At 48.5% G+C, this 282420-nt stretch overlaps 7 protein-coding genes, 1 long non-coding RNA gene and 1 pseudogene across 20 annotated transcripts in view; 4 read left to right on the forward strand and 5 right to left on the reverse strand.

The window, feature by feature from the left end:
* The first annotated feature begins 7388 nt into the window (after nt 1-7388).
* Nucleotides 7389-26045, forward strand: FAM89A (family with sequence similarity 89 member A). Its single transcript, XM_059170491.1, has 2 exons — nt 7389-7729; nt 24870-26045. The coding sequence occupies exons 1-2, from the start codon at nt 7445-7447 to the stop codon at nt 25131-25133; spliced, it is 549 nt and encodes a 182-aa protein (XP_059026474.1). The 5' UTR covers nt 7389-7444; the 3' UTR covers nt 25134-26045.
* Nucleotides 26046-35002: 8957 nt separating this feature from the next.
* On the reverse strand, nt 35003-50647 carry ARV1 (ARV1 homolog, fatty acid homeostasis modulator). The gene is made up of 6 exons (XM_059170490.1): nt 50375-50647; nt 43892-44011; nt 41472-41625; nt 38328-38552; nt 37560-37706; nt 35003-35342 (listed from the first exon to the last, which is right to left on the reverse strand). Exons 1-5 carry the CDS (start codon nt 50576-50578, stop codon nt 37564-37566), a joined length of 846 nt encoding a protein of 281 aa, XP_059026473.1. The 5' UTR covers nt 50579-50647; the 3' UTR covers nt 35003-35342; nt 37560-37563.
* A 114-nt stretch (nt 50648-50761) lies between these two features.
* Nucleotides 50762-126622, forward strand: TTC13 (tetratricopeptide repeat domain 13). Of its 10 annotated transcripts, none has more exons than XM_059170481.1 (24): nt 50765-51124; nt 65981-66052; nt 67635-67729; nt 71510-71585; nt 75104-75174; nt 85166-85231; nt 86947-87039; nt 89674-89790; nt 90985-91095; nt 96561-96643; nt 98399-98540; nt 98788-98962; nt 101390-101546; nt 106010-106140; nt 106681-106813; nt 108061-108153; nt 110410-110493; nt 111315-111399; nt 118758-118864; nt 121063-121198; nt 121797-121876; nt 123895-123973; nt 124123-124202; nt 125828-126622. In XM_059170481.1, the coding sequence occupies exons 1-24, from the start codon at nt 50857-50859 to the stop codon at nt 125940-125942; spliced, it is 2649 nt and encodes an 882-aa protein (XP_059026464.1). In that variant the 5' UTR covers nt 50765-50856; the 3' UTR covers nt 125943-126622. The 10 variants fall into 10 exon arrangements, 9 of the variants coding, with proteins under 9 accessions (XP_059026470.1, XP_059026464.1, XP_059026463.1 ...); XM_059170480.1 differs by having other exon boundaries at nt 50766-51124; nt 118755-118864; XM_059170489.1 differs by lacking the exon at nt 65981-66052 and adding an exon at nt 68750-68838 and having other exon boundaries at nt 51110-51124; nt 118755-118864.
* Nucleotides 126623-130759: 4137 nt separating this feature from the next.
* Nucleotides 130760-145777, reverse strand: LOC131829097 (uncharacterized). Its single transcript, XR_009352723.1, has 3 exons — nt 145668-145777; nt 133408-133508; nt 130760-130798 (listed from the first exon to the last, which is right to left on the reverse strand). It is a non-coding gene; the product is annotated as an uncharacterized LOC131829097 (long non-coding RNA).
* Nucleotides 143754-175816, forward strand: C4H1orf198 (chromosome 4 C1orf198 homolog). Of its 2 annotated transcripts, XM_059170492.1 has the most exons (5): nt 143754-144143; nt 158129-158179; nt 169133-169681; nt 169815-169946; nt 172983-175816. In XM_059170492.1, exons 1-4 carry the CDS (start codon nt 143802-143804, stop codon nt 169938-169940), a joined length of 1068 nt encoding a protein of 355 aa, XP_059026475.1. In that variant the 5' UTR covers nt 143754-143801; the 3' UTR covers nt 169941-169946; nt 172983-175816. The 2 variants fall into 2 exon arrangements, with proteins under 2 accessions (XP_059026475.1, XP_059026476.1); XM_059170493.1 differs by lacking the exon at nt 169815-169946 and having other exon boundaries at nt 143755-144143.
* On the reverse strand, nt 154375-155789 carry LOC131829096 (large ribosomal subunit protein uL16-like). The gene has a single exon (XM_059170494.1). The coding sequence runs from the start codon at nt 154899-154901 to the stop codon at nt 154599-154601; it is 303 nt and encodes a 100-aa protein (XP_059026477.1). The 5' UTR covers nt 154902-155789; the 3' UTR covers nt 154375-154598.
* On the reverse strand, nt 154962-155059 carry LOC131831022 (small nucleolar RNA SNORA70; annotated as a pseudogene).
* Nucleotides 175817-205012: 29196 nt separating the features above from the next.
* CAPN9 (calpain 9) lies at nt 205013-244531 on the reverse strand. Of its 3 annotated transcripts, XM_059170496.1 has the most exons (21): nt 244204-244530; nt 238487-238556; nt 235085-235203; nt 233344-233477; nt 229481-229649; nt 228432-228515; nt 225638-225723; nt 223550-223627; nt 222697-222792; nt 222036-222196; nt 220872-221029; nt 220489-220697; nt 218745-218781; nt 217650-217730; nt 215953-216010; nt 214338-214402; nt 213790-213858; nt 213456-213534; nt 211857-211973; nt 209164-209228; nt 205013-206373 (listed from the first exon to the last, which is right to left on the reverse strand). In XM_059170496.1, exons 1-21 carry the CDS (start codon nt 244414-244416, stop codon nt 206347-206349), a joined length of 2175 nt encoding a protein of 724 aa, XP_059026479.1. In that variant the 5' UTR covers nt 244417-244530; the 3' UTR covers nt 205013-206346. The 3 variants fall into 3 exon arrangements, with proteins under 3 accessions (XP_059026479.1, XP_059026480.1, XP_059026481.1); XM_059170497.1 differs by lacking the exon at nt 217650-217730 and having other exon boundaries at nt 244204-244531; XM_059170498.1 differs by lacking the exon at nt 222697-222792 and having other exon boundaries at nt 244204-244529.
* Nucleotides 244532-272634: 28103 nt separating this feature from the next.
* AGT (angiotensinogen) overlaps nt 272635-282420 on the forward strand; it is a 12441-nt gene continuing 2655 nt past the window's right edge. Inside the window, exons 1-3 of the mRNA XM_059170499.1 lie at nt 272635-272759; nt 277437-278288; nt 281385-281652. Of these exons, the coding sequence (XP_059026482.1) occupies nt 277460-278288; nt 281385-281652 (1097 nt within the window). The 5' untranslated portion in view covers nt 272635-272759; nt 277437-277459. The remainder of the gene's footprint in view (nt 272760-277436; nt 278289-281384; nt 281653-282420) is intronic.

Here is a 282420-nt window from a genome sequence, read left to right on the forward strand (position 1 = left end):
ACAGAGAGTGATTAAGGAGGCAAAGCAGTTCAAAACTATTATCTTCACAGAGGCCCAGCTGTAGGACCTAAGAATGTTATCCACCAAGAAGGACTATCTCAGAGGAATGTGCTAGGGGTTTAAGGGGAGAGAAAAGAGCTGTTCCTAGGACTCAGGGAGTAGGCGTCACTGGGGTTCTAACAGTTGGAAGGCATGTTTTGACTCAGTAAGAACTTTGGTGGAAGTAAGTGAAATAATGCGGGAAAGGAGCTTTTTTTTTTTTTTTTTTTAAGATTTTATTTATTTATTTGACAGAGATAAATCACAAGTAGATGGAGAGGCAGGCAGAGAGAGAGAGAGAGGGAAGCAGGCTCCCTGCCGAGCAGAGAGCCCGATGCGGGCCTTGATCCCAGGACCCTGAGATCATAACCCGAGCCGAAGGCAGCAGCCTAACCCACTGAGCCACCCAGGCGCCCGGGAAAGGAACTTTTTAAATTAGACACCACCAGGAAGGAATATTATTTCTAGTAATTAGAAAGGTCTGAAGTTCGAATGTGTAACCAAGTGTGACCAACCCTGGTCATTTTAAGAAGAGTCTAGGTAGTCCATTAAGGAACATAACTGCCGTGTTCTTCAAAGCATTTCATTCAGTATCTCAGAGTAACTTACTTGTATCTTTGAGTCTGGTTCATTGCCTGGCACAAACTAGATTCAAGTAGAAGGAAGGAAGGAAGGGAGGGAGGGAGGCAGCGAGGAACGGGGAAGGGAGGAAGGGGGGGAGGAAGGAAAGAGAAACAAATGAGTAGTATCAACCCCAGCATCCCAACCAGCTTGCGCATCTAATTTCATTGTATCCTTCTGCCTTGATTTTTCCCATTTGCGACTCCAGTGTTCTACCCTCCTTGTCCGTCTCCTGCTTCCACTGGATTCATTTACTGCTGAGAACTTAGGATCCTTCTTATCCTCTCCCAAGGGGCGTTTTATTGCCTGGTTAAGCCTCCCTGGCGCGGTGCTTCATCTTCCTTCTAGAAACTGGAGCTTGGAGCGAATTCTTCCCAAATGCTATAATTCATTTGCTGCATTTCTGGGCTTGAGCACTCTCTTTTGTCTTTCTCTTTAACTTCAAAGGACTAGTGAGCACAAGTGTTTCTAAATCCCGGCTAGGGGGTGCTCTCTCTGGGATCACGCCCACTGCTCTCACCCATAAGGGCAGACTCTTTCCACAACCGAATAGTTTCGTGCATTCTGCCTCAGACATCTCCCCGGTAAGAAGCCTCGGGAAGGTCCCCGGCTGCTTTTTAGCTTAGCAAATGGGCAAGTCAAATACCTTCCATGAATCCCTAACTCCTTATTCCTCAGACAAGGCAGTACCTCCCAGAGGTTGTGCAGGTCAAATAAGAAAAATTGACGAGAAAGTGCTTTACGATGTACCAGGTGCTGGGTATGTCTGTTTCCAATTCTCTGCTTCCTGCCACCTGATTCAAGCCTTCTTGTCCTTCCAACTCAAAGATTCATGAGCCTCTCAACTACTCTCCCTGCCTTTAAGTTCTGCCTCTACCTCCCACCTATAGGATCTGCAGGTGCCTGAAAGATCTTTCTAAAGCTCAGATTGTGTTGGTCGAAAATGCTCAATAGAATTAAAATTAAAACTTAAAATCAAAAAGAAAAAAAGGGCTCGATATTTTTCCATTGCCTAAGACACAGAGTCCAAATGTCACGGCTTGCAATTTGAAACCCTCCCCAGGCTGATACCCAAGCCATAGTTCAGCCCTTCTGCCCCTTGTCTCCCAAAAGCAACCCACCTTCCAGCTAACTAGGACTCTCCCTACCCATCCCTGGTCTGGCTTCACTTACTTCAAATCAAAACCTATTTGAGGGAACATGTTTCTGTCGCATCTTTTCTGAACCCCACAAGGACTCTTTCTCTGCTGGGACTGCCACAGTATTTAATTTCTGCAACTGTTAACAATGTAATTCCTCCTGATGGACGGTAAATGATTCAGACTCATGGAGTGAACCACATCTGTCTTTATGTTCATCCTAGAACTTAATGCTGTGGTTTGTGCACAGTAGGTACTCAACAAGTTAATGATAAATTAAAAAAAAATTTTATATGACTAGGCGCCTAGCAGTGGGCTGGTTGCTACAGCAGCTACAAAAAAGCCTTGCGAGTCTCCTGGCTGGCTCAGTTGGGAGAGTTGTGATTCTTGATCTTGGGGTTGTGAGTTCAAGCCACACATTGCACATAGAGTTTGCTTTAAAAAACGAAACCAAACCAAAACCCAAATACCTTTAAAAATATGATCCAACAATTACACTACTAGGTAGTTACCCAAAAATGCTAAATTCAAAGGGATACATGTACTCCTGTTTACAACAGCATTATCTACAACAGTCAAGATCCGGGAACAGCCCAAGTGTCCATCAGCTAATGAATGGATAAAGAAGATGTGGTGTGTGTGTGTGTGTGTAATGGAATGTTACTCAGCCATAAGAAGAATGAAATCTTCCCATTTACAACGGTGTGGATGGAGCTAGATAATATTATGCTAAGTGAAATAAGTCAGAGAAAGACAAATACCCTATCATTCCTCTTCTACGTGAAATTTAAGAAACAAAACAAATGATCATAGAAAAAAAGAGAGGGGGGGCACCTGGGTGGCTCAGTGGGTTAAAGCCTCTGCCTTCAGCTCAGATCATGATCTCAGAGTCCTGGGATCAAGTCCCTCATCGGGCTCTGCTAAGCAGAGAGCCAGCTTCTTCTTCTCTGCCTGCCTCTCTGCCTACTTGTGATCTCCATCTGTCAAATAAATAAATAAATAGATAAATAAATAAATCTTAAAAAAAAAAGAAAAAGAAAAAAGAGAGTGAGGCAAACCAAGAAATAGACTCTTAATTATAGAGAAGAGACTGATGGTCCCCGGGAGGTGCGGTGGGGGAGGATGTGGGAATAGGTGGTAGGCATTAAGGTGATGGGGATTAAGGGGTGCACTTGTGATGAGCCCCAGGTAATATTTGTTAGTGCTGAACCACTAGACTGTGCGCCCAAGTCTAATGTTATACTGTACATTAACTAAGTGGAATTTAAATAAAAACTTCACCAAAAAACCCCCAAATATCCTCTCCTCAATAAACTTCCTTAAAAAAAAAAAGTTGTGCCCTTATTCCTAACTATGTAAGTTTAAATATTTGGAAAAGGAGATCATGTAATGGGGCAAGCAAGCCTAGCTAAGAGAGTCTCTATGATGTTAGGACAGGGAGGCCACAAGGGAGGAGGAATTTATACAGAACCTCAAACTTTTTGAGGAACTGCAAACTTTTTGAATTTTCAAGCCAGCGTCAAGTCCTCAGCCTGGACACAACGCAGGGCAACCAGATCCTCTGCTCCCTTCCCTTGGAAAGGAGCAGATTCAGTTTAACAAGCTTCTGTCCCTCATTTGGATATTGACCCAACCAATCCCAGTTAACCTTGGTTCAATCCCTCCCTTACACAGAGGACCTAGATGAAAACTACACGTGTAAACTTTCCTTTATAACGCTCACCTCCCTCTTTGTCTTCCTGGGAGCACAAGTCAGGTTTCGCCCTGAAACTGTGTCTACCAAATTACAATTCTCATGGCTCCCACAAATATCTGTTTGCTTGAATTTTCAGTGAATTCTTTCTTAGTCGACATACTGTTGAGAGGATAAAGCAGCAACTTAAACAACTATATAAAAGAGTCTACAGTTTAATGGAAACACTCCTCCTGAGTGTTTCAGCCTGTTAAACGTCTGCCTTCGACTCAGGTCATGATCCCAGGGTCGTGGGATCGAGCCCCACATCAGGGTCCCAGCTGAGCAGGCAGCTTGCTTCTCCCTCTCCCTCTGCCTGCAGCTCCCCCTGCTTATGCTCTCTCCCTGTTGTAGAAATAAAATCTTAACAACAACAAAAAAAATTCTGCCTTTCCCCACCTCTAAGAATTTGTGAACAACAAAACAAAAAGATAGGAAAAAAAAGGTTGATAGTTGTAGATGAGATGGGTACATCTCCCTCTGGTTCAAGGTCAGAATACTGGTGTTTTCAGAACTGAATGAAAGCAAAAAGCACATACAGTCACCTTTGAACTACAGAGGTTTAAACTGCACAGGTCCATTTTGTGCATACTTTTCCCCACAATAAGTACAGTACAGTAAATGTACTTTCTCTTCCTCATTTTCTCTTTCTCTCATTTTCTTTTTTTTTTTTAAGATTTTTATTTACTTATTTGGCAGAAATCATAAGTAGACAGAGAGGCAGGCAGAGAGAGAGGAGGAAGCAGTCTTCTTGCCGAGCAGAGAGCCCAATGTGGGGATCAATCCCAGGACTCTGGGATCATGACCTGAGGCTTTAACCCACTGAGCCACCTAGGTGACCCTCATTTTCTTCATAACGTTTTCTTGCCTCTAGCTTTATTATAAGAATATACTATAGAACACATAAACGTACAAACAAATTAATCCACAGTTTATGTGATCCGTAAGGCCTCTGGTCAACAGTAGGCTAGTAGTAGTTAAGTTTTGGAGGAGTCAAAAGTTTTACATGGATTTTTGACTGTGGTGGGCACCCCTGACCGCTATGTTGTTCAAAGGTTAACTGTATGTTCAGAAGTTATTTATTACTTCATTCCTCTTACAAGCAAAGACCGTAAATGGTACCTTGTATTGGCCTTTGAATAAGCCGACACTGACTGACGTTTCCATGGGTGTTAAACTATTTGGGGAGCTCTTGCTCAATTGCCTTTTGGGTTTATACAAATAAAGTCTTAGCGCCATAGACATTCTGTGGTGATTTCTAGTCACACCCATGTTGATGTAAAGGGGGACTAGTTCCATATGCTTACCTCTTCTAGTATGTGCCAGAATGCAGAGCCTGCCTTTAAAACCAGGTTGGGGGGCGCCTGGGTGGCTCAGTGGGTTAAGCCTCTGCCTTTGGCTCAGGTCATGATCCCAGGGTCCTGGGATCGAGCCCCGAATCAGGCGCTCTGCTCAGCCGGGAGCCTGCTTGGCTTGAAAGTTCAAAAAGTTTGCAGTTCTTCTGATGAGTTTCTGTATAAATTCCTCTCTCTGCCTGCCTCTCTGCCTACTTGTGATCTCTGTCTGTCAAATAAATAAATAAAATCTTAAAACAAAACAAAACAAAACTGGGTTGGCATCACTGGAACTATTCCTCATGTCCTGGCACCAGGGACCTACTATCTTAGCAAGTCTTAACCTTCTTTCCTTACCATTCATAATCCCCTCAAGTACATGCGTTAAAATGCATTTGGAGCCCTGAAGCTTTGAAATGATTTCTTTTCTCACTGTACCGCTGCGTATGGGTCCCCTATCAGCTAACCTCAGTGATTTCTGCCAGGCACGGCAGGAGAGACAGCAGTGTGACACACGGAATGAAAAGCATTCATGCCAGGGTGTGAGCAAAAGATCAACGTATTTCCCATCCCCACACAGCAATTTGTAACTCTCCCAAAGACACCCACTGTTTAAAGAGGCTAATGAATGAATACCTGAAATCCGGAAATGTGACTAGGTAATTAGTGCAAGGCGAGGCACCCTAATGAGGTAGAAAATTCTGGGCGGTGGGTGGGGTGGGAAGGCTTTCTGATGCCCTCAAATCACACGCCTGCCTTGGGGCTTCTTCATGTCAATCTCATGCAGTGGCCAGGGTCTAGCAGAGAACATTTGCTAATGTGAAACACAGCTGATTATGCATGAGGTGGGCGCAGGGGAAGGGGGTGGGTTAAAGGGGGGAAAAGATCCCTCCTCAAATGCAGGCCTCTTTTATTTTGGGTGTCTGAAGCGCTCAGAACACGTTATAATTATTATAGGGGCGCCTGGGTGGCTCAGTCCTTAAATGTCTGCCTTCGGCTCAGGTCATGATCCCAGGGTCCTGGGATGGAGCCCCACATCGGGCTCCTTGCTCAGGGGGGAGCCTGCTTCTCTCCCACTCCCCCTGCTTGTGTTCCTGCTCTTGTGCTCTCTCTCTCTCTGTCAAATAAATAAAAAAGAAATATTAGGAGTGCCTGGGTGGCTCAGTCATTAAGTGTCTGCCTTCAGCTCAGGTCATGATCCTGGGGTCCTGGGATCAAGCCCCACATCAGGCTCCTTGCTTGGCAGGAAGCCTACTTCTCTCTCTCCCACCCCCCTGCCTGTGTTCTCTTTCTCACTGTGTCTCTCTCTGTCAAATAAATAAATAAAATCTTAAAAAAAAAAAGAAATATTTTAAAAAACAGAACACTTTATAATTATGATCTTATTGGGTATTTAGAACAATTTAATCCCCTCGAAAATTGAAGTCAGTAATCAGTGGGCATTCAAGTTATCCACTCTATGCATACCGCATTGGGTTATTTTTTAAATATTTATTTATTTATTTGTCATAGAGAGAGAGCACACAAGCAGACTTAGTGGCAGGCTCCCTGCCGAGCAAGGAGCCCACTGCAAGACTCAATCCCAGGACCCTGGAATCCTGACCTGAGCTAAAGGCAGCAGCTTAACCTACTGAGCCACCCAGGTGTCCCTCCACATTGGTTTTTCATATGCGGTGGGGCTGTTGTCTGCCAATCCGTCCTTCATCCCTCACTTCTCTTCCTCTAATTCAGTTATAACTGTCATTTTTATTCTTCCTAAAAGGTGTCCAGTCGGTTTCTCTCTCCCTGAGGTGTGAGCCTTCAGTGTTTATTGTCCCTCAGAGTTGATGGATAGTGTCCCGAGACTTAAGTTTTCTCTCCTTTTGTCTCAGCCCTCGGAGAGAGGCGAGGATCCTGTGGCCAGAGCCCGGCCTCCCCCACCTCGGCCGGCGGGGCCGTTTCTGGGGACGGAGACCGCGGGCGGGATCGCCAGCACTGCCTGACCTCCTCTCCGACGTCCCGCCCGCCTGGAGCGGGAGCCTTTGTCCCCAGCGCCCCCCCCCGTCCCCCCGCCAGCCGTCGGTCGGGTCGCATCCGACAGGGGGGCTCCCGGGGAAGCACATCTCGCCGGGAGTGGGGCAGCCGGGCCAGGGATCCGCTCCGGGAGGACTGTGGGCGGGTGAGGGGGGAGTCCCCGAGAGGGGTTGGAGGTGAGCAAGGGATGCCGTGATGGGCGCAGGGGTGGAGGTGGGGCTGGGCACGGGGGAAGGGCTGGAAGTGAGCAGAGGTGGGGGCGGGGCGGGAGTAAGGGGCGGGGTTGGCGGGGCGCCGGGACGCGGGGACAGGCTTAGTGGTCAGGGGACCTGGGGCTCGTGGGCGGCGCTGGAGGTGAGCGGGCGGGGGCGGGGGGCGCCAGGGGGGCCGGGCGCGGGCCGGGATGCAGGGCGGGGGCGGGGCGGCGGGGCGGGGGGAAGTGGGTGGGGCGCCGCCGGGAAGGGGGCGGGCCGGGAGAGCCTCTGGGCTGGAGCCGCGCGGCGGCGGCGGCGGTGGCGGTGGCCGCGGCGGTAGCGGCGGGCGAGCGCGTGGCCGGGGCGGGCGCGATGAGCGGGGCCGGAGCGGCGCAGGGGGCGGCGGATGCGTCCCGGGGGCTGCGGGTGGACGGGCTGCCCCCGCTGCCCAAGAGCCTGAGCGGGCTGCTGCACTCGGCGGCGGGCGGCGGCGCGGCGGGCGGCTGGCGGCACCTGGAGCGGCTGTACGCGCAGAAGTCGCGCATCCAGGACGAGCTGAGCCGTGGGGGCGCGAGCGGCGGCAGGGCCCGGGCCGCGGGGCTGCCCGCCAAGCCGCCCAACCTGGACGCCGCGCTGGCCCTGCTCCGCAAGGAGATGGTAAGCGGGGCTCCGCGGGCCGGGCCGGGGGCCGGGGTGGGGGGGTGTTGCTCCGTTCGGGCTCGCCGTCCCGGGCAAGTTCGCCGGGACCCGCGCTCTGCTCCAGAAGTCCCCGCGCCCCCCGCCGCTTTCTGGCTCTGTGGCGCCAGCGCCGAAAGAGGGGCACTGACCTCTCAGGTGCTCCCTGTTACCAGTCCTCTGTCCGCGGTGGGACCCTCACCCGGGGAGCCCTCCCCCACAGTGAAAAGGCAGTTTTCGGAGTCCTGCCACCCGGAGTCCGGCCCCAGCTGGCTCGGAAACCCGCGGGAGGCGCGGCGTGGGGTTCCCTCGTGGCTGGCGGCGGGTGCGGCTTGGTCACCCGTCTCCGGAGAGAGACACCACACGGGTCGGGGAGAGGCGTTCCCTGCGGCGGGGGGTTAGAGCTGTGTGTTTAGAGCTGTGTTTTCCTGCCTCGGAGAGGACAGTTTTGTCCGCGCGAGTGTAGACAGCGGATTGGAACAGCCCGCGCTCCCTCCCCCGCGCCCCAGGCGCCGCGTGCGGAATCCGATTACTGCGGGATGGCTCCGGCCCCAGACGGCTGTGAAGGCGGGCGCTGGGCCCATCCCCTCCGCGCGTGGGGCGGAGGCCCGGAGGCCGCGGGACAAGAACGCAGGGGTGCGCTGCCCGTCTGGGTGAAGCCCGCGTGCGTGCTTCGGACAGTGTCCGGGCGCCAAACAACGGGCCTTAGTTGTTCTCAGTCCTTGGGAGGTACGTTTGATGTGCGTGGATCGGGACAGCCGATTTCAGGCGACGCCGAAAGCAGGACAAGGGCAAGGATTTAGGCGGCACTGAGCCCTTCCCCGGCTTTCCTGCAGGCTTAGGCTAGGCCCGCAGAGAGCTGGAAAACTTCCTTCTTCCTATGCTCTCGCTGACCCCTGATCACCTACCCCTGGCCACCCGCAGGCTTTTTGGAATCTGCCCCTTCCTTTCTCTTAGCGCAGGTTCTAAGTACAGGTAAAAACTTCCCTAAGGAAATCTAGTATATGAAAGCTGCTTTTTTCCCCAATGATAAATTTGCCAAAACCTTATCACAGAAACTCTTTAAATACGCATCTAGTACATTAAGAGATTGTTTAGAAACATTCAGTTTATGCCTCCTTTTTTTTTTTCAGGAGCATATCCGTTCTGAAAGGTAAGACTTAATTAAATCTAGAAAGGGAGCCTTAAATTAACATTTTTAAAATCAATTAGATACTGTTTTCCCACTCTGTAGCTAGCATTGAAACTGTGATTTCCAATCCTCTCTGAATAGATTTTCTAAGCTGCTTACAGAATGACTTAAATTCCAAGACAACCATTTTTATTTATTAATAAACATTGACACCAGCCTTGCACAGCTAAAGAGCTGAATTTCAGTTAGATAAGCCTACATCTAGTATGTTTACGGTCTGAAGTTAGATGTAGCATAAGTACAGGGGTTCAGCGGGAAGACTCATCCTGGGTTAAGTCCCATGCTGGAACAGACAGGAAAACCTCAGGGCCACTCCTGTTGTGAAGCTCTGCTTTATAACTTGCTCTGGTGGCTTTCGAGTCAATGTGCCATTCCCGAAAGTATTTTTCTGGGTCCCCCCTGGTGGTACTGCAGAACAGTCACAACCTTATAATTATGTCTTGGACCAGAGCTCTCCCTAAGCCTGTTTGAAGCACAAGGAAAATAAACAGCCATCTTTGGTCAGTCTGCTGTTTAGCTGCGAGAAAGATAAGGAAGATAGGGCTACAGGCCCTGACAAGTCCTTTCACAGAATGTCACAGGGTCTGTTTTAAAAGAGCCCTAGGTCTGTTGCCCTTAAGAGATTACTAACCTGCGGCAGTGGGGTCTGAGCGGTAACCTAAGCTGAGTTCATTCCTGAATTATCTATGGAATGGTTTGTGTTGATCTGTTTAATTGGAAGGCCTGAGGTCAAATCTGTGTCTCGGGATATACTAGCAGTCGTGGCAGAATGTGATTAGATTAATCCCTTTTTGAAAGAGTCCGTGCAATCACAGATTAATGTGGTTAGTCTTTTATTTTTATTTTTATTTTTTAAGTCCTATGCAAGCAGTGATGGTGTGGGAAGGTCTCTGAAGGCAACAGAATTTTCTCAAGGGACAAGGGCAGTGGGAAAAGAGCAGCAAAGCTGGAATAAGGGACTAGCACCAGTGTGGTAGCAGACTATAGAGAGCGGGAGTGGGAAATGTTCGATGAGTGCTGGGACGGGGTGAGAGCCTCCAGCGGGTTGGGGGCCAGTGAATTGGAAACAGGAATCTGGTGGGAGATGCCGCTCTGATATAGAAAATGCAGGAATTGTCAGTTACCTATTCGAGTCTGGGAGGTGCCTTCAGCGTTTGTATGGAAAGTGGGGGTTAGCAAAACAATTAAAAATTACTCCCAGTTCTGGACACCCAGAGATCACAACTGTTAATAAGGAGATCTCCTGTGTAGGCACCATGTAAATGCTTTCTATACATCGTAACTTGTCTGTGCGGTGGATACTCAAAGTCTATTCTATTTATATATCTACTTAGGTATTTATCAAAGTGGGGTTAACACGGGCTGTTACATTAGTTTCAGGTGTGCAACACAGTGACTCAAGTCTGTTTGCAAAAGTGTGTTGGCTGGTAGCGTGGCTCCCATCTGTCACCACACGATGCTGTTACAATACCATTGCCTATGTTCTCTCTGCTGTACATTTCATCCCTGTGACTTACTCATTCCAGAGCGGGAAGCCTGCACCTCCCATTCCCTTTTGCCCATTTTGCTCATCCCCCCCTACCCCGCCTTCCTCTGGCAACCAGTCGCTTTGTTCTCTGTATTTATGGGTCTGTTTCTGCTTTTTGTTTGTTTGTTCATTTGTTTTGCTTTTTAGATTCCACATGGAAGTGAAATCATATGGTATTTGTCTTTCTCTGTCTGTCTTATTTCACTTAGCATAATACCCTCTAGGTGCATCCTGTTTCATATATTTTTTGAAAAATCACTCAGAATTTAACCTCGTTATGGTCATATACTCAACCAGATGTGTCCCAAAGCCCTGTGTGTGTGTGTGTGTGTGTGTGTGTGTTTAAGGTTTCTTTGTTTATTTATTTGAGACAGAGTCCAAGCAGGGGGAGCGACAGGCAGAGGGAGAAGCAGGATCCCTGCTGAGCAGAGAGCCCTATGTAGGGCTCAATCCCAGGACCCTGGGATCACGACCTGAACTGAAGGCAGACACTTAACCAAGTGAGCCACCCGGGCGTCCCCCCCCCCTTTTTTCTTTGAACATCAGATGATATTTTACAATCACACTCCACAGATGTTTACAGGCTGTGCATTAGGTGTTGAGTGCTGTGGAAATAGAAGGATGAATGGAACTGTCTGGCTCGTAAGGACCCGCCACCAGCTGGAAGATGTCATTTCACAGCAACAGGGGTGCCGTGCCTTAGACCTCTTCTCCGTTTTCTTGACTGGAGTCTCTGTATTAGTAATCGCAACTCCGTCTGAACTAGCTCTTGCAAAAGGAGAATCTTGACGGGCTGGGCATACGCAGAGACAGGCTAAAACAGGGCTGACAGGGCTCCTGGGAAGTCCACTGTTGTCTCCTCTTTCCCCTGCCATTTTGTTTTCCTATTTTTTGGACTCTGGCGGCTAACCGGGTTGTTTTGGCCGCGTTTCTTAGATCCAGTTTGCATCCAGTTTGGAAGGATGCCAGTGGGCCCAGCTGGGGTCATAGGGCCAGTCTGGGCCAGCTAGTTGTGACTGAGGGCAGGATTGCATTTTACTGAGATAGCGCGACCACGTGGACGGGGTGGGTGTGGGGCACTGGGGATTCCCCCAGAGAAAGGCCAGTTTGCAGAAATAGAGCTGGGGGCTGCTGGACAGCCAAACTATTAGATGTCTGTCACAGACTTCTTCTTCCTTAAGAATACTTTGCCCTGAAGGGCCCCCACAGTTTGAAAGATTCTTACCTGCTAAGCTGACAAAATCACCTTTGCTCAGAGACTTTGGCTGGCGTTTCAGATCCTTGCATGTGGCTGAAGGACACCCTTGACTCTCAGCCTCAGCCGGGACCCTGACAGGTACTTTCCTTAAAGTTTATACTAGACCCCCTGCCTAGTAGCTCTGTGGCATTAGCCCATCAAGCTTGGACACCCTCCCCAAAAATCACAAAAGCACAGACAGAAGATCCTCAGATATGTGGGAGCAGCAAATGTTTGAGGGCCGCACCCCTGGGGGTTCTTGGGTTTTGCCTCTTAAACCACAGAGGCAAGTTCTAGTAGCTTTGACTTGGAACCCTTTGTTTTCTTGCTTCCTTTTTTTTTTTTTTTTTTTTTCCCTTAGAACCAACAAGTAGTGGAGCGCCTGGGGGGCTCAGTGGATTGAGTTTGGCTCAGGTCATGATCCACAGGTTCCTGAGATCATGCCCCACATTGGATCTGCTTGAAATTCTCTCTCTCTGCCCCTCCCCCTTCTCTCAAATGAATAAATAAAATCTTTAAAAAAGAAATGTCAAGGGGCACCTGGGTGGTTTGGTGGGTTAAGCCTCTGCCTTCGGCTCAGGTCATGATCTCAGGGTCCTGGGATCGAGCCCAGCATCAGGCTCTCTGCTCAGCAGGGAGCCTGCTTCCCCCTGCCCCTCTGTCTGCTTGTGATCTCTGTCTCTCTGTCAAATAAATACATAAAATCTTTAAAAAATAAAAATGTCAAGTAGTTATTTTGGTCACCAACCCATGCATGAATGAGAAATCATCCACTTGGAAGTTTTGAGTGCCCGAGCGGCAGTGGTTTAGGGGAAGAATTTAATCTGATTAAATAAAGCTTGATTTCTGAGACCCACAACACTCCTCATCCCTGCGTTTTTGTTGAGAGCAACTAAATGTCTAATGAGTTTGTGCAGTGAACTGTGTTCTAGGAGATGTGCATTAGCTTGAATGGCCCACATCCCAGTGGATTTCAGTTCTTATCCTGCCCATGGAGCCAGTGTCAGAGTGAGGGGATTTTAGTCTTTAAAAGGTTTTATGGTAAAGATCCAATCCCAGTGAGGCCTAGGAAATGACATCTGGAACAAAAGCGTCAGCTACCAACATAGCATTCTTGATTGATGCCGATCACAGGAGATTGGGACCGTCTGGTGGCCTTTAATACTGTCTTTTCTGTCTTTTTGTTTTTGCTGGTCCCCAAAGACTGGACCACCTTCCCCAAAGGCTGGAAGGACTCAGGGTCCCCGAGTCAGCTTGCTGAAATGCTGATTCCTGGGCTTGTTTCTATACCAGCAGGATCCGAATCTAGGAGAAGGCAGAATTTGCACTTGTTAACAAGTCCTTTGAGAACCTGGAAGGCCCCAGCCCAGGCATCAGGAGCTTGGATTCTGTTATTAGTTTACATGATATAATTTAGGCAAGCGCTTTGCTATTTTCAGTTCTAGCCTCCCCTGTGGGGAAAAAGAATTAAATGTCACCAAGGTTCCTTTTGTTTTTGTTTTTAAAGATTTTATTTATTGAGAGAGAAAGAGGACATGAGAGAGAGCAGGAGTGGGGGGTGGGGCAAGAAGAAGAAGCAGGGAGCCCGATGGAGGACTCGATCCCAGGACCCCGGGATCACGACCGGAGCCGCAGGCAGATGCTTAACTGACTGAGCCATCCAGGCACCCTGTCTAAGATCTTAAAGTTTTGAGGCCATAATTACTCTGCATGGTACTTGTCCCCAAGCAGACTCTCCACTGACCACTGGGCGGGGAGTCCTAAGTGGGGCTCAATCCCAGGACCTTGAGCCAAAACCAGATACCACCCAGGCGCCCTAGTTTCACTCACTTTTAGTTTTTAAAATATTTTACTTATTCATTAGAGAGAGAGAGAGAGGAGAGCACAGAAGCAGAGGGAGAGGGAGAAACAGACTCCCCACCGAGCAGGGAGCCTGACAGGGGGCTGGATCCCAGGACCTGGAGATCATGAAATTGAGCCAAAGGCAGACACTTAACCGTCTGAGCCACTCAGGCGCCCTGGTTTCATTCACTTTTTTTTTTTTTTAAGATTTTATTTACTTATTTGAGAGAGAGCACGAGATGGGAGAAGGTCAGAGGGAGAAGCAGACTCCCCATGGAGCTGGGAGCCTGGTGCGGGACTCGATCCCGGGACTCCAGGACCATGACCTGAGCTGAAGGCAGTCGCTTAACCAACTGAGCCACCCAGGTGCCCCGGTTTCATTCACTTTTGATGTTACCTTTAAGTGAGGTTATACTTCCAGTCCCAACATTTGAAAATAGAGGATTGAAAGATCCTTTTTCGTACCATCTTATCTACTACTGTCCCAACCTATAGAGACTATAAATGAATATTTTTCCTAACTTACTAGTGTCTTGCAAGAAGCAAACCCCTCTTCTTTTCCCCCACCTGTGGTTAAAGGCATTCCTCTGTGTCACGGGAATGTGAAAGCGTTCCGCTTGTTGGCACTGTGGACACCTGTTCCCTGACACAGGACCTCCACCGAGCAGTGCCTGAGCGTTTCTGCATCTCCTTGGGCCAGCACTGCCATAGGTCTTTGAGGCCTCGTGGGCAACGAAGTTCAGGGAGGGCTGCGAATGAGGATGGTGGCCCTCGTGTCGTTCCCTGCCACCAAGCAGCGGCTGGAGGCTTTACAACAGCTCTGCTTCTGGGATGTCCACCTGAACGCCCAGGAGACTTGAGAGCTCAGTTGGAAAAGCTAAAGTTTTCACAATCCTGTGTCTGAAACCCTGCCGACGGGCCACAGACTCCACGAACAGGAAACCGGCCGTGAGACTGGCTGGGCCAGGTATTTGCCTCCAATTACCCAGTGTCATTCTCTAGAGCCCCGACCTTCTATTCATCTCATTCGTGGCCCACAGGCTCCAGATGTTTCCAAGTGATAAGTAGGCAGCATACGTAAAGGTTGTTCTTTCCTTTCCTGTTGCTCCTTCCCTCATGGACACTTAACACGGGGATGTACATCCTCCTCCAGGAACTTGGGAGACAGACAGACCCTTAGGCTTCCTTATGATGCTGCAGAAAACTCCTTAAAGCAGAAAACTCCTTAAAGCATGTAGCCTTTTCTGTTTTTAGGAGCGCTCTCTGCTCACTGCCCTGATTGGCCATAAGAGCAGGGGCTGGCTTCATTTTGCAGGTGTGAAATTCCCTCTGCAAGGATTCTGGGAGGAGGCCCTGCCCTTGACTGCAGAGGGTTGGGGGAGAAGGGAGAGTCTCTGTCCTCTGACCAGGGCTCTCCAGACAGGGGCAGCCTCTGGGGGACGCCAGGCCTTGTACGGCCTGGAGAGGCTGGGCTGAGGAGGATTACTGAGATCCATTTGGAGACTAGACACCATGGAAAGAGGGTGTTTGGTGTGTGCTTAGGTTATCGACTGCGCTTAGAATTGAAGAGAAAACAGCCAAATCCAACACAGTTAAAGGAGAAACTGCAAGGTGTTTAACAACCTTATAATCACAGATATGCAAAGGAAAACAATAAGGCATCATGTTTTATCTAAAACACCAGTGGAGATTGAAAAGAATGATCAGCCTGAAGGTGAGAGTTTGGGAAGATAGACACCATAAAAACGGTTTCTTGTGTGTTTTTTTATGTCAGGTCTGCAAAACACCAGCTACTGATAGGAGATTTTCTGTATATTGCCCTAGAACTTGGTTTTCTGATTTTAACTTCAGATTTTCTCCCCTAACTGCATCTCCTCTTGCAGAAGGGGAATTTCAGTTAATTGGGTATTGTTCAAGGAAATGACAGAACACAGACTAACCTTCGTATGTGTGTTGCGTTCCAATGTGTTGTTGACAAGTCCGTTTTCCCCTCCAGTCCCAGCTGATTTCAACCTCATCTGTGTCCATGTCTGCACTCACTATCTTGGGCAACAAGCTTTTAAGCTTTGGTGTAAATCCTCAATGAATGATGGTCTGCCGTTTGCAGCCCCAGGGCTAGGGAGGGATTAGAAGGAAAGCATCCTTTTCTCTTCTCCCCTTCTGCAATTTCATTTTTATAAATTTATCTTATGTTACTAGTCACACAGTGAATAATTATATTTGTACACAGATGCATATTGCATATATGATTATCTACATGATAGATGATAGATGATAATATGAAATCGTGATAGAATACTATACAGTCATGGAAAAGAATGTGGTATTCACAATATGAGAAAGTAAGTTACGAAACAGTATACGTATACATTTGTATAGGTGGTTACTAGCTAAAAACCAGCTTGTGTAAGCATAGTGTCATGAGGGATGTATACTAAACTGCTAAAAGTGGGTATCTTTACTCTTTTAAACATATATATATATTTAAGAATTTATTCTAGAGAGAGAATGAGGTGGGGGGAAGAGAGGAGCAGAGTGAGAGGGACAAGCAGACTGCACTGATCGAGGAGCCCGACATGGGGCTCAATCTCAGGACTCTGAGATCATGACCTGAGTTGAAACCAAGAGTTGGACGCCTAACCTACCTAACCTACCCAGGTGCCCCTAAAAGTGGGTATCTTTAAAACAGCAGTTCTTAAAGTATGAGTCTGGAAACCCTCTCAGGGTCCATAATTATGTGGCGATCATATCAATGAATGTGATGTTTTAAAATACCACCTAAGGGGGTGACTGGTGGCTCAGTTGTTAAGCCTCTATCTTCGGCTCGGGTCATGATCTCAGGGTCCTGGGATCGAGCCCCGCATTGGGCTCTCTGCTCAGCAAGGAGCCTGCTTCTCCCTCTCCCACTCCCCCTGCTTGTGTTCCCTCTCTTGCTGTGTCTCTCTCTTCAAATAAATAAATCAAATCTTTAAAAAACAAAATAAAATAAAATACCACCTAAGGAAATAGATTAACTTTTGGAAGATCTGCCCAATTCAGTGAGTCAGTTTTTCACATTTTTCGTAACCAATGCTTGCTGTTACAAAATCATCCACAGTTAAAAGATCCATTCAAAGTGCAAGACTAATATAACAGGATGAAAAGTTCATCAGGATAGTTTCAAATTTCACTCTGCAGCCAACTAAAGGGTGTGTCAAAAAAAGAACACCCACAATTTTCTAAAAGGCTATTACATACCCATGTGAGGCCAGATTTTCTTCATTTCCTTGAACCAAAACAACCTGTCCCGAAGGACCCAAGGCAGGAGATAAACCAGACATTAAAAAGATTTACAAAATGGCATTGTTTATAAAAATGTCACATTAGCATGTAATGGGTATATTACTTATGATTAAGTGGATCTATATTAAAGCTTCTCAGTTTTGACCTCTACTAAGGAAATGTTGTTAGGGGCCCTCCGTAGCTTTACTGAAGAGTGTAAAGAGGTCCCGAGACTCAAACACATGAAGATAGAAAGCTGCTTTAGACCATGGAATGTGGGAAGGATGGCTTATATAAGTATGAACCATTGAGATTTTTTAAAAAGATTTTATTTATTTATTTGACACAGAGAGAGAACACAAGTAGGCAGAGAGGCAGGCAGAGAGAGAGGGGGAAGCAGGCTCCTTGCTGAGCAGAGAGCATGATGCAGGGCTTGATCCCAGGATCCTGGGATCATGACCTGAGCTGAAGTCAGAGGCTCAACCCACTGAGCCACCCCGGCGTCCCAAACCATTGAAATTTTAATCTAATTAGAATGTTTTATTTTGGGGCGCCTGGGTGGCTCAGTGGGTTAAGCCTCTGCCTTCGGCTCAGGTCATGATCTCAGGGTCCTGGGATTGAGCCCCACATGGGGCTCTCTGCTCAGCAAGGAGCCTGCTTTCCCCCCTCTCTTTCTGTCTGCCTCTCTGCCTACTTGTGATCTCTGTCTGTCAAATAAATAAATAAAATCTTAAAAAAAAAGAATGTTTTATTTTTACAGTAGGCAAAAAGCGAGAAAGAATGAGCAAAGCCATTGCTTAGAGAAAATGGTCGATTGCTTTTCCTTGGCTCTGCTTAGAGCGCGGAAGAGGAAAGGGGCTTCACTGGTCCCAGTATTAGTTGCGGTTAGAGAGAAACAAGCACATCCCGGGAGATGTTGCAGAGTGGGCTCTGTCCACGTGGATACCCTCAGCTGTCAGCAGACAAACACAACTGAAACTGCCTTACTTGGTCGAGAGGGTGTATGGGCAGGTGCAGGGCTGAGCGAGCGCTGGGCGTGGCTTAACCCTTGCGGTGCAGCTGTACAGGATGTTCTGTCTCTGAACCACTGGGGCTCTGCAGAGCCTAGTCCTCAGCCTGGTGGGCTCAGAGCATTCTCAGGAGATGAAGCAGACCGGATAGCGTGAATGCTTTTCTGCCCAGGAGAGCAGAGTGCAGCCCAGGAGCCGCGGGATGGATTGGAAGCTTGCCGTGAGCACAGCATGACAGGCCGGGACCTTCCAGGTCTTGTGGGGGTCAGTTGATACCCCTTCCCCACTGGATCAACACCCAAGGAGTCTTTCTCTTCCGTTTTCCTTTGAAAACAGTATACAGTGGACGGGTCGGTGTCCTTCTGTTATCGCGTCCTTTATTCAGAAATCAGGTTACGATGCATTAGGCCACTGCTTTTATTACATTTCGGCTCTGCAGATAACGTGCTAGACACCTTGATTAGACTTGGGGCATTTCCTGGTCCTTTCTAAAATAAATTCATGAGCCGAGTATATGCTTAGGCACTCATTACATTTTAAGAAGATAACTTCCAAGTGTTCTCATTGTAAGTTAATACATACTCGTGGTAGAAAATTCAGAAAAGCCCAAAATCAGACTCACCTGTGATGTTAGCAGCTTGCCACCTACGACAGAGGACATTGGGCATCTCCTTGGCCTGGTCAGCGGCATGAACAGGACAGACGGCCGCTCCCTGCCCTGCCCCCACCGCAAGCCGCCCCCCTCCACCTGTCAAGGGGCTTCATCTTTCAGGACCCTAACTTCCTCCTCATGACAGAGTCAATATCTGCCTCGCAGAGCAAGGGTGAGGATTTCGTATTTGTGTCCAGCCGAGATTTCTCTCTCCAGCCCATCCCTGGGGATGAACCTAGGTGTCTGGGTGGTGAAGTCTGGGGGACCTCAGACTCATGGTTTTTGGCTCAGGTCTGATCCCTGGGTTGGGAGAGCGAGCCCCGTAGGGGGTGCCATGCTCAGAGCGGAGTCACTTAGGACACTCTCCTGCTGCCTCTCCCCACCCCCAATACATAAATAAAATCTTTAAAAGAAAAGAAGTGAACAGTTAGCTAGTTGAGAGTTTGGGCTATTTCAAGGCTTTTGATAGAGCTTGCCAAGCAGTGCTCCACAGTGTGCCTACGTGATAGTTTTTACAATTGAGAGTGTGCTCATGCTTGCTGAGAAAACCGAGCCATGCAGAAGGCTGTAAATACCGATCCCGCTTTCTAGAAGCAGGTTCTGCCAACAGACCTTTCCTCCTCCCGTCAGAGGCGTGCACGGGTGTGTGCATATATAGGAAGGGAGTTCCTGCTAACATACTGTCGATGACCTGAGCTTTTGTGCAAGGCACATGGGTCGCTTCTACTGTAGCACACACCCAGCGGCTCATCCTTTAAAATGACCACCTAGTTTTTATTGTATGACTAATCCCTAAGTTTTCTAACCACGTTCCTCCTGCCTTATGTTTCAATGTAAACTTTCATGCAACTAACTTTTTCCGTATCTGTCCCCATATTTTGGGACCCCACCCCCCAATTCCCACACTACATACAGCTCACGATTCTGCAGCTTCACTGGGAATCTGTACATCCCTCCTGTCCAGTATGAAGTGGGATATTTATTATCTTCGGTTGAGGAATGCAGTGGTAGGCAGATGGATGGTCAGGTGGGGGGAAGGGCGGGTGGGCATCATTTCGGAGCCGACCTCAGTAAGACTTCCTGATCTAAGCCATCCCCACACCATGCCCTGCTTCTGCCTGGCTTAGCCCACAGCCTCAGCAGGGGTCTTGGAGCAGGGTGCAAATAAGACCATTTCTTTTGATGTCTGTTCTGTTTTCTACTCCTTATATCTGAGAAGAGGTTGCTTTTGTTCACGTCTCCTAAATGGACTAGGGAAGGACACCAACTCATTTTTAGTTTCGTACATAAAAACAGACTCTTTTCCTTAAATACAACTAATTTCTTAAAAGTATCCTTAAACTTTTCACGATGCTTTGTTTGGTCCCAACCAAAGTTTCCTTTTAAAAAGTACCTTCCATCTTCTAAACCTTGTATCCAAATTGTCTTGTGTCTGTTGTAATTTTTTGAAGGTTTGGAAGAACTCTGTCCCCCACAGCACCCTCCAAAGATAATCAGAAACTTAATCACCCAAAACCCAGCTGGGAGCCACCCCCTGCCCCGTCTGAGGTGTATCCACGTGGCTAGTCCATTGTGGGTTGAGATAGTTTTGAGGGTGATTCAGGATTGTTAGAGATGTTCTAGGTTGATGAGCCACCTGTGCTGCGGGGGAGGGGTGGCAGGCGAGCTCTGTGCCTAGGGAAAGAGAGGAAAATGATCAGGAAGTTAAGCAGGAAGCCCAGACAGAGAGAGGAAGGAATGACCTTAGCAATTTAAAGCAGTGGAAACTAGTTGATTGTTCTTAATTGTCTTGAAGGTCTAGAATAAGGGCTACACATGACAGGATCTTAGAATTTGTACTTTTCTTAAAAGTACCAAGTACCTGAATTTTTAAAATCTGCTTCCGAAAATGAGCTTTTCTTCCCCCCCCCACCTGAATGCAGCTGTGAATCAGATCAGCTGTCCTTCAGGGCCATGTGGGAACACATCACTGAGACGACAGGCTTCCCCCAGTTGTAGAACGGGACAGTGGGGGGGGGGGTAGTGCAGAGGGCGTTCCCCACCCCCCATCCTTTTTTCTGGAAGGACTTGTCTCCATTTCTGGGTGATTTAATCACGTTGTGAAACAAATCGCAGTTTAATTCTCCAGCATGACCCCTCTCTGCCCTTCCCACATTCCCAGACGCCTGGGTCTTCAGGATTGAGAGGCTGATTTCTGGGGCTGTCATGAGTCTCTGCCCCAGCTGCAGACAGTGTGACTCTAGAAAGAGCACTCGGGGAGGGAGCTCTTTCTAGCCCCAAACTTGGGTTTGGGTCTTCTGTCAAGCAGGAGGTGAGGTTTTTTTTTTGTCAATGTGGCAATGACCATGTGGTCTGGGGCCTTCTTCGGGAGCACGTGGGGGTGCTCTGGGCTCAAAGGGTTGCCTCTTCATGTCTGCCACCCCTTCAGGCACCTGCGGGATATAGCAAGGGGCCGTCTGGTCCCCGCACGCCCCCTGCCAGGCTGCTGCTGCAGCCAGGTGTCCTCTGGGCGGGCGTCTCTACTGAGACGTGTATTCACACAGTCAGCCAGTACCTGCGTATCTACACGGCAAGACTCTGTGCTGGGTGCTGGGGGATCCCAGGAGGAGAAGGGGTCACTGCATGTGGGCTGTCCTACATACGAAGAAAGAAGACTCATGTTCTGACCAGTAGCAACAGGTGGAGAATAATAAATAGGGCAGGCAGAGCAGGTGGAGGGAGTGAGTGGCCCCTGCGACGGAACCAGAGTCCGGAGAGTGGAGGAGAAGCTGGCATCGGGCTGGGCGGGCAAGGAGGCTTTGACAGACACAGTGGGGATGGGTCCCGGACCGTCTCAGGGAGGGGACCTCCAGCCAACTGTGGCATTAGGTGCAGGTAGAAAAAGTGAAATCCTGCCTCGGGACTTGCAATGTGCCTCTAGAGAATTTAAGAGCAAGTGTTGAAACAGCCACAGCCAAGGGAGAGGGAGAAGTGTCCAGGCTGGGAGCCGGCTTGGCTCCTGCTGCGACCTCCCGCCCGCCGCGCCGATCTGGTGGATTGCTGGTAAGCTGAGGAGCTCTGGCCTGTGCCTGCAGAAGGGACCGAGAAGCTGGGATGTGCGGAGACATGTACACGTGTGCTGAGATCCCTGCTCAATCACCCTAAGCGCTTGGCGGCCACTCCGCTGTCTGATGGGCGTGCGTGGTACCGAGCTGTCTTCCTAGGTGGGTCAGCCCTCCGTTTCTAGGCCAGCGTTGCACCTGAGGACAGGGCAGCTTTGTGAGTCATCTGTTGCTGCAATGCAGACAGGTACCCAGAACACGATCCAACTCAAGGCCTGGAGGACCTTGGACGTGGCACCTGAAGAGGAAAGGGACCCCAGGGCTTTGGGAACTGCATGTTCAAAGGACACCGGCTCCTGAGAAGCCGGTGGGGTAGTTCAGGGGCCATGGAGCCCAGGCTCCTGCTATCACCTGCCCCCGCTCCCAACCTGCCCACAGGATGAGAGTCAGACCTGGTCCAGGAACACATTGCTCCCTTCCCTCTTCTGTTGTTTTCCCATTCTTCATTTCCAAGGTGGGAAATGGGCTTGGGGTAGCCCAACCCCTATGGCTGTCCAAGTGACTCAGTAGAAATCGCTCCAGGACACTGGATGAATCTTTTCTATGATTTTTTTTTTTTTTTTAAATTCCTGCGCAGTTAGCAGCCCGTGTTGCATGAGTCTGTGACTTTTTAAGCAAACACTAGTGCAGCTCTGGGAGGGTGCGACTCTCTTCACTGAGGTTTACATTCCTTGTGTTAAATCCTAGAACAGATAGGTAGACGTGACCTTGCCAAGACAGAACCTTGCAGTCTGGTTACCGGGTTCAGATCTGGATGCTGGAGGAGCCCCAGGAAACAGGAGCCAGTTCAGGGGAGGGACAGGTGGTCAAAATGGGCCAGAAGGTCGTTGTAAGAGGTGACAGGCCTGAAGGTATGGTCTGGAGAAGACAGATCGTTTCTTCCGGTGGGGAGAGGTGGCAGAATGAAAATTACCTTCAAATGTGTAAAAGGCAGTTAAGAGGGAAATGAGATGTGCGGGTCTGCAGAACGGTTCCACGGAGCATCAAGGGCCCTAGAACTACAGACTGGGAAATTTTGGCTTTGTGCAGGGAAGCGTTATGTCTGCCTGGAAATGAATGAACTGGTGTGGAAGGGTTTGAGGGTGTGAAAGGGAGACCTCTGAGGTCCTTTCCTACTCGAGAGTGTATGGTGTCTACCCTGGTCCCCAAGAAGCTGGTCTGCTGGCTAATTGTCATCTGGCTTGACTGTGCTCGGGTGATTCCCGGTCAGTGTTTGTGATCGAGTTGGGGTAGGAGGAACGTGGTGCCCCAGGGTCACTGCTGTTTCCGGGAACCCTGCCTCCTGGTAAGTCCCATAGCGGCCAGGCCTTTCCAGGTCGAGATTCCACAGGCTGACAGCCTGGAGAGAATCGTGAACGTAGTAACCACCAGAGCAGCTGTTACTCTTTCCAGGAGTCGAACAGGATGTCCACGGTCTCACACTCGCGCATGGGCGAGCCGGCATGTGGACCCACTTGGGCAGGCTGTGGGGCCCGAAAGCATTCTCCCTTCCGTGCTTTTCTGTCTGGCTGGCCTGGAAGTCGGGGGTCACAGGAGAATACATACAAGTGACCCCGGAAGGGCAGGGATTTGTGTCGAGAATGCTGGGTTGTGTGCTGGAACTGGGCATCGGCATCATCTGGGTATTTTTTCCAGCCCAGATGTTGGGAACCATCTTTCCTTCCGGACAACACACGCACACGACCAGTCAGGACAGAGAGTGGTGGCATCTGACCCGTTTGTGGCAGGCCTGGGCTTCTCTTTGTTTGCCGGTGGCTTTCCCTGTTAAAGGTTTACTTTCGAGAATGGGATGCCATTGAGCTGGTCTGCCTTCCCAGACCCTGGACGTTATGGCAAAACACGCCAAGTCAGTGGGGCCTGGTTCTGTTTCTATGGTGTGCTCGGCTGTGGGAGAGGGCTGCTCTCTGCTTGGCAGTCTAGTGTGGTTGGAGGCTGTGAAGAATGACTTGGTGTTTAACACCTATCTTGTCATGAGAGGATTGCCGCCTTCTGGACCCCAGCGTCCCCTGTGTGAGTCTCGTGCGGCAGACCTCGTCGCTGGGGAATTCTAGAGACCATAGAGCTCCTCTTTCTCTGTTTTCTGCTGCACGTTCCCATGCTTTAGCCCTTGACTTGCTACCCAGTAGCATTTGATGACTGTTGGTGAAAATGGATGGATCTCTCAGTGAATCCTCCCTGTACCCCATAAGAGAAATTATGATTCCCTTTTGTCATCAACCAAGGGGTAGAGATGATACATGACTTGCTCAAGGGCCAAGAAGCAGAAGGCAGGTCTCCTAGCCTCTGGTGTTGAGTCTCCCCCCTTGCCACTGGGAGGGAGGTTGCTGCCCCTCACCAGAGCTCAGTAGCCTTGTCACCTGGGACCCCACACTTGCCAAACCGGAGGCTGCGTGGTTCACAAGAAACACGGGTGATTTTCATGCGTGTGCAAGTGTCGGTGCCATCGTCTAGGCTGCATTTCCAAGCGGATTAACCCTTCTCTCTTTGAGATTGATGGAAACAGTGCATTTCCTGTGCTGACTTGGCCCTATCCTGAGGGACTGGCCATGGCAGGAGGGAAACTTGAAGATAAGCAAGTATGTGGCTTTCCAGCATTCTTTGTTCTGTCACCACTGGTGAAAGTGGTTCCCAGGAGACTCTGTGCACTTCTTCAATCGCTTGCTCTGGGGAGTGATGCCCCAATCATCTCTGGGTACGACTGACCTTGTCCGGAGGAGAGGGAGTCCAAACACCACTCTTGGGAACCCGGAGGCCGCGCTGACCAGAGGGCGGGGGCTCCGGGGTGTGTGAGTGTGTGTGTGTGTGTGTGTGTGTGTGTATGACCCTGACCTGTGAGCCACTGTCACTGGCAAGGGGACTCTTGTTCCCAGGGAGTTGAGAATGATTGTGGTATCAGGGAAGGCACATGTGGGTCCTCTCTGAAACTGATCCTAGCGAGAGGAAATGACAAACTTGCCTCTTGGCGTCCAAAGTGAAACCAGCTGGGGCCACCCGAAGTAGGAGTGCTGCTCCGTGCCTTCCCAGGGCGTGCCCGCATGCCGGGGTAAACTCCGCAGGCCAAGGCCCGCCGCCCCGCAGGTGTGATCCCTCCCTGCCCCACTGAGTCACGTCTGAGGTGTGGGCATCCCACAATTAAGGTTTTCTCAAAATTGGAAACCCGAAGCACTGGAGTGATGCTTGGAGTCATTCACTGTCTGGAAAGAATGTGCTGGCATAGGCAGACGGCAGGCTGAGTGTCCCACTAAAATTAAACTCAAGTGCTGACTTCTCTTTTTTACCTCTCCACCCCTTCCCTTAAGGTCGGCCTGCGACAGCTGGACATGTCCTTGCTCTGCCAACTCTACAGCCTCTACGAGTCCATTCAGGAGTATAAGGGGGCGTGCCAGGCTGCGTCCAGCCCGGACTGCACTTACGCCCTGGAGAACGGCTTCTTTGATGAGGAGGAGGAGTATTTCCCGGAGCACCACGCCCTCCATGAGGGGAGGGAACGGGGCCCCCCAAGGGACCTGTCTCTGCCTGTCTCCTCGATCTCCGGCAGTGACTGGATTCTGGAGTCCATCTAGAAAGGGATCTTAGCAGAGGCCACTGCTGCCCACCGGACACACTGTCAGCCTCAGCTCCCTCTCGAAGAAATCTCCTTCGCTCCTCCGTCGTGGGCAGTCGCTGGGCGCGAGAGGCCAGCGCTGCCAGCTTAATTTGGAGGACACCCGTGGCAATCTGTCGCCAGGGCTGGAGTCTCCGCCTGGGTGGCCTTGAGGTGCTCAGCGACACTATCGTGCAGAGACCCTCCTGCCCACGAGTCCTGTCCATGCTGGGACCCTAACAGGAGGATTCTGGGGCAAAGGCCCTCCCAAAGATCTTTCCCCCAAGACGACTTTTGCCGGTTACTTCCTTGCAGGCGGTAGACGGTTTGCTGCTCTGCTGTAGGAACTGGCTCCAGGCTGCAGACTAGGAAAACTCCCACTTCGCGGCCCCCTTCCTTCTACATCTGGCAGCCATTCTTGCTTCCGTCTTGTGAGCGTTTAAGGCTCTTGGTTGGGCTTTCTTATTGCCAGCTGCATTACTAATGGTCCCAATGACTCAGTGAAAGCTTTGTACCAAAAGAACCCCCCCCCCCCCAAAACAACAACAAAAAAAACCCTAAACATTTTAGGTCACACCAATCAACACCATTCTCTTCAAAATCTGGATCCTTCTTTGTCTATCCGATGGTGGAGGAGGGAGGAAGAGAACACGGAGGCGTGTTATGTTGGCAGAAAGAAACAGGGGGCACGCTCATATGGGGTGTCATTCACTGTAAGATGGCAAACTTTTGTTCTGGAAGGTTCTCAGTGTGAACTAGTCTATTAGAAAGCAGTCCTGCCTCTTCCACTCGACACAATGATCACCTTAAGCCTTAATATATTTATTAAAATCTTTTATGAATGCTTTACACTTTGTAGGTTAAAAATGAGGATAAAATGCTACCCCCCCCCCGACTGTAGTTGTGTATTATTTTGGTCTGAACTCTGAATCATCCAATTTCAGAACTTGAATGCATGGAGTCCAATCAACTACTGAAAGAGAATAATTTATTTTCTTGCCAGGAGAGATCTGGAAGCAGCTTCTCTTGTTCTACTGACTTATTCTTGGTCGTGTTTTCCACGGTAGCCCCCATTTATAGTTAGCTCTCAGTGCTGTTATGTCTCTGACTGCTTCAGACCCCCTGCCCTTCTTTCTTTTGATGTGATAATTACTTATTCACCACCTTTGGGGTCCGAGAGGAAGTAAAACTCACCCTCACAGGCCAGCATGTGGACAGCCTGTTCCGTACATGACCGTGTGTTGGGAACTGGGCTGAGTACAGAGAGGGAAGAGCATTCCTGCTGTTTTCCTGTGTTGAAAGTAGTAGTTCGATGAGAGATGGCAGCACATCGCCTTTAGTGTGTGGCCCAGCTGTGCAGGGGGCGCGAGAGCAGTGAAAGTAATCGGACCAGGTGACGTCTGGTCATCTTCCAGAACCTCGGACAGTGAGAGGTTCACGCTTGAACCTTGGATCTGCTGTGCTCAGCCCTGGCCACTTGGGGCAGGGAGAGGTTTCAGAAGAATCTTGAGCGTGGCTCAAGAACCTCCATCTTTGTTCTGATTTAATCAATAAGGGGTGACGCCTGGGTCTCTGCATGGTTCGAGAAGTCCCGCAGGAGAGACTAACGTGGATCCAGTTACCACCTAGTGTCCGGGCCGGCCCTTGAGGAGGGCATCGTGGGACACCCAGGAGAGCTGCCGGCTCTCCTACTCCACCCGGACCTATGGAGCATCTTCCTAGGACGGCCCGGTGGTCCTCTCACACGAAGTTCAGGGGGCGCTACTCGTGTCCACGCGGGAGGACGGTACCATCTCCGAGAGGGAAGCTTGCAGGGCTGGCTCAGGCTTGGGGGAGCCCCCACATTGAGAATGCATGGCTCCCTGGGTCTGCTGCCTCTGGGTTCTTCTGGAACCACAACCCTAGATTCATAGTGCCTTTGGGTTTTGGGGTGCTCCTCTCATTACGAGATGGGCCATCAGAACTAGAAGTGGAATAAATCAAGGCAAGCAAGGGGCCTCTCCTTTGCTGGGGGGGTGGTGGGAAGGGCTGACACATTCCTCAGCCCGATGGTAAAGGGGCATATAAGCCTACCACAGTTCTTAATACACCATCTGAAGTTCATATGCACTGCCCCACGCTTCCTCTCACTCCAGACAGAGTGTACTGTTGTAAATGCAGCTTGGTGAGAAATATTAACATTATCCCAAACCATAAAATGTTTTCTAATACACTGTCCTTATGAAGGTCCATTAGGAAATAAATGCGCTGGTGTCCTTTCCTGCTTCCCGGCGTACATCGTCCCCTCTGAGTTGGAGCCGGGACTGTTCCGGGCTCAGCGGCCAACGGACAGCCGGGCGGGCTCTAAGGCAGTGTGACGTTTCCTGAAGCAGAGAGCCCCCGTGTAAGGCGATGCACAGAGCACTTGGAGAAATCACCTCTAGCTTCCTACGGCCTTGGTGCTGTGAACCCAGAGTTCCTGATCATTTAAACCTTGCATTTCGCAAATGATGCAGCTCCTGTCACACCCCAAGGGGAATTCAGAGTCCGTTCACCAACTCGACCCCTGGCTCCCATTTTCCTGTAACCCAGGGGGATGCCATTCACTCAACGGACATTTATTTAGTGCTGGTCTGGGTCACGTTGAGTCAGGAGCCGAGAACACAGGCTGCGGGAACCTGAAGAGCCTCTGGCAGATGCCATTTCCACAAAGAGCCCAACATGGAGGGCAAGTGTCGTCATCAGGGAAGCGCCAAGGCCACTGAGGCCTAGGAGACCCAACAAACCCTGGGGGCGTTGGCAGAGGGGACATCTGAGCTGCTTTTGAAGGGTGAACAAGGTTTTTGGTTTTTTTCTTTTTCTGTAAGATTTATTTCAGAGAGAGAGTGAGTGTGAGTGGGGGAGGGGCGGAGGGAGAGGGAGAGAGAGACTCTCCAGCAGACTCCCCGAGAGCCCGACGTGGGGCTTGATCCCAAGATCCTGAGATTATGACCTGGGCTGAAATCTAGAGCCGGCCCACTTAACCGACAGCCACCCAGGTGCCCCTTCCTGATGCCTTCATGCTGGCCAGCTGTGGCAAGAACGCATTACTATCCACCCCGCTTTGCCAGCTATCAGTCAGCTGAAGACAGGTCCCTAGACACCCAGTCTCCTGTCTGGTTCTCCTGCTTCCCTGAAGAGCGTGGACAAACAGAGTACCTAGAGAATGTTGGGAAAAACCTTTATTAAATGCACTAACTGAGCAGTATTAGCAAAACGAAAGCATGAAGCCAGGCAGTAAGGCTGCAATATGGCCCCAGAGAGCAGATGCCTGAGAGAAGAGGAGGGGGGCACATGCCATCTGGAGAATTACCCATTGTCAACCTCAGACAGAAGCTCAGAGACCTTGCTCCCTGCTTCCTGTTCTGTTTCCAGGACGGAGGATCTCTAATGAAAGTCCTGCAGGCACATAGAGACCACTGGTCCTGGGAACGCTGGTTTGGGTAGGAGGAGCACTTACATTAGAAATCACCGAGATCACAGTCACCCCGCGGTGGAGAGCATGCTCCAAGTCCCTTCAGAGGGCACAGCTCTGCACCGAGACTTCAGGGAAGAGAGCTCCTCACCCTCCATCCCCTGTTTTTCTCCTGCCCACAGGATGGTAATAAGATGCCAGAGCGGGGCTCCAGGAGAAAGGATGGAAGGGGAAACCATGAAGATGGCCTCTAAGACATTGTGTGAGAAACAAGAAAGCACCTTCGAGATCCCAGGGATTTCACAAGGTGGGAAAACAGTGGGAAGTGGAGGTTGAAGGGCAAGCTGGCTGGGTTGTCTGGGGTGTCCCTCTGCACAGAACCCCGGGCATCTAGATGGAGATAATTTGGAGGTTGAGGATGGGGCTCACTCGCCAGACTCAAGGAGCGGTGTGTTCCCAGCATGCCACGGCCAGCAACAGGCCCCACCGGGCACTGGTTCTCTCTGTGGCTGACATTCACCCATCCTGCTGGCAGGGAAGACAGGTTCAACTCAGTCCCCCTGTCGTCGTACGCTGCGTGACTGACTCCTCTCCACGAGCTTCCATCAGGCACGCTATAGCTGACTGTCTCCTAGATGAGTAAACCCATCCTGGCTCTGACACTCCTGCCAAAAAGCATTTCCATGGTGCCGGGACCTCAGATGGGTTGACTTTATCTCCCCCTGCTGTCGAAGAAGGAAGGGGAGCATGCTCGGTAGGGCAGGAGACAGACTCAGGAATAGACATGTGCCTGGTCACACACTTATTTGCCTTAAATGAATTGATAGGATTTATACGCCACCTCTGTTCCAAAGGCAGCTTTTGGCTGTTTTATAAAAATTCACACAACAGGGGCGCCTGGGTGGCTCAGTAGGTTAAGCCGCTGCCTTCAGCTCAGGTCATGATCTCAGGGTCCTGGGATCAAGTCCTGCATCGGGCTCTCTGCTCAGCAGGGAGCCTGCTTCCTCCTCTCTCTCTCTGCCTGCCTCTCTGCCTACTTGTAATCTCTCTGTCAAATAAATAAATAAAATCTTTAAAAAAAAATTCACACAACACAATAAAATGCAATTTTTTAAAAAGTGGGTTTAGAAATGAGCACAAAGGGAATACAAGGGCAGGACAGAAATCAGCACAAGAAGCACCTTCTGCGAGAGATGCAAGTCATCCTATTTGCCAGCAGAACACACATGGGGCCGATTCTGACCTTGCATCCGAATTAAAGCCACAGGTGGATGGGGAACGTTCAGCTTCGGAGCAGGTGTTTATCTTGGTGTTGCTCTGCCAAGTGTGTCCAAGCAAGGTGACCTCTGGAAAATATGGGGACCAGTCGGAAGAACACTCTTTAAATGTTTGCAAGGGACTCTCAAGAGGTACAGGGACCCGCTCCAAGGTAAGGCAGGGATCTCCGTCACATGCGCCCCCATCACCGGGCTTTTGCTGTAGCAACTCCAGAACTAGGAAGCTGGGCGGCAAGGGGCCTTTCAGAGTTTCTCGTAGGACTCTGATGTCTGCTTTCCCTTTGATGAAGCTGCAGATAAAGGATTATGCTTCCCAGAGGGTCCTGTCCAAATTTGGGCGGGTGAGTATATGAGGATGCGCGCGCGGGCGCGTGGGTTAGGTGGAAGGGTCTGCTCTTTGCCAGGTGATTTTGTGGTTGGCTGAAAACTGGCCCCCCCAAAACATCTTGTCCGAAGACAGCATCTCTGGAGCTTGTAAATATTACTTAATTTTGCAAAGGCCTTTTATAAAAAAGGTGATGAGGTTAAGGATCTTGAGATCCCCCCATTATCCTTGATTATCCGGGGTGGGGGCTGCTAAATGCTGTCGCAAGTGTCCTTAGAAGAGAGAAGCAGAAGGAGATTTGACACAGAAGAGGAGGTGATGTCGATCTCACAGGGAGATGGGAGACACGTGGCCACAAGTCTTGGGAGGACTGCAGCCCCCCTAAAGCTGGAAGAGGCAAGGAATGTCTTCTCCGCCTTGAGCCTCTGGAGGGGGCATGGTCCTGCCAACACCTTGGTTAGGACCCAGTGAAACTGGTTCTAGACTTTGTGTCTCCAGATTTGTGGGAGAATAAACGTGTTGGTGTAAGCCACCAAGCTTAATTTGTTGCAACCGCCACAGGAAACTACCACAGATTCCTGGGCACACTGGTTCTCTTCCTGCCTTTGCTCGTTCTCTGTGTCATTCTGGGACATCACCATTTGGTCGCTGGCTGAACACACTGTGCTCACCCTTCCCATGTATTTAGATACACTTCCTGGTGGGCTCCTGGAGCCAGTTTCACTGACGGGCACCTTCTAGGGTTGATATAAGGGTAAGATGACTTGTTAATTACAAGGCCCCTAAAATAGCGTCTGGTTCAAAGTAAACATATATACACATAATACATATATAGTAAGTCCTAGAGAAATCACATATAGTGCCGATCTCTCGGTCTGTATAAATATTTGTCCAATAGGAATAAATAGGCAGAATCCTGTTTGGGGTCCTGGGGTTGTTGCTTTTGTAGTGCTTTTCCTCTGTTGACTCTTCGGGAGCCAGAGAACATTTTAAATTTAGTCCTAGGTTAATAACATTTCCCTTGAGAATGTGTTCCCAGTTTTATAATGAAGGGTTATGGCTAGAAGTGTGAGATACCAGGAAGAGAAAACCCAAGCTTCGAGGCTCATAGCTGTTCCACTGAGAAAAGGCTACAGTGAAATGCTCATTTCTTTCTACAGCTTCTTCCACGGCGACAAAGGACTAATATTTAAATCTAGTCCTGTTCATGTGAGCTCTGTATTTTAAAAAGCCAACAACAAAAGTCTCTTTTCTCTACTCCGTACTCAAATACTCTGTATTTGAAGACCAGTAAATTGCCCTTTTCTCAACAAGAGAAGAGGGGCAGACCCAGAGCCGCAGCGTTAAGTGAGGGTGGAGAGCAGGACAGACCCAACCTCTGCCCACTCACCCCCTCACTCCACCCCTGCCCCATTAGACTGGGAGTGGAGGCCAAGGTTTTAATCGCAATTCTGTCACCAAGTGCTTGTGTGACCCTAAGAAAATCCCTTTACCAGTCCAAGCTTCAATTTCTTCATATAACATTGTGATTTAAAAAGTAACTTTTCTGAGTGATGCCTTCTTGTTTTGTAAATATCTTAAAAAAAAAAAAAAAAGTACCTATGGCTCTTACATACACTGTAATGTTTTTGTCCTAACTTGGTTCAAAGGGCTTCAAACCACTCTGATAGAAATCTCTTGACCAGGGGCTCCTGGAAGTGTCTGCCTTCATCTCATGTCATGATCCCAGGCTCCTAGGATTGAACCCTGCATCGGGCTCCCTGCTCGGCAGGAAGCCTGCTTCTCCCTCTCTCCCCCTCCCCTTGTTGTGTTCCCTCTCTTGCTGTGTCTCTGTCAAATAAATAAAACCTTTTTAAAAAATATTTTTTGACGATTTTATTTATTTATTTCACAGAGAGAGAGATCACAAGTAGGCATAGAGGCAGGCAGAAAGATTGGGGGAAGCAGGCTCCCCGCTGAGCAGAGAGCCCGATGCGGAGCTTGATCCCAGGACCCTGAGATCATGACCTGAACCAAAGGCAGAGGCTTAACCCACTGAGTCACCCAGGCGCCCTGTCAAATAAATAAAACCTTAAAAAAAAATTCTTTTGATCAAAGACCACTTGTCTATTTTCCATGTGCCTTATTAGTCCATATTGTGCTCTCACAAACTGGACACTTTCTCTCCTCTGGTTCTGAGCGGTACCGAAAACTCCAGGGACAGCAGTGGGCTCTGTCAGCATAGCCACTGTGTGGCCATCATGGATCAGACTGTATGAGGCAGGTCTTCTGCGAACCCTTGAACACATGCTTTTCAGTGAAAGTAGGGATATCTGAAAGTGATTAAATTTTTTAAAAGATTTATGTATTTATTTGAGGGGAGGCGAGGGGCAGAGAGAGAATCTCAAACAGACTCCCTGCTGAGCACAGAGCTCCACTCGGGGCTCGATCCCATGACCTGACCCCAAACCAAGGGTCTGACATTTAACCGACTGAGCCACGGAGGCACCCCTGCAAGTGACTTAGTTTTTGTAGCTTCCAGTGGATTTTCATAGAAATGCCTTTTACACTTGTTGTTAGACCACATCTCCATTCTGCATGGGACGGGGAGCTGGAAATCATAGACCTCTTTCCAGAACACTGAGCACCACTGCTCTCTTCTAACTTCCCGGTCTAACTAACTGAGCAATTCTGCTGCCCAGGAATCATTATTTAAAGAAATTTAAAAAAGAAGTCAGGGGAAAACGTAGCAACTGTTAAAGGGAGGTGGTCGGTGTATGGGTTTTCGCTGTAGAATCCTTGCAACTTTTTTTATATCTTTGAAATTTTTCATAAACAAATGTTGAAAAATGAGGAAAAGATGAACTTTGTTGGGTGGAGTGTGGAGAACTAATCTTGGGTGGAGAACTAATCATTTGCCCAATGCACCTACTGCTCTGGTTCCTGGAGTCCTACCCTGATACAATAGACAGCCTGCCAAATGGGCTCTAAGGTCAGAGCTGGATCAGAGAGATGGGTCTCCTCCATAGTCCTCTGGCATACCTTGCACAGCCTTTAGCTGACTTCATGCTCAGATACCAAGGAAAGGGATTTCTAATACTTGTTTAAAAAAAAAAAAATTTAGCAGATACTTTTAAGGTGCTCAAGAAAGACTGGGTTGTATTGCTTATGGATTAATACATCAGTTGTATGGAGGGACCTGGGGGGCTCCATTGGTTGAGCGTCCGACTCTTGATCTCAGCTCAGGTCACGATCTCAGGGTTGTGACCTCAAGCCCTGCCTTGGGCTCCATGCTAGTCGTGGAGCCTACTTATAAAATAAATTAAAAAAAAAAATAAAAAAAATTGTGATGTGTTTATTATCTTCACTTACCTGGCTTGACAGGTCCAAGATTGGAGGAGTTGTGATCTGTATATCACACGGTCATTTTTCCAATACTTGTTTTTCAGTGGACTTTTTCTTTTTGATTGGACTCCTTTATACCATGTTTCACTCCCTCTTTCCTTTCCATTTATGGGCTTCATCCTGTGGCTATTCTGTGATGTCATTCAAGTTGGCTGGTTTTTTGTTTTTTTTTTTTTTTTTTTTACTTTGGATCCTTCTTTCTAGAATTCTGCGTTGGTTTCGTGATCCTTGGGATAAGTTACAATCCCCGAGGCCCCTCATTATCCAACTTCACGTGGCTTCCTGGTACCATTTTTAACACTCCCAGTGCCCACACCCCAGCCACTAGTTCTGTGGGATATTCAGTTCCCTGCACACACATGAGACACTCTCTGCCCTCTAAGACTTGGCGTGCATGGTTATTCTCCTTCCAGGGATACTGGAAAGTTTCTCTCCTCTCCCCCTCCTATCAGAGGACCTTCTGGACTTCTAGAAGGGGGAACAGGTGTCTCTGCTCTGCATCTCCCCCCATCACCCTTCAAAGCACTTATTACCCAATACTGCCATCACCTTGTCATATTTCCAAATCTATCACTGCTCTGTAAACTTTTTAAAAAAAGATTGGTTTATTTTAGGTGGGGGAGAGAGGAAGAGAGAGAATGGAGAGAGTGAGCGAGTGTGGGGGAAAAGGGGCAGATGAAGAGGGAAAGAATCTTCAGCAGGATCCGTGCCCAGCATGGAGCCCAATGAGAGCCTGGATCACAATATGAGCCGAAATCAAGAGTCAGATGCCCAACTGACTGAGCCACCCAGGCGCCCCACTGCTCCATAGACCTTAAGAGGGCCGCCCACCATGGTGTCCATGTCTGACGCACACAGCAGGTGCTCAGTAATTTCTGCTGCGTGAATATGGAAATGGTGACTACAAGAACAAGCGAATGAAATGCAGAGAGAGAAAAGGCGTTCATGCTACCTTATTCATGTATCTAGTGTTGGCTTTACTGAGATAGAATTCACCCCATTGAGTGTACAATTCACTGGTTTTTGTTATTTATTTTTGGAGCAGCCATTTCTAAAGAATTAGTTACAGGGAAAGATACGGAAATTTATAAAACATTTACGAAAGCTCAGTTTTTTTTTTTTAAAGATTTTATTTATTTATTTGACGGACAGAGATCACAAGTAGGCAGAGAAGCAGACAGAGAGAGAGGAGGAAGCAGGCTCCCTGCCGAGCAGAGAGCCCGATGAGGAGGCTCGATCCCGGGTCCTGGGATCATGACCTGAGCCGAAGGCAGAGGCTTTAACCCACTGAGCCACCCAGGCGCCCCGCTCAGTTTGTTTTGACTTTATTAAGAGAACAATGTTTCTGTTATAAGAAAACAAAATATTATTTTAAATATATTCTTTAGAAGCAATAACTTAACATTTAAATTAAAAGAGATATAAACATGTCAAAGGAATGAAACATAGATCTTTTATTATGTGCGAGTCGTGCGTTCACGTTCCTCCTTTAGGTCGATGCCCACCTGAAGGGGTCTGAGTCTCCCTACGGCAGTGTCTCTGCGTCTGTGTTTCTGCATCTGTCTGTGTGTATCGGTATGTAGTTTGGTGGTCTCTTAGATGGGGGGGGGAGGCAGAAGCGTGATAGTTTTGGGGGTTTCCGATGCCACAAGCATCGCTTTCTTTAGGAAGTGTATCCAAATCTTTGCTTCATCGAGGACCTTGGTTTGTAGTTTATGTCTTCTCTTTTTTGGATGCAGCTGTTCACGCCACAGATAACAAAGAATCCAACTGCGGATAATGAAAGTATTTAGAGTGGCACATTCTGCTCAAAGTTAATTCATCAAATCCTTACTAGGGCAGGCCCTGTGCTGCGGGAGTATGTATTTCCTTGTGTGTAACCTCCTGGTCTCTGTTTACCAGGTTGGGGGAGTCAGGCATTAACATGTGGGATTCGAATATAAGACAAGGAAGATAGAGAACACAAGGTAACATAAAGGAGGAGAACGGTTTTCAAACGGCTGTGAGAGACAGATGCCCTTATTATCCTGACCGGAAATTACGATGGGAGCTTGACACTTAGAAGCGCCTGGGGAAGCTGGGGCCACGTATCTGGCACCGGCACGGACTCAGGAGATCCTGGACACGATGGCTGTAGGGTTGAGCTGGGCCCCGGCAGGTCAGTGGGAGTGAGAGCACAGACTCAAGGTTTTGGAAAAAGTTTTCCTTCCACGGAGAAGCAGAGAGGACTGACTGTATCTGGTTAGGGGGAGAAGAGGGCCCGGGGAGAGCATAAGCCATATGTGGAGATGAAAAGAAGACCGTAGTAGAGGAGGTGGGTGGGAACATGTCTGTGGAGAGGAACTTAGGACCAGAATATGGACGGCCACACTTGAGTGATGAGAAAGCTAAAAGACTTCCTCAGGAAGAGACTAGAAACTCCTGTGCCAGCAATGAGGAATGACGAAAAATTCGGAAGGGCCCCAGAAGTGATGGCTGAAGAGTTCTGGGGCCCCGGTGTCTGTGGGGAAGGCTGTGAGGGGCTGTCACAAACCTTTAGGCAGGAGACAACAAGGGCTGCCCTGGGGTCTGAGGGAAAAGGGACGTTTCCAGAGAAAAGCCTCAGGAAGGGATTGTGTTTTGGTGGGTAGAGTGGGGAGAGGCGGAGTTCGACTTCACAGGCACTGCCTGGGAGGCCGTGGCAGGGCGCAGCGACAAGGGTGCAGGGCAAGCTGGAGCTACTGGGTCTGGGGGGCCTGGGCCCCGGGAGAACGAACAGTCCAGGCCTTGGGCCCAGCCACCACCGAGTGTGTGAACAGCAGGAGAGAAGAGGAGCGCCGAGGACCAGCCCAGGGACAGACTTGGACGTCTGGAAGGGAAGAACACTAACCGAGCATGAGGGGAGACTGAGGCCACGGGGCTGGGGATGGCCTTTCTGCAGAGGTGGACACGGTTCAGAGCTGACCCGTTTCCCTGCTGCTTCTGTGCCTTCCTTGCCACCTGCGCCCCCCAACCCAGGCCCTGAGTCTGCTCCTGGACCTTACAGCCGATGGGTTGCGGGCCAGGAGTCTGACTGTGACCAGAGCAGGGAGGACACTTACAGAGAGGAAGGGGAGCGCAAGTCCGGAGGGACAGGGGAGGGAAGCAGACAGGTGACCAAAGCAGTTCTGGACTGAAGAAGGAAGGAAGCTCAAAGAGTCTGTAATGGGCTCAGCCATGGGAGGAAGGAGTGTGGGGAAGGTTCCAGAACCATGTAATGGCAGGCTCCCTGGCGGTAACCGCAAAGGCAGAGGAGCAACACTGAGGGCAGCTGAGGCTCTGGACTCTGGATGCAGGGCTGAACTCCGGGAAACAGATGCTGAGACTCACCCCAATGGCTCTAAGAAGGCACGTCTGCTGGAAGGGCAGGAAGCGGATGGTCTCAAGGGACCATTGGTGAAGAATCAGCAGCTGCCTGAGTTTGCAGGTGCGGGAAAGAGAGGCGAGGTAGGCCAGAAGGGGGTCAGGGATTGGAGGGGAAAAGGCAGCCCAAATCGAGGACCGTGGAAGGGAGGGGGCAGATCTCAGAGATCTTGGTGCGAGTGGTGTGGGGTGCAGCTATCAGGAAGTGGACAGGGCCCCTAGAAGCAATGAAACACAGAGGTGGATGTCCCTGAGGGTGACAAGGACCCTGAAATGTGCAGTACGGTCCTTGAGGGGGTTGGGGAGGGTCATGGAAGGGCACTGCCTTGTTTTTTTTTTTTTTTTTAGATTTTATTTATTTGAGAGAGAGGGAGAGAGAGAGAGCATGAAAGGGGGAGGGTCAGAGGGAGAAGCAGACTCCCCGCTGAGCAGGGAGCCCGATGTGGGACTCGATCCCGGGAGTCCCGGATCATGACCTGAGCTCAGGGTAGTGGCTTAATTGACTGAGCCACCCAGGCGCCCAGCATCTCCTTATTTCATAATAGTGTTTGTCTCAACTGAGGAGGACGCCTGTCTGAAGGTGTGAACATTAACAGATTTTTGTACCTCTTCAAAAGTCTTGGGGTTTATAGATGGCACAATCACTTCCCACATCCCACTCCATCCTTTGGAAGAAGTAGACCATGGTGCTTTCCATCAGTAAGCCACTCAAGATGGCCAGAAAGGAGAGCTTTCGGTTGATATTCAGGGTCACTGCAAAAAAAAAAGGTAAATTGTAAGTTCTTAAGAGTTTAATTAAGTGCTATTGGCGTGTAAACTCTGTGGCACATGAATGGAATTGTTCTGTAAAGCTGTTTTTTAGAGAATCTCTATTCATTCTTATTCATCTCTGCTGCTACCTTCCCCCACGTTTTCATCTCTGGAGAGAAACACAGCATCTAGCAAAAACATTAAGCTTCTCCTCCTGAAATCAAGACACAGATTTCCATGAATATGGAAGGAGGTAAAAAAAAAAAAAAAAAAAAAAAACAAAACAAAAAAAAAAAAACCAGATTCTAAGGTTACAAAGAGGTTAGCAGAAAATACCCAGAGATTTCTCAGTTTCACAGTTCATGACGAGCAGCGCTGCCAACCTCCCAGTACTGAGCTAAAGCACGTGAAAGCATTCTGAAAACGAAAAAATATTATGTCATTCGTTTGAGCAAATGCGGACTATACGCTGTGTATGAGGTCCTAGAGAAATGTCAGGCATCGTTAGGATTTTATGGAGAATTCCAGTGTTTAGCAGGGTTTCTAAGACGGTGTTGGAGAAACAAGGCTTTAAGCTTATATGTGGGTTGAAGGCTGAGAAGACAGAATGAAAGACAGACATACCTCTGATGGCCTGAAAATTTGATGTAAGGACAAACACTTTAATGAGCCGGAGGCAGAGGGGTGTGTAGTCGTGCTCCCAGATGACGGCTGGAATCAGCAAGAGTTTTCCATAGCTGGACAGTAATAACGCTTTCAGCAGCAAAGTGAAGTTGGGTTTGGTTTTCGCTGTCATCGGTCGTTCTACCCACAGGAAAGCAAAAATGCCAATAAAAAAGGCAGTTTGTTCTAAGGAGGAAATGGAAAACAGAAATATGAATGTCTCTATCCAAACCATCTTTCTCCAGAAACAAAGAAACCACATTTCCAGCTGCCTTCATTTGAACTGCTTCATCGAGATCAAATTTTTTTCTCTCTTTTTTTAAAAAATAAATAAGCCCCTGCCTTTTGTGTCACATCCTGCTGGTGTGACTGCAGAAGCCCATTCCAGCAAGTCTTCCATGAAGTATTTCAGGGACCCCGGAAGTAAAAGTAAGTCTGTGAGAACGGTAACCATCAGCTCTCTGAAGTTCTTTCTAGGTAGTAAGGATCTGTTTAAGCAACTTTGGTGTTCTAGATCTCCATGGAAAGAATGAAAGAGGACACGGAGGAGATTTTTAAATCCGAAAGATGGGACCCACCCTAAAAATTACACACGAAGATGTTTTCTTTGTTCAGTCTCCCACTATTTGTTGCCTATTACCTGCCAATTCCGAATACCATGACCTCCATTTAAAACTGCCCTTACTCCTTTCGACAAACTATCTGAGTGCAATTCCTTATCCTTCCGCGAAGCATTCATAGACGGAGTCCAGACCTAAAGCCACAGTTCTACTGGGTCCACGGAACAGAGCAGTCTGTTCTGTTCCCATTAACTAAGAATCTGGCAGTTCTTAGCTGTTATATGATGTTTATTAAGATTGTTAGTCCTCTGGGTCGCCTGGGTGGCTCAGTGAGTTAAGCTGCTGCCTTCGGCTCGGGTCACGATCTCAGGGTCCTGGGATTGAGTCCCACATTGGGCTCTCTGCTTGGCAGGGGGCCTGCTTCCCTTCCTCTCTCTCTGCCTGCTTCTCTGCCTACTTGTGATCTCTGTCTGTCAAATAACTAAATAAAATCTTTTAAAAAAAAAAAAAAAGATTGTTAGTCCTCTGATTACCCAGCTGGGTATGTTTTGAGGGGTCTGTCCCTAATTCTGTTTTTCCCCCGAACTGTGTTATTCAGGTTTCTGTAGAATCAGGTTTTTCTGGAACACATGTATCAAGTTATAGGAGAGACAACTGTATTCTTCCTAAAATGTCGTATAACCAAAGAGAGACAAACTAAAAAGGTTCCAAGCATAGGTGATTAGAATCAATAAAAATAATTCTGGATGGCTGGCCTACAAGCCGTTTGGTATATCCCTCAGGGGAGACACCCCATCTCCCTGCGAAGTAACTCCAGGACTTGTCAACTGCAAGGATCTGCTCAAATATGCGCATCTTAGAGCCTGGGGTTTGGACAAAAATAACTTTAATAATAGCAACAAAGAACTCCTTAAGAAGAATGATCTAACAATAATGGGTTGTCTCCTGTCACTGGAGACATTCAAACAAAGCTAGACTACCTTGCAGAACTGAGAAAATTTTTTGTACTGGACAGAGAGGTGGACAAGATAACCTTCCCATCTTTTCTTTTCTTTTCTTCCTTCCTTCCTTCCTTCCTTTCTGGTGCAGGTACATAAACCTCTTGAGTTCTGAGTTAGAAAGATAAGGAGGGCGGTGCCTGGGTGCGAGTGGTGTGGGGTGCAGCTATCAGGAAGTGGACAGGGCCCCTAGAAGCAACAAAAAGTGTTTTAAATATTATTATGTATGTTTTAAATATTATTATGTATGTTTGGGACTCCTTAGCATACAGATTTTATTTTATCTATTTATTTCTTAAAAGATTTTATTTTTAAGTAATCTCTATACCCAACATGGAGCTCAAACTCACGGCCCCAAGATCAAGGGTCACGTGCTCTGCTGAATGAGCCACCAGGCGCCCCAGCACTCAAATGTTAAAACCGCATGAAGAGACCAAGGGAGTGAGGGCAGACAGAGGAGAAAATGGGACAAACGATGACCTAGTCCAGAAATCTGACACTGCAGTGAACTGGAGACTTGATATTATTATAATAATATTTCTTTATAATCAAAGAGTTTAGAAGCAGAGAAGCATGGAAGCCAGTAAGTAAGAAAATAGTCACAGAAATTAAGACAATTCTGACCTAAGCCATAAAATTTGAATTCTGAAGAAAAGCAATTCTGGAACTTAAGGAATTTCGGGGCAGTAGCCATTTTCTTTCTTTCTTCCTTTTTTTTTTTTTTTTTTTTAAGATTTTATTTATTTATTTGACAGTGAGAGCACAAGCAGGGGGAGCAGCAGACAGAGGGAGAAGGAGAAGCAGGCTCCCAGCTAAGCAGGGAGCCCGAGGCAGGGCTTGAATCAGGACCCAGAGATTATGACCTGAGCCGAAGGCAGATGCCCAACCACTGAGCCACGCAGGCGCACCCAGTAGCCACTTTCCCTGAACGCAGTCAGATAAATAAGAAGTGTTCCCTAGTAAATAGGTTGCATCGGTTCTATACAATTAGCATAATACATTGGATAATGCCTGGCAATTATCCATCTGTTTTCATAAAGATGGGACCTATGTAATCTTTAAATTAGACAATCAAGAAATTAAACTGAGGAATTTTACCGACAATATAATGCCTCAAGATATTTTATGGAACTCTCTCATCTGCTATATATAACCATTTCCATAACATAAGTGTAGTAACAAACAAAATAGTAAGAAAGTAGCTAATTTAGACAGACTCACCTAGCAGCTGATGACACAGCTGAACATTTAGTCTCAAGTCCTGCATTAACCCTCTCCTCTTACCAGTGATCAAGACCACCTACCTTTTATTTTTATTTATTTATTTTATTATTATTTTTTTAAAGATTCGTTTATTTATTTGATGGAGAAAGAGCGATCACAAGCAGGCAGAGACAGACGTGGGGCTCGATCCCAGGACCCAGGGATCATGACCTGAGTGGAAGGCAGAGGCCCAACCCACTAAGCCACCCAGGTGCCCCCCCACACTTTTAATCAGAACAGCAGTTACTAGTTCACTAAGGATGGAAAGCACGGCTTCCTCCTACCTAGAGAGGCAATCGCGAACATTCTATAGAAATCCCATTCCTTGGCATATCTGATGAAGTCGTTAGGGTCAGTATTCTGGTTCGAATCTTGAAGCCGCCACCATCTCAGGTACGCCTCACAAAGCAAACAGAATATGCAGAGCTTTCCATGCATCTGGGTGTCAAAAACACAATGCCAATCACAGGGTAAAGAAACAATTATATGGAATATTAAATAGGTACAGACACAGCTAAGTATTTGCGGTTTGGAGGATGCTCCCATCTCATAGCTCTTCAAATTCAGAACTGCTCAGTTAAGGGGGTCATTGTGTCGTCTGTAAACCGGGGCTTCTTTGTGAGCAATGTCCATCAGAATCACGGGAAGATTCTTTAGACTGCAAAGGTCTAGGCCCCGATCCTGATCCGGGATCTTTGGAGGTAATCCTAGACATGCAACTTTGAAACAGTTCTAGGGGTAAGGAGGATTCTGATGTATACCCCTAGTTAAGAAACACTGCTTTAAACAGTACTTCACCCTTCACTATGCTTTCAGCATCCGTCCTGAATGAGAACAGAATCAGGCACAGAATTTCTGTGCCTCATGGATAGGTGGAAGCAGCCATGAGAACAGATTTAACCTGAAGATTCCATCATACCTCACAGGAAGCTATTAGTCTGAACATAAATTAAAAAAAAAAAAAAAAAAAGGCCCTATGCCTGATGAGGATGAATTCATTTACTGAAGACAGAAATTAAAAGGTAGAAAGTCCCCTGTAAGTTTAAAAGGCTGAAATTCTGGCAAAAAAGAAAATACCAGGTACCAAGAATCAGCTTTTTTTAAAAAAAAATTCTTTTTAGGCAGGCTCCATGTCCAGCATGAAGCCCAAGAATGGGGGTCAAAATCACAACCCTGAGATCAACACCTGAGCAGAGATGAGGAGGCAGACACTTAGCCAACTGAGCTACCCAGGAACCCCAAGAACTGGGTTTTTATTTTAGTATTTTATTTTATTTTATATTTATTTATTTGAGAGAGAGAGACAGAGATAAGGAGAGAGAGCACAAGCTGGGAGGAGAGGGAGAAGCAGGCTCCCCACTGAGCCAGGAACCCTAGGTGGGGCTCAATCCCAGGAACTTGGGGTCATGACCTGAGCCGAAGGGAGATGCTTAACTGACTGAGCCACCCAGGCACCGAAGAATTGTCTTTTTAAAATACCTTGCTCTACTGGGCACCTGGACAGCTCAGTTGGTTGGTTGTTGGACTCTTGGTTTCATCTCAGGTCGTGAATTCAGGGTCATGGGATCTAAGCCCTGCATCAGGCTCTGTGCTCAGCTCCTACCCCCAGGGCGTGTGTGTGCTCTCTCTCTCTCTAATAAAGAAAATCTTTTAAAAAAATTAAAAATAAAAAAATACATTACTCTTATGAGTTGGACTGTCTATGTCAATAGAAAGTGGGGAAAATAAAGTGTGTGTGTGTAAACATGATGTAGTCCAGGAACAGTTATCACTGTAGATTTCTGAGCTTCTTAGTCTAGTTGGTTCCACCCTGGAATTACCTGGGGAGTTTTAAGAAATACTGATGCCTGAACCCATCCCCAAAGATTCTGATTTAATTGATTCTAGGTGAGGCCTCACTTGGAGAGATTAACTGCCCTACCTCTCTTCCACACAATTCTATTGTGTACCAAAGTTTGGGAATCAATGGTCCAGCAGTTTAAAAACTACCCTGGTTATTTAACTTGGGGGGTGGAGGGGAGGGATTCCCTCAGTAGAATAAGAACGCAGTAAATTGTTTAAAAATATTTCTCTTTTAATGTTTGCTGACTTCTTCTAGGTGTAATTCTCTCCCTGCCTGGATATATTTAATTTTATATTAGATATAATTTATATTAATTGTATTGTTAGAAATAATTGACGTCTTTTTTAAAAGGTAACCCACTAAAAGGCAAACTAGTAGCCCTGGTTTGTCAGTTTCTTCCCAGTGACCCTATTCTTAAATATTCACTAAACATTGTGCACCGTGTTTATCAATGCCTGTTATTTCTAGCAACTTCCAGATGCTGTTGAGATAAAAGACCCATCCTCGTTAGCATCTCTTTCTCTTCTTTTCTTTTTTGAAGATTTTCCTTATTTATCTGACAGAGAGCAGCACAGCAAGTGGGAGAAAGCACAACTGGGGGGTGGTGGGGGCAGGTAGCGGCAGAGGGAGAAGGAGAAGCAGACTCCTCACTGAGCAGGGAGCCCGATGCGGGGCTTGCTCCTGGGGCCCCAGGATCATGACCTGAGCTGAAGGCAGACATCCCACTGACTGAGCCACCCAGGCGCCCCTAGAATCTTTTTATTAAATAATGCTCTTTAATTCTGTTCAAAATTATTATTCTTTAAAAGTACAAAAGCATTATCAAGTAAAATTAGAAAATAAAAAATGATCATAACTTACATTTATTTTAGTATTGAAAAGAATATGTCTGTAGGCCTGGGCTTTGCATAAAATAGCATTAATCAAGATGATAACAGGATCATACTCGATATATTTGTCTACAGGTTTCTGGCAGGATTTCTGAAATAATGTGAGATAATATTAGAACAAGCAGATGTATACATTCTGAAATCTTAAAGGCTTTCAAACTAGCAGAGTCTATTTTGGACTTCTACAGCAATAAGTACAGACCAGCATTAATTTAAATTAACTTCTCTCCAGACACAAAATGTTCACCTACAGAAGCCCTGGTTTCAGAAATGACAATATAGTCTTCTAGGTGTGAGACAGTAATCTTTTAATCTCATATGTAAGAAGCTAAAAAGATATTTGATTTAAAGACTGATTTTAGGCAGAAAAGTATCCCAGAAAATCCTACTTTCAATTTGTAGGACTTATTATAAAATAAGTAAATACATTTATAACATACTCTTATTGAGAAATTGTTCCCTGTTGGCTAGATGGCCATCAACTTTGTAGTTCTTGAAACACGATTTGGAGGAAGGGATTCAGAAGAGTAACCCCCACACCCAAAGCTTCTGAAAGCTAAAAGCAGGTAAAGTGTGTGGAGCAGCATCAACAATCTGGGGGATGGCAGATACCAAGAGAAACTTGTTTTTTCTCCTCCACTAACATCGAGACTATGGAAAGAAAATGGGTGGTCTCTGTGACAGCGAAGACTCTGGAGGATCGTGAGCTGTAAAAAAAGGAGTGGGTTGGTCAGCTTGGTTCTAGGCGACCCGAAGCAAGACCCCTGGGCTCTCCTATGAGACTCTCCTCTGACTCCTGTGAAATTGCCCTTTTTAGGGACATGTGATTACAATATTTATCAAATCCCAGCATCATCAGAACATATAAAACACAGGTGTACAAGAACAAGCTCATCAGAAATGTGACATCTGAAACAGTTTTAGTTACAAAAGTTGAATCAAGGCTACTATTCTAATGGCTACAATTTCAACAAAACATTTTGAAACTCTGAGAAGATAAAATGGAAACAGAAGTGATGAACACGGAAACATACCAGGAGATGGCCTTTTAATTACATCAAAGCCCTGGGGCGGGAAATGAAGTGTGCTGAAGGATATTAACTCTCTAATCCAAATGTAATGAACAAATCACTTCCAATTTAAGAGTCTCTGCACTTCACTCATGTAATTTACAAGAAATGGGTATGCTTTTGAGTCATCAATCAAGTGAACCAATGAAGGGAGATGTGCTATTATCCCAAATTTAAATGCACCTAATAAAACCGAGGCTTAAGAGGTGAATAATTTTGCAGTTTTTCAGTTGGGCAAACAGTAAGCCAGGGCCTAAACAGAAGGCACAGAATCAGAAATCCCATGTTCACGACAAGGAGCTGTTTTCTAGACACCCTCCCTATGCTACCAGTGTGGAAAACGCTTCCTCTTTGCAAACCACACTGTAACACCTGCTGTAATGCTGCTTCATTGTAAAACGCTGCTGCTTCATTGAAAATGAAACTGCTGGTGGGTCAAGGGTCTTTTCTCTGTCCTTTAAAAGTCCCCTAAACCTCATCTTCAGACACTGCAAGCCTATGTCAGGATTTAGACAATTTTTAGAAGGAGGTAGGCAGAAACCAGCATTGGCGGACACGGTGGGACCGATGTGTTTGGAGTGGCTACAACATTCATTAGAACAGCCATCTCCGTCTTTTCTATGGACCAGGCACCTCCAAGGTGCCGGATATTCACTTTGAGACTAAGTCTCTATCCTCCAGGACCTTACAGTTCAGAAAAGGCAGATGAATAAGCCTGCTACCGCAAGGGTTTCAGTGGAATGAACACAGGGACATGAGTGCAAACAAGGAGCAGCTTCTGGCCTCATGTGCTATGCTCTGTTCTATGCCTTCCCTTCCTCGCCTTCTGAATATTTCATAAACACTGAAAATTCATTAGGGTCTGCTGGTTCCTTCCCTATCAGCTTCAGCCTCATTTTTCCTTGTTCACTTCCTATTACTTGCTTTTCCCTTGGGTGCTTCCTTCACCTCCAATGTAAGGATCTGGGAAACCACACACACACAAACAAATATAGTAAAACATCTGAGTGACTGACCGCTACATTTAGATACATTTTCTGATTTAAAAAAAAATTGTTCCATTCCATTTACTACTTACTAGACAAATATCCTGAAACAGAAAGTTGTCCTCTAAGAAATCCCTACAGCACGGGACCATGCACAGCCCAGAAACTCAAACACTTCCACCATCTCTATCTCACCATGGGTATGAATGACTCTCTGATGCTACGCTCTCCAGTCTCTAGTGAATCACATCTCTTTTAGAATATACACTGGCCAACATTTTGTGAATATTTTGGCTGCTTCTTCCTCCCCATCATCTCTAGGGCCGTGCCCTTCCCCACTCATTCTCAAATCTGTTTCATTTCAGCACCACAATAAGCAAATATGTATCTTTTTAAAAAATATATATTTTATTTATTTGTCAAAGAGAGAGAGAGAGCGCACGTGTGCAAGTGTGCACAAGGAGAGGGAACAGCAGGCAGAGGGACAAGCACACCCTCCGCTGAGCAAGAAGGAGTCTGGGATCATGACCTGAGCATGACCCAAAGGCAGAGGCTTAACTGATTGAGCCACCCAGGCGCCCCGGAGAACACATATCTTGAAAGCAGAACCTCCTAGGCTTTAAGTTCCTTGAGGGCAGGACAGTGTCTTACTCATCTCTGCAGCCAGCATCTAAGTGTGGCAGCTCAATAGTGTAGTACTGAACAGACTCGAAATTTAGGAGGATGTCGAAGGAGTCTGGTTTTGTTACCATCATGAACTTATCAAATATCTGAGCACAGGTAAGAGTCCAGCTGCTACAGGAGATCAAAAGTACTAGATCTTTAAACATAATTATAATAAACTGTGAACAGCTGAGGGAGAGGGAATGGTTAAAAGCAAGGGACACACTTCTATTAGATGGAGGAGAATGAGGGAAACCCAAAGGGGCAAGTGGGGAGGCCTGGCAGTGGAAAAATAGGAAGAACAAAGAGAAAGAGAAACACAGGGAGATCAGGATGAGTATGCTGCTGGCTCCAAAGACAGCAGCTAAGAGACCAAAGTGTGCATGAATTACCAGCTTATAGAAACTTGGGCCATTTTTGTCCAGAACAAATAGCCTGATGTCTAAAAACTTTTTACTCTCAAGACTTGGGAGAGCCTTTAAAAAATGAATTATTTTACAATTTAATTTTCAGAATTCAGCATCCATGAAATGATTTTTCCTAAATAATACCACTATAGGTATTACTATGTATTATCACGACAAAGATGAGGATATTACGCACTCTAAGTCATCAGGGAATGACTGTGTACAATAATGTACTGTATCATCACTCAGTATTCCAAATTAATTCTAGAGAAGCCAGCACTGGTGAGTAGGAAAAGGATTTTGTTAGCTTAATGCCAATAATTTTAAAAAAGATAAAGATTAATTTGTATCATTAAAAATCACTAACTGCAGAGACAGTTACAGCTTTACTGGATGAAAGACTGTATTCACAGTTATGTGGTTGTCATCTTTAGGACAGATCATTTAACTGGGCCAGTACAGAAGTCATTAAATTTAGATGCTATACAACTCACAAGGCCACCAGAATGGCCAATGATATGAGCATTGAAAAACCTAGAAATGGTTCATGCATTCAGCAGATATTTATTGTGTACTTACTATGTGTCAGGTACTGTCCTGGGTGAGCCAACTGTATTAATGAAGAAATTATACATACTCACATACTCTCTGTCCTTGTGTAGCTTATATTTCAGTGGGAGGAGATAGGCAATAAATAACAAATAAGTCAATTGTATAGAATATTCAAAGTAAGCAATAAATAAATAAGTCAATTGCATAGAATATTCAAAGATGACAGGTGCTATGGGAAAGATAAAGCAGGGAGAGTTGATACGCATACCTGAGTCCAGAGGAGGAATCACAATTTATAACAGGGTGGTCAGACGAGGCCTCTCTGAGACGTTAAAAATAAAAATAATTGAAGGAGGGAGTTATGTCAGACACCTGACCGAACAGCGCTCCACGCGGAGTGCAGAGGCCCTGAGGAAGCAACCTGTCTGGTTTAAGAACATTCCGGAAGCAATGGAGCTGCAGGAGAGTAAGGGAAGCGTTAGGACAATCACCCAGGTGAGACATGATGACAGCGGGGGTCATGGTTGTAGAGGTGGTCAAAAGCAGAGGATTCGAAACATAATCTGAAGACATAATCCAAAGACTAACAGAGGCTCTGCCAAGGAAACGAATGAGGAATGTGGGAGAAAGAAATCAAGGTTGAGTACAAGGCTTTTTGGCCTTAGGAACTAAAATGGTTGAGTTGCTATTAACTGTGAAAGTCTGACGCAACTACAAAAATCCATTTGGAGAAATCAAGTAGGTAGTTGGACATGCGGGGACATTGCGGAGTTCAAGGAAGAGATTCAGGCTGGAGGTTTAAATCTGGGAATTGTCAAAGTTTAGATGGAATTTAAAGCCACGAGTCAGCAGGAGTTCTTCAAAGGAGAGTGTGTAGAGAGGTAGAGGCCCAAGATCGGAGCCTTAACATACTTCATGGTTAAAAGGTAAGGCAGGTGAGGAAGAACCAGAAATGAAACTGAGAAGAATAGCCAGTGAGATAAGACAACTAGGGGCACCTGGGTGGCTCAGTGGGTTGTGGCCTCTGCCTTCGGCTTGGGTCGTGGTCTCGGGGTCCTGGTATCAAGCACAGCATCGGGCTCCCTGCTCAGTGGGGAGCCTGTTTCCCCCTCCTCTCTCTGACTGCCTCTCTGCCTGCCTGTGATCTTTGTCTGTCAAGTAAATAAATAAAATCTTGAAAAAAAAAGATAAGAAAACTAGAAGAGTCTGGTGTCCTAGCAACTGCACACAGCAGTGTGAGAATGGATAATGGGATTTAGTGAAGTAGAAGTCAGCAATCGTGATCTTAACAGTCTCCGGTGTCATGGTGGGTGGAGGAAAGTGTGTCTGAAGTCGATTCAAGAGAAAGTAGGAAAGGAAATAAAGATAGCAAGTACAAATATCTCTTAAAGGACGATTGCTGTCAAAGCGAAGGGGAAAAGAGGAGGAGCTAAAGGAGGAAGCGAGGGACCGTGCGTGTGTTTCTTAAAGGAAGTCTAGTACATACATTGGTGGGAAGGATCCAGCAGAGAGCAGAAGAGTACTGTGGCAGAGAAGTCCCTAAGTAAATGGAAGAAGATGGATGGGTCAAGGGCACAAGAGCAGGCTGGTTGGAGACAAGTGTATGGACGGTTCATCCATTCTAACAAGAGGAAAGAAAGAGCATATGAATAACGGGTGCAAATACTAGGTTTATGTGGTTGCAAAGCGTGTGCAAGTTCTCTCTCTCTCTCTCTTTTTTATTTAGCAAAGCAGGGAAGCATACATGGGAAACCCGAGAGAAGGTTTGTGAGGATGGTTCATCAGAATAGGAATGTGAATGGATTAGTGAAATGTACTGTGATGGCCAGATGGCATCAAGGGCTACACGAGGTTAGTGACTTTAGGTGATTTTTCCTCAGTTGAAGTACAGCCGAAAGGGTGAGGAGGCAGATCAGACGGTATGTTGGATTTAACCAGGTGGAGATCTTTCCAAGGGAAGGAAACCACTTGAGAGAGGAAAAGTGATTATGTCAGTGGACAACAATGACAAAGTACACATTCACACTTTGTCTACTCTCTTTTGTATTACTGAAGACCATGTTTTTCTAATGAGGATTATTATTAGAAAATCATCAGGAGAACAGAAATGGGACAAAAACACGTGGACTGCATATTATGTGGCGGGTTCTCTTGTACTACCCCAAAAAGAACCTCCAATTTTGTGACCTTTGAAACATTCAACCATCCTCTCTAGACTATGAACACCTTGAAAGCAAAATGTGTACTTCATCATTTTTGTTTTGATTATCACCGAGGTCAAGCTTGGGGCTCTGCATCCAACACACACCGTGCGTTCAATAACCAGAAAGGATGAAACCGGGGACATTGACTACGGGTGTGGACCGCACGGGTGGTAACATTCATCCATGAACCGGAGAACCGCTAAGAACCGAAGAGTCTGGGCATGAACTCGGACGTCAACCTAATCCTGTCTCTAAGTTTCTCCGCACGACGTCTACACCCAACTGCGTTGGCGGATCCGTTCCCCACGATGGGTCTCACCAGCAAACACCGCGAGCGCGAGAAAGCCGCCGTCGGCTGGTGGGTTCTCTCCCACGACAGGTAACCACGCAAACGCTCCACGATCCCGGACGGGAACGTCGAGTTCCGAACTGAGGGCTATACAAGGGGACCCCGAAAGTCGTCGGGTTTTACTGCCCTAAAAAGCTGATATACAGACCCCACGCCCCCCCCCCCCACGGTCCCCTAATCCGCTCCGGTTCTTCCCAAGGACACCCCGCGCCTGACCACTCACGCAGATGGTTATCTTCAGCACTCCGTGGTTATAGTCTCGGTACAACTCCCTGGCCTCTTGGTTGCATTCGATGCACCTGTACGGGCAGGAGGCCGAGGCAGCTGCAGGAGTTGCTGCAACCCCATCCGCGCTCCCCTTGCCCGCGGCCACGCCTTCTGTGCTTCCCTTGCCGGGCCGTAGCCCACTCCGCCCACCGGTGCCCATTTCCACGCAACTGCAGCCGAGAACTTCCGATTCAGTGGCGGCGGGGGAATACGTCAGAAACCGAACCGGAAAGCCTGTCCCGTGCGGTGCTTGCTGGGATTCGTAGTCTCAGTCGCGGAAAGGGGGCTCGCGGCTGGCCGAGTTGAGACTACAACTCCCAGCAGGCAACGCCACACCCCTTCCCCGCCCCCTTGCCACGGCCCACCTGCCCACCGCGGGTTAAGGCTGGGAGGCCGCAACGTGCGGCGAGGGCCGCCGCACATGCGCCTTGAGGAAAGATGGCACCTGCCGGCTGCTGCCGCTGTTACTGCTGCTGGGGCGGCGCTGTGGCTGCCGCGGACGCCGCCCGGCGCGTCCTGGTGCTGCTGCTGCTGGGGGTCCTGTCCGCCGGGCCGTGCCCGGGCACCCTGGCCACAGAGCACTACTCGCCGCTGTCCCTGCTCAAGCAGGAGCTGCAGCACCGGCAGCAGCAGGAGGCCCCCGCAGGCGGCGGCTGCAGCCCGCAGTCCGGGGACTGGGGAGACCAGTACTCGGTCGAGTGCGGCGGTGAGTGGGCGGCGGCGGGCGGGCGTCCGGGTCGCCCGGGGCCGCGGGGGCGGCGGGGCCGTGGGAACGGCGGGCCCCGGGGCCGAGGTGCGGGGCCGCCCGGGCCTCGCCGCCGGCAGCCGCGTCGCTGCGTGTGCTCCTGCGGGAGCCGGCCCCGGGGGTGTCGCGCCGTGGCGGCTTCCCGCCGCTCGCACCCACGCCGCTGCGCGCGGTCCTCTCGTAGCAGCCGTGGGGAGGTTGGTGAGTGGAGAAGAGAGCGGACAGCCTGTTCCTGGGGCCAGAGCCGCCCCTCCGGAGTCCTAGCAACTGTTGAAAGGGTGGAAGAGAGGATGGCAAGTGGCCCGGGGCCGCCCCGGTACCCGCTCTGGGCCCCGCGGGTGCCGGGGAGCGAGGGAGGGACGACACTGGGGCCGGCGCCCGGAGAGGGGATGCCTGGCCCGTCTTAGGCCGGAAATCAGGTTTTCTGACCTCCTGGGTTGATGTCTTGTATTAAACACAACCTCTTAAAATTTGATGCTTTGAAAGAAGGGAACAAAAAATCAAGCCCGTTTTATCTGCTCGATGACATCTTGCTTCTGGTTCTTAAAGACTGACCTGTGACCTGTCAGATGTCTCCCAGGGGGCAAAAAGGGCCCTGCAGGCCTTGAGCCCCTGTACATCCGAGCTGTATGTGTACTGGATCTAGGCCAGCTCCTTCATTAAGATGGGCGCTATTGCCCTCAGCTTAGTAAATCACAGCAGACGCCTGGGGGGCAAAATGCATGTGTGTGGGGTTTTTTTGTTTTGAGGTTTTCCATTGGGTCTTTTCCTCCTCCAATCCCCTCCCCTCCCTTTTCTCTTCCTGTCCTTTTCCTCTTCCCCAGAATTCACTCAAGATTTGGTTTTGAAAAGTCTGGGGCTACCGAACTCCCTAGAAGCTGGCTGGTTGCTTTTATGGTCCCATGTCAGGGTTCTTTACTATTGTGTAGCTCTGAAGACAATAAGTAATTTTTAGTTGAGATGAAATGTTAAGATTAGCACACTCTGATTTCCTTTAAGTACAATCTGACTCCCTTAAGGAAGTGTCACTCACTAGAAGGTATGTGACTTTATTTTGTGGTGGACCTTGGCTAGTAACGGCATCCAGAACACAGCCAACATTGTAGCGTGGGAAAAGAATGGCTTTTGTACCTCTATCGCTTTCTGTGACTCTGTGTCAGTTAATTGCTTGTCTTTGCAAAATTGCCGCCTCTCTAAATTGAAGACCCTATTACCTAATTACAGGGTTTCATTTTCTTCACAAGAGGGCTGTGAGGAAAGTCAGAAAGAGCCAACATATATGGAGTTGCTTGCTGTATGCCGGGTTTTTCTGTAAGGTTTAGCTTTAGGTTGGTTAGCCTGTTCTCTTAAATCAGTCCGCATCCCAGCCACTACCTCATTGGATGGTAGCTCCTTTTCCTCTGATGGGGAACCTAAGACACGGTGAAATCAGCACTTTCCTGAGCCCCCAAGCTGTAAAGGGAGGGGCCCAGGTGGGCAGGGTCTAGAGGAAACTTTGTCTTAGGCACTAAGTGCTTACAGGTGGGAAACCATATCTGTAGAATTTGCTAGCATATAATACGCTGTTCTGTAAGTCTTCATTTTCCTTTCCTTCCTGTAGTCCTGTGGTGGTGCTCACTGGCTCAGGGAGACCCAGATTCTAGGCAATGGAAGATGAAAATCGATTTCTGTTGTGAAATTGCTTCATCTTCTCGACCTAGATGGTTCATTTCACTCTGTGGCATCAGGCTTATGCCAGGGTTTGCATCCTTATTTGAGCCAGTTTTGACCTGCATTTTGCTTTTCCCCCTAGATTGTATAGGTTTTCATGAACGAGGCATTTGGAGGAATTCTTTACATTCTAGCAATTCTCTCCTATGTGGAAACCATCACTTGGTGTTCTCTGCTTGAGGAAGGACACTCTGTTACGAGATTTTAAGCATAATTTATTCATGTGTTTCAACTATCTATTTCCCCCACGTACTTATTTTCATCGTTTGGAAGTCCACATGTGCTGTTGCAAATGTGTGGCGTGAGTCTTCGAGCTGGCCGCCCCTGGGCTGACATCAGTGTCCTGGAGCCGCCAACAGGTGCTGAAGTGGTTTGCCGCTGCCATTAGCCCCAGTTAATCATTCCCAAAGGCAGCTGCTGATGCTCCTTGGCACTCCAGCTGTTTCTCTTAGCTTCGTTGGCTGCAGTACATGACAGAAGCCATCTCTGTTGTGGTAGCAATCCCTGGAGTGTCTCTCATTTCTCCCTCCTCATCTTGACAAGAGGCCAGAAGCTGGGCCCTGTGAAACCCGCCCCCGGTCCCTTTCTGTCCTAACAAGAACAGATGTAGGAACAAATTCAGGATTTGCAGCTAACCCTATCGTAACTTAGGGGCTCATGTTCTGAATCCAGAGGCCCCTTCTGATCAACACGAGGAACTAGATAAGTGCCAGGATCCAGAACGAGCCAGTTTTTTGGAGCCTTGCTGTCTGTTAATCATATCGTCCTCCCTTGCTGCCCTTTGCAGTCACAAGCTTGTCCGTATCAAGCCAGTTCCTGTACAGGGGACAGACACAGAAGCCACTTTTGAGAAACCTTCCCACAGCATTTGGATTCAGATGGATGAATGGATGCCTGCTTGGGTCTAAGCCTGCACACCTTCTGATGAGCTGTGTGGGTGCTCTCTTAAGACAGAACCCCTGGTGATTATAGAGCCAAAGGCAACAGCTGGTGGGAGCCCATAGGTCTGAACACAGCACTGGCAATGGCTGTGCTATGTGGACCACCATCAAGTGGAATCCAGTGCCCCAGGAGCAACCTTATGCTGAGGGGGTCGGGCCTCCCTGGGGTCCAGCTGCAGAGACAAGCATGGATGACCCAGGTTTCAGGGGTCTCAGCCTGACTTTGCTGTTCCCAGGCCCCTTTTAACTTTCACTTCCAGCACAATTTTTTGTATTTTGCTTGAAAGGCACGTATAACCACAGACATCAGATCATCTCACTGTTTTCCTGTGGGAAAAGTAATCTTTTAAAAAGAGGGAACACTGTAATGTCCATGTGTTTTTCTTTTTTAAAAAGATATTATTTATCTATCAGAGAGAGAGAACAAGCAGGGGGAGGAGCAGTGGGAGAAGCAGACTCCTTGCCGAGCAGGGAGCCCGATGCGGGGCTCGATCCCAGGACCCTGCAATCATGACCTGAGTCCAAGGCAGATGCCTAACTGACTGAGCCACCCAAGCATCCCCATATTTTTCAAATAAAAATGAGATTTCCCTTCCTTGTTACCATTGCCCCTTTGTAGTTTGGAATTGTGGGAAGAAATAGGGACAGGAGTTTCCCCCCAATTTTTCACCTGGTTTCATATCTGTAAATACTGTGTACATTCTTATTTAATCCTCAGCACAGCGGCTGGTACCATTTTTATCCCCATTTTACCTAAGGAGAAACTGAGGCAGAAAGAAATTAGGGATGATTCTATGGTAGATCGTATTGAGTCAGGGTTTGAACCTGGCCTCCTGACCGTTTGTGTATTATTTCCTCAGTAATATTTGCCTCTTAGTATAATTTCTTATCAGTATTCATGATCAAGTCCTACACCTTTCACCTTTGTTGAAAGGTACACTCTTAAATAACTTCTCTGGAATTTTATATCCACATAGATGGAAGGATGCTTGACTGCACCTGGTATTTTGAACTGCAGAGCTAGCATGGGTCTGTTCTTTCCCAGGAAAGCTATCCATGTGCCTACTGCTTGCTACTCAGTGTTCTGGACCCTGGGGATACAGCACAGCCAGCCAGCTTCCCTCCGTGGAGCCTGTGTTCTGGTGGGGGAGGAGCTGAGTGTGTAGTAGGCCCACTGATAAGTGCCTTGATCAATAAAAAATACTGTGTAGCTCTTCGAAGGGGTCAGGGAAAGCCTCTGGTAAGGTGGCATGAACACAGCCCCGGAAAGAGTGAGCTTTGACACCCCAGTGTTGTCGATTTGGTAAGTTACAGTCTAGATCAACTGTAGTGTGTCTGAGAATTGAAGACTTCATCTCTCTCTCCTCTGCTCTTCCTACCAAAGCTGATCTGCATCTCATTCGAAGATGGCATTCATTGTGTATTAAATATACCCACATGTTCTTTACACACTAAAATGTATTTTAATTGTTCAAACGTGTGTACTTCTTGTAATTGTTTCGGGAATACTTTGATTTTCCTTTTTTGAAAATGGAATATTGGTGGCGCCTGGGTGGCTCAGTGGGTTAAGCCGCTGCCTTCGGCTCAGGTCATGATCTCAAGAGTCCTGGGATGGAGCTCCGCATCGGGCTCTCTGCTCAGCAGGGAGCCTGCTTCCTCCTCTCTCTCTGCCTGCCTCTCTGCCTGCTTGTGATCTCTCTCTGTTAGATAAATAAATAAAATCTTAAAAAAAAAAAAAAGGAAAAAAAAGAAAATGGAATATTAATAGGAACGGTGACTTTGATTTTTTTTTTCTTCTTACTGTCTTCTTAAGACTTTTGTCTGCTCTGAAGTGAGGTAGTCCTTGTACTCGATGTCTTTAGGGCGCTTCTGAAATGCCTGTCATCATCTAGGATTAGCACCAACCTGTGCCTATTGCCTCGATCAATTTCAACGATTCATTTACAACCAGAAGTCTTTTTTTTTTTTTTAGTTCATGGAAATTAATAATGCAAGATTTGAGCTTGTTTTCCCACAGTTCTTTGTGAAGAAAGGAGCATTTGTGTCTGATTCGGGAGGTGTTAAATGCCAGAAAAATAAGGAAGTAGGTACAAACCTCACTGTGTTTTTGACAATAAGACTTAAAGATTGTTTATATATCTTTCCTAATGGAGAAATCAGCTATTTAAATAGATGCCATCAGTCTTATTGCTCACAGCGTCTGAATCATTGCTGTGCCTTTAAAGTGGCAGAGAATCAGTAGAGGGACACTTTTATAATGAGAGTTATTTCCTTTTTGGTTCTGGCTATGAGGAAGTTAAGGACCAAATTTTATGCTCAGTCATGGTAACTGTGGTAACCCTTACTGTTATATTTGCTTGATCCTTTTTCTCTTGGCCCTGGTTTTCTTTATGTGTTATTGCATATAGTTTTGTGGCAGGTCTCTTCCATTTTATTTTTTAAGGTATACATAAGTGAATTTACCAGTATAAGGTATGCAGCTTATTTTGGGTGCAGAGACCAAGGCATAGATAGAGTGGTAAAGAGATTTCTATCCCCCAGCCCTGGGGCCTGTGGTGTTGTCTGGGGGAGGCTTGCCAATTTTCTACCTGAATAGCATCTTTCAGAAAGTTTCTCCTTTAAGAGCTGCTTTTCATAGCCTGAACCCTATGAAGATGATAGCTGTGGTATTTGCATATTCATTAATTTTCTCAAACAGATCTGTTGTCGTTAAGAATTATATTTACCTTTTGAAAGGTCTGTACGTGGCCGTGATCGTATAGTGGTTAGTACTCTGCGTTGTGAAAGGTCTGTACGCTGGTAGACACATTCAGCTTTGGTTACTGAGGGTTTGTTTTCTGCCCTGCTCTGGAGGAGGGCAAAAGCTGGTTTCAGAACCTACCCTATGTATCCTCTGCCTTCAGGAAGTGGCAGGACACTTTGTGCGTACAGACTTTTCAAGAAGTTGTGTAGCATGTAGACACGGCTTGGCTTCGCTGCACTCCCCAAATACGTGGCCAACTGACCAACTTTTGAAGTTTCCCCTTTTCACAATGTGGTGTTTTAAGGACATTTTATCTTTTGTTGGGGCTTGTTATCTTGCAGATAGAATAAATGCAAAACTTGTTGAAGTAGCAGCATTTTAATACTTTTCACTTCGCATTAATGCTAAGATTTTCCTCTGTGACTTTTTTTTTTTTTTTAATTTTTACTTTTTGTTGGAATGTGACATATATGCAGATAGATGTGTCACTGGTGTTTGCTTCATGACTTCTCACAAACTGAGCAACCTGTGTAACTAGAAAGAACCCCAAATACATAACCGATAGCTGGTTTTAAGCTTGCTCATAAAGTCTCATGCCACGTTACCTTCACTGCATTTGGAGATAATTGGGTATGACTTGATTTCTGGTTCAGGTACCAGCACAGTGGATCTGCATCAGGCAGGTGCTGGTGTTCTGTACACAGACCCAGAAGTGCTGGGTCAGCACGTCTGCCTCTTGTACGCGGAAGAGCAATTGAGTTCTCTCATAACCTTTGCTGCCTATGTTTGTGGTGTTCAAAGTGACTCTGGGGGTATCTAAGAGGCTCAGTTAAGTATCTGCTGTCGGCCCAGGTCCTGATCCTCGGGTCCGGGATCTAGATCGAGCCCTGCGTGGGGCTCCCTGCTCTGTGGGGAGTCTGCTTGACTCTCCCTCTGCCTCTCCCCTGCCCCACCCCCCCTTCAGGGGTATGTGCTCACTCTCTTTCTGTCTCTCTGAGATAAATAAATAAAATCTTCAAAGTGACTGTTCCCTTTTTGCTAAGGGTTCCCATCATTGCGAAGATTTGCTTCAGCTTTCCCAGTAGAGTTGATGCTATTTGAGAGCATGTGTAGGTTTATGAGAAAGTGTTTGGCTCTTAAAAATATGTGTCACTTGGAACATCTGCTGTGTCTTCAGTCCATGCTACAACCCCTGGCTAAGTGAGTAGCCTTCGCGGCTCGGGCTGGCTGCTCACTTTGCTGGCTCCAGCACCCCCGTGCGGTTCTGTTCTTGGATCGGTGCCACATCATTTGCTTCCCTGCCTCTTTTTCCATCCTGCACAGCTGGCCAGCTCCTTTTGTTTTGGTTGTACACATTCTTTTCGTGTGTTAATACTTTTGTGTGGGTTAATGTAGCTTTGATCAGATTATATTTATGCTTGGTTAGAAAACCATTCTGTCTCTTTAAGATGGCCTTTGCAGATCTTTGTTCTAATGGATTAATTATATGTTGACCTTATAATCTAATTCCCAGGGGATAGCCTCTGTTTTCAAGTTGTTTTATGATAATTTAACACATCTCAGGTACAGATGAATAATATTTTGTTAGAGCAAAAGAAGCATATGAATTCAGAAGAGGAGAACTTTTCTTCGTCCTCCTTTTCCTGTTATTACATTAAAGAAACTTACCATTCGGGACCATCAACCATGTGACGTACGAGGTCCTCAACAGTGGTTGTCTTACAAATGCAGAAATTGATAAAAGCAAAAGGCAGCATATTGATGAGGCCGAGCAGCTGCGTGACCTTCTGGATCACTCCCCCAGCCACGGTATCGCTCAGTGCTCTCCCCTGGCCACCCTACATGTCGGACTAGAATTGCCTGACTTCCAAGTTCTAGCCCATCCACGGGAAAAGCCGGGTCATCCTTGTTTCAGGTGAACTTGGCACACTTCTATAACTAGAGCAAGGGGTCAAGGGGTGAATGCAGCCCGGCAGCCGTCGAGTTCCTTATAAAACGTCCTCCTTCCGGAGGTGCCTCTAGGTTTGCTGTTCACAGGCTTTCAGTCCGTTTTACCTGCTGACCTGAATGTATGACAAATACCTGCGACTTCCAAAGCCACCGTCGCCTCGCCTCATGGGGAGGTCGTCTGGTTTGACTGAGAAGGAGGTAGTCAGAGGAGAACTTCCCCAGGATCCTAGCTATGGTCTGCATGCAGCTCTCGCCATAGCTTTTGCTTCTGGTCCTGTCTCCATGTGGCGTCCTTGGAGCCTCCATGAGTGTGACCTTCTTGTGTGGCTGATCTCTCATTCCCTCCTGTCTTCCTTCAGCATGCATAAGTGGCTGTAATAGCTCCTGTCTAGAAAAAATATGGAACAAAGACGGGAACACCCATCCTTCCAGCGGCCCCTCTGCTCTCTCCTTCCTCAGAGGAGATGTTTCTATGTACTGTCTCCACATCTCCAGTTATTTCTGGAACCTACCGCACTCCTCGTGCCTCCACCAAAACCTGGCTTAAAATCAGCTGTCTGCGGGGTTTGGGAGGACAGGAAAGAAGTTTGATGGCATCGCTCTACCCAAACCATCTCTTACTAGGACCCGGCATTGGCAGGATGGGTGGCGACAAGTGGACCATGCCTCTCAAGTGGTGTGGTGTCCTTGAGCATGGACGTGGCCAGGCTCGCCTTTGCAATTTCTTCGTCTTGTGACCTTAGACACATCCCTTCACGCTGAGCTCATTTCCCCATGTGTGTGACAAGCCTAAAGCGTGTTCTACCTCCCCCAGAGGATGGAGGACCAAAGGAAAGTGTTGTGAGAGCATTTGGAAAGCTGTAAAGTGCTGTGAAAACCAAAATAATCTTAAGAAGGAAGAAGAAATGAACAGGAAAACCCTCCCAACAATTTTAGCCTGGATGTGCATACAGTGGACCCTTGAACAATGTGGGGGTTAGGGGCACCAATCCTGTCCCTCCCCCCCGCCCCAGTGCACACCATCAGAAATCCATGTACAACTTCTGATTCCCAAAAACTTAACTACCAATAGCCTACTGTTGACTAGAAGCCTTACTAGTGACAAGTAATTGATGGACACATATTTCGTATATGTGTTATATTACCGTATTCTTAGAATGAAATAAGCTAGGGAAAAGGAAACATGGTTAAGAAAATTATATGGAAGAGAAAATACATTTATAGTAGTATACTGTATTTATTTAAAAAATCTATGTGTAAGAGGACCCACGCCATTCAAACCCAACCCTTTCCTGTGAATTGTAGGCTCCATATCCCCTCCTCACAAGAGCCCTGGGAGGGTGTGTGGTGGCAGCTGTTCCTGTTTTACAAATGAGGAGACAGACTAAGAGATACACAAGGACTTGTGCAGTCAGCCAGCCGGTGAGGCGTCTGATGGGGGTCAGTCTGACTCCACAACCCACGCCCTGAACTGCTCACACGCTTTGCCTCCAAACTAACTACTCTTCTCTGACATCACATTTAATTAGATTAGAGATGCTTCTTTGAAAATACTGGTAACGTCAAGACAATTATCTGGCAAGGCTCATCAAGAAAAAGGAGAAGAAACAAATATTTGACTTTAGGGATCAGGGAGTATAATGGAACGTGAAAATCACCGTAACAACTCTATGTATAGCTGTATGGCAAAGATGTAAGACAATTCAAAGAAATGTTCTTCAGATAGTTCTTTAGGAAGAAAAGGCAAATTACCAAGTTGATTTTCCCTCGTCCTCTTTAATGCCTTGCCCCACCAGGGTCAGCTTTATTTTTCTTGTTAAACTTAAGCTTCCCGTGTTGTCCTGGAGATTCTACCTCCACCCCCTGTTTACTCATCCATTGTTAAGTTAATGATGGTCAAATTCATACCTGTAGCTCTTATCTTTCTTTGGAATTTCCCAAGTATATGCGTGACAGCACAGCTGGTTGAGTATCTCCTAAGCACTGGGCTCTCCACCGCCCTCCGGAACCCTTCTTCCTCCTAAACTTCCCATTTCGGTTAGTGTCCCCGCATCTTGTGTTGCTGCACAAACTGAAAACCAGTGCCTTTGTCCTCTTTCCATGCCTGATTTTTCTCACAGCCCTGTCTTTTTTTACTTCATAGACCTTTTTGGAGTCTGACCCTCTATTTCAACCCAGTAGTCTCTGCCTTTGTTTGGACTTTTCCCCTTTTTTAGTGAGCTGCGCCTTCCCACTTGGCCTCTCTCCTCTGTCTTCTGCCTCTTCTCTCGTACAACTGTCTGTGATCTTTCTTCTGCTTAAGCCTTTGACAGCTTATTCGTATTAAAAAAGACAGGGAATAAATGACTTGGAAACTAAGCTTGAGCAACAAGAAAAGGAAATAAGGGAAATTGGAGACAATGCCTAGAACAAAGCCAGAATAAATGAATGAGAAACAGCAACAATAGAATCGATAAATAGATCTAACAGTTGGTGTTTTAAAAAAGACTAAAATACATCATCCTGCTCAGCTAACACATAAATAGGTGAGCAGAGGCAAATGTACAAGAGGAATGAGGGGCCATGTGGACAGTTGTAGAGGCCATGAGAATTTAGACACAAATGTGGAGAAATTCCTGCTAATAAGATGAAAATATGAATCAATAAATGTTTAAAAAGATGATCTAGAAGAGAAAGATAAGATTCTGTATTGTGTTTTGAGACTATTCCTATAGTAATTATCTTGACATTTTACTTGTGGGGCCCTGGGTGGCTCAGTCGATTAAGCATCTGCCTTCAGCTCAGGTCATCATCCCGGGGTCCTGGGATCGAGCCCCGCATCGGGCTCCTGCTCAGCTGGGGTGGTGTAGGGGGTGGTGTCTACTTCTCCCTCTCCTTCTGACCCTCCTCCCTATTCATGCTCTGTCTCTCTTTCAAATAAAATCTTGAAAAATATATAAAATAAGTATTATTTGCGTAATCTGAGTAAGGAGGAAAACAAAGTTTTCCTGACCCTGTGGAAATTTATACCATCCAAATACGGATGGTTGGGTGGTTATTGTAAAATAATCAAAGCCATAGTGAGCTAAACAATTTTAGATTGAAGAACAAATTTAACCTTCTGTTCCAGACAACTCTGGGTATAGTATAACAAACCATTTTTCTCTCACAGATCCTACCAAAGCAGCAAAAATACTGATGCCAGAATTTAATATAGTTGTGAGGGGGTGGGAAGTAAGCTATAAAATAGTTACATAAATCTTCAGTAAAATATTAATAAGCTAAAGCCAGCTATCAATTAAAGTAATGATGTGCCTTGGCCAATTAGAATTTATTTTAGAAGTATAAAGATGGCTCAACTTTTTTTTTTTTTAATCAAATTAATCACCATAACAGGTCAAAGGAGAAAAATCATATGAGTATCATAAAGAAATTTCCAAAAGCACTTGAGAAAGTTCAGCCAGCTTTCCTGATTTAAAATCTTTGATAAAATAAAGAATAGAAGAATCCTTCCTTTATATGGTAAAATATATCAATATTAACCCATCACCATATAGAGCATCCTCCCACTGGATGCTTAAATGAAAAGTCTTATCATTAAAACTTGAAGGAATTCTGGGTTGTTCAGTGAAGTACAAATGTCAGGAATAAGCAGGTGTACTAGTATTGAGCACTTTTTTGGAGGTTTTATCTAGTAAAGTAAGATGCTAAGTGAGTATAAATATTAAAAAGACCTTGATATCATTACATGTAGATGATCCAGTTATCCACCAAATAAATGGAAGCATTAATAGAGCTATTAAGAATTCAGTAATGTGGGGAGGGGTGAAAAAAAAAAAGAATTCAGTAATGTGGGTAGATAAAATATGGAGCTCTAGCCGGTTAAGACAGAAGATTTACAATGTGCTCTTTCTCTCTGGACTACTCTACCCATCCTGCCGGCTGTCCGTGGACTGTCAACTTTTTAAATCTGAAACTTCCCTCTGGTCTCCCTTCACTGTCAACTTTTTAAATCTGAAACTTCCTTCTGGTCTCCCTTCACTGTCTCCGGCACAGATCCAGAACCAGACTGGGCTCAAATCCCACCTGCACTGCTTTTGTCAGAGGGTAGCCATGGGCAAGTCACTTAGCCTCTCAGCCTCATTTTCCCTGTTTTTGCAGTGGGGATCAGAAGTGTTCCTCCAACAGGTGAACTCTATCAGAATGAGCTGAGAAACTGTCCCTGCCTATTGCTACAACTGACTGCTCTAGCTGTTTCTTAAAGGGGCTGTGACTTGACATTTCTGTGTTGTTTTTTTGTTTGTTTTTTGCAGGCTCCCTGCTGAGCAGAGAGCCCAATGTGGGGCTCGATCTCAGGACCCTGAGATCATGACCTGAGCCGAAGGCAGAGGCTTTAACCCACTGAGCCACCGAGGCGCCCCTGTGTGATTTTGATTACTGTTGGTTTCCCTCATTGAACTATAATCTTTTTAACAAATTTTTTTTCTTAATTTTTTTTATCTTTAAAAATAAAGATTTTATCTTTACTTATTTGCCAGAGAGAGCAAAAGAGAGCGCAAGCAGGGAGAGTGGCAGGCAGAGGGAGAAGTAGGCTCCCCCTGAGCAAGGAGACTGATGCAGAACTTGATCCTGCATCATGACCCTGAGATCATGACCTGAGCTGAAGGCAGACACTTAACAGACTGAGCCACCCAGGCACTCCTGAACTATAATCTTCATATGGAAGGACAGGGGTCGTTTTTGGTGTTGAAAACCACTGAGCAGTGCATGGAATGTAATAGATGCTCAACAAATAAGTACTGAATCAGTGGTCATCCACCAATTTTCTTTTTAATCAAAACAAATTTGAATGTGTAAATTCTGTAGAAAAACTGTAAAGTTTTGCATAGGTTAATAAGAGTTGAATAAATAGATTAAATTTTGTAAAGAAGTACTCCTCCCCTCCTTAATCTATAGTTTTAACAATTTTTATTAGTAAAAATCATAGAGTGGGGGCTCCTGGGTGGTTCAGTTGGTTAAACGTCTGAAGCTTGAGCTCAGCTCAGGTCTTGATCTCAGTGTTGTGAGTTCAAGCCCCACTTTGGACTCCATGCTGGGCATGGAGCCTACCTAAAACAAACAAACAAAAAATACAAGAAAAAGTCACAGAGGAACTTTTTTGTTTTGCAACCTAAACAAAATGGAGTTTATCTCAAAGAAGAATGTTGATCCAAGTAGCCAAGAAACTTCTGGGGAAAAAAATGATGAGACTTTGCTTTGCATTAAAATGTATGCATTTATTAAAAGGATGCAGTATTGAAATGATGTGGTACTACTGAAATCAGAATAAGCAGATCATTATAAGGGATTAGTCTAGAAACCATAACAAGAAAATAAAGGTTTATTGTAGAGAATTAGAATTTTAAAGATATTAAATTAAAAATCTTATTCAATCTCTCTAAGTTTGAATTGAAATAATGCAGAAGGAAATTTGCTCATATGGGGAAGTGTTTATACTGTTACATTAAAAGGGCAGTTACAAAACAGTGTATCTCCTTCCATTCTCACAACCTAATGGTAACAATAGTAGCAAACATCTTTTAGTTCTTTCTTTGTGCCAGAAACAGTACCAAATACTTGACTTCTATCTCTTTGTGTAAATCAAGCACTCCTGTGAAGTATATACTCTCATTGACCCTGTTTTGCAAATGAGGAAACCAAAGATTGATTAAGGTAGGTCAGTGGCCAAGAGCTAGTAAGTAGTGGCAGACAGCAGGAATTCACAGCCAGGCCATCTGATTTTAGCATTGTCCCTCTTAATTACATTAATTACATTAAAATTTTCACATTGGCTCTCAATGTGTGGTAGTATTCTAAATGACTTTTATTTATGTTTTGTGAGTTTTCTGTATTTTCTAGAATGGACATGAGTTACTATTGTCATTTTAAAAATATCAGTGTCCATGTGGATGGGACGGTTATCTGTCAGAGCTGTTTTCACAGGATGTAAATAGTCGCAAAGATTTCTTTAAAAAAAAAAAATAAAAGTCTAGAGGACAGCCCCCAGTGACTATAATGTGAAGGTGGTATTCAAATTAATAATTTATTGAGTGGCCAGAGATAATATTCTCTTCTCTACCTTAGGCCAGAAGAGTTGAAGTAATCTGAGACTTACCAAAGGAAATCCATGATTTACAAAAAAGAGATACAAATAGCCTGTAAACCAAAAGTTGGACCCCACTAGTGCTATTTTCAGATTAGGAAGAGATTTAAAAAAAAAAAAAAAAAAAGCAGTACTCTGAGAGGGAAACAGACTGTCTTCGACACTGGTAGGTGGGAATAAAATTGTTATTACCTGCTGGGAGGAAAATGAGTGAAAGGTGCAGGTCTTTTCACTGTTTACACCCTTTGCCTCACCAGCTGTACTTGTTAACCTTCAATTTAGTTGCCAAATTGGGCGATTTTGCAAAAAGATCTTGCAAAAATCGGGTCAAGCATACTTAGGAAACACTTGGCGTTAAAGGGCAAAGGACATCCTAATTACCCAAAGACAGGGGGATAGGTAAGTTTCATGCGAGGAAGTGCTCTGTGGCCACTTGAAATTATACAGATGGATATTTACTGAAGCAGAAATGAATTCCATGAAGTGGAGGGATTGTTAGAAATAAGGCCACCTATGTGCCGTGCTTACCAAGTGCTTAGCGTATGTCAAGTTCTCCGATGTAGCTTTAAAAAGAAATGGCTTATAAATCAGTGCGTATCCAGTTAGCTACTCACAACTACTACTGGTTCTTCACCCTTGTCAGACTAAATTCTTTTTCATGGGTGCGGGACTTCCCCCAGCCTGAATGCTCCTTTTCCAACCTCAGATTTTTTCTTTTCCAACACCCGACTCCCACCAACCAGCATTGTTTGCCTGCTGCCCTGTGATATTTTCTTACCCTTGTTCTTGTGTGTGCACCACGCATCCCACCTGGAGCACCCACGGCCTTTCTGTACCCCAGTCCAAACACACCCATCCTTTTAAACCCTGCCTGTGCCTTGTGAAATTTAACCCTTCCAGCTTCAGTAGTTGCTCACCATCCTGGCCTGCTTTGGCCTAACAGGTCGGGTCTCCGGTTGTTAAGACAGACACAACTGAGAATTTATCTCAGTCAGTTCACGTGGTCCCTTGAACATAATCTGATGCTCTTTAATGGCTGCTGAGTTACATCACATCTTTAAAAATAATTATTGGGGGGCACCTGGCTGGCTCAGTTGGTAGAGCATGTGATGCTTGATCTCAGCATCGCGAGTTCAAGCCCCAATCTGGGCATGGAGCCTACTTAAAAAATAAATAAAAATAAATAATTATTGAGACTAAATTCACATAACCTGAAATTATCTGTTTTCCAGCGAACTGTTCAGTGGCATTGAATATAGTCACTGTGTTGTACAACTACCCCAAAACATTTTTGTCATTCCAAAGTAAGCCCCTTTACCCACTCAGCAGTTTCTCTCCCTTCCCTCCCTCAGCCAGCAATGTGCATTCTGCCTCTATGGATTCACCTGTTCAGGTTATTTTCTATCAGTGGGATCATACAATAGGTGACCTTTTGTTTCTGGCTTCTTTCACTTTTGTTTTGGAGGTTCTTATATATTATTCGTGTTTGGGGGGGTTCTTTCCTATTGTATGAATTAGTATTCTTTTTAAAAACGTATCTTTAATATTTGAATATTGAATATGCAAATTCAAATGAAACATTTTAAAGTGTTTCATAAATATGCTTGACCCATCTTTTGGCAAATTCGTCCAATACGGCAATTACATTGATTTCTAACAAATGTTATTGCTGAGGCAAAGGGTGTAAACAGTGATAAGGACTTTTATATGGGCAGCACCTTTGAATATTTCCAAAAACAGGCAAGCATTTTAGATGTTGCTTAGAGTGAAGTCTCCCAACTGTGAAATTCTGTAAGTGAGCTGAAGTATAAATGTAGGTTTATTATTATAGGAGTAAGGTGTTGTACTAATTCATGATTGTAGTATTTCCTTTTTTAAGGCTGAATAATATTCTCCTGGATGTATATACCACAATTTACCCATCATCTGTTGAGCTCTTTCTACTCTCTGGTTATTATAGTGCTTCTGTGAAGATGCCTGTACACGTCCTTGTTTGAGTTCCTGTTTTTAGTCCTCTGGGTTGTATACTCGGGAATGGACTAATGGGACTGTATGGTAATTCTGTGTTGAACTTTTTGATGAGCCAGTAAACTGATTTCCACAGCAGCCAAACCTCTTTATTGCCTCATCAGCAGTGCACAGGGGGCTCTAATTTCCCTACATTCTTGCCAACACTTGTGATTTCCCATTTTTGAAAATAATGTAGCCATCCTTGTGGGCATGAAGTGATACCTCATTATTGTTTGATTTGCAGTCCCTAATTAACAATGGTGTAGAGCATCTTTTTTTTTAAGATTTTATTTATTTAACAGAGGGATCACAAGTAGAACAGCAGGTGGCGGTGGGGTGGGCAGGCTCCCCACTGAGCAGAGACCCCCCAACGTGGGACTCGATCCCAGGACCCTGAGATCATGACCAGAGCTGAAGGCAGAGGCTTAACCCATTGAGTCACCCAGACACCCTTTCTTTGCCCAGTTTTTAATTAGGTTGTCTTTTTCTTGTTGAAATCAGGAGATAATTTATATATTCAGGATACTAGACCCCTTACTTAGTACATACATTCTTTTTTTCTTTTAAGATTTTATTTTTAAATAATCTCTATACCCGACATGGTGCTTGGACCTAAAAACCCAAGATCAAGAGTCACACATTCCAGCCACCTGAGCCAGCTGGGCATCCCTGTACTTATCATTTAACGTTAGATCCCCCTGGCTCGACTTGGGTCTCCCCTTTGTGATTTTTAAAAATCTCTAGTAAGTGCTACGGGGTAGGAGATGTCTACCAAAAGGATCTTATCAACTACTCTATTAATGATTGGTCATGAGGGCATTTGCAAACCACAGAATGTTACACAGCTATAAAGTGGAAGACAAGATGCCCCTTTTAGTGTTTTTTGCTTTGTCCTTAGTTTGGTTTTGAGGACTCTTCACATTATAATTCATGGTTAGACACCTAAGAGCCATACATTTAAGGTGAGGAGAATAACCAGGAATGTTTGCTTTTCAGAGTCCTCCTTTTTGAACTTCCATGACTCAGACTGCGAACCCAAAGGACCACCACCCTGTGACTCATTGCTTTCCCTCAACACTGAAAAGATTCTGGTATGTGTCTTCCATTCATGCCTTCTGGTTTTGTGAACTACAGCACAATGATACTGCTTTCAAAAGGAGGAGGTCACCTCTGTTTGTCAACTTGGAGTTGGTTGGGTCAGATAAAGATGGGGCGTCTGGTATTTAGTCTCATTGAATTATTATGACTTATGCATTGGGTGGTTGATCATTCTATATTTTTCTAGATTATTCTAGATCTAGATTTTTTACTTTTAAGTTCCAGGAATAAAGGGGGAGATCATGGCAGGATCTTATTTCTAGAAACTTCATGTATTTGAAGGTATCATGTATCTTCTTTTTCTAGTCTTTGCCTATGTGGGAATCTTTTATGTTTTTAATTATCAGTACCAGCCAAACTGTGTAGGAGACCTCGCCACTCCAGCGGTGAGCACTGGGAGCTGTATAACGCCTTTCTCTGCCTCCCATGGCAGCACATGCGCTCCTCCAGGCTCGCTGCCTTGAGGTGGAAGGCCCTGCTTTTGGCTCACACTTCATTCGGTGAAGCTGAGTGGTTCTTTTGGTGCCCAAGGCTAACATATTTTTTTCTCCAGACCTTTTCCTTCAACATCCATGTAGATACTGTTTGCTTCTTTCGTTTGAAATTTCCCTTTAGGATAGATACTCTTTCTTCTCCAGACAGAGCTTTGCCTTTGCATGTGAGAACTACTGAAAACAGGTAGAAATTGCAAGCTAGAGAATGATCAACAGGTTTTACCTAGTTCACTGCTTAGCAGTCAGCCTGATATATGGAAAAACTTCAGTTAGACTGGTGTCAAACCAGAGTGCGCTACCTTGTAAAGTACTGAGTTGGCCATCACTAAAAGCATTTAAGTAGAAATTGGGTAATCCCCACCTTGGGTAGATGATTAGATTCTTAGAATTATTAGGGACCTACCTTCTTATTGACAGGAGTTCAAATATTTTCTATGTGTTGCGTTTCTAGTTTAAGATGACACTAGCCAGTAACCTATGGGAGAAAGCTCATCAATCTTGGCCTTTCATTTTCCCTAGGTTGGAAATATGGGAGTCCGACTATTCATTTCTTCATTAATTCTCCAGATATTTATTTTGCACCTATTATGTGCCAGGCGTTGTGCTAAGTAAGTACTGGGAATACCATAGTGAGCTAGCTAGCCTCAGTCCCTATGCTCGCGACTCCTAGGCACTAACCCAATAATTACACAAAAGGTAATCTCCCTTAAATTAGGGGGAGCAGGTAGGACAGTTTTCAGTAATGGAAACGTAAGCAGGGACCTGATGGTTGGGCTGGAGTTAGTCGCCCAGGGAAGTCGGGCTGTGTGCAGAAACTTCCTTGGTCACAGCTTCTCACCACTGTCCCCGGAGGGTATCGATAGATTTGGGGTCAGAAGTGGGAAAGATTCTGATCAAGAGGTCAGTTTGTCCATACTATACTTTCCTGCCCACTTCTGTCAAGTTTTAATTTCTAATAATATAAAAGCACTTAGCTCAGATAGGCTCCCCAGTAGAGTCTTGATGTTATTTGGTAAATGATTCCTTTTTATGGGATTTCATTTGTGTGGCCTTCCCATATCTTTCTGCACAAAGGTTTGGCAAATGGGCGACTCTGCTTGAATACTGGATTTTTTTAAGCACTAAAAGCATTATTCATAGACTCCTTTTCTGGGCTCTTAAGCCATTTATTAAGCAGGAAAATTTTTTACGTCTCTGTGCTTATCTGTGACCATCTGACAAAGAGGAAAGTCTCATGTCTGGTCACACCCGGAAGTATGCACTGTGATGTCTTCACATGTTGTTAAATCTGCCGGTAGAATTTTCAGATGTTTCATTTTGTCTGGGGTTCTGAATGGGGTGAAGTGAGCATCCTGCTGACCTGGGATACCCTTCTGGCCTATAGGCTTTAACTCGTGTTCTAACCCCAGAGGTAGCTTTTTCTTGACCTGTCTAACCTACGTATTTTTTTTAATTTAAATTCAGTGAATTAACATGTAGTGTATTATTAGTTTCAGGTGTAGAGTTCAGTGATTCGTCAGTTGCAAACAACACCCAATGCTCATTACATCATGTGTCCCATCCCCCACCTCCCCTCCAGCAACCCTCAGTTTGTTTCCTATAGTTGAGAGTCTCCTATGCTTTGCCTTCCTCTCTGATTTTGTCTTGACCCATTTTATAGGCGTACTAAATACCACACTGTATCTGAACATAGACTAGATTTTGAGAGTACAGGGTGTTTAAATGGAAATGCCTTGTTACTGTTATTTGACTCAGTGAAGCCCAAGGGGCCACAGTTCATTACTGCTAATAAACACCAGTCATTAGCTGAAGAGCACATACAGTAGTTGGAAGAGCATCTCATGTAAAATTATTTGGCTAATGTATGCCTGTAGGTGTCTACTATGCATTTTTAGAAAGAGGAACTCGGTTAATTGGGATGTCACAGGGTTCTAATCCTGTAGTTTTGCCAAAAGCCACAAATCTTCAATCTCTATCTTAGTTTTTGCTGTCTCTTGTGTGTGTACACGTTTTAATTATGTCTTAGGCGAATCTGGTGTGGAGGAATCACATTAACATGTGCCCTATAACTACGCACATCACAAGTTAGCATCACCAGCTGAATCTTCCGGTGAAGGGACAGCTGTTGTATCAGACATGATTTGTCTCCAAAACACTACGGAGCCGTCATTATACAGTAGACCAGTACTGCCTATAAAATCACTCCAGTTCCTAAGCGAACTTATTTACTTCGTATTCCCCTGGTTTCCACTCTTGTTTTAGCTTTCCTGCCAAATGTGCGTATGTCTGTATAATTTCTTCGTAGGCAGATTTACTGTCTTCAGTAGGAGGGAGGTGTTCATCTGTGCTTTTTCACTAGAACGGCTTGTTTCTTGGTCAGATTGTGTTGGTCCTTTGGTGGCATCATCTCCGTACAATTTGTAGCTCTTCTTTCTAAAATATTTTTAGTTTAAAAAGCGGCATTCTGTCATCCAGCCCCATGGGAGGACTGATGGCTAGAATGTGATCTTTGCAACATGATCGAGGTCACTAAATAGTTTCTGCAAACGTGGAAGGATTATGAGTCAGCCGGCAGGATGAGTCCCCGTGGAAGTGAAAAGAAACTCTTTCTTAGAAACAGAACCACTGGGGTGCCTGGGTGGCTCAGTCGGTTAAGCACCTGACTCATAGTTTTGGCTCACGTCAGGATCTCAGTGTCATGGGACTGAGCCCTGCTTCGGGCTCTGCGCTCAGCACAGAGTCTGCTTAAGTTTCTCTGTCCCTCTCCCTCCCCCTCTGCCACACCTCCCCCAATTCCCACTCTGTCTTTCCCTCTCTCAAATAAAAAAAAAGTCAAAAAAAGAAACAGATCCACTAATGCTAGGGGAGGAAACACATCAGTCACACTACAAGCTATGTGGTACACGTAGCTATGATGTACACGATTGGTATTTATTAAAGTGAATCTTTTTTCCATATCAATCCAATGGAGCTTTAATTTTTTTTTAAAGATTTTATTTATTTATTTGTCAGAGAGAGAGAGAGAGAGCGTGCGAGCACAGGCAGACAGAGTGGCAGCAGAGACAGAGAAGCAGGCTCCCTGCTGAGCAAGGAGCCCAATGTGGGACTTGATCCCAGGACGCTGGGATCATGACCTGAGCCGAAGGCAGCCACTTAACCGACTGAGCCACCCAGGCATCCCATGGAGCTTTAATTTTTTTAAAAAATGCAGGTCTTCATTTGAAACCTTGTCTTCATCTGCAATAAGCTAAAATGTATGTTCGTCTGTTTCTTTTTCAGAGCCAGGCCAAGTCAATTGCAGAACAAAAGAGATTCCCGTTTGCTACAGATAATGACAGCACAAACGAAGAGCTAGGTGAGATTTCAGTCTGAGGGAGGGGGCATGCCTGGGTCATCTGCCTAGATTTTATGATTCAGTGCCGAGCAGGGAAGCAGGGTGCTGGAGGAGAAAGCACACGGACGTGGGCCTGGCCAGCAGGAGCCCTGTGTTCTTGGGTGGGGCGTTCAACCCTGTGCGGGTCCGTGCGTTACATGTCAGTATAATAGGAAATAGTGAAAATACAGGGTCTGGAGAAAATGATCAGTAAGAACATCTGTGTTTCTCTGGACATTAACAATGATGGTAATGGGTCCTTAGGCATGCTTATCATTGATTAAAGGTAACTTGTGCTGTCATCGAACAGGAACAACACAGACATGAAAGCAGAGGAGACTCACACCTACTGCAATCTTCTGTGTAATAAAATAGCCAGGTATAAGTTAATTTTACTGTGGGTGTGGAAAGGTTGAGTTCATTCGGATCCGCAGAGGGGTCCTGTAGTTTGTCTTGCTGTGGGCCTGTTTTCAAACAGGCTGGTTCCTCCAGGGTCTGATACACACTGGGTGTGCCTTGCCCATTGTCGGGTCAGCTCGCTGTTGAAGGATTGAAAACAAAATTGAATACAGGACTGAAGAGGGCATCTGGACAGACTTCACAGAAGCATTGCTTCAGACTTCACTGAAGCACCTTTGGAAATTCTTTTCTATCTGATTTACATGTAATTATTTTATCCTTTCTGTGGCCATGTGCATTTTATATTAAGGCGGAGCACCTCAGGGCGCTTGGCTGGTGCAGTTGGTAGATCTCCTGACTTCTGATCATGAGTTCAAGCCCCACACTGGACCTAGAGCTTACTAAAAAAAAAAAAAAAAAAAAATTACTGAGCACTTCTTGTATTGGCTCCTTTGCTCTGTTAGTGCAGATGATTAAGAGTTGACTGTTTTGAAAGTATTAATCAATTTTTGGTGATGTTCTTTGAGTAGGCTCTGAGAATTAATTATCTGTTAAGAAATCAGATTTGTCTTTTCCGAGGTGCCTGGGTTCTGGTCAGCGTCTTCATTTTTTATGTCCTGAATTAAGAGCCCAGGATGTGCCAGGCCTATTCTGTGCTCTAAGACTAATCCTGCTAGACCTCTAGGCCCTAAGCTGCCTTAGGATCTTCCATATCACAATATTTTTTCCTTGGAAGAGCAGCTTCTGTCAATTTACACGTTGCTAGGAGATGTGGAATTGCTGGATAGTAATGATTTCTGTGAGAGTTCCAGTGTTTTCTTTTTTTTTTTTTTTTTAAAGATTTTATTTACTTACTTGACACAGAGAGAGAGATCCCAAGTCGGCAGAGAGGCAGACAGAGAGAAAGGGGAAAGCAGGCTCCCCGCTGAGCAGAGAGCCCGATGTGGGGCTCGATCCCAGGACCCTGGGATCACGACCTGAGCCGAAGGCAGAGGCTTTAACCCACTGAGCCACCCAGGCGCCCCTCCAGTGCTTTCTTTATGTCTTTGGACTTCTACAACAAAATTTAGGTCCTAATAGCTATTTTATAGTTTTGCAAGATTTGGATTTTTTTTTTTAATGAGTACTTTTGCGTTTTTCTCGAAAAAGTGTTTACTTTTAGATAGAAAGATTTGAAAAGTGCATTTGGTTTTATTTAAGTGGACTTCAACAGCCTAGCCATGGAGAACAATTTAAACATGTTCCTAAGTACAGTAATATTTATGCCCTAAAACTATATTCGTTTTTATGGGTCACTTATTCATTTGTTTGTTCAGTAGATATTTATACTGGTTATGGGGAGAGAGCTAGGAAAATTCTAAAACTTCAGATCTGAAAGGAATGTAAGAAGATGTCCTAGAAGCTTGTTAAGCAAGACCCAGAAAGAGGTGAGAAGTGGTTGAGGTCTCCATGATCACACCGCTGTTGGGTAGCAGAGCCAGAACCTGAGCCCAGATCCTGGCTTTCTGAGAGATGGCCATCTTCCTGCCTTCATAGAAGGACGCGTCTGCGTTTCCATCCCTGTTTATGTGATCATCCAGAAATTCAAACCGTTTTTGCCGTCTAGCCCAGCACACAGCAGTTTCAGTACAGACTTGATTTATTTCAGGGGAGTGTGTTAGGGGAGGTCCCAGAGCAGGCAGCCTGGGTCCTTTGTCTCCCTTCAGTCGTGTTCAGCTGTACTGTGCTTCATCTGCTTGTCTTTGAACGGGGATAAGAACTGTACCTGCCTCCCTGCAATCATTACTACATGGAAATGGACAGAGTGCCACGCACACACATGTCACACTTATTTTGACTGCTCATATTCCTGGCCCCCCCACCAGAAGTGTCTCAGCTCTTCTTGTTCTCTGAGGCATCTGAATGGGATCCATTCGTATCATTCCAAATATGAATTTGACCTTAATTTTATCTTTTTAAACAAATTGTGACAAAACCAGCCCTCTTTAGTTTGAAGAATGCCCTTAAAGCTGTTGTCTTATTATGACATTCAGTGCTTCTGAAGTTTATTTTTCTCAGGTTAGTTATGGGGACACTCTAAGTCTCTTTCTGCATGGAATGTTTTTACTCCTTTTGACTCTCAGGACATTTCAGCTCTTCACACCAGTAAGAAGTTTTAGTTGTCTGTCCCCTTGAACACCTCTTAGGTTCTAGGACTGGAGTCTTGGGATAAAGGCTTTTTTTTTTTGTGAAGAAATGTGATCAAAATAGTATTGTGTTGAGTGAGAAATACAGTTTTTTCGGGAATATTTGGGGATTTAAGGAGTTAGGGTAAATTTTATATATGAAAAGTAATCTAGATTACCAATAATATAATAATGTAATATAGATGGAATGTAATCTAGACTGCCAATAATTTATTGCATTTTGGACAGGTGAAAAAATTTAGTTCATCTATTGCTGTGTTTTAAGAGGTTGTCATGGCTCAAATTTCAAAATACCAGTTACTGACACCATTTGATCAGAAACTGTGTATTCATCTTTAGTGTATATTTTGAGTAGTGTTTGACTGTATTTTGAACAGAAGAGGTAGGAAAAAGACCACTATTGCACTGCGCTGGTGTGAATTACGCATTCTCTTAATATGTATTAATTTGAGCCTCAGCTTTTGTAACTCAGTCACTGGCAGTAAGTTCAGCACCCCCAGAGGCTAAGATCCGTGGTGCTGTTTGGGTATTTCTTGGAACTGTCGCAGTAAAATCACATTGCCATGTTCTGGACTTATTCGGGCTCCTCACTAGCTCTTCTGATAGATCGAGAGGAAACATCACAAAGGTTATTTGTATTTGAAAGTGAGTGATGGACCCAGAAAAAGATAATTACTTCTTGTAGGCAATGTTTTATAGATGGCTTTAATAATTTAATTCTTGAGAGCACTGGAAGACTGATAGCAGGTGCCAAGTGGTGGAAGCATTCAAGTACATCTTATTAACTTCCCGGTTTTCTTTAACTACTTCTGGTCCTCGGAGCTGCCTGTTAGGACTCGGCAAAGAATTTATTTACTGATTCTGCTCGGCGAGCCTTCATTCTTTCCTTTCATATTTTTGTATTTTGTTTCATAGCTATTGCTTACGTGTTGATTGGCAGTGGACTCTATGATGAAGCAATAAGACATTTTTCAACAATGCTTCAGGTAATTTTTCTTCTTAATTATGAAATTTCAAGTTGATGGTTACGACAGAAATACAGACATATGCATGGCTAGAGTCTGCAAGAATGTATTGCTTTTAGGATCATAGAAGAAGGTAAAGGAAATCAGCCCTGACTGAGCACTTTGTTGGCGCAGGCCTTGAAACGGTGCTCTCATTTAATCTTTGCAGTATTAACTTTATTTCAAATGAGGAAAATGAGATCAAAGGAGATGAAGCAATTTGCTCATAGTCTCCACACCGCCCGCCCCCCCCAAACCATCAGCTGGAAGACAGGGGACGCACGTGCAGTTTAAAAGAAAAAAACCAAAAACTAGCTTAGTTCACTTTCCTCTCTACCATGCTATCTCCCATAAAACGTGGATGCTGGAAGTTCCTGGATGTCCATATGTTTACTTTCCGTGCAGGAGCTGATCTGCATGGTTCCACTCATGGATTTGTTTCTCACCAAAGTGTAACTGTGGGACTCTTCAGCAGAAGTACTGACCCTTTCCTGATGGATGGCTGCTTTAAAAATGCATAAATTAAGATAAAAGGCTTGAACAAAGGTCTAAGAGTTGCAGGGGAGACCCGTAATGCAGCCTAACATTGTTGGCCTTATACCCCTTATCTTTATTTAGCTGTGTTCTTGTGGAGCAGACCATTATTGATACATTGTCAATAAGTCTGTACAGTAGACTACAGTGAAGAAATGTGACCTTTAGAGTTGAAGATACCCATGTTCTAATCCACTGTACTGGTTGTTTGCAAGTTATTTTACCTCCTGGCTCATGGAGATAATAACCATAACCTCCAAAACTATTCTTGTTAGGTTTTTTTTTTTTTAAGATTTTATTTATTTATTTGACAGACAGAGATCACAAGTAGGCAGAGAGGCAGGCAGAGGGGGAGGGAGAAGCAGACTCCCTGCCAAGCAGAGAGCCCAATGTGGGGCTCGATCCCAGGACCCTAAGATCATGACCTGAGCTGAAGGCAGAGGCTTTAACCCACTGAGCCACCCAGGCGCCCCTCTTGTTAGGTTTAAATGAGATATTCTACAAAGTCCTTAGTACCTAATGCCTGGCACATAATAAGTGCTCAGTTAATTTTAGCTCCTCAAAGCACCGTTCTAACAAACTCCTGTTCATAGAACAAACAGATAATTTACAATCCAGCAGGTAAAATTCATTTAAAAATATTAATTTTTAAATTCCTGCTCTACTTTTTTTTCTTTAAACATAGAATTAATTATATTGACAATTCTGTCTTTGTTCCCAAAAAAAGTCACAGAGATAGTTTTAGGGATGACTTCAAAGTCCCCAGATCCAAACAGTTGTGTGTTTGAGTGCTTGTATGGATTGACAGTCTTCAGCAGTGTTTAAAGTATGAAGGGTAGATTCTTAGTAGTTTTACAAATCACCTTTCTGGTAGGCATTGCAGTACTTAAAAAGGTAAGCAAGCACTTCACACAATTAACACTCGGCCCTGGTTTGGCAGGGAGGTTTTGGTACATTTATAGGAGAAATGTTGGTTAATGTATGGCAACTAATAGCAGAAAATGATGAGAACTTGCCAATATATTATCAGTGCATTCAACTTTTTAAAAAATATTATCGTTGCAGTTGAAGGCAATATAACAATGTTAAAGAAAGAACCCTAAATAAAAATTTTCCTAATTCTGCCACTCTACCATTATTGAAGTTTTTTGCTTTTGACCTTTTCAAAGTATGCATTTGTGCTTCGTAATTTGAATGTCTACTATTTTGTATTACTTTTCCACTGGAGTTTATACTGTAAATTTTTCTCAGTATTTCTAATCTTACGCTTTTAATAGCTCTGTACTTACTGTTCCTCGTGTTGTCCGTTTATTGTTGTAAAACTTCTTTCTCTTGCAACTACATTCAGAAAGTAGGTCAGAATTTCTCTCTTTGTGCCAAGAAAAGGTCTTAATATTGAAATTTGATAGATCATGTTCATCAGTCTGCAATACAATGGGTTGCTTTCAAGTGGGAAATTTCTCTTTGAGAATGTGTGGTTCATAAGGTGGGACTCCTTTTCTGCTGATGTAAGCTGTTGATGGGGCAGGAGCAGAGGATGGGGAGCAGCCGAAGTTCAAATACTTCCGGCCCACAGAAGACAGCCTGGGCGACCACTTAATAACATATTTTGATGAAGAACCAAGAGTGCCTTTTTCTGTCCTGCTGGTGCTTTTCTTAGATTTCTGTCTTCTCTCCTTTTATTTTGGTACTTCGCAGCCTTTTCCACATCATGACACAGGTAGATAATCCTGTTTGCATCACCTTGGGAGTAAACACAGGACCAAATTTAGACGCATCTGGATGGAGCTCAGTGAAAATTTGTCACATTTTCTGTGTGTTATATAACTATATATATATTATATATAATAAAGATTGATAAAATACACTAAAATTCTTTTCAAAAAATTTAGTTTTTTAGGGGCGCCTGGGTGGCTCAGAGGGTTAAGCTTCTGCCTTCAGCTCAGGTCATGATCTCAGAGTCCTGGGATCAAGCCCTGCATCAGGCTCTCTGCTCAGCAGGGAGCCTGCTTCCCCCACTCTCTCTGCCTGCCTCCCTGCCTACTTGTGATCTCTGTCTGTCAAATAAATAAATAAAATATTTTTTTAAAATTTAATTTTTTAGATTTTTATTTATTTGTCTATTTGATAGAGAGAACATGAATAGGGGGAAGGGCAGAGGCAGAGGGAGAAGCAGATTCCCACTGAGCGAGGAGCCCAATGAGGGACTCGATCCCAGGACCCCAGGATCACACCCTGAGCTGAAGGCAGACGCTTAACTGACTGAGCCACCAGGTGCCCCTGTTCAAAAATTTTAATAAGAAACTCAGTCCTGTTTTTCCAGGACTGAGGTTTTATGTTCAAAAGTGATGCACATGATTCCTATTTAAGAGCTTTCCATTTTCATCGAATTCTTGATAGCCGATCTCATCAGGAAACCGCACAAGTAGGGGGTAGCAGGTGTCCGAAGAAGAGTTAGTGTTCTTTCCCCAGTTGACCAAAACTCCTTTTCGTACCATGAATCAGATTTTGCAGAAGTCAGTCTCTTCAGGTTATATTTCAAAAGCACGAGACTTCTTTACATCTGACTGCGCTTCCTTTTCTTTCACGGGCGAATGCAGTGGAACTCTTTCTTGCGGTAATGACATAGGTTGTTGTCCCAGCATTGCTTTTCCATGGCCCAGGTTCAGGAGAGCAGTTTGCTATCACCCTGCAGCCTTGCCCTCTTTGTCCTAGGACTGGCCCAAGTACCACTGCAGAGCCTGCCGCCACCGGGTGTCCTCCTGTTGCTTGTGGGGCCCACACACCTGCTGATACTCTCGATCTGTAAGCTAGCCGGTGGTCTCTAGCAGCTCTGCAGTGGCAGCCCCTGGTACACAAACTTTTCAGGGTTTTTGAGTTCACATATGCTTGATAAAACTTCTCTTTCGGACAGCCCAGGAACTCCAGTATGCCGCAGCATACCTCATGGGACCATGAGGGCTTGGCTTGTATTAGAGTCACCATTTTTACAACATCGTTTAGTGTGACATTGGGATCTGTGCGTGAGGGCTGCCTAGAATTCCAGAATGACCTTCTGCTGTAAAGCTCTGAAACCTTCCTTTTGTCTTAGCTGTACCACGAGGAGCAAACTCAGACGATATATCCCCGGTCTCTGCTGTTGTGAGCTGTGTTTGAGTAGTTATTTAACTACGGGATATGTGGTACATGTATAAAGGAAACAGAAATGCTCTTCAGGGTTTCTCACTGAACACAGCTTCAAGCGTAATAGATGTGTCAGACTGCACTGAAAACTTGTGATTGAAAAGCTTGTGCATTCGTGTTGTCTATACATCACTGTCCTTCCTCCGGTGTCCGTGCAGTGACGATGGTGCTCTGGGAAAGCGGGACATTCCCCAGCTGCCATGCTGCTTTGGTCCCCAGGCAGGGCTTGGTAACATTAGTGGTGCAAAAATCGACTGAGGCCTTTGTTATTAATTGTGGGAACTTGAGCTCATCTGATTTGGGTAGAACTGAATTCATAAAAGTGTTTGTTTATTATTTTACATCAGCAGACAAAATGTGAACTTGCCTCTACATACGAACTGTAAACATCCTTCTTGTAATTAGGTGCGTGGGTCTGCCAGTTGGGCAAACCTGACTCCTCATTGCCAGCGCTGTGCAGGGGCTCGCTTGAGTTCATTTGTCTTCGATTCTGTGACTTTTGAATTTTAATCAAAAAGCCAGCCTTGCTGGTCGAAAAATAAATATTTGTAAAATTTAAGTCACTGTGTAAATGGTATAATGAGGACAGTAAATGAGACCTTTTTGAATGCAAAAAGATCGATGTCTTGGGAAATGAGACATCTAATGGACATGACTCCAATAAGGTAACTGTTGTATTATACCATGATTTTGCATTTGCATAAAGTAGGTAAGATTGGAAGATTAAAATACTAGTTTTCATTTAAATCATTTAAAATTCTGAGCACTGGTTGTGGTGCATAAACAATGAATCTTGGAACACTAAAAAAAGATAAAATTATAATATTGAAAAATTTCTGAACACTTGATAAAATGTAAATATTGTTAGATGTATATACTCAAAAAGTATTTTTGAAAAATGGATATTCCGAGCCCAATTTGCTTTTAGAAATAGACACTGGATTTTATTTGAAAGTATAGTTCATTATGACATTTCATAAAGAGTTTTGACTTCTTGTTAACATCCAAAGCTGATGACAGATAAAATAAAGTAATAAAGCTGTATCAATCAAGGAAAGTAATAAAATCCACCATCTACATTTAGGAACCCTTATCACTAGATTATGACTGAGATAACAACCACAGCAATCCTTTACAGATCTTTCTCTGATTTAGGTTTTCTTATTCCATTTATTCTTTCTTTTGAGAACTTTTTTTCAACAGCATAGGACGTATCATTTACTGTTGTTGTTAAATAATAGATTTTATTTCTTTTCCTGGTTGATGCGACTTGTTATCTGTCACTGGCGGAATGGAAAGGCGCTGCTGTGGTCATGATGAGACCACGTCGGGGGGATCGGGAGGCCACTATAGGGTCATGGTAGGCTCTCGGCCGGGAGGGGGCCACACGTAGAACCCCCCGAGCTGAAATGATGATGGCTGAGCACAGGAAGTTGTCAGTGTTCAGATATTTTGACTGTTGCAAAGTTGTGAATGGCTGTTTCCTAAAGGTTTAACATTTTGTCCAGCAAAGGGAAGGCACCCCTGGGGCACACCGTCATACACCTTTGCCTTCCGGAAGCCCGGATCTGGCTCTTCACCAATGACTACCCCGTCGTTTCTGTCCAGGTCGTCTGCTTGCTTCTACTGTGAGAAGGGCAGGCCAGGCTGAGCTGACTTCAATCTGACAGGCTTTAACATGCATCGAGATCTCCTCAGTCACCTCGGAAATGGCCCTTGTCTGTGGCTGACTAGGAACTGTTATATATGACACTTCACGTGTCAGGCACTGTGCTGGAGGCCGCAGAGCCAAACATGACAAGACATTGCCTCAATATTGTGTGCCCGTGGGTGACAAGAGTACAAATGCAAAATAACGAATAATAAGAGAACTACCTTAATGGAATTCTAGCCATTAAGAGGTTCCAACTCAACTGCGTGCCCTCCCCGGATCCCTGCACACCCCGACCATAAGTGAGAGAGGATCCTAGTCCGGCTCCAGAGTTGCCCACCTCAGTGGGTGGCACGCTCTCCGCGGCGTGCATGAGTCCCCCTGCTCCGCACATCTGTATGCTGCTTCCTTCAGCATCCCCTCCATCCGGACACCTTCCAAGTACCCCTGACGTCCATCCACTTCTCCTGGCTTGGTTCAAACCCCAGCCAGGCCACTGCTAGCTGCCAGGTGACTGGCACAGCCCTCTTAACTGCCTCATCACTTCATACCCTTCGCATACATGCACGCCATCCATTCACGGGCACTTGAAACACACACACACCTTGCTGTTGCTTTTAGGTTAAAGAGTAAAGTCCTTACTAAGGTCCCTGCCTACCTCTTCAGCCTTGTCTTGGGGCATATCCTATGCTCCCTGTTTGTCTTGGGCCGCCTCTGCCTGGACCAGCTGCTCTGAGCTTCCCTCACCCCCGACACAGTTGAGCCCGGTACTTCTCAGGGAAGCCCTCCTAACTGTGTCTAATCTTCATGCCATTTTCCAAAGGTACCATTTACCACTACAGCACTTACTGCAGATGTTAACTTTGCATTTGTATTTGTGATTCTCTGGCTGTGCTCCAAAAAGACAAGAGTCTTGCCTTCTGTCTTGTTTTTGCTTACTATAGTATTTCTAGCATGTGGAACCGGACATGGTAATAACTGACCCTAAGTAAATATTTGTTGACTGAGTGACTAATGTCTGTACAACATACAGACATTAGGAACCGAGGAACCGAGGCCTATTTACCTAGGAACTGAGGCCTATTTACCTTTCAGGAGAGTCTGGAAGGAGTCAGAGGAGAGGTAGTGTTGGAGCTGAGGCTGCAGGTGGATATTCTAGGCAGGTGGGCTGTGCCCCGAGCCAGGGAGAGCATGTTGTGTCCAGAGAGCTGTGAAGTAGTGCTGATTTCTAGAGTATGAAGTATGGGTGGAAAGTGGAAGGAGATGAGATACAACCTTAAGGCAGGAAAATGATCAGTATTTTCTACAAAAGCATTTAGATGTAACCTCATTGTTTTTCCAATTGTGAGTTGCAACCTTTTTAGTAGGGGCTGAAATTGATTGGCAAGTGAAGACTAGTGCTTTTCAAAAAGTGAAATACACTAGAATAGAAAATAGGCTGCAGTGTAAATAGTAAGACTAGGTTTGACTTAGTGCTCCTGATGTGTGTGTGTGTGCGTGCATTATGTACATATATATGTGTGTGTACTGGGTTACAACGTAAAATGAGTTTTACCGTGGGTTAGAGTAAAAACGTGTTTGAATGGGGCTGTTGGAGGTGTTGCAGAGCCAAGGAATAATTCATCCAGGGTGACTTGATCGAACATCATTGTTAGGTGACTCTTAGTGTGGGTCTGGAGACTGGACGGGAGGAACAGGAACGTGGTTAAGATGGTTGCAGTAGTATAAGTGGGTGAGGGAGGAGTCCAATAGGGCAGTGCATTGGGAGGGGGAGAGGCAGCAGGTGCATTGAGACTGCTGGGATCTCCTGAGTAGGCATGTCGATGGGGAGATGAGGATGACCCTCCCTCACCTAGTGGCTGGCTCTGGCCATGGGGTGTATGTAGATGCCCCTTCAGTAGAAGAACTGTTTATTTAGGTTTGTTAGGTACACTTTTTCCCGATATACCCCTTGGTCATCATAAATTTTTTTTTGTTTTAGGAGGAAAGCTTCTTAGGTAGTCTATTTTGAGACGTTACAAATTTGAGAGGAGGTGTTCCCCTCACTAGAGAATGTCTTCCATGTGGGCTCACTGCCCCCTGCCCCAACCTGGACGAGGGGCTTCTGGGCACTCTTCTGTCTCCTGGCAGGTGCTACTGCTGTGGAAACACATGAAGTCAGTCTTCACTTTATTTTGTGATCGGGTCGCTGTTTTTCCTGCTCCTCCTCTCCCTCTGTACCCGTATCCCTCTCCTTCCAAACGACATCCTCTGCCTTTTTTTTTCCCCAAGCCAGGAAGGGTATTTAAAATGTTTTTAAGTGTTATCTCTGTGTGGCAGAATGATTAGTTGCCCTTTACCTTCTTTTTTGTGCTTTTCTTCATTTTCTAAATTTTCTGTAATTTATAATAAATATTCCAACTACTTATTTGGATAAAATTTTTATTTGTGCTAACAATTTCTTTTATATGGTGTGTATTACTTAAAACATCTTTTTTCTGATTATGAATGTATGCATGTTTGTTTTAAGCCATGAAAAGGCATACAGCAGTGTAGTGAGTAGAATGGGAACACATCTAGCAATCTCACTCCCAACAGAAAATTACCGTTAGTGTTTTAAAGCCCTTTTTTATGTATATGTACTCACCCACACAATCATGTATAAGTATTATTCATAAAATTGCTGTTCCTCTGTAGTTCTATTAGCTTGTGCTTTTTTCTACTTAGTGAATAGCATGGAGCCTTTTATACCAATCATGTGTAAGTTCTAGATCACAACTCTGAAGAGAACTGTGTAGGGCCAGGGCAGTGACCGAAATGAGCAAAGTACATTGCCATGACCTAGAGGTGATGGGTGACGGGTGGGCTTCCGGTACGCAGATGAATGCACACCCCTCATCTAAGGAGGCAGCCAGTACTTAGCTCTAGTTGTTTTTTCTTTTTTCATTCAAGAATGCAAAAATATGGGCTTATCTTTGTTGCATATTTGGATTTTTCAAGAAAAGTTAGAGATCTGTAATTGCTTACTTGAATTTTTCCGATTTTTGTACATGATGGGCTGGTCTGCTGGCCAGGCTGGGGCCAGTGATGCATCCGTCTGCCCCTTGCTACAGGTGTACTGGATTCTGTTTAGTCTTTTGTTTTCCAGTATATGGCATCTTCTCCTCTATTCCATCTCATCCACTCATCATTGAGGTTGATGTGTCTTTTTCTGCAGTGTGGGCAGACTCCGTCTCTCAGATTTGCAACTTAATGGTAGATTGATTAGTCTATAAAATGCCTCATCTGGTACTGTTCTATGAGAGTCTCTTTTCTTATTGTTGTTTTTTTTTTAAGATTTTATTTATTTTTGCGTGCATGCCTATGCATAAGCAGAGGGAGAAGCAACCTTCCCGCGGAGCGGGAGCCCAATGTTGGACTCTGTCCCAGGATCCAGGGATCACGATCTGAGCCGAAGGCAGACACTTACCTGACTGAGCCACCCCAGTGCCCCTGTTCTGTTAGATTCCTTAGCAGTGTCAGGAGTTTTACCCCCGAATGTATAGCCAGAGGCTGCTCAGTCTTTTTTTCTTAAATATAGGGGAAGGCTTCAGAGAAGTGGTAGAAATTGCAGAGGCTAAATGTAGAGGAGAGGCATCTCCCTCAGGAGGAGGGACGGCTCATACCACCTGTTAGGGGAGGTAGTGGCGGGGCAGCGGACCCCGTCCTTGGGCCAGAGGGCGATTTCGTCTAGTCCATCTGGGGCAGTCTGCAGGAAGGGTCTAATTCCTGTTCTGACGCACAGTGTAAACAGACTGGAATGGACGTCTTTCTTGTTGCTCAATGGGGCAGGCACTGAGAGGTTCTTCCCTTTTCAGATTATTTCATGACTGGGAAGGGGACAAACCAGGAAGAGGCACTACCTAGCACTTCACTCCTTACTTCCTTCCTTGAGCCTCCGTTTCCCCTGTGAGACATGATCTCGGATGCTGCTGGTCATAGAGTTTTTGGAAGGATTGCATTTTTTTTTAAAAATTTTAAATTTTTTATAAACATATAATATATTATTAGCCCCAGGGGTACAGGTCTGTGAATCACCAGGCTTACACACTTCACAGTACTCACCATAGCACATGCCATCCCCAGTGTCCAACACCCTACCACCCTCTCCCTCCCCACCTCCCCCCAGCAACCCTCAGTTTGTTTTGTGAGATTAAGAGTCTCTTATGGTTTGTCTCCCTCCCGATCCCATTTTGTTTCATTTATTCTTTTCCCACCCCCCAAACCCCCACGTTGCATCTCTACTTCCTCATATCAAGGAGATCATATGATAGTGGTCTTTCTCCGATTGGGGAGGATTGCATTTTAGATGAGATGACCATGTGACAGAAGCTAATGCAGGGCTCCCTAATATTGGTTCTCTGTATTATTTTTTCAGTGCAAAACTCTTATTACGTGTCTCATGCAAACGACCTTCAAGAACACATCTTCTGGTTGGGGACTGTGCGTGTCCACGTATGTGTGGTGGCAGCGTAAAGTAGAGCTTGTCACTTGGGGCATTAACGTGCTTTAAGCAGAAACTGATTTTTTTGTTTTGTTTTGTTTTGTTTATAGTTTTTGACGTGTTTCTGTTTTGGTCTGACTTAGGAGGAGCCTGATCTGGTTAGTGCAATTTATGGCCGAGGGATAGCCTATGGAAAGAAGGGACTACATGTGAGTATGGAATAGCTCCGTTTGCCATAGTGCCTCCATGACCTGACCCGGACCAGGGTTCCGACAGAACCACTCCCTGTTCATTGAGCTCTGATGGACATGAAGTGGTGTCACGCCAGTTCCCAGATGAGAAAATGGCAGGAGACAATGTACTCAGGATCCCATGGCTAGGAAGGGTGGGGGGTGGGACTGGCGATCTCTATCCAGGGCTTCTGGAAGTCAGTCTCACCATACTTTCTACTCCCAAAAGGACAGCCTTTGCCAGCCTAAACTTTATTTGGTGATGAGCTGGACCTAGACTGAGGAAAGGGTGAGACTTTGACTGAATATCTAAGAAATATTAATTGGTAAAAATGGAGTCTAGCATCTATAGCGCAGTAAGACTTACAATTTTGTTTCTTTCACAATTTTTAAAGGTCGAATAAAAGAACAAAAGGTTTTTTTTTTTTTTTTTTGGTAAAATTTATTTTTATTTCTTATCATATATGATACTTACCCTGGCCAGATAAGTATATTGTTGTAGCCTACATCTCCTTATTTCTCTGGGGGAATATGGGGGAAAGGTTATAATAAATTTATATTTTAAAAGATTTTATTTACTTGAGAGAGAGAGAGAGCACATAAGTGGATAGGGAGATGGAGGGAGAAGCAGACTCCCCGCTGAACAGGGAGCCCAATGGTGGGCTCTTCCCGGGACCCTGGGTTCATGACCTGAGCAGAAGGCAACCACTCACCTGACTGAGCCACCCAGGTGCCCCAATATAATAAATATATTTTACTCAATAAGGCACCGTGGTATAAAAAGGAAGATTCCCTGAGATTATGTAGTAAATAATAAAATAGTTTAAGATTCAGATCTCCATATTTACAGTCTAGAACATTATACATGAACTTTTCTGTTGTCTTACTGTGTATTAGAAATGTTCAAATAAAATGATGATTGAGAAAGAAACATCACTTTTGTGTCTTCGCCAATTTAAAAAAATTCTACTAATCAGGTTCTGGCCTATTGGAGAGATTTTATATAGTATTTGTATAATTCTGAGACATAGAGGACTGAGAACAAGCTCAGATTTGGGGATAACAGAGGTGGTAGGAAGTGAGAACATCAGTAAATGACAGAAGTTGACCTACTAAAGGTCAGAGATAAGATGCTTCCTAATTCTCATTTGTAATATTATATCTCAACATGAAATTTGCTTGTATCTTTAATGTGTTTCTAATGTAAAAGTAACATGCTCCTATTTTTAATATAAGAATAACATGCAGATTTTAAAGTGAACTTATGTAGACTTGCTAAGGTGTAGGTATGTGGGCTTAGGGGTTTTGGTCAACACTGACTCGGCCCTGTGCTGCTCCCACACCTCCACTGGTCAGCATTGTTCTGCATGCTGGTGTCCATCCATATCCTCGTCCCTCGAAATTCATTGATTTGGTTTTAAAATAGGTTAGATTTAGAAAATGTCCTACCAGCAGTGGAACTTGTGATATGTGACCAGGTCTAACGGGCTGTTGATGGGCAGGTAGACTCGAGTGAGTTAAATACTTATAATATAACTTACTTAAACCAGCAGATCTTTTGTACAGAAGCGAAGTTCCTTTTTATTTCTAAATACGTAGTTATATCGTGACTAAATTATTAGTTTTTTCAGAAAAACTATTCAACCTGGTTTTGAGGAACAGTGTATCTCATACTGAGCTAATACCTTTTCAAGGACATTAAGAACGCTGAGCTTGCTCTGTTCGAACTGAGCCGAGTAATTACCTTGGAACCAGATCGTCCAGAGGTATTTGAACAGCGAGCAGAAGTGAGTGTGGTTTTCTTTTTCCCTCTGTCATTATTGGACTAGAATCTCGGAATTTTTTTTCCCCTTTATCTTATTACTTGTAAATTTTAAAGCTCCCTGATACCTATTGTGTTTTCCTCCATAGGTACTGAATGCCTTTAAACATGGTTGAAATTACTAGAAACTATGGGCTGGGTGGTACTCCCAATTTAACGCTTAATAGTAATATTTAGTATAAAAATATGTGGTTATGACATGTGCCACTGTCAGTGTTCACTGAAAAATATATCACACATCATGTTTGCCATGTGTATATATGACGTATTTTAGCAAAACTCTATGACAGTATGGTCAAAATGAAATTCATAACCACTGGAAGTGTGCACGTATGTGTGTGAGCGTGCATGTGCGTGTGTTTGTTTACGCTTACATATACTTCTTGTGAGATGTGCATAGAGACGTAGATAGGTAAGGGTGACCACAGCCGGTCTTTGAGGGAACTTAGGACTTGAAGGGGAGACAGAGGTAACGCGGTGAAGATACCAGGTAACATTTGTGACAGGAGACACGAAGAGGAGGTGCTTCTTCAGGGACAGAAAGGCGTACCTGTGGGGGCCTGGGGGAGTGCTGGCAGGGGCAGGTGTGGGTGTGTCTGCAGAGGCCTCGTGAGCAGGTGCCGCTAGAGCCAATGAGAGCCCTGGTCTTTGGGGACAAGGTGGAGAATGGGGTGTGGAGACGCATTCCTTTTAATGTTTTTAAATGAAATGTGTTCATCTTACCGTTTGCGTAATTAATAGTCAACTACAGGATTTCATTTTACTGTTCATTTAACCATACTAAGGGCTTTAGAATTTGCTAATGTATCCAGTCAGGAGAAGACGTAGTCATCTGACCTTATGGGATTCCATAGTTCAACTAAAGGAAAAATGACATTAACCCCCCACCCCCCACCTCCGCCTTTTAGGGGAAGAAAACTCAGAACTAAAGAAAAAAACTAAATGTTTTAGTAATTTAAAAACTGTGTTTTTGGTGTTTGTATTCGCAAAGTTAGAGTCTCTACAGTTCCATTTCTTGAAGTGAATTTTATGTTTTATTGGGAATTTGGGTTTCTGAATAAAAATCTTTCTCAATTAATGATATAGTTCATTATCTCTTTTCTATTTTGGATTGCAACCATAAGGGTTAAGTGATTGTAATTTGTTTGTTACTGCACGAGAACCTTGTTGGTATTTAAGGTGAGCATTTGGTGGCCAATTTGGTGATATCTGCTGTGGGGAGGGGGTGCTGATGCTTTTTCCCTCCATTACTCTGATGTTACATTAAAATATTATGTTAAAGCAAGAACTTAAGTGTGCATAGAAAGATTTATATAGTAGCTTTAGAAGATTTGTGTGCCAAATAAAAAGCTAGTTGTGTACCCAAAAATAATATCAGTAATCCAAAAAGTAATTTTTGGTGATCTTAAATATATATAATAATATTCCCCTTCTCTGGCATTACTGGGCAATAATATCAGTACTGAGTGATTTTTGCAGCTTATTATAGTATATCATTTATTTATGTCAGAAATCATTTAATGAGAGTGCTTTCTCTTTCCTACTTGCTGAAAGTCTATATTTAATGAACATAATTTAACCTTTTTTTAGTTACTCGGGTCATTATTATGCATGTTAATTATTATGCTGGAGTGTGATAATTCATTTATATACCTAGGAATTAATAAACTAGGTAGGGATGTTCTTCCTTCCAAAATATAACCCCCGACTGCTATGCTTTTTGAATTCTCAGCTATATATTCTTTAATTCACTTCTTTCCCTTTTCTGAGCTGCCATTCTTGCCACTGTTGATGTGCCTTCCTGAATCCTGTCTCTTTTGCCGGCCCTAAGTTCCTGCAGAGTAGGAAGCCACCTAGTAGAACCTGATGGAAATGACCTGTATCACTGTATCATGAGAACAAAATTCAGCCTAATTTCAGGACATTGGCTCAGGGTGAAATGCTTGAGCTTGAATGCATGAGTACTGATACCCATTTTGGATCTTCTTATGTCTTATTGCTGTACTTTTGCATTCTGAACTGTCTTCTCTGTTGTCATTGTCACCTGCACGAGCTCATTGCTGGATCACAAGGGCTTCCCAAGCAAGCTTGCTCTGTAGATGGTGACCAATGAGCTGGGAGTTAACAGAAAGGGGCTCTTGGAATCTTAGATGGTCCGCCAGCACTTTCTACCACAGAGGGCAGGGCGAAGGCCATGGGGAACTCCACTCTGTGTCCAACAATTTCTCTGCTTTTAGTAGTTCAAAGTTATCTTTCAGATTAACCTTGAAATGCTAAATTTTGTTTTGAAAGGGGGTGAGGAAAGAAAATTCCCAATTCAAAAAAAGCAACATCTGTTGTAACCCAGAATGTGAAACCGTGACAAAGCAATTTACGTGGTTAGTTCATCAGCCTCCCCCTCGGCTAGACAGACTAGGGGCCACTCAGCCTGTTGACTTTGAACCTTGCTGTGTAGTCTGTGGAGTCAGGTTTCTTGTGGGCCAAGAAAGTAATCCTGTGAGTGGAGTGTGGTGAAGTGGAATTGAGAAGTCAGACGCATTGGCAGTTTTGGGGTTGATCCCTGGAAGGTTTCGTCCCTAATCACTTTTTGGATTTATAGATTCTGTCCCCTCTGGGACGAATTAATGAAGCAGTGAACGATCTCACCAAAGCTATCCAGCTTCAGCCCTCAGCACGGCTGTACAGACACCGGGGGACACTGTACTTCATATCAGAGGCAAGTTGTTTTGACCTGAACACATTCCCTTTTGTGGTGATAAAGACTGGACTTTTCCATTTACTTCCAAAAGCCGCTATTTAGTAGATTTGGGTTTGGGGCTTTATAATAACATGTTTGTGATACAAGACAGTTAAAAAAGCACTTTCTTTAGCTGAAATTGAACCGAGTAGTGAAATGTTAAGTACCAAGAGCACACATTTTCTTGCTTGAGCTGTCAGCAGTAAGTAATTCTAGACTCGGAGGGATGAAAAGAAAGAAGAGAAGAGAAATTTGGTTCATTGACTATACTTCCGCTTTTTCTGCAAATGTCAGCATAGAGAAACAGATGTTCATGTTTTTGACGTGATTATTAAGCTGAAAAGCACAGTTTGAATTTCCTTGGGTATCACACCCAAGAGCCTTAACCAAAACCAATGTGGGTTCCCAGACTGGAGCTTCTCTGTGAAAGTGGCCAGATCTGGCAAGGTTCTCTTTTATCATCATAATGATATTTATGGTTGTCACAATTAGTAAATAGTGGGTTTACATCATTTTAGTAACAATTCCCTGTTGCCCAAGAAAATAGGTTTGAAAAATTCTCAGCATAACACATTTTAAGGTTGACCTATGGCATAATTATTGTACAAGTGTCCAGTGTAATAAGGTGTTAGTACCAGAAACGATAAGTTGTCAAGTTTCTCTAACAGATTATAACCTTAATACTATTTTTTACAAATAATCTTTTTTGTAGTTGAGACAGTCTATTTTTTTAAATTTTTTATAAAGATTTTATTTATTAAATTTGACAGAGAGAGAGAGAGATCACAAGTAGGCAGGCAGGGGGGCAGGGAGAAGCAGGCTCCTGGCTGAGCAGAGAGCCCGATGCAGGGCTCGATCCCAGGACCCTGGGATCATGACCTGAGCCAAAGGCAGAGGCTTAACCCACTGAGCCACCCAGGCACCCCAAGAGAAGTCTATTTAAATTAAACGCTTGGGGGGTTTTCCCCTTCAGTTTCCTAAGGAGATCAACTATTTCAACAAAGAGGATAAGAATTCAACGGATATTTGTGGATATGAAATGTTCCCTTTAAAGCCAAAAAGGGCACAGAATGAATTGTTTTTTTTTTTTTCTTCTCGACCAGTCAGAAGTAAGAAATGTCTGAATGTCTAATGAATACTACTTTATTTTTTCCCCCACTCTCCTTTTTGTAGGACTATGCAACAGCCCACGAAGACTTTCAGCAGTCCTTAGAACTGAACAAAAACCAGCCTATAGCTATGCTATACAAAGGTCTAACTTTCTTTCACAGAGGACTTTTGAAGGTGAAAGTGTTGTATACTGTGTATACAGTATCATGATTCTGCTTTTCTCTGCGGGTGGGAGGATCTTAGTGGGTTTCATTTGGTGTGTTTTAAAAATGACAACTCATGTGTCTATCTAATCGGTTTATTTTAGGAAGGAGTTGGATTCTACATACTTATTGAGCTCCTACTGTGTGGAAGGTACTTGGAGGAAGGTACAGGCGGAGAAAGGATAAAGGGTTAGTGAGAGGGAGAAAGAATTCATCACACTTGACACTGAGGAAGGATACAGTTTACAAAGTTTTCTTCCACATATAATTTATCATTTGGTAGAGACACTAAAAAAAAAGTGGCATGAACAAAGAAAGTGCTTTGGTAACAGAGATCAGATTCACTGAAACTGCAGCATTAGAGAAGGTTCCAGAGAACAAGTACACCTTGTCCTGGGCCTTGCAGGCGGAGCGGACTAGGGGCAGCAGCTGCTTCAGGCAGAGAGGAGAGTACAAGCGCTGGCACAGAGCGTGGAGGCGGCCAGGCTGTGGTGTAGCGCATAGTCAGGCTTGAGCACAGGCTGCTGAGCGGGCCCGTGGGCCAAGGGGAGGCCCTCAGCTGTCTCCAGTGCTATATGCAGAGCACCTTGACTTTAATTCGTAGGCCCAGAGGAGCTACAAATCTAGATTTGGGGGAAAGCATATCACCGAGACCCCATCTGCCACTTAGGAAGGGGGTTCTGACACGCCAGTGGCTGGAGAGGTTAGGGACAGAGGGCCATGGGGAGACATTGGCAGTGTTCTGGGGGCTGCAGGAGCAGGTCTGGAGACAGTTTTCCAGCAAGCACGTTGCTGCTGCCGCTTGGAGACCGCTATTAGCTGGGACGGGGTTGAGGGAAGCAGGAAAGGGGTCATCCAAGCCGACTGACATATGGGGTGACGACGTCCCTTCCAACCTGTCTCTGCCTCCTGCCCTTAGTCGGTCCCTGAGGGTGCTGAGGACCTATTGTGCAGCAGCCTGGCCTTGGGGCAGACACCCGGCTAGGAGCCGAGAGTGGAGCTCTGGTCCTCACAGGGAGGACCATCTCTGGTCCTCGGTGCCCATGGCCCGCACAAGGTCAGAGCTCTAATGCAGGTCCCATCCCCGTCTGATTGAAAACCGGCTGGCCCGAAAGTCAGCCTCTGCAGGCGAGAAACACTTCCCGCTAACCAGGAGCTCAACAGAATCTTCCCAGACGGGTTGTTCGTCACCGGAGCATTGAGAGTTGTGTAGAAGTTCAATAGCGCCTTGCAGGAAGGACACACATTTGATTGTGGAAAGTAGTTCCTCGGGGGTCGTGCGCAGACTCTTGGAGGGCAGGGACGGCTTACCTTCCCAAAGGCCTCTGTTGTAAACCCTCAGTGTTGTGGGCTGTGCCTGTCCCGTAGAAGGTGCTCAGTAAGTCCGAGAGGAATAAATGATCTCAAGGACAGAGCCTTGGACTTGAAGCTGGAAGGCCTTGGCTCAAGCGTCCACCCTGCATCCTGCGAACTCTGCCACTGGCCACAGGACTTCAGCTTTTCAGCCCCTCCCCCTCCGTCTGTGGCGGAGAGAGGATTCTGCCCCCCACCTCTGGAAGGGCTTGCAGGGGGATTCAGTAAAATCGTGTGTGTGCAGGGGCTGTGAGCATGGATCAGGTCTCTGTGATGACAGATTTTGTTTCATTTCATCTCAGTTTCACGGACTCTAGAAAGATAATTCCCATCCGCTAAAACCCAAACTGGAGGGGACTGCATGCAGGTTTCCTTTCCTTCTGTCCTTCCTGCGAGTCTGTGGAGGGTGGTCCGCACCCAGGCTCTTCCTGTCTTGCCGTGTTCAGACCCGCGGTTGTAGGCACTGAGAGCAGGTATTTGAAATGTGCTTTGCGCAGCTGCCAGATGGGCTTTTCCAGCTTCTTTTGTATCTGCCCGCTATTCCTCTTACGTTCTCTCAGTTGCCTTAAATTAAAAAGTTCACAATCACAATACTATAGTTGAAGTCTCTGCCTCGAATATCTCATGGAGGAGAACAAGATTGGAAATGCAAAAAAATACCAGCAATCAGTACTGAGAGGTAAAAAAAATATTCTTTGAAGTGAGCAAATGCAAACAGAATTTCACCGTAGACTCTAAAGCTGGTTTAGGAACGCGGGTAGGGAGGGCTCTTTGTGTTACTTTGAAATGAGAATCTTTCCGAAAAGAGCCGTAACAGAGACGCTAACTGCACATCGGACAAGGGCTGACACTCAGTTTGGTTTATTCCAAATCCATGGGATAAGAACCCAGACCTTGTACTTCTGTTCCACGAGCACTAGAAGCCCCTCAGTGAACCAGTCTCGCCAAATGATTTGGTGCTTTCTCCTCCTCACTGTGCTCATAAACACAATATCAGCGTGTGGAATAGATGGGAACTTTTTCTTTGCATTTTTCTAGATCTGCTGTCCGAGGTGGTCAGAGAGTTTACGTATTATCTCATTCATCCCAGCGGCATCCCCGTGAAGTGTAGAAGGAGCATAGGGTGTCCCAGTTACACAGATTGGAAAACTGAGTCAGTGGTGACATGCCTTCATTAAATTAACGAACTTAGTTTAGCTCTCTTTAGTTTCTCTTGTTAACCGTAGAGACAACATATTACACGGACCCATGAATTGGAGCTATCCTTGTATCCTAAAGCTGGTCTCTTTAGGCCAAATCAATTTAGAAATTAATTAAGTGGGTGATGTGTTTATTTACTTTACGGTATAATACATTAGAAATCTTTTAGGCGATATTCCATGACAAATATCACAACTGTCCGATCAGGTAGATACAGCAGACGTTTTGGATTTCCCTGGGGAAAACACAGTGAAGACTTTTATCTGTGGTGTAAAGATACTTCAAACATTGTGTATCTTGAGCTCCTGTTTTTGGGTCAGCCTTCACTTAGAGAGTCCCGGAAGACTGTTCTCTTTGTTGCAATAAATGCGGGACGCGTGAGGGACTACTGCCCGCTGCCAGCCAAGACGGTGGCAGATGAAGGTGGCGGCGCTCCCGCTGGCGGTGCAGATCAACTCACAGCCAGTCCGTGTGCTTAGACATTGACTCATTCGAACGTAGTGTCTTTGTTCCCAGTGGCTTCAGATCTTGATTCTGCTATGTCCCCTCTTTGGCAGAATGAGGTAGAGAGCTGTGCAGTGATTAGACAGGAACCCCGAAACCAAAGACTCTTAAAAGCTGAAGAGAAATCAGACTTTGAAGAACTGTGGCGTCCCAGCATGCTGTAAGTGCAGTGGGCAGCAGATGTCTCCTGGGCATCTCTCCTAGACGTCCACAAACACCCCAGACTCGGCACACCCCGGCTGGACTCCTGACCTCCTCCCACCCCCGCCCCGCCCCGCTCCGCCCCGCAGCTGTCCCCCCTACTTCCTTATGTTCGTTCACGCTCTCACCTTCTACCCAGGCTCCCCAGCTTTGAACTTCTCCCCTTCCTTCTCCCTCATTCCCCATATCCACAGCCAGCAGATTCTTTGTTGGCCTTTAAGAATATTTCCGGAGTTTGACCCTCCTTTTCTGTCTTCAGGGACACAGTCTCAGTTTGAGCTTCCATGATCTCCTGTGTGGACCTCTGTAGTCACCTCCTCGTGGGGCTCCGCTCCCTTCCCTGTCCAACCCGTCTGCCCTGTCGTGGCTCGTGGCATTTTCTCTAAAGAGTCAGTTTGGTGAGGTCCCACAGCCACTCACAGCCCCCAGTTCTCACCACTGGCAGGTGATGTCCCGACTGTGGAGCATGGCAGAGGTCCTTCTCCCCACCCCCACCGCCCCGGCCCCAGCTCCCCACACCAGCCTGCGCCCCATCTTTTCCCTCTCCTCCACTCCTGCCTTCCCCGCCACTGCTGAGCACCCTGCCACTGCACCACTGTCCCCCCGTCCACGATGCCCTCTTTTTTCTTTACCAAACTCCTTCTCCTCCCCGATCCAGCTCAGTCGCCACTTCCTCCATGAAACCTCTCCTGGTGTCCCCGTCTCAGTTAGTTCTTCCTTTCTCTTTATTCCCCGAGACTTTGACTCATATCTCTATCGTAGCTCTTAGTTTGTATTCTAATAACCTGGTTAAGTAATTGGCTTTCTAACAAGACTGAGTTCTTCGAGGCCAGAGAGAATGACTTGCTCGTCTTTGTGTCCTCTACCCCCTCACACTGCCCCTGGCACATAGTAGGCGCTCAATACATGTTTGTTGAATTTAAAATATAGTTGTAATGCTCCCAAAAGATCCAAGAAAAGGCCAGGGCCAGAAGTCTAATGAGGAGTAGTCTTCATTTCAGAAGTGATAAAATTTATCCATTCTCATCCTTCTACCAAACAGAACACGTTCGGTGGGACTCCTTAAAGAGTAGGTGGTTGTCCCCATCGTGGCCTTAGAAGAGTTTGGAAGCCAGCCTCTCTGACCCTGCTCCCCCTACAGAGAAAATCAGGAAGCAGGGAATGGGTGATTTTTGGAAAAGAATTAGGATTATGTGTCTATGAAATCATTAAATATTTATTGAGTGCCTACCATGTGCAAGGCATACGACATCTCTCGTAGTTTTTTTGCTATGAATTATCTAATTAGTTGTGAAATACACAGACATTTTAGCCTTTCTCTTCAAAGCCATTAGAGATCATGATAACTTTGTAGCCACTGACTTAAGTAAGACACGTCTTTTCCTTGGGAAATGTGTGAAATGTCTTTATAATTTTTTATTACAGTAGTCAAGTCATAATGGAAAGTACACTGAATACAGTTTAAGACTATTATCGTGAAGCAGAATGGTATATTTCATTAACAGTTTCCAGAGGTTTCCACAGTGGCCAGTTGCACTGTGTGTCCCAGGGGCTCCTCCCTAGAGCACAGCACCTGTGCTCCCTTCTCCACTGCCGGCAGGAGCTATGCCCCAGATGCCCCCAACTCAAGGCTTCTGTTTGATTTGTTTTTGCTCTTTCTTTTTCCTGTAGATCATGGGAATCCTTCTGATTCCCAGTCAGTCTGGGAGCCCTGTTGCTTTTTTTATGAACAACGTCAGGCTGGGCTTACTTTTTTGTCTCTTTTGTTGGTTCATTTTAAGGGCTGCTGGTTACGGTCACTTAAGACTATACTTCGCACAGTTAGTAAGCTGACTTTCATTTCGCAAGGCCTTTATTAATTAAAGAAATGATTTTGACACAAGGGTGATATCATTAGTAATCAAAGCCCTAATGAAAAAGGTAGTAAGAAGCCATTTTCCCATCTGGAAGGGAGATATTTCTACGGCTCTGTTATTATTCATAGCAATGCCTTTGTTTACTGTTGAAATTAAGTCCTCCTGCCTCATACTCTCTACCTGTCTTTTTTTTGAAGTCCTTGTATTTAAAAAAATCACTCTGAGACCATGTGTACTATATTTTTAAGTCCTTTAGTGATTTAAGTGAAACTCGACTTCAACAATTATGCCAATGACATAATTTTCTATGTCCTTTTTTCAGGAAGCTATTGAATCCTTCAAAGAAGCCTTGAAGCAGAAAGTTGATTTTATTGATGCATATAAAAGTCTGGGACAGGCCTATAGGTAAGAAAAGCAATAGTAGTCGGGATAGGAGGTAGGGCGTACAGTGGGGGGGACAAGAGAGCCTCACATCGTAGTGATATTTTAAAAGACATTCCATTTCTTAACCAAAAGAGATTGTCATTCTGAATCACATAAGCACTTACAAGCTTGTTGAGACGTTCTCTGTAATACAGAAAGAACTGTGTCAGAGGATATCATAATACATATTGTTACCCCTTCCCCTCTTTTATTTCTTTATTGTGAACTTTTTTTTTTTATTAGCATAGAATGTATTATTTGCCCCAGGGGTACAGGTCTGTGAATCGTCAGGCTTACACACTTCACAGCAGTCACCATAGCACATATCCTCCCCAGTGTCCATCACCCAACCATCCTCTCCATAATATTATTACCTCTTTAAACAACTTCTCTTCATATATATTGGTCTAGAAAATGTTAGTTCTTCGAGGGTGGTCGTTTTGAATAGTGGCCTTATACGTTGTTGAGTCACAGATGCTGCTGCTGCTTTCTAGGCAATAAGGAAGCTGGATTCCCACATCACTGTGATCGTTTGAAGATTCCTAGATGGAAGGCTGGAAAATGATGCTGCATCCCTATCACTAACAGGATAGATTATGAGATAGTTATGACGCATCTCTATCAGGACTGAGAAGTTGTGCCTAGACTCTGGCATCCGATTCCATGCATTACCCTGACCAGTATTGACTTTCAAACATTTTTACACTCTGACCTGAAAAGGAGATTGTGTGGCGTGAAAGAAGGGGCTCGGGATTCGGGAGTCAAGAGGTGTGGTTCCAGTTCTAGCTGGCCCATGTTATACTTGGATGTCCTTGATTTCCCTGAGTTTCGGGGTTCTCCCTTGCAAGCTACTGTAAAAGTTAGAAAAGACACAGTGACAGAGGTCCAGGGTCAAATCCAAGAGCTTATTTATCTGATGGCGGCAGCCGGAGAAGCCCTCTTACACTAACTTGAGGAAAGTGTCTTTGGATTTGTTTTGGGTTTAAGTGATAACCTTTATCCTTACTATCCCACAGAATTGCTGGGGACGCACACTGAAAACAGATTTGAAAGCACCCAGAGTAATTAGTAAAATGTAGAAATTTAAGTGAATGTTATATTATTTAAGAACGTTCATTATTAACAGAAAATTGACACATGGAACATTTCGAAGGTGATTTTTTTATTTGTAAACACGTAATACATAAAAGAAGGCTGGTAGTAATCATTTCTATTCTGAAATGACCACAACTCTAAAGTAGACTTTGGTTTTAAATTTTAAATTATGAAACGATTTGCCAGATTTTAAGTGAAGTTAACTTCTGTGACAGAAAAAATAAAATATAAACTTCTGAATTTGATTCAGAATGATGAACCTATGTATGATTGTAAACTACATGGTTTTTCCCCCCACAAGGAAGAAGCATGGTTTTATCCAAATACGAAAATTTACACGTGGTTTTTAGGGATTGGAGCTCATGAATTGGGGTAAAGATTTTGAATAGGTGCTTGTCTTTGGGAATCAGTAAGTTCATCCCCCAAAGACTTCCCAGGGCTTTGTGCGTGTCTACAATCTGGTAGCATTTAGGAAAAGTAAGTGGGATGTAGCTGAGCCGTAAAATGGCAAACTGGAGACGGGAACATCCGCATCAAGGTGTGGTCGGGTTCACATGTGGGACCGTAATCCTGAAGCCAGCGTACTCCGTGTGTTCACTGAAATGCTCTGCAATGTGCTCATCACTGTTGCCCAATACCTAGAGAACTGGGCAATTTCGAAGCTGCCACCGAGAGCTTTCAGAAGGCCCTGCTGCTCAACCAGAACCACGTGCAGACCCTGCAGCTCCGGGGGATGATGCTTTATCACCACGGGAGCCTGCAGGAAGCCCTGAAGAACTTCAAGGTGGGCCTCAGTGACAAGCGAAGGACCTTGAGCGGGATGAATGGGGAGGAGGGCCAGGAATTGTGTTTCTGCAGGAACAAAAAGGGAGAAAACCATTGCCACGTCCTATAGACTACTTTAAGAGCGTGTATTTGGTCTGCTTTAGCCTGGAGGGAAAACGTTTCCAACTCGAGACTGAAGGATAAAGCACTTAAAAGTCATGGGCGCCTGTACTGATGCTAATAGAGCCTTTTCTCCTTCCTCGCAGCGGTGCCTGCAGCTGGAGCCCTACAACGAGGTGTGCCAGTACATGAAAGGACTCAGCCATGTTGCCATGGGACAGTTCTATGAAGGCATAAAAGCACAGACTAAAGTCATGCTGAATGATCCTCTCCCGGGCCAGAAGGCTAGCCCGGAGTATCTGAAAGTGAAATATCTCCGAGGTAAGACATGAAATGGCCCAGTCATTGAATTTTAATGCTCAGAGCTGCAGAAATCATATTGCTTGTTTCTCTGAGGATTCGTAGGAGGCATCTGAGTCTTGAAGACACGAGGTACCTTGAACATAGCTCCGCCCTTGGTTAGCAGCCGTACCTGGACTGGATAAGGGCCCCTGTCTTCTGTTTTTTTAAAAAATATTTTTTTATAACATTTTATTTGCTTATTTGCCAGAGAGTGAGGGAGAGAGAGCATGAGCAGGGGGAGGAGTAGGCAGAGGGAGAAGCAGGCTCTCTGCTGAGCAGGGAGCCTGATGTGGGACTCGATCCCAGGACCTCGGGATCATGACCTGGGTGGAAGGTGGATGCTTAACCAACTGAGCCACCCAGGCATCCCTGGGCCCCTGTCTCCTAAAGACTGGCCCAGTACTTTGTCTGCCACTGCCTATATATTTTTTCTTTTTAAAGTGAAAAAGATTTTACTAGAGTCAGAAAAACCTATTCTGAGCTGAAAGTGACAGTCATCTGGGTATCGATGTTTCTCATCACATCTTGTCTAGAGACCTAAGAGTCAGAGGAAAGTAACATTTTCTGAGGCTTTTACTGTTAAATGTAAACTTGGCATCTTTGATCTGTCATTCCTTCATTTCACAATTCTCACATACTTTGGAGACATTCATTTGGGATGAGGAAGAAAGCCAATCTTTAAGCTGTCTTTGGTTTGTCAGAGTCTCACCTTTTCTTTGCCATACGTAATGGTAATTTTTTTAGTTGTTGTTTTGTTTCAAATGGATATTTTAACTAAAGTGCAATTAACATTCAGTGTTATGTTTGATTCAGGCACATGATATAATGAGTCAGTAATTCTGTACATTCTCTGTGCTCATCACGATAATTTTTTTATTGTTCACACAGAGCACAAATCTTTACTTCCACTTCTGCTCTTCCCTTTGTCATCATTAACCATCTCCTACCAGTACTGTCCAACTGTAAAAAATTAGTAGCCCTGGAGTTGTAAGTTTCTAGTAGCCACGTGAGAAATGTAAAAGTAAACATGAAGAATTAACTTTAATAATACACTTGATTTGACTTGGTATATGCATAGTATCAGTTTAGCATATAATTAATATGAGAACACTATTCATTAATATCATTAGGTATTTTACATTATTTTTTGTGCCAAGTCTTTGAAACCCGATATATATCTTATACTTACAGAACATCTTTATATTTACTTCTCAATTTGGTTGTTAAATTTTCATTGGAAATTCTTTTTTTTTTTTTTTTTTTTTTTAAGATTTTATTTATTTATTTGTAAGAGAGAGAGAGAGTGAGAGCGAGCACAGGGAGACAGAGTGGAAGGCAGAGTCAGAGGGAGAAGCAGGCTCCCCGCAGAGCAAGGAGCCCGATGTGGGACTCGATCCCAGGATGCCGGGATCATGACCTGAGCCGAAAGCAGCTGCTCAACCAACTGAGCCACCCAGGCGTCCCTCATTGGAAATTCTTAATTTGAACTCATGTTTCAAGAAATTTAAAGTTGAAAAAGTAGATTCATATGTGTGAGTTGTTCCAAACATACTGAAGTTTTCTAACAATTCACTCAAATATCAATTTTTACATTTAGATTAATTAGATTAAAATTTAAAATGTAAAAAAAATTTTTTTTAATGTAATTTCTTGGTCACACTGGCCACGTTTTTTACTTTTTTGTCTTTTTTGAGAGAAAGAGTATGTACACAAGCGTGAGCAGTGGGAGAGGGAGCAGAGGGAAAAGGAGAGAGAATCTCAAGCAAGCTTCACGCCCAGCATGGAACCTGACACAGGGCTCAATCTCACCACCCTGAGATCATGACCTAAGCCAAAATCAGGAGTTGGTTGCTTAACTGACTGAGCCACCCACACACCCTACACACTGACCATGATTTAAATGTTCACTAGCCAGGTGACTAGGGGCTGCCTGTGATTTCCTCTTGTTTCCTGGTTTAGTAGAACACGTAGACTAAAGGAGGGCCACTCCATATCCCGGCATTTTTCTGCACTGCTTCTCTAGAGATAAGCAGCAACTCGTCAGTTAATGAAATCATATACATAGTTGATTCACATCAATTGACAGAGAACCAGGTTCTGTCTGACACTGAACTTGGATTCTCAGGCTCTGCAACTGGAAAGTGAGAACTTTGGTGCTCTTCATGGAAAGAGGATTAAAACTTAGCCAAAGTGGACCCAGATTGACTGGCTTATGTCTGATCTGGTACTTTGAGTTGCCCTGTATCATATAGTAATAGGGACTTACTACAATTTGGTGTCTCCATTTAGAATTCTTGGAATTCTTGGAATGAATGGTTTGTTACAAAGTATTTGTGTGGCAACCAGCAATAAAAAAGATTTCTTTGGCAATATGTGGGTGTGTCAGATCTCGTCTCCTGTCTGCAGAGTATTCTCGATATCTTCACGCGCACCTTGATACTCCTCTTACGGAATATAACATTGACGTGGATCTGCCTGGAAGCTTTAAAGACCACTGGGCTAAAAACCTGCCTTTCCTCCTAGAAGACTACGAGGAGCAGCCAGGGCTGCAGCCCCACATAAAGTAAGTGCTTTAAATGAAAATGACCTTTTTTGCTTTTCAGGCTGAGCTATCAGCTCATCGTGGTAACTCTTGCTCAGCAAATGGCTTCCCGTCCATGTTTCTCGGGAATTTATCTTTGGATTTGGTATGCCTGTAGATATTTCTTTTAGTTTCCTAGGTACATTGAAACTTAACTTTGGATATCCCCTTTCCTTCTGGCCTGATCTTCCCTGCTAATTTTATGCAACCTTCAAACTTGAAATGTAGTTATTGGCAGTTGTTGATGTGCATTACTATGACCACGTTACTTTTCAAACAAACAGATGACTCAAAACCAAAAGTTTGAAATTACAGTGATGGCCGACTACTGCTGCATGATGACTAAAGGGCTGATTATAAAACGATTAGATCTAGGATAGAAATTAATCCCTGGGAGTTGAGCAATGCCTTCAAAATTAAGAAAAATCTGCCAAGATCAATCCCCTTCCTCCCTACAAAGAAAGAAAACAAGGGACAAATTCAGGCTAGAGTGGCGCATGATAGGTACATTTGAACGGAAGAAAGTGTCCTAGAGATGAGAGCATTGAACAGCCGCTGCAGTGGAATGCCTTGAGGCGTAAGCAAGATGGATTTTGGACCACATTCACAGGATTTCAACAAGAGCAAATGCAGATCCTGCCTGGGAAGACTGTAGTGCCAGTTTGGGGTGTAAGTATTCACACAGATCAAGATCGTTAGTATGAGAGTCAAAAACCAAGATGACCAAAACAATATGTGAAAATCAACAAAAATTACAAACAACAGACTTAGACTCTCAAGGACTTCAGATATTGGAATTATTGAATACATTCTCTAACTCCAAATGAAATGTTTGAAGAAATAGCAAACAAGAAACAAGAGATTATTAAAAATGACCAGGCAGGTTAAAAATAAATTGGAGGCTCTGGGAATGGAAAATATAATCATTGAAATAAAGAATTCAGTATATAAGCTAAACAGCAAATTAGACATAGCTGAGAGAAAATGGCAGAATTAGAAGGCATTAGGAATCATCTCAAATGTGGCACAGAGAATCCAGGTATTATAAAACATGAGAGAGAGAAGATGTGGAAGATATAAAAAATGTCTAGCATATAGTTAGATGAAATCTTGGGAGAAGAGAATGAAGGAGAGACTATTTTTGAAGACATAATGGCTAGCAATTTCCCAGAATTAAGGAAACATAAATTTACAGATTTTTTTTAAAAAGCAAGATAAATGGCAAGAAATCCATATCCAGACACATCATCAGTAATAAAAGAGCCCATAAGGAGAAAAAATTTTTAAATAGAAAGAAAAATCTTACCACCTACTTAATTAGGTCAGTAATTGGACTGACTATAAGCCTTTCAACGTCAGAATGGCAGCTAGAAGATGATGGACTATCTTCAGAGTGCTGAAAGAACAAAATAACTTTCAACCTAGAATTCTGTAGCTGACAAAACTATCTTTTATGAATAAAGACCAAATAAATATATATTCAGACAATAAAAAGCTGAACTAACCACCACTTGCCATTCACTAAAAAACCTTCTAAGGTGTGTAATTGAAGAAAAAGGCAATTAACCTCAGGCAAGATTTGAGATAAAAGAAGGAATAATGAGAAAAGAAAGATGGTATGCTTGATAAATTGGTAACTCTAAATAAGCATTGTCTATATAAAATAATACCTTATTTGGGGGCTTTATACTGGGCACAATAACAAATAAGCTGAGGGATAGCAAGAATTAATTATTGTAAGGGAATATGGGTTAAATATTATGTTAAAGCTTTAAATTCTACATAAATATTTAAAATATCTAGGGTGAGTACTAAAAGTATACAGCTTCTATATTAGTAGAAAAATAAAAGCAAAAAAATTAAATATAAAATCAAGCATAAAAAAGGACTGGAAGGGAGGCATTAGAAGTAAGTGGGACAAATGAAAAGAAAAAAAATAAGAATAGGTTGAAATAATCCAGATATATCAATAATGACAATAAATATAAAGGGACTAAATGTCAAAAGGCAGACATAGTTGGATTGGAATGTTTTTAAAATCCAGTTAAATGCTTTTTACAATGCATAAGAACACAAAAATTGAAAGTAAAGGAATGGGAAAAGTTCTATGTGGGAAACACTATAAGAATCCTGATGTAGGTATTAATATTAATAAATTTAAAGCTATTAAATTAAATTTTATTTTTTTAAGATTTTATTTATTTGAGAGAGAGAATGAGCAAAAGAGAGCGTGAACAGTAGAGGGGGGTGGCAAGGGAGAGGGAGAAGCAGGCTCCCCGCTGAGCAGGGAGCCCGATGCAGGACTCAGTCCCAGGACCCTGGGATCAGGACCTGAGCCAAAGGCAGACGCTTAACCTTCTGAGACACCCAGGCGCCCCTAGAAAAGGATTTCTTTAGACACACAAAGCTTAGACTTTAGAAAGACTAACGAATTGGACTACATTGAACCTAAGAACTACTGTTTGACAAGAGACACCATGAATCATGAATAGCTAAGTCTGAGTTAATGAAAAGCTACTTGCAACCTGGAAACTGATTATCCAAAATTAATGTCCAGAATTTATGAAAAACGTCTATAAATTAAAGGTAAAAGTCAAATAACCAGTAGAAAATTGTGTAAAACACACGAATAAGGGAAAGGATGAATGGCAAATTTGGTTGATAAGTACGTCTGACCCCATTTCTCACTCGCAAGAATGAACAGATATTACAAAGTCCGATAATAGTAATATTGACTGGGGGGGTGGCGCAGGCCAAGGAGGATTTTTATACGTGCCAGGTGAGAGTTGAAATTGCTATAACCACACTGGCCAGCTGTTTGTCATTATCTTGTAAAACTGAACATGGTACAGTCTTACACTTCGGCCATGTGAATTCGGTAGAGGAACTTGTACGTGTGCACATGTCTGACAGGAGATCTGTACCAGACTGCTGATGGCGGTGTTTGTTCAGATGGAAAACCGAGAATCATCCCAATGTCCAAGAGCAGAAGAGTGGATGAAAGTGATACCAGCCCACAGTGGGGGACTGTACAACAGTATAAGCAACAACCCATCTGAGTGTGTGGATTAATCCTAAAAAATAAAGTTTAGCAAAAACTGCGAGTCAGTAAACTACAATGTCCTATCATTTTCCCCATAAAATTCTTGAGCAAAACTATAGAATATATTGTATAGGGACACACATTTGTAACCTAGGCTTTTGTTGTTGTTTTTTTTAAAGAAAGGAATCATGAACATAAAATTAAAGATAAGTAAGCTCTCGCTGGGGGGCAGGGTAGGATGGGGGCGGTAGCATACAAGTAGATAGACAATTGGTCTAGTTCTTAAGTTGGGTTAATGAGATTGTATGCTTTTGTGTGTATCAATTAACTATATAATCAGAAGCATTCAAATAGGCTGGCCAAAGAGGTTATATGTATTCTCTGCCACTCCTTTTTAGAGAATTATCTGTGTGCAGAAGTGCAATAACATGGCAGGCCTCACTGCAGTCTCTGGAAGTCTGCTGGCCCCTAGGTGATGTCTGGGAACTGAGGTTTTAGGAGCTTCCCACCGTTCCCTGAACTGACGAGTGGCTCGCTGTACCTAAGCTGTTTGCACAAACAACATGGTCTGTGCTAAACACCAACTTTCCTTCTGGGTGTCTGGAATATAGGAACTTACCAGCTAGAAGCTGCTTACATGATGAGCCCCTGATAGAAACCCTGAGCAGTCCATGTCTTGTGAGTGTCTGTGGTTTGTGGCATTTCACCCGGGGGGCTTAATCCTGTGTTGTCTCCCTGGGAACGGATCCTTGGACGCTTCCACCTGGTTCCTGCCTGGTTTCTTCTGGGCTTCACCCCATGAGCTTTTCCCCTTTGATGATTGTGCTTGTGTTCTTCTGCTGATATAAATACCAGCCATAATGATGACTGTGCAGTCCTGTGAGTCTTCCTAGTAAATTACTGAGCCCGACAGTGGTCTTGGGACCCCTGCACAGCCTCTAACTTAAAACTGCAAACTTTGTTATGCAGACTTCAAGGAGGTTGGCAGCTAAGCAAGTCCTACTAGGCTCATAGGCCATTTCCAAGTATACTTGGTGTAATAGAACTTGGGGCAGGGGTAGGGGATGGACATGGGGCAGACATCTGGTTGCTTGTTGATAAAGACAGTCCCTGCAGTTTATGTATTCTGGGGAAGATTAAATAATGGTCGTAGGTATCTTCTGATTCTCACTCCAGTTATCGGTGTTCCAAGTGTGTGATGATAATTGTATGTGCACACACTCACGAAGATTCCGTCTTTCAGTTTGTATGTGGTTGGGTGCCCAGCACTGAAGTCAAGAATCTGTGGTTGTAGGTTTCTTGATTAGTTTTCCGGTGGAGGAAGTGACTGCTTTCCAGGTAAAGCCCGATTGCAGGACATCTGTTGTGAAAGTCCTGACCATGTACGTGATATTTCTTCCAGAGACGTGTTACATCAGAACTTTGAGAGCTACAAGCCTCAGGTCCAAGAGCTGATCTGTGTAGCTGATCGTCTGGGATCACTGATGCAATATGAGACGCCTGGTTTCCTGCCAAACAAGAGAATACACAGAGGTATTCTGAAACGGTCTGAAAATGGAAACACTTCTGACATTGTCAAAGCATGTTGTGCTTTAAAAAAAGAAAAAATAATCATTTGGGCTGACTCAGAATCTCTATTTGATCAGGATAAGAATGTGGAGATTCAGTCCCAGTGAATTCTGAAAGGAGACAGCTGCCAGCATGGCTTTTGTGCTGTTGCTGTGGTGTAGACGGAGAAGCTGGGTCTCAGATCGGATGGTCCGTCCGTGCATGCCGTCTGCTTAGTGTGGGAGCAAGGGAGAATTTAAACCTCCGGTTGCATCCGTAGGAAGCAGAGCTGGGAGGAGACAACTTTGGGGGCACCCTTAGTTTCCCCTGATAGATTTTAGTTCTGTTAGGACCATCAGGGCTGTAATGTATCTCTGGGCTTGTTAAACTGCCAATACTCGTGATTCTTTCTTTCTATCATGACCCTGGAGTTAATCGCCAGGACTGTAAAGTGGGTGGAAATCAGTTCCTCTGATCTGTACCTTCACATCACACGCTTGTTTTCTCAACATTTCCTTCTTTTAGCCATGGGTTTGGCAGCATTGGAGGTCATGCAAGCTGTCCAGCGTACGTGGACCAACTCAAAAGTTCGCATGAATGGGAAGACACGGCTGATGCAGTGGAGAGACATGTTTGACATCGCCGTGAAGTGGAGACGGTGACTGATCTTTAAATGAAAATACATTCAAAGTGTTATCCTTTGGAAAGGGTAGAAGCCTCCTCCTGTCAACGGGTGTTTCTGAGTAGTGTAGTCGATGTACATGAGTTTCCAGTGTATGGCGCAGAGATCCGATGAGTCTGTATGCTACACGGGGTCACGTGAGGGTCTCCACCATCTGTCCCCATACAACACTGTTACAGGATCACTGACGGGTCGTCCTGCCGCGCCTCTCATCCCCATGGCTTGTTTCCATAACTGGGGGCCTGTACCTCCCACTTAGCTAACAGGTTTGGAATCCTGTTTTGTTTACTAACAGTAAGCCTTGTAAGTTTCATTTTCCTCTCTCAAGTTTGTCCGAAATTGCTGGCATCCTCATTCTTTGAAATATACTCAACTAGTGTTTATGAACTATAGGGACTGAGTGCTGTTGGGTTTCCAAGCATATATATATTTTTTTAATTTGACAGAGATCACAAGTAGGCAGAGAGTGGGGGGGGGGGGGGAAGCAGGCTCCCCGCTGGGCAGAGAGCCCAATGTGGGGCTCGATTCCAGGACCCTGAGATCATGACCTCAGCCGAAGGCAGAGACTTAACCCGCAGAGCCATGCAGGCGTGCCCCCACCAAGCATATTTTTAAGTGAAGTGTTTTAGAAAAAGCCGTCTCTTGGAGAGAGTATATTATGGTCTGTTGTACTTTTGAATGAACTTCAGTGTCCCAGGCCCTCCATAGTTGAAGTGTGTGCCTGCCTTACCACCTACAGTTTAGTGGGGGAAACTGCTGATACTCATTTATATGAGAAAAACACTGCCCTCCTGGTAAACCTGTATTGACCTCCTTGGTCCACTTGGAACACCTGTTTGGAATCTGCAGGTCGGGGTTTCATACTTTGAGATGTAATGCGCCGAGCAGCTGCTTTCTCCCACTGTGCAAAGACCTCTCCTGTTCTGCTGTGAATGCTTTTGAGCATTTGTATGTTTTATAAGGTCTTCATCTTTTTTTTTTTTTAAGATTTTATTTATTTATTTGTCAGAGAGAGAGAGAGAGTGCACGCTCAAGTACACAGAAGCAGGCAGAGAGGCAGGCAGAGGTGGAGAGAGAAGCAGGTTCCCTGCTGAGCAAGGCCCCGGACGTGGGACTCGATCCCAAGACCCTGGGATCATGACCTGAGCCAAAGGCAGAAGCTTGACTGACTGAGCCACCCAGGCCTCCCAAAGTCTTCGTCTTTAACAAACTATGTTTTACAGGATTGCTGACCCAGACCAGCCCGTGCTGTGGTTGGACCAGATGCCAGCGCGAAGTCTTAGCAGAGGTTTTAACAACCACATCAATTTAATCAGGTACAAACCTTCTGTGCGTCGTTCCTGTTCTCACAGGACTTTATTCTCAAGAGGTCATGGAGACTGTGAGCGACCCTTGCTCCTTCCCTGGTGACTTTGACTTTTTGACAGGGGCATCCACAAATTAGCTCTGCACCTGCAGGGTCCCGCCTGCATTCATTTCAGCTAATCCAGCTGTGGGGGAAAATGCAGAACATCCCATGCTCCTTACCCTGGCTCTTCTCTTCGATGCACAGCTCTGTTGAAGGGAAGACGGCCTGATTTTTGCTTGGGATGTCCTTCTCAAAGGATCCTAAAACATCACAGCAAGTAATTAGATGGAGAACATGACATTTCCCATGATATCCTGGTGATGTTACGTGGCTTAAAGAATTCTCGAACAAGAATTGTAGTGGGGGACGGGCTCCCCTGTCCCATCACCAAAACCCCAACAAGCAGAGGGGTTGGTTCAGTAACACTCGGTAGCTAAGCCTTCCTGAAAGGGCGAGCCATGTTAACGGGAGAGCCCCTGTCTTGTCCAGAGGCTCTGCAAATTCAGGACATGGGTACTTAGTGACCTTCATGTGCTTAGCTGCCCTCGAAGTAGGTGACAGACAGATATTAAAGACCATCAGCTTCAAGGGGAGCCCTGAACTTACGTTTAGATAAAATTTGCAAATGTGGTCATCGTGTCACGTCTAAAACGCTTCTACCTCCTTCCAGATGCCTGATCAACGAGATGTCATTCAATACAACTCTGATGTTTAAGTTTAATGGAAATGTCGTTTGTACATTTTTCTTTTACTTCCTAGAACAATAATTTCTTTTCCTCTTGTGGCTGGTGTATCACTGTTTCTTATGGAATAATTTGTGACTTGGGGATAGGCCACCATCCATGTGTTGTGCTACGTGCTAATGACGTAGCTTAGTGAGGACAGACTGATGAACTACGACATGGTGTGTTAAGAGTGATGGTGGTCATGTGTACAGGACGCAGGGGACACAGAAGAGGGGTGTCTAGTCCAGCCTTCAGGTGATGCTTGAGCTGTTTGGGAGGGTGGGAAGCAGAAAAGTGGGTGAGGCATGGCCGCACAAGTGAGTCCGGCATGGTCAGGAGAGGATGACTCCTTCATTAGGACTGCGGATTAGCTTATAATTAAGGGAGTAGCATCAGGAATTGAGGCTTAAAAGACAGGCAGAAATAAAAATATAAAACCTTTTTTTCCAAATATAAATAACTTTATATGCCACTTAATGTTCCCCCTACCCCCACCAAGGATGATGGAGAACTGCTCAGAGATCGTAAGCAGAGAGGTGGCAGAGCAGATTGGCACATTCAGACGGTCGCTTGGGCTGTAGGTGCCAGGATAGGGGAGAGAAGGCGGTGACCCGGGAGGGAAGGGAGGTGGTTGGAAAGTTGTGCAATAAATCAGGTGAGTGGATACCAGGTCCGGATAGCTGTGTGGAGGTGAGTGGGAGGGGACGAGATGGATATCAAGAATGTAGACTCAGAAGCACAGGTGGCAGGTTGGAAATTGGGGAGAGTGTGGGGAGCCGTGGGAGGCAGCCCCCTCTCTGGCTCGGGTGCATGGTCCTCCTAGTAGGCCAGGTGACACTAGGACAAAAAGTTGGTGGCCATGTGTGGGGCTGGGGCTGGGGGCAGTGCAGGGTACGGGAGTGACTTCCTGCTCACAATTAGGAACTTGACGTTTGAGAAGCCTATAGGGAATGCATAAGGGTGCAGCTGGGTGGGTTCCCTTAGACACATGTATGCCAGAGGGACGTGTGCATCAGCGTGTGGGCTTTACAGGAAGTTCTGGGAGTTTTAAAACTAGAAGGCGGGGATAGAAGTGTGAGCAAAATTATATTTAGAGCGGGCAGAGGAGATGAAGGCCACATGTGAGCTGGACTGCAAGAAGGAGTGGGAACGGGTAATGCTACGGGGAGAACCAAGGGAGAGGAGGAAAAGGAAAGGGCTTCCGAACAGGACATTGGCATGCAAGTACTTGGGGTTTTTTTTTCGCATTTTGGCATCTGCGGGGCTGAGTTTGGTGCCTTTCCTACCAGAAGAAGCTGCAGGAGCTCACTGGCAGTCTTGCTAAGACAGTTCTTTGCTGTTTCTGTTCATGGGCTACAAACAAGCGAAGTTCCCAAAGTTTTGCTGCATTATTGTCTTGGCTGTCTTATTGTTTTCTTGAATTAACCTGTCAATCCGGTGCTGTTTCAGATAGGTCACTTTGTAAAAAGAGCCTTAATTTTTTTTTTTTTTCCTTACAGGGGTCAGGTGATTAACATGAGATACCTGGAGTATTTTGAGAAGATTCTTCATTTCATTAAAGATAGGATTCTTGTTTACCACGGGTAACCCTTTGGTTTTCTTTCCCATGCTAATTGCTAGCTGTGGTCTATTTTGCTTTAGTTATATTTGTGAAACTTGGACACTAAGCCTACTGACAGACTAAACAAAGTGTATCAGCTGTTTACATGGTGTTCGAAATCAGAGAGTCTCTCCGTAATGACCTAGCATCCTTCTTTGAACAGCTTCTCAGAATCCACAGGGTGTTTCTAATCTTACAGTATTGTGACTTTTCTCATCTCTTTCCTCCAGAGAGTAGGACATTTCTTTGAGTTTCTTTTTTAGGGACTTCAGCCATCACATTCATTCTCCCTCCCATGAAAGGCCATATGGCATAGATACCATACTGAACAAAACACTGGGGAAAAAGAATTCTAAATGGAAAGCTCTTACCCAGTACATGTAAAATTGGTATGAAAACCTAGCAGGATACTTCCATTTGAGTGACTTCAGCAAGGAAAAAAAAAATTCACTTCTAATTTCAGAGGTGGCACAGGAGAATCAAGGTTTCATGGCCAAACCAAGATCCATACGTGTTACACAAACACTGGCTGAGAGTCTGTTCTGCCTTTCCCTGTTTCACTTTCTGGAAGGGCTGCTATTTTCTTAACTATCATCTGCAGCCCCAAATTCAAGAGGATTAAATCACCCCATTATTTAGAAACTTCTGTTCTGGCCCAACGTTTTAAATATTGAGCTATTCACAATTGGGGATGATTTATTTAAATTAAGGGTAATAGCAATTAATGTGATTATTACATTTCTGTATTAATTTTAGTTGCCATCTCCCTCTCTCTCTCTGTCTCTCGCTCTTTCTCTTTTTAAGAGCTAATAATCCTAAAGGATTGTTGGAAGTTAGAGAAGCTTTGGAAAAAGTACACAAAGTAGAAGACCTCCTTCCGATTATGAAGGTAAGTTTATTATCAAAATCCCGGGAGGTGTTTTTAGAAAAAAACAAATAAACTAGTGCCCTTTTTAAAAAGAATTCATAACTTTAAATGCATGTTTATTAATATTGTGCTATAAGCATTTTAAAATTTATAAAGCATTCTACCTGAAAACACTAATGGAAACACACTCTGAATAAGAACCAAAATAAGACACAGGCATCAGTCTCAAACTATGAAGCAAATCTGTGAGGAAGCAGTTGATACAGGGAACAGAAGGAAACTAAAAATTCTCTGCCATTGAATTCTGCTCCTGGCCACTGTGGAGTACCTGGTACTTGACTGCCTTTCCAACACCACAGCAATTCTAAAACAGGACAAAATACAAGGCAACTCTTTTTAGGCACCAGCAATTATAAGACTGTGCTTTTCGAGAAGAGGGAAACACCTGAGGTGAGCCTCATGTTCACCCCAGCTTTCTACCCGGGATTATTTACTAAACCACTGTGTGTGTAGAGCATAAGCAGAGTCTGGAGGCCTTACTGAGCTAAGGAGGCAGAGATTGGAGCTGGGACCTGCTCAAGTGTCTGGAGTTTACAAGGCGGAGTCCAGAAGAGGAGGGAGCTGCTCAAGGTGAGGATTTCCTGGAGGTCAGTGTGAGAGTCCTTGACATCCTGGGCTAAGAGCTCAACTGTGGGCGTGCAGTGAGGCCAAGAGGCTCTGCAGGGTGTGGCCGCTGTGGGGGTGAGAGCTGGACAGAGATATCGGCGGTTAGACACCGCTGACAGACATTGGAGTTGTGGCCTTGCCAGGATGGAGGGCTGTGAGCACCTCGGCTGTCTCATTACAACCCCAGAAAGGACACACTGTAGGTGTAAGAACCCCTTAGAATGAGGTTTACATCCTAGGACAAAGGGCAGTTTCTAAATAGATCATCCTCAAAGAGAAAAAAAAGTCTGAAAGGATTAAATGGATCTGCTAGTGATTTGACTGCCTCCCCAAACAAAACTCCACACCTTTAAAGGAGGAAACACAATCTAGACTTAATTATTAGACAAATGAAGAAGCAGGAGAGTGTGACCCATAACCAAGAAAAACAAAACCATTTGACAGGAACAGACCCCCACATGATCCAGAAATGGGAATTGGTTCACAGTTTTCGCTTCATAAACGTATTCGAGGACTTAAAGGAAAACATGAACACAATGCTGAAGAATTGCAGCGAGGAAACAGAAACTATGAGAAGACTGAAAGAAAATTGGAGGACCCAAAAGATTCAGATGGGTAACCAGCTCATAAGATGTGTTGTCTGTAATCCAGCACTCGGTTCACTTAGCAGGATGCTGGACAGAGAACGAGGCTTTGTGGCATCCTCAGTCTCATCATGAGGCCCAGCAGGGACCCAGCCATGGGTCCTGCCACCTTTCTCTATAGGGTGAGTGAAGTCAAGGTTGGTGCCCACCCTCACAGAGAGGCCACTGCTTGGGTTTTGCATATGGCCCAAGGTTGGTGTGTGGGTTCCCCACTTTCCCTGTTCTGAGGCCATCTTCCCGATCAGAATGTTTTACAAGGGGTCCCCATCATTTCTCAGGGGAGGCCAGTGATGGAACACTACTGAGTAACAAAACAGAGAAAGGGCACTGCTACACCCACAGCAGCTGGGCTTAACCTCAGAAAAAACATGATGTTGAGCAAAGGAGGCCACATACAGAAGAGTCTGATTCCATTTCTAAGAAGTTTGATCTGCAGGGAGAGTTATCAGAACAATGGAGGCTTAGGAGAAGTGGGATTGACCTTAATGTGGTAGAAGGAAGCTTTCCAGAATGACGGCAGTACACTGTATCTTGATGGAATAGTGGGTACATGGGCAAATGGGTGTATACGGTTGTCAGAATGCATCAGATTATACATGTGAAGCTTATTGGTTATAAATTTTACTTCAATAGAAAGTACATAAATTAATGTCCTGAGAGATTTGAGCCAGCATCATATGATAGATAGATAGGAGCAATAGAAAAAAATAGAATTCTCATAAATCAAAAAATAACTTCAGTTAGGCTAGTACATTAAAGAAAACTGAATATCATATGTATATGAGTGAGAAGATCAAACCAATAAAGTCTCCCAGAATATAGTATGTAAAAGACAAAGAAATACAAACTATGAGAGACGATGAACACAGAAGATGAGGAATGGACCTATCTGATAGAAAATCTGAAAGGAGAGAAGAAAGATAAAGAAGGAAAGCCATTAGTCAACAAAACAATAGAAGGGAAAACTTGAGATGAAAAGATTGGTTGAGGGCCCCCTGGGTATTCAACATGATGTTCAACGTTGACTTCTAGACATATTCTGATAAAATTTGGGAACTTCAAGGTGAAAGAGAATTCCTCAAAAAAATTAGACAGAGACTTATCAGATGATCCAACAACTCCACCTCTAGGTGTATGCTCAAAAGAATCAAAAGAAGCAACTTGAACAATACGTGTACACCTGTGTTCACGGCAGCATTGTTCATGGTCCCAAGGGGTGGAGGCAGCTCAGGTGTCCACCGATGGATGAATGGATGAGTCATATGTGGTCTAGCCATACAGTGGAATATTATTCAGCCTTGAGAAGGAAGGAAATTGTGACTCTGGCTACAACATGGATGAAGCCCGAGGACATAATGCTATGTAAAATTAGCCAGTCACGAGAGGACGAATGCCCTATGATTCCAGTCATATGAGGTGTCGAGAGGAGTCAGATTCGTAGAGACAGAAGGAAGAATGGTGGCTGCCAGGGGCTGGAGGAGGGAGAATGGGGAGTCAGTTTTTAATGAGGACAGAGTTTGTACTTGAGAAGTTCTGTGGATGGATGGTTGCAAACAGTGGGAATGTACTTAATGCAATCAACTCTATATTCACAAATGGTTAAAGTGGCAGATTTATATGATGTGTATTTTATCACACACAAAAATTAAAAAGAACATCTTGAAGCTTCCAGAAAAAAACAAATACCAAGGAAGGAGAATTCCATAGATGCCCAACTTCCCTCCAGCAACAGCGGATTCTAGAAGACAACTAAGGGAAATTTATTTGCACCCACTCTTCCAGTGTTCAGGTGTGAAGGTCAAATGAAAACTGTTTCAAACAGTCATTTAGGAATTTCATCAAGCCTAGATTTTCTTTATCAAAATGATTGAAGGACCTGAGTACTCTCACAAAAGAAGCCCAAGAAAGAAGAAAACATGAGAGACAAGAAATCATGGTGAACAAATAAGCCACTGGCATGAATTGTTAATGCCTGATGTTAAAAAATACATGTCTGAAATTAAAGTACCAGCTAATGTCGACCTTAGAGTCTGAAGAAAGCAGAGAGGAAGTAAAACTGTTACTAAGGTATTTGTTTTTTTTTTCAGTGAGAATATAATCACTGGCTGACCCATGATATTGACAGGAGAATACAGGTTTAAATATCTATATTAAAAATTTAAAGGCAACACTGAAAGGACAGTGGTGGGATGTATAATCCTCTGCACGCCTAGAAGGGGGGCGCCTGGGTGGCTCAGTGGGTTAAAGCCTCTGCCTTTGGCTCAGGTCATGATCTCAGGGTCCTGGAGTGGAGCCCCACATCAGTCTCTCTGCTCAGTGGGGAGCCTGTTTCCCTCTCTCTCTGCCTGCCTCTCTGCCTACTCGTGATCTCTCTTTGTATCAAATAAATAAATAAAATCTTTAAAAAAAAATAAATGCCTAGAAGGTAGGGAAACGGCGTAAAGACAACGAAGTCAGTTTCGCTCAGAGCTTACAAAAAGAGAATGGGAAAAAAGGAGGGTGGGTAGGAAATGGTGTAATGGCAATGAGAAGTCCGCATGGCTTTATGATCGATCCGCAGGGGATGAAGGGTCTCAGACTGGTGTTTTAAAGCCCAGCTACATGGGGTTTACAGCAGACACGCTTAACAAGAGAACATTTAAAAAGTAGAAAGGAAAAAAGTACACCAGGCAAAGGAAGCGCGGGTGTGGCGATGTTTATATCAGAAACAGTGTAGTTCAAGGTGGAGACCTCAAGGTACAGAAGTTTTGTTGTTTAAAAGTCTAATCCTTTAAGAAGTTATAATTTTAGGAACCTCTTCTCTGCCTGGGAGTAGAACTATTCAAATATTTGCCATCAGCAGGGGGATTTTCTTTTTTCCAACTCCTGCTTTGAACTTTAATGTAAAAGTTGAATCAGTGTTCTTGCAGCTCTGGTAGAGAGGTTTGATTCCATCAAATGTCATTTAAGACACGGGTAGGACCAGAACTTGTCCATTTCTGAGGAATAACCGGGAAGCATCACATCGTGAACAAAGCAGCGAGCTAGGATTCTGCACGCCAGGGCCCCCTCTGCCACACTGCGCTTGGCTGAGCCTTTTCCACTGTCTAGACCCCAGACTCTGTCTGCCAGGAGCAATGATTCTGGCCGGACCTCACCTCAGGGGCCTATAGCGAGTGTCTGATGAACTAAGGTGGCTGATGAACTAAGGTAACCTTCTCAGAGCCACTCTGGTGTTGACTCAGTAACCATGTTCCATGACCCCTTTCCTGCACTCAGATGAAACTCACAGAGAATATATCACACCTTCTCAAAAAACTCTTCCAAACGTCACCATCTTGCCACAAAGGAGGTCTGGCAGGTAGATCACCTGTAATAGACCAGCGTGTGTGTTGTTCAGGATGTCAGCATTCAGGCTGGTCTTCATGAGAAGCCGTAAGGAAGGAGCCGGTTGTTTACACCTGTTTACATTTGAACCTGACAGCGGCAGACGCGGCCCTGTATCTGTATGTCACTTGCTGACTTAAGAATCATGAGCTATAGTGTTAGTGGCCCCAGGGTTTTCTTAAACAGTAACCTTCCCAACAATGCCTGACACCCTCCTCCCTCAGTTAGATGTTCAATATTCATAGAAAATTCAGTGCATATTAAAACTGTGTAGTTCCAAGCCCCATATTGGGGTAGAGATTACTTAAATAGAAAACTTTAAAAAAAAAAAAAACATATAAAATATTTAGTGTCTAAGTGTGAAATGGAGTCTGGTTCCAGGTGCTGGTGATTATTAAGTTATAAACAGGTTGTTCATGGACATGAAAGCCCAGCAGGGCATTCACAATCAGTCATGTGTCACATGTGAGTGTCTAGTGTTCTCGACCCCACCTGCTAAGTTCCAGTGGTAGCCTTCCGTGCCACCCTGTCCCTGTAGCCACCAGGCTCTCCCATAAATTCCCCAGATGCCCCCCAGAGGGCAGGACCGCTCCACAGAGGGCCACTGGGACAAACCTACAGAAAGAAAACTAGCATGTGTCTCAGTTTTTAATGTCCTCCTTTCTTGATGGTATTTTAAGCATTACATTTACTCTACTAGGTAAAGTTAGCAGAGGCCAAGTCAGCTGAGGGGGGTTTTAACCGTTTTGTGTGTATCTTCATTTAAAAAGAAAAGCCTAGTGGGCTCCCAGCCTGTGGTGGCTCAGTGCACTTGCGAGGCCAGCCATCGCCCCCCTAGGGCCAGCTTCCCGGTGCAAGGTCACTGTGTGTCCAGCCGTGGTGTGCAGGTGACCATTCCTGCACACTGGACCAGCTGCACTGGACACCTGGCTTTCTCCCGGAGTGTGGTCATACTCCTATTTTTAAAGGCACACACACAAGTATATAAAGACCTTTCATTCTAAAGCGTTTGGTGCAGTATGATGTGATGACAGCTCCCACTGAAATGTTCTTTCGGTGAAAAACCACGTTAAAATCCAGCTGATCCTTGAACAACATGGGTTTGCACTGCATGGATCCGCTTGTATGTGGGTTCTTTTCAATAAATACAGTACAGTCCTGGAGGTGCATCTTCCTCATGATTTCTTAGTAACCTTTTCTTCTCTCTGGCTTTACTTTAAGTATACCGTATAGGATACTTACAACAGACAAAATAAATATTAACCTTTTGTTATCAGTAAGGCTTCTAGTCAGCAATAGACTATTAGCAGTTAAGTTTTGGGGGAGTCAAGCTATGCATGGCTTTTTTTTTTTTTTTTACTGCAGGGGAGTTCAGCTACCCCTCAAGTGGGTCAAGGTCAACCATATACCTCAGCTCCCCTTGAGTCAGCTTACGGGCATGAAAGCCTGGGTTCATGTTTCCACACTGCCACTCCCCGCACGGTTCAGACAGGACCTGCCCTCCCAACTGGTCTCCTGCTCTGTAACATGGAGACCATGCTCTGTCTTACTGGTATGGTGTGAGCATCAGATGAGAATTGGCATAGAGGGCTCACACGTGTTCCTCTAGAAACCCCTTCCCCGTGGAAGATGTTGCTGTCCCAGCTCCTGACGATGGCTCTGGTCACCTGTGCCTCATGTCCATTGGTCCTTGGTCCTTTGGACTGTTTATCGCACCCGCTGGGTCTTACTGGTTGTAGACAGCCTTTCCCCCAGTCGTGGCTTACGTGAAGCACAGCCTCCTCTTATTTTATCCTTGGTTCTCTTATTCAAGTCTATCCGTCCTTTAAAAAAAGTCGGCAACATTAAACAATGTGGGAGGATTTTTTTTCTGGAGTAATGACAAAATCTATTTACTGGCATCTTGGCTTTGTCAAAAATATCTTTATTTATTTATTTTTAAAATATTTTTATTTATGTATTTGCCAGAGAGAGCACAAGAGCACAAACTAGGGGAGCAGCAGGCAGAGGCAGAGGGAGAAGCAGGCTCCCCGCTGAGCAAGGAGCCGGGGACTTGACCCCAGGACCCTGGGATCATGAACTGAGTGAAACAGATGCTAACCGACTGAGCCACCCATGTGGCCCTGTCAAAAAGTATTTTAAACAAAAAGCTGGCATCCGAAACTGCCTTCATACTTGTCACCCCTGAAGGGCATTCTTGGCTCCCTGTAATTCCTTTAACATACATTTCTGTGGTCTGCAGAGTTGGAGTGTGTGTGTGATTCTCCAGTTGACAATGTAAGTCTGAGTACGTCTCAGAACAAATGAGACTGCCTTGAAGGAACCACGAACGTGAGCACAGGTGTTGGAGTTAGGGGATTTGGGGTGCAACCATTCTGCTAAGAATCCAAGTTGCCAATAAAGACCATGAGGAAAACCCAAAGGGCACTCTCAGAAGGGCCGGCACCCCGCTGACTGAGGGAGCGTGTGACTGAGGCTCTGTGCCGGCCTCTGGTGGGGGCCTGGAGTTCATGTGGGGCCCTGGGGACAGGCAGAGGCGTCCTCGGTCACCGGACAGGCGTGCGTGCTCGTGGCCTCTGAAGTAGGAACTTCTGTGACACTTCTCCAAGATGTGGAAGGCAGAGTCACCGCTACAGATGACCTCCTGGGGGTTTACAGTGAATTTCACACTAGTAATGTGATTTTTTTTTTCCCTGAAAGCAGTTTAATACTAAAACGAAGGATGGGTTCACGGTGAACACAAAAGTTCCCAGCCTCAAAGAGCAAGGGAAGGAATACGATGGGTTCACAATCACCATTACAGGAGACAAGTATGTATGCTTCCTAAGTGGGAGTATAAGGGCGGGCTGGCGTCTGGTACTGCCCCAGGAGGTTGGACACACTGGCTTCTGCTTTATCCTAAAACGAAAATTACCAAGGTCCAGCATGTAGCTATAAACTACTTATTTTGTTAATGTGACTTGTGAGGCTACTCTGCCAGCAGATACGTTTTCTGACCTTGTTGGATCTAACGGCTTTCTAGATACTGGGTATCATATCGAACGTTGGAAAGCATTCTTCCGGGTTCTTCACGTTCCTTGTGGGCAACACTTTTAGTAATAAAATGAAAAGAGATGAGGGGTTGGCAGACTGAAGGCCATTGTAAGTTTTTAAATACAGGTTTTAGTATATTCTGAGAGCGGTGCAGCCTTACTATGGAAAACTTAGAATACACAGATAAGCAGAGATAGAAAATAAAATCACTGAGTTGTTTTCTTTAAAAACAGATTATACGCCACATATTGTTTTATAATCTATTCCTCTTGTGTCTTACAGTTACTTTATCATGAACATTTTCCTTTATTGTTGTGTTTGTAATGCTTGCGTAGTATTCCATTTTGTGGGTCTTATAGAATTTCTCCTATACATTTTTTTACATTGACCATTTTAGAGTCTTTCTCATTTTTCACTTTATAAATAGCCCCGCAGTGACTTTTCATTAACCAGTCTGATTTGTCTCTGAAGCCCAAGCTTCATCCAGGAGCCTCCATATCCCTTGAATCCGGGCAGGATGCTCACCCCTCCCCCACAGCAGGCATCCCTCAGTGTGCTCGGCCTGCAGGGTTCCCGCACTGGGACCTCCAGCTTGATTTCTGCCGGCTCCATCGTATGCTGTGACTTGCCTCGGCCTCCGGGGCTACATTTTTCTTACATGCTTTTACTCTCAAACCACAGGAGCCTCTCTGTCAAGTTCTTTGTCAGAACCTACCCAGGCCTCCATGAGTAAGCACCAGCTTAGTAACTTCCAGATTTTGTGACTTTTCCCAACCCTCTCTACCCCGGAAGGAATTCCAGGGCTTGCTAGTAATGTAAAAATGACTCCCCTGCCTTTCCACCAACTTGTGAGATACAGATCTCATCAGATGGTAGCTCCAGGCAGAAAGGAACGGTGGTATGAAAGAGTACGTCAGGTTCCTTCCCTGCGAAACGTGGCTTCTCTCCCTGTTGTCTCGCCGTATTTGTTACCTCCTGCCCTGGGTCCTCTCGAGTAGTCTCTGGTGCCTCTGTCCCCGATCTCCTGGTGGCTTACAGTGCTTTGTCAGTGTCCCTGAGGCCCCATTCCACAGGCTGTTAAGCCACTCCCCACCCCACACCCTCCCCATGCCGTGGATACCAGGACCAGCTCCCTTGCCGGGCACTCAAGGCCTTTCATAATGTGGCCCTTGCAACATTTCCTGCTTGCCTACGCTGTTTTCCTGCCAGAATTTGGCCTGCTAACTCGGCTGGACTGCTTGTTCCCTGAGGTCACCTCCCACCTCCTGTTTCTGAGCCTCTCTTCCTCCATCCTGAATCTCACATTCAGGCCCCTTCCCCCTTCCCCTGTGAAGCATTTCCTGTTGTCTTAAATATCTTCCAAACTGGACCTGATCTGCTGCTTTTGAACCCTGACGTGCTGTGTGAGCGCCTTGTGCGTGGTCTTAAAATAATTCATGGCCTCAGGTCTCCCTCCTTCCTCGGTAAACGTAGCAGCTCTGCCACACTCCTCTTTATAGGATCTAAGAGCCATTTATTTGTATAGTAATGTCTGTTGCATTGTATTTGTCTCCTCTGTAGAGCCTGGAGTGGAGCTAAGCTAAGCATGCAGCAGAGGTTTTAAAAAAACACAGTAGAGTCCCTGAACTACTTCTACACACAGTTCTGGCTCTGGTCTTCAATTATAGCAGGGTGGCTGTCTGAGAAAGTCTTTAGTCTGCATTCATTCTTGACCATGTGTAGTTACTTCCTTCTGTAGTAGCTTAAGCTCCTGTAGTATGTACGCATGTTTAGATCGAACAAAATACCGTGTTTTATGGAAAACTTGCCTACGTACGGAACATACCTCAGTGTGTGTGGTTAGAAAGGTGGGACACGTTCTCAGCTATGTTTTGTGCCACATCAGCCCACCAGTTCCTTTCTTCTTTTTACTCCCCGTGTTTGGCTTGTTGAATTGTATAATACGTGCCTTTGACACATGTTGTTGTATTTTTAGGGTTGGCAACATACTGTTTTCTGTGGAAACGCAAACCACAGAAGAACGAACACAATTCTATCATGCTGAGATAGACGCACTTTATAAAGACCTCACAGCAAAAGGAAAAGTACTGATTCTTTCATCAGAATTTGGGGTAGGCTTCTGTTTGTTCCATTTTATCCCTGCTTCCTAGCATTCACCAGTGACCTTTGCAAAGCCTCTACCCGGCCGGGGGTAGTATGAATCTTACGCTTGAGATCGGCTTTCAGTGACTTCTTAACATTCTTGTAGAAACAGTTCCCATATTTATTTATTTATTTTTTTAAAGATTTTATTTCTTTGCGAGAGAGAGTGTATGCACAGAGGCAGAGTATAAGGGAGAAGCACACTCGCTGCTGAGCAGGAAGCCCGATGCGGGGCTCGATCTCAGGATCCTGGGATCAAGACCTAAGCCGAAACCAAGAGTTGGGTGCTTAGCTGACCAATCCACCCCGGTGCCTGAAAAGGTTTCAGTTTTAAAAACCGCTCGGGAGACATTGCCCTAAACCGAACCGCATATATGCCCTTTCGTTAGGGAAAAAATGGTAGCGCAGAGTATAAAATATCCAAGAATATGAAAGGAGGTTCCCATAGGAGAAAAGTGAACTAGTCCTCTTCCCAAGGTAAGTTTTTCTTATGTCTTGTCACCTTGTGAAAAACTAGTTTATAATCTAGCTTTTAAACTCATGGGCGCGTGTCTTCTCTTTTTCCAGGAGGCCGATGCTGTTTGCAACTTAATCTTATCCTTAGTTTATTACTTTTATAACCTAATGCCACTCTCTCGAGGGTCCAGGTGAGTGATAACCTATAATCTGAAAGTTTTTACACTGAAGAACACATTCTTTTTTGCTTGCAGTGCTGGTTGTGGCCATGGGTACAAAAGTACCCCAAGTAATCATAAGAAATCCCCTTTTTTTTTTTTTCAAAATCCACCCAGAAATTACGTTCTTGACCCACCACACCATCAAAGGAATTATGAAACGTTTTACAGGCTGGGGTCCATTCATTCGACAGCTCAAGTGGCTTGAAGGCCTACTGTGTGCGTGCGTCGCCCTCCCTGATCGGCCCAGACTGTCACCCTGCGCTCTTCTCCCCTTGCCCCCGGTTCTTGTCCATCCCTCGACCTCCAGCCCCCACACTTCATCCGCTCTGTACCGCCTGCGCTGCCACGAGCCCCTTCCTGCTGCTGCTGAAGCCATCAGGAACTTCCCAGTGTCGTCAACACCAGGGTTTCTGCCTGTTCTCTGTCAGCCAGTACGGTGCGCCATAGATCATGAAATCTGAATTTAAGATGTTGGAGCTAATGTTCTTGTCTTCAACGCTTGAAAAGTAAAACTCTCTTCAACGTGGTAGTAAATGTTGTTACAGTTTAGGCCTGGAAACCAGCGAGGCGCATAAACACTGCAGTATCCGCCTAACAGTTACTCGCAGGCGTGGAGTTTCTGATGTGCCCACGCCCTCCGCGCACCCCCTTTGATCGAGCACTTAGGCAGGTGCCGTGCGGATACCCAGCAGTTTCCTGTCGGTCCTCACAGCACCTTTGCTGGTTCCTGGTGACAGAGGAGGAAGGAGGTGAAGGGGAAGGAAGAGCAGCTCTCGTCCCGCACACTCTTTCCCTAAGAGCCTGCGGCTCTACAGTCCCTGGTCCCGTTGGTTCAGTCCTCTTGTGCTCAGAGCTACAGCCATAGTTCAGACCCGTGTCACCCCGTGCTCTCTGACTTATCTCCCTGCTTCTAAGCTTTTCTCCCTCCCCTCTCTGTCCCAGTTTTTTGTTTTTTGTTTTTAATTCCAGGATAATTAACATACAGTGTTATATCGGCTTCGGGTATACAGTGTAGAGATTCAGGATCTTTGCCCCAGTTCTTCATACCTGGTGCCTCAGGTACAAGCTCAGGGACAGTGGGCACAGTGTGTGTCTGTGTCCTGTCCTGGTTTGTCTTGGGACTTCTCAAAGGCCCTCCCATTGGTCCTCCAGGACACCTCCCTGCGTGTCCTCACACCTTCGTGTCCACGTGGGCCCTGCCTCTGTGCCAGTCATTTCCCTTCCTTCTAACCCCCTGGGCCCCACCTGGGCCCTGGAGATGCAGCTCGCGTGCCCTTGGCCTCCATGGGGTCTTTCCATGGGCGCCCCCCCAGGCTTGACTCACTGCATGTGCAGGCTTTGTCGGTGGCATGCCTGCTTCTGCCTCCGCGGCCAGCCTGCTCTCAGGTGAGCGCCTCCTGGTTATCTTTACGCTGAGGGCCTTGCACGGGCACACATGGCCGGTGTGTAGTTGGTCTGTCGGAAGCAGGAATGAGTTTGTTATAGGCCAAGAGGGGAGTTTATATAACACCTCAGTCCTCAAACCAGTCTCTTGATGCTTCTGAGACTGCATTCTGCTTTTCTTCTCTGGGGACCGCAGTGTTTAATGCTTAAACAATAAGATTAATATGTTTGTATTACAAAGTATATCATATACGTGCATTTTAAAAGCCAAGCCTTGTGAAGTTGCTAGAAATAGAAGCAGACCGATCTTCTAATTCATTATTTCATAAGAATAGAAAAACCAAGTATAAGAAAACTCCTAATTAAAAGAAACACCTTCTTTCCTCAAAAAAAGAACATTCTGGGTCACATTTACCCTTAAAATAATGAATCTAAATATTTTTGTTAGTAAATATTTTTAAGACACGAAAATATTTTTTAGTTTAATTTCTAAGGACTTCTTAAGTAAAATCTCATCTTTTATGATAGAAAATCCATAATGAGCTTTTCATATAACCCCTGCTCAAAAACCAGGACTGACTGGTAATTATTCTTTATTTGCATAGTGTAATAGCGTACTCCGTGATCGTGGGAGCACTGATGGCAAGTGGAAAAGAAGTAGCAGGAAAAATCCCCAAAGGGAAGGTACGTCGAAGCTGGAAGGGCAGGTGGTTGGCTGTGTGTTCAAATCCCAGCCCTCGGATTTTTGTGCTAAGACCCAGAGGTGAAACTGTTCTCAGAGTGAGCCTCTCTCCTCCAAATTAATCACATTCCTAAATTTCTTTCTTTTTCAGTTAGTTGACTTTGAAGCTATGACAGCTCCTGGTTCAGAGGCCTTTAGCAAAATAGCCAAAAGCTGGATGAACCTAAAAAGGTAATTACTTGGTGACGGTCAGTAAAGGGGGTTGGGGACATCCTATTGCTCTTGGAGCTCGCTGTGTGACTCTGGGAGTACGCCCCCTTCCCTGAGTTCGTTCTTTGCAAGGAGTGCAATCCTTTTCCAAGGCTGAGGTGTTCTCCTGTCAATTAGAACCCCTGAAAGAGGGGCACCTGGGTGGCTCAGTAGGTTGAGCCTCTGCCTTCGGCTCAGGTCATGATCCCAGAGTCCTGGGATCCAGCCCCGCATCAGGCTTTCTGCTCAGTGGGAAGCCTGCTTCTCCCTCTCTCTCTCTCTGCCTGCCTCTCTGCCTACTTGTGATCTCTGTCAAATAAATAAATAAAATCTTTAAAAAAAAAAAAAAAGAGAGAAAGAAAGAACCCCTGAAAGGGTGAGTCTACGGATAAAAATAAACAAGTAAAAAGGTTTGTGAACAGAAAGTGACACACGTCCTCTTTGTACAATCAGGCATTTCTCACTCTTGGCTAATTTACCCTTTATCCCAAACTCTTTGGTTCAGTATTCAGGGAGGAATTTGAAAACTGTGAGCTGGACCCATTTCGAACTTACTCTGAGTGGGAGCACATTTTTACTGCACGGTAGATTTTCAGAAGGTGGTACTTCATTGTAGTGTGGACGAGGAGTCCACGTGAGTCCAAAATTTCATTTTGGGATGAAATTAAACCCATAGATGGTTTTCTTTCTTTTTTTTTTTTTTAAGATTTTATTTATTTGACTGGGAGAGAGAGATGCTCAGATGCTTTAATAGTTAATAAAGAACAAGCACACGTCGCTGACCTTCATTCTTGCTCCTCCATGTTTTCTCCATGATAACCCCCTCCAACTTTGCCTTTCCCATCTGTAGGACACAGCAACTGCTCTAAAAATGGCCAGATAAATTTGTGCTCTGTTTAAAACAGAGAAATTAAGGTCTATCATGTACTCTTGTTCAGTGTGTGAGTGCACCACTAGCCTTGTAACGATCTCTTCTGACAGTCGCATCTCGCTCCAGTGTGTTCCTGTTTCGGGATTACTGGCTCACGTGTGTTTTAGAAATATGACCATAGCGTCAAACATCTTGCTTCTGTCACTTCCTTAGTTTTACAGTATGAACCTTCCAACAGTTCTTTAAGAATGAATAAAAGCCTGCCTCCCGCTGTGCAGGTACATTTCACACCGCCCTCTGGCATGCATGATCTTGTTCTGGGCTCAGAGCCCCTCTGTGACTTAAGAACACTGTGCTGGTGCTACTGATACGGGCGGGGGGGGGGGGGGAGGGCTGTAGCCAATACGGAGCGAGGCAGGCCTGGACCCAGTGTCTCTGGTTCAAGTCCAGTGGCTCCCTGGCGGGACATGTGTGAACAATCACACGTACAGCAGTGCTGAATTTTCCTTTGCAAACATTCTGGCTGAACTGGCCAGCAGCCCATTATGGGAGCCTCTGGACAGAAGTCCCCGGCCCTATGGGCATCTGTTCTGTTCACAGCTCCTCCCTGCTTTTGTAGAATTGTCTTACAGCGTACACACGGGGTCACTGGAAAGAGAATATTAAAATAGGAATAATGCCTTTTTTGTGAAATTGTGTTATCTTCATATTCCTTCTTTGTGTTTTTCTTTTCCAGTATTTCACCTTCTTATAAGACTCTCCCATCCGTGTCAGAGACGTTCCCAACATTAAGATCAATGATCGAGGTGCTAAACACAGACTCCTCTCCACGTTGTCTTAAGAAACTCTAGTTACGCTGTGGTATTTATACAAGTAAAGGGCCGGACCTCTTGCTTCTTAAGTTATTTTTTAAAACATGGAATTATAAAGAAACTAGGTCCTTTATTACTTTTGATACCAATTTTTGATAGGAATTGAATACTTGAAATCATTTTCTTTACTTTTGGAACCATAACAAAAATCATGGAAGAGGGTTTTTTTTGGAGGGGGGCGAAAAAGCTCTATGTTGGGGCAGGAAAGTGTGTGCAGAGGCCAGTGGCCTTGTTGGTTTCCACTTACAAAGCCCTAAAACTCCTCTCTCACAGCAAAAAAGTTGACTTCAAAAACCAAAAAGTAATCATTAAAAGGAATGAAACCAACAACAAAACGGAGTGTTTTCATTCCTTGAAAGAGCGGGATATTTTTCAAAGGCCTTTTTATGCACATTGGGATAAGGCATCATGTTTTTCACACTCACGTAATCTTCACGAGTGGGTTCTCCGTTGTGTTTGAATGATGGAAGACTCATGCGCCATCACCACGCGCCGCAGAGCTCACCCCCGGGAATGTTTATTTGAATGACAGTATTTGACAGTATTTGCCAGTGACCCAAACACTGAATTATTGAACCATGTTTGTTTGTTTTTTTTCTCTGTGTTGGAAAAAATAAACGAGGGGTGATTGCTATAAATCACCAGTTTTTGACACTGGATTATGTATGTTTTTATTTTGTGACCTGGTTTCCCTTTCAGGTGTAAGAACCACCAGAACATGACTGATTATTCTTCCCCCAAGACAGGGTAAATGACAGTGAGTAATGGGTTCGTTCAGTCGTTGCCATTTCCAAATCACCTTCATTTTTCTTTGGTTTTTGTTAAAGAGTTAAACTATTCGCTGCTTTCTGCTACTTCGTTTTGCTCTTGAAATCTCACGTAAGAGTATTAGGCCAGTGTCCCGGGGTGTCAGGGCTCATGCCAAGCATAGTCCCCTCTGGACGGGAGCAGTTACCTGCCAGACCACGGCTGTTTGATCGCGACGACCTGCCCTTCGGACTTGTGCCCACCCGACTCCTGACACGGGCTCCAGGACACCCAGAGTGGAGCCGCTGCTCTCGTCTCCTCTGAGGCTGGGGAATAGTGACCCCACGTGTCAGGCACACCGCACCCGATGACACATTGCACACCCCCAGGTCCGTTTTCCTCTGGAGCCCAGCCTGATGCTCACCGCAGACAAACGTCCGTTTTCATTTCGCAGAGGAGAGGGCTGAGACTCTAGGCGGGCACTGACGCTCCAGGCCCCCGGGCTGCTGATTCCCTGGTGCTGGTTCCAGCCGCACAGCCAGGCCACTCTGCCCAGGCCTGCCCTGCCCCACTGTGGCCTGCAGGACCAAAGATTCCAATCACAGGCTCTTCTCAAGACTCAGAGAACGCATGACAGGGTGCCTTCCTGTCTGTCCCTTCTCCCTGTGCTCTCAGCTTTGTGCTGTTTTGACCAAACTGGTGTGGCTGATGACTTTCGAAACCACCAAAGGGCTGTGCCCAGAGACGCTGTACGGGATGGCAAAGCAACATGGCAGCTACCATCCTTTTTTCTCTTTTTTTTCTTTCCTTTTTTTTTTTTTTTTCAAGATTTATGTATTTTAGAGAGAGTGCCTAGTTGCATCAGTGGGGGGAGGGACAGAGGAGGGCATCTCCCAGCAGCTCCCCACTCAGTGCCGAGCCCCGTACCACACTTGCTCTCTCAACAACCCATGAAATCCTGACCTGCACTGAAACCAAGAGCCAGACGCTTAACCGACTGAGCCACCCAGGCGCCCTTTGACTTTTCTAAAATATGACAATAATGTCTAAACCCCAGAATTAGAACATATTTTTCTTGAAACCATCTCCAAATTCCTACATTTCAGTTTTTATTTAGATAGCTCAGTTTCTCCTCATTCAGATAAGGTGATCATCACATCATCAGATATACTAACATGCCAAATTCTATGACTTCAAGATATTTTGGGAGAACATTCCATCTTCTGCCCCAAGTCCCAAAATGCTCGGGCCCAATTGGCGGTGGTCTGAACAAAATATTACAAGTAGTTCTGTTTGGTGACCAAGAAGGTACTAACCACTAGCACTCCCGTTCCCGTCTTTGAGGGCTCTTGTCCCAGGAAGATCTGAAATGTGTTTTTATATCATGATATTTGAAGTTTCTCATCACCTCTTCAGTATTAAATTGAAAAATTGCACATAAAAACCAGTCACATTTCCATCCTACAAGCTGTTCTCTGTTTAAAGCTTTTTTTTTTTTTTTAAGGTTTTTACTTATTATTTGACCAAGAAAGACACAGCGAGAGAAGAAACACAAGCAGGGGGAATGGGAGAAGCAGAAGCAATCTCCCCGCTGAGCAGGGAGCCTGATGGCAGGGCTCAATCCCAGGATCATGACCTGAGCCGAAAGCAGATGCTTAACCGACTGAGCTACCCAGGCGCCCCTGTTTAAAGCTTTAAAAAAAAAAAACATTAATTTATTTCTTAAAAATTAGAATTTAGTTCGCTTTTACCCTTAAAATTTCATATCAAAACTTTCTGGTCATTCTGAGGAAACAAGACCACCATGTTTCTTTTGTCTGTGTTTGGGTTTTGCCTTGTTAGCGACCCTTACCCGTTTGATTTTATGGTGTAGAGTTAAGGCCCTCCTGGTATGTGGGTGACTTCCTCAGCCTCTTTCCCCCTCTGGCTCTGTGATGAAGAATCTAGAAACCCCGCGTTAGGGCTGCCTCTCTGCCCCGGTCAGGTGCGAGCATGAGAGGCTGTGTTCCCAACGCAGGTCGGTTTAGTCGTGTGCCTGGGGGTTGGTTCTCTCACACTACAGCTATTACTAATACAGGGACTTCAGATAACTCATCTACCTCTACTTGTTGGTCTCAGAATCCCTTTATCCATTGGAGAATTTGAAACGTGTTAGAGGGGACCATGGATTAGTCCAGAAATGTCACCCAGAATTCAACTCTTTTCCTCGAGGTCAACACTGTCCTTGCTAAAGGCAGCTCTAACGTCCCTCCTACAAAACTGCACCCCACTCTTCCTTGGCAGCATTGCTACCTCCCCAGATTGCACTCTTGCTGGATCACTTCTGTAGTCTCGGGTTTGTCTTCTTGCGGCTGCACTTAAATCCCTCCTGGCCTTTCACTGCTGCCCTAAAATGAAACCCATAGCCTCTAACCACACACTCCTTCTTTTTTTTTTTTTTTTTTTAATTTATTTCTTTTAGTTATCTCTACACCCAGTGTGGGGCTTGAACCCACAGTCCTAATACCAAGTCACATGCTCCTCCTCAGGCCAGCCACGCGCCCTGTTTGTACCAGGGACTCACTGAGGCTTTTTCTCCCCTGCTTCACAACTTTGCTTTTTCCTCTCTCTCCCTCTTTGGAGTAGACAAGCAAAACTCAAACACTCTCTGGAGAGCCTTTGAAATCCCTCTCTCTGTCCTTAGTGTTGGGAGCTGAAGGCAAATTGTGTGAGTCTGACTGATTGCCTTGTCCTCTGGACCTCCAGGCGCCCTCCAGAAGCACAATAAGAGGAAAGCTGTCCCTGCAGGGGTGCTTCCCTTGCTGGTAGCGCTATTATCTGCTTTGCCTAGGGTTTCTTTCTGCTTGATATCTCTGTCTCCCCACCCCCGTATATCTACATCTATGTCGATGATACACAGGTCGGTAGATATCGCTTCCTCTCCCATCCAACTTGAACATCTCTTCTTGCGTTTATTAGTCATTTGTATTTCAACTGTCTTTGTGATCTTTGGCTGTCAATTCTGATTTATTAAGAAATATGTGAAACATACAAAGTATAAAAAATGACACGTGAACACCTAGGGGCTCACCACCTGGCTTCAGAAACCATCAGATGCAGCTGAAACCCACCGTGCACTCTTCTCTAATCTCAGCAGCAGCCCTTGCCTTACCCAAGAGGTAACCTTGACCCTCAGGTATGAGATCATATGGCCCGTACATCTCTATTTTTACTCCATGTATGTGTTTTTCTACAATTTCTTTTTGCTTATGGCTGTATCTGTAGCAATTTGCATCCTTAGAAAACAGATCCTATAGAAGAACCACGCTTTCCATGACATAGCCTAATCCCTGTAGCTCAATATCTAGTCTCCCTTCTTCATTATACATGAAGACCGGGAAAACCATTGGTGACAATGGCTAACAGATGGCTCTCAGATCATCACATAGTAGACAAGGGACGTGGTGTCTGCCTGACAGAGATGAGGAAGAGCATGTGCCACGAAAACCTTTCTCTGTGCTCCTTTTGCAGCGTTACACCTGTCCTTCCGATACAAGAAAACAGAATAGAAGAAAAAGGAACAAGATGGGACATGGACACTGCTTGCAAAAATGTGTCCGTCTCTAGCTCATTCATTCCGTCAGTCACTCATCCCAGCCATCCAACCCACAAATGTTCATTGACCCACCATGGGTGCCAGGTACTGAGCTAAATGCCGGGAAACAAAAACAACGAAGACACAGTCTCTGCACATTCACAGCCAAGTTAAGAAAATAGACAAGTAGGGAAGCATCTGGGTGGCTCAGTTAGTTAAGCCTCTGCCTTTCGCTCAGGTCATGATCCCAGGGTCCTGGGATCAAGCCCCAAGCGGGGCTCCCTGCTCAGTGGGGAACCTGGTTCTCCCTCTCCCTCTCTCCCCACCCACTTGTTCTCTTTGTCTCTCTCAAATAAATACAATCTTTAATAAAGAAAAAATAGACAAGTAAATAATAATAATAGCTCTGAATTGTGGAACATTCACAATTTGGCAGGCACTGTGTTAAGCACTTGCTGGTATTACCTCATTTAGTCCTTATGTGAGACATGTGGAGCGTGACAGCAAATAGCACCTGTGGGAAAATGGAAGCAGAGAAAACGTCAGATCACACAGCCTCCAGACGATGGAGCTGGGATTTGAACCTTGCCAGACTGACCTAGAGCCTGTGTCTTTAAACCTCAACAGTCATCTCTTGAGTAATTATGACCAAATAGGAGAGGGCAATGACAGAGGGCAATGGGAGAGGTGACACCGACATGTTGGAATGCTTCTTCGAGAGTGGCTCAGTAGTGGGGTTCAATGAAATGCCCTCCAGAACAACAGGGAGCTCTTGTCTTGAGTGTAGACAAATGATTCAGTCCATGCCTTGATAGACACTTCTGGCCTTAATTTAGTTTCATTACTTTGGTGTCGGAGCATTATAAACAAGCCAATTTTAAAGTCTGGGGAAAGGGCCAACTGCTAACTTCAGGGAACTCACTAGAGAGATTCCCTGTTTGTAAAATGGGGTGGTCCTGTCTAGGTGTCCCTTAGCAGATACCCGAGAGCCCGAAGAGACACTGAGGAATCTCTCCTTATAAAGGAGCATGAGGAAAGCAGCCTGAGCTGTAGGGTCCAGCCAGACCCTGATTAATACATGAGGTCCTTTCCCTTAAGATTTTTCACTTTGCCCTGGTGGAAAGGCAGAGTACCCAGCTAGGAAACAAACGGTTGGAAATAACGAGAAGCAAGATGGCAAGTGAAAAGAGCAAATCATGGAAGGTTTGACTGTGAGGACTCGTGAAGAACGGGGTCCTAACATCTACAGTCCATACAGTGGGTGTAGCTACGGAATATTCTGCAGAGACCTTCCTCCATTTTATTGGGTTCTGGTCCTTCTCCAGAGAGACCCCCTTACCAGGGAGCCAGAAATTAACATTTCACGGCTAAAATGAGCATAGATGACAGAAACAAGCCCATAAGTCCTTGCCTCTTGGCAAATGGGCTTGGATTACTACCATTTACAGGAATAGTTCTCTGCTCCAAATTAGTCAGGAAAATTACCCTAGCCTCGGCCTCCCTAAAGGAAAATTCCACTGTACTGAGTCCTGTGCCCACGCATGTCAACTATGATTACAATGTGCACCCCTTGGAATGCAACTTAAGGCTCTGTTGATACCTTGCAAATGGATATGTTTGCATCTTTCCCTCGGCTAGCACGTAATATTAAACAGCCCACATGCTTCCTAGAGAGATCCATCTCCAGTGAAGAGCCTCCGTGCCAAAATCCAAGAAACTCACAGGCAGACATGACTTTTCTGGAGAAAAGCATTGCAGTCTGTGCCCATAAAAATGTTTACTCCTTTAAAGTTTACTCCTTTATCATTACACAGAACCCTCCAAAGGCAACCCTTGCAAGCTAACTTAGGAGAAAGGGGAGAATTTCCTACAAGGACAGCCTGGCCCTTGTGTTTCCTAAAGCCAGGCCTCAGGAAAGGACCCAAAGTGAGGGGCCATCTGGAAAGAAACCAGGATGTTTATATTCTGTCCCTCAAATCACATTGTGAAAGAATAAGACTGTGTTTGTGTGTGTTCATGCGCGTGCTCTGCCCAGAGATTGTCTCCCTGGTCTCTACTTGGGTTCTTAAGTAGAGTGCTCTGATTGGCCCTGCCCCGTTGCCAGGGAGACAGGATCACCGGTACAGAACCACGCCCACCCACTGAGGGAGAGGGAGATTCTGTTTCAAGAACAGTGAATCTTACTAAGGACCTTCCTTCTGGTATTTTTAAAAGTTCCAACATATGGGTTTGGTTGAATAAATTATGTATTCCCTTATTTTGGAATACTAGATGACTATTAAAATCATGTGTTAGAATATTTAACAAAATTAGAAAAATGTTCATAACATTCTTGAGTAAAAGGGGCAAGTTAGAGTCAATTTTTTAATTATATAATAAAAACTTTATTATGTAATGAAAATAGCTTTATGAATATTTGTCGTTTGCACACATATGCATGTAAAAAAGAAAATCGAATGTTTACATAGTTATATATAATGTTTACATAGTTATATTAAACTATGTTTACATAGTTATATATAGTTTTCTCTATTTTTCAAATATTTTGTTGAAATTTATTATCTTTATAATCAAAGTTAATTTTTAAACTAAATTTTTAACTATGATCAAAGTTAATTTTGATTGACAAATTAACTAAAATTACATGAAATGGAAATGAAAAAAGAATCCTCTTATATCCTGAATCAGATATTTTATAATTTATAAAATCATAAAAACAAGTGCAATAAAGTTTACCTAAAGTGGCTCTTTTTAGGCATCATTTAGGGAAATAACTACTTTTAAACTTCTGTAACATCCCCTTCAAATGCTTCCTTTAAAGTCAAGATTTTGAAAAAGCTCCCAGCCTGCCGTCACCTTGTTTTACATATCAGCTTGAAAAGCTGTTCAAGACATAATTAAACATCTCATTCAACTTGGGAATAATAATTCTAGCGATACGTGTTATTGAAAAATGTGGGCAAGTCAGAAAGAGAAACATATTTGAGGGTAAGAGGACAATCACATTGTTCCACATAAACCACTGGTTTTCTTTCTTTACGGTGAAGCGAGAAAAACATCCAGAGAGTTTCTCACTCAATGAGAACTAACAGAGAGGTTGTTAGAGCCTTTCCCATTACTTACCTGGAATTTGAAGCTTCAAAAAGACTAAAGCCACTGATGGGAGCATCCTACAAGAGGTTTTGGTAAAGATTTTACTAGGAGTCTTGGGGGTGGGATCAAATCTGGAAAAGTCACAAGAAGGGTCAACATGGGTTAGAAAAGTATGTTTATCAAATCTCAGGTGAGACTAGTATGTCAGGCCTCATTCTGTTCCCCAAACCTATGAAGGCAGAGCTTCTAGAAGACCAGGGAGGACTTCCGGAAACCCTTCTCACCAGCTAATCAAGGCAATTAAAAGTCCACATGCTGTCATTCACTCCCAGATCTGCTAGTTCTAGAGTGTGCTCCAACATCGGCTTCAGACAGTCTCTTGTTTCCTTCTTAGCCCCCATTCTGATGCCTTCTCTTTCTCTGTCCATGGTCCTGGTGTTGGCAGGGCTTCTGCTCTCCACTTTGGTACCTGTTCCTGCTTCCCTACCCTGCACTGCTGGATCTTTGGCTTGATTCAGAAAGAAGACATAATAATAACAATACAAAATGACAGTAACTTTAAAAAACAGCATAAAAAGTGCTGTGAGAAAACCAAAAGGACCTAATGATTTACACCTGAGGTGCATTACTGGGAGTTGGCTACCCAGAGGAGGTGATGAGTGTTTTGGACCTTGGCAGGTAAGTAGGAGTTTGCTAGGTAGGATGGAAGGAGTCTCCTAGAAGAAGAAAAACTGGGACAAAAGAACCAGAGATGAGAAAGCACATGGCATCCTTGGGATGGCTTATAGATAGGGCTGCATAGAAAGCGTGGAGCAGAAGAAAGTGGAGAATCTTGCAGTTGCTGAAGGAAAATTTTAAAGCATGGGAAGGGCTTGATTAGATTCATTTTAAAAGATGATTTGGCTGCATCACCAAGCATGGCTGAAAAAGGGTGGCCCCCACGACCCCCATCCCTGACTCTCTTTGCAACCTGGGCCCTCCCATGCCCAGTCAGATCCTTAACAGGGACTGTGTTCTTCCGTGGTTTTGTCCTGGCCTTTTCTTGTCCCACATCTGTTCTCATGGTTTTAACCCTCATCTTGACACAATTCTTGGTGTCTTGCGTTTGCAGGTAGATGCTAACCCTGTGTACCCCCATTCCCTCAAACTCAATATGTGTAGCCAAATTCAACTCCTTTTCCCAATACTCAGTTTTTCCCCCCTGACTCTTGATTTCTGCCTTTCCCCCAACCATTCTCCATGCTACTTGAGCTCAGAGTTTGCTGGATGTTACCTCCACCTTTCTTTGGCCCTCATGTTCAACCCATATTCAAGTTTATCAAGATTTATTTGTGATTTCTGGCATCTGTGGCTTCCCAGTCCAACTGCAGCCAGCCTATCTGAGACCCTTCCCACCCCCCAATTCTGTTATAGGACCAACAGCATCCCAGCTAGTGTTCCAGGTCTCCAGTGGCTCTCCTGGATGGTCCTATTCTGGTATAGTTTCTATTCTGTCTTAATTATAGAGGGCCATGTATAAGGTGGATATTAAGCATGGTTCAAATTACCTTTGAAAGTCCCTTAGGAAGATCCTATATTGAGGTCTGACAAACCATCTCTCTAAAAGTTCAACAACAACAATGAAGTGTTTTTTTTGTTTGGTTTTTTTTTTTTTTTTTTTTTTTTTTTTTTTTTTTATGTCTAGTGTGGAGCCCAATGTGAGGCTTGAACTCACAGCCCTGAGATCAAGACCTGAGCTGAAAACAAGAGTCAGATGCTTAATCAACTGAGCCACCCAAGTGTTCCAAATACAACAATAATAAGATATAATTTTTTTTTTCTTCTAGCAGGGTATAGATGGTGCTTTCTTCTGTCCAGCACTACACAAGGTAGTTGGCTTGTACTTAGAACTCATTTTGGAAGGGCAGATGTATTTTTAAATATTCCTTCTGTGAAAAGTGAACAAGAAATAATTGAAACTGTAGCAGAGGAAAAATAATTTTCCCTCTACCCTTATTAGTTCCTGGCAGAGACCCCTGTAATAGAAGACAGACTAAGAATAAAAAAAACGAAACAGGTTTATTGACATGTATACGTCCCATATACATGGAAGATACTCAGGGAAACATGAGTGATACGCTGAGGTGGCTTAGAACTCTGGCTTAAATACCATCTTCCACTAAACAAGGGAAAAAAGTGTGGGGGAAGAGAGTTTTGAGAGAGTACTAGGAGAAGCATGGAAATCTACAGTAAGGTCTGTTATGCAGATCAGAGTCGATACCATTTTCATCGATAAGGACTTCATGCTGTCTCAGGCCATTAGCCTTTGTCCTTCCTCACCAGGTGGTAGAAGGGACACCTTTGTAGACTGATGTCCTGCTTTTAGGCACATAGTTGGAGACCAGGGGACTTTTCTTGCATTCACTTCTTTTCAGTTATCTTCAGCTCAAAATAATCCTTATACCAAAATGGTTTTTTGGAGGTTGGTGTATTCTGCCGCCCCTCAAGGTTTACCAAGAGCACAGCCGATTCATACATCTCTCATACTCACTCTGGACACATGCTTACGGAAAGGATGGCAGGTAACATCTCCCATTCTGGCCCTGTCCTTTAAATTCTTAAAAAAACATTTGCTGAGCATCTATAACTAAATAGGTGTGAATTAAGGAAGAGGAAACATCAGGGGTTGGGGTGTCTGCCTGCACAGATTTCACAGGATTCTTGCTGAAGACAGGCCACAGTTTCAGGAGCCGGATGGAAGTTGGGTCAAGCCAACAATCTTGGTCGCCTGGAGAGAGAAGGGCAGCTTTGGTCCCTCACAAGGCCGGAATGCCCGGCCTTCCTAGAATAACCCTGTGTGCCCCACATCTCTGCCCACATCGGGCTGCCCTGTCCACAGCGGGTGTCTGTCCTCCTGGGCCCAGGCCCCTGAGCCTTGAGAGGTGCCCCTAGCTAAGCCACAGCTTGGTCTGAGGGATTTAGGATGGGCCCCACGGCAGAAGGCTGTGCTCTCATAGGTGGGTGCCACCCGAGGATCTCTCTGGGGGCCACACTCCTTGCCTAAAGCTCTTTTCTCTCTCTCCTTCCTTCCTTCCTTCCTTCCTTCCTTTTTTTTTTTTTTTTTTAGGAAAAGATTTATTTATTTTAGAGAGAGAATGTGTGTGAGCTCATGGTGGGGTGATTGGGCAGAGGGAGAGAGAATCTCAAGCAGACTCCCCGCTGAGGCCAGAGCCCAACCTACGGCTCCATCTCAGGACCCTGAGATCATGACCTGAGCAGAAACCAGGAGTCCGACGCTTAACAGACTGAGCCACCCAGGCGCCCCTTCCCTTGCCTAATGTTCTGAGACTGGAGAGGCCTGGGGCAACAGCAGCTCTCCCAGGGAAAGCCAGGGCCCCTCTTGGAACCCTGAGCCCTCTCCCATCCACCAAGCTCCCCCAGGCACCCCTCCCCTGCTCTGACCTTCCTCCCCTGCAAGGGGCAGCCCTCCTCTTCCTCCCTCCCTCCCTTCCCACCCTCCTCCCAGGATCGCAGTGTCCTGGATGTTCACTCCTCCACCCTTGAGGCCCACTCTATAGCTTATCTGAGACCTTTAAAGCCTATCTGAAGCAGTTCCCATGCTTCCTCTCCGGTCCCCAAGAGTGGGGGGAGTTAGGGCAGGGCTGGGGGTGACAATCTCCTTGTAAACAAACATTCTCTTTTTTTTTAGGATTTTATTTATTAGAGAGAGTGAGAGAGTGAGCGCACAAATGGGGGGAGCAGCAGAGGTTGGGGGGAGCAGGCTCCTCTCTGAGCAGGGAGCCCCATGCCAGATTCGATCCTGGGACCCTGAGATCATGACCCCGGCAGAAGGCAGATGCCTCACAGACTGAGCCACCCAGGCATCTCTGCCAGGCACTCTTTTTCAGGACTTTATATACATGGTTTCTCTCTTTAAACCCAAATACAGACTTTCTGCAGTAGCTGATTCAGAATCATTCTCCTACCTGAACACATCTAGAAACTGAGGCACAGGGGGCGATTGCATCCCGGCATGTGCACAGTGATGGAAGCACTGGTGGTCTGGCTCCAGAGCCCACATCATGGCTCTGCGGAGACATTCCCCACCCCCCAACCCCTCCCGGAGGGACGCGCAGCCTTCTAGCTGGGAAAAGACTGGCGCCAAGGACGGCCAGCTCCAAGTGTACCCAGCAGAACAAAGGGCCACTTGTCTTTCTCCACACATTTCAAGCTCTGAGGAAAAGCAGACAAGTTGATAACCAAGATGCTCTGGTTTATTAGTACCAGGCTCCAAGTGTCCAGATGAGAAAGAGAGTGTTTAGTTCTGTGTCCGAAACTCGGCTCGGTGCGTCATGAGGCGAACGCTGTATGTATGGAGCTCGCAAGACAAGCCCCAGCATTGTCCCCCAGCCCTGGCTCCTTTGTCCCAGAAGGAGGTGGCGCTGGGGTGGGGGGTGGTGCAGGGGGGCAGAGCCAGATGAGCGGAGAGCCTTGCAAGAGCTGAGAAGTTCCTCGACTTTGCCCCCACGTATATGATACACGGAAAGCCTGGCTTTTGCCCTTTGGGACTGGTTTAGGCAAGAGTGCAGACGTTGTCCCTGGCTGATGCCGTCCAGCTCTTGGTTACTAATGTAGGAACATAGTAATGTGTCTGAAATCTATCCTGAGCTCGCTGGTCTCTGTTTTATGGCATTTTCCTAACAGCTTAATCAGAGCTGCCCATATTTCTGCGTCTCTAGGGCAGCACTTCTTCTAGGAACGCAGAGGAGCTCCGCCTTACCCTGTGGACAGGGAGCTGACTTTGGCCATGTGCAGGGGGCCAGGCTGGAGATACCAGATCAGCAGGGAGGAGGGACAAAGAGGTGGCAGAGAGGCTCCCTGGGGACAGCTTGCCCACAGGTGGGCACAGAGCCACCTCATGACCACCATGGCTTCCTTGGAGTCTCATGGATGTCCCTGGAGCCACCTGACCTTGTCCTTATCTGTAGTTAACACCTATGGTATACTTTCTACTGTGCTGGTGGTCACGGATGCCAAAGCCTCCAGTGTAGACGGGACATGGTGACCTCCATCCAGATGGCATTTAAGCCAAAAGGTCAAGAGTCAGTAGAATCTGGATGAGTGGACACAAGGAAGAAGAGTTTTCCAACTGAGTGGACTGATGGGCACAGAGCTAGAAGGAAGGATGGACCTGCTTATCTGAGACTCCGGTGATGCGCTGGGAGGGAGGGAGGCAGAAGCTGGCAGGGATGGGCTCAGAGGGAGTGGCGCGGAGGTGGGAAGGTTCGCTGCGCCAGGATGGACGGGAAGACCTGGCGTTGTATGGTGGCCGGGGCGGAAGTGGACAAGAGAGATGGCGTAGAGCATTGCAAACGTGACACAAGTTGCTTCTTGCGCAGTCTATAGGAAGATGTGGTGAGCAGGACCGCAGCTTGAAACGTGAAGGCCAAGTTGTCGGCAAGATGCTCCCCTCCAGCCACCTCTCATTTAAAAAAGTATTTATCGAGGGCTCCCCTTGGGTACCGGCCAGTGACTTTCACTTACTCAGAAGCAGGGGCCCTCGGAAGAGCTGCGAGGCACCTCCCTTCCAGCCGGACAGTAGAGAGGTGATCGGTTCGCTGATGCCAGCGCGCACCGTTCCTATTTTCAGTGTGCCGTAGCATCTCACCCTCCGGAAACGTGAATGACTCGCGGCCCTTGCCAATTTTCATGTTTCTATATTTTCACAGAATTTAAATCAATATTTTTACAGGAATTAAAATGTAAAATATAATTCCAGAAATGTAACAGACAACTCTTTTCACTTTTCCATATTTGTTTCCTTTTTTTTTTTTTTAGAGCATCTTGGTATTTCGGTGGCATTTCAGGTTCAAGGGGTTTAAGGACATAGATTCAATCCCTGCAGGGAGCATAGAGTGAAAATATTATGGTAACCGGAAGCCTGTCTTTTCTACCACATGAAGTTCTGACCCAGTCCCTGAGCTCTGGCTAATGATGAAAGCGGTCTGGGAACAAACAGACTCGTGTCTCCTGCCAAGCAGAGAGCTCTAATGGATTCCACTAAGCTCCCCGAGACAGCTGGGATAGCCGTCTACGTTTAGAAGCCGAGAACCAGGAGCCCATTTCACAAATGACAGGGCAGCCTGAAGAGAGGGACAGAAGGCAGGAAAATGCATTCCACATCAAGGAGTGCTTAGAAGTCAAGAACAGCTCAGAGGAGAGAGGAATTCCCTTGACTTCTCAGCCCATAAATCATTGCCCATTCTTTCACACCCTCCTCTCCAACAGCCACTTTTATCTGCGCCCCTCCCCATTCTCTCTCCCTTTAGCTACCTTTATGTACTCTTAATAAACCAAAGACTTGACATGAATTTGAAGCCCTTTTGCAGATGGCTGCCTCCTCCCCCATGGGGCAAAGAGCAACGAGAGAGGCACACGATCTCCCATCTTCTTATGAAGGCAACCTACTATCATGGGGGCCCCATCCTCATGACCCAATCACCTCCCAAGTGGGAGCTTGGGCCCTAACTCCAAGTGCCAGACACTGGGAATTAGGAATTCAACACATGAACTTGGGGATGGTGGTACGGGGGTGGGGGACACAACATGTTGGCATTGTTCTTCCCGGGACACTGAAGTCTATCTGAGATCAAGCTGTAAAGGAGGGGAACTGTCTCCTTTGTGCCTACTTACTTCTTTTGAGCGTGGGCAGTCACAAGGACTTCACGGAGAAGGGGGCATTTGAGCCAGGGCTTAATTAAGGATGAGGTTCCTATTTTTGGAGCTGGGGGGGTGGGAATTTCAGATGAAGGGAAAAAAGAATGAACAATTGCTTCGAGACTTACTTAGATTCTTATAGAGGGCTAAAAATCTCGGAGGCTTTTCTCTGGTAAGTTTTCAGGCAGGTAGAAGAGTTTTGGAATTTTCAAGAGGCCTTTTCGCATTTTCACAGAGCTGAGCTAAGCTGGTCATCCTTGCTACGTAAAATATGATGTCAATGGAGAAAGACCCACTTTTGAGCCTCATGTGGGTCATGTGGCTCTGCCCAGAGGAGATGACTGTGTTCCTGGAGACACAGGGAGTGCCCCACACCTGCCCAGACTTGGTGACAGACCATGACTATCTCAGCGAAAGCACTCCCTCCAACTAGAAAAAGAACCCACTCCTCAAAGTGGTCAAAGCACATTTTCTGCCAAGAGGAGATTTTTACATTCATCTCCTTGTCTTTACATTCTTTCTCCCTTGTCTTTGTCACGAAGGCTGCCCTTCAATGGTCAGGGTACCAGACTTCTAAATCAACCAGGCTCACTCTGGCCCATGCCCATTCTCTCTGGGTGAGGGAGTGAACAGCTGAGAACAATCCTCTTCCAGGGCAGCAGCTGGAATAACCAGTAACAGATGAGGGTTGAATCATCACACTCAGGGAGCCTGCCTGCATCCAGGCTGGAAGCGCGTAAGGAAGGCTGGCGTCACCAGCCAGTACCCTGCCCCGTCGCCGCGTCGTCAAAAGGATCCCTTCCCCAAACGGTCATCTGTTTGCCACAGTGTCTGGAATTTCACCACTAGGTTTGGCGACCGACTCGCTACATGTTACAGCTGGTCCATCAACTCTTAGAAGGCTTGCCCTATGGTTTTCCAGGGGCATCTCCGCGGGGAGAGTGGGCACTCAAGTGACTGGGACAACAAATTCATTCAACAGTCATCCTGCTGAGAGCCTAGCTGACATTCACCTGTGTAGGAGGTCCCATGGGATGAGCGACAGAAACGAACCCTACCCTTAACCTCAAGTAAGATCAAAGTCTTGAAATAGCCTCACATTAACAGCAACAGAACTTCTATGTAGGTAAATATGACAAACATAGCTAAATATGTATATAAAGTCCACCCCACCCCCAGATTCAGGCAAGTCTTTGCCAGAAAGCTTTAATTCCCATGAGTTTCTTCTTATAATCTGGAAGAAGTTGTCTTTTAGTTACGCCTGATCACCCAGGTCACGGACTTCACCTACTGGGGCTGCTGTCCCTGATTTATGCCATATCATATTTAGATCATGACTTCTCCAGCAATAAGTTATATTTGATCTGAAGTATACTTAATCAGGTTGTGCTTTTATAAAAGCAACATTTATTTTTGCAACTGCTTGGTAAACCACAAGGGACACCCTTCCTGTGTGAATTTCAAAGCAAGTTAGAAGCAGTTAGTTAAATTTCCAGAAAACATCTTTAAACAGGACCCACACCCCTTATGAAATGAGGATTAGAGGGATAATAATGCAAACTATGTTACATTCATGGATTTATTCATGATTCATTCAATAAAGTCACTGAGCACTCACTTGGAGCTGGGCATTCTTGTTCCCAGCAGTAAACAAGACACTGAGGTTCGGTGGATTCAGGTTAGTGTACTTAGCATATACGCAAGCACTGGTTTAAATAGAGAATAATAATATCAAACTCTCCTCAATCTGGTGGCTTCATAAATAGTCCTCCATACTGTGTAGCCCAGGCCATTATTTGGTGGCTGTTCCCACTGCTTCAATATATTATGCTGGTAACACTGGCAATAGCACTATCTTTTCTTGTAAACTTGACACGTTCATGACATTCCAAAAATATTTTCTTAGGATTTCTGGGCCAGAACATGAAAGGCTATCCCACATTTAAAACAAGTTATTTGCCAGTGGTTTCTAGGACTGTGTTCAGAATTAACAAAGTTTTACTCTAGAGGGAAAGACCCTAAGTAAAATTTGATATGCAACTTTTTTTGTTCTAAGAGTGGAGGTCATCATCTGAGACCTTACAGTCCTGTTCAAAACAGCCTGAGAGGGTGCCTGGATGGCTCAGTCAGTTAGACATCTGCCTTCAGCTTGGATCATGATCCTGGAGTTCTAGGATGGACCCCCTACCCGGGGCCAGGGCAGGAGGTCCGCTTCTCCTTCTGCCCCTCCCCCTCCCTGCTCATGCTCTCTCTCTCTCTCAAATAAAATCTCAAACAAACAAAAACACAAAAAACCCCAACCTGATAGCAATGAGATGAGGACTCTGTGTAATTTTAATTTTTGTGGTCTGGGACAGACTTCAAAAGGACAGACCCGGTCCCAGTATTGTTGGGATGTTTGTTGCTTCTCTGCCCATGAAAACTTTCTGCCCTCTTTCAGCGTTTGCGAACATGGAACTATTGCTGATTTTTGAGATTCCAGAGTGAATCTTGTCCCGTTGTCTGCGTTTTGGCAGCATGCCTACGACCGCGCAGCCGGCCTGGGGAAACCTCCACGCGCGCGGGAAGACCAGGTGCAGGTGCGCCGGCCGCCGGCCCTGAGCTCGTCCTGTAGTCCCTCCAGGGAAAGGCGCCGCGAGTCACCGGGCACTTCGTTTCCCTCCTCCGTCCTTTTAGGAGCAGCGGGAACTAATTTTCCGCGAACGCCCCGACGCTAGTTCTCTCTCCCCAGGCTCCTCAGGGAAAGGGACCGGAAAGGAAGGACGCGGCGAGTGGCTCGGTCCTAAATCCGGCTTCTCCTCCGAGGGAGAAAAGTTTCCTTTGTCAAACAACTGGCCACGTGGCGCTATGGCGGTCACCACCCGCAGCCCCGACAGACCGCCGGGAGCCGACTTGCGGGATTGCCCGCCGCCCCCTGAGGCGCCCAAGGGGAGCCCTGAAAAGTGGGGGAGCGGCTGCCACGCGGGAGGGCGATCCGGACGCGGGGGAGGGGCGCGGAGGGTGGGGTTCTCGGCAGTGGGCGGGCTCGGGGGCGGGATTCCGAGCGTGGGGCCCGGAGGGTGGGGCTCCCGAGAGGGCGGGGGGTGGGTGGGAAGGGTTCCCGGGAGTGGGAGGGTCTGGGGGCGGGGATCCCGCGGTTGGGCGGACTCGGTGGGCGGGATTCTCGGGGGTCGGGGTGCGGAGGGCGGGGTACCCGGGGGTGCGGATCGCGGCGGTCCCCGGGGTGCGGAGGTTGCTGAAGGCGGGGTACCGGGGTCTGGGTGCTCGAAGTTCCCGGGTCGGGCGGGCGCGGTGGGCGGGGCTCCCGGGTTCGGGGTGCGGAGGGCGGAGTTCCCGGGGGTGGGTGGGCCCGGGAGGCAGGGTCCTCGGGAGCGGGAGAGGGCGGGGTCCTCGGGAGTAGGGGAGGGCGGGGTTCTCGGGGCTGCGAGGCGCTGCGCTCCGCGGGGCGGGGAGGTGGCAGAGAGTCCCGGGGGTGCACGGGCTCGAACAGCAGGGTCGTCGGAGGTGTGGGGGAGGGCGGGGTTCCCCGGGGTGCGCGCACGGAGGGTGATTCCCCGGGCGGTGAGGCGCGGGGTTCCCGAGTCGGCGGGCGCGGGGGCGGGGCTCGGGGGCGGAAGGGCTCCGCGCTCGGGGGCGGGGGGCGGGGCTCGAGGGGCGGGGCTCCATGCTGCGGGGGCGGTGCGGCGCAGGGAGGGGTGCGGGAAGGGGGAGCGGCGGCCAGGCCGGGCATGGCGTCGATGGCGGCGGCGATCGCGGCCTCGCGCTCGGCGGTCATGAGCGGGAACCGGCCTCTGGACGACCGGGAGCGGAAGCGCTTCACCTACTTCTCGTCGCTGAGCCCCATGGCCAGGAAGATCATGCAGGACAAGGAGAAGATCCGCGAGAAGTACGGGCCAGAGTGGGCGCGGCTGCCGCCCGCGCAGCAGGACGAGATCATCGACCGGTGCCTGGTGGGGCCGGGCGCCCCCGCGCCCCGCGACCCGGGGGACTCGGGGGACTCCGAGGACCTAGCGCGCTTCCCCGGCCTGCGCGGGCCCACGGGCCAGAAGGTGGTGCGCTTCGGGGACGAGGTAGGTGCGGCCGCGGCCGGCAACTCTCTCACCTCCTCGCGCCCCGACGCGGCCCGGGTGGCCCCTGCCCGCGTCAGGTCGCCCCCGCCGGTCGCGGGGGTAGGGGCTGGGAAGCAGGAGGGGCAGGGATGGCAGTGGGCGGGAGGGGCGTCAAGGCGCCGCCGCCGCGGGGCGCCCCAGAGGGAGTTTGAGAATCGACGCGAGGAGGTGGTCTTTAAAGACCCCCTCCTAGACCCGCGCGGCTGGGCCGCACCGGAGCCGGAGAGTTCCCGCAGCCGAAGGCGGCTGCTCCTAAACGAGGCAGACCCGGGTGGGAACAGCAGGGGATGGTAAGCCAGCGAGCCGAGCTCTAATCCACTCTGCTCTTCGGCTGTGCGGCCGGGGGTGCCTTAACCTCCTGGAGCCTCAGTTTCTCTCCCCGCCCCTGCCCCGTCCCGGGTTAAACCGGAGATAATACTTTTCAGCCCGTGCCTGCCCGGGAAGACACTTAGAAAATGATATACATTAATATTTGTGATGAGTTGTACGGGACAAGTGAGACTGTCAAGCAGGATAAAAAGAAGGAAGGGGTGCCTGCCTTCCAAGGTTAGGATGTTTCCCTGAGATGTTTTACCGGTGAGCACCATGTGAAGCTTTGGTTTGGGGGGCGAGCATAGGGCCCGGTTTTTCCATCGAAAAACTAAGGGATGAGTTTAAATGGGCTCCAGCAAGCCTTTGCTACATATAAGGGCATGTCTGGGTCTTTGATCTAGACTCCCATCCCCACACTCCCGAGAGGGGAGAAACGCTGGAACTATAGGAGAAGAAACTCAGGGATGTCTTCTTCTAAGTCACAAAGGCCTGAGTGTTCAGGCTGCTTAGAAACCTGGTCTTTCTCTCTTTTTTCTTTCACTGAGACCCATTCGGCGCCATTCGCATTTGCACTGTTTTGTGCCGTTAGAATCTGGCCTTTCACACTCAACTTTGACCATGAAGGGCAAAGTCAAAAGGAGCAAGAAGTCTAAAAAGGAAATGTGCAAATTAAGCCCACATTCTGTTTTAACCCTGGGAGCCTTCAGGAGGGAAGCTGGGGTTGATGAGTTTTTCCCAGGGTGTTGTGGATTGTGGAAGGGATTCTAGTTAACACTGCATTTTAAAGCTGATTTTCAGGCTTGGGTGTGCTGAGACATTTATTAATATAAAATGTTTGTGGTCGTAAACCCACTTTAATGTGAGGAGTGTGTGAAGGACAGAAGTATGTTGCCCAAATTGCCTTATTCTAAGAGAATTCAAAGAAAAGTCTGCATTGGACTTTTACACACAGAAGGCTCTGCCAGGAAAAACAAGGATGTGGTGTACTGGGGGGGATGAAGATACAGGTTCAAAATGTATTTAAGAACCAATATTTTCAGTGTAGAAATCTGCATCTGTATGAAGCCATTTGCAGTGTGTGCTCAGATTTGGGTGATGCAAAAGCTAGCAGCCCCTCTTTGGAAAAGTCCTGAGTAAGTAAAGAGGAGAGGAAGTAAACCTGTAAGTACTTACAGATGTTGGAGAGTGACGGTCATTTTTCCTTAGCTTGGTGTCCCGGTAAGAATATCCACATGCCTGCCCATCACCAGAAAGCTCTTGCCATATAAGGGCTCAGTATCACTGATAAGGAAAGATGTGGCCAAGTTAATTTTGTACTCAGATTCCTGAACTGGGTGCCAGACTGACCCGTTTCTGGATCTGGAAGCCCGATGTGATTTAAAAGCAAACGGAAATCTTTCCTGTAGTTACCTTCGTGCCATTCCGGGAGCAGACCAGCCGTGTTTTTCAGAATTGAACTCAGTTTTAAGAAAATGGGCTGAGAGGATGCCTTGTGATGCCTCTGGCCAACTTGGCACAGACGGCAGAGGGACAGAGGACACTGAATTCGAGGAGAGGTAGTTAGGAACGTGGCGCGAGGTCTGTTTTTGCCTGCAGTGGCTGTGTGGTTTAATGGCATGGGGTGTTTAAAATGCATTTCCCCAAACCTGGCAAGAGGTTGGCACCAGAGTAGTTGGTGGTCTTGTGCCCAGGGCTGTTCATGGAGGAGGACTGGCTCCCGGGCACAAGGGGCGATGGGTAAGGGGGGTGGGGTAGGGGTGACCCCCGGTGAGACTGCCGGACAGAGTGGCCCAGATAGGTGGCCCAGGTTTGTCCAGAAGGGCCCCAAACCAGATCGAGTAAGGCCCTTTGTGCCTTCCTACTTGAGCTGTCTTCTGGTGTCCCAGGAGCCTCCACAGCCAGTTAGGGCATGGAGAATGCTCCTGGGAGGTCCCCTCTGGCTTGCCCACCCCCAGCAGCCACAGACAGACTTCTGATGCCTGGGTGCTCCTGGTGAATCAGCTGTCTCTGGAGCCACTGTATGATTCTTCCGCCTTTCCTCAGGCCGAAGTAGGCGGACCCTGGGCTCTGCGGAGAGTCTTGGGTTTGAGTTTTGGCTCCCTCATCTACCGGCTTTTTGACTGTGACTGAATCACAAACCTCCCCGAGCTGGGGTTTTCTGGCCTCTGTGATGGGAATAGCATTTACAGGGTGCGGGCCAAGATCATGCCCATGAGGGGCCTACGGGCTTGAAAGACGGTTACAGCCATTCCTGGTTAAGAATGCTATTGAACCTTGAACAGCACAGGTTTGAAGTGCATGGGTCCACATATATGCAGATTTGTGGGGTGAAATATTGTACCATAGATGTATTTTTCTCTTCCTTATGATCTTCTTTATAACAGTTTCTTTTCTCTTACTTTATTGTAAGAATGCAGTGAATGCAGATAACATACAAAATAATGTGTTAATCGATTGTTTGTCTTACTGGTAAGGCTTCTGGTTGACCCTAAGCTGTCAGTGAAGTTTCTGGAGTCAGAAGTGACATGGATTTTCAAGGGCACAGGTGTCCCTAAGCCCTGTGTTGTTCAGGCGGCAAGCGGGTTATAAGTTAGTCTCTCTGTTGCTACTTGCAAAAATCACGATCATGAAAGAAATATGTTTCTGCTGTTGCAAAGCCTGGCGGTTGGCCTGTCAGGGTTGTCCAGGTGAGAAGGAACTCTGTCCTGGTGGCCTCTGGCGATCTGCCTTGGGACACGTGTCTGAAGCTTCGGTGTGTTCTATCCGCAGTGTGGCCGTGATGTGGCCTGTCTCCAGATCAGCAGTCACATCAGCCTCGGACGGTGTCCCCCCCCACCCCTTCAGCTACCCTGGAGGACAAGCACGTCACCCATTTCTTTGAATGCCCTCTCCCCCATTACTGGTAACCTTTTTTGTATCCCACATTTTAAGTCCGATCATAAAAATATAGCCTCCAGATGTGAGCAGCGTCTAGTTGTTCTTATGTATGAAGGAACAAGTCAGCAGAAACCCAGCTGCATACTGATGGTCATCGATCTCGGTGGCCCTGAGTGTGGGCGGGGCTCTGCTCCCAGGTCACACTTGCCTCTGGTGGGACCGCTCTGCCTAGAGAGCTGTGACACCGTGGCATCTGTTTTCAGTTGTACCCTCGCTGTCTGTACGGCAGGAAGGTCAGGGCTCAGATGCCCCCTTGCCGGGGTGACCAACCTGATGTGGAGAGAGATTGGCTGCCTTTGTGCCCTGAAGCCTTGAGGGGACCTGTTTGTTTTCTGTTTTTACTTCCTTGGGAGTCAATTCAGCAAATATCTCTCAAAATCCATTACATTAGAAGCCAGAGGCATTCTCACTTTAGGGCTGCCTCCGCTGTCCATTATCTTCACCAGCTCCTTAAAAAGTCTCCCCACCCCATGAACATGTGATACTACTACAGTTTCAACAGAAAGCCACCAACGCCTGCTGGCCCCCCCCCCCTCCGCTGTCGTGTCCCTAGGCCACTCCTATGCAGAGAATCTGGAGCAGCTGGTGGACTCCTTCTCTCTCAGCGAAAGGAGGGAGGTACCTGGGGCCCCCAGACCTGGCCTCCATTCCTGGCCATGCCACCTGCTCAGGGCAGAGGTCTCCCTCCGTGAAATGAGTGGCCCATGAGGCTTTTCGTATTTGGTATGAACCTATAGGCTTGCTTGCAAACAGGCCTTTAGCGGTCTGACTTTCCCTGCATTCTTCCTTCAGCAGGATATGGCCTGGGAGATGAGAGATTTTCTTTTCCTTTTTTAAAAAATTTATTATTATTATTATTATTATTTTAGATTTTTATTTTAGAAGGTTTTTGAGATCATTCAGTCTGCTTCTGCTGTTTCCTGTTACCAAATTGGGGGGGAGGGGTAAGCAAAAACCCAAAGCTGAATGTTTAGGGATGTGTTACAGGCCATGAGCAGGTAGCCCCAGGAATTTGGTGTGTTTGCTTCTCATGGACCTACGTGTGTCTCCCCCCTCCCACAAAGTAGGTAGGAAGGGCAGCTGGGAAGCTGGGCAGGAAGGGTGTTGCCCCTGTGCCACACGCCAGTCCCCAGGGACCCTGCTCGGGATCTCGCATGCCACGGAACACAGAGTTATGGGGCCTCGGAGCCAGAAAGCTCTGTCCCCCCCTTCAACAGGTTAGCATGACCAGCTGCTGTCGGAAGGAAGTGTCCCTCCTCAGGCATCCTCTTCCCTTCCTCTACTGCAGGGGTCTGGAGGCCGGCTGGCTGCCTCCCTGCTCCCCTCTGCCTTCCCCTCCTCCTCTGGGGCTGAGCCTGGGCCTCCCTGACTCCCCGACACCCTTTGCAGGGCACTCCCTTCTGCATGCCTCTGTGGGCCCACACCTTGGCCCAGCCCCCCCACGCATCGAGCTCTTGTCCCCAGCAGGCTGAAGTGCCTTTCCCTGAAGTTATCTGAGGGTGCTCCAGAGGCTGGGGGTCAGGATGGAGTATCTGAGCTGCTGCTTCCACTCAGTGTCCTAGGGGCCGCCTGCAAAGGGCCTGCTTTGCTTCTCCCTCCTTTAGGGTCCACACTGGCCAGCCCAGATTTTTTTTTTTTTAAATTTATTATTATTTTTTTAGTAACCTCTATGCCCAGCGTGAGGCTGGAGCTCAATGACCCCGCGAGCAGGAGTCACACGCTCTTCTGAGTCAGCCAGGCACCCCTAGATGTTTGTTTTTTTTAAAAATAAGCCAATAAAATCACTGTAGGGTATAGAAGATAATGTATTTGCATGTTACTGTGAAAAGATCCAAATACTGCAGAAGCAGCTTTGCGAAGCAGTTGGTCGTTTTCCTTCCAGAACTTTCCTCGAGTGTTAACTCATTAGATTTGTGTTTGCTTGGCCGTATGGGGTCCTGATACAGGACCTGTCACACATGAGGGCACCTCTTCCCCCTCCACTGGAACAGTTTGGCCTTTTCCTTTTTGTCAGCCTTTGGCAAAAAAAATGAGGAAAATTGAGAGTTACTTTCTCAGTATTTTGGATTTGTTTTTTAAGGAAAGTGGAATGTATAATTATGATTCCCACCTTCCGTCTGGTGGAGTCCAGACGGTTTTTAGAAAAGATGAGCAGGTTCATGTGGCTTTCTGTGTCCTTGCATCTGGGGTTCTGTGCCTGGCTCTGGACCGGAGTTGAGAACGTGGCCACGAGCCCAGATCTCTTTCCACGGGCCGTGGTGGGGAGGCTGCAGGGCCTCTCCCACAGGCTTCTCCTTTTGAACTGATGATTCTTTGCCCAGAGGAGCACCTGGCCTGCTACCCAACGTAGGGGAGGAAGGGTGTTGACTAGATGAGCCCTGGGAGCTAAGGCAGCCACATAGGTGCTCTCCCTGGCCCCTAGGTGTGGGGGCGACCCAGGGGCTGCTGCGGAACGGGTTTTGGAAAAAAGTTCAGTGATTGATTCACTGTCGCACAGAGAGGGTTGGGGCAGAGGTGAGAAGCATGTTGGCAGATCTGGGGCCCTTTCAGTGGCAGGAATCACTTTCACACTCTTAAGCAAAAGATTCTTTTAATACTGGAGAAAAATCCATTAAAAAAAAAAAAAGCATGAAGGCCAGTTCTGTTTGTTGAAATGTCCTCCTCATTTTCTGTTTGTTATGGTCGAAGTGTCTCCCACCTCCCCTGCACTTCTTACCAGGAGGACACCGAGCTTTCGTTCCGGCTCTGGCCTCAGGGGCCCGGGCTTCTGAATTTGTATTCACGGTGGAGCGTGCCCACTGGTTCAGCCCTAGCTGTTTCTCTCTCGTTGGGCTGCAGGTTTTGTCCTTGCGTTTATGGAAACCCTCCTATCTCAGCAGAGTTAAATATATTACACGCCAGAGGCAGAAGCATCGATTCCATAAATATATAAATAAAAGTCCCTAAAAAGAAGCCATTGGTAAAAAAAAGCGGGGGGGAGGCATATTGTCATCATTTGTCCTCCCTCTCCCGCTTTTGTTTTTTAGTAAACTGTCTTCGTGAGAGCAGCTTTAGGGCAACAGCAAAACGGAGCAGGAAGTACAGAGGTTTCTTGTATCGTTCCCGTCCCCGCCCCCACCGCCGCCATGGACCACCTCCCCTGCTGCCAACACCACCCCCATCCTCCAAGAGTTCTGTATCCCTTACAGTGGGCGAAGCTACATTGATTAGCCCATCAGCCTCCCCCGGAGTCCGTAGTCTGCGTTAGGGTTCCCTCTCAGTGTGCGCATTTGGTGGGTCTGGACAGACGCATGATGGTACGCATCCATTGTTAGAAAGTTCCCTGAGACTCCTCTGTGCTCTGCCTCTTCCTCCATCCCCTCCCCCACCCCCAGCAACCGCTGAGCCATGTACTGTGTCCGTAGCTGCGCCCTTTCCAGAGCGCCGTATAGTCGGAGCTTTAGTTTGTGGCCTTTTCACATTGGCTTCTGTCCGTTTGTAGTGTGCTCTGAAGGTTCTTTGTGTCTTTTCAGGACTCGATAGCTCATTACTTTCTAGCGCTGAGTAATACTCCCGTCACTTATTTATCCATTCGTCTGCTGAGGGATGCCTCAATGGCTTCCGGGTTGTGGCGATGATGAATGAAGCTGCTGGAAAAGTCAGTGTGCAGGTTTTCGTGTGGATGTAACGTTTCAGTTTGTTTGGTTACATGCCAAGGCATGGGATTGCTTCATCTGTTCTTACTGCACTCCTGCGTCTTCGAGGTAGAGGTTGACACGAGACAGCTCCCCCGGAAGAGCGTGCCCCGTGCAGGGGTGCCCGGGAGTCCGGGCCACTGGGCCACCGGACGTCACTAGAAGACCGAGACAGTCAGCAGCATAGGGCCATTTCTGTCCTCTTCCCGCTCTGCTGCCTGAGCCTGGTTGCTTTTACAGTATTTACAGGTTAAATGTCTTACCTTTTTTTAATTAGATTTTATTTATTTGAGAGAGAGAGCATGCACTAGCCAGGGGGAGGGGGAGAGCAGGGGCAAAGGGAGGAGGAAACTCCCCGCTGAGCAGGGAGCCTGATGTGGGGTCTCCATCCCAGGACCCCGAGATCATGACCTGAGCCGAAGGCAGGCGCTTAACCAACTGAGCCACCCAGACTCTCTTTAAATTTCTGACCTTTAAGTCAAGATGCCACTGTCTGTCAGCTAGGAAGTCCTGTAATTTATGGGCTTCAGGAGCACGGTGACGATGTAGGCTTCCAGCGAGCACCAAGCAGTGTTCCAGGATGGTGCCGCTGCTTCTGAATCTCTCGGGTCTGTGGCGGGAACGCTCCGTGGTTGGGGTTCCAGCTGCCATCACCCTGAGATTAGCGAACTGCGCACCTGTTCCGTCGTCCTGAGGACGTCGGAGCCCCAGCAGGTGCGGGTGTGGGCTGGTCGGGCTGGGCTTACAGTAGTTCTGCCAGGGTGCTGTTAGGGCGTGGCTGCAGCTGCGCGTAGGTGATCCTCAAATGCTGGGGAGAATGAAGACAAACGCGTTTTTGGATGTGATTCTTCTTATGCTGGAGCCCTGCAGCCTTCATAGGAGACTGTGACTTCGCATTGGTGGGTTATACTAAGCCCAGAGCCGGGATCTTGCCCACTCCGAAGTAGAGTGGGAGTGAGCTGGGCCCGAAAACCTGGGGTTTCTCAGGAGAGCTGCCTGAACCCTGCCTTGCTTTCGTAGGAGTCCCTGTTTGGGGACAGTGGGACCCACTTGGCGGTATTGACCGAGGGTGCCTCTGCATGCGGGGTGGACGGGGCAGGCGGGGGGGTGGGCAAGCCCTGCAGCCCAGCAGGCGCAGGCAGCGCGGTGTGGCTCTGTGGCCACATGCTCACCGGGGGCAACCGGGGGTGGGTTGGCATCAGGGAGTAGCTGGGACAGGTGTGCCCCAAGAGGGCGTACACTGGGCAGGTGCGGTTTGTTCAGGCCAAGGTGGCAGACGGGCCCAGAGTGTAGGCTGGACTGCCCACCGGCCACAGGGTCTCTGAAGTGCGCGCCCTCAAATGTTCCAGGAAGGGGGCTGCTTCCTGTGTGCCGGCTGCTCGAGGCCTGGCTTTGGACAGTGGGAGAAAGCCTGTACATCTGGGTTGGCTTTCTTCCTGGGGCAGACCCCGGGGGCCCCCACGGGGCAGCCAGAACAGACAGTGCCATCCACAGGGGCTCTTGGCCCCGCACTTGAGTCACAACGGTAAAATTCATGGGCCAGGCCTTGAAGGTGGAAAGAAAGTTATAAAAACACAAAGGCTCAGTAGTCTCGAATCCCGTTCATGAAGAGGAACAGTTAGGATCTGTAAAATTTTGCCATCTTTGCAGTCAACGTGGAGTCTGGAGTTTCTCACTTTGGAATGATTTTGGAAGAGTCATGACTGGTACAGAGGAGTTGTAACCAATGACTTAAGGTGCCCGTAACTAAGTAATTTCAAAAGCAAAATGACCGAAATCACTTTAAAATTCATTTGCGGCCTTTACATTCAGTTGAAGGTGGTGAGTGTCTGCGTGTGCGATGCCGGCCGCAGCCCGGGGTGTGTGGGTAACTGCTGAGCGTGTGGTCCCAGGGAGTGGGGGCGAGGACCCTGACCCAGAGCCCGGCTGATTGCCTGGGGACCCATGGAGGAGCAGGGTGTGTGCGAGCAGTTTCAGGTTCTCAGAGAAGCCGAGGCAAATCCCGGCCTCCACACGTGCCCAGCTTCCCCCACTGCCGGCATCGGCCCCCTGAGTGAGACCTTTGTTAACCGTGGATGAACCCGACATCGACACATGGGCGTGTCCATGGCTGACCTTGGAGTTTACTCTTGATGTTGTGCGTTCTGTGGGTTTTGAGAAAAGTGTCCATGACTCAGTAGGGTTCAGAATGTTTTCATTGCCCTAAAATCCTCTGGGCTTTGCCTTCCCTTCAACTCGGGCAACCGCTGATCTTTGTACAGTCTCTATAATTTTGCCTTTTCCAGAATGTTGTATGTTTGGGCTTATGCCGAATGTTGCTTTTTCAGATTCCTTTATTGTGGGAAAATATATATAACATAAAACGAACCATTGTAAGCCTTCTTAAATAGACATCGAGTACTTTCCCACTGCTGTGCAGCCATTACTACTGTCCATTTCCAGAACTTTCCCATCCCCTCGGCAAGAAACTCTGAATCCATTAAACAGTAACTTCCCATTTCTCCCTCCCCAGGCAGCTCCGTTCTGCTTTCTGTCTCCATGCATGTGCCTGAGTCTGGGCACCGCAGGGAAGTGGAGTCACGTGCCATTTGCCCTGTAGTGGCTCACGTATTCATTTAGCAGGATGTCCTCACGGTTCATTCCCATTGTAGCCGGCGTCAGAGTTCCCTTTCTTTTGAAGACTGAGTGGGATTCTATGTACGGATTTGCCACCTTTGGTTTCTTCAGCCATCATTGGACACTGGTATCATTTCACATTCTGGCCACCAATGCCTAATGCTGCGGCAGGTGCTGGAGTTCAGGTGCCTGTCCGAGTGCCTGCTTTCACTTCTTGTGGCTGCAGCTCCAGGAGTGGAACTTCTCGATCAGATGGCAATTCTGTGTTTAATTCCTTTCTGAGGAGCTGCCACACTGTTTCCCACATTTCCCCCAACAGCGCAGGAAGGCTCCACGCTCTCCACATCCACCACCCTTGTGGGTATGGAGTGTATTATTTTTGTTTTTAAGACAATGTATGTGTTTTAAAGATTTTATTTAATTTATTTGGGCAGGGGAGAGGGAGAGGGCAAGAGAGAGTCTCAGGCAGATTCCACGCTCAGTGCAAAGCCCCATGTGGGACTCGATTTCCTGACCCCGAGATCATGACCTGAGCTGAAACCAGGAGTCTTAACCAACTGAGTCACCCAGGCGCCCCCTAATACTGTGTGGTGTTTTTTTTTTTGTTGTTGTTGTTGTTGTTTTAAGGTTTTATTGATATATTTGGCAGAGAGAGACACAGCGAGAGAGGGAACACAAGCAGGGGGAGTGGGAGAGAGAGAAGCAGGCTTCCCACTGAGCAGGGAGCCCAATGTAGGGCTTGATCCCTGGACCCTGGGACCATGACCTGAGCCACTTAACAACTGAGCCACCCAGGTGCCCCTTCTTTTTTTTTTTTGACAGGAAGTTGGATTTATTGGTGGGCATGAATATGACAGGATGGGATAGTGCCAGGTTCTCAGGAGTGCAGAGCCCTCCATTTGTCCAAGGGGCCACAGTCAGGGATGTATTTTACTCCATAGACAGCTGGGACAAGTTGCTTTTTAGCCACCACGTCTTCAAATTCATCCACATTGAACTTAGTAAAGCCCCACTTCTTGGAGATGTGGATCTTCTGGCAGCCAGGGAACTTGAACTTGGCCCTCCGTAGGGCCTCAATCACAGGCTTCTTGTTCTGCAGCTTGGTACGGATGGACATGATGACTTGGCGAATGTGGACCCTGGCTACTGTGCCCTGGGGCTTTCCAAAGGCACTGCGCATAGCTGTGTGCAGCCTAAACTGGAGATAGCTATGAGGTCAGACGTCAGCATCCACTGAAAGGGCTGTCTCCAAGGTCCCTTACGGAAACCCATACAATCAACAGGCTGCATAGAATACTGTGTGTTTTAACTGTGCTTATGTAACTTAATTTTTAGCAGTGGCTGTGTTTAACAGCAGGTTCAAAAAACGCCTGAACATTTGATGGTCCCGCGAATTGGTACGAGCCCGCTCCAGCACCCTGCTGGGTGTAGCCTCCAAAAGTACAAATGTCTGAGGCCCCCAGAGACCTTAGAACACTCGGGTATACATTCTTTACCAAATAGTCAAGTAAATGCTGGAGATTTTATGCAAATATGCATTCTGGGACTAGGGGCAGAGAACAGATGTTCTTTTTTTTTTTTTTTTTTTTAAGTACTTTTTCTGCCAGGAGGAGAACATTTGTGTCTGGTGAACATTTTCCAGTAAGAGGGACTCAGGGTGTCTGGGGTGTTGGGGCAAAGACGACGTGATGTCTGTCCATCCCGGAGTCCTTGGAACCTGGGAACAGCAGAGCCTCCCCTGGGCTGTGTTGGCCTCTGATGATTTCCAGGGGTTGTGTGTTCTGGGACTCTGTTCTTTGTCCTGCTGTTTTGGAGTCTGGTGACTTCTGGGCTTCTTCCTGTGTGTGTTCCAGAGAAGAAAGAATTTCCAGAGAGGTGCAGCATGGTTTCTGGGAGAGACGTCCCTTAGGGAGAGGAATTTGAATGGGAGGACTGTTGGCCGAATCCGAGCCTGCTCCTTGACATCCTGGGGTCCCAGTAGCAGATGTTTTGGTGTCTTGACAGTTTCAGGCCTTGGGCAGCAACGGCAGGTGGTGGACCCTTCCTGGCCACCCTGCAGAAGGAGGGTGTGTGCCTGGCCACGTTTTGGTTGTGTGCTGATCATCGTGGCAGAAGGAGAAAGAGAACGTCGTAGTGCGCACGCGGTGCCACTTTGCAGGTCTGGTCCCATTTTGCCTTCTTCTGCCTGGAGAGTCTGTTCCCAGTGCTGGAGCGTGCAGCCACGGATGACATCAGCGCTCCAATAACATTTTTGCTTGGCATGTTTATTTTTGTTAAGTGTTTTATTATTTTTTATGAGCTCAGAATTGCAGAAATCTAAGGAATTTGCCCCTTGACTGAGTTTCTTGCTGGAGCAAACAAAAGACTATTGACACCAAGTTGGGGAGAAATCCCGGTGTGACCCTCTCTCTGTCTGTGCCCCCCCAGAATGTTAGCCACTGCGGGCTGCCCCATGGTGACAATGTGCTTGCCGAGCTCCGGGCTCCATCTCAGGTCCTCTGGTCTTGCACTCATTTTCCTTGCAAACCGAAAGCCTTGTTTTAAGTTTTGCCAATTGCAGCTGTATAACTAATATAGAAGGACGGATTATACCGTATGATAAGGGGACCCAGCTCCAGTGTGCCGTGGTCCCTGGGTCTGCCCCCTCCTCCTCTGCCTCCACCCCCCTCCCCTGCCTCTACCTGCCCATTTAATCTCTAGCTCCTCCTCTGTCCACAGAGGTGGCCACTGGGCTGTTCCGTGTCTGGATAGAAGGAGCACAGGGGCGCCTGGGTGGCTCAGTCATTAAGTGTCTGTCTTTGGCTCAGATCATGATCTCTGGGTCCTGGGATCGAGCCCCAAGCAGGGCTCCCTGCTCTGCATCTCCCTCTCCCTTTGCCCCTTCCCCTGCTTGTGTGCCTCTGTGTGCTCTCTCTCCAATAAATTAATAAAAATCTTTTTTAAAAGAGCCCACTTGCCAGTTGAAACTTTCCTTTACTTTCCTCCTCAAACTCAAATCTAGAATAAATGATGCACAGATGCCGTTAGGCTCCTTCACTTTCCCCATGTGGAAACAAAGTCCTTCTTGTTTGATGATTCTGAGAGGAGCTTAGAGGGCCCCGAGCTCGTAGAGTTGGAGAGACGTGGAAGTCGTTTCGCCCGCTGCTCTGCTGCTGTGCCCCGCGCACACCTGAGGTCTGAACTGGACCCAGGAGCCCTTACAGCTGAGGCTGGGCTGACGGCCTCCCTCTCGTCTCAAGGGCTCCTTCACTCACATTCCTCCGGGCAGCCCACTTCCATTTTTGGAGGGATAGGGTTTGTAAACGGAATTGAGCTGGAATTCCGAATGGGAGGGCCGTGGCCCACATTCCCTCGCGTTTGTAGTGTTTCCTGGCAGCTGGGGCCTGAGGGGTCGAGGCAGGCAAGTTCAAAGGAAAAGGCAGGGGCTCCAAGAGTGGGCTTTCTGCAGACCCTGTGTGCCTTACAGCGGAGGGCACAGCCTGATCTCCTGCCTCTGAGGGGAGGCCCTCGCTTCCCCAGGGGGCTCTGTGGAAGGGCCGTCTCACTTGAAAATACCTTGTCCCATGTTGAGTCCATATCGCCCAGTATGTCCCAACTTTGGGTTCAGAAAATATCCCCAGGAGAAGCGAAGCACAGATGAGAGACGTTTCCCGGCACAGGATGATGGCTGGGCTTGGAGCGGGTAGCCGAGAAAAGCCGACTTTTCCCATCATTGTTCAGGCCAGTGAGCCGAGCACAGTGGGGCCGTGATCGGATTCTGGGTTACCCTTCTGAAGGGCTCTTGCCATCGTGTTCTCTTGGAGAGGGTGTGAGCGGCGTCAGAGCTCCGACTCCGAGCGGCCACTGGCATGAAATGCACATGTTTTTCATGGACTTTGCTGGTCGCGCCTTTCAGATCTCCGGCGGGGGCGGGGGGCTCAGCTGCCTTGGCATTGGTTGGAGGATTATTGCCTGACATTCTGTTCGTTTGTTTCTTCATTGAATCGTCTCCACAACCCTGCAAGGGAAGCATGATTCTCCTCTTCCAAATTAGGGAAACTGAGGCTCTGAAGACTGCATCTTCTTCCCAGCATGGCCTCATGTGCCGTCGCTGGTAGAGCCAAGGCCCAAGCCCGTAAAGCCCCTTTCCTTTCCCTTCTGGCTCACATCCCCACCATCGAGTCCCCGCGGGGCCTCCCACACGGTGACTGGGCGTCTTTTGGCCAGGGCGCCTCCGCTGGAAAGGTGAGAAGGGAGCCAGACGGAGGAGGACAGCACACTTGCCGCGGAGCAGAGAATCGTCATTCTTGCCCCGAGCCAGGAGCTGAGATGCATCCCAAGTTCGGTTCCCCCGTGGCCTTGGGTGGATGTTTGCATGGGGTATGTTTGGGTTTGGGTTTCACATTGATTCTTGAATTTTTATTTTAGGACATAACTTGGCAAGATGAGCACTCTGCCCCCTTCTCCTGGGAAACGAGGGTAAGTTGGATTAAATTTAGATTTGTTTGTCCTTTTAAGAAAGAGTTGTGTGGTTCTCTCCTTTTCTTGCAGCGCTTGGTGGCCTCAGAAGGCAGAGGCTCTGCTGCCGGCTGCCGTTGGAGAAGCACGGGAGAGGAGAGAGTTGTGATGGCCGGAAGACCGGTGCGGGGGTCGTGATGGGATTCAAGTGGCCGTCGGTACCACCAGCCGGGGTCTTGCGGTGCCCTTGACTGGGGCCCCAGCTGTCCTGGGAAAGCAGGGTCAGCTCCGTCGGGGGCTTCCTCCGCTCCTACCTCTGCCCCCACCAGCAGTAAGGCAGAGCTTGGTGGGAAGCTTTTGGGGTGGGGGAAACATCTGCTTTGATTACAATGAGCTCAGAAGGGCCAGGAGGATGGGAGGAAAGGACCACACAGTGGGTCTGCGGAGGTGGCCTGGAGGGGTTCCATGCTAAGGCACCAGAGTCTGGGGTGGTGGGGGGGATAGAGAGACATTCTGGGCACCCTGCAGACTTGAAGGGGTCCTGGGTTCACACTCACAGGCAGGTGTTAGCAAACACGGTCCCGCCAGGACCTCTCACTTCTGGTCACTTTTTTACCATCGTTATTGTCATCATCGTCATTATTGATCGGTATTCTTGCCAGAGATGCGTAATGGTATCAGCTTCACTGATTTTAATTCATTTCCCCTAGCCTCCCTAGTTGCAAAGATGCAAAGGGACGCAGAGGCAGGTGTCTGTCACCCAAGAAAAAGAGGGGAAAATGCCATGATTCTCGAACATTTAGTGCTGGGTGTCAGGGGGCTCTTCCTGGAATAGGGGTGACAAAGACAGCAGTGTGCCTGGAAGAGGGCTTCGACTTGAGGTCAGATCAGGGCTTTGAAGCTCCGAGCCTTGTGCTTGGTTTTCCGCTGAGCCTGCATCGCTTGTCCCAGCAGAAGTGGGCATCCAGGGGGCCTGCGGAGTCGGTGGGTCTGAGTGAGGGCAGAGCATTGGGGGAGGGGGGTCTGCGAGACACCCAGCAGGCCCTCATGTGGGGGCCTGTGTCTCGAAATGTTTGACAAGGTTCAGATGGCTGAGGGCAGCACTTGGTGGGTGACTGCTGATGGGGCCAAGGGTGACACCTGATGGGGATGGGGGAGGGTGTGATGCGGTCCTCATGGGAGAGCTGGGAGCTGGCTTTGAGCATTCGTGGCATTTACGCAGGGCCCATGTTCATCTGGTGGGCACAGAGTCCCTCGGCCCCCAGCGTGCTGTCCCGTGGGGTCCTGAACACCGTACAGCAACAGTGCAAACACATGCGTTGTGGCATTTTTTATCTAGGTCTGTGCAGGGGGCAGGGTGAGCAAGGTAGTGTGCCTGGGAGCTGGGGTCTCCCGAGGGATCTGGGTGCTGCTTGAAGGATATCAAGGAGCAGGCTGGAGACACAGGAGCCCCTGCAACCAACAGGAACCCCCCCCACCCCGCCCGGGCACCCTGGAAGGGAAGCTGTGGGTGGGTAGAGAGGACGTCCGCACGCCGACAGTCAGCAGGAACCTCCATCTCCTTCGATGGGCTCCCCAGGGTTAACCGAGGAGCACTAACCCTGCGGGTGATCTCTGGTGGTAAGAGGCAGATGGCCCCCCTGCAGGCTGGGACCAAACAGCCTGGGACGCAGCGTCCCAGAAAGCGGCACAGATTTTCCTGGACCGGGTCCTCCGTTTGGCGGCGTCACAGTGATGAAAAGGCAGAGAGGTCAAAAGAGTTAGAACGTCCTAAGCCCTAAATCCATCTTGTGCCCCATGAGAATATCTGCTCTATTAAGAATTTACCTTGTGAAATGTTCCTGAATCCGCTGTTTGCGAGATGGGACACGCCATCTATTATTAACTTGCTACAGATGACATTCTGGGACAAGGATGGGCAGTGGCTGGGCTGGGTGCTGCGACGGGGCTCAGCTGCCTGGGGCCAGCCTGGCGCGCAGGTGTCCCGAGAACGAGGACAGCCGACAGGGTCAGGGATCACACGTGTGCTCGTGTTCAGAGTCCGCAGTCGTGAGCCGCGTCCCTTAGGAACCTGGTCAACTGAGGAGCCTCCAGAAGTTAATAGGTTCTGCCCGCTTAGCAGAGAACCAGCTTACGTCTCCAACTGGGGGCCTCACCTTTTAGTTGGATCTCTTGAGGTCACACTTATGCAGCTGAGTGCTATAACCTAGTAGAGGCAAAATAGCATTGCAGAGAGCGGAGAGGCCTGCCCTACTCAGTCTTCACAAGACAAGGTCGTGTTCTAGAAGGACCCACCCCTCACCTCCCCAGCCGTAAGACCTCCAGACTGGCGGGAACCTCTTTGGAGAGCTGCAAACAGGAGGTGGCTTCAGGCACAACAGGGTGGCCTAGATCTCCAGGTGCAGGACTCGGGGCTCAGATGCGGACACTTGCTCCCCCTGCCCCCATGTGACACCTTCTTCTCTCCGTCTGTTATCTGTTGATGTACAACAAACCACCCCACAGCTTTACGATTCTGGGGCTCGGCGGTGTTAGCAGGTCTCAGCGGCTCTTCCGTTGGCTGTGGCTGGGATGGCTCTCCGGGCATTGGACAGCTGTCCCGTGGGAGTGGCCGCTCCAGGAGATAAGCTCTCTTCCGTGTGCCGTTGGTGCTGGGTGTTGATGGGGCCCCGTGTGGCCCAAGAGCCAGCCTGGGCTTCTTCATGTGATGGTGGAAGAGTCCCCTGGGGGCGAGGGCAGAAGGCTACAGGCCTGCTTGAGACTGGGGCTGGGAGGTGGCCCTGTGTCACTTCTGCTTGCTTCTCCTGGCTGTATCGAGGCATGGTCCAGCTTGGGTTCAAGGTCGGGGGAAATAGATTACTCCTCTTCATAGTGAATTGCAGAGAATTTGTAGCAGTTTATTTATTTAAACAATTATTGAATTTGAGTGTAGTTGACATGTAGGCATTTTCCTGCTAGGGTTTTCTCCCCCGGCGGCCGTGACACTGGGTCCTTTCACTCGACTGTTGCTCCCTCATCTGTTTTTTTCCTTTTTTAGTTTTCAGTTGTAAATTACACATGAAATTGACCACTTTAGCAATTTTTGTGGACAGTTCTGTGGCATTCAGTGAACTCGCACGGTCAGACAGCTGTCCCCACCCTCTAGCCACAGAACTCTTTCTCTCGCAAAACTGAAGCTCTTTCCCGTTCAGATAGCTCGCCTCCCCCAGCCCCTGGCGGCCTCCGTGCTCCAGCCAGTCTCTGTGACCTCATTCATCGATTTTTCAGAAATTCAGTGGACATTTATCATAATCCAGCCTCTGTCAGATGTTCTGCTTAAGATTCAGAGGTGAGTAGACACTTCTGCCCTCGACACACTGTCCAGTGAGTGCTTGGCCTCCTTCGGTGGCAGAACTCACGCAGGAGAAAAGCTTTCACACACATTCCTTCTGTCGTTTTCCCCGTTCCCATGATACGTATGTACACACGTGTTGGGAGATACAAGCTCAGCAGACATTCAGTGAGGGCCAGCTGCGTGCCCAGCTCTCCCTCTGCTCTGACTCCTGAGCCCCCGATAGATCAGCTGAGGCCAGGGAATGCCTGACCCAAGGTCATGATTGTTGCCAGAACCTAGAATGCCAGGGATTTGGGGGTCATTGGCCGATTATTGTACGTCTCTGGGGATCCTTCCTTTAGGCCAGCCAGCGGTGCTCCCGCCGGCAGAGCCTGAGCCGGCCCCGTGCTGGGAACCTGAGGGCCCCCGAGGGCTCTGTAACAGCTGTTCTCCCCCATCTCCAAACCCTGCTTCGTCTTCCATCCCATCCTCCCCACCTGGGTCACCTGCCCGGTGCCGCTGTTTCTCTGCCATCTTCCATCCTGGAAGGGAGGCTTAGCTGGGTGGGAGTGGGGGTCATGTATCAGCTTGGCGGGTGAGCTGGTGGGGGGGTGCCGTGGGGCCCCACGCTGGATTCCTCTCTCATGCTGCTGATGTTTTGAGAGGAAAAAACTCAGTGCTTGGAATGCTCCAGAGGAGGAGGCGTGGAGCAGAGAGGATTCTTGACATTCCCCGGGGGGTCTGCGCTGGGGAATGTAGAGATGTCTGCAGAAGCAGGTCAGGCCCTGGCGCTCGCTGGGTCACTGGGCTCTAGGGACACCTCCCCACCCGCAACTGTGCCTCCCCTTTCCCTGCCCCCGCCCGGGCTGTCTGGTTTCCTGGCTTCTTCTTGTCCATCTTGGTCCCCCTCCCAGTGCACACTGCCTTTTTAGGGATGGAAGCTGGCTGGTGGGGATCCGCTCCTTGATTCCTTTCATATCAGAAGGTCTCTGGGGGCTGATACAGACCATTCCCAGAGCAGGGAGTCCTTCTAGCCCCTTCCAGCTTCTTCCTTGGGAAGAAGAGTCAGCAATTAGGGGCCTTTGTGCTGAATGTTTGAAAGATCAGAGAACGGTGTCACAGCTCCTGTGCGCTGTGCCCTGGGTCTGGCATTGGCACACACGTGGCATTGCTCCAGGCCTGGGGGTCAGTGTCGCCGTTCCTGCTGTGGGTTGGATTCTGGCAGGGGCCAAGGAAGAGAGTAACAGCAGGTAGCTTGTATCAATGGAGAGAGAGTGGAGCTCGGGTCTGCCTGGCTTGCCGGAGGCTCCTGCCTGGGCGGGACGGAAGGGCATTCTGCCGTCGGGGAGGCCCTGGCTTCCAAGCTACAGCTTGGCTGTCCCTCCTGGCTGCCAGCAAGTGTTGGAGACTCACGGTTGCACAGAGCTGCCCTGGGCCCCCATCACAGCCCAACTCCTGGGCTGCTTGCTGTCTCCAGGCCTTCCTCACCAAGACACCCCCCCCCCCCCAATTTCTGCCCAGCAGTCAGCTCTCCCTCCTCCTTGCCTCCACCCCTGTACTGTCCCTAGCTCTCCTTCCTGAGACCCAGAGCTGATCCTTGTGGCGCTCTGACCTTTATCCTGGGTCTCCGTGTCTGGAGTGATGTGTCCCTTCCCTCAGCCCAGCGGCCCCAGCCCTGTGCCTCTGGCCCCTGCTATGTCCTATACCCCTCAGCCCCGTCCCTCAGGCACTGTGCTCCCCTGCCTCAGTGCCTTTGCTCAGCCCCCATTGCAACTATTTGAAGGTCCAACCTGTCCCCCAGACCCGCGGCACTCAGGTGCTTACGCACTTCCCCACCATAGTAGTGGTGAGCGGCTCCCCTACTCTCATCTGTGGTGAGCATTTTTGGTGCCTTCCCCCCGTGTGAGCCTCCCCACAACCCCCCTCTACAGACAAGGAGATCAAGGCACAAAGTGAGGGGTGTGGACTAGGCATCCAAGCCCGCGTGCACAACGTGTGTTATAGCTCGCACGCTGCCTCTTCAGTGACAACGCGGCGTTACTGTTGTCCTTGTGAGAGGACAAGGCCCTGGAGGGGAGAGGCCACGCTGTCCCTGAACCTTACAACCTCGGCCCCTGGGGCCTCTGTGCACCCACCACCTGCTGGGCCTCCGTGGGGTTTTCCCCAGGCTCACTCTGCCCGACATAGGGGCCCCGTGGACCGGAGCAGGAGTTGTCCATGCGTCTGGAGGTCCCCTAGCTCCCTGGGAAAAGTAGAGGGGAATGTTCTTCAGCCCCCAGTCCAAGCCTGTGCTTTGGGATTTGGGGCGGGGAGTCCACTGGGCCCAGCCGCCCCTGCTCGCCCGGAGGGTCTGACATTCCCAGTGTCCGGGTGGCCGCATTATGCGCCTTTCCTGTCAGGCTGTCACTTCTGCTGGTTTCGTGATTCTACCAGTTTTGTGTATCTTCCCCTTCTTTTCCTTCTTTGGAGGAGGAGGTGGGGAGATTAGATGCTACATGGTTTGTGGGTTTATTCTGATGTGCTCCAGTAAACTATTATATTTCCTGACGATTCTGCAGGCTTTGTCTCAACAATTTAGATCTGCCGGAGGCTGCCAAGCCAAACAGTTAGTTTTGGCTGCGTGTGTTCCCCCTTTACTGAAATATTACACATTCCTCTCCAGTGAGTGGGGTATAAAAATAGATGCTGGGCTCAGTTGTGGTCTTGCTGTTTTTAGAACGGACGTGGCCAGCTGAGACCCAGGTCCCCACATGGGGTGACTGACGTCCAGTCCCGGCTTGGCGGGACGAAATCCTCCCGCGCGTCCTCCCTGGGGCTTCAGCAAGGGCCGGGGGTGTAGGGGATGGGCTGTCGCCATGCCTCCCCACCATGTCCCATCTCAGGCATCACGGGAGCCCGCAGTGTCGGATCCCCCCAGCCCAACTTCCTGTCCCTATCCGGGGCGGCTGCGCTGGAGTCGTTGGCCCCCTCGATGCTTCTCACACACAGCGTCCTTCCGCGGGGCCCTGGCTCGGGGTCGCTCAGTGCAGAGGGGCTGGACCTGGCACCACCTCCCTTCCCAAGAGCGCTTCAGCCTTTTTTCCAGAAATAAGAAAATGGGATCTGGAACTTGGTTGTCTCTCTGCTCTGCGGAGCTCATCACAGGGACCAGAAGTGCGGCCCCCCCAACCCCTCCGTTAGACCTGTGGGTTTCACAAGGCCGGGCTGTCCCCATCCCTCAAACTGATCTATTCCAGAGACAGAAGGGCACCCCTGACACCGTCTCTCAGGACCAGTGGTATGGTGTGACCTTCAAGGACATGATGGAAGGCGAGGGGGACAGAGTCCCTACTGTCCCAGAACCGCAGGCTCTGGGAGAGGCCACAGGACAGGGCAGTGGCTCGGCCGTGATACTTTCAGGGAAGTTTGCAGCCCTGACTCCAGGGCCTGATACTGGGCGCTCAAAAGGGGGCCATCCCCTGGCTCTGCTGTTCCAGCATAGACTCCCTGCAGCGCTGGACAGCAGGCACCACACCCCTGCCCCTGGTGAGCACAGGAGGGCATGGGAGGAGCCAGAGCCTGGAAGGGACCCACTGGGAATGTTGTTGACGCCCCACATGGGGACTGAGGAGAAGAGCAAAGTAGCTTGTAAACACAAGCACTTTGTGTACTTACTGTACCCCCAGGTGCTTGTCTAAGATGTCTAAGGTGCTTGTTAATCTTCCTGGCCGTCTGGCAAGGCAAGGATGGTTATTTCCCTTTCTTTACTGAAAAAGAAGAAAGCCCAGATTCAGGGTTAGGGAACTGGTGGGTGGTTTTGCCGTTTGGTTGTCTGGCAGCTGGGGGAAGCGTGGCAGGCCAGAGCAGCCCTGGAGCCCTGTTCTGGGGGAGCAGGGGAGTGGCCAGCAGGGAGGAGCCCGGGAGGGGTGAGTCGCAGAAGGGAAAAGCAGCGACACCTTTGAAATGGCCTGAAGTGGAAGGTGCCCCTTGCCTATGACCTGCCCAACAGCATGTCTTTGAAGATGAGTCTGGAAGCGTTTTTCCCTCTGGCTTGGAGATGGGTCAGCAGTGAACCCCCCGGGGCAGGAGGAGCGATCCGGAGCAGGGCGCAGGCCTGGGAGGAGCGGCCTTGTTCTCCCCCAGACCCTGTTCCTGCTCCGGGTTCTCTATAGAGTTCCTGGAGTTTTGGAGCCAAGTGAGATGAGATCTAGATACGGGGAAGGTCCTTTGCTCCTTTCCTCTTTCCTGCCCTGTCCTTTCCCAGCAGGTGTGTGTTTGAAATACAAACAGGGAACCCTTTCCGCCTTCCTGGTAAAGACCCGGCTCCAGCGCCGCTGATCAGGCAGGACTGTTTCTTAGGAGAGTGTAGTCCTGTTTTCTTCGCAAAATTAAAAACGATGTATACCCAGGAAAAAAGGCTTTGAATCAAAGATGCTAGAACTTTTTTTTTTTTTTTTAATATTTAATTTATTTATTTGACAGAGATCACAAATAGGCAGAGGCAGGCAGAGAGGAGGAAGCACGCTCCCTGCAGAGCAGGGAGCCTGATGCGGGGCTCGATCCCAGGACCCTGAGATCATGACCTGAGCCGAAGGCAGAGGCTTTAACCCACTGAGCCACCCAGGCACCCTGATGCTAGAAATTTTTTTATCTCTAAGTTATTTTCCCCATTTCACCCCAAAGCCCTGAAACCAAGCAGCCACTACTGTCAGGATAGCCGTGTCTTCTGATCAGACGACACTGTCCCCTGAGGAGGGCCACATGGCCTCCAACTGCCTGAGGAACATGGCACAGCCTCCATCGTTTCGTTGTGTTCAAGGCTGTCGCGTCCTGCCAGTGCTGCCAAGGGACCCTACCAATGGTGGCCCGAAGCGGTCTGGGGACCAATGGGACCCCTCCTCTCTGCAGCGTCCCTGGCTCGGTCCATGGCTGCCCTCCACGTACACAAGGGCTCAGCCCAGCCTTCCAGAGGCTTCTGAGCAGAGATCCCACTGGAGAAATTGCTGATCCTAAAAAAAGCCTGGGGCGTGATGAAATGCTCAGTTTTAAGCGCCTTCCTTACATTGCAATTTCCAGATCAAAGTCATCTCTGCTCTAAGCCTTGGTCTCCACTTCCGAGGTATCTTTAGCAACTTGCTTATTTAAAGAAAGCATCATCTCTTTGCCCACAGTCTCCCTGTATTCTGTTGTGGCATTTGGAAATATACAGAGTACTGAGTGGCTCATTCAGAAACAGTCTTTTCAAAATCAAATTAGATCATTAGCGTACTTACCCAAATCCGGTCCTGTACAGGACGTCCTGACGTTTATGTGGATGTCGTCCCTGGTGGCCAGTGGCTGTTATGCGTGGCCCGATGCCCGGCGCAGCTTCAGGTCTGGGATTGCTGGATCCAGGTGGAAATCCAGCTGCATCTCACGGGCTAGTGACCCAGGACCGTCTGCTCACATTGCTCCGGATCTCCATTTGCTCACTTGTAAGAGGGAACATCTTTTAAAAAACCCAGCCCAGCAGCTTAGGGAAAGTGCCCGATGCGTGAGCTGCACTCAGGGGGGCTGTGATCGGCGGAGCTGGGGCTGTGATGGCTTCTCCCTGGGGTTCTCTTTACTGCAGCGAGCCGCCTGTGCCCCGCACATCATCCTTCTCTGGAAAAGCAACGGTTTCATCGTTCTCTGACAAACACGTCTGTGCCCATCGGTGAGAGTCGGGGCGAACGCTCTGTGTAAAAACCCAGGGAAGGATTACGCCTTACAATTGTAAAGAACCAGGTTTTGTGTATTAAGTTAGCACAGTGTTTAAATGAGACAGTAAATGAAAATACAGTCTTGCTATATCGCTGGCGGTGGTAGAAATTGGGGCAGGTCTGGAAAACAGATCAGCTGGTGTGCCTCTCGAACCATAAAAAGGAAAGGTCTTAAACCTTCTGGATTTTGATATTTCACATCTGGAAAGGTATCTGAAGAAATGAGTTCTGCACAGGAAGAGCTATATGCATGGAGATGGTTGCGCCTTAATTAGAATGGCGTGACCCCGAGATCATGACCTGAACCAAAATCAAGGGTCAAATGCTCAACCGACTATGCCACTGAGGTGCACCCACAGTGCCCCAGATTACAGGCATAACAGAATCCCAGCCTCCTGAAACGAAAAAGCAACAAAAACACGAAAGGTAGGGGTTACAGAAGAAGGGAAGCTTATGAACGACTTCTTTTCTAATTCCCAAGCTCTCTGTATTGTAGTTTCACTACTTTTATTTAAAAAAGAAGAAGAAGGGGTTCCTGGGTGCCTCAGTTGGTTAGGCAACTGCCTTAGGCTCAGGTCCTGATCTCAGGATCCTGGGATCAAGTCCCACATGGGGCTCATTGCTCAGCAGGGAGCAGCCTGCTTCTCCCTTTGCCCCTCCCTCTGCTTGTGTGCAAGGGCTTCCACACACACTCTCTCTGTCAGATAGCATCTTAGAAAAATAAAAAAGAAGAAGAAGGGGGTCTCAGGGAGAAGTAGGGTGAGGAAGGTTCAAGGTGGTTTGTAGAAACGTAGAAGCTCATTGCTTGCTGTGCAGAGCCTGGGAGAATGCGCGCCCCGGCCTGTGTGGCTGAGCGTGTGGCTGAGCCATCCCTCTCCCTCCCGGTGGGTTCTCCACGGCATCGTGCCGGCTTTGCTGGAGGTCAGTGCTGAGCAGCCTTGGATGGAGCAAAGCATTTCTGGGACACTCGGGCATGGTGTGTGCCCTGCGCAGTCTCCAGCGGGTGATGGCCTCGGGCTTCAGGCCCAGGGTCAAGGTCGTAGCTGCAGAGCAGTGCTGAGTGGGGGCGTCTCTCCCAAGAGCCCCGTGTGACCCACGTTCTCGCTCGTCCAGTGCTGCTGTGACAGCACAGATGTGGGCTGGGGGTATATGTTAAACAGCACACATTGCTTTGCCTCAGTCGTGTAGGCTGGAAGGTCGGGTTCCCAGCTGGCAGACAGCCTCCTGCCCACTGTGTGCTTGGATGGTGGGAAGGAGACCATTGCTCTTGGTCCTCTCACAAGGACACTAACCCCATCGTGGTGCCCTCATGGTCGTGGCCCGATCCCCTCCCAGAGGCCCCACCTCCTCCTCCATCTCACTTTGGGCGTTAGGGCTTCCAGACGTGTGGTCTGTGGCAGCCGGCATGTCCGCCAGGGGCGGGTGGGGTGGGTCCCCGCGCTGTTTCCTCCAGGAAAGCAGGCTTGGGCTCTGTTGGTTTCTTTCAGCCGTGTCCGCCGCCCGCCACCCTACGTGGGGAGCCACGGGCGCCGGGGCTGGGTGCCGACCCCCACTGCGGGGCCGGGGTGCGCTGAGCCGTGCACCTTCTTCCTCACCTTCCAGGGAGGGCGGTCACCCCCAGACAGCCCATCCTCTGGAAGGTGCTGGAAGCACTCTCAAGGAGACGATCAGGTGCTCTGTTCACCAGGCAGAGGCCAGGGTCCTCAGTGAGTCAGTCTGCGTCGTCGGTGGCCTGGAGTGTGGCGGGGCCGTGGTGTCCACGCTTCTGCTGGGGTGGGTGTGCGGACTGCCGTCCTGAAGATCAGCCCTCAGGACAGAAGGATGCAGCTGGCGGATGACAAGCCATGTCACCGTGGTCGGGTGGGCGGATGTGGGAGCCACGCACCCATTGCCGTGGATTTTAAGGTTTGTGCGGTTTTCCCCTCTGTGTCCCCGCTGTAGAGTCAGATGGAGTTCAGCGTCTGTTCCTTATCCATCCAAGAGCCGGCCAGCGGCACGGCCAGCGAGCCAAGACAGCTGTCAAAAGCGTCCCAGGGCTCGCAGGCCTTCCGGTCCTCCCAGGGTGGCAAGTCCTCCAGCCTGGACGCCCTGGGTCCTGCCCGGAAGGAGGAGGAAGCTTCCTTCTGGAAGATCAACGCGGAGCGGTCCCGGGGAGAGGGCCCCGAGGCTGAGTTCCAGTCACTGACGCCCAGCCAGATCAAGTCCATGGAGAAAGGTGAAAAGGTCCTGCCTGCCTGTTACCGGCAGGATCCCGCTCTGAAGGACAGGGAGGCCAAGGGGGAGAGGCCCAGCAACGTCCGCCAGGAGCAGCGCGTCTTTCCATGTGTCAGCGTCGAGCATGAGAGACCCCAGCCTGTCCAGGCCTGCGCCAGCACGGGGAAGGAAGCCATCCTGTCCGAGCCTGTAGGGAAGCTGCCCTCTCCTGAGGACCAGCAGGATGTCGTGGAGGACGTGGAGGATGGGCTGTTTTCGGAACCCATGACGACTCAGGTGGGCGGCCCCTCCTCCAGGAGTGACCCAGGGAGACCTCCCACAAGATGGGTGGACCACAGATGGGCTCACTTTCTTCTTCTTCTTCCCTTTCTTTCTCCTGCCTGTTCCATGTGGGGACTTTGGGGATCAGGAGAGCTGGGCTGTTACTCACCTCAGTGACTGGCTTACGAACAAGGAAACACATCTCACGGGTCTGTTCTGGTGCCTGTTACATGTAGATGTCGCAGATACCTGTTGCCCTTCCCCCGGTGTGTGAGGGCAGGTAAGGGAGGGCTGGCAGTGGGCCGTGAGCACAGGAGCTCGCAGGGAGACGGCAGTCAGTGTGGGAGGGGTTTGGATGCCCACTCCGCTGACGGGTCCATAAAGTTGGGCTGAGGTGTTGGGGAGGAAGGGACCGGCAGATGCCCCAAAGGGGACATGGAGCAAGCAGATGGGACCGCCGAGCCTCCACCAAGAGTGACCGTGCTCCATCTCAAGAGACTCTGGCTTCAGGGAGTGATAGTAGCTGCTTATTTCCAGACAGGATAGTGTTACGTGTCCAGGGCGGAATCCTAAGAAAGGAGTACTTTTTGAGGGGAGGGAAAAGAAAGATCTGAGAGGTTTGCTGGGTGAGGAGGAATGTGTCCTGGAGAAAAGGACAGTGCGGGAAAACAGGGTGAGTGGCTTCTGAGTGATTTCCCTTTTCTCATGGGAGCCCTGACCGTTCTCTGTACCCGCTGGTCTGCCCTGCTTGAGAGATTGAAGAGAAAATGCAATGTTTGGTTATGAATTGAAATAGAGCCAGTGTTAGAGGATTGCACAAAAACAAAAAAAATAAATAAAACCAACCCAAAGTCATCATATTACAGAGGGAGGCCTTGGTTTTGAGGCATTAGGAGGAGCAAAGCAGTAGTTTGGATGCGGGCATGTCTGAGAACCGTTTCTGGGGGACAGTCGTGGGTTGTTCTTGCACCTGGTGAGAACATACACGAGGTCTGTGTCCCGTCCATCTGAGACAGGACAGCCCTGTGCGGAGCCCTGTGCGGAGCATTCACGCTGCTGTCCCGCAGATGTGTTCTGGGTGGGTGGGCGTGCTTGTGGAGTCCCGCGGTGGGGAGGGGAGGAGGGATGGGAAGGGCCACCTGCTCACAAGTGAGGATGGCCGGGGGGAGGAAAAGAAGGATCTTCAGGTTTGAGTCTCGATTTTGGAGGCTGGGGGAGCTACCTGTTGGCAAGGCAGGCAGGCAGGCAGCCTTGGGGGGTGCCCCTCATCCCCCACACTCCTCTCTGTGTGCCTTGCTGGTTTTCTCTATGTGAGCACCATCCGGACTCTTTGGTGCTCTCTCGCTCTTTTTTTTCCTTTTAGCACATATTTAGAAAAATGTGTATTGTACTAGGTTGAACATACAGAGTCTAAAATGTGCCATGTTGAGTAGACAGCCCTGGGGTATTAGGTGTGTTCACAGGGTCATACGGTCATTGTCACTGTCCATCACAGAACTCTGTACCCATTAAACAACTCCCCATCCCCCCCCCACTCGCAGCCGCCATTCTGCTTGATATTTCTGTGAATTTAACACTCTTAGTATCTCATCTAAGTAGAATCCTACAGTTTCCATCTTTCTGGGTCTGGCTTATCTTGCTCGGCGTAATATTCTCAGGGTCCATCCACGTGGTGGCATGGGGTAGGATTTCCTTCCTTTTTGAGGCTGAATAACTCCCCTGTATGGACTGACCACACTTTGTTTATCCTCCATCTGGGGTCGGCCTCGTGCATGGCTGGCTTCCACCCCTCGGCTGCTGTGAACCATGCTGGCGTGAGTGTGGCTGGACACACATCTGTTCGAGTCCCTGCCTTCTGTCCTTGGGGACAGGCCACCGGATCATGTGGTGATTCTGTGTCTGACTTTCTGAGGAGCCACCATGTTGTTTCCAACAGGGGCGGCGCCATTTTCCTTCCCTCAGCAGCGCGTGACAGGGCCCTTTCTCCACATCCTGCCGAGCGGGTTTTCTCTCTACTTTGAACATGGCCATCCTCATGGCCGGGAGATGATACCTCTAGGCCTTGTCATGGTTTCTCTTTGCCTGTCCCCAGTGGGCGGTGATGTTGACTCTCTTTTCCTGTTGTTTTTGGGCCACTTGTATACCTTTTTTGAACAAATGTTCGGATCTCTTGTCTGGTTTTAACAGTTGAGTTTTGTGTTGTCGAGCTGTGGTCATTGTCTGGGCAGCTCGTGGAAGGGGGTTCCAGGCTTCAGACGCTTCCACCCCTCCCAGCAGATGACCTCCTGAAGAAGGGGAGCCCTGTGACAGGAGCTCCGTCTGGCCCCATCAGCGGCCCCTCAGCTTTCCAGCCTGTCCTCCTCGGTGTATTCACCATCTTAAGCCAGTGCTCTGGGTGCCTCCCTGTCCTTCCCGTGATGGCAGGCAGGCAGCCCGGTGTCTTTGCTCTCTTCTGGGTCTCTAATCTTCCTGCCACCTGCTCCTTCTTACAGACCTGCCAGGCTGGCTGCTGTGCCTCCCTGGTGATCTTTCTCTGATTCTTGGCACCTGGGTCTTCTCTGAAGGAAGTTTTTATTTAAATACCCCAGAGTCCTAATTGTAAAGAGACGCAGGGAGGTGTGCTTAGGGGGAGTGGACAGTCGGAGAAGGCACATGAAATCCTTGTAGAGAATAGATTTCTGGGTGCAAAGCACAGAGAAATGCCAACCTCATTGAAGAAACTAGTAGAAAGCAGAGAGAGGACCACTTGCCTGAATTCTTTTGGGTTTTTCCGTCTTGGCTCCCTCTGCATCAGTGTCACACGCAGCCATACTGGGCCGGAGACAAGCTGCGAGGGAACTTGCTTTAGTCCGTTGGTGTCATTGTCTCCACCAAAGCATCTTTGCTCTTTGCCAGCTCCGTGGAGGGCGGGCGTCCGAGCGTCCTTCCCACAGGCTGACGCCCACCAGATGTGAGAGCATCGGGAAGATTTTGTCACTTGTTCGCTTATTCCACGATGACTGCCTTTCACCCTGCTTGTCCGTGCACAATAGAAAAGATACATTGTTCTCCTTTTCTCTATGAGCTGCTTGCAGACTTGCCCGGGGACAGAGCGGGGAAAGCGCTGGATCCTGGCAGAGTGTGGCTCCTATTGAAGTTTCTTTCATTTTCTGGTTCCAAGCACCGAGGCAAATTGAGGTCAGGGAGCTCCAACATGGAAGGGAGCGATTTCATTTGGGTCAATTTAAATGAGATGCTGTTTTTAGATTATGTATAACTAAAAAAAAAAAAGAAAAGAAACTTGTGTCTTACTTTGGTGTTCATGTCCCTTCTACAGGTCACCTCAAGTAATGTTGTCTTGAAGACAGGATTCGATTTTCTGGACAACTGGTAAAATGTATTAGACCAAAATAATAATAATAACGATAAAATCAAGAACCCCTGGAGTGTTTTTCCAAAGCGGTGTGGTGGAGGAGGATAAAATGGGCAATATTTCCCTTTGTATTTTCCTGGTTTCCTACACTTTTTTCTTAATCATTTGGAAACTGGTAAATATTGCCTTGTCCAGATTTCCAGATTTTTCTCTTTTTGGTAAGGCCAGATATATATGCTATTTTCAATGATTTAATAACAGAAGTTTTGCATTTGGAATTTTTAAAGACTGTTAGGGAATTCCATTGATCTTGTACATAAAGCTTCCATTCCCAGTTCCACCCAATTCCCCCCACCCCAGAGATAAAGCTTTCTCATTGTGTCACAAAAATCGTGAAAGCGATTTCCCTCTCTTTCTCCTTTAGTCTCTCCCCTTTTTATTAATTGGGTGAACTTTGGTTGGGTGGCTGTTGGTGATATCCTCAGTAGTGGCATCAGCACGCCAGCCTTGACCACGGAAGGATGACCCTGCCACTGCCCCCAGTCCCCACCCAACGTCCCCAGCCATCCAGGGCCACCTGAAGCCACGCTTGTCGGATCGTGTGCCATCTCCACCCTCACGGCGTTGCCAGGAAACAGACTGTTGGCACATGGCAGAGATGCTCTTTAGTTCGCCCCGATAACTATTCAAACCATTCATAGCTGTTTAAGAAGAGCTGCATGTTTAAAAGTTTTGTATTAACTTTTCATTATTTTGTATCTAGGTTTAGATGTTGTAGGGCTGCCACTTTTCTGGGGTGTGTACTGGTTTCTTTCTGGAAGCTCTTTGCTACTCACGTGGCCTGTGGATGTCCCCTGTCTTGGGCGTCTGCAGGGGTAAGGGCGGACGGCAGGTGTTAGAGGATGGACTCTTCTGAGTAGGTGTGTTAGAACCTTCCAGCATGAGACTGGCGGGCCAGTGGACGTCTTCATCCCGAGGACTGGTCAGACTCCCTGGACGGATCTCCCTCCGCATTCCTGACCACCATCCGAAGTGAACAGTCAAGTTTCTGCAGCGCCCCGCAGCGCTCCCTGGAGACGTGTGTGGTCATAGCAATGGCATCTCTTGGAACGAGACTTTGTGACCCGCTGCTGCTCAGGTGTCGTGGCAGCTCCCAGGCTACCCAGGGGAGCAAGGTGGCCCATGCCCCGGAGGTGGGTGGGACAGGGCGAGGAGGAGCGTGGGCCTTACCCTGGGAAGCCTATGCCCTGACTCGTGGCCCTGAGCTGCAGGAGCCTGCGGGACGCACCCGAGTGCGATCTACACATGGCCTCTCACTGTGTTCTCCTCACCCAAAGCCTTAACCCCTGCGAGTCCGGCCAGTGAGCACCTAGTTTCAGTATCAAAGTGTGTCTTTTTAAAAATGCGTTTCTGTTTCGTATGACCTCCTTAAGTGATTTCCAGAATATCTTATCTGGCTCCAAGGTAAAGCCCATGGCAACTTACCCCCCTCCCCGCCCCCCTCCCTCGGGAATGTTTCTGCCAAAGTTGTGGCCCAGCCAACTTTTGATTTGGTTTCTGCCAATTGGATTATGTCCTTAAACTTCATTTGGGCCCTTAGGGTTGTGGATATGACCTTCTTGCTTTGGTGACTGTGTTATGGCAAATAGAGGTTCTTTTGTACCATTTAAGGATAGTGAAACATGCCAGGGAAAGAAGGTTTCTAGCATGGTGGGGAGGGAAAAGGGAAACTCCAGCTGACACAGCACGGCAGTGTGCCCGCCCCTCAGGTCAGCCGCTGAGTCTCGGAGCCTGGCTCACCACCTGCCTCCACTTCCAGCCTGGAGGACATCGGACTGTCTTAGAACCCGTGCTTGAAAACGCTTCCTCAAACGAGAGATGGACAGGTGTGCGTTGCTATTCCTTGGGGCTGGTGTAGCAGGGGGAACTGAACTACATCCAGGAACAATCAGCCCAAGATGAGCTGTCTGTTCTCTGAGGAGATGGTTCTCATTAATTGCTGATTTTTACATAAAGCCCAATTATTCCTTTCAAGTTGGACCCTGGAAGCTGAGGGGTTTGGGGATGGTAGAAAATCTCTGCCTCCCCAGGTGCCACCTGGGAGCCTCTGCTCAGAGCTATTCAGTTAATCTTGTTTCTACAGAGTCTTAAGTTTCGTGAGAGACGGCCTCCTGAGATGAAAGGTAAAGTCAAAGCTTGGGAAATCCTCGAGTGGTGTTGCTTGGCCCTGCTCTCAGAGGTCAGGGACTGAGAAGGAGGCATGAAGGCCTAGAGGACACAGGCTAGTGGGTGTCTGAGATGGTTCCTGCCCACCGAGGAACCTGTGTTCGGTGTGTCCAAGTATATGGACAAATGAAGCTCTTAAGTTTGCCATCCGCCCCCCCAACATGTATCAGGGTAGGGTTTTTAGAACCAGGAGTTTATATTTATCATGTTAAAAATACACACTTTTCAGCTGAAGCCTGTATTTGGTGTTGGGTGCCCCCCCCACCCCGCACCCCCATTCGGTGCATCTGGGATTCAGCTCAAAGATTTAGTGTCTTGCTTTGGGTGACCATTCCTGACCCCCAGGAAGTCAGAAACTAGTTTCAGTTCCTTCACTTGGGGGTCTCTACCCTGCTCTCTGGGTTTGGGAGTGCTGCCTGCTGGGGACGGCTGCAAGCCGCACTCACGGGGATGTCAGAGCCGCCTCCCTTTCTTTGTTACATGTTTTCAAAAACAATTGAAACATTCTTACTGACAACTTGTAACTTGGTTGTATTTTATATTAATAGCCTTTAATAAAGCCATTTAAAATATGTTAGGTGTGTTTATTTGGGGCCTCTACTGGAGCTGGGAACCCTGTCAGGATGCTGTTCAGCACAGAGGAGAAGGATTTGTACTAGTTAAGTGAGTGTCAAACCTCTTCCGGGGACTAGTTAAGCAAGTGTGAGACCTCTTTGGGGAGACTGCTGTGCGCAGGCCTGATTCAACGCCCCCTGCAGGGTGGTGGGAGGTGGTGCCCCCCCTCTCATGCAGAGGGATGGGATGATCCTGGAGGGCACCTCTCCAGCCATCAGGTGACCTGGAAGCCATGGCATGTCTTCCCAGAGACCAGCTTATCGCATCTAGGGACTGACTCAGAGCAGATGCAATCTCCCTGAAAGCTTTCACCTTGAGTCTGGTTTAAGTGGATTTTTCTTGGAAGAAATGCAAGCTTAAGTGTGGTTGGTCAGTCCTGTTCCATCCATTAAAGTGCAGGAGATAAGTTACCAATGACAGATGGAAGGGAATTTTTAGATGTCAATTTTCCATATCAAAAAAGCTTTTGGGGTGCCGGGTGGCTCAGTATTATGGGTTAAAGCCTCTGCCTTCGGCTCAGGTTATGATCCCAGAGTCCTGGGATCGAGCCCCGCGTCGGGCTCTCTGCTCAGCGGGGAGCCTGCTTCCTCCTCTCTCTGCCTGCCTCTCTGCCTCCTTGTGATCTCTGCCTGTCAAATAAATAAATTCTAAAAAAAAAAAAAAAAAAAAAAAAAGGATTTTAAAACTAATACCTCTTAGGAAAATGGTGGTTCAGGCTGACCGACTCCTAACTTCTCAGCCTGCGCTGTGGGGCCTTGCTGCCTCGGGCACCGAAGAGTCCTGGGGGAGCAAGCGATGGTGCTTGCTGACTTGCTGGGGTGCAGTGGTTGTCATGAAGGTTCCAAGACCACAAGCATTTGGGTTATTGTATCGACATGTTATGAGAGGAAGCGAGTAGCTCCCGAGCTTAGAGGGTTGACAATTTGCAGCCGCTTAGTATGTGCTACAAACACACACACGTATCTGTATGCATAAAGTTTCTGTGCAAGAAGGAGCCATCGACCTAGAGGCAAAATCTACCTGGTGCATTATGTAGGAAGGAAGGAAGATGTTGAGTCTGGGGGGACAAGAATATCCTGAGTTACAGGTTGGGGGGTATTCATGGTGCTTTTCTAGCATTTTCTCTGTTCTGATCCTCTGCTCATAGGCAATTTTCTAATACACTTACCAGCCTCCGGGGTGCTTTGATACCAACAGGGAAACACCCTTAGGAGGGTATTGTGATTCGGAATCCCAACTGAAGTCAGGCGAAAAGCAAGTGAGTTCTGGATATATGATCAATTTTATTAATTAATTAATTTATTTATTTATTATTTTTGTACAATCAGTTTTAAACATCTAAGCAGCAGTACTAACTAGAAACTTAAATAGAAAAATACCAACTAGGGGATGCCTGGGTGGCTCAGTAGGTAAAGCGTTCACCTTCAGCTCAGGTTATGATCCCAGGGTCCTGGGATCGAGCTCCGCATCGGGCTCCCTGCTCAGTGGGGAGCCTGCTTCTCCCTCTTCTGCTCCCTGCTTGTTGGCGTGCTCTTTCTCTGTCAAATAAATAAATAAAATCTTAAAAAAAAAAAAAAAAGTACTGATTAGATGGTGTCGACAAGAAATGCACTTTAATACAAAGACACAGGTTAAAAGAGACCAGTTCCTAATGGTAATAAAGTATCAAGGAATCAACTTCTATAGGTATACAAAAACTTCTTTAAAGAAAAATTAGGGACACCTAGGTGGCTCAGTCAGGGAAACATCTATGTTTGGCTCAGGTCGTGATCCCTGGGGTCCAGGGATGGAGCCCTGAGTCTGGCTCCCCCCTCAGTGGGGAGTCTGCTTCTCCCTCTGCCTGCCACTCCCACCACTCGTGCTTTCTGTTTCTCTCTCTAACAAGTAAAATCCTAAAAAATAAACAAGAAAACAAAAAAAAAAAAACCTGTGAAAAGGAAATAGATGTAGAAGATGTGAATAATCCTGGCTGGGGTAATATAGTATTGTGAAGATGCTAATTTCCCCCAAGTCATTTTATAAAGTTGGTGCAATGTTAACAAAAATCACAGTGCGTATTTTGAGAAATTGACAATTTTACATTGAATTGTAGTTGGGGAAGTAAAGTTTACCGAAATATAAGGGGGATCGCTCTGTCAGTTACCAGAACAAACATGTTCGATGGCCAAAGAAATGCAGTTTGTTGGTATTGGTACGGGGATGGGTGATCAGATCAGTGAATTAGGGTGGGGGGCTCAGGGACAAACCCACGAGCACATGAGGACTCAGTGTATAATCCCTGTGGCACCACACACTGGCCGTGGGGAGAGAGAGGCACCCCATGGAGAGATGGAGGAACGGATTCCTGCCCAATGCTACACGGAAGATGGGCTCCATTTGGATTCAAGACCAAATGATGAAAGGTAAAAGTGTAAAGGAATAGAGGGAAATCGCTCGTGACCCAGAATGAGGAAGGACTTCTTGAGTCTATGCCATAAAGCAAAATACTGATGAATCTCATACACGAACATTGAGGATTTCTGTCGGTAAAGCGTGCCACCGAGAGAGTTAATGAGCTGAGAGGGCAGGAGATCACTGCTAGGTCAGTTTCAATAAAGAAGTATCCAGAAGATACGCAATGGCATTCCTGCAGACCAAGAGGCCAGCAACCCCAACAGAGAAGTAACATGAGAGAAAATCTTTAAAAACTATCGAACATGGAAAGGTAATCAGGGGAAGAAAAGTGAGCTGGCTAGTGCCAAGTGTTGGCAGAAATGCAGTAGAGCAGCGGTTCTCGGCTGGAGCTGATTTTGCCGCCCTGGGGGCAGTTGGTAGTGTGGGGAGACGTTTGTTACCAGCACAACTGAGGAAGGGTATACTGTTGGCTTCTAGAGGGAAGAGGCCAGTGGTGCTGCCAAACCTCTTACATGCACAGGACAGCCCCTCACAACATAGAATCATTTGGCTCAAAATGCCCATAGGGCCAGGTTTTCCCTGGGTTAGGGGAACTGTACAGCCCTTGCGTCCAGAGTAAGCTGGCCCTCTTTTGCCACCTGCATGCATCTGGTGTGAGCCCATGATTCCCCTCCAGGATGCATGTCTCAGGGAAATTCGCTCATAGGCACTTAAGGGAACATGTCTGGGGCTCTTTTTTTTTTTTGCTGAGGCATCTGTGGAGTTGGAGGCAAGCAGGATATCTGTCATTTGGAAGAAGGCTAGAGAAAATGTGATGGGGCACTTAAAAGCAAATTAGGGGCCCCTGGGTGGCTCAGTCGGTTAAGCATCCAAATTGATTTCTGGCTCACGTCCTAATCTCAGGATTGTGAGATCCAGCCCCAAGTCGGGTTCATGCTGAGTATGGAGCCTATTTTCTCTCTCCTCTCCCTCTGCGCCTCCCCCCACCTTTACAAAAAAGCAGCAGGGGCACCTGGGTGGCTCAGTTTGGCTCAAGTCATGATCTCAGGGTCCTGGGATCCAACCCCTGCTGAGCACATGGAATCCCCCCCACTTCCCTCTGCCCCCCCGCCACGCCCCTTAACTGCCCCCTTCCCCTGCTTCTGTGCACACATATACCCTCTCTCAAATAAGTAAAATCTTTAAAATTAAAAAAAGTAGCAAATTAAATGCACACATGGCAATGGGGTTGGAGCTGAGCAAATATATTAGTGGAAGAAAGCAAGAAACTAAATGGAATATCATTAGTGTAAATTTAAAACATATGCACATAAAACAAGACCTATTTAACAACGGAATGACTATGAGAGGAAAAGAGGTGGAAGTAAGGGTGGTGGAAAGAAGTCCCCAACAGATCTGGAATGCACCCATGGTGACCATAGGTGCTTCCTTGCCAGGAATTTGCTATCTCTCATAATCTAGGTCTGTTATGCTCTCTCAATTCAGATGGGAGGCTCATTTCTTTGGCTGGTGTGTCAGGTCAGAGGTGGCCCTTGGCCAGTGTTGGTTAGAACATATGTGGCTCATCTCTGTTCAGGTGCAGTTTGTGTGACTATGGTTGCACATCCGCCAATGTTTGTAAAGTCTTTTGGATCAATCCAGGCCTTCTGTAACAGCAGCTGGGGACTGCACAGATTGGGAGGAGAGTGAGGGTAGGAGTAAGTGACACCTGATGCCCTGTTTCTTGGGGGACAGAAATCACACAGGCTATGTGACACTGGGCGGGGACTCTGCAGAGAAGAGGGTTCTTATCACTTGGCTGCCTTTACCACAGCCATCTGAAATTTGCCCAACTGAAGATGTGTCAGGCAGTGAGATCATGGACAATAATATGGGTGAGGAGCTTTAAATTTTTTTTTTAATTGTCTAACTGCATTTCAGAATGTGCAGAGAACGCGCTCTACTGCCTTAACACGAAACAAGCATTTTGAAACATTTATTGCCAGTCTTTTGTGGTGAAAAGGTCCAGGTCCAAGTGGAAAGCATGTGTCACAGGGACAGTCCTACCTGGAAATGAGATCCAAATGTAAGTCTGGTCACCACATGGGTCCTGGCAGTTCTCTTTGTGCCCTGTGCTCCATTTCTCGCCCTCCACCACCTCATTTTGTCTCTCTCCACTGATTCATGCTGACACCTAGCCTCAGGGTTACAATAATACATGTATCCTTTCATAGTTCTTACTATGTTTCAGTCTGATGCCAGACACTAGGCATTCTGGGACACAGTTACTACCTTCCTCTAGGGGAGGAATCAGACTAAACACATGACCACACAAACAATTTTGTTGAACATTGCTAAAAAAATAAATGTATTTCCGCTTGTAGCCATGATACAGTCATCTGGATTAGACTTAACCTTCTCGTTTTAAACGACTAGAAAATTGGAGAAGATATGTGAAGCAATATATAGACTTCAGGCAGCAAACATTGCAAGGGAAACAAGTGAAGCAAGCCTTATGACTGCCCTGGTTTTCTAACCTGAGGCCTTTTCTAGAGCACGCTGCAGGAAGTATTGCTGAGCTGAAGAGAGAGAGTTTGGGGAGGAATAGATGGTTGGAATTTGTAGGAGGGAACTGTGCAGAGAAAAACTCCAGAAATATGCCTAGGATTCCCCTTGGGTATGTTGGAGACAGTTTCTGGGCTGCAGAACAGGGAGGGGGAATCCAGACAGAGCCTGGGAATCTTGCTGAAGTGAAGAGAATGAAGTCAAGGAGGCCAAGGGAGCTAGAATTGAAAGGGCAGAGTTTCAGAGAGGAAGATCTTCAGAGATCTGCATTGGGGTTCTCTTAGGTCTTTGGCTAAAGCCAGCCTCTATGTGTGTGGAGTGAAAGCTGGGTAAGAACAACCTCCAGGGAAAGAGTAGTTATTGATAAGATAAACAAATCCTAGCATTGACACAAAGCCAAGAATTAACTATGTTCACTCCAGCCAGAGTGCAGGCCACCCTGGACATGTGGGGCCCTCAGCAGAGATCCTGGAAGTATGTACTAGAGAAAAGGTTATAATAGCCTCTGAAAAAAGGCTAGTCAAGATCTGCCCTGAAGGAGTTCTACCACAGACATGAAAGGATCAAAGCAACTCACAACTCAGCGGCCCACCAGAATATGTCCACCACCCTTTATAGGAAGGTTACCAAATCTAGCACTAAGCACAACTAAACACAAAATTCACAGTGGTCAGCAAGCAATCAAAAATTACTAGACAACAAATAAGCAAGGAAATGTGATTCATCCACAGAAGAAAAATCACTCAATAGACCAAGCCAGAAATGACAGGGATGATAGAATTAGCAGAAGGGATTTTAAAACAGCTCTTATAAATATGATCTAGGTCCTCAAGAATGTGAAGGAGAGAAATAGAACTTAGAGATAAAACTCTCTGAAATGAAAATGTTACTGGAGTAGAGTAAAATTAAATGACACACTCCAGAAATGCATGAATGGGAAGAGAGCAGTAGAATCTATCCAAAAAGAAGCAAAAAAATTGGGGAAAAAATGAACTGCAGAGCCTCAGTGTCATGAGGGAAAATATTAAATGATCCAGTTATAAATAATCAATCCCAAAAGGAGAAGAGAGGGATGGAAAAATATTTGAAGAAATAATGGACCAGATTCCCCCAATTTGATAAAACCTATAAACCCCAAACCAGATTTAAGAAGTTTAACAAACCCCAAGGAGGATACACACACACACACACACACACACACACACACACACACACCACAAGTAGCTGAAAATTAGTAATAAGGAGAAAATTTGTAAAAACAGGCAGAAGAAAAAAAATGACTTCTCATCCCCAAATATGCAAGCTTGAAGGAAATGGAACAACATTTCTAAAGTGCTGAAAAGATGGGATGCCTGGGTGGCTCGGTTGAACGGCTGCCTTCGGCTCGGGTCATGGTCCTGGGAAACCTGGGATCAAGTCCCACAATAGGCTCCTTGCTCGGCAGGGGCCTGCTTCTCTGTGCGTGTGTGCTCTCTCTCTCTGACAAATAAATAAATAAAAATCTTTTTTAAAAAAGTGATGAAAAGAAAAATAGAGCTATCAACCTTTAATATCCAGCCAAAAAAGTCCTTTAAAATCAAAGGGAAAATACACACACACACACACAGACACACATGCAAACTGAGAAAATTTATTGCAGCTGGCCTGAATTACAAGAAATATTAAACAAAGTTCTTTAGGCAAAAGGAAAATGATACTAGGCAGAAGCTTGAATCTGCACAAAGGAATGAGAGTGCAGAAAATGGTAAATATGTGAGTAAATATAATGGCCTTTTTTTCAGATTTCAAAATGTTTGGGAAGATAATTGAAGCAAAAACAATAACAACGTATTGTGGCATCTATAACATGGAGAAGTTAAATGTATGACAATAACTGAAAAGATGGGAGGGAGAAATGGAAGTATGCTACCGTAAAGATCTGTCATAATATATAAAGTGATGGAATATTACTTAGAGTCAGACTGGTAAGTTAAACATACAAATTGTAAACTGCATAGAAACTGCTAAAACCTACTGGGTGTTATATGCAACCGATGGATTATTGAACTCTGTATCTGAAACTAATGATGTACTATAGATTGGCTAATTGAATTTAAATTAAAAAAAAAAGAAACTTCTAAGAATTAAAGGAAAGATATATAGATAATAAGTTAGTTGTGGAAATAAAATGGAATGCTAAAATTTATAAGACCGCAGGAAAAGAGGAAAAATAGAAACAAAGAACAATTGAGACAAATATAAAATAGCAAAATGGTAGGTTTACACACAGCTATATTGATAATTATGTTAAATGCAAATGCCCTAAGAACCCCAATTAAAAAGCCAAAATTGTTAGACTGGATGAAAAAGCAAGCCCAACTAAATGGTTTCTACAAGAAATGCACTTTAATACAAAGGCACAGATAGGTTAAAGGTAAAAGGACAGAAAAGAATATACCATCAGCTACTAATCAAAAGAAAGTTGAAGTGGATATATTTTTATCAGATAAATTAGACTTCATTTATATGAAGGGGTAAAAAGTGCATTTTATAATTAAAAGGGGATCAATTAATTAATCAACACATAGCTGTCTTTAATTGGCATACGGCTAACAACAGAGCTTCAAAATACATGAAGCAAAGCTGAAAGAACAGAAAACAGAAATAGACAAATTAACACACGTGGTTTGAGATGACAACACTTTCCATGACTGATAGAACAACTAGGTAGAAAATCAGTGGGGATATAAAACAATATCACTACCATCAGTTTGACATCATTGACATTTGTAGAACACTCTACCCAACAACCACAGAATACAATTTTTTCACAAGTATATGTGAAAATTTCACTGAGATATAATTTGTGCTGGGCCATAGACATCTCAATAAAATTAGGATTGAAATGATCCAGAGCACGGTCTCTGATTGAAGTGTATTACTTTAGAGATTTAGAACTGGAAGGTATCTGGAAAATCCTAACATATTTAGATATTAAACATTACATTTTAAAATAACTCATGGGTCAAAGAAGAAATCACAAAGAAAACTCAGAAAACATTTTGAATTGAAAACGCAGCATGTTGGGACGCCTGGGTGGCTCAGTTGGTTGGACGACTGCCTTCGGCTCAGGTCATGATCCTGGAGTCCCGGGATCGAGTCCCGCATCGGACTCCTGGCTCCATGGGGAGTCTGCTTCTCCCTCTGACCTTCTCCTCATTCATGCTCTCTCTCACTGTCTCTCTCTCAAGTAAATAAATAAAATCTTTAAAAAAAAAAAAAAAGAAAACGCAGCATGTCAAGATTAGTGATATGCAACCAAAGTAGTGCTTCAAGGGAAAATTATAGCTTAAAATGCTTACAGTAGAAAAGAAGAAAGACCTAAAAAGTTGGTTATCTAAGGTTTTACTATAAGAAACTAGAAGAACAACTTAAGCAAAGGAAGGAAATGATGAAGAGTAGAAATCAATTAAACAGAAAACATTCCGGCAATAGTAAAACAGTTGGTATTTCAAAAGCTGGATCTTTGAGAAACATTAGCAAAATTTGATAAAGTGCAAGGTAGGCAGCATTGCATTTCTCTGACTGTTCTTCCATATTTCGGTCTCTCTGGCTCTCCTCTTCTGCTTCCTTCTTCTACTTCTAAGGACTCTTTTGGTTACAAGAGGCCCACTTGGAAAATTTGGGATGAGTCTGCCTATCTTAAGGTCAGCCAATCAGCAGCCTAAATTCCATCTGCAAGATTCCTTCCCTTTTGCCATATAACAGTCACAGATTCCAGGGACTGGGATACAATATGTTGGGGAAGCATTATCCTGCCTACCACAGATCATGTTTTTAATTACCTGGTAAGATCACCAGGATGTCCCCAAGGAAGGGACATTTAAACTGGGGGAGTAGTTGGAAAACTATTGCAATGAATAGTCCAAGCAAGAAGTAATGATGATGCAGCCCAGATGGGCAGCAGTAGAAATGGGGGAAAATGGATTTAGGAGATATTTGGGAAGCAGATCAACAAAGGAGGTCGCCCCTCCAGAGCAATGGAATCTATTATCATCCAGACACAAGCATGCATGAGACCTGTGGTTTTGATTGGGAGGAGATCGTGTCTGGATTAAAGCAGACCTGATCCCCCAGAGCCTAGGCCAGACAAGAAATAGAACCATTTCATCCTCAATAGGCTCTTCCTAAGCCAAGACTGAGTGTCACTGTCAGGTTTAATCCTGTATATTATTTACCTCTTAAACAATGCACTTGACAGATTGTTCGCAATGATGACCTCCAGCAATTCCTTCCATCCCCGATCACAAGCATCACTCCTCCCAGCAAGAGGCAGAGTCCATTTCCCTTCCCTTTGGATCTGGGCTGGCCCTAGACTTGCTTTGGCTAAAAGAAAGTGGTGGAAGTTGTGTTGGGTGACGTCCAAGCTTCAATCTTCAGAAGCGGGACCACCAGCACTCTTGCTCTCTTGAAATGCTTCCATCTCTGTGCACAGGGGTGATCTGGCCGTCTGGTGGATGGGTGGCTTTGGAAGAGAGCTGAGTCAGTGGGCCAAGCCAACTGCCTGACATGTGAGCAAGGACATTGGGGCCAGCCAGTCTCCTGCCTGCTGTCCCAGTGCAGGCTTCCATTACATGGGGTGGCATGAACCACGGGCTTTTATTTCTTGCAGTCCCTGAGCCTGGAGGTCCAAGATCAAGGTTACCAGTATGGTTTAGTTCCTGGGAAGGTTGTCTTCCCACCATGGGAAGAAAGAGGGCTAGCTCTCTTCCTGTTCTTATAAGGACACCAAGCCATCACAGGAGCTCCTCTCCTACAACCATCCTATTGGATGATGTATGAATTTGGGGAGGATACAGACATGCTGTCCATAACACCAACTGAGGGCAAACAGGTGAAGCGGCCCAGTGGACCACACAAGGAGCTGACCCCCGCCCAAACACCAACCCACAAAGGCAGGAGCAAATAAATGGTGGCTATTTTAAGCCACTGAGTTGTGGTGTGGTTTGATGGGCAGCAAGATAACTCGTTAGACTTTCCCACTGCTCCCCCTCACCAAAAGCCTATAAGGGATTTCTGTCATGAAAAGGACAGAGTACCCACATGAAGAAAGAGCAAAGAGCAAAAGGAACCTTGTCTGGCCAGATAAATGCCTTGGGCAGTAGAAGCATGCAATGATTATTTGCACTCTTTGCTTCATTTCATGGTAGTGAATGGATAGAGCACTGCCCACCTTACCTTTGGAGGGCCTTGGCCATTGACAAGGCACTGTCCCTTGCTTTCATTCTTTCTCCATTACTGAAAACAGATGGCACCCACCTGGGCTGTGAGCAGAAGAGGAGCCCTGGGATGATGAGGAAGACCCTGATGGAGTTGCTGGGGGCTGGCAAGAGAGCACGGAGGACACCAACTGAGAGGAGACTCCCCCTGTGCCCTCATAAGACCCCCATCCTCCCTGCTAAGGTGGTCAGTGGACCAGCAGGTGCACCCCTCCGCCCCCAGTGCTGGGACCCTGGTGGAATATGTGAAATATGTGAACGCATTCTTACTGCTCGAGGAAAGTCTAGTTGAAGAGACAAAGTGAGCTACTGTCGAAAAGTGTTTGACTCTGTTTGACTGTAAGTCACTCCAAGTTGCCAAACTTATACCACTCAGAACTTGAGATCTAGAGAAGAGTCATAGGAACGAGAACAGGGGAGTGTGTTGGGGGCGGAGGTTCCACAGAAGAAACAGAAGAAATAGTTTTCTATGTTGCTTTGACCTATCATCTCTCAGACAGAACTGCCTAGGGAAGCAAGTTGGCACAGTCCCCATGGCTGTAGAGTGGCGTGTCTGTCTCTTCGTTTGTGGTTGAGACAGCAGGAGCTCTCTGAGAGATCTGAATTACGGTAACAAGAATTATCACTTATTAAACATCTAACCCACGCCGACTGGCATAGCCGATATTTGATTCTGTGTCGTTTAACCCTCACAATACCACCTAAGAGGTAGGTGGTGTTGTTCATCTCATTTAACCGATCATGAAACCAAGGCTCAGATGAGTTCAGTGACTTCTTGGCTCTGTAACATCTCCAAGGTCACACAGCTAGTGAGTGACCAAACCGGAATTCAAGATCCCATTCGCCTGACTTCCAATCACTGGCACGACCATTTGGCAAAAGCCACACGAAAGTCATTTCCTAAAACAGAAATAACTGACTTTGAAGCATCTTTATGTTTCCTGTTTTACGGTATCAGCTTTGCTGACTTGTGGCTCATAGAACTTTTATGTCTTTCCCCTTCGTAGAGCACAAAAGCTACAGAGACTTCATATTTCTGAGCATGACCTTGGTCCCTCTCTTCATAGGCTTATTTATCATAAAGTGAAATGTCAACTCGGACACTTTAACACCCAACTTATTTGTCTAAAGCTGTTGATCTTTTTTTTCCCTTTTAAATAAAAGCTGTTGTTCTCTTGTGCACCCCATGGCCATGAGGGCCCACAGGGCTTGTCAGAGGGAGAGAGGACCCCTGTCTCCAGAATAGCATCTCTGGGGGGAGAAAACCCCGTCTCCCCCTCGGGGGCCAGCCCAGCTCAGGAGGACAGTCACCAGAACACGCAGCAGCAGGAGTGGCCCGGCCGGGACCCCCCCCCTTGTCCTGGCGTTTAGAACTCTGTCTGATCATCTCCCCTCGCTGAGCTCCGTTACCCTTCCCTTGTCGCATGTTGCGACATTTTTGAACTTTCTGGCACAGAAGAGTGACCCAGTAATTGTTAGATGAATCCACACTCTTTGATAGCATGGCTTCAGGCCTCTAGGTTTATTTAAATATGTCCCTCACAAAATAAATCCGTGAGACCTTTTGGGATGTCCGGGTGGCTCGGTCGGTTAAGTGTCTGTGTTTGGCTGGGGTCCTGATCCCGGGATCCTGGGACTGAGTCCCGCATCAGGCTCCCTGCTCATGATTCCTGTGACTTTGACCAAGTCTGTCTCCTCTGCGCGTTGCTGGTAGCCACACGCGGGCTCTTGGGAAGCTCCGACCAGGCAAGGTGCAAGACACTCAAGTGTAGGGTGAGCACCATTATCCTTATTGTGAGGATGGGAAGGCCTGGGCTGGAGAAGCAAAATGGACTACCCCCTCCCCTGGGCCAGCGCTCCTTCCTCCCTCCTGTGGGGTGTCCACCACCAATGTCAAGGTTATCCATCCTCTCCCTCCCCACCGGATGCTCCAGTGAGTTGTCAGATTAATTGGAGAGGAGAGGGCCCCTGCAAAGGGCAGCCTTGCCTTTTGGCCCATCACAACCTTTCTGGTTTTCGAGCCAGGAGAATAAACAGAAATGTCCTCCCAGAACTGCACAAAATAAGCCCTGGGCCAAGCAGCTTGTTTCTGCAGCAGCTTTTCTTGCAAATAGCTGGTGGGTTTTGAATCTCTACCAGGCCGTTCTGTACAATGACTCTCTCACCCTCCCGAGGAAGATGGCATCCCTCATTCTCCGTTTTCCCACTGAACACAGAGATTGAGTGTTCTGTTTCAAGGCATCTGACCAAACAATGGCAGAGCCTAAAGCAGTGTGCAGGGGCTGGGGGAGCTAGGAGGTGAGGCGAGAAGGAGGCCTGTAGGTGCAAGATGGAGGCAGAGCAGCGGGCCACGGGCAGCCTGGGAAGGAGGCAGCAAGGGTTGGCCATTGCATGGAGACGTGGCCATGACATTCACACTCCAGGATTGAGTGGGCTCTTAAACAAACATGGGTTGGACACATTCTCCACTTTGGAGAAGAGTCAGCGGTCCTTCTCCTTGGTGAAATAGCCTCGGGCCACGGTGCTCTGCTCAGCCTTCTCTCATGTCTAACGGGAGTGCCAGTGTCGAGGCCCAGATGGTCCATCCCAGACGGCATTGCTGGAGTCTTCTGTAGGTACCGCCATCCAGGGATGCAGCTACAAGAGCGCCCTTGAGGCCTCAGGGTTGGGTGGGGCAGAGGCACCCAACCTAGACTGCTCTCCAGCAGCCTGACCTGGTGGGCTCTGTGCCCTGTCTTATAAGAAGGTCGCTCTGAGGACCTGAGAGGATGGAGGGGGAGTGTTGTTCCTGGGATGCCAGGCACGTAGTCAATGCTGTGCCCTGCCGGGAAAGAACTCCGCACAGCTAGCCATGTTTCTGTCCCTTGCCTGGGCACCATCTCCAAGGCAACGCCCATCCCCCCTAGAGGGCATGACGTTGTGTTGAGACTCGGTTCCCGTGTGCAGGCTGCTCTATGTGAGCACTGTCCGCGGCTTTGTCCTGCCTCCCAAGGGCTGCCTCTGTGGAAGGGGTGTCAGGGCCCTGTTCGGGGCCATGCTGAGTGCTCTGCCATGTGCCAGCTCTCACCCTCCAGCCCCCGGTGGGCTCAGCTCCTCCCCTGGGTGCATTCTGTGCCTGGTGGGGACCAGAGCTGGGGGCAGGGTGAAGTGCTGTCCCAGGGGGCTGGACCCAGAGACTCTGGTTTCTGTCTTTTAGCGCTGGCCAACCAGCTCCTTCCAAGCCTTGGCTCTCTTCCAGCTTGGGGTCTGCTTCAGTCACACCCTGAGGCAGATGGTGCAGCTCCACGGGCAGCCACACAGCCATTGCTTGTGGAATCACTCACTTCGCACACTCTACCTCCCAGACCAGGCCGGGGTCCATGCAGGGGGCCTTAGGACAAGGGTGGGAGCTCTGCAGGCCTGCACCTCCGGACAGCTTCTCTCACGACCAGCACCCCAAGTCCCATGGGACCCTCAGCCCTGGGTGCCATTTAGGAGATCATGCTATTCCACAAATGACCTGCTTTCTAGAACCAACCACTCGCCAAAAGCCCTTTGTGCCTTCTCTTATTTTCCCCGTCAGGGGCACAGTTGTGAATTGTTTCCATGACCCACTAGAACGAATATGGGTTTCTAAGTGCTTCCTTGCTAGTAAATGACATGGGACACATTACTTAACTTTTCACTTCTCCAGGTCCCTCACGTAGACTATGAGTAAAATCCTGGGTCTGGGAGGACTGAGGGACAATGGGAAGCAGCAACCACCTGACCTGTGTTGCTGTGAGCGAGCTCGTTGGAAGCAGCCTGAGAGCGAGCTCCCGGAGACTCTGGTCCCCTTGCCACTCCGTGACACATATCCTCCACGGTCTAGACCGCTGCTCACGGTCTCACTGTGTCTGGAGTGGTCGTATGCAGCAGATGCAAACCCAAGCCACCCTTCCGGTGCTAGGTTCGTGAGGGGTCCCTCTCTTCCCTCAGCCGCCTGCCGTCTTCACTGAAACACAGTTCTCCCAGGTGACACCTCACATTGTCTGGATTCAACTCTAGGACATCTTGGCAGGGCTGGGAGTCTCTGCTCTCTGTGGGCTTATTAATCGTGTCATATCACAAAGGAAAGTACCCTTCCCACTACCAATTACAAGCATCCTTTACTAGTGTGTCCCCTAGACTCTAAGCTCCTCAGAGCCGGGAACTCTGTCAGTCTTGCAGAATTTGTGGCCTCCAGGGCTGTGTCTGTGTGGGCTAGCATCTGGCGTGCCTATCTTTCCGGTGACAGGCTGCTCCCGCTCCTCGCTTCCTCCCCCTACCCGGGCTCGTCCATCAGTCCACCAGACCGGCGGCCGGCTGCTGGCCCAGGCTCCAAGGGGGAACAGAAGGCAGCAGCAGGAACAGCCTGAGCTCCCATGATCTGGAGTGCCACGGGGGTTCCCTGGTCACGTGAGCACTCAGGAGCCCCTTTGAGCTGGACATTAGTGCCACAGAGTCACTGTCCTGAAGCAGGCCTTCGGCTGTGTTGGAGAGAGATTGTCCCTGGAAGGGGAGAGCGATTTGATGGAGGTGGTTTACTGTTTGCTTGTGACTTTCCTGGGTCCCTTATGGCCAGCTCGAAACAGCGATCGTTCGTGGAATCACTCACCTTGCACCCTCTGCCTCCCAGACCCAGCTGTGGTCCATGCAGGGGGCCTTGGGACAAGGTGGGGGAGCTCTGTGGGCCTGCATTTCCAGACAGGGGAGACCAGCTGCATGCCGAGCCCAGCTCCTTCTTCCTAGAGAGCCTACTGATGTCCGAGCCCCCAGCTGATCCCAAGCTGCCTATCTAGCGGCTCGGGACCTCAACCATTCCTGAAAGCTGTAAAGGTGGGGGGAGGGCAGGGCCCCACAGGAATTCTCAAGACAGCTGGGAATAAGGCCAAAGTGAGGATGGGGTCAGCGAAGCTCGAGTCCTCCAAGGGGCCACTGGACCTCCAGAGGCTCTGAAATCCATTAGGCAGATGGATGCAGGGGGAAGAGGGAAGAAGGCTCTGGGGTAGGTTGCTGCGTCCCGTCCTGCAGGTAATCAGCCATACGTCAAGCTGTGTCCACCACTCAAGGAAAACAGGACCGAAGGCTTCAGCGCAGTCCATGGTGAGGCTTCGGAGACCCCATGAACTCTAGAAGGATATGCCTTATTTGAGGGCCCATGTTATTCTTTTCAGATTCTCCAATAAGAACCACTGTACAGTGTGACCATTGAGGTTCTTTCCATCACATACATTCTAGATTTCTGAGTTTCAGACGCTTGGTCCTGTCCACAGGTTTTTAACCTTGATAGAGGTATTGTCCGAATCGGGCCCCAGGGACTATGACTGTCAAGGGGCTCTGGGGGGTGTGAGTCTGAGGGGTTCTGGGGTTGTGAGTCTTGGGGACCCATGTGATAGATTTGACTCTGAGAAGAAGCTGGATGGGAGGGTCTGTTGGATTATACTTGTATTTCTTCCTCGCGTTGTGGAATAAAATGCACTCTCCAGAGTTCTTTGCTCTTCTGGAGTAATTGGACACAGATGCTTCTGCTAGAGCCATTTCCTTTTGTTCCCTGGCCACAGGCTCTGGGCGTCTCCTTGGGCGGCAGCAGGGCCTTGCTCTCGTCTCCACTGTCCTGTTTGCTGGCTGTGATCTGGAGCCGTTCATGCACCACATCAAGGGGGTGGCGGCCCCCCGAGCCCCAGGGCCCGTTGCTAGAGAAGGAAATGCTGCCCATCGTAGCTCACAGTCCCCTCAACCACCCTAGCTTCTAGACGCACAGAAATAGGTTTGTCAGTTTTCTCTGCAAAACCTTATTTTTCCCTGCTGTCTTTAGGACAGGGCAGAAATTCATAAACAGGGATAGCTTGGGGCCTGCGGGCTTCAGCCTCACCAACTGGAGGAAGGGGACAGCCAGTCTCTGTGATGTCACATTGACTGGGTGTACTCTCGTCCCACATCTCCAGCCTTTTGGGGGTAGGACCCTCGGCCAGGCCTGAGTTCCAGGTCAGTAACCAGGATGTGGAGGCCAAAAAGAGAAACACCTGAACCTCCAAAGGCAAATGACCTCAGCTGAGTTTTCTAGTCTTTTGGGGAGAAAAGGTGCCACTTGCAGGCGTCACCACAGGCTGTTTCTGGAAATCCAGGCCAGACCAGCCCGCGGGCCACAAGACCGCCGAGCCAGGCCTCCCCTCGACCTGCTGTTCCCAGATTCACGCTCCTGGGCAGCTCACTGCTGGTAGAGTTTTTGTTTTCCCCCAGACAACGCTCGGCTCGCATTTAGAACAGGCCTGCCAGTTTGAGTCTCTTTTTGGCAGGAGAGGTGGGGAATTTTATTTTTCCCCCCAAAGGCCTCACGGCTAATTCCCAGACAGATGCTGGGCAGCCTCACCAGCCGGGTGGAACCCAGCTCTCCAGGAGGACGGAGGCAATATTTTCCCTGGACAAGATGAGCCAGAAGGGCCTTTCCAGCGAAGCCCCAGCTCCCGGGCACTGCGCCGTAAACTGCCCCCGCATCATGGACACCGGTCTCTCTCTGGCAGCCCGGCCCAGGACTGCCCGCATCGCAGGGGGACGAGGAGGAGCCAGGCCTCATTGAGGGGGAAGACGCCAGACGGATTGTGCCCCACACGGACATCATTAGATCTTGGGTGGGTTTTCTTGTCTCCCTCGTTGCAAAAGATCTTGTAAAGATCTTGAAGAGACAAATCACTAGTGTCCTGAGGCCTGGGGTCACCTGACCCAGGGGAGCCATCGTCCCTGAGCTTTGTCCGGGGCCTTACATCTTGCCAGGACTGTGTTTCTTGTGACCTGGACAGAGCTGAGGGCGGACAGCGCCTTCTACCTGCTCCATGGTGCGGACGACCCCCCTCTGGCCTCCCCACCTTCTACCGGGGCTCCTCCCCTCTCCCTCACACATGCTCAGCTCTGCGGGGCACCTTCTCGTTTTGTCTTCTTCCAATTTCTGGGTCCTCAGCTCTCTTCTGGATTTCCTGGCTTCTTCCCACCCCCCCCTTATATGTATTTCCCCCACTTTCCATTTCTTGGCTGTGGGATGTCCGGATGAAGCCCGGGGCCCCACGTCTTCCCCACCATCTCCTTGCTCCTGCCTCTGGGCTGCTGGGCAGAGCGGGCCCTTGCCCCTCCCTGTCTTCTCCTCTCAGGGAAGCCTCGCCTCCCTTCCTGTCGCAGCTGGCTCTCACAGAGTCCCTTCCTCAGTCCCTTGTCCCCCTGCGTCCGTCCGTCCCCAGGACCTTCCTCTGGCGTTTCTGGAAGGGGAGGCCGCTCCCTGGCCTCGGCTCTCCTCCCCGGCTCTCCTCCCCGGCTCTCACGGCCACCTGCGGTGTTGGGGTGGCCAAGTCGGCCAACTCCTTCACGACATGCCGTCCTCCTCTCTGAGCCTCCTGTGAGGGTCGAACAGCGGGCAGTGGGGAGGGTCCCTCGTGGCTGTGTGAGTGGAGCTGCTTTTCTTCTGGCAGCTTCAGAGACGATGCCGTCTGTTCAAAGCTCGTCTGCCACACAGCCTCCGAGCTTGTCTCTCCCACCCAGGAGGACAGGCTTCTCTCCGTCTCCACACGACTGAATCCAAGCTCCTGGAGAGGGGCTTTGGGCCCCTCCAGGGCAGGCAAGTATCCCCGCCCCGGGCCTGAGCTCTGTCCCCCTGGACCGCTGCCCCATCTGCCGCTCTGGGCACTTTGGTCTCCTTATGATCTTACCTGCGTGGCTTTATGTCTTTTCCCCTTTCTTACTCTTTTTTTTTTTTTTTTCTTAAATCATTCTTGCCACCCCAAAGTAAACCAAAACAATGCCCCCTTTTTTTCTATATTCAAATGCATATTAGTTATCTGCGACCACGAAACACCACAGAAACGATCACAGTTTGGGGACTTAGAACAATGGCATTCATTTAGCTGATAGTTTGGTGGGTTAAGGTTTGGGGGGGGTCTCAGCAGGCAGATCTTATCTTGGACCTTCTCACTTTTTGGGTGGCATTGGGACATCAGGGTGACCCAGCCACGTGTCTCTTCTCTACCCCAGGCTAGCCGGGAACATTCTTTTGGTGGGAGCTGAGAATAAGCCCAAGGTGTGAGCCTTCTGAACCCTCTGGTCATGTCCCGTTGGCCAACACAGAGCAGGTCCACTGACTGGTCCCGGAGTCTACGGGGAGGCACTCCAGGTGACAGGGTGAGGAGGGGGAAAGGTGGGGCCGTGAGGCCACCAGCCCTCCCCAGATAGCACGTCCTGCAGTTTTGCACGTGGCGGGAACGCATTCTTCTCTCTGTATCTCAGTGGTCTGTCCACACTTCTGCCTTCCTCCCTCACCCTCTGGCTCCAGCTCCTCCGGGGGCTCTTACCCCATCATGTCGCCACTGCTGGCCCCCAGAGGTCCTCACAGGTGGCTGACTGGACTGAATTTGTTCTCCCATCTCAGTCTTGGTCTCAAAGAGCTCCTTATACTCTGCTTTTAAACAGATGTGCCCTCTCATCTGTGCTCAAACACGTTCCCTTGCCCCCGATGTCCCTCTGAGCTCCCCGCTGACTAACATCTCGTCGTCCTCATGGTTAAATCGCTTGAGTATGTGTCTGGGACTACCTTTCCTCCACACCCTCTTGCCCACGAGTGACTGGACTTTTTTTTTTTTAAAGATTTTTAAAAAATTTTATTTATTTCATAGACAGAGATCACAAGTAGGCAGAGAGGCAGGCAGAGAGAGAGGAGGAAGCAGGCTCCCCGGTGAGCAGAGAGCCTGATGCAGGGCTTGATCCCAGAACCCTGGGATCATGACCTGAGCCAAAGACAGAGGCCTTAACCCACTGAGCCAGCCAGGCGCCCCATAACTTGGCTTTTAAAAGCCACTGGGTGCCTTTTTACCTCAAACAACAGCATCTTGATGCCTCTCACACTTGTTAGTAATGAGTGGTTGCCTCCTCTTCAAAAGGTTCTCCATCTGTCAGCCTAGAACTGTGGACAGAGCCTGGCCTTTGGCCTCGGAGAGAACCATCTTGAATCCCAGCTTACCAGCTTCTGGTTCTGTGACTCTTGACGTGGAACAATGCTGAGCCTGCTTTCCTCAGAGCTTGAACTGCCGGTTCAAGCAGTTCACGGGGACATTCATTCAGCCAGACTCTTTTGCTGAAGACCCAGAAGTTTTCTGTACTTCTAGAAGATTCTGGATCCCAAGAAGAGGGATGGGCTGAATTGAGAGCTTGCGTTTTTGTTCTGGAAGTAGCGGTTGGAAAAGCAGACTTGAGATTTAAACAGAAGAGGATTCAATTCAGATCTGTCTCTCCTTCGCCAAACCCTGGGCCACAGGGTGCTTCTCATTTCTCTCTCCTCATCTCCTTCTCCATCTCTCTGTCTCTCTTTTTCAGTTTCTCCTTCCTTCTGTGTCTTAACATTAGGTTCCTTTAGGGTTCTAGGCCCTGAGATGTTCTCTTTTTATGCTCATTTTCTTGTGAAAGCTTGACTTTTCTATAGCTGACCTGAATTGGTACCATCCAAATCCAAATGACTGGCCTAACAATCCCACTAAGGATCCTCTTCTTCATCCCCATTTCCTGTCAGAAAGGTTTCATACTGATACTCCGTAACGAGCCCACGTCTCAGATGGAAACAGGCCGTCCATCCCCACGTACCCCTCTCTGTTGGCTGCACCATTTCCCCGCCCTTCCTGTGCCCACTTGTCTCCCGTGAGCCGTCTTGGCTTCCTCCGTTTCCCCTCCCCCACTGAGCGTCACATGGGAGGGCCACTTCTACTCTAGAAAGTTGTGGGAACACTAACAAGTAATCGTTCCTGGGTACACTTTCTTTCTTTCTTTCTTTCTTTCTTTTTTTTTTTTTTTTTAAGATTTTATTTATTTATTTGTCAGAGAGAGAGAGCGAGTGAGAGCGAGCACAGGCAGACAGAGTGGAAGGCAGAGTCAGAGGGAGAAGCAGGCTCTCCACGGAGCAAGGAGCCCGATGTGGGACTCGATCCCAGGACGCTGGGATCATGACCTGAGCTGAAGGCAGCTGCTTAACCAACTGAGCCACCCAGGCATCCCCTGGGTACACTTTCTAACCCTCTTCCAAAAACAACATGACAACTTCTGGATTTATGGATTGAGGAAGTGAGTTTGTTTGTTTGTTTTATTTTTCTGGGCTATCTTGCCAGCAAGACTGTGAGCAGTGCTCAGAGACTTAACATGTAAGGGGGACAGAATTCTCTATGCTTCTCTTTCTTCCTTCTCAAGAAAAGCGGTACCCACCCCACAGCCTTGGTGAATGCACACAGGAAGCCTTGGCCTCTGGCCTTTTGACATCCTCGCATGTGTGAAGGCGGGTGGGAGATTTTCCACTCCTGGGCAAGTTCTTTCCAAGAAAATGATCTCATTTATCTTGCTGAAAGGCTTATTTTTACGGTGCACATTTCGTTTTCCATTATTTAATAGGCACATAATGTCCTGCAGCTTCCTTCTAAGTGATCTCAGACCTGGGGATTTATATGCACTATTCCAATTCATATAGGGACCTCAATAAATCTCTATATATTTCTTTCAGCACTGCAGTGATAAAAATACACTGGGTAATGTGTGCCTATCCTTTGGCTGGTTCGAGGAAAAGTTGTAGTCTGGAAAATAAATGTTGTTGACTTAGGAACAGGGACTGAGAGGTAGGGCTGGCACCAGATGGTTGGGCACGCCCACTCCAGGAGGGGCTTGACATGTGTGGGAGGGGCCAAGATGTCCACAGAAAGTGATTGGTGGCACTTGGCAAAGGTGGTAGGGCAGACTTCCTGCAGGCCCAGCGTGATAGGTGTAGGCACCGCTGTAGTGGGGTTTGCAGTGAGGAGAGCAATGGGGCCCAACTCTGACCAGGACAGAGAAAAATAGGAGTTTACAGGCAAGGAGCAGGGTAGGGAGGGAGGCCAGTGGTTGGAAAACAAAGAGGAATCATCAGGTAGGGAAGGATTCTGGCTAACATGACCTAACAGGGTTCTTGTTGAGGGCTGGACAGGTGGTCACATATCACCAGGTGGTGGAGGAGCCCCATCAGATATCGGGGTGGGGAAGGGGAATGTTGGAGAAGCTGGCCAAGCCGAATTCTCGCTCAAATTGGATGCAGAAGTCCGAAAGTAGAGGCCTGGTTGGGAAGAAGATTCTGAAGAAGCTGATTGCATTTGGTCAAGGATAGATCTTTGTCAAAAAAGGAAAGTTTGTGGGCGCCTGGGTGGCTCAGTGGGTTAAGCCGCTGCCTTCGGCTCAGGTCATGATCTCAGGGTCCTGGGATCGAGTCCCGCATCGGGCTCTCTGCTCGGCAGGGAGCCTGCTTCCTCCTCTCTCTCTCTGCCTGCCTCTCTGCCTACTTGTAATCTCTCTGTGTCAAATAAATAAATAAATAAATCTTTAAAAAAAAAAAAAAAAAGGAAAGTTTGACTCTACAGCTTTGCTATTTACATTTCAAAAGCGATGCTTGCCAGAGCTTTCAGAACCGAAGTCCATGATCAGAGACGGATGCCTAAGCATCCTGAGAGGTCTTTGGTGCCCTGGATTTGGGGAAGAATTCTGGCAAATCTCAGGAGTCCAAAAATTCAACCTCAGTGTGTCTGGAAGAAAGCTCTACCCAGTCTTGGTCTTGATTACCAAAGGTTCACAAACATAGTGCCGTTCTTGTCAAGTGCACACAGCTGACAGCTACGGCTTTGTTTAAGCAAAACGTGTGTGAGAGGAGATGGCCCCCCGGTCAGAAATAATTCAGCAAGAGGCTCCCGCACCTTCGTGAACCAAGGGAGGTGAGAGCTTCCTCGAGAATCCTGATCACAACATCATGGTAAGACATCAAGGACTCCGGGAAACAGCGGTGGCAATTTTTCAGGAAATGGATTTCAACTTTAAACCCAGTAGGAAAAAAAGTTGCATGTAGGCTTTTATAAATAGGAGAGAAAAATGATTAAACAATCAAATTCTCTTGACTCCTTTTCTTAGAAATTGGCCCTAAATCTTCCCAAGAAAGATGGTTTTCAAAATCCCCACCCCACCAGCCCCACTTAAGTATTCTTCAGAATTGACCCTGATTAAAGTGTCCTTTTATAGTCTGAGTATTTTAAGTTTTTTAAAAGATGTTATTTATTTATTTATTTGAGAACACGCGAGAGCGGCGGGGAGGGGCAGAAGGAGAGAGAGACTCTTTAGCAGACTCCCCGCTGAATGAGGAGCCTGATACTGGGCTAGATCCCTTGACCCTGAGATAGTGACCTGAGCTGAAATCAAGAGTTGGATGCTTAACTGACTGAGCTACTCAGGTGCCCCACAGTTTGAGTGTTTTGATAGACTTTATTTATTTAAAAAAAATACTTTATTTATTTGTTTGAGAGGAAGAGCACAAGCTGGGGGAGTAGGAGGCAGAAGGAGAGGGAGAAGCAGGCTTCCCACTGACAAGGGAGCCTGACGCAGAACTCAATCCCAGGACCCTGGGACCACGACCCCAGCCAAAAGCAGATGCCCAGCTGACAGAGCCACCCAGATGCCCTCATAGAGTTTATTTTTGGAGCAATTTTAGGTTTACAGAAACATAGAGCAGAAAGTACAGAGAGTTCCCATATATCCTGTCTGCCTCCTGACCTTCTCTACTATTAACATCTGACATTATTGTGGTACATTTGTTATAATCAGTGAATCAATATTGATACGTAATTATGAACTAAAGTCTGTAGTTTACATCAGGATTCTCTCTTGGTGTTGTATATAATTCTATAGGTACTTTCTGATGTTTGTGGAAAAAAGGCAAGAATTAATTCAGAGAAAACGACTCAGGCTTAGAAAAAATGTCTGAGTCCTGAGGTGATTGACTATTCATCTGAGTTACATGTTCTTTTTTTTTTTTTTTTTAAGATTTTTTCCCAATTTATTTATTTGAGAGAGAGAGCATGAGAAGAGAGAAGGTCAGAGGGAGAGGTGGGCTCCCCACAGAGCTGGGAGCCCAGTGCGGGACTCGATCCTGGGACTCTGCGATCATGACTTGAGCTGAAGGCAGACGCTTAACTGATTGAGCCACCCAGGCGCCCTCATCTGACTTATACATTCTTGAGAAAGATTTATTCTGTGCAGGGTAGGCCATAAAATTTGCATTACATCTGGTCTTTCTTATAATAGTTGTATTATAGGAAATTCAGGAAGAATTTCATCATCAGAATGAGCAATTGTGTGCATATATCCATATCTGATGGGGAATTAAAATTCAATTTTTGTATTTTTCACCAAAGACACCTTTAGACACGTTACCTCCAGACAGCCCACACTCGTGGCACAAGTTGCATCTTTACTCGGGGTGGGAAAGGTCCTTCTGTTACAGAACCACAGTGCTCAGTAACTGTCACCATGCCTGAGCCCAAGTACTTCAGGGGAGATGGGGGGGAGGAGTGGGAGGAGGGCTTGGCTCCTCCTTTCCTGTGGCAGCCCTGCCTCAGTGGCAGAGGACTTCCACGCTCTCTCCCCCACGTGGAGGCACGTTGGAGAGGGCTATGCTGCTCTTCCCTGCGTTCCGGCCTCTCCCTTCCCGGGAAGAGTGACCAACAGGATCGCGCAGGGACTGACATCCACAAGCCAGTGTCTGAAGCGTCACTGCACTGAGACGTCACTGCACGTCGCGGGCATCTCTGCCCTTTCAAGATGACCCACGTGCAAGGCGTGCCGGTGACGAGGCTCTCATCTTTCGGCAGCACACTCACTCTTTCAGACCTGGCTCTGTGATGCTGAGGCTGGTTCTCTGCAAAACCCATTTCGGCTTTGCCAGTGGCTCCCCGTTGGATCCTGCCCCTAGGGGACCTACAGGGAGCCCGCGAGGTGTGTGGAGGAAGAGGGGACTCCCCGCTTCCTGCCTGCTTCCTGTCCACTTGCTGTCCCTGTGAGTATCACCCAGTGATGCTTCTTGACCCCGGAAGCAGCAGGCCATCCCGTTTCCTTGCTGCTGAAGCCCGTCTGCAGTTTCTCGAACTCTCACTAAGCCAGCCTAACGGCACTCTCTTCAGATGCCACACGACCCTCAGGCCTCACCTGCTGCCCTCCAGATCGTAGCCACGCTCAGGGCGGGTTTGCCCACGGATGACCACAACTGGCTTTCGTTCCCTCTTCGGCGACGGCTCTTTGTGCATTGCTCCCATGGCTGTCATGTGACAGAAGAGGAGCGGGCAGGGCAGCCAGACCCACCTAGCCCCACACTCATCTTCACAGACCGCGGGACTGCCAGGCTACCTCCGTGACTCTGGGCCTTTTCAGCCTGCCGATAGGAAAGAGGCCCGGGAGAGATCAGACCACAGAAGGAAGGGAGACCCTTCTGTTTCTGGTTTTGGCAATGTGGTCTTCCTGGCAGCTATAAGAGCTGCTGCTCTGGATTCGGGGAGGCCCGGTGGAGGGAGCACCTGCTCGGCATTTCCGATCTTTGCGACCGGAAACTTGACGGTGTGGCTGCAGGGGAAGGCTCGTGGACTCCTGGGTATTTTGTGTGTGGGACAGACATGAATCTGGGGGAAGGGGCATTAGAGGGTAAATTGTGTAAGGCCTAATGACGGCCCCTCAAAGATGTTCATGCCCTAATCCCAAAAAACGGTGACTATGTTCTACTATCTGGCCAAAGGGATTTTGTAAATGTAGTTAAGGTTACAGACCTTTAAATGGGCACTTATTCTTGATTTTGTGGATAATGTGGAATATAAAGCTTAAGTTCAGTGCTATTGTGGTTCCACTACATAAAGCTTAAAAGCAAGGTTCAGAAGGTTCAAACTTAATTTTAAATAACTTAGCGGTGCTCCTAAACAAAGCTCAAGAATATTTACAGGAATATAAAACCACCCAGCAACCAAGGTAAAAGTCAGAACATTATGCTGGCAATCAAAAAAAAAAAAAACAAAAAACTGTCAATCATGCAAAGAAGCAGAAAAGCTCAACTCATAACAAGGGAAAGAAATCAGTCTCGACGCTGACGCCGAGCTGACACAGATCATAGAATCAGTAGATGTGATGCCACCCACAGCCACGTATATCTGCGATTTTGGCGAAAGAAAGTTCTATTTCTGTAGACACAGTGACCAATTACCAGCCAAAGAAACATCAGCTTTGCAAAAACAGCCTGACTTTTATATGTTTCCACCAACTGCAATAATAGAGATAAACATGATATTGGATCTCAATCCCACATTTCCTGACTTTTCCAGGGACTTTCAACCGACTGAATGCTGCTCAGATGTGGTGATTCTTTTTTTTAAACTTCTACTTCTTGAATACAGCTGGCGTGTTCTGTGAGCGGCACTGTGATTCTTTTGCTTACAAAAAGGGACCTGCATCTGTTTCCTCTCAAAGGTTCTTACCAGAGTGTTCCTTGCTTCAATGAACACCGCCCTGTGTGCTTGAAATTTGTCTTCTCCTGGAAGGCATAATGCCGTCTCCGGAACAGAACACCCTGCACGCTTTTTGAGCAGAGTGTAGCCAGTGTTGCATGCCAGGAAACAGACGCTCAGTGGGCGTCCTTCACGGAGCCACAGAAGCGAAGCCTATTGTGATGGAACAAAGGGATCAAAGGGGTTGAGGAACACATACTCTGGGTCCGATTTCCCTTCCTCCATGCTTGTGGTCTGCGCGCATTAGGGACAGAGAGCCCAAACCTTCATGTGGACCAGAAGCTGTTCTGTGCACGTGAGACACACCAGAGATGGGTATGACTCGACCCCCATCCCCACCAGTGAGTCGTCCCAGATCTACAGAGGACACCCACGGAGGCAGTGCTGTGATCCAGCCAGGCTTGGGGCATGCTTTCCGATGGGAGGACAGCCACCCCAGCTCCGGGCTGCATCCTGAGAACATGCTTGGTGACAAGCGGGGCCGTACGCATTTCTGGGCATTTTCCTGGAGACAAAGAGGAGGCCTGACTGTATCTTAAGTGGGAAGGGCCACACGGCACCCACCACAGTGCTGGCTGAGTGTCTGGTATTTGTAAACTGCAGAACGGAGGTGCTCATCGGAGTCCCCCTCCCCCCAGAGCCAGGTAGAGATGCATGTAGAGATGATTCTCCTCCTCACTGGGCTGTCCAGGAGCTCAGGAGGGGCCAGAAGGAAGACCTGGGGTTGGGGGTCAGTGGTGTAGACATGGTGACAGAATCCACAAGCACCCAAAATACGGATGTGTGCAGAGTGGGATGAAAACCCTGATGTCTCAAAGACACCGATATTCAAGTCCGAACAGAGGAGAGGAGCCTGGGAATGGGACTGGCAGCAAGGCAGGAGGAAGCCGGGGAGCAACGGTGCCCAGAGCAGAGGAGTAGGTTCAGAGAGCAGGCCATGGCCAGGAGCATCCCGTGTTTCAGAGACCTCCCACGGGAGGACGTCCCCATTTTCCCCAGGAGCTGGCCTCGTCCCACCCGTGGTGCCACACAGTGGTGGGGGTGGAAGTCTGTTCCCGCAGTGGGTTGAGAGGTGACCATGGGGAGACCATCTGGGTGGAGGACTGTCTTATTAGAAACTCGAAGTTCAACTATGAGGGAATAGAGAGGGAGCTGAGTCATGTGGACCGCTGACTTCTGGTGAGTCTAGGACATGGAGAAGCATGGGGAGATGCTGAAAGGAAGGAGGAGCACAGAGAATGTCCTAGAAGCCAGGTGCTGATGTGGCCTGGAGAGATTCCTCTGGACGGTCTCCTTCTTCTCAGAACCCTGAGACTTGTCAGGGAATTAGGTATCGATCTCTTCTACCTCCCACCGGTCTCCCCATCTGCCCCACTGGGCCAGGAGGGAGCCCCACTCTACTCGCCTTCAAAGACCCAGAATTAGGGAATCCTATAATTGCACAGTGCAAAGCAGCCCAGAGAAGTTAAGTGACATGGCTCAAGTCCCGTAGCTCACTGGAGGTAAATGACAGGCTAGAATCCAGGTCTCTGTGCTCTGAACCCAATGCCATTTGCATCATGTGATCCTGCGTTTGTTCCAGGCCGTTCGGCTGTCTGACTATGGAAAGAGAGAGACTTTTCCTCCTCGCAGTTTGACTGGGAATGCACAGATAAATCTCCTCAAGAACACCCCTGGGCTATGTCCTTCCACCCCTGGGCTATGTCCTTCCACCTGGAGGTGCTGTTCAGGGATCAAGGAAGAGCCTTTCTCCCGCTCCCCTCAGACCCCAGCCTCTTGCCCCCTTTCAGAAAGGCACGGTGGGGCTGGGAAAATGCCCCAGGTGAACCTCAGTAGAAAGCCCAGCCTCCAGTGATCCGCAGCTGTGCTGCCGACACAGCCCACACTGGTACTTGGCAGGTGGTCTTGGCACTCTGGAGAATGGTGCTTTATTGCCACGAACGATCCAGAGTGCTGAGCAGATCTGGCACCACTGACCCTAGGGCTCCCGCCAACAGGGGCCCCTGCTCTGGTGCTCTTCCAAGCCCTGGCACCGCAGGGCACAGCTTGATGTGCAGAGTGCAGGGCTGAGAAGAGCCTGGGGCATTTCAGAGAAAGGTGTCTGCGGCCCATGGCTCCCTCCTCGTAGAGCCTGAAGGCTTTGTCTAAGGATCCACGGGGAAAGATTTCCACTCCCTGGGTTGGGTGAAGCTCTTTACATGTGACCACAGGGCTGCAGTTGATGAGTTGATGTGAGGTAAGGGCAGCCCTGTGGGGACAGATACTGGGGAGGTGGGGCATCTCTGTTATTGGGGGGAAGAGGGCTGGAGGCGTGACCACCCCTCATGATGGTCCACTGGCCTATCTCATCCTTGCTGATTTTCTGTTTAGCTGCTCTATCAGTTACTGAAGTGGGGTACTGAGCTGTTAAACCATTTCTTTCAATTCTATGCATTTTTGCTCCATAAATTTTGAGTCTCTACTACTAGGTAGTATTACATTTTATAATTGTTATATCTTCCTAATGTATTTACCCTTTATCATCCTGTAATGATCCTTCTCGTCTTTAATGATATTTTTATCTGAAAGTTAACTTTTTTATTTAAAAGATTTTATTTATTTATTTGACAGAGAGAAAGAGAACACAAGTAGGCAGAGAGGCAGGCGGCGGGGGCGGGGGGAAGCAGGCTCCCCACTAAGCAGAGAGCCTGATGCGGGGCTTGATCCCAGGATCCAGGGATTATGACCTGAGCCAAAGGCAGAGGCTTAACCCACTGAGCCACCCAGGTGCCCCTGGAAGTTAACTTTTTTGATAGTAACATAACCACTCTGGCTCACTTATTGCTACATTGGCATGGTATACCATTTTCATCATTTTATTTTCTGCCTATTTTTGTCTTTCTGGGTGAAGTGTGTCTCATGTAGATAATAGCCACTGAGTCTTGCTTTTTAAATCCATTCTGATAATCACTGCCTTTTGGTTACAGTGTTTATCCATTTATATTTAACGTAATTATTGATGTGGTTGAATTTAGGTCTACCATTTTGTTTTCTGTGTCTCATTTTGAAAATGTGTTCCCCCCCCTTTACGACTTTTGTGCTAAACAACTCTAAGTATACCATTTCGATTCCTCTGTTGCTTTACTGCATTTTTGTCATTTTCTTAGAGGTTGTTTTATAGATTGCAATATGCATATTAACTTATACTGTCTACTTCAGATTAATACTTGCTTAATTTCAGTAAAATATAGTAATATTGTTTCAATGTATCTCAATTTCTTCCCTTTCCTTTGTGCTATTATTATTATATATCACTACATACATTACAAACCTAAGAATACAGTGTTATAATTATTGCTTTGTATAATCTTATGTCTTTTAACAAGATTAGAAGAAAAAAAACATTTATTGTCTTTTATATTCACCTACAGATACCATTTGTAGTGCTGTTCATTTCTTGCAACTTCAAATTATTATCTGGTGAGACCAACAGATCAGAAGACAATTGCTATTGAAAAGGTCACTTGTTATATTCCCCAATCCCAAAGGAGGGGGAAGGGCATGTCATGCAAGGCCACACAGAGAGGCAGCAGGGTTGATCAGGAAGCAGCGGGAGCAACGGGAAACATGTGGGCAAGAGTCTTTATTGAGGTTTTCGTGGGAAGGGATGGGTGAGGCAGGGTAAGCACTCTGAGGGCTGCCTAGTTTGAATAGTTTCAGCAGCTCTGGGCCAGGGAAGTGTCCCTAGTTGTCTGGAACCTGGCCCTGCAGTGATTAGGGCAGATGGGTAGTGGTGTGGAGTGTGAAAGTCCCCTGGAGGAGGTGACTGGGGTGTGGGCTCTGGATTGGTTAGCTTGTATGTGGAAGGCACACTGTCTCTGGGAATTGACTAGCTCTGGGAAGGGCAGTCCCTCTGGGGTCAGCCAGACCTCAAGATGTCAAGTATCAAGGACAGGAACTAGGAAACATTGTTATTACATGATGCTGCTATTGCTGGGTGAGTTCAGGGAAGCTCAGGGAAGTGGGAAGAGATCATGTTGCCCTAGCATCTTCAGCCAGGGGACAGGGATCTGATGAAGTTTCACTTCTAACCTGATCTTCATCCCAACAATTGTCTCCCCTCCTCTCTCCACACACCCCTCCATTCCGCCTCACCTGCCACAAGTATATAAATAAGAAAACAGGGCCTAGCATTTACCAAGGCAATATCACGTTATTTCCCATCATCCCAATTTGGGGGGGATTTCCTATTCAGTGCCAGGGAGCTAAAACAAGGCTTCTCCGCTCTGCTCTTCCCCATCCTGGTAGACATGAATGCAATCCTGAATCTGACCTGGATCTGAACTACGGAGAAGAAGGAACATTGCACCTGGCTTTTCTGACCCAAAGCTCTAGACACAAAGGATGTCTGGATTGGACAGAGACTGTCTTAGTTAACATTCCATTCTTGCAAGTAAGCATCCAGAATTCCCTGGGGATCCCCCCAATAAGGAAACACACCTAGGATGAAAAGGCATAATCATGACATCACACCTTTCTATTCTCATCTCAGTCCCCAACACATCTACAAAAACATTGTCCTTTGTCCTGTCTAGGATGTTGGAGTATAATGATCGACACTCCACTGAAGCCAGGGTTCTGTGCACTGACTTACACTCTGGATAATCAGTACTGGGAAGAGGTGGGAAGGAGTGGGGGGAGAAGTTGCTAACAACGCCTGAATCTGAGTGTAAGGCACAGGGGGTGGCATCAGCCCGTCTTAGGGCAGTGATTGTACAAAGAAGTAGCATAAAATCAGAGATCACAGTTGAGTCCATTTCATTCTTCCAAGATCAGGATGGTGGGGCAGGGGAGGAGAAGGTTGGATAATGGAAGGGGAGCTCTACACCAAGAAAGCTTCTGAAGTTCACGGTTGAAAAGTCAAGACCCAGCTGGACAGACTGCATTCTTGCCAGGGAAGCCTCAGATGTTCATTGTCAAGTTGATGAACTGGGAACAAGAAGACAGAGCGAGGAAGTGAGAGTTGGTTCCCCCTCCGTTCCCCTACCAGCCCGGTTTGTTTATGTCACAGTAGCTCCACCATATGATCGTCATGCCTGCGAATATGGACTCGTTCTTCCACACAAAATATTTTTAAAAAAAGAATTCCCAGCGCTTTCAGTTTTCCAGAGGTCCTGAGATCTTTCTGAGTTAGCTCAAGTCAAGAGCAGATGGTGAGAGAGAGAGAGGGAGCGAGAGAGAGAGAGAGAGAGAGAGAGAAATGTGCTTTCTCTCTGGCAAAGAAGAGAGCCTTCCTGAGGCTCCCAAAGCAGGGCGATAAGAAACACCTTTTCTCTTTGTCGAGGGGTCCCTTCATGGGGAGGGCAGAGGGGCTCCATCAGGAAGAGGCTGCGGGCTTAGCACCCAGGGCTCTTTACAAGTGAACTAGTGAAGTCACATGTGGTTCCTTCTCTATCCTGAGGACACCCTGCCCCCTGCTTTCTTATCACAACCTAGTCATGGGACAACACGATTCTGTGGGATGGTTTCTTTTCTCCTCTGTGCCCCCCTTCCTAGACACAGTGTACGCCAAGGCCGGGGTCAGGGAAGGCCGCTGGGTGCAGGAAGATCCATAAGCTCTTTAGGCAAATACAACCATAGGAGGGGCAAGGATCCGATTGCTAATGGATGGATGGGAGGGACTCTTGAACTTGGCCACAAGCTGCACTCCTTGGGAATTTAAAAAAATACCACTGTTTGGGTCCTACCACAGAGATTTGGACTTGATCGGTCTGGGTCACAGCCAGGCCACTGGGGTTTTGAAATCTCCCCAGGTGATCCTATCGTGCGGTCAGAGTTGAGGATGACAGGCTTGAAGGGAGAGAGAGGGAGAAGGCTCAAAGATTTTTCCTGTTGTCTTGGAGATGGACAACTATGGGCTGGGGCAGGAAAGCACACAGCACAGGACTTGGGTCTGTTGAGGGGAGGGTGGAGAGTAGAGAGAGCCTGTCCCAGCCCCCGGGCCTGTGGATGCTTGGTTTGGAAGTGACACCTTGACTCTGAGGCAATGGAAAGTTTCCTCCATGCTTCTGATCCTTTGAAGCCTTTGGCCAGAGGGTGTTGACTACCAAACCTGCCTGCTCTGCCCCTGCACTCTGGATAGGTGGTAACGGTCCTTTCTTCATGCTTAATCGTGGCCAAATGTTGACGTCATTGAGACATCTGGGTCTGGAGGTCCCTCTTATTTTCAGAAGGGGCCAGCTTGAGTATGCACACCTTTCTTTGGAACCCCCCAGGTGTTCTGTATGGTTGTCTGTCAGAGGAGTTAATTTATTGAGTGTGTAGTGTGCACTGAAGTGTAGAGAAAATACTAGAAAAGGAAAATGCCCAGTTTCTGTCCTTAAGGAAATTACAGTATGTCCAGGGATCTGAGATACACACATGAGAACATTGGAAACGATCCGACACAATAAATTATATGATATTTTTAGAAACCAAACTTTTGGTGTAAGAGTAAGGCCTCGATTTTTCTGCAAATGGGGAAACTGAGGCACAGAGCAGCTGAATTGAACAAAATCAAAGCTCAGAGGGGAAGTTCTATCCCATTTGATACACACACTGCTTTGTCTTGATAGTCAATAAAGCGGAACCCAAATCCAAAATTGCTACTGGGCTTGGAAATGAGCCAGTGTCTGCAGTGCGGATGTTGAAGAGTGCGGGTGGGAGGAGGGCTCAGAGATGTGACGGAGACTCGAGTTGCTACTGTGGGGTCCAAGGGAAGACAGAGCTGAACAGGAAGACACAGAGAGAGAAAGGGGGGAAATGGGCAACAGAAATCACAGTAACTGGTGAAGGGAGGTGGTCCATAGTCTCCTCCCTGCCTTTGGGCAGAAGAATATCTAAGCAGTGTTCTCCGACTTTAGTCTGTGTAGGAATCGCTGGGGATCCTCCTAAAACGAAATCTGGCTCAGCAGGTTTGGGGTGGGGCTTGGTATTCTGCATTTCTTGTTTGTGTGATTTTTTATTGTCTTTATTGACATATAACTGACAGAACACTGTGTAAATGTGTATAATGTGTTGACTTGATACATTTATATGTTGCAATGCGATTAGCTAACATTTCTTTCAGGTCACATGATTATCATTTCTGTTTTCGTGGCTAGAACAATTAAGATGTAGTCTCTTGGAAGCTCTGAAGTTTGTGGCAGTCTTGTGGACTGTAATCACTATGTGGCACGCTACATTTCTTAACAGCTCGCCTAGCTGATGCCCACGCCACTGGTCAGCGGACCACACTCTGGGCAGGCAGAGAAGATGGTCCAGCCCTAGGATGCCTCTTTCAAGCCTCTGAAACTCTGATCCGTGCTCTTCCCTCCATCATTTTTGTTGTCGATAGCCCTGTAACTGGTAAAAGTTGTGTCTTTCTCAGGGTTTTTGAGAATCACGAGACCTACAGGACAACATGAGCAAGGGGAGTGAGCAAATCGGAAGCTAGAAGGCAGGCAGGCTGAGGAACCCGGATGGCAGAAGGAAGAGAAGAAGAACGCAGGGTTTGCTTGCTCACTCTGTTCCAGGTGATTAATCGTTTTATGCCTCAGTTTCCACTTCTGCCAAATGGAGGTTCTGTTCATTCTTAGCTCACAGGACCATTGTAACAATTGCATTGTCTGCTAACTGACTAGTACCTAAAAATATTAGCAGTTTCATTGTTGTTACTACCCGCCAAGGTCAAGTGTGACCTTCACAGGCATTCAGGAAACTTATAGGGCGGGGCTCTGACTGGCCCCCGCTGGATCCTACCTCGTTTATGTTGAGACAAATGAACTCCTTGTCCTCGTTCGTTATACTGAGAGCCTGGAACACCCCTGATGGGAGAGACACGAGAAAAGCATCATTGTGGGGACAGTTCCTTCGACAGGTTTCCTTCTTTCCTAGTGACCTTGGGGCCCTGCTGGGCAGCCCGTGGAGGAGCTGCTCCATCTGGTGGTAAGCAGGGATCTTCTAGAATGGCAGGCCAGACTCAGGCCGGCTACACGGGGATTTCTGTCGCATGATGGGGGCTCTTGAATTCCTGGGAGGGCAGAGCTGGTGGCCTTAGTATTGAGCAACATGTGCTGTCTTCTCCAACATGTTAGTCAGCTGGCTCCTGGGCCCCAAACATCACGCTTGTGCTAACTTTTGGGGGAGCTACAGATGCCTTGTGATCCACGGGCCTTCCCCCCGGAGGAAAAGCACATGTATGTGAAGCTAAGCCCTTCAGTCTCTACGAGTCCCTAATGAGAAGGTGAGCACCGTAGGCTCCCGCACACATAGGAGGAGCAGGGGGAGGTCGGAGAGCTGGCCCAGCTGGACATCACAGCTAACGCCTGGAATAACCTGAAAGCTACTTTCCTCTCTGGGCCTCGGTCTCCCCATTTGGTCAAAGTGGCCAAGCCGGCCGAGTCTGGCTTCCCCTAAGAGTCTCCCAGGAGCTTGAAAAATAGAACAAAAAGGGGGAGGGAACTGTCATAAAACAAAAGAGACAGAACCCAACAGCCAGGGGAAGTGAGTAAATCCCGAGACAAGCAAGCAAACATGGAGAGATGACCTGGGAAGTTCAGCTCGCGTCAGTTCTTAGATGACACTGAGGGCTCCCTGAGAAGTGTGTTGGGGGGTACAGATGGCAGGAGGGCTGTGCTGAAGACAAGCCTGCCCATTAGAGGTATTTACAGAGGGAAGGACTGAATTTCTGAGCTCTGTTATCAAATAATTTGAAAAAAAAATTGTATGTTAGAAAAAAAAGTGTACGTATGAAAGATTAGCAGGATGATCATTGTTGAGACTGGTGTAAGGCTCTGGAACCATCTGGGGGAGGCAGGTTACAAGGAGCCATGCTGTGTTCCACCCCCTGGAGTCTAATGAATTGGCTTCCTGTGCAGCCCAGGTCATCGAAATTTTCTAGACCTGCCAGGAGTGCGGGGGTTGTAATGTGTGGCGAAGTTTGGAACATTAGTGTTGGGCCCATGGGGATTGACTGGTATTCCTTGTACTTAAGATTAAAAATTCTGAGAATAAAACGTTTGACTACTCCTGGGGTGAAGGCTTAGCCTCGGTATTTTAAAAAAGTTCTCCAGGCGGTGGATCTAACTAGAGGATCCCAGAGAAGGTGGGTGTGAAGCCCAAAGTGCATTCTCCCTAATAGTCCTCGATTTTGTGAGAACAAGCTGAGAACCCCCAGCTTGGAAGGACACTGGGCTGAGGGCATTTAGGAAGGACTGGGACAGCTGAGAGATGATAAGTTACCAAATTTCATTCTCTTTGGGTCCATTTTGTCCACCTTGTAATTCTAGTAAGTATCTGCCTTTCGGGGGGCCTTTCTAAAATGCACCTCTTAGCAGCTAGTGGTAGTGGTAGTGGTAGTGGTAACCACCTAGAGAAAGGCCATCCTGCTGGCTTGGTGTGCAAGGCCCTCCAGCACCGGCTTGTCTCCCTCGTGCCATCATGATCAGCCCACACATAAGCCTTATTTGTCCACTAAGTGCAGCTTTCCGGGGGGTTAGAGCTGGGTGGGGACAGGCTTCCGCAGGTAATCCTATGGGCTCTAAGTGTCACAGAAGCAGAGGGAGCTTTGGCACCCTAGACACGGGGAGCCCAGGCCCTGACTTGGGTTAGCAAGTGCCCTGAGGCCACCTAGCAAACATCCTTTAGAAAATGCCAAGCAGGATGGGTCCGTAATTCATGGGACCCAGTGCAAATGGGAAATGTGGGACCCCTTGCTAAAAAATGATGGAGATCACTTTTTAATGATCACTTTTAATCATTTAATAATTTTAATCATTTTACATCATTTTTAATCACTTAATGATCATTTGTTAATCATTTTCAGTGATGGTGACACTGAAGTGTGAAATCAAGCATGGGCATCCTCAGGGGTGCAGGGCCCTGGACACCGATGCATTTCTCTCCCTCGCCCCCAGTCATGCTGGCCACCCTGGTGCTGGGTTCTAGGCCCCTGGATTCAGCCTCAGCTTGGTGACACTGTGACCATAGACTGCAAAGTCTAAGGGCCTCCTACCCAAAATCTCTCTCTTTCTTCCTGAGGTAACACGTCTTGTTTGGGAAAAACCAGGTCAGGACATAGAGCTTACAAAACACAGAGGGAGGGTGGAGGGCGGGCGACAGAGAGGAAATGGGTTTGACCCCTAATGGGACCTTTGGGGGGCTGGAGCACCACCCCCCGCCCCATCCTCCCGCAAGGACACAGAGGGTGTACACGTGGAGAATGACTCTAAGGGCAAGTGATGTGGCCCTCCGCAGAGGCAGTAGACTAGAAGATTCTTAAGGACAGTCCTGCCAAGAAGACTCCCGCACCCCACCCCTCAGCTAACCACTGAGATCACAGGTCGTCGCCAGGATTTTTGCCTGGCTGGCTGGCTGTACCCACCACCCCAGGGACACTCCCCCCACCCCTCGCCCACCGGGTCCCAGGAGGCCCAGCCCCACCAGCCACTCACGGCTCGCGTTGTCCAGCCGGACCAGGCAGTTGAGGAAGTCGTCGAAGTCGAGCTGGAGGCCCTCGTCCGCATACCTCAGGACGATCAACTGCAGGAGGTGATGGTTCAGCTGGAAGCCTGTGGGGGAGGGGAGGAGACGTGTCCGCCTGGGCCCCGTCAGGGGCACCTTCGGGGTGCACCCCGCCAGCAGGTGGGCTCCTTGTCCTCAGCCTAGATGCAGCGTGACCTTGCGCATCTCTGCCAGGGGGATTGCCCGTGGGCTCCTGAGGTCATGCTCCTGGTTTTGACATTCACTTACCCGTTATATCTTGCCAACTTTTCACTTGGGGGAAACTTAACGCTGGATGGTGTGTGAGCCCCACTCCCATCACCCTTCCTGCCTCCATTTCTGGAGAGCATTTTTTTTTTAAAGATTTTATTTATTTATTTGACAGACAGAGATCACAAGTAGGCAGAGAGGCAGGCAGAGAGAGAGAGGAGGAAGCAGGCTCCCCATGGAGCAGAGAGCCCGATGTGGGGCTTGATCCCAGGACCCTGAGATCATGACCTGAGCTGAAGGCAGAGGCCTTAACCCACTGAGCCACCCAGACGCACCAGGAGGACACTTAAACCCAAAGGTGCTGAGGGCTCTAGGAATCACGTTTCTAGAAGGGATGCTGAAGCCCCCAGTGAGTGACGCCCTGGGGCAGGGGCTCCTTGTGTGAGCGACGCCAGGGCTGAGCCAGGGGCGGCTGTTTCACTTCTCTGGGATTCGTGTCCTTATTGGTTGAACAAGGGCTTGAGGGAGGTAAAGTCACTTTACATCCAACATTTAATGCTTCAGTATCTAACCCACATCCCAGGGACTCCCCGCGGACCTCCCCGCCGCCCCAGACTTTAGTCTACATGCTCGATTTCCAGAGAATGTTCAATATACTGCTTGGAAATCTACCCGGTCTTCCCTGCTCCTCAGTCCCGATCCCAGACAGAGGAGAAGGCCAGTCAGACATCGAGAGAGGTTTCTGGAGCTTCCTGTACTGTCGGTTGCTGGCCATGCCCCAGATGCTGACATTTGCTCCCCACGGGGCTGGAGGAGGGGAGAGAGGGGGCGTCCTCCTGCCCCCACATCAGTCCCGGAAAGACTCAGGCACACCTCTCCTCTCTGCCCTGTCCTTCTCCCCTAGAAACCTGTCCCTCAGTCTGGGGACCCGGCACGCCCTGCCTCATCCATGATCATTCCCAGCCATCACCATCTGAAAGTAGCAATTAGAGGTCTGGGGGCACCACGTGTGGCCTGCCACCAAAGGCTCACATGACCTCAGCTCGGCCAGAAAACTTGGCCAGAGGTCGGAGAGGAGGGTCACGCTAAGTTCACCTTCAGTAGATCCATTTTAAAGATTCCTGCCAATATTGCAAAGTGACTCAAAACACGGGCCTGGGCATGAGCGAGTGGGTCCTGAGCCTGACGCCTGGCTCTGGCACTCGAAGAACTGTGCCCTCAAGAAGCGCAACCTCGGGTTTAAGACCGGCCACCTCCTAGGGCACGAGAAGCAAGGGGCTGTCCATAGACAGTCCCCGGCCACGGGCAGCCCACACCTGACCTTCCAGGCTCTGCTTTACCTGCGGCTTTCAGGGCCATGCGCAGCTCGTAGGAGGACATGGTGCCTGACTTGTCAGCGTCGAACTGGAGGAAAAGGTTCTACGGGGAGGACAGAGGCATTGAGAACCAGAGGGAGGGCACCATGGCCTGCCCACGAGGAGAGACTCCTCGACCTCTTGCTTTCACTTTCATTCTAGGGGCAAGCGTGGATCCTTCTGGAAGCGCTGGAAGCAGAAGGGACCTGGAAATTCCATCACGCTTCCTTCCCTCCGGCCCTCTCCCTTGGCCACGGAAAACCCCTCCTGCTCCAGTCTGGCTCAATCCCCAGAGGTCGTGCCCGGCAGGGTCACCTACTGTCCACTTCTTCAGCTTGTCCCAGAACACTGTGAACTCCCCGAACTCTAGCTTCCCGTTGCCGCTGGTCTGTGCCGAGAGTGTTAAGGAAGAAAGGAAGGAAGACGATTAGGGTTTGGACCCAAGGTGAATCGTGGGACTTCAGCGATGGAGGGGCAACCCGGCTGGCCCGGGGGGCCCGTGACACAGAGTTAGGGCTCCTAGGGAGGTAGCTTAATTAGGAAATCATGCTTCTCTGAAGAGGGGAAATGGCAGGGGTGAGATGGGGAGGCGTGAGATGGGCATCGCACCACCAGGTTCGAGAAAGCGCAATGAAAACATTCCCTTATCATCCCCTTAGCGGGGACCCCAAAGTGGCAGCCAGACCCCCAAGTGCCTTCAAAAGCAGTCCCCCTACTGGACGGTCTGTGCCTCCTGATTCTGTTCCAGTTCTAGGTGCCGCCAGTCTTTGCGTATTCTCCGAGGAGACTATCCCACTGACTAAGGGTGCCGCATTCTAGAAGGGTCTGCACGATGGGAAAACACAGCCCACGGATTTGGAAGGATACATCCATTAGAGAGATGATGTTTTTACAGGACATCAGACTGAGCTTCTTGAACTGGAGGTCCTTTTCTGAAATCACACATGAAAGCAGAATTCACTGGACACGTGATAAGATTAACTTCCCCGGGCTGCTGGGAGTGCAAGAAAGGGGTCAGATCTGGAGCTGGGGAGGCGGACACGTACTCACTCTCCAGCTGCTGGTGACAGCAGAACCTGACACGGCCTTTGGGTGGGTGGGTGGGGGGGACAAAACTGCACAATATAAAAAACGGGAAGATCTTTCCATTCATTTATCCCAGTTTTAAAAATCCCAAGCAAAGAATTACAAATTAAGACCTTTATCGTTTGGTTGCGTGTAATGGCAAACATTTAGAAAGGACATAAATGACCAACGGAAGGGTCAGAGCAGAAAAGGTGACGTGTGTAGGATGGATTGTTACACGGTGCTTAAGAGCGGCGTTTTGGAAGCATGTAATGACGGGGGAAATGCTCAGAAAAAGTCCGTTTAAAAGGCAGGACTGAAGTTACTGAAGAAGTTTGAACACTCGCATGCCGTTCGTAAGAGCCACTTTGGAAAATGGTTGGCGGGTTCCTTAAAACAGAAAGTACAGAGTTACCCTGTAAGGCAGCAGCTGTCTGAGATATATGCCCAGGAGAAACATCCACACGAATGACTCGTTCACCGACGTTCACAGCAATATTCGTCACGAGAGCCAGAGAGTGGTAACAACCCTCACGGCCCTCTGTGAGGAATGGGGGAACGAAACCTGGTATATTCCTACAGGGAAATGCTATCCAGCCATAGAAAGGATGGAAGAAGTCTTTGCAAATACTACAATGAGGATAAATCTTTTTTTTTTTTTTAAAGACTTTATTTGTCAGAAAGAGAGACGGAGAGCACAAGCAGGCAGAGTGGCAGGCAAGGCAGAGAGAGACGCAGGCTCCCCGCTGAGCAAAGAGCCTGATGTGGGACTCGATCCTAGGACCCTGGGATCATGACCTGAGCCGCTGGAAGGCACTTAAGGACTGAGCCACCCAGGTGCCGCGCATGATCCTTTTTATATGCAAAGTCCAGAATAAGTGAGTCTATAGAGACAGGAAGTAGATCAGTGGTTTCGGGGGCTGGGGGAGGTGGGGGTCTGACTGTTGCGGCATGTAACCTGCAACCTGCACACCAAGAAACGTGGTGGGTGGATTTTTCAGCATGAGAATTCTATGTTAAAGCTGTTACATTAACAAATAAAACTGTATAATTGGATGACAATTCCTTGTGTGTAGATGTACACACACTGAGAGACACACACGACAACACACGATGCACACACACATAGGCGGAGACACACACGCACATCTTAACGGGGTTTATCTATGGGTGGTTCAGTCACTGGAGGCTTTCGTCTTTGTCTTTAGGCTTTTTTGCACGTTTACAGAATTTTCTGCCGTAACTGGCATCATTTCTGTAATCAGGAAATAAGCAATGAAAGTTATTTGGCAAGTCTTCCTAGAGTCAGCCCTGGAGAGCAGGGGGAGCTGGAGGAGAGGCAGCACGAGGTCACAGGTCATGCGTCCCCTCCAGAGGAGCCCTGGGGTCCCCAATGGGTGGGGGGATGAGCACTTACTCTTCTGAAGCACAGCATTTAAGACGTATTTGAGTTCCTCTGCGGTTACCTCCATGTCCTGTGGGAGGAGAGATGACTGCTTTGATGGCCCTTAGCGCCTTCTTTGTCACTTGCTTCCAGTCTTGAGCTTGATCTGGCTCAAGCCACAGTGTCACATGTCACTGGCCCTCAGGGACCCTGCTGCGAGCCCGTGTTCTGGTCCCTCAAGACTGCAACCTGCCTAACTTCTCAGGGACACCCGTGCCCCATGCAGAAAGGATGGAAAAGTTGGGCCAGGTGACACAGGCATCCCCCCCAACCTGGCAAAGCCCCCCATGTGGCACTTCTGTTGGAGGACCTTCGCGTCTGGGTCCCCAAGCCCCTGCACAGCAGAGCTCCTGCAGAGTATGAACAATGCCCACACTGGGGGCTCACCCCATGCTGGGGGCTCCCTCCAAGGACCATTTCAATCCAGAAGACTGGGAGGCTGTCCCGTGGGTTATTTTCAAAACCTCTAGGGTGAATTCAGAGCCACTGATTTGGGGCCATCTGCTAAGCCCACGAGAGCTCAGCACCCACGGCCCTTAGAAGCTTGTCAGAAATGTGGAGTTTCAGGTCCTGCCCCAGACCTCCAGGCGAGAGGATCTGCATTTTCCAGGATGCTGCAGCAAGTGTTACTGAGCTGCAGCGTGAACTTAAGGCTCCTTTGGTCCAGGATTTTGAGCTACTGGTGCAGAATAGTCACCTGTGAAATTATTTCATATGGGCCTGCCTGGAGCTCCTGAGGCCTGGGGAATGGGGTTTGGGGTGGTCGGCTCTGGAGGAGAAATGGCTGATGTGCGCCCCCCTCCTCTCCGCCACCACCCCTTCCCCAGCACCACTCCGCCTGCCCTGTGGCCGTCTGGCCTGCTGCGGCTTACACAGAACCACCCAGGTCCCCATTTCTCTCCACCCAGACAACCGTCCCCAAGTCTCCCTGCCCTCCTGCTTCTTACACGGCCTGAAATCCTGCTGCTCCCCACCCGCAAACACAACTCTTTTATGATTCAGGGGCCCTGGCAAGAGAAGGAAGCGAATGTAGTCGTTATAGTCCCTCCAGGAAATGGTCAAACAAGCTCATTTTATTAATGGCTATGAGGGAGCACAGGTGGGACAGTTTCTAGGAGAATGGAGCCTTAGGCGAGAGACACCCAGGGCCCCCAAGAGAGGCCGGGACCCCCCAAAACAAGCTGACAACTGAGGGGACAAGAATGGGGTAGGGGCCAGAGAGCCAGAGGCGAGGGATGGATCCCGCCTTCCCCAGGGGCTGGTCCTGGCCCGAACCGCCAAACCTGGCCGGGCTGCTGATGGTACCCGACAAAGGTCACATTTGTAATTTCGTGGTGACCTCCCTGAGCAACCCCAACTTCCACCCGAGCAGAGAGAACATTCGAAAGGCAGTGGTTTATGGGCTGAGTGCAATGAAGCTCCTCTTCAAGGCTCCCCCTAGCCTTCCACAGAAAGCCCCAGGCCAGGCTGAGCTCCTTTGGGGGGCCATTGTCCCACCGAAGGTGGCAGCCCAGTCTGATGGAGGAGGTGGTCTTTGGGCCCTCCCAGATGATCAGGCCTGGCCTCCCGTTGGCTCCAGCTCCACCAGGCCTCTGGTAACTGCTGTGGAGGAAACCAGGCCCCTCAGCTCCACAGGGGTCAAGGCCAAGTGTAGCCCGCAGCGGCCCTACCTCACCAGCAACTTGTTCAAACAGGGCCCGGAACTGCAGTTCCTCCTCTGTCTCCTGGCCAGCTGGAGTCGGCTTCGGAGGCTAGAAAGCAACCAGAGGAACTTGCATTGGAGCCACAGAAAGCACTTGTGGCGTTTGCTATCCCAAAGAAATCGCAAGAAAAAGGCGTGCCCTGGAGGCCTTGTGGTCCCTTGGGAGAGCCTGGGACCTCACTGCTGTGGGGAGGAAACAGAAGGGGCCGCTGCCTGGAGCATTAGGAACGGCCGTCGGATCCCTGGGGAAGGCTCTTTAGAGGGAGAATGTGGAAGGACTGATCAAGGGGACTTTTGCAGACAAGAGTGCTAGGGAGGCTGGGGTCCTGACCGAGCTGGGGTCCCAGCAGGGGTGGTCGTGGCTCCCTGTGCCCTCTCTCACAGACCCCTCACCACTCTCGACTGTAATTACTTGCTGAACCATCTGTCTTGACAGGTGGTGAAATCTTCAAGGACAGGAGTCTCTCACTAGCAGGCAGCCCTGAGCCCAGTGCATAGAAAGAGCTCAGCAAATGCATTGGGTGTTTTAGTTTTGTCTTGGGCCGATCAATACTGACTTGGGAAGCATCAGACTGTCCCAGTTATAGCTCAGCACGTCTTCAAAGTCTTACAGCCCCTGAACAAGTATAAAACCCTCCCCTACAGCCCCGCACAACACACATATGGTAGGGAGGAAGTCACGTGTTCCTCCAAGGCCTCTGCAAGAGAATCTCCTAGCCATGGGTTATTTTTCTTAGACTGAAGGCATTTTAAAGACATCTCATGCCCTGCGGAAGCGACAGCCACTTCTCAGGGTACAGAGTGAGTTGGTAGTCCAGAGAAACATCGCTCCAAACGGAGCTTTCTTCAGAGCACGTACCTCCTTCCCATGCCCGGTCGTGGTAGGACACGAGAGACTTAGAAGGTACAAGGCTTGTCCTCCATGAGACTGGAATCAAGGTACTCACTCGATCGCAGATAAACCATTCCCTGAACTTCAAAGCCCTGAATGACACTGTGATCGAAGGGAACTTTCGGGACTGTCACTGACTCCCACCCTCCAGAGTACCGTGCGAAGTCTTACCTCCGGAAGGTCAATGGCCACATCCCCATCCATGTCCCTGGGGGGCAGAAAACACATTGTAGATTAACTTCCTCTCTCATTCTTGCCGCCCACAAGAGCTGCCAGTCTGCACGCCTCTCGTGCGGGCGCTTTTGTGTGAACAGATCCTGGGAAATTCATCCTCAGCTTGTACCAGTATCTGGAAGGAGACTGGAGAAAACTCTCCAGCAGAATTTTCAAAAATTAAAGGAAGATCTTTAATTGCTTCTATTTAGTGGAGAAGAAGGAACCACACCTTTTGTAATCAGCTTGGGAACTCTAACCAGACTGGACAACTGGGCTTATTCTCAAGGCCTGCCACCAACCCAATCCTATCCCACCGAACAAAAGATAGAGCTGGAGGCTACGAACTCACAGCGGGCTCCATCTCAGTATCTTAGGGCAGTCCCTAGCTGGGGCTTCATCTGGCTCAAAGGCGTCATTAGCCAACGTAGCCCTGCTCCGTCATCTCTAGAACGTCTCTATTGGGAAAAGGAGGGGATGCTTGTATCTTGAACCATTTTCTCCCTCTGCCACAGAGCAACCGATGGCAAAAGGAATAATGGGAAACTTTTCATAGACGTGTCCAACACAAAATAATTTTGCTAAGACACTGCAAAGGGGGAGGTGGCGGAAAGTCGGGTATACTAAGCAGAAGGCCAACTTGTTCAGTATAAGCCCTTGACAATTAGCTTTTTTGATGGTAAAGTAAGCATCTGGCATTAAATTTTTGATGGTTCAGGCATCCGTTTCAAAGATATCCATCTCCAATAAACACATTGCCAGCTTCACAGCTAGACATAAAGCCCAGGCACCTCACCCACGAAGTTCTCTCTTTTTTTAGAAAGCTCTGGTAGACCATTTGGCCCGCTCCTTGCTTTTCCTTCAAGCACTTTAATTCCTGCTTTTATGTTTGAAGTTTACCAAGAGTGAACCTGTTTTGAAACTCTAGGCCCCTACCCCTGACCCCAATAAAGGCACAACCCCAGGCCTGTGCACTCTCTCTCTCTACTCAGGATATCACGGGGGGGTGGGGGGCAGGTTTGCCATGTGCTCTCCAGGACCTGTATATAATAAATCTTGTATTTTCAGAGTTCTTTGGGTTGTTAAGTTGTGTCTTGCAATCATAAAAAGACCCACAAGGGTCAATCTGGCCTCAGCATTGGCTCCAGTTCGGGAAACGTCTCTGGGGGCCCACCCCGGGCAGTACCTGCTCACCTGCCCAGGTGAGTGCCGTCAGGCGTTCCTAGCTGATGGCATTGCTGTCCATGGGCTGAGACCAACCCCAGACAATTTGGCAACATTTATTTAAACTGAAGCTGAAAGAATGCGTCTTTCTGGAAACCGGTAACAGTCACCCCCTTCACTGTATTCAAAAATGAGTCTAACACTTCTCAATGTGGGTCCCACTCCAGGTTCTTGAGAATAGGGTCTGGAAAGTGGAGGCCTCACCCAAGCGTCACTCTGTGATACTCATCGCCGGGAGAGCGTGGTTCTGGGGGGGCTTGGGGAGAGCAACCTCTCAGAGGCTTGCTCGAGGGATGGAAGGAGCAGAACTAAAATGGAAATTATCCTGCTTTTGCAAATGGGTCGGGAGACCCTCCAGCCTGCTTTCTCAGGTGGATTGTAGGGAAGGGAAGAAAGGGGTCATTGCTCCAACGGTCGTCTGTGACTTCCCCGGAACTGAGCCACTAGCCGAAGAGGAATTCTCAAGCTTGTTACTCACTGGGTGACGGCTTTCTTCTCCGAAAAGATCCTCAGGCAGAAATCGGCTTCCTGATGGGGCTCAAAAGTGCTGGGAATCAGGATGTACTCCCCGGGGGGCAGCTTGAAGCGGTCAGAGACTTCTCTCAGGTTGATGAACGTTTTGCTTCTGGCCTGGGAAGCGTGGTACCTGAAGAAGTCCTTGTTCAGGTGCTCGTCTCTCCCGGGGCTCTGCAACCGGCACGAAGAGTGTTGGGAGGGGTTGGTTCTATGGGGAGGACCGCTGGTCTTGGCTACTTGGACACAGTTGGGGAACTGGCCATTGAGTCGGGCATGTGGACAAGGAGATGCTGAGGATCCAGCACCCGGGGTGGGGCTCTGAAGAGCGGTTTGTTTCCTACCCACCTGGTAAATGGCGTAGCCAATGGTCAGCATATCGGCTCCAAACCTCTTGAATTTCCTTCGATCTTTCTGCATCAGGGCTATGAGGAAAGTGCAGTCCTCCTGCCCCTCGTCTTTCTCGGTCAGGGACAGTTTTATCTGTGGATTGGTCCAGAAGGTATCTGCCATTTGAAAGAAGTGGTTATTTCATCTTCCTCAAAAAAAGCACAAAAGACAAGCACAAACAAGTACGTGTGCACGCGCACACACACACACACACACACACACATACACACACTCCATTCAGCCCCACCACATCTTCCCAAACCCGAGAAAGTCATTCATTTCTTCTCTCCCTCTTCTGATGACCCTCACGCCCTACTTCCTGTGACCCCAGTGAGAAGGCCAAGTGCTTCCCTTTCATCTCTACCCTTTCTCGAGCCGTTTCCCATGCAGCTTTTTAAAGACATTCCTCTGGGTTTGCTCCATCTTATTTCTCTCATGTGGTATTTCAGAGGAGAGGACTGTGCCCCTGTGTTTGTGCAACATGAGGAGAGCCCACCCCAGGCCCTGCTCTGACGGTGAATGCTGATTGGCTCATCCTAGTCTCTCTTGCTGCAGAGAGTTGGAACAAAGCCAACGAGCCTGCAGCATTTCCCCGGCAGTATAGGCTCAAGGAATTCCCAGTTAGAGGGATTGACCCCAAGTTGAGGACTTTCGTTGGCTGACTCTGTGCACAAGTGAGGGCTCAACAAGCCTTGGATGGTGCTGGCAGCCCTTCTGTGACTATAGAGAAATCTGGACTGAGGAAGAAGTCCTCAGAGAGAGGGCAGAGCAGAGAATCCCAGACCAATGGCTTGATGGAAGTATGCCTGAAGCCCATCCTGCTTCTCCTCTGAATTTTTCAGCCATGCAAGGAAAAAAATCCTTTTTATTGTTAAACTAGCATGATTTATGTTTTTTTATTACTTGTCATGGGAAATAATCTAAGAGGCCAAACAAGTTTTTCCCCTAAACAATCTGATCCGACTTTCTGCTACGTCTCTGTAGCCCTCACTGGCCATCCCAGAAATCCTGCTAACTCTGCACTCAGGCTTTCTCTAAGGTCCAGGTGCTGGCCTGCTGACGTCTGCCAGGCTGGACTGGACACTTGGCGATGACAGAGAGCGTGACAGGCGGACTACCAACCCAGGAAATTGCGGCAGCCGCCAGCGGTGGAGCCCCGCACCCAGCTTCCTTGATGGACTGTCACCTCCCACTTGTGGAGCGCGTTCTCTTCCAGGGCGTCAGGGGTGAGGTTGCAGATCTCCACTTTGTCAAAGTGGGTCTTGAAGTCCCTAAACGCCATCCTGCAACAAGGCAGAAAGACACCAGGCATAGAAGGCGATGGTGACGTCGTGATCCATTCATTCGCTTAATCATCTAACCAACCAGTAGTGAGTCCCCGTGCCCATCCTCAAGGATGGGGAGAACTCAGGTGTGGGCAGACAGAAAAGACACAAGCAAAGCTAAGGAGAACCTGGGTTCAGGGACTGCATCCCCGCCCCCTGCAGCTAGAGTGGGATGTGAGCGGTGATGTGCAGGTCAAGGCTCTTAGGGAGCGGGTGGGGCGTCTCCTCCAATCTTTCCTGTCTCTCCACTTCCGCTGACTTTTTGAAGATGGCCAGGGGGCCCCGGAGGATGGTGAAGCCATACCGAGGAAGGAGCTTGGGTCCCTGAATCAGCACGAAGAGATCCACCCACAGAACAGGGATGTCCTGTTGGACTGGTACAATGAGTGAGCGATAAACTCTATTGCATTTGTGTTTTCATACATCCTGAGTCTACTTATTACAGCAGCTGGTGTTACCCTAAGTCCTCAGTGCCTTGAATCGGGAGGCCACCATGATGGAATTCTAAATCACGCCAGCTTAGCACTTGGACAGGCTTCAAGGAAATGTTAGAGCTGGAAAATAGATATCCACATTACAAATGACAATCTGTTGGTTAAAACTGTAAAAATATGGAAGACAGAGGCTATGCTCGAGGGGAAGAGGAGGGGAAAAGCTAGATTATTAGTGTGTGCTGGTTTTTGCTTGCTGTGTTTAATAAGGCCTTTAAGAAAAAAGTGAGCTCCGTTCAAAATTGACTGGTTTGCTCCTCAGGGAAGACAGCTGGACATCAGAAATGTGTGGTCTTACAGGGTTAGAAGCGCCAACTCTTTTCTGGACCCCTCAGGAAGAAATAAGATCAAAAGAAGCTTCTAGAGACGAAGGCCCATTAAAAACTCCCAGGTAAGCAAAGCTATTCCACCCCACAGAAAGTCCAGATTAGGAATGTTTCCTGCCCACTTAGGTCTCTATTTTTGGATGCTCTCAAGGTCACTGCCATCGGGGTCCCATGTCATCAAGCTGGACAAGGGGGCAGCCCCTGGGAGAAGCAGGACAGCCTGTCTGTCTTCAAATACACCATGAAAACTTGGATGAGAAACAGTTCGGAGGAGGGATGCTGGGCTGGAGACACAGGCTCAGCCCCACGTTTCTATCAAATTCTCTGCCAACACGGATGAGCACAAGGGGCTTGAGACAAATGGGTTTGATTTACCCTAAGAAATGGAACAAAGACAGACAGAAGGCAAGCAAGCGAGCCAAGGGCTCTCGGGGACTGCGCTCATACCCGTTGTGTAGCTCATACAGCAAGAAGAACAGAGACGAGCACCGTACCAGAACTCCCCGTCGTCCAGAGCCGTGTGACACAGGCGCTGTTGCTCAGCTGGGCCCACAGAATGCCACTCAGAGGAACTAGGAGGAGTAAGCAAAGTCGGTGGAAAGGATATTGACCTTGGAGGGGGCCGGGGCGTCCCTCCCGAGGAGCCAGCGTGGTGGCTGTGTGGGGACCAATTCTGGTCAGTGCCTACTCCCTGGGCCCCGGAAATGCCCCCAGGGATCTAGAGGATGGCTGGAAAGTGCACATCCAAGAGAGCCCATGGTAAGAAGTCTTCGGGGTCCTGAGAAGCCCCTCCGTAGGGGATTATCATAGGACCATCCCAGTACATGGAACACCAGCAAAACAGCAGAAACTTCCAACTGGAACCCAGAACAGGGATGACCTGTGTCCCGGAGCACCTCCTGATCTCTCCTCTTCATTTGTAAGTGACGTTTCAAAAAGCAGTAAGAAATTTTATGTTTGCTTGGACTTGACATTTCACAGACTAAACGCTTTCTGTAGGTGAGCTCGCTAGGAAACCTCCAAGGTCACTGTGTCTCTGTGATCCACACAGCCGCCTCCAAGTGGTTCCTGCTGAGTAACCAGCACGTGGTACCCAGCCGACGTGGCTGCCTCGTCCACGCCCTACAGAGCTTGTCCCGGGAAGGACCCAGGTGAAGCCCCTCTCCAGGTCCTGCGTGCGGTACCCAGAGCCAGGACCTTCCGAGTGGCTCCCGTCCCATCACCTGCTGCCCAGCTAAAGAACTTTCAGGACTTCCCTCCTAACAAGCAGGGACAGGAGCAGGATCAGGATGGGGACCTGCCCTCCGTCACCCCGAGGCTGAGCGGGAGTGGGAGGCAAGCTCGCCTTCCAGCCTTGACCCCAGGAAATGCACTTCCCTTATTTCTCCCTCTGTGTGTTTCCCAGGAGAAGGCACGAGTGGCCCTTTTACAGGCTGTGTTCTCTAAATGGAAGGACACTGTAATTGTCCATGTGTGATACGAAGCGTCTCATTAACTTTGATTTTAATATTTCTGTTCTTTCCATTTCTGCCAGGAGAGGGAGGCTGATCTCTTCCCTCCTGTGATGTTGGTGTAAATCCATCTCTGCCCCAGGCCCTGGGCTCTGAGAAGGCAGAACCCAAATGGGGCTGGGAGGTGGTGGGACATGAGCCATGATGGGACCACCAGCCCCCCCAGGGGTGTGCGCTGTACCCTCAGGTTGGAGTCAGGTTAACAGAGACACAGACACACTGATGGCGGGCGACATGGTGGCCTCTTTGTGATCTGAGGACAAACACAGCTCAAGTTCTTTTACTCAGGCTCTAGACTTGCCGGAGGTCTCCCCAGAGTCCCACAAGCTGTGAGTGGGTCGGGTTAGGACAGCAGGACCTCAAGATGGCAGAGTCCTGCCTGAGGGCGGGGGCAGCTCAGGGAGGGTCCTGCCCAAACCCATCTGAATGTTCCCAGATCTTAGCCACCTGGGCCGCTTCCTGGGGACGAGGAGGGGACACACACCTGCAGGGGAGAACTTTCTTTATAAAGGGGGCCAAAGAAATAGCTGCTAGTTGACTGCTCTGTAAGGGGTGCATTTCTTGTTCCAATTCCTGTTTCTCTACTGGGCGGCCAGCCTCTCACCAATGGCCAGGGACCAATCAGAGAGAACCCCATGGTGATCAGCTCGGCAGTATTTCGGGGATTCTCACAACTCAAACACTCACGGCCACCCCACCCGACCCCACAGGTACACTTGCACACACAAACACACTGCATATTGGAGCCACTCATCCCTGGAGAGAAAGCCCCTCGCGACATCATGGGGAGATGACGTCATGTCCCCATGGGACAAAACAGATCCACTGATGTAAATACAGTAACGGGAAAGGGGGAAAAGCCCTTGTAAGCATGTTCCCTTTTGGCTGCATGGTGGGCCAGAGGGCTGAAGAGGGAGGAAGTAAGTCCACCCCAGCTGCAAAACAGTCCCCTGAAAGAGAGCCAGGAGGGAACTGGAGACACAGTAGCCCTTCCTTGTCTGCCTGCAGAAGCCAGCCCCGGGCCAACCCCGGGCCTCTGTGCCCTGGGAAGGCAAGGAGGCAGGGACTGACCTGTCACTCCAAGATCCGTTCCACTCAACCTGACCCCAAGGATTCCGGACTCGGATGAGCTCCGTTTTCCGGCCTCGGAAGTTTACCTAGAGGGAAAAACATCAGGGCAATGTGGAATGGTAAAATCCAAAAACATCAGGGAAACGTGGAATGGTGAGCTCCGGGCTCCTTCACCTCCGTCCCAGCTAACTTTCCCCAAAGCCTCTTGACTCTGACACGAGGCTAGTCACCAACTATGCTACATTATGAATCATGCCAGAACGGATACACTGTATCTGGGAAGTAAAGTAGAATTATAAAGAACAAGAAACCAGTCCATGTGAATCTTCAAATGAATGAGTTTTCTCTCTGGACTGGAGTCGCTGTAAGGGCAGGGACTGGGTCTTACTTCTCAGTGTACCGTCGGCATTGAGTACAGCGAGAGGTAAAGAGTTGTTTGTCCAAAGGGCTCAGGGAGCTATGAGTGAGTTTTCTTCATCCTTGATATCTTACTCACAGATGAACGAAAATTGTATAGGGCTATGCTGGGAACTTAAGCAAAGATAAACAAAACCACTTCTAAGTCTTCGGACTCCAATAATCCCCCCTTTCAGGTGTCAGGGGAGGCTTTCTGCTGTCCGTATGGAGCACCCTCGAGCCAGTAAAGAAAGATGCTTGGCCATGACCTTCGTGCTCTGCCCCAGACCAGGAGAAAGGGCCAGTGCATGTTAGCAAGATGGTGGAGAAAGGAGAGTAAAATTTCATGAGCCAGAAATTTTAGCTCAAAACATTCCATCCTCATGCCCTGGGCACAAAGCTTATTTTTGATGTGAAAATCAAGTTAGTGTGACCTCTCCAGAGTCTAGGACGTAGCTTATAGCTCATTGTTTAAGAGGTTCATTAAGTGAAGTGCATGGGGAAAGTCAACGCATTGGACGGGGAGAGCAAGGAAAAGCAACTGAACGGATGTGATGGAAAGTTTCTACTACCGGGAAAAACATTTAGAAGATGTGCCAGTAAAAATCACATGCCTCCTGGGGCGCCTGGGTGGCTCAGTCGGTTAAGCGTCTGCCTTTGGCTCAGGTCATGATCTTGGGGTCCTGGGATCGAGTCCTGTATCGGGCTCCCTGCTCAGTAGGGAGCCTGCTTCTCCTTCCCCCCGCTCTCCCGACCCCACTCCTGCTCATGTTCTCTCTCTCGTTCCCTCACTCTCTCTCAAATAAATAAATAAATAAAAAGACTTAAAAAAAAATCACATGCCTGGACACCTGGGTGGCTCAATTGGTTAAGCAGCTGCCTTCGGCTCAGGTCGGGATCCCAGGGTCCTGGGATCGAGTCTTGCATCTGCCTCCCTCCCTCTCCCTCTGCCTGCCACTCTGCCAACTTGTGCTCTCTCTCTTGATCTCTCTGTCAAATAAATAAATAAATTTACCTTTCAATAAATAAATAAATAAATAAAAAGAATAAATGAAAAAAATCACATGCCTACTCAAACGAGTGATTGGCAAGGCATTATGGACAGGGAAGGAGGGGGAAAAGAGCCTGTGCCGATGGTTCAGTTCTAGAGAGTCCCATTTCCTCCGCCGCCCTGAAGGCTCCACTCAGAATCCCCTGACAGGGAGGCAGGACAGGCTTCCTTCCAGATTCCCTGCTCCCCGTTTCTTTGGACTGTGTTACTCAAAATGTGGGCACCGACAGGAGAGACCAGAGGGGCTGGGCCTGAGACTTGTCCAACTGGGTCTAAGACTTGGGTCTACAGACTGGGTCTGAGACGTGTCCAACAGAAGCACAAAATAGGCCTTTAGACTTTGCTGAACTTGACTCCGAAACACTGTGGCCCGTGGCTTCTTATCCTTCTCTTCCTTCTCATCTCCTCCCCTTCTCTTTCCCACACGTCCCTTCAGGAGCTCTTGTCCCAACTAAGCACCCCCTAGAAGTCAGAGGGGTGCTGTGTGGGGTCTAGGAATCCCTGGGAATCAGTTCCATCCTGGGCTACAGCTGCAGAAAATGGGATTTTTGATGGTTATTATTATGATTTTTTATTATGTTCAGTTAGCCAACATACAGTACTTGATGGTTATTTATATGCCAACTTGACTTGGCCACTGGCACCCAGACATTTGGTTATACACCATTTTGGGTGTGTCTGTGAGGGCATTTCCAGATGGGATTAGCCTTTGGATTGGGAGACTGAGTAAAGCAGGTGGGCTCGTCTAATCAGTGGAAGACATGAATAATGCTAGAGAAGGCGGGCGAAGGGAGAATTCACGTTCTGTGTCTGACTGCTGAGCTGGGTCTTTGGTCCTCTTCTTCTCTCAGGCTGGGACTTGTACCATTGGTTCTTCTGGTTCTCAGGCTTTTGGACTTGGACAGGGAGACCCCTGCCAGATGGCAGATTGTAGGTTTTCTCAGCCTCCATAATCCTGGGAGCCAATTCCTCATTCCCTATTTGTCATCTATCATCTATCATCTATCTGTCTATCATCTATTGATATCTTATTGGTTCTGTTTCTCTAGAGAACTCCAAGTACTACAAGACTGATACAGAATTAGGGAAGAAAAAAGAAAAGAAAAAACAAAGCCCAGTCTCTCACATGAGCCAAGACTCTTACACTAAGCCAGGTGGGTATTGTGGGCTTCTCTCTCTCTCTCTCTCCTGTTTTGCTCTTTTGGTTTCCAGCCTGCCTCCTTTAGATGAGACCTTCTCTGAAACGTCTGAAGCTGTGGTGTAAACTGGGATGCCCTAAGTCAGTATGAGGGACAAGCACCGCCAATCTGTTCCTGTTCCCTATCCACAGGCGTTCACATCGCCTACCTGGTCAATTCCTGTCACACTGTACGCATGGCCCTTAATGAGGCCAAAAGGCGTCCGGGCTTCAGATTCTGCAGAATTTCTGATCTAAAATGTGAAAAAAAAAGCAGTGTTGGACCCCTTGGATAAGTCAAGTCTTCCCTACCTGCCCAGACCCAGCTCCGTGCCTGGCCCTTTCCCTTCCACTCCCCCAGTTGAGAGCCATGTGCCAGACACGTATCAGGTAGGTACACAGGACACCCCGAAGATGGTTAGCAGGGACATACAGCAGTTCCCAGGCTCTTCCCAGGGAGAGGAAGACCCTCAGTCTTGGCTCAGACTCCAGGGAAAAGTTCAATTTTTGCCTCCAGACAGAGCAATTTGATCCCTCCCCTCATCAGTTAGCCCAACAAAAGATAGAAGTACGAACCCATACACCAAAGAGAGGATCAGAACTGTTTAACAGTGTCACACACAACTCTATCACACACTTGAGAACACAGAGGAAAGGGATAACTTAGTAGCAAGGAAGACATTCCCAAGTTAACCCAAGAGGAAACAGAACTCGAATGGGTTCTAAAAACTGGATAGAATAACATTACACGTGTGTGTGTTGGCCTGTTAGACATTAGACAAATCCTGTTAGACCCCTCTCTGCTGGTATGAATGGTTTAATGCTATAGGAAGTAGTTAAAAAAAAAAAAAGTTTCAGAAAAGTATAGAGTAAGACTCCATTTAGTCAACTCAAACTGGATTTCTCCTGTGTTTGTGTAGTTAGGCGCATGCCTGTTTGTCCCAGTAAGAGGTGGGGTGTGACGGGCACACACCGGGTGTCCCAGGGCTGGGACTTGGGCAGGATCATTCTGCCTGATACAGGAAGTGTGCCCTAACTTTGTAATTTGGAAAACATTAAATTAAAACTTTCATTTTAAGGACAATAAATAAACATTGACACATCCCCACCCCCACTCCCTGGAAGTCATGGTCCTCCTCTCGCCAGGACCAGGGCACCTGCTGGTCTGCAGCCCGAGGACCCCGCGCCGGGAACGAGAACAAGTAAAGGAAGGACTTACGTCAATGGAGCAGCCCACCAGAGAGCCCCTCTTCAAAGCCTTCTCTAGAATCTCACAGAAGTTCTCTGGAGCCTCTTTGGTTGCAAAGGTCTCTGCTACACCCCCGGTGAAGTCTTCCATGGCCTCTATGGTGCTGCCCCCCTTCAGAGCCTCATAGCTGCCGTTCAGCCTGTCGGGTGGCGAGTAGGGACAGTGCTGCAGGGACCAAGGAAGGCCACCAGGTGGCGCCCCTTGACCAGAGTTTTTCTAACTTTTTTTTTTTTTTTTTTTTTTTTTAAGCTTTTATTTGACAGACAGAGGCAGAGAGGCAGGCAGAGAGAGAGGTGTAAGCAGGCTCCCTGCTGAGCTGGGAGCCTGATGCGGGGCTTGATCCCAGGACCCTGGGATCATGACTTGAGCCGAAGGCAGAGGCTTAACCCACTGAGCCACCCAGGTGCCCCTCTAACTCTTCTAACTCCTCTGCTGGCCTTGCTCTGGACTGGGTGTTGTGGAAGGAAGGCGGGAGGCGGGGATGCAGCTTTCCATGCAGCTCCAAGGATCCTGGGCTCTCTGTGAGGCGGGCAGGGCGGTGTGGTGGTAAAGAGTGTGGACTCTGGTCCCTGACTGGCCTTGACGTCAAGGGACGAATCCGCCACTTACAGACGGAGGCTCCGGGGACAACTCCCTTCCTCAGGGCTTCAGATTCCAAATTTACAAAACAGGGGTGATGGGTGTATGCTCCCTCCCAGGACAGCTGTGAGGTTTGAATGGGGCTGCCTCTCTCTCCCTCCTTCTCCCTCGTCTTACCCAGAACAGGGAACAGGACTTGACTATGAGGGTGTTAGTTATACACAGAGTGAGAAAAGGTGAGGGTCTTTCTCTTCCTTCCTGGTCTCACGTGCTCCCAAACACACACACACACACACATACACACACATTCTGGCTTGAATTTTAAAAATAAACTTTTCCATTTAGAACAGTTTCAGATTTATAAAAATAAATCTGTAAATAGTAGAGTTCCTGTATATCCCTCCCCCAATTTCCCCCAGTGTTAACATCTTACATCAGTGTGGGTACACCTGCTACAGTGATGAACCCACACATTATTACTATTAAAGTCCCTACTTTCTTCTTATTTCCTTACTTTTTACCTCATATGTTCTGTTTCGAGATCCCACTGGGATATCACGTCACATTCAGCCCTCACGTCTCCTGAGCCCCCTCTTGGCTGTGACAGTGTCTCACACGTGCCTTACTTTCCATGACCTCGGCAATTTTGAGGAATACTGTCTGGTGTTTTGTAGAATTTCTCTTGACTGGGATCTGTCCGCGCTGCTTTTCTATTGATTAGACGGGGTTAAGGGTGTGGGGGAGGAAGACCAGAGAAGTAGCGTGTCCCTCTCCCCATGTCACATCCAGGGTCCAGACTGTCATCATGACTTATCGCTGTTGATGGTGCCTTGACCACTGGGGGGAGGTCATGTCCGTTAGGCTTCTCCATAGTTACGCTCCTGCCCCCGTCCACGCTGTCCTCTTTGGCAGGACACCATCATGTGCAGTCCTCCCTTAAGGAGCAAGGGGGTTTTCTACACATTTAATTACTTGCAATTCTTCTACGTGGGAGATTTATTCTTTTCTGCAATTTCTATATTCAGTCATTTATATCAGTATGGACCCATGGGTAATTACTTTGTACTTTGGTTTGGAATCCAGTGTTACTCTGTTCATGTTATTGCTAATTACTGTTCCAAGTTCTGGCTACTTTCATCCTTCAGCTTGCTCCTGTGTCCCTTTGACATAACCCTATCAGTGTGTGTGTGATCTCCGAGGATCCTTTTACCGAATTCCCTTGATTGGAACAGCGGTATTGGACACCAAGAAGTAGGGGTGCTTGTTCCTGTGGGGTTGCTATTCTTTCTGGGCCTCTCTGCTGACAAAGTGAGATGATGTGTATACCCTGACCCAGGATATATACACGGATCCCTCTGGAACCATCTCTACTAAACAAAGCGTGAGTACAGCCTGAGTCTCCAGCCCTGAGCCGCGACCATAGGCATCATTCTAAGCCTCCTCCCCTTGCTTCTCTGTAACCTCCTCTCCAACAGTGAGAAACCTCGCCCCACCGCGTGCGCTCCGTCCCTTTAATTGGTATATACATATAACGGTATCAGAATTGTCATCCTTGCCCCTTTGAGAAGCAACTTGATCAGCCTGAGTGAAAAAGCTCGAGTATGATTCCTTTTGCTTTTAGTCTTAAAAACCCCATTCATACCCACATCATTCAGGTCAGCTCCTTTTTCTCCTACCCCTTCAATGAGTTTGATGCATAAATTTGCAGTACAGTTAGATGAAAGGCGTGGTCTGTATTTCATCCTGGGATTCCTTATCCTTCTCAATGATTTTTAAAGCCTCATGTATTGGGGCACCTGGGTGGCTCCATGGGTTCAACCTTTGCCTTCAGCTCAGGCCATGATCTCAGGGTCCTGGGATCAAGCCCCACATCGGGCTCTCTGCTCAGCGGGGAACCTGCATCCCCCTCTCTCTGCCCACCTCTCTGCCTACTTGTGATCTCTGTCTGTCAAAAAAAAAAAAAAAAAAAACAACTTCATGTATTAAAACGTCATTCTTTGTGCGGTAGTAAAGTTTCATAGGTTTGATAGATGAATGGTGCATTCACGATTACAGTATCACACGATATAGCTTTGCCACCCTAAAAAAGATCCCTTGTGCTTCACATTTTCAACCCTATCTCTGTCCCTCCCTCCTCCTGAACCCCTGGCAACCACTGATCTTTTTACTGTCTCCATAGTTAGCCTTCTCCAGAACATCATATGATTGGGATCATACGGTATCCCTATAGCCTTTTTGGATTGGCCTCTTTCACTTAACAATACGCATTTAAGATTCATCCATTTCTTTTCAGGGCTTGATGGCTCATTTTTTAAAATCACTAAATAATGTCCCATTGCCTGGAGGTACCACTATTCGCTTATCCATTCTTCTTGAAGGACATTTGGGTTGTTTCCAGCTTTGGGTTCTAATGAATAATACACAATAAACATCCGTGTGCAGGTTTTTGTGTAGACATAAGTTTTTATCCAAAGCACAAGGGCTCTTGCAGTTCCTGTCTCTGAAGACAGGTTTCTCATGGCCTGAAGATCCAGGATCAACCCAAGAGGGACTCTCAGGAGAGCTCTGCTGTCAGCTGAGCTCGGAACGCAGGCTGGGTGGCCGTTTGCTGACAAGTTGACGGGCTGGAAATCAAGGGTGCCGGAGGGATCCAAGGTCATGTGGGAGGTGATTGAAGATGACTGTTTGGATTCTACTTACCTGGAGCTTCCTCAGCTCATCAAATCCACAGAGACGGAAATCAGCAGGATGGTTGCTGGGGCGGGGCGTGGGGGAGGGGGAGCTGGAGTTGGGTGGGTGCAGAGTTTCCGTTTTGCAAGTTCTAGATGTGGGCGCTGGTGACGGTCGCAAGACTTAATGTCACCAAGCTGTATGCTTACAAATGATTAAAATGGTACCTTTTACCACAGCCCAGATGTTCGCGCTACAACTGTGCTTGGTGGGAAGTTGGGAGAGCCAAGCTCTGTTAACCCACCCAGATTTTCCTCCACCTACTCTCCCAGCTCTTTGGGAGGCCGGGCACAGGATGGACGTGCGTCACCACTGTGCCCAAAGACCGGCCCAGGGAGGCCATGACATGAAAACTGTCCAGGCTACTCCTTTTCCACCTCCAACCCTGACCAAGCCCCCGGCAGGTGGGTCCCCCTGGGCCACACCTGTCTACCTGTGTCCCTGCTCCCTGAAGCTTCCTGATAAGGCTCCAGGAGTGGAGACCTGCTTCCCGGACAGGCCCTGCCCGTACGAGGGGCACTCACTTGGCGTAGGCTTTCTCCAGCAAGGCACTCCAGAACTCTTGGTGGTCGGCAGAGTGGAGGAAGACCAGGCGGTCCCTGAAGGTGGGCAGCCGGTCATCGACGACCACGTCCAGCCACTCGCTGTGCTGCCAGAACTGTCGGCCAAATCACGGGGCTGAGTTCCAGGGGAGGCCAGCCCACCCGTAAAGCCTTGTCTTTCTTCTGGAGGTAAATCTCACGCGGCTTCCATGATGGGCCACCCAGACTGTGGCCATCGAGCCACAGGCGGAGCCTCCCACCTGCCACGGACACAGGCTTGAAAACCCTGTGTCAACCCACCAACGCCACGGGCCGATGGGACAGGGTCCCACAAGGACACTGCGGGGTGGGCTTGTTAGCTCTTTGCTCTCCTGAGGGAGGGGCCGGCCGTGGGCTTGTCCTGCGCTTGCAACAGTGCGGTTCTCTACACCGTCCCGTTAACCAGAGGCCGGGGTCTTAGCTGCCCCTTCATCTTCCATTCCCTCCTTTTTTTTTTTTTTTAAATTTTTTTTAATTTATCTGACAGGCAGAGATCATAAGCAGGCAGAGGAGCAGGCAGAGAGAGGAGGAAGCAGGCTCCCCGCTGAGCAGAGAGCCTGATGTGGGACTTGATCCCAGGACCTGGGATCATGACCTGAGCCGAAGGCAGAGGCTTAACCCACTGAGTTACCCAGGCGCCCCTTCAGTTCCCTCCTTGACGGGGTGGGGGGGTGGGGGGGTGGAAACTCTACCGCTGATTTGTTTTGGCCATTCACAGAGAGAGAGAGAGAGAAAGAGGCTGTGACGGGGCAAGAGAACCCTTGTGCCAGGCGTGCAGACATGAGGTGAGTGTGTGTGCATAGATGGGTGTGCGTGTGTGTGTCCATGTCCCTGTGCGCATGTTCTCGCACACGCATGTGCACATATCTGCGTGCCTGCGTGCACGTGTGTGTGAGTATGTGCGGGTATCTGTCTGTGTGTGCGTGTGTTCCTCCTCATTCAGCTGGCCCAAGAGAGACGCTGAGGTAAGAAGAAGGAGAAAGTAGAAAGAGGGGAGCAGACGCAGGGGTTCCGGGAGCTGCTGGTTTCCAGCTTGGGGGGAACATTCTGAGCGCGTCAGACCAGACCACCCAGCGTCTGGCCGAGGTTGTGAGTTTGAAGGAATATTTCTTGGGCTCCCAGCAATGAGCCCTAAGGGTTATGCTGGGAGGCCGCATGGCATGGGGCACTACCACCGGCCCCAGCTGGGCTCCCCCGTGGGAGCGTCACCCTCCCAGCAAGTGTCACTTCAGGCTTTCTCGGGGGCATTTGGGACTTTGGGTCCCGCACACGCACTACGGGGGTAGACGCTCATGGCCTCAGGGCTTCCCGGAGCAGGTGCAGAGTTGGGGCTGGCCATCGGGGGTGAGCTGGCTCAAGGGATCCTGAGAATGGCCCAGCCCGCTGAGCTGACCTCCTTGCAGGCTCACACCTGTGCTGTGGCTGAGGACAGGAGAGAAGCGGAAAGGGGGGCCTCACTCCCAACGCCCTGATTCCCAGATGTCAGCGTGTGACTGACGGGTCCCCGATGGGGCCTGTGCCGTCCTTCCTGTGCATTTGGAGGTGACCCCATGACACAGCATGGTTTGGGGTGCGGCTCTCACACAGAGAGGTCATTCCTTTCAGGATGACCAGGCAGCTTAAGAGGCCCCTGGTGTCGTGCTGGGTCCCGAGAGCTAATGCCCAGGCTGAGGCTCCCTCTTACCTGGAAGTGGAATATTCCGGCGTAACCGGGTCCAAAGCTTTGGTCCTGGGGGATGACCCGTGCCAGAGCTTTCTCGTTCAGCGTCAGGGAGGCGATGGCAGCTAATAGCCAGCAGTCGCCTGCAGAAGGAAAGCCACGCGTCACGGTTTTCATTGCCAATTCACCGTGAATGGAAAATTCTATGCTGGGAGGGGTGGGGCATTCCGGAGGTGACCACATCTTTTCCACATTTAGGGAAATGGACGGAATACCAGCAAGTACGTCTGTCCTCCCCTTCTGCCTCGCTTTCTGGCTCTCGCCGTGCCGGGTTTACCACGCACAGCTGTCGTGGCCTGGGGGTGTCCGACATCAGCTCTGTGCTGTTCCAGAGGATTCCCCGCCACAGGGCCGAGGCTGCGGACCTTAGCATCAGTGGGGGTGCTGCAGCCCGAGAACCTGGGGGTCCTCGTGGGCTCGGGGAGTGAGTGTGTTTCTGGGACGGATGCCTCCCCAGAGCACAGACTTGGCGGAGTCAGAGATGAGAGCGGCTTTGGTTACCGCTCATTTTCAAGGTCTGCTGATGTCTGCAGCCGAGACCTCACACTGACACACGGAGAGGACAGCTCCGAAGGGAAGCCAGACATCAGACGGCACTTCATCTGGGCTGTGCCAGCATCTGGGACGCATCCCCTTGCCCGCCCTGAGGCTGGGATGGGCACCTCCTGTCACGGCTGCCCAGGAGCCCCGTGTAAGTACCCATCCACCAACGGGACCTCTCTGTCTCATACCAGATCCCTTGGTTGGCAGTCAGTAACCTTACCGTCATTGGAATTCAAGACCCAACACATTCAGTGTGGCTTCCTTGGGGTTCCCGTTTCTGGAAAATACCATAGAGCCCACGAGCCCTGTCTGATAGTGTGTGCAGGCAAGAGGGACTCGTGGAGGGCCTAGCATCAGGAAAGTGACTCACAGGGTCGCCCTGCTTCTGGCTTTCCCTAGGGTGTCGGCAACGGGGCACATACCACTGGTTCCTCAGGCGTCCACTGCTCCTAGCTAACGAGCAGTGATGTGGAGATGCTAATGAGAAGGGAACTTTCCAGGATCATTTGTTCAGCAAACCTCACGGAGTGCCTCCCGGGTGGCAGGGGGGCAGTCCCTGCTCTCAGCTCTGGGGTGGTCCTGGCGGGCCAGAGTCTGGGCAGGGGTGGGGGCCTGCTGTGGGCTGACGTCTTCCCTGCCCTCCAAGTTATGACTTGGCCCAATGCAGGAAAATGCGTTTCTTTTCCTAGAGCGCGGCAGCTCAGATCTATTCAGCCAGGAATGTTCTGAGCTTTTGAAGGGGGGATTCAGAATCCGGTGCTGTTCGTGCGATGTAAAGCAAAGGGAAAAAACGCAACAACAAAGCAGTATTGCTTTATCTCTCTGCTGGGCCCGTGGGGGTGCATGGCATTGGTCCTATCAGTGCTACGGCCAGAAGAGGCTCCCTCTGAAGGTCAGTTCGTGGACAGCAGGGTGGGCATGCAGGGAGCCGACGGCTAGCAGGGAGGGGCCGGTGATCGTGTTGGTGGTGTTCTAGCTCTACTTGGGGTGTCAGGCTCACAGTCCTTCATTTTATTGTCACCCTTCATAGTTTAAATGGATGCTATGTATGGTATTTGGAAGTAATAAAAATGTTACAAAGTGGGGCCCCTGGGTGGCTCAGTTGGTTAAGCGTCTGCCTTTGGCTCAGGTCATGATCCCAGGGTCCTGGGATTGAGCCCCACGTTGGGCTCCTGCTCAGCAGGGAGTCAGCTGCTCCTTCTCCCTCTGCCCTCACCCCTGCTCATGCTTTCTCTATCTCTCAGATCAATAAAAAAATCTTTTTAAAAAAAGTACTACAAAATAATAGTTATAATCAATACCACTAAGGTTAAATATGCAGTTGTAATTCCAAATAGACATTTGCACTCATGCCACAGACCAAAACATTGAAACACAAAGAGCCTATAGAAAGCCTTTCTATCGAATAGCAACATAGGGATGGGAGGGGGGCAGTGAGGGGAGGCAGAGGAAGAGTCTGGAGGGAGAAATGAGAGAGATGAGGAGGAGGCAGGCAGAGTCTCCCAGAGCAGGCTTACTCCCAGCAAAGGAAGACTGATCCGAATGTAATTTTTCCCCAAAGGTCTAAGTCATAGCTAGGATGTGTAATTCTATCATCTGTGTACAGCTGACCCTTGAGCAACAAGGGGGGAGGGGTGCTGAGCCCACACCCCGACCAGCACACAGTACGAAATCCACATATAACTTCTGACTCTCCCGAAACTCGACAGCCAGTAGCTTGCTGTTGACCAGAGTCCTTACTGAGAATATAAATACAATTAACACGTATTTTGTGTGTTCTCTGTATTCTGTACTGCCATCCTACGATAGGAATGCAAAGAAAAGACAATGTTAGTGAGACAATCATAGGGAAGAGAAAATCCATGGAAAGTCGGATGCTGTGTTATCTCCCCCCCAAAAAAAATCCACGTATAAGTGGACCCGTGTTGTTTGAGGGTCAGCTGTATCTATCGATCGATCATCAACTATCATCACTCTCGGTCTGTGCCTCTGGTTTCTGTGTGTGGCGCAGCTGGTTGGTGAGCATGGGGGCTCCATTAGACCCTAGTGGAAACTCAGCTGAAGGCTGGGCCTCATAAGCTTGCCGCTCTGCTGGTGGGTTTTTTTTTTTTTTTTTTTTTTTTTAGGTTTTTTTGTTTTGTTTTGTTTGTTTGTTTGTTTGTTTCCCACAGAATAAAGATAGACTCAGTCCAATTTTGGACTAAATCTGACATGCCAGACCCACCTAAACAGACTCGGGGGACACTCTCAAGGCCTATTTTAGGAAGGAGACTGTGGAGCTCCCAGAGGGGGTCCCCCAAAGCCCGAGCCCCCTGGAGGGCAGGGTGCAGTAATGGTTTAGAGCAGGTTCAGGTCCTGACTCCAAGCTGTCACTCCCATGACTAACGCTACTCAGCCTCCCTCTGCTGCGGTGTCTCCTCTGTCAAATCGGAAGGGTGACCGGGACCGTGACCTGGAGACCGAACTAATACATGTGAGTATGAGTTGTGTCATGGTGCAGGGAGCAGGACCAGCACCGCGGGGTTGCTCTGTTCTCTGTGAACCAAGCCCCACGCGGCAGGCGTGTCCGCCCCCAGGGGCCCGAGAGCGCAAGGAGCCCAGAGTCCAGGGGGCTCCATCCGGGGAGCAGACGGGCAGACTGGGAGGGAGGACAGGAGGAAGTAGCGGGTGGTAATGGGGAAGTTCCCCCAGACCCCGTGCCGCTTGGGCTTCCGGGGGTCCCATGCTGCTCTTGCTGGGGGGACAGCTCCGAGGCCCCGTCCTGCTGACCCCCGGGGTGCTCGCCCCACCCACCCCCCTCCGTGCTCCCCCCCTCACACTCACCAAGCTCCCCCTGGCAGATATCGGTCCTGGTGGCTCCTCCGAGAATGAATTCTGGGTTTTTCACGATTTCCTGGAAGAACAAAGGCGTTCCTGTGATTGCAGTGTGTGATTGGAGCGGGCTCAGGGTTTCTCTCCTTTCTGGGAGCAGAGGGCTTTTTCCTATATCCGGTTCTTTTCCCATGGAGGGTGCCATAGACCTGGGCCTGGCTCTGGCCGATTCCCCCCTCGAGGGAGAGATCCTGCCTCCTGGGCAGCCCCTCCACACCAAACAACCATCTCCTGCCATGCCCGGTTGCAAAGCAGGACCATGAACTGAAGATTCCCATTGCTGCTCAGGCCCTGGGCTAGCATTCGGGGCGGGGCGGGGGGCAGTGTGGCGGTGTGGGGTGTGAGTTCGAATCCTGACTTTCCACTGCGGGCTCTGTACCCTCTGTGGGCTTCAAATTCCTCATGTTAAAATGAGGTAATACACACACCACAGACCAGTGACCAGGATCAAACACAAACTCATGCTCACCCACCCAACTCCGTTCATTTTTAAATTATGCATCGTGTGTATACGTACATACACGTGTGTTTATACACAGACATATACATACACATTACATAGCGGGTGATACATGCGTGTGTCTCGTGCAACTTAACCTCGGTGCATTATAATATTTCATTCTATATTGCCCATAATTATATTATTATGTGTACACAATTACTTACATATACTTATAGAGAGACATGCATAAAGCATTATCACAAGAGCGTTTGAAAGCGATTATGTAAAATTCATATATTCGCTAAGGCATCAGTCTCTGTTCCTGGCAGGGACTAAGGCAAAGAGCACAAGAGAGTCCCTGCCCTCCCAAACTGCTGAGGGACTGGGGGACCAGACCATAGACACGTGTCCGGACATGGGTCCCACAGCGGCAAGTACCAGGATGGAAAGTGACGGTGTGGGACGGGGGCTGGGTGAGCTGGAGCCATCAGGGAGGGCCTCTCAGGGACGTGGACAGTTGAGTAGGGAGTCCTGAGAGGGCCAGGGGAGAGGAAACAACAAATCATCAAGCATGGAGGAAAGTTCTGGCAAACAGCGGCTGCTTGGTCATTTAACAGGCTCCGAATGCAGGCGGAGTGAGAGGCCTTTCCCACCTCTTTCCAGAAACAAGACTGGAGGCAGAAATCCTTACCAGCACCTGGGTGGTGCCCTGAATGGTCTTCCTCAAGCTCCCCGGGACACTTCTCCTCTGGTCTCTGTCCCAAGGTATCAGCAGGAGGATGGAGATTTCTTCACAGGAAGAAATTTTGTCTTAAGACGAAGAGCTAAAGGGTAAGATGATGGGGTTCTCTCTGCGGCCCCCGGGGTGGGGTCAGCCTTGTGGAGCAATGGCCGTCCCAAACGTCTGCCCGGATAGCACTGCAGGGGCTTATTTGTGTTTCCAGTATTTCAGCAAACTGGGCCAGGAGAATCTGTGAACCCTGCCATCGGCTCCCCATAAACCCAGACGTGACAAAGGTCTGACCCAACACCCTGAGTGCCGGCTCCTTCAACCCTGCCCTTAGCTCCAGGTGTCTGGGAGCCATGTCACTGGATGACTCTTGTCTCCAGAATGACAGGCAGGGCCATGGATGGTGATGGGGGCAGCTCCTCTGTGCCAGGCTCCCCGGCTTGTGCAGATCCTTTCATACGCACTCTCCCCGTTCCTGGAGGCCCGTCCCCTGGGTGTTTGCAGGTGGTTCCAAGCCAGGCCAGTGGAAAGGTGCAAGCCAGGAGAATGTGCTCCTCGCAGGAGCCATCCCTGATCCGCAGAGGGCTCCGGGCCTGCCATCTAGCTTCCCTAGGCTTGGTCTCCTTGGACCAATGTCCCGGGACATTGGAATGTCTGCCTTGGACATTCAGGGCCAGGTGCACAATGCGCATTGGAGCCCCTGCCCCCAAGAGCCCCCCAGGAGCTCTCGCAGCAACCAGCCCCTAACAGCAGAGCGTCGTAGGGCCCTAGCCAGCCGAACTCCCCCCGCCATGGCCCCATCCCAGTTGCAGGTGGAAGATGGACTCTGGAGCTGGCAGATCCTGCCCGGCAGGCTGGGCCTCCCAGAGGCCAGATGGGCTGTGGGCAAGGAAACCCCCCCTCCGCTGCCCCCCCATCCCTCCCCTGCCTTCAGCTGGCCCAGCCCACCAACGGCACCAACTGTGCCAGCAGCTGCCACCGCCGCTGGGCTCCACCTCGCAGCTAGCTGCTCTCGCCCAGGAGAGTTTCATCCCATGGCCTCAAACTGCGGATGGATGGAGAAAAGTGCAAAGGAGAAAACCCGGAGGCTCTCATCAAGTCAGCAGGGATTGGCTATTGGGGCTGCAGTGGTGGGACAGCCCGAAGCGTGGTGGACGCAGGGGTCTGTCCGGTGCTCCTGGGAGTGAGCGAACCCGCGTCCGGTTGCCGGGTTCCGTGAATGTGTGCGCATGTGGCCGAGCCAGCCGACAGATGTGGGTCTCCCGCCCAGGGAGCGTGTGACCCCTGTAGGCAAGCACCTGTATGGTCCCCACGTCCATCTTGCACACGGAGTGGTTCTGCGTGGATTCTGGATGCATTGCATGGGTGCTGGGGCCGTCCCACATGTATGGGGGGCCCAGAGGTACGGTTGTTCTTACGAAATGCTGTTTGGGGGCTCGAGGATGAGGGTTCCCTGCTTGGGTCCTGTGACAGGAAGATCAGAAGCGTCTTGACAAACCTGGAGTGAATCCAGGCCAAGGACTAAGCGGCCTGGAAAGTTCCCTCTTGGGGCCTTTCTAACAAGTTGGGAGAGACTGGGGGGGGGCGCTGTGAAGGTGCGTGGGGACCTGGGGGTGTCTCTGGAGGCACAGGGGTAGTAGCAGGGTCATCTCACACAGAGACAAGGTGCAGGGTCATCTCAGCCACAGGCCGCCGTGTGCACAGGCTGCCAGGGGGCCGTCAGCCTGGGCTAGCAAGGAGCTATCCCAGGTTTAGGCTGAGCAGTTAGGGAGGGAATTGCCTAGAAGGAAGCAGAAGGATGCAGGCAGGCGGGGGGTCGAAGAGAAGGCGGCCACTTCCTTAGCAGAGGAAGTCAGGTTGTGGGTCCAGGAATTCAGGCCCCTAGCTGGACTGCACCGTGGCTGTCTGGAGTCCAGACCCACTCTTCCCCACTCCGACACACAGCTCTTTCCATGAGGCCTGCTGTAGGGCAGTTCACCTTCTCTCCCAGCAGAACCTGTCGCCCCACCCCCACTGTAGACCCTCAAGTTCTCTCCCTCAGTGCACACCTTGCCCTGGGCTTCCTGGAGGGTGAGTCCGGTGGCCCGGTGCCCTCTGCTGTCCCCTTGACTTTTCTGATCCGGCTGCTCTGGTGCTCACTCCCCATCCCGGGAGCGCAGCTGTGTTTGACAAGAAGGTGGTGCTGCGGGAGAGCACCCCGCCCCAGAGTCCCACTGGGCAGCTCCCCACTTGCTGCCCAAACAGGCAAACCCTAGTGCCGAGAAGATATGCAAACAGCACCCAGGCCCCAGAGGCCTTCTGGAGGGACACTGGCAACTCGTACCCTTTCCTTCCTGCGGCCTGCCCACCCGCCAACCAGGGGCCCCAGACCCCGTCCTGCAGGAGAATCTCAATCCTGATCCCCATCAGCCTGCCGCTCCCGATTTCACACACGTCTGTAAGAAGTCTGCAGAACACCTAGCCCTCAGATTGCAAACAGATAAGTGTGTTTCTGGGAATGAGGACAGAAGGGACCATGTCAGGGGCACGCAAAGTGACAGGCAGAACAGTTCTGAGAATGAGTCCGTAGGAAGGACAGCAATCGCAGACCCGAGTTAAGGTAAACAAGGAAACCATTTTGCCCCTGGCTGCGGATGGAGGGGCCCGACTGGACAGTGGCCTCACCTGTCCTTTGGGGCAACCCCGAGAGAGATCAGCAGTGGGGAGGACCACCTCCTAGAGCTGAGATCTGGGACTCTGGACTCCCTCGGGGGCCCCGGGGCCCTCGCTCCACTGCATGAGTGGGAACGGTGGCATTGTTCACGCTGGCCTGTGTGCACACAGCTTTCCTGTAGGAGAAATTCCAGCTTTGGCAAGAAGGGGAGTGGCAGGCAGCGGCAGAATTACAGGTTAAACCAGGGGGTGGCAGTGCAGACCGCAAGGCAGGTGCCTCCTCCTGGTTACCATTAGAGTAGTAGCGACCACGATCACGGACACTTACGTACAGGCTCCTTTCTGCCTGCTCTACACGTTAACAAAGTAATCCTTGCAACAGCCCTGCAGGGAGGCAGCATTATGACCCCCGTTTTGTGGAAGAGGAAAGTGAGGCTGTGGGAGGCGCGTGGCTCGGACTCTCCCAGCTGTGGGGAAGGGTTCGGCGCGTTCCCTCTTTTGGGGGTGCCGAAAGAGCCACCTCTTCCAAAGTCATGGCTTTTGGGGATACCGCATCCCGTGACTGATCCGTGAGGGGCACAGACACAGGAGTCGCTGTCACCCCGACACGAGACGACTCTGAGGGTCCATCCCAGCTCCAGAGCACCCCGTGCAGCTGGCTGAGGGCTTTATGGGACCATTTAGGGACCGTTTAGGACAGCCAGAGCCTCCTCTGCCCAATCCGGCTCCCCATCCGGCTGCACTGCAGGTGTTCGTCCTGACAGCGTCCGTGCTAAACAGATTCATGTCCTTACGGGCACTGCTTGTGTGGGCTCCGGAGAGGAGGTCATGGAGCCGTTGGTGGCATTGCTCTGGGGTGACACCTGTCATAGCTATTGTGACATCAGCTGCCACCTGCTGCAGATGGCTGCTGGACGCTGGGTCTACACTGGTCGTTACTGTTCCCGCTTCACTGGGGAAGGGACTGAAGCTCAGAGAATTTAAGCGCGAGGACCAACGTCAAGGAACCAATCAGTGGCAGGGTGGGACCAGCACTCAGGGGCTCACCTTTCGTCTAGCCCTCTTTGCACTCTCCTTGTCCATAGCAACCTGCCCTAGGAGCCCGCCTGGAAGGTGTCCCCACCTGGAAGGAATGACAGCCCTGTGGCGCCTGAGGTGGGCGGAGATCAGGGCCTGACTAATCCAGCACAGCAAATATTGACTCCAGCTGATGGCCAAGGAGTCCCCTCCAGACAGTTGGGGGTGGGGCAGCTTGGACGCTGGCTCCCTTCTGGGAAGGGGGATGCGTGGCTTGGGGAAAGAGGCCCTGCTTCCGAGTGTTCCATCCATCCCATGGGTCCTGAGCACTTGTGGCATGACTGTCCCTCCACGCTGAGCATCCGGGCTGCAGGCAGAAGCCACGGGACGTCCCACGTGTATCCCGGCAGCCTCAGCACACGGGGCAAGGCTGCCTCCCACCCCGCTCCGCGTGTTTGCCTTTGTGTTCCCATAGAATGTGTCCCCTGAGACTTGTGTCCCACTCACCACTTAATGACAAGCCCATCTCTGGCTCTGGGCCCCAGTCCTGGCTCATGCCAGTGCGAGGCAGAGAGCTGGGGGTGGGGCGTAGCCAGATGCCCTGGGCACAGCCCTGTTTCTCTGGCTTGCTGGTTGATGTCCTCTGGGTGCCAGTCTCTCTGCAAATGGCACAGCATCTCGACAGGAGACCTGGCAGATGTGCGTGACAGATGTGTCTGTGTGGAGCCCCCTGCCTGGCCCCTCCTCTCCTTGCTCCCCTCTGCCATGCTGCTGAGCCCACACCCCTGCCTGGCACCCCCCCATCCCACCACTTCCTCTTGCACTCACCCCTGGCCGTTTCCACACGAAGGGGATCTGGGGCCTCTCGCTGTAGAAGAGAGAGGAGTTGTTGGCTGGGAAGTCTGCATCCTCGAAGAGGACGCCCTTCTGCACACACGCCTGCCTCAGCTGCTCAAAGCTCTGGCCGGAGGAGTGGGTGATGCGGGCGTCCTCGGGAACTGGGTGCTTCTGGGGCCCTGGGGCCCTATAGAGGTAAGGCATGGCTGTTCCCTTGCTGGTGGGCAGGTGTTCCCCTGCTGGTGGGAAACAAGATGAACGTGCCAGTCGGGAAGGAGCCGGCTCAGGGAAACCAGGGCTCGGTGGCCCTTGGCCTCTTCCTGTTTGCCTGGGAACCTCCCTGCGAAGGCTGAGATGAGGCGCGCCCCAATGGCAAACGTAGAGAGAGCTCTGCCCTCCCCGGCGCCAGCAGACCCAGAGGGAGCAGTCAGCCTGGGCCGACTCCAGGCAGAGGCGGCAAACTCTTCTTAATGCACTGGGGAGAGTCCGCGGGAGAGAGAGGATTGCTTTATGGGAAAAGAGAGCAAGAAACCAAATTGGTCAGCATTTGCTTTGCGGGAGAAGAGTGTACTGTGTGGTCCTGAATCCCATCCGAGGTCAGAAAGCTGCAGGGTTTGTAGTCAGAAGGGAGCTTAGGGGACCATCATGGCACCCATTACATGAACAGAACTTACCCAGCGCTCTCTCCAACCACCTCATTTTGATTTAGAGCAGGGGTCCGCTAACTTTTTCTGAAAAGAGCCAGTTAGTCAATATTTTTGGCTTTGTGGGGTCATACGGTCTGTTGTAACTACTCAAGTTTTTGGGTTGTAGCTCAAAAGCAGCCATGGATACTATGTGATGAATCAGCATGGCTATGTGCCAATAAAACTCTATTTACAAAAGCAGCTGGGAGGCCAGATGTTGTCCAGTTGGCATGTGGCGGCTGACCCCTGATCGGCTGGACTCACAGAGGACGTCAGCTCCTCCTCCAGGGTACGGACGCCTCTGTTCTCGAACATTCCAAGCAAGAGGTGTTGGGAAACATTTGCAAAAGCAGATATCATATGAGTAAAATTCTCTGTCCTGTAAAGCTCTACAAACAAGATTTCACATTTGGGAAGAAATGAGGTTTAGAGTTTGGAGGCTAAAGTTTAATAAAAATATTAGCCGCTGTGTGGTACTCCTGGTCTTCTAAGCACCTTACAACGACGTCTCTGCGGTTCTCCAGTCACGGTGGGTGTCGGAGGCACAGGGCCTTGTGTTAGTGGGTGCAGTTAAAAGCCCATGACACGAGTTTTATAGGACCTCCCAGTTCCCAGGAATGTTCCTTTAGTTTCACACACTTCCTGTCGAGTGGATCCTGCGTGTTGTGTTTCATAGAGAATGCGTAGACATCGACTGGTGACATCTGGGGAGAACTCCCAGGTTTGCCTGGGGTGACTGTGAGCAAAGAAGCCGTGCCTGTTTTCTCGGCATGAGTCAGGACAATGGGGTCTCCCTAGGGCCGCAGGGGGTTATGGGATCAAAGCAGCCTGTAGAGTCCAGGCAGGGTCAGCGGCTGTGGCTTCCTCCTGTCCCTGTCCTCACTGTCCCCTGCCCCATCCCACAGAACTGCGCAACCTCTTTTGTTGTGTCTCTTTGTTTGCACAATAAAAGATTCTGGAATGATTCTGTGCCAGAACCAGGGGAGCTGCCCGGAGTCCTGCGTCCCGCTGCCCCGCAGACAGCTCTGTTTAGAAGTGATTAAGGACGCGAGCCAGGGAGACTGGTGTGACAGCAGGAGGGCCCTCCACTTCTGGATCATTTCCAGGAAATGATCAGCAACCTTGGTTTCTGAGAATTTCCCCTCAAATGCCCCAGCGAGGTGGAAAGGGAGCTTGACGTGAAATCTAACACCGGGAGGAGTCACGAAGGGTCCGCTTCATGCCGGACCTTCCCCAGGCTCCGGGAACCTGTGTCCTTATTCCGTCCCCATAACAAAACCCTCTCTGGGCAGGAGTCTTTCCACGTGGTCTCTCCTGCGGACTGGAAGAACCAGACTCTTTCCTGAAAGCCTGTTCTAGTTACTGGGAAATCAGAGAGCGCATTGCCGTTTATGACCACCGCGGAAACGCCTCCGCACGGGAAACATACTGAAAACACTTAGCAATCCGCAGCCTGTTGGGGTTTGCCTTGCACCCTGCTCCCAGGACCGTGGTCCCAGTAGGGGAGACAGGACTGAAGCCAGGACCCTGCCCCAGAGCTCCTGTCTGCCTGCGGGGCCTCAGGTGTTACTACCTGGTCAGCCTTCTTGACCCCTCCCAGCTCCATCCCTTGGGATGAAGGATGGCCAGGGTGCAGGCAGGCGGATTACCCACCCCCACCTCCCGCAGTGCTGTGGGCTGATGCTCCCGCAGCGCTCATTGCCCCGGCTCAGGGCTGCATCCGAGCACCTCTGAGCCTGTTCTGGGAAAGCAGACACCGTTCTTGAGCCTCTCAGTTTAATTTTCCAAACCTTTGCTTCTTCTCAGGATGGAAAAGGGTTAGAGGAACCTCAGCCACACCATCTGGAGGCCCGGCGGGCATGCACACCTCCTCCAGGCAGCCCCCCCGCCACACACACACCCTAGGAAACGCTCTGAACACCTCGGAGAGGAAGGTTTGTGGGTTTGCCTGTGGGAATGGGGTGTGTTTCTTGGAATGAGTTCTCTCTGCTTGCCGCCAGCTGAGAGAGAGACCTCGGTGGCTTCGAGACCCGTGGGCCTCATGGGACCATTCATCATTTGGGTTGTATCTCCTTTCCCTTGACAGGAACAATGTGCTGGAGTGAATTCTAAATTAATTGATCCTTACCAGGGCCTCAGGGGGCCTACTGGTTCTTCTCTTCCACACCCCTGGCTTGCACTGAGTATGTTTTGTTTTCCTTTCTCCACAGTAAGCCCTGATGGGTTTGTGCAGCAGAGGGATCAGAGGATCATGCCGGGGTGGGGGTTGGGAGGAGTCTGTGTCGATGGGGTTGAGAGCCAATGATCTGGCCCCTGGCCCGGGCGCAGCCACTTTGCCCGAGGACTCCAGTAGCCTTGGACATTGCAGCTGGTCAGACGGACTCTCTCTCCAGGACTTGCCAAGTGCACAAACCGGACCCGGTCCAGCTGCGGGGCCTGTCCTGTGTTCTGTGCCTGGCTTAGCCACGCTGGGGGCTGTGTGCAGAATGGTGGGGACGGCTGGAGGAGGAGCCCGGAGCCGAGGGGAGCCAGGGCGCATGACCCGGTGTCCAGGGGAGAGGGGCCGTGGCTTAGGGCAGGAGTGGTAGGAGAGCAGGTCAGAAGGGGCAGATTCTCTTAGCAAAATGACTGTCAGGGCTTCTTTGTGGGGCGCTAGGTTGGGGCTTCCTGCTCCCAGACCTGAGTCCAAGGATGGAAGACGGACAGACCAGCAAGTTCAAAAAACTTTATGCTGGCACGAAAACGCCCTGCTTCCTGCTGGTGGGAGGATAGAGAGTAAACTCTCATAACCTTTTTGGAGAGTCGTTGATCAAAATCTATCAAAATAACAAATGCCCGGACCCCCCACCCTGAGCCAGCTGTTTCCTCCTACAATGTCTCCCGCAGATAAACCTGTACCCCTGAAACACTTTCCAGCTTGTTCACTTCATTGCAACACTATTTACTGTAGAGAAAAGTTGGGAAGCCCTCAGGGCCCACTCTTAGGGGCCACGATCAAAAATTACAGCCCAGGGGCGCCTGGGTGGCTCAGTGGGTTAAGCTGCTGCCTTCAGCTCAGGTCATGATCTCAGGGTCCTGGGATCGAGTCCCGCATCGGGCTCTCTGCTCAGCAGGGAGCCTGCTTCCCTCTCTCTCTCTGCCTGCCTCTCCATCTACTTGTGATTTCTCTCTGTCAAATAAATAAATAAAATCTTAAAAAAAAAAAATTATGGCCCAGCTAACCATGTGACGGAACACCGTGTGGCCATCATATGGGAATGAGGGGATTCCACGATGGCACGGATGTTTGACGGAAAGGTCCCCGTGCAGCGTGGCATGCAGTCTGCCACTGTTTGTGGAGAAACAGGGAAGAGAATATGCTTTTCTAGCTGCAGAAGAAGTTCCTGGAAAATATATTTGGCATTATTAGCAAGAGGATCCCCTTTTCTGGGGTTTGGACTGAGTAAGCAGGGACTAGGGTGTTCGGAGACTTCTCTGTATGCATTTTTATAGGATTTTATACTTATAACCTTATAGATGTACTCAGATGAATTTCTTTCTAAGTTTGAGATGTCGAGGTCCACTGGGCGGTTGGATAGCGAGCAGGACTGCAGACGTGGAGAGCGCTCCTGTCCTCCCGTCTGAGCGACCGAGTCCCTCTGGATGCAGGAACCTGGCACAGTGCCTCCCCTCAGTGGGATGCTCTCCTCTCTCCCCCCTCCCCGACTCTCCTAGCGACCCCTCCTCTTATGTGACCCTGTGCCCCAGCATGTAACACCCACTGTGTGTGCGAAGGGGCTTGGGCTGGGACGGGGGCCTCGGAATTCATGCTCCACGTCCCATGTGTGCAGAAATGGAATTCCTTCTCTTCTGGTGCCTACGTCCCGATGGGCCTTGGAAGTGTCAACTGCCCAGAGCACCCTATGATCTTTCCCCTTTGCAGGGCGCTCTAACACACGGAGTTCAAAGCCACTTTTTTTTTTTTTTTAAAGATTTTATTTATTTATTTGACAGAGAGAGATCACAAGTAGGCAGAGAGAGAGAGGAGGAAGCAGGCTCCCTGCTGAGCAGAGAGCCCAACTCGGGACTCGATCCCAGGACCCTGAGATCATGACCTGAGCTGAAGGCAGCGGCTTAACCCACTGAGCCACCCAGGCGAGTTCAAGGCCACTTTTAAGTATTATTGGCTTAGTCACTCTTTTGGCCAAAACTGAGTCCTCTTGAGGTAAGCACTGTCTCCAGGATCTCTACCCCAGTCCACTTTCCTCCCCGGGGAGGGGAGTGGCATTTGGGCACAGGGAGGGAAATGGTACCAGAACCAGACCAGAGGTCCCCAAGTCTCCTGGCCTGTGGTGGATCCGTCCTCCTCCCCTGGCCCCAGGGGACTTTCTTTCTAAGGTGGGAATGACCCACGTGTCACCATAGACTTCAAAAAGTCTAGCTTGAAGCTCAAAGCCAAGCAGGGAGGTCTTCATTCTAGAGGGCCTCTGTTTCCCCTCCCTTCGTCTCACTGCCAAGAAGTTGAGGCTCAGGAGTGGTGGTCACGAGGGCCACCCCCGTCTCCTAGAAGGAGCGAGCTGGTGCTCCCTCTGTCACCTCCCAGGTTCACACCGGGAAGCCTGGGTCCCAGGTGAGATTCTCACTTCCTTCCCCAGGTCGTGTCCTCACTGGAACTGCTGGCATTCCAGCAACCGGCTACCCACCCTTCCTCCCCAGTGGGCCACCCACATTGGTGTCACATCACAGGGCAGGTGGTCACCGGCAGGCACCCAGCGCGAATCTTTCCCAGACGCTCTGTCCAGTCTCTGGCCTCAGTTGTCTGAGTGCAGAGAGTGTGCCGCTCGGAGACATGCATTGATCAGCTCCGGACAGTCCCCTCGGTTTTCCAGAGCTGCTCACGCTGCCTGTGCCACCCTTGGCTGCAGGCTTGCTTTCTGGCTTGATTGTGGAATACGATTTCCTCCAAGGCCTTGTCGCTCCAAATAAGCACTAGGCTCCTGCCCTACAGCCCAAGGTGACACTGTTGAAATGGCCTTTGCATTCCTGAGGGGTCTCATTCTGAAGTTTCAGCGTGGAGGCACCTGGGTGGCTCAGTTGGTTAAGTGTCTAACTCTTGGTTTTGGCTCAGGTCGTGATCTCAGGTCGTGAGATCGAGCCCCACCTGGGGCTCCACAGTCAGCGTGGAGTCTGCCTCGGATACTCTCTCCCTCTCCCTCTACCCCTCTTTCTCACTCTCTCTCTCAAATAAATAAATCAATCTTTAAAAAATAAAAATAAAATAAAATTTTTGGTGTGGAAGGAAAACTGATATCCATGGCTTCCTTCTGTGGACCCTCTGATGCCTCTGTTCCTGCAGTTTGGTCTCATTCCCAGAGGACAGCTTCCCGGCCTCCCTCGGGGCTGCAGGCTGATGCTACGCACAGATCCTAGGATGCCCTGAGCCCCAGGCCCAGCAGAACAGACCTCCACTCTCCGTGGTTTAGCAAGCAAACATCCCAACTTGATTTTTGAAAAACTATGCATCTAGTCGCCTCTTGCCCTGGAGCCCCCATTCCCACCCAGTAGTAAAAATGGGATTTACATTTTGCTGTGTGATACTCTTTCATTTTAAAAGGGTCTCTTGCTCTGCCAACTCGCCGTCCACATCAGCGCTCAAGCACCCTCTGAACCAGTCTCTCCGCTGATTCAACGGTCTTCTTCTCCCTTCTTCTTTCCAACAGTGGCACCTGCAGCAGTTGGGGAGGTGGGGAGCTCTGGCGGGGTGTCTGACTTATCTGGGGCATTGGGGTGGGGCCTCTGGGGCCCTGGGAATTCACCTCCTTTCTCACTGAGTTTGCATTTCGATTTTTTTTTTTTATCGTGGACAATGCTTTGTAATTCCCTGGTGGTGCAGCATGGCTCCATTTTTCCCTGATGGAAGCCCCTCCACCGGGGTCTCTCCAGGCCCCCTCAATCTCTGGCCCTCGGTTCCCTTCCCTGGCTGGGCTCTCGGCTCTTTCAGCCACCCCAACACGTCCCCTGCCTGCTCAGGACAATGCCAGGGGAAGTGACTCTTGAGTCTTAGCCATGCCTCCCCCTCCAGTGGAAATTGCCATGTTTGGGCTGCGCAGTGTCATAAATCCCATTTCATAAATCCCATCTTCCAGGGATGGGAACAGAACTTATTCCCGGGTCTTCCTGGCTGTCTGGGGCTACATGACTCAGGCTCTGCTCCTTAGAGGTCCCCACATGAGACTGATTCAGAGCGAGAGCTGGAGAAGCGGGAGAGAAGGAACTTGTTTCGTGTGTTGTGAGAGCGAGGCGGTGGTGAAGGCATTCTGGTCTTTAGGGTCTGCGTGGGAAGCTTTTGGTATCTGTGTGTCAGCATCCTGTGTGAGCCTCTAGCATGTGGGCCTGAGGAATGAGGTCTCTGCCGGCGAGTGACTGAGAAGATGGCCTTTCTCCAAAGCAGCCCCGCGATGGCGCTGAGCATCACTGCTGGCTTTGTTCCTCCCAAGCCTGGGTCGCTGGCTTCGTTGGAAACTGTGACCTCCCTCTACCCTTTAATAAACATTCTGCTTTAAGTAGCAACTATTGCTTGCGACGAGGAATTGTGGGCACCCTTGGCTTGTTTCCATGTGATATTCAGGTCCTGGCATCTGGGCAGGCTCGCAGGCTTCCCTCTACCCAAACAGCCTTGGTGCCATTCTTCTCCGGGACCCACAGGAGCCCCTGTGAGGCCGTCTGCCCCGCGGATGCACGCAGAACCTGGTGCACAGCATACTGGTTTCAGAGTCTCCTGCAAACATCTGGAAGTGTTTCCTCCATTGCTCTTTCTCCGCAGGGTTAACCGAGAGGAGTCTTGGGGCCGGTGGAGGCAATGACTTCAGACCTGGGAGCTCCGTTCTTACCTTCAGCTTCTCCCCACCCCCACCAGCCCGGCCTGGGCTCTGGACCCTTTGGGACTCCTGCTCTGGTCCCGAGAACTCCTCTGGTACCACATGCACAAGCCTGCTAGTGTTCTGCCGGGCGGGGGAGGGGCTGCAGGGAAAGAGCGTGCAGCCCTCTCTGCCGGCTGTCGCAACCATCCCAGCTCCATTGTCTCCTTCCGAGCCGGCTCACGGCCAAACAGCAGAGCCCACCCAGAGCAGGACAGCCCAGCTGAGCCTCATGTAAAAGGCCAGCCACAGACTCATGGAAAACACATGTTCTGTAAAGCCCTTAAGCTGCCGGGGGTTTGTTATGTAGCAAAAGCTCACCGACACACCTCCCATGAGACCGTAACTATGGTGGGATGAATGGGACAGTCATGAGGCAGCTCATAACTGAGCACGACTGGGGGCAAAAATACTCTGGTTTGGGATTTAGTGTTGAAAAAATACCCCCGTTACACATCATTTTCTAAATCAAATTACACTTGGTCTGAGCTGCCAGTCTTCAGAACTGATGGAAAGTGTCCGTTCAGTGAGCTTTGGGGAAGGCTCCGTCCAGGGTTGCACAAGCACTCCCCAGGGAGACACAGGAGGCCGCAGGGGCTCATACAGGGCGGTCCCTGGCATTGCTGGGGCCTCCTGGCTTGGATGAGGACGCAGCATGCGAGAGCTAGAGAGGCTCCCGTGCTTGTGGTATTGGCTCCGTTGGCTCTGTGAGGGTAGACATTGTCCTGACCCTAATTCCTCTGCAGAAGATCTGTTGTCTCAGCTACTAATCCTCCCCTGATTCTCCTCTAGAGCATTCAGAGGAAACATAGATTAGGGCAAGTCTGGGAGACTCTTTCCCTCCTTTCCAGAGATGCTATGGGGGTTTTGTTCTGGGTCTGAAGGATCCTACCATCCTAAGTCCAAGCACCATGTCAGACACCCTCTGATAGACCAGAGCAAGTATCCCAGAAGATCCCAGCAGAACACGCAACTGTCCTGGATCGTCCCCAGTCCAGAAGGCTTCACCATTATACAGCCTGTCCTAGGGTCCTGGGGTCAGTCCAGCCTAGCCTCGAAGACAGACCTCCGATTTACTATGAAATCAAACCAAGGACCCTGGACCTTGATTTTACTTTGAGTTCACATCTAGGGAGGTTGGGGTAAGGGAGGCCCAAAGCTCCAGGGCGCCCGTTGGCAGAGACTTTGCCAACAAGTCACGTGGCTCTGGGCATGGATAATGCAGAGTAATGTCCTATGTAGGAGGAAAGACAGTCTCTGGTAGTTTGTGATGTTTTCCTGTAGCAAAAAAAAAAAAAAGAAAAGAAAAAGAAAATCATTGTAGAGATTTTTTTATTCTCCACAACATTGCTGGGCCTATTAAAATAATTAATCTAATTACAAATATCTCATGGGAGCTCTCTCCTGCATCATACGGTCCAGCTGCATATGCAGAAATTGACATAGATTTTATTTAATCCCCCCCTTTTCTTCTTGCTGTGAAGGTTTATCTTCAGCAACTCTTCGTGCGTCGTGCGTCTCATCTTTTGTCACGTCTCAGTCCGTCTTTATGACACACCATTTTCAGATACTCATAGACGGTTTCTCCCACATTGGGAAGGCGCCATTAGGCTGCAAACACATGCTACTTTTGCCCGGATAAATGGCTCAGGAAAAGAACGATTTGTCTCCTTTGAGCTAATGGCTTTCATAAAATCTCACAGCAGTCCTTATGCTCCAGCTTTCAGAAGGATTTATTAGCTTAGGCTCCCATGAAAAGAGAATTTATAAAGTCACTGACTGTCAGTCCTAGCTTGGAGGACACTGAGGAACACAAGAATTGCTCATTTTGGATAGGACTTTTTTCATCTGAGTACTATGATATGAACTAATACGGTCATGGGTTCGATTATTATAACTAATGTATAAATATAGTTTCCTGTTTAATTTAGGCAATTACAAACTGTGGGAGCTGGTGGGATGCGAAACCGTTTCACGATTTTGGAGAATAGTCTAGTTGTTCCTGAAATGGTTACACCTAGCTACCATGTGACCCAGTAATCCCAGTCCTAGGCATATCCCCTACCCCATGAAAATATATGTCCACGCAAAACCTTGTTCATGGGTGTCTATAGCAACATTATTCATAATGGCCAAAAGGTAGAAAGAGTGTGAACCAACTGATGAGTGGATAACCAGAATTTGGGATGTCCATGCGGTAGAATACGGGAGAGTCATGACAAGGAATGAAACCCAACACACAGCACAACATGGAGGAAACATGAAAACATTATGCCCCCGTGAAAGAACCATCACAAAAATCCATGTATTAGATGCTGTGGACTGAAGAATGTCTGTGTCCCCTCCCCGTGGCCCCAGGTCATAGGTGGAGACCTAACCCTCAGTGTGATTCGATTTGCTGGTGGAGCACTCACAAATGGAAGGACCGCCCTAGAAAAGAGGTTCAGGAAAGCTCCCTCGTCCCCTTCACCACTGGGGACACAGGAATAAGATGGCCATCTCTTAGTCAAGAAATGGGTTCTCATCAGACACCGTGCTTTGATCTTGGGACTTCCCAAGCTTACAGAACTGTAAGAATTGTTTGTTGGTGACGCCCCACTGTCTGTGGTATTTTTGTTACAGACACCCAATGGACTAAGCTATTCCATATTCCATTCGTATGATCGTCCAGAACAGGAAAATCTGTAGAGACAGCAACTAGATTAGTGGTTGCCAAGGGCTGGGGGAGAGTGGGGGGTGGGATAGAAGTGGGGTGCTAGCTATAGGATCTGGGGTTTCTCTGAGGTGAGGAAAATGTGCTGAGATTGACGGAGGTGATGGTTGCACACAGTCGTGACCATACTAAGCATCGTTGAATCGTACACTTAAAATAGGTGAATTGCATAATATGTGAATTATAACTCAATAAAGCTGCTTATAAAAAGAAGATGTGTGTAAGTTCTGTGCTTAATTTTGCCCCTGATAAAGTTTCATAAAGTTATGTGCTGCAAATGTGACTTGGATGTTAATAATAGTGATGGTACTGACTATAATCTCCATGGGAGGTTCTCGGGTGTCCCTGCACACGCCGTGTTCCATGCAGATGGCTCCTTGCAGGTCAAGGTTCTCCTGTAAGCTGTGCAGATTGATCTGCGTAAATGAGGCAGAAAGGTATTTATCAAAAGAGCTCGGGAAACCCAGAAAATGGGTAAATGGAGAGAAAAACGGGTATGGAGATGAGCAGGAACTGGGGGAGACCCAAGAGCTGTGAACAGAGGGGCGCCTGGGTGGCTCAGTTGGTTGAGCGTCTGCCTTCAGCTCTGGTTGTGATCTCAGGGTCCTGGGATCGAGCCCCGCATCCAGCCCCACATCTGGCCCCGTATCAGGCTCCCTGCTCAGTGGGGAGTCTGCTTCTCCCTTTGCCCCTCTTCCCTGCTTGTGTGTGCTCTCTCTGCCTCAAATAAATAAAATAAAAGCTTCAGAAAAGAAAAAGCTGAGAATAGAAACATTCTCACAGAAGGGTCAGAAGTCGGGGTGACTGGAAGCCAACCATCCCCACAGCTTATACCTCTGTGCTTTGGACTCCAACTCCAGGTGGTGGCCCCTGAGCCTAGGGAAGGCAGAACCTCCCACTAACAGCCCTTCCAGATTCTACCTGAGACCCACAGGGGTCCAGGTGCTGAAAAGTGACCCAAGCCCTCGGCAGTCTCCAGGGATGCTGCCGGTTTTGTCCAGGGCGAACCTTGTGGCCCCATCAGAAAACAGAGCCTCTTCATTTTGCATTTTGGCCCCAAAATGCTACTCGAAGAATTACATTAGACACTATAGCAGTGTGTGGCTGACTCGGGAAAGAGAAATCGGGATTGGAGAAAACATTTCATTTAACCGTGAACGCCTGAGTAACAGATCTCTTCCTTGCTCAGCCCCCGTTTGTGGTTCAGACCAGTGTCTGTGCTCCCGATGTTGTGCAAATCCTGGCCAAATGAGGATGTTTGAAAGAATTTTTTGGACCAAGACCCAGATGAGGAGAAATCCATCACATTAACAACTGCAACAGCAACTTTGCGATAAACCTTTATATGTAAAGACTGAATTTGCTTCAGGAACTTGGAAGCCAAGCTGAGTACAACTGAGTGTTACTAGGTGTCACTGAACAACACGCGTGTTCTCGGCCACATCAAAGCAAACTCTTTGGGTTTAAGGTATTGTCTTTCTTTACGTTTTGATATCCTTTTTCAAGATCCCCTAAATGTATGCGAGGCGTTTTTCTTTTAAATAGTGTAGTCAGGGTCCTGGGAAGAAGTAGGCGGTACCCCCACTGGGACAACCGAGAAGATTTTCATCAATGAACTGTTCACCAGGATGTGGGCAGGAAAAGACACAGTAGCTTGAACAGCTCCCTGGGGCTTGGAGCAACAGGGCCCCTCTAGAACGTCCCCATCCAGGAGGGGCAGGAGTTGACAGAAGCGGGCATAACCCGGGGAGGGACTCCTACAGGTAGCGGGGACTGCAGGACCAGTAAGGATGATCTCCTCCACTGCCGAGACCAACTGAACGTCCACCAAGGGAGACTGATGGCCTCATTCATGTCAGTCAACCTCCCAGGGGCTGGGGCAGGGAGGCCAGGGTGGGAGGGAGCAGGTGGGTGGGAGTCTTGAGTGAGCTCTTTGCAGGGGGTGGGTCGTACTGGCAGTGAGCTGCGTCCCACAAGAGGGTGGGAGGCCCCCAGACAGTGAGCCCAGGCCTGAGTGCAGTTTTCTGAGCCCGTGAGTCATGGGATTATTACCCACCTTTCCCTGCAGCGTGCCTCTGGCTCTGCTCTTTTGTTCAGACGATAAGCAAAGCCAATTATTTATAGAATTTATGAATTAAATTATTTCCTGGAGTCTTTTTAGGGTGAAATACATGTCACGTGAAAGTGACCGTGGTAACGATTTTGAAGTGTACGGTTCAGTGGCCTTAAGGACGGTCACAGTGTTGGATGACCATCACTCCCATCCGGCTCCAGAACCTTCTCATCTTCCCAAACTGAAACCCTGCCCCCGTGCAACAGTAGCTTCCCATTCCCCGTCCCCCAGGCCCTGGCCATCACCAACCCGCTTTCTGTTATTATGAATCTGACCTCTTACAAGTGGGACCATACAGTATTCATCCTTTTGCTAATGACTTATTTTACTCAGGATCATGTCTTCAAGGTCCTTCCATGCTGTAGCCTGGGTCAGGATTCCCTTCCTTTTAAAACTGAGTGATAGTCCGCTCATGGCGCCCTGCTGATCCATTCACTCACCAGAAGATACCAGGATGGCTTCCACTTTCTGGGTACTGTGAAGAAAGCATAGGGGATTTAAGTGAAACAAACATAATGCAAACACCTTTGCGCAAACTCTAGCGCGTGCCCGCGACCCCACTGGTTAGAGGATCGTGCACACAAAAGAACTAGAAAACACACGTGCCCCCTGCAAGAGAGGGCATGAGAAGCTTCGAGAGCCCCGAGCTCAGCTCCTTATGGTATCATAGAAGTGAAACCCAAGCTTCTACCTGAGCCCTCCCCCTACCTTGCAGATGGGGGTGGTGGTCTCAGAATGATTGACAGGACAAGTCTCCAGAAGATGGTCTTTCCAAAGACAAGATGGAAGAGAGGGCATGGGGTTGGCCTAGTGACAGGCCAGCCAAGAGGAAGACTCTGGTTTCCTTCACAGTGGCTCTCAAATGGCCCCATCCAACCAGATGTCACCAGCAGGCAGAGCCTGGAGTAGGGCAGCTTTGGAATTACACATGATCAGGTGAGTTCACCCCAACTCAACTGCATTGGCAAGTTTTCCAGAGGAAACGTCAATCCTGCAAAAGCTTCCCATTTTCAAAAAGTAGCAAAGATGTCATTTTGGCCTGAGTGGGTTTATCACTTTGTAGCCATTGAGACAGCTCTTCAGGCGTAAGTAAGTGCAAACGAGTCCCCTAGTAAGAAAAGCAGCCTTAGGACTAAGGGTGCTGGCTGGGGGTTCCTGATGGTAATTTTCACAGGCGCTTGCTTTCACAAGCTTTAGCCTTTCGAATTTTTATTTGTTGGGGCACCTGGATGGCTCAGTATGTTCAGCATTGAACTCTTGAGCTCGGCTCAGGGCATGAACTCAGAGTTGTGAGTTCAAGCTTCCTGCTGGGCTCCAATATGGACATAGAACCTTCTTAACAAAAAAATACAGTAGATTTTTTGTTTGTCTGTCTGTTTGTTTGTTTGAAACCTGGTGAAGGTATGAAAGTGTGCTTGGAAACATCTAGTAAAGAGCTGAGTTTAGGAGTTGATAGAAACTTTCTATCATTTTAATCAGAATGCATTTTCACGAAAAGAGGAGGGATTTTAATAGACCAACCTGGCTTTTAGGTACCTCTGGCTTTGGGTACCTCTCTAAATTTCTTGTGCTGTGGGCCAGATCACCAAGAAAGCCAGGGACACTGCTCCTTGGTGGGCACAGAAATTCTGGAGACCCAGCTGTGGCCAGACACTGTTCTAGATGTGGAACTCTTGCCACGAATAAAATCAGTCCTGAGAGACTCATCGCCCAGAATTCAATACATAAACCCTATGATTTCATACAATGATCCCCAGTAGGAGGAAGTTAAGGGGGAGTCAGGGGATAAGGTGTGGGGCAGGGTGTCCCTCTGGGGTGCTCACACAAGCCTCTGAAACGTGAGATTTGAACTGATCAGTGAGTAATGAGCCCCTGCTCCCAGATTGAGGAAGAAATCATGCCGGGTGGTGGTTTCTGGGTTCAGGGGACAGGAATGAGGTCAGAGTGGCTGGAGCCCAAGAGGATAAGGTGGGGGGGGTGTACTTAGGGCTTACCCACGTGGTGAGTTCTCGGATTTGTCACTAACTACAATGGACCACCTTTGGAGGCATTGCTTCTAGAGGGAATGTGATGGGATTTACACCGAAGAAAGACCTCACTGCCTGCGGCAGGACCAACAGATGGGAGGGAGCTGTGGGGCCAGAAAGCAGGAAGTCTAGCAAGGTGACCTGTGGGACATGTGGGGGAGCCATGCATGCCTTAGACAAGCAGTTATGGGACTCTGTTGGGGGACATTTAATTAAAAAACAGAGTCTTCTCCCAACCTGGTAATTCTCTCCACAAAACAAGAGAGCAAAAAGATACTTTTATGAGTGAAGAGGCATTAAACCACATGTGATGGGCATCACAGGGAATCCACAAAAAGATGGCCAGCAGATACCACCATGACACACGTGCTCTCAAGACAGATGACAACTAGTCCTCAAGGAAGAGGACATGATGGCCCTCCTGCTCATGCAGAGTTCATTGCACTTTACCTGGTGACTGGCGTGACCATCTGCTAATTGAAGGGAAGACATGCTTCTCACAACATTACGACAGGAAGTGGGGGAGCCACCCCCTCCCCAGCTTAAGCTCCTACATACGGCACCCAGGGGCTGGGACATAAGGAGCTCTGGCCCTTCCTGCTTCTGTTTCAAAAAGAAGAGGATTGGATTGACAGCACCAAGTTTTCTAAGGTAAGTGTTCTGAGAAAGTGGATGGGGGAGGGGAGATCCCTTCCCCCACTCTCAACAGGAAGAATGGAGTCTCTCATGATTTCATTTGAATTTGTCCTTACAGGGCCCTCCGTGTGTCAGAAACATTACCCGGGAGCACAGGGCAGCTGTGCTGAAGACTAGTTGGGCGCCATCAGCCTCTTGCTGGCCATGGATGAAAGTCCGGGAGAGATGACCAGTGGAGGCCAAAGGGCAGTGTGGAGCACAGAGAGGGAGAGGGTGGACAAAGCACACAAGATAGAGACCTTCGGCTCAGGGTCAGGTGGAGGGTCAGATCACCATTGCGCTTCTGCTTGCTGTCAGCCCAGCAGAGCTAGCGCTCTCCCCAGCCACCCGGCTGAAACCCACATCCCCAGCAGCCCTTTCATGGTGGACAGCACACTGGTGTCATCATAAAACACTTATCATGACCTTTGAGACTAGAGTTGTTCTCCTGGGGCTTGCAGAGAGGATAACAATCAGCCCAATCAGTTCCCTGACCTAATTCCAGAGTATATGATACCAGAGCCAGAAGAACACCTGTGCCCAAAGAGTTACAGTGCTGAGAGTATGTTCTACCCTGTTATGGAGAAGGGACGTGAAGCAGCAGGGTGACCTGCCCCTCAAAGGTGCTTAGGAAGTGGCAGCCTCTTAGAGTTGTTGCTATGATCTCACGGGTGACATAAATAGCGCCTCTCCAGGCAGACGTAAGAGCCCGGAAGGCTGGAGAACTTTCTGTGTTGTGCCTCCCAGGGCCAGATCAAGACTTGATACAGAAGACGTGCTCAGTAATTACTGAGAGAAGATAAGGATTGTTGGGCACTCAGAAGTGGATAGAACTTGCCATTTTCCCCGGCAGGCACGGTGTCTTTCTGGAGGACAGAACTCAGCAGAACTCTGTCGTGTGCCCCTCAGTTACTTACTTGAGGTTTCTAGGACCTCCTGAGCCTGTACTGATGGTTTGAATTTTGCTAGAGAATTGTCACTGTCACGTAGGTTTTCATACTTCCTGGCATAAAACTGTATGTCGGATTCTCTCTCAATTTCCTAATCTCCTTTGTAACTGTAGCCATTTTATAAGTGCTTGGTAAATATTTACTGACAGTCTGATTGATAGTTTTAATTTATGATCGTGGAATAACTCAGAGAGTACAGTTGGGCTTTGGACTCCTGGGGAAGACCCCGGGGATTCATAATTTCCGTGCTTGGTGTTACGTGATGGTCTCTCTGCTCTGGCCTGAGAAATCACTCAAATGGGTTTAAATATGGGACACAGTTCCTGGCACAGGTGGTCACTGTGCCTGGTCACAATGTCTGGAGCAGGGAGCTGAGGAGAATTATATTTTCCATTTGCCCAGAATCTTTAGGAGGAGGGATTATCTTTTTTTGAGCTCAGTATCATACCTGAGCACCACTGGTGTGATTTTAGGGCTCTCCTATGCCTATCAGGGTGCCAATTTCCTGGGACCTTCTCAGAAAGTCCAATCATTCACCATCTCCAATGCAACCTTGACTCCAGAAAGTCATCATTGACATTACTGCCCAGGACAGAGGGAGAAGGGAGGACTTTCAGATCTCGTATCCAAATTCCTCACTCCTTACTCAGAGAGTTGGAGTGTTGGAGTGTCTTCTTGGAAACATGCTGAGATCCAGGGAACGTCAGGAGGTGAAAAAAAAAAAAAAAAAAACAAGACCTGGGGAGACACAGGGGCTGTGCTCCCCCAGTAAGGCTCTATGGAAGAACATACACAGATTGAATTCTTCATCGAAATACGGAGCAGGGATGCTGGGACACGATGTGAGAAGAGATTTGTTCACCCGTCGGGCTCCCTACTCTGGATAAAGTAGGGGAAGTGGTCCCACCCATTCAATGTTTTTGTTTGTTTGTTTTTAAATATCGTACGCGCAAACCAAATAGAGCCCTCTCCCATCTTGGCTCATAGTATGACATCTGGAGCCAAGTTCCACTGTCCAGACTGCTTGACCACTTGCCATGGAGCCATTTATAAGCCCGTTCCTCTAGTAAGAAGTTGCTTTAACTGTCATGGCTTCTTCTCTTCATACAGGACAGTCAACTGGCTATACCCACAACGCCTGGGGGAGGCCTGAGAGGTGACCCAGGAGTCCTGGCCTCTGCTACAGGGCTGGTTCTGGCTGGCAGCTTGTGCTGGCACTCCTACCACGGCTGGCCTCCCCACTGCGCCCCGACTTCTCCACTCCTTCCTGTTCGCGGCAGGAAGGCACCTCCACAGATTTCTGTCCCCAAAATTTCTTTGCTATGTTTTCCATGGAAGAAGAGATTGTTGCATAAACACTATTTCTGGAACTCGGTTTTCGCAAGAGGTACATCTCGGGCCCGTAAGGATGGTGTTTCTGTTATCACCTGTAGGGAACTTCAGTGGGAAAAGGGTGACAGCCTTTCCCATTGGACAGCCATTCCTTATCTAAACTTATTAAGTGGTGAGCAGCACTGTCCCCTGTAGACTTTTCCCAACCCCATGGGTGCCAAAGCAAACATGTGGAGTCCGGCCACCTTGCTGTAGTAATACAAGTGTAAGGTGGTGTGAGTAGAGAAAATAGATCTGGAAAACAGTACTATCTGTATCTGCTTTCAGCTGACACAGAAACGGAAGCCCAGGCCTGTCCAGGGCCATTCCCCAACCAGGGAGTCACCCCCCAAACAAACTGAGGACCCCCGAGAATGTGCCCTCTTAAACAAGAATGCTGAATTCAAATCTGTGTGACTCCTGATGAATTTTCATTGAAAATTTTATTTTCTGGGATAAAACCCCTTCAGCCCATTTAATTCACTAATCAATTTCTATTATATAGAGTAGTTAAATCATTTTTATTTTTCTAAAGTTAATGAAACATTTTCCATTCTAATTTCTCAAAAGTTGATTTTCATCAGGATAAATTCTTTCCCTTTTAAAATTTATTGTGAAGAGCTGATTAATCAATTAGCTTTTGTCCTCATCAAATTCTCTTGATTATAACATCTGCCTCTCCAGACTTTTCTTTTATAGCCGGACCCAAAGTTTCCTTTTGTTTTTCTCCCCCTTCCCCTTTGGCCAAGTTCAATGGCTCAGGCTTAAAGTTGGCTGATCTGAGTTTTACCAACAATATAGTTTTTAAAATCAGTTTTCTACTAGTGACAAAGTTTGTCATGTACAATTCTAGCCATTGTCTGGATAGGTTATGTATGTTATTTCTTCCTGTCCTTTTCATTATGAAGGGGATGAAATAGGTCATCTAGCTTTTTTTGGTTTAGAATTTTCTGTACAGTCATCTCTTTATGCAGGAATAAAATAATAAAATTATACATGAAACAGGTGTTGTAAATAAAGTAGATGTTTCCAAAATGAATATTTATGTATTTATGTTTTAAAGACTTATGTATTTATGTATTTGTGTGAGAAAGAGAGCATCCATGCAGAGCAGGGGAAGAGAGAGAATCCCAAGCAGACTCACCGCTGAGCGTGGAGCCCGACGCGGGACTCGATCTCACGAGATCATGACCTGAGCAGTCAGCCAGTTAACTGACGGAGCCACGCAGGTGCCCTCCAAAGCTGAATTTTAGAGAAGGACGCTATGCAAGTATAGATCCATTACCTTTGTCCCTGGTAACCTGGATTAACAGAATAGATCAAGGTTCAGCGAGCCTTTTGTGGGAAGGGAAGGGTAACAAATATTTTAGGATCATTTCTTCTCTCAACTCTGCTGTTGTAGCCTGAAAGCAGCCATGGACTGTATGGGAGTTACCGAGTATGACTGTGTTCAATTAAAGCTGTATTGTATATAGATGAATATATAATGTATATTTATATATACTTATATACATAAATATATACTATTTATTGAGATAAATATATGATATTGATATAAATATATATTTATCTACATATCCACAGATTTTATTGAAGTATAATTAAGACACAATGTTATGTCAGTTTCCAGTGCACAACATACTGATTTAACAATTCTGTCCACTATTCAGGGCGCCCCACAGTAAGCACAGCCACCACTGGTCCCCGTACGAGGTTGCCACGATATTACAGATGGTATCCCCTCTGCTGTACTGTTCATCTCCGTGACTTACTTAATTTATGACTGGAAGATCGTACCTCTTAGCCTCCTTGATCTTCTCCCATTTTCCGCTGCTCCCTCCCCTCTGGCAGCCACCAGTTTGTTCTATGTATTTAAGAGCCTGTTGGTTTTTCCCCCCCCCCCCCACATTCCGCACACGAGACATATAGTCTCACACGCACATATAGTATCTGTCTTTCCCTGACTTACTTCACTTAGCATAACACCCTCTAGGTCCATCCATGTTGGCTCAAATGGCACGATCTCATTCCTGTTTGTGACTGTGGAATATTGCACTGGGTGTATGTACACCACGTCTTTATCCATTCATCCATCAATGAACACTCGAGTCGCTTCTGTATCTCAGCTGTTGGAAATAATGTTGCAGGAAACATAGAGATGCATATATCTTTTTGAAAGAGTGTTTTCCTTCTCTTTGGGTAAATGCCGGGCAGTGGAATCGCTGCGTCATATGGTAGCTGTAATTTTTGAGGCATGTCCCTGCTCCTTTCCGCAGTGATCGCATGAGTTGACGTTCCTACCAGCAGTGCACGAGGCTTCCCTTTTCTCCACATCCTGGCTAGCACCTGTTACTGTCTTTTTGATTCTAGCCATTCTGACTGCTGTGGGGTGATACCTCGTCATTCTCCAATAAAACTTTATTTATAGAGTTGTGGTCCAGATTTGGCCCGTGTGCCGTAGCTTGCCAATCCCTGGAATGGATGAATGTTATTCTATTGTTTGTTTACTTGCCTGGGTTGACTGCAGACGACTCTGGATAGAGAGTTCCTGGAACGCACATTAGAAGTGCGTTCTAATTAGAAGTGCGTTTCTAATTCTAATTAGAAGTGCATTTCTCTTCGCCCAGTCTCTCGGGATCTCAGGATCACAGTTGTTCTTCAAAATCCTGTAAAGCTGCCGTGTGTGTGTCATACCCTGCTTTCTTAAGGAGCTCTTCAACCTACAGACTTAAATCGAGAACCATAAAATGTCCTGGGGAGGGATAAAGGGAAGGTAATCATAGCCCCATCGTACTGAAAACGGAGGCAGAACGATCTTCTTAACCTTCATCACAGGGTTAATTATGGATGTAGCATATTATATGATAAAACCAAAATGCATTGCAAAGCAAGGCATGACTCTAACGTTATTATTCATGAAACTCATCTGGGCAGAGCAGATTAAGTTCTGAATTTAACTGGAAAATTGTTACAATTTATACTTAGATCACTCCCTTAAATATAGAAACAATGACACTTCTGAGTATAGTATTAGATACAGAATTGTCTCGTCACCATGTTGGATACCGGCAGCAAATTTAACACTGTGTGTCAACTGCACTTAAATAAAGAAGAAAAGAAGAAGAAAAGCAAAAAATTCAATTAAACAAATGTAAAAGGGAGACCCATTACACACAGGCTAAAGCTTGAAGGGAAATTTAGTGTACTCAATGGAATCAAATTTTTAAAAAATATTTTATTTATTTATTTTTGGGGGAGGTGGGCAGAGGAAGAGGGAGAAAGAGTCCAGGGCAGATTCCTGGCTGAGTGCAGAGCCCGATACCACCCTGAGCCGAAACCAAGGATTGGATGATTGACTGTGCCACCCACACGCTCCAGAACTGGATTTTTGAGGAATGCTCTCTTGCCCTCTCCGTGGGAATAAAGGTTATGTTTTCGGGGATATTTTCACCTGCACACAACTGTCCCCAAATGCTACCGTTTGCACTCAAACAAGCAGACATCCAGAGACAGGCAATTGTTGGCACCAGCTGGGAAGCTCGATGTACCAATCAAAACTCAGGTTTTCCCTCTCGTTCCACTGTATCATTCTTAATTTGTTGGCCTTTGATCCTTATGGGTTTTGTCTCGTGGTTGAAAGATGGCTGCCCTGTCTCCGGGTAGTATGTAATGTTTGAGGGAATAGATTCTGAGTCACTAACTCTGCTAATACAAGGAAAGCAACAAGACTCCCAGAGGCCCTCAAATTTCTGTTTATGTCTCGCTGGCCTGAACCATCTCCCTTGACCATTAGTGGTTATAGGGGAACCGAGGAAAGTGAATAGTTACTTTTCCCAATTTCTGCGTGGATGTGGATGAAGGAGAAAGGTGAAGGGGAGAGGAGAGGTCGGCATCCAACAGCATCTGGGATTAACTTTATTGTCCATTTTCACAATCCCCTCGAACTGATTCACTATTTGTATCACCTAATATCAAAATTGATGGAAACAAATAATCTACTTCTTATTTATACAACTGTAGTGCGTGACCAAGAAGAGTCATCCGTTTGGCTCTGTGTTCTGAAATATGCTCCGGTCACAAGAATTTCCCCGAACAGTGTCATCTGGAATCCCCATCCCCTCCAGCCCTTGGTCTCCTGCATCTAAATCAGCACCCATGTCCTCACCAGGCAACATCTGTATGCAGAGGTCTGCAGGGCCCTGCCCGGCCCAGGGCATCGCGCGACGTCCGGGAAGGCTCCCAGGGGGAGCAGATCCCTCCTGCTGAGAAGCGGGTGCTAGCGCTAGTTCATCTTATTTAGCAGGAGTCTAAAGCCCTTAAGAGCTGAGAACATGCCTTTGTATTTGAGGACTCTTTATTGGAAGGAGATGGATTTCTCCCTAATGAGTTCATTTTACCAATGGAGAGAGCCCCAAGAGCTGTTCCAGTTTGTCTGGCTCAGATGAGCAGGGATGAGGACTCAGAAGTGGGGGAACGTGTCCTCGTCACAAAAAGAAGAACTTGGCGGCAGGACAGAGAGCATCTCCCTGCTGTCTGGTTCCAGGAAATGATGTATCCTGTACTCATGTGTCCTGGACCAGGCATGTTCGGGAGACAACAGCTCTGATCTGGGAAGAAGTAAGTCCCCCGTGAAATAATGAGGTTTGTCCTAGAAGTAGAAATAGAAACCCGGTTCCTGTGTTTATGCCTCTTTCTTTCCTTGGTTCATTCTACCAGCCTCAGAGTCTGATGGCGTCATGTACATTGGTAAAACACCAGCTAGTTGCCCAGTTTGGCTTTGTTTTGCTTTAGAGCAGGAGTTTGTGTGTGTTTGTCCTGTGGCTGGCAGGCTGGCTGGTCAAGAGGTGGGAAAGCGGGAGTTTGAATTCAGACCGATCCTCATCTCCATGACGGCAGCATGGACTTGACCTCCAGTAGTGCCAAATGGAGGCATACCCCCTCGCCAAGGCATCACTGTGGCCCAACACTGCCTCCGACCCATAGCTGGGTTCATGGACCCCATTCTGAGGGATGGCTTACTCAAGCTCCATAGCCAATATGTGCTGTTCATTCCACAGTCTGCATTTAGCCACAGATAAAACATCCCGGACTTCCACTTAGGGAGCAGACACAAGAGATGGTACATATTAGAAAGAAAATTGTCCTAACTCTATATCGGGTCAAAAGTCAGTGGCCTGTTTGAGTGGCTGCTGCTTCTGGGAATAATTTAGAGTCTTGATCAAATGCTCTAGCTATTTTCTGATTTATTTTAATGAGCTTAAAAGCCTGGCATCGAAAATCCACCCAGCTGATAGTCAGCCTTGGGAGCTGATTAATGGCCTTGAACCAGTCTCGCAAGAAGTCGAAGCTGACATCATTTACTGTGTCCCACTTAATGATGATTGCCTCCTTACTTTTTCCCCAGTAACGTGTCATTACCAAGAGAGAAATGTCTGTTTAGAGGCCCCTCTCCACTTTGTAACAAGTTTGAAATGAACTTTGACGTGTGTTGTAATCCCTGAGAAGCTGCTTTCAAATATACTAAAGGCTGTAATTGTGTGACAGGGACACTCAAGCCTGAAAAAATTGAGAGAAGTGGGGGAAATCACTCAAGGACACTCAAGGGCATGTTTTTCAGATGCTCACAGATGGGGGCACAGGTTGCCTGGGTCTAGGGGAGGAGGGGAACGCCCAGAGGAGGGACACATTGGATATTCCTTTGACGCCGAGCCACCACTAAGCTGTTTGGGGCCACAGACAATTAGCCTTTGGGAAGAACTTGTCTATATGAGCAAAATAATTATAAAATTATGTGACAGAATTCACAGGTTCGTGTGAGATACAGTGATTCTTTTATTTTATTTGAATTTATTTTTTATTTTTAGCATAACATTATTCATTATTTTTGCACCACACCCAGTGCTCCATGCAATCCGTGCCCTCTATAATACCCACCACCTGGTACCCCGACCTCCCACGCCCCCGCCCCTTCAAAACCCTCAGATTGTTTTTCAGAGTCCATAGTCTCTCATGATTCACCTCCCCTTCCAATTTATCCCAACTCCCTTCTCCTCTCTAACTCCCCATGTCCTCCATACTATTTGTTATGCTCCACAAATAAGTGAAACCATATGATAATTGAATCACTCTGCTTGACTTATTTCACTCAGCATAATCTCTTCCAGTCCCATCCATGTTGCTACAAAAGTTGGGTATTCGTCCTTTCTGATGGAGGCACAATACTCATAGTGTATATGGACCACATCTTCCTTATCCATTCGTCCGTTGAAGGGCATCTTGGTTCTTTCCACAGTTTGGCGACTGTGGCCATTGCTGCTATAAACATTGGGGTACAGATGGCCCTTCTTTTCACGACATCTGTATCTTTGGGGTAAATACCCAGGAATGCAATGGCAGGGTCATAGGGAAGTTCTATTTTTAATTTCTTGAGGAATCTCCACACTGTTCTCCAAAGAGGCTGCACCAACTTGCATTCCCACCAACAGTGTAAGAGGGTTCCCCTTTCTCCACATCCTCTCCAAAACATGTTGTTTCCTGTCTTGCTAATTTTGGCCATTCTAACTGGTGTAAGGTGATATCTCAATGTGGTTTTAATTTGAATCTCCCTGATGGCTAGTGATGATGAACATTTTTTCATGTGTTTGATAGCCATTTGTATGTCTTTATTGGAGAAGTGTCTGTCCATATCTTCTGCCCATTTTTTGATATGATTGTCTGTTTTGTGTGTGTTGAGTTTGAGGAGTTCATTATAGATCCTGGATATCAACCTTTTGTCTGTACTGTCATTTGCAAATATCTTCTCCCATTCCGTGGGTTGCCTCTTTGTTTTCTTGACTGTTTCCTTGGCTGTGCAGAAGTTTTTGATTTTGATGAAGTCCCAAAAGTTCATCTTCGCTTTTGTTCCCTTTGCCTTTGGAGACATAGACAGTGATTCTTTTAAAATGAAGATTTAGAACAGTGGTCAGAGAAGGGACTTAAGTTCCTACTGTCTAACCAGTGAATGTCAAGATTCTTTCCGTTCTTTATTATCAAATGTGTCATTCCTGGATAATTTCCTATCTGGTGGCTCCTCCAGCCTGTTTTGTATCGAGACAGTACAGACCTTCCTGTCTCAGCAGTTTCCTGACACTCCCGAAGCTGTGCCCTCCGTCATGCCATCTGGGAATGCTGGCTTCTGACAACTTAGCAAGTTGCCCTGTCCTTTGTTGACGATGACCACAAATGCAAGTCTTACCTACAGGGCAGTCTGAAATAGAATTCTTCTTCTGGTCATGTTAAACCTACTGCTTGGATTTTTTTTTTTTGTAGCATTAACATAATAACATGTGTTATGATCGTACCTTCCCCTGAACTCCGTAGGGCATGTGGGCAGGGTGCATTCCTGGAGCATAATCCCTTCCATTGTCCACCTGCCTTTGGCACCCAACAGGAGCAGGGAGGGTAGGTGATAAGCGACAGTCTGGGGAAAACGGAGTGGGGGGGTCTCATTGTCCCAAGGAATGTATGTCTCCTATCTAGCATTGCAGAAGCCCACCCTAGAAAGCACGATGTCATTGCATTGATTTGAGGCAAGAGAGGGCATCTATCAGAAGGACCAGTTAGTGAATGGGCATCGATTTTGAAAGTCCTTGGAAGGGAGAGGACCACTCCTGGAGGACTGGCTGACACAGAGCCTATGGAAGGTGTGGGGTGAGCATTCTGAGGACCAGAGGCAAGGGATCCATAGGAAGAAAGATGCACGCTGCCATTGGTACCCTGAGGCCGTATAGAGCAGAAAAGTTACATGGGACACCGGTGATTGAGACAGATGTATGGCTCAAGCCCAAGGCTTTGACAGTGGCTCTTTGTAGTTCAGAGCTCCGAAGTCCCAAAAGAAGACATCAGTACCATCCTAACAGCTCAATCTTATGTGATCCTGCTAATTATTATCAGTGAAACAAACGTTGTGCCAGCCAGCAAGAGTGATCTGATGAGGAGACAGCCCTCCTAAACCGAGGATGCTCCAGAGGCAAGAGGCCTAGAGCTACTCAAATATCTGGTCACCCCTAATGCAACATGGGGAATGCATAGAAGGTGAGGGAATGTCTTCATGGAGAGAAACAGGAATCAGAGACCACACAGGTCATGGTCCTGCCCCCAACCTGTCCCTGACACCAGAGAACTTAAAACATTGAAAAGAAGGTGTTCTAGGGTATAGTTTGTCTCCTTCCAGTTCTGTGGTCCCAGGATTCAACCCTTCATGCCTTGGTTTACCCACTGTGTTGGGCCATTTTGAGGCAATACAGTAAAATCTAGTTTTGTACATATCCTGGGGTTCAGGATCCCTCCCTCAAGCTTTACTAGTTTAAGAAATATGTGTACGGTATGGTTTGTCTAGACAGCAGATGTCCTCCTGTCCCTTAATACTGTCATTTCTGTGAAATAGTTGCTGTCCTTTGGACAGCTGGGCTAAGACACATGATCAGACATTGAACCTCCAATTCTTGACCCGTAGAACGTTTTCAATAAATAGTTTTCGGACAAATGCCTGAATGTGGTAGGAAAAGAACAGGTGTAGGTGTCAGACAGACCTGGATTCACCACATTCTTTCTGGGTGATGTTTAGCAAACCTCTGAGCCTCTTGGGGGCCTCAGTTTTCTCTCCCTGGGTGGCAGTGGGTGCGTGAAAGTGTGCACTCCAGACATCGAAGAACGTGGACGCACCAGGCATGGAGCCCCACCTTGGAAGGAAAACCACAGGTGTCACTTAGGCTAAGTCAGCAAACCAAGATTTAATATTCAAGTTAACTGAAGTTTGGATCTCCCAAGAACATGACCTTTCAGCAGACAACATGGAATTTTCTGGTCGATACCAGAAAATTTACTGAGAGACCACTTCCGCTCCCTCTAGGAGGCCAACATTGCCTAAATAACGCACTCGTAGCTCTTGCTAATAAATTCCTCCGTTCATTGTTTTCATGCCCTCTGTCTGCCTTCAAAAAGCTTTCTTTTGGTTTGCTCAGTGGAGCTCCCCTCTACTTGCTGCCTGATTCATGAATCATTGAATAAAGCCCATCGTATCTTTGCATTTGCTTGGTAGAATTCTGATTTTTAACAAGCTGCTCAACAAACGTGAATTCTTTCTTCCTTCTACCCAGAAGTTGAGAATACGGGGTTTTTTGCTCCTGCACCCATTCATTACGATGATTGTTAAAAGAGGAGTCCACAATTCAATCTTCCATTGGCTTCTCAATCTCAGCCCGACCCCTCCCTGTCCTTCCCCGAGGCTGTTTTCCAACTCCCTAGGGACTCCTACCCTCCTCCTCATGGTCTTTGATGAGCAATAAAGGGTTGGTGTCAATCAAGATTGCTCTGGGTGCAGACATCTCCACTCCGGTGACTTGAAGCCATTCTGACATTCTGCCCCAAAAGCCCTCCTTCCGGCCCGGACTCCTCACCTCTCAGAATCTCCTCCTGGCTTCTGGAACACAACCCCTGTGTGTTACAGCCAACCCCCCCACCCCGCCCATCCCCAGCCTGCGCTGACTCCTTTCCCATCCCATCCCTCAGCTCCCTAGGTTTCCCTCTTCTCCCCTCTCCTCACATCTAAGACTTCTCGGGGTGGGGGGTGAGGGGTGGGGAACATCTCCACCCACAGGCCTTGAACTCCACCATGATGCATCAGGGCCCTGCACCCAGCTGAGATCTCCCTGCTGAGGGCGGGAATTGCCTCCCCGAGTATTTCCCGCTGGGATCCAATAGGCGCTCAAAACAAACCCATCTGAGATTAAACTCCTCCTGTGGCTTCCCCAAAGCTCTAGTGCTTCCTCAGTCCCTCTCTCGATTATTGGTTTCAGCATTCTCTCTCTCTGAGCCAGAGCTTGGAAATCTGATGCCTGTCAGTTAGAGGACATTTTGTAAAAGCAGAAATCAGGCTTCATAACATTCTCCCACTTCCATCCCTCCCTCCCATGGCATTGACTTTGACCTCTGAGTGGTGTTCAGGCTCTAGCCAGCGTCCTTTCTTTCCACATCACTCGGTCCCACACCCCAGATCTGGGGTGGCCAAGTGGTTTTCATCTCGTACGTCGGTTCAGATCCTGGAGAGTTTGGCCTAAAGCCCTGTGTCCAGGGGACACTCAGGAAAGATGGGGCGCCCTCCCCGCCCATGGGGGCAGGCACAGGGAACAGAGGCCATTTACTGTTATCCCTGCTCTTCCTCGTAGCACCTTTAGGGGTGCTGGTGTCCCCTGAAAACCTCCGTGCTTTCCCGCCCCTCTGGTACTATCCTGGAGGTCTCTAAAGATCCCTTCCTCAGTATCCAAACCCAGCTTGTTTATCCTTCAGGCTTGGACTGAAATGACATTGCTTCCTGAAACCTTCCCCAGCTTAACAATTGTTCCTTCCCAGGATCTGAAAGCATCTTGTCGGTGCCTGTCTGTCTGTACGACTGTTGGCGTCTAGCAGTCTCCCCAGCGAAATCACGACATCACGTCTCTGGAAGGTGCTTCTGCTCGGTTGTGCGTCTCTCCCCCTGCCCACCAGAGGGCGTCTCAGGGAGCAGGTGCCTAAAGGTGGTTTGGATGATCATTGAGCAGCTCAAGGCCGTGGGGTCAGAAATCGCCCACCCCCTACCTCCCTGGCCACCCTCCACGGCTCCTTCCCCTGGCCACTGGGGACTCAAGCACATTCTTGGGGACTCTCAGAAGCGCACCTCAAGAGGGCTCTATCAGAAGGCCTGGGTGGCTGTCACACCTCAGGCTAGAGACCCATCACACACCAACACACACCTACATGGGATCCCCGTGTGCATCCCCGCGGCCCCAGGGGAGGTGAGCTGGGGTAAATATGTAACTCCACGGCTTGCCGGCTCATGCTGTTCGGCACGGAAAGTGTGTATCGATCACTTTGACTTCCTGGAAGGAGTCCCAGCCTGAGAGTTGCTCTGGCGCCTGTCCCCTAGCCGCCAGGCAGCCTGAAGCCCCCACCCCCGCGGTGGGGCCAAGTGATGTCACCGCCCTCCTCCCCAGCTTGGGCACAGAACGGTCTGGGAACGGCTCCATCCCCTCTGATATAAATAGGGCCTCGGCCCAGCCAGGGGAAGAGGCTGCTCTTGTTTTGGGGACCCGAGGAAAAGGTAAGCAGGGAGCCCCTCCCGGTCAGGGCAGCTGATTTCTGCCGGGAGGAGAAGCCAGGGGGTCTCTGGTGGGGCGGCTGGGAGCCGGAAGGCAGGGGTCCATTGTGACAGGCGCTGCGGGGGGGTGGGGATCACTACTGAAGACGACGCTGATGTGTCCCCCTTCCTGTCACATCGGACGTCCTCTCATGGGCTGTCCTCCCCCTCAGGCACCCCAGGTCTTAGCAGAGGAACAGTCCCCCACCCCCACCCAGCTGTAGGGCAGGGTGGCCGGGTTCCCTGCTGCCTCTGAGCAGGGCTGGGTCCTCAGGCACAGGCCGGGATCAGAGCCACGGGGTGGGGTGGGGGGGCTGGAGTCAGAAGGAAGCACAAGGCTTGTGCAGGGACAGGAGCTGGGAGGTGGAGGGGGGAGCAGCCTCAGAGAGCCGGGAGCTGCGACCCTGTCCCCATCCCCGGAGGCTCAGATGAGGAGTGGCCTGTCTCCCTGCACCTCCCCCAGGCAGTGCTGCCTCCGGCCCTGGGTTCAAGGCTTGGGTGCCCTCAACTCATCACTTTGTATCCCCAAGCCTCGGTTTGCCCATCTATAAAATGGGACAAACAGCGATGCCTGGCCTCCCTTGCTCATGAGCTAGGGGTATATTCAGAGAGCTAATATAATGTGAAATTGCTTTCTAAACTTTAAGAGAAACTGCAAAGACAGATTCTTATTGTTCAAGAGGCACTACGATGGGTGCTAAAGTGTGTGGACTGTAGCATCAGGGGGTCTGGGTTTGAATCCTAGTTCTGTCTCTCACTTAGCTGCATGACCTTGAGCAAGTCACGGAACGTCTCTGTTCCTCTGCAAAACAGCATTCATTAATCCACTTAACAACTGTTTATCAAGTACATACTAGGTCCCAGGAGCATTTCTGGAAATGTGACATATATATATATCAACGAACAAAACGGAGCAAGGACCCCACTCTCTCGGAGTTTGCCTTCACGTGGGAAGAGACAGGCGATGAACACTAAACAAATAAATGCATAATAATTAATTATTTATAAGGTCATAAGGGGGTCAGTGCTGTGGGGAAAGGAAGTAAAGCGGGATAAGTGAGTTCAGGGTGTCAGGCGTGGTGGGGGACAGTTACAGCGGGAAATGGAGTGTCATGGAAGCCTTAGCAGGATGAGAAGAGTCCATGGAAAGTGCTAGAACACTGCCTGGCAATGATAGGCATTAGACCAGTGTTGGCTGCTGATCTCACTATTTCATGAAGCCACAGAACCACGAGGGGATATGGAAAGGAGACTGAGCAGGGGTGCTGGAGGAGGGCAGATCCACGGGAGCCTGGAGCCCCCGTTTATTCTGAGGCCCCATGGTGGGGTGACTAAGGACCGGTCAGTATGGCAGCCAACGGATGCCCGCTGAGAGCAACACATAGCAGCCCCTGCCCCGGACTGTGACCGTGAAACTATTTCACTGTAGACAGTGCGTGTGCTGTGCGGGACTGGCAAAGCAGGGAGGGGGCTGTGCTTACCTGCGTGGCCCAAGCCCAGGACTGGGGGCCACTTCTGCCAGATTTCTCCAGCCCTCCGCTTCTACAGGTTTCCCCTGATAACTCAGAGTGCTTTGGCTTTTTACACGAGGCAACTGCTGGCAACGGAGGCCTGTCTGGATGGGAAGAACTTTCTGTTCCATTTTTGTATGTCGCGTGGCTTCTCATGAGAACCATGGATTGGGTCAAATGTGCGGGGAGGAGGGAGAAGCGGTGGCTGAGGTCAGAAGTCAAAGTTCCTTTGGTGTTTGATGACCAGAGCAGAACTAAACACACAATGCTTGTTGAGTTGAAAGCGGGTGCAGGTTACCAGACCCGGGAGAGGAGTGCGGAGCGCCAATGTCAGCGCAACCTGGGGATGCCTGGGTGTGCAGGAAAGATGGAGGCATCAAGGTGACCTTGAGTTCATGTCTCAGTTCCAGGGATGCCTGGGCTGCTCTGGGAGGGCAGGGGGATGGGGGAGGATGAGGACGGGAGCACGAAAGATGAAGCTGGAAGTCTGCGGCTTCACTGGAAATCAGTGCGATACCAGGGAAGTGACTGGGAGCGAATGAACCCGTGCCATGAACATGGGTCCTAGGTCCGCCGAGCCAGCCCGAGAACCTTGTCTGCTACGTTCTCTCTCATCGAGAGGCGAGGCGGGAGCAGAATCACAGGGCGCTAGAGAAAGCTGCCAGAAATCCTCCTGTCAACGACAGAGACCCACATCTAGGGCACAGGACGGTTCTACTTCAGACTCACCTGGGACGTTTTTTATAAAAAAACTAACCCTGGCCCCAGCGCAGACCAACGCCACCGGCTGTCGGTGAAAGGCGTTGGTGGGGTTGGTGTTAGGCTCCATGGGGATCCACTGCGCAGGACATAGTCCTCCACATGCAGGACACAGTCGCCGACTGGCCTGGGGTGCTGGGACAGGTGCAAACACCAGGGCTTCAGGCTGAGCCTCTGGTGCTCACTGCCAGCCGCCTGTGGGGGCCACAGTGGGGCTGAGAAACCCCTTCTGAGGCCACACCCCAGGGCCATTATAGCTGGCATCTCGGGGGCGGGGGGAGACGGACTTCCATGGTTTCTAAGGCTCCCCTGGTGAGACCTGTGGGAACCGGGCTTGGGACTGACTGGTGAGAATAAACGCAGGTCTGAATTGTGTCTGTTACACGCTTTGCTGTGTGAACTCGGGAACTTTTTTTCCTGCCTCAGAACTCCCCTTTCTGTGTCTGCAAAGGAGTGAAAACTTTCCTTCCTCACATGAACAGCCAAGGGCTGGATTGGGGAATCTGTAGGCAGGGGCTTCTGGGGACAGTCACACACTACCCAGCTAGAACAGGTCTATTCTTACAGGACGCACCTGGTCTGGGGAATGAGGTGTACATCTCCTGGTTGGGACCACACACAGATTGTTCCCGCCAGGCCAACTTATAACATAGAAAAAAACCTCTGTGCATCTTAGTCTCGTATTCCAAACTGGTTTCCACCTACCCCGGGGCTAGGAGGCCTCCTGGAGACTCGCGGTCTGCCCCACAGCTGGTTTTCTAGGGAAGCTCATAGCCAGAGGCAGCCGTATCAAATTCTCAGACTGGGTCCCTTCAACGACAGAAATCTGTTCTCTCGTGATTCGGGCAGCTAAAAGTACAATGACTCCTTCTGGGAGAACCTTCATATCTCACACCGGTTTCAAGTCCAAGCTGAGATGTTGACAGATGTGTCTTCTGAGGTCTCTCCCCCTGGCTTGTGGATGGCTGTCTTCTCCCTGTCTTTCCAGGGTCTTCCGTTTGTGTGTGTCTGTGTCCTAATCTCTTCTAAGAGGGACCCCAGTCAAATGCGATGAGGGCCCATCCCAATGACCCCATTTAACCTAAATTACCTCTTTAGAGACTCTATCTCCCAATAGAGTACATTTTGAAGTAGTGGGATTTAGGACTTCAACATAGGAAATTAAAAACTTTAAGGCAACAAGGTGAATTTTGTTTATTTTAAAATCAAAGTTCCTTCAAAAATAAGTTTAATAAGATGGGATCGGGAGGGAGACAAACCATAAGAGATTCTTAATGTCACAAAACAAACTGAGGGTTGCTGGTGGGGAGAGGGGTTGGGAGAGGGTGGCTGGGTTAGGGACATTGGGGAGGGTATGTGCTATGGTGAGTGCTGTGAAGTGTGTAAGCCTGAAAATTCACAGGCCTGTACCCCTGGGGATAATAATACATTATGTGTTAATACAAATAATAAAAAAATTAAAAAAAAATTCAGTAAAGGCAAAAAAATAAGTCTAAATGTTTCCATATTACTCTTAAAAAAAGATTTTATTTATTTATTTGAGAGATGGAGAGAGTGAGCACAAGCAGGTAGGGTATGTGTAGAGGGAGAGGGAGAAGCAGACTCCCCACTGAGCAGGGAGCCCAGGATCATGACCTGGGCCAAAGGCAGATGCTTAACAACTGAGCCACCCAGGTGCCCCCCCATTACTCTTTATTAAACATATAATTATCGACTAATCCATGATATCACTGATTTACCCAAGGTAAAAAATACTATTACGCAGTCGCATACTCTTTTTTTTTTTTTTTAAGATTTTTATTTATTTATTTGACAGAGTGAGATCACAAGTAGGCAGAGAGAGAGAGAGAGAGAGTGGGAAAGCAGGGTCCCCGCTGAGCAGAGAGTTTGATGCGGGACTCGATCTCAGGACGCTGAGATCATGACCTGAGCCAAAGGCAGAGACTCAACTCACTGAGCTACCCAGGCGCCTGCAGTTGCATATTCTTGAAGAGAAGCACTTAACAACATTTTGTGAAAATATTTGTGTACATTTTTACTTGATGTAATGGACATTTTGGTATTTCTGTTTAAAATATACCCATGTCTTACTATCAAGACATTCTCCGCATTATAAAAATCAGACAAAAAAAAACCAACCCCAAAATACTCTCCCCGCAAAAGACACAGCTCAGCGCATGATAGCACATCATGGCTCACAGAGATACTGTCCTCAGAGCCTGGAATCTATCGCTTTTCTTTAAGGTGTTGTAGACCTGGATAGATTTCTCCTGGGTTCATGACCGCACGGAATACGGGAACAGCTAGACGTCTGGCTGGAGGGCACTAACACGCTTAGTAACCTGTCGTCCTGCACGAAATGCTGTTTCAGGGAATCGAGCGCCCCTGCCAGAGATGAGTCCTGCCGGAGTGGGCCTAAGGGCCACTGTCCTCTGCCTCGTGGCCTGGGCCGGCCTGGTAGCTGGGGACCGAGTATACATCCATCCCTTCCACCTCCTCGTCTACAGCAAGAGCAGCTGTGAGCAGCTGGAGAAACCCGGCCCAGAGATGCCCGAGGAGCTGACCTTCATGCCCGTCCCGATTCAGGCCAAGACGTCCCCAGTGGACGAAGAGGCGCTCCGGGAGCAGCTGGTGCTGGCCGCCGGGAAGTTGGAGGAGGAAGACAGGATGCGGGCGGCTAAAGTGGGCATGATGCTCAACTTCCTGGGCTTCCACATGTACAGGGCACTGGGCGAGTCTGGGAGCGAGGCCAGTGGGACCGTCCTGTCCCCCACGACTCTCTTTGGCACGCTGGCCTCTCTCTACTTGGGCGCGCTGGACCCCACGGCTGGCAGACTGCAGGCGTTCCTGGGCGTCCCTGGGGAGGACCAGAGCTGCACCTCCCGGCTGGACGGCCACAAGGTGCTATCCGCCCTGCAGACCATCCAGGGCCTTCTGGTCGCTGAGGGTGAGGCCGGCAGCCGGTCCACACTGCTCCTCTCCACAGTGCTGGGCCTGTTCACAGCCCCTGGCCTGCGCCTGAAGCAGCCTTTTGTGCGGGGCCTGGCACCCTTTGCTCCCATCACCCTCCCACGCTCTCTGGACTTGTCCACAGACCCGGATCTTGCTGCTGAGAAGATCAACAGGTTCATGCAGGCAGTGACAGGGTGGAAAACGGACAGACCCCTGTCAGGAGTCAGCCCAGACAGCACCTTGCTTTTCAATGCCTATGTCCACTTCCAAGGTAAGGCAAAGCCTGGAGGTGCCTTCGGGGTGGGTGCCCTAGGGGGACAGCTCTCTGTGTCTGCAGACTTAGTGTCCAGCATTTGGCTCAGCAGGGCCAGGCCTTGGGGATGGGTGGGGTGAGAACGTGGGGAAGTACCTGGGAGTCACTCTCAAGGAGCCGGTAGTAGCTGCCCAAGGGGGTCCTTGGATGAGCATCGAGCGAGCCACCTGCTGTCCTACTGTGTGCGGCAGCTCTAGTGCTCCCTCATATCCTGATCATTTAATCCCCTTGGGATGTGGTAAAGCAGTGTTACTGCCTTCAGGGAAAAACCCAGAGTGACCGCCTTAAGAAGACACGGCCACAAGTTGGGTTCCTGAGATCCAAACCCACACTTCCCGGTCCAGTGGCCCATCTGCACACTCAGAAGGGAGGGCTTCTTGTCTCTTGAGAAGGTCAGTGTCCTCACAAAAATACCCAGTTTGTTTGCTTACACCACTTTCATGCTGGGAGCGGTTAGTACTACTCCCCCTTCCCCAAATCCCCACAAAGATAGCTCGCTCATTCAACAACTGATTGTTGAAGCCCTATTATGCACATGCCCCTGAGTTGGGTGTCTCAGGAGGCCAGGGAGGAAGGACGCACAAGTCTGGAACCCAGGTTGCCTACTGACGTTCAAGAGAGGAGATCGATCCCACAGGCGAGTGCCCCCAGCTGCAGAGCTCTAGGGAAACGTGCCCTGAAAAGGCACTCTGGGGCGCTAGGCCCTTGGAGGAGGGAGGGTCCCCAGGGAGAGGACAGAGGATGGTGAGGGGAGCAGGGCTGTGGAAGAACAAATGTGTGAGCAAAAAGGCTGGCAAGCTCAGGGCCAGAAACCAGAACAAGGGCGGCTCTGTTTGGCCAGAGCTCGGAGGGGATGGGGCCTGTGGGAGGCACAGCCCGAAAGAGGCGTCCGGCCAGATTTTGGGATGTGATGCTGGGAAGGGTGGTAGATGCTGGAGCAGAAAAAGTGTTCTGGTCAGAGGGTATCCAGGCCGCTGGGGCTGTGTCTATGGGAGGCGGGGAGGGTCCCAGGAAGGTGATGCAATGGGCCCACTGTCCAGGGAGCACATGCTGAGGCAGTGGCCTTGCAGACTGACAGGTGGGGCGGGCAGGGTGCATTTGCGAGCCAAGGGAGCCACAGCAGAGAGATAAAACTAGAGACATGGAGGCGTAATAGAGCACGACGGTTGTCTCACTCTGAAAACATCCTGCAAGTCTGTAAACCCCCATGGGGGAGGACCTCCAGCCCGTTCTGGGTGCAGGGGGAAGATGATGGACCCAGGAACCGAGGCCAGCACAGGCGCCCTCCTGCTGAGCATGGTTGCCCACCCCTCCCCCCACCCCTTGGAAGACAGAGAGGGGATGAGCGGCCTCAGCCTGCTCTTCCCAGGAAAAGCCCCAGGAAGAGCACCAGGAGGACCGCTCACTGAGAAAGTCCTGACCCCCCCCAAAGCTAGAGAGCCACAGGTGCCTGGACACTTGGCAGGTCCCACCATGCTCACTCTCTAATCTTGCCCCCTGACCTTTCTGGGCCTCAGTTTCCATCCAACAGAGATGCACCAGCCCCTCCTGGCCCAGCACCGCACGGCTGCCTTATGAAGCCGAAGGCTGTCTCTCTGGGGAGTTCGAAGTGCCTCTTTGGTAATGATGTTCTGTGAGCACGACCTCAGTGCCCAGATGGACGTGGCTGGCTCTCGAGGCCTCGGGGGTTGGGAGCCCCTGAGCTGTAGGGCGCCCTTTGCCCAGGCCCTGTGGTCATCCTGAGCTGCCGCTGGCTCTGGCAGGTTCCACGGCACCAGTTGACTTAACCCTGAGAGATTTACTTAACCTCTGGGTGAAGATGGATTCTGTGCTTTTCAGTGGAGCGTCCAGGACAGGGAAGCCTCCTCTGTTCAGACTCTCCTGTCCTTCCGTGTGGGTGGGAAAAGATTTAGTCCTTTCTTCCCCTAAATTTACAAGTCTCCGGCCAGGCCTGGTGGGCCAGCACTGAGAGCCCCCCTGGTACAGTCACGGGGGACCCCCAGGGACAGGGCGTTTAGCAGTTGTCTACCCCTCTTTCCGGGACAGTCGAGCCAACTGGCTGCACCCCTTGGCCACCCCTCACACAGTCCCCGGGGGGGAGGCCCTCACACAGGGCTGCCCCCTCCCCGCAGGCCAGGGCAAGCCTGCACCGAGCGTTTGGCTCCGAGCCGCGGCTCACCCCAGGTCCTGTGTCTGTCCTGGTCAGCATGTGGAGCCTGCCTTGCAGGACGTGTGCTTAGCTCTGCGTCCTGACTTGCAGAAGGGGAGCCTGTCACAGCCGACACTGCTTCCAGATGGAGACGTGCCCGTGCCCCAAGGCAGCGTAGGGCTGCCAAGCTGCTCTGGGTGACACTGGGATGGTGGGCGCAGTCACTGCACGTCTGTCCAGCCCCACAGAACGTACGGCCCTGAGAGCGAGCCCTCATGTCAGCCCTGGACATGATGACAGTGATGTGACGGTGAAGGGTCATCAGTGCTAACGGACATCTGCTCCGGTGGGGGTGAGGATAGCACGGGAGGCTGTGCTTGGGGTGGGGGCAGGTGTATGGGGAAACTCTATATTTTCTCCTAATTATGCTACGAACCTAACTTCTCTTAAAAAATGAAGTTTATTTAAAAAAAGAAGCCGGTGAGTGTGGCGGGCCGCAGGCTTTGGGCCAGGTCAGATCTGGGCTGAGTTTACCTGGTCAGTTCATGGTGGCCTAAGGTCCCTGGTTTCCTTTGTGGTCCTTTGTGGACCTTAAGGTGACAGGTGTAAAATCTCAGAGTGGCACCTGGTGTGTCAAATGTCTTCAACACGGGCAGTTAGTGTCACCGTCGTGATCTCAAACGGTTGGATCTTGCAGGAGGAAGACTCGACCGGCCCTTGGGGTACAGGGTAGGGCCTGCAAAGCGCAGGAGTGGGAAGACGCCCCATGGCCCGGGGTATGCCGGGGGAGGCTGGGGCACAGGCTGGGCCTTCGGCTCTCTCCGTGGTGTCCCTAGCCCTGAGCGCATCTGCCTGCCTCTGCCTCAGCTGACCCGTCCCTCCTTGTCTCCTCTCTGGGTCCCCAGGACAGCTGAAGGGCTTCTCCCTGCTGGAGGGACTGCAGGAGTTCTGGGTGGACAACGCCACCTCGGTGTCGGTCCCCATGCTCTCGGGCACGGGCACCTTCCAGCACTGGAGCGACGTCCAGAACCACCTCTCCGTGACCCGGGTGCCCCTCAGCAAGAGTGCCTGCCTGCTGCTGGTCCAGCCCCATGGCACCTCCGGTCTGCAGAAGGTGGAGGCCATTACCTTCCAGCACAAATTCCTGACATGGCTGAAGAACCTATCTCCCCGGTAGGGCTCCTGGGACACCGACTGGCACCTCTGGGGCAGCTTTCCGTGGACCGTGGGGAGCTGGGCGCATCTGTCTACCCAGGGCGGGAGGGCACGAGGGGTGAGCAGATGTGTGGGTGTTGGCTGAGCCCTGGGCCCAGGACGGGGAGGGGCCCAGAGCTTCTGCTTTTCTGGAGCAGAAGGCCCATGCGTTCACGTGTCACCCCTCCTTCTGTCCACCCGTCCACCTAACTCTGCAGGTGTCATGTCGTTCTGGGCGCAGGAGAGGGAAAGGAGTGGGAGCGTGATTTCCTTGGGCTTGGGCTTACCCGCTGGTTTTGGAGGACTGCATTTCATTCTGCCCTGAAGGGGGGACCTTTGATGCCATGACCACCCACCACGCCCCCCCACCCCTCCCCCGCCATCCTTCCACTCCCAGAGCTTGTCGGGGACTGGCTTCCCAGAAGGGTTTGGACCCCTCGGGAGGCCTGGGGGAGAGGCTTTCTTGGGGAGCTGTCCTTGAGTCCAAAACTCCCCGCTTGGCTGCCTGAGTGTTTGCTCCTCTTTCCAACTATGGAGGGAAGAAAGCCATTCCCGTGCCCAGGTGCGCTACACTTGTCCCTCGTCTGTGGCCCAGAGCAGTGGGGGCCGGAAACCTGCTCTGAGACTGTCACTCAGGGACACACTGGCCTTCCGAGGGCAACGCTCCTTTGGAAATCAGTTTTGGTTGTGCTGACCGTAAATGCCTAACGGCAAGTGTACCATGTGTACCGTCTGTAGCGCACCGTT

Source organism: Mustela lutreola, chromosome 4 (assembly GCF_030435805.1).
Source record: "Mustela lutreola isolate mMusLut2 chromosome 4, mMusLut2.pri, whole genome shotgun sequence".
Classification (NCBI taxonomy): Eukaryota; Metazoa; Chordata; class Mammalia; order Carnivora; family Mustelidae; genus Mustela; species Mustela lutreola.

What these genes read in the sequence shown, in the direction of transcription:
- CAPN9 (XM_059170496.1), bottom strand. Translation starts at nt 244,416, where the DNA reads ATGCCTTACCTCTATAGGGCCCCAGGGCCCCAGAAGCACCCAGTTCCC. An exon ending in GTGTGACAGGAATTGACCAG is followed by an intron (nt 225,724 to 228,431) that starts GTAGGCGATGTG and finishes TTTTCCCTCTAG; the next exon opens with GTAAACTTCCGAGGCCGGAA. An exon ending in CCGGCTGGACAACGCGAGCC is followed by an intron (nt 209,229 to 211,856) that starts GTGAGTGGCTGG and finishes CTCTCCCATCAG; the next exon opens with GGGTGTTCCAGGCTCTCAGT.
- FAM89A (XM_059170491.1), top strand. Translation starts at nt 7,445, where the DNA reads ATGAGCGGGGCCGGAGCGGCGCAGGGGGCGGCGGATGCGTCCCGGGGG. An exon ending in CCCTGCTCCGCAAGGAGATG is followed by an intron (nt 7,730 to 24,869) that starts GTAAGCGGGGCT and finishes CCTTCCCTTAAG; the next exon opens with GTCGGCCTGCGACAGCTGGA.
- TTC13 (XM_059170480.1), top strand. Translation starts at nt 50,857, where the DNA reads ATGGCACCTGCCGGCTGCTGCCGCTGTTACTGCTGCTGGGGCGGCGCT. An exon ending in ATGGAAAGAAGGGACTACAT is followed by an intron (nt 85,232 to 86,946) that starts GTGAGTATGGAA and finishes TACCTTTTCAAG; the next exon opens with GACATTAAGAACGCTGAGCT. An exon ending in AGGATTCTTGTTTACCACGG is followed by an intron (nt 110,494 to 111,314) that starts GTAACCCTTTGG and finishes TCTCTTTTTAAG; the next exon opens with AGCTAATAATCCTAAAGGAT.
- LOC131829096 (XM_059170494.1), bottom strand. Translation starts at nt 154,901, where the DNA reads ATGCGCAGTGCCTTTGGAAAGCCCCAGGGCACAGTAGCCAGGGTCCAC.
- ARV1 (XM_059170490.1), bottom strand. Translation starts at nt 50,578, where the DNA reads ATGGGCACCGGTGGGCGGAGTGGGCTACGGCCCGGCAAGGGAAGCACA. An exon ending in GTTCGCGATTGCCTCTCTAG is followed by an intron (nt 38,553 to 41,471) that starts GTAGGAGGAAGC and finishes TTTCCTCCTTAG; the next exon opens with AACAAACTGCCTTTTTTATT. An exon ending in AAATTTTCAGGCCATCAGAG is followed by an intron (nt 37,707 to 38,327) that starts GTATGTCTGTCT and finishes TTTTTTTTGCAG; the next exon opens with TGACCCTGAATATCAACCGA.
- C4H1orf198 (XM_059170492.1), top strand. Translation starts at nt 143,802, where the DNA reads ATGGCGTCGATGGCGGCGGCGATCGCGGCCTCGCGCTCGGCGGTCATG. An exon ending in CCTTCTCCTGGGAAACGAGG is followed by an intron (nt 158,180 to 169,132) that starts GTAAGTTGGATT and finishes TCCCCGCTGTAG; the next exon opens with AGTCAGATGGAGTTCAGCGT. An exon ending in CGGAACCCATGACGACTCAG is followed by an intron (nt 169,682 to 169,814) that starts GTGGGCGGCCCC and finishes TTTGGGGATCAG; the next exon opens with GAGAGCTGGGCTGTTACTCA.